Source organism: Panthera leo, chromosome A3 (genome assembly GCF_018350215.1).
Source record: "Panthera leo isolate Ple1 chromosome A3, P.leo_Ple1_pat1.1, whole genome shotgun sequence".
Classification (NCBI taxonomy): Eukaryota; Metazoa; Chordata; class Mammalia; order Carnivora; family Felidae; genus Panthera; species Panthera leo.
Window position 1 is genome coordinate 51,941,700 of NC_056681.1, and position 288,358 is coordinate 52,230,057.

General features: G+C 38.5%; 2 protein-coding genes and 1 pseudogene across 7 annotated transcripts; 1 reads left to right on the forward strand and 2 right to left on the reverse strand.

Annotated features, from left to right (window-relative positions):
• Positions 1 to 7,094: 7,094 nt before the first annotated feature.
• On the reverse strand, positions 7,095 to 163,549 carry LIMS1 (LIM zinc finger domain containing 1). 6 transcript variants are annotated; one of them, XM_042931839.1, is made up of 10 exons: positions 163,300 to 163,549; positions 33,053 to 33,212; positions 17,997 to 18,063; positions 17,070 to 17,190; positions 16,498 to 16,647; positions 14,972 to 15,122; positions 14,368 to 14,460; positions 13,544 to 13,592; positions 12,131 to 12,206; positions 7,095 to 9,813 (listed from the first exon to the last, which is right to left on the reverse strand). In XM_042931839.1, exons 1-10 carry the CDS (start codon positions 163,329 to 163,331, stop codon positions 9,699 to 9,701), a joined length of 1,014 nt encoding a protein of 337 aa, XP_042787773.1. In that variant the 5' UTR covers positions 163,332 to 163,549; the 3' UTR covers positions 7,095 to 9,698. The 6 variants fall into 6 exon arrangements, with proteins under 6 accessions (XP_042787773.1, XP_042787774.1, XP_042787772.1 ...); XM_042931840.1 differs by lacking the exon at positions 163,300 to 163,549 and adding an exon at positions 105,538 to 106,463; XM_042931838.1 differs by lacking the exon at positions 163,300 to 163,549 and adding an exon at positions 76,378 to 76,962.
• Positions 163,550 to 176,944: 13,395 nt separating this feature from the next.
• LOC122214988 lies at positions 176,945 to 177,998 on the forward strand (annotated as a pseudogene).
• Positions 177,999 to 219,438: 41,440 nt separating this feature from the next.
• GCC2 (GRIP and coiled-coil domain containing 2) lies at positions 219,439 to 284,912 on the reverse strand. Its single transcript, XM_042931843.1, has 23 exons — positions 284,811 to 284,912; positions 284,482 to 284,538; positions 283,426 to 283,510; positions 282,241 to 282,308; positions 279,162 to 279,266; positions 275,991 to 278,456; positions 275,242 to 275,311; positions 272,651 to 272,751; positions 272,327 to 272,425; positions 265,634 to 265,753; positions 262,708 to 262,872; positions 262,305 to 262,409; positions 261,268 to 261,430; positions 245,123 to 245,223; positions 244,958 to 245,035; positions 244,141 to 244,278; positions 243,120 to 243,241; positions 241,187 to 241,363; positions 238,401 to 238,618; positions 236,530 to 236,724; positions 235,383 to 235,522; positions 226,503 to 226,704; positions 219,439 to 220,311 (listed from the first exon to the last, which is right to left on the reverse strand). Exons 1-23 carry the CDS (start codon positions 284,910 to 284,912, stop codon positions 220,241 to 220,243), a joined length of 5,148 nt encoding a protein of 1,715 aa, XP_042787777.1. The 3' UTR covers positions 219,439 to 220,240.
• Positions 284,913 to 288,358: the final 3,446 nt, after the last annotated feature.

Genomic DNA, 288,358 nt, shown 5'->3' on the forward strand with positions numbered 1-288,358 from the left:
CATGCAGAAATCCTTAGCAAAATGGGAGCAAACTGAATCCAGCTTCTACAATGGATTATACCAAGTAAGGCTTATCCCAGGAGTGCAAAGTTGGTTCACATACAAAAATAAAACAATTAATTGCAAAATATTAATAGAATTAAAGGAAAAAAATCACATGATCATCTCAACAGGTTCAGAAAAAGCACTTAAAAAACCCCAATCCCTTTCATGGGGATTGGGGAGGGATTCATCCCTCCATCAACAATGAAGGAATAGAAGGGAATTTCTTCACCTGGTAAAGGCTATCTACAAAAAAACAACAGCTGACATCATATTTAATGGCAAAAGACCAAAAACTTTCCCCCTAAGATCAGGAACAAGACAGAGATGTCCTCTTTCACTACCTCTTAAAAAAAATTCTTTTTTTAATGTTTATTTTTGAGAGAGACAGAGACAGAGTGTGAGTGGGGGAGGGGCAGAGAGAAAGGGAGACAGAATCCGAAGCAGGCTCCACGCTCTGAGCAAGCTGTCAGCACACAGCCTGATGTAGGGCTTGAACTCACAAACCACGAGATCATGACCTGAACCAAAGTCGGATGCTTAACCAACTAGGCCACCCAGGCGCCCCTCACTGCCTCTTTTTAACATTGTACTGGAGGTTCTAGCCAGGGCAATTAGGCAAGAAAAACAAATAAAAGGCATCCATATAGGAATGGAAGACATAAAAATAACTCTTTCATAAGTGACTTAATCTTATACATGGAAAACTCTTTAAGAGTTCTAAAAAAAACCTATTAGAGCTTAATAATAAAAGAATTCAACAAGGTTGCATATACAAGGTCAATTAAAAATCAATTGTCTTCTGTAAAATAGCAATGAACAATCCAAAATGAAATTAAGAAAACAATTCCATTTAGAATAGCATCAAAAAGAATAAAATACTTCTGAATAAACTTAAAGCTTTAAGTATAAGATTTATAGACTCAAAAGTACACATTTTTTAAAAGAATTAAAGAAGACCCAAATAAATGAAAAGATACCCCATGTTCATGAATTGGATGAAAATGTGTCCACACACAAGCTTACATATGAATGTTTATAGCAGCATTATCAAAACAGCAAAAGGTGGAAACAACTCAAATGTCCATCAACTGTAAATTTATAAACAAAATGTGGTATACCCACATAACAATATTATCTAGGGGCACCTGGCTGGCTCAGTTGATACAATTTTAGATTTAAGAACATATGACTCTTGATCTCGGGGTCATGAGTTCAAGTCCCACGTTGGGTGTGGAGCCTACTTAAAAAAAAATATTAATCTGGCAAAAAAAGAATGAAGTACTGATGAACCTTGTGGTTCAATGTGGATGAATGTTGACAAAATTATACTAAGTGAAAGAAGCCAGTCAAAAGACAACATATTGTGTAATTCCATTTATGTGAAAATGTACAGAGTATGCAAATTCGTAAACACAGAAAGTTGGCTAGTGGTTGCTAAGGGATGAGAGTGGGTAATGGGAGGGACTGCTAACACATATGGGGTCTCTTGGGGTGATCGAATTGTTCTATAATTAAATCATGGAAGCGCTGACCAACATTGTGAATATACTAAAAAGAAAAAAAACTCATTGAATTAAATTAAATTAAATCCTCTGGAGAATGTGGGTATTTTTGTTAAGGCAGACAATCTAGCTGATTAGGTTCAAACCACAAGTTCCAACTCGCCTTCTGTGGTCTATGGTTCCAAAGTCAGTTCAGTTTCCAGAGTGCTGACAGGGCTATTCAAGTTCTGTCCCACTTGTGTGCCACCTAGTGGCCAACTGAGGACCGTGGACGGTGGTCTGTCAGTTCAGCTCAGTTCTTTGGTATGTGGAGCAGGACCAGGTCCGTCCAGGGGTCGCTCCGAAAGGGGCCCTGGAGTTCATAAACAGGTTTGTGGGGTCACTTCCCTGAGCAACTCTCTCTGGGAAATTTCCCTGTTACTTTTGTTTCCTGCAGGTTCTAGTTTTTAGTCTTCTGATCAGAAAACTGAGGCTTTACCTAAGCAGCTCTGCCAGGCATTTTGCATTTGCGGCCAAGCAGCAGGAGGATGGAGTCGGAATAAAAGCAACACCATTTTTACCCTCTTGGGTTTCACCCTGTTGGGCCTACAGCTCAGTTGGAGAACTCTCTCCCCTTCAGAGTTTTGGCTCCTGGGACCCAACTAAATGGGAATTCTCACAGGTTCTTTTCACAGACTGTTCTCTTTGCCTGGAAAGCTCCTTTCCCTTTTCTCCCTCAGGAAAGCTCTGCAGTGTCTTTCAGCCCCAGTTCAGCCATCACCACCTTTGGAAAATCTTTCTAGACTTTCTAGAATTAACCATTTTCTCCTCTGAGAAATTTCTCCGCATCCTACTCCTATTTCTAATGTTGGTTCTTACTGCACTATGTTCTGAGTCATTTTTTAATGGCCCCTGGTACACTGTGAGCTTTCCAAGGCCTGAACGTTTATTGCTGTTTCACTGTCTTCCAGTGCAGTGGCTGGCAAAAGTGTACACTCAATAAATGTTTCTTGAATTTACTTTTAGTTTACCCTCTCTCCACTTCTATTTGGCGTCTTTTTATCTGGTATGGGAAATTCATTAAGCTCATTGGAATTGTGTGTAGGGGCACTTGGGTGGCTCAGAAGGTTAAACTTCCAACTTCGGTACAGGTCACAATCTCACAGTTTGTGGGTTCGAGCCTACATCGGGCTCTGTGCTGACAGCTCAGAGCCTGGAGCCTGCTTTGGATTCTGTGTCTCCCTCACTCTCTGCCCCTCCCCTGCTCGTGCTCTGTCTCTCTCTCTCAAAAATAAAAATAAAAACATTTCTAAAAAATTTTTAAAAGGGCACCTGGGGGCTGAGTTGGCTGAATGACCAACTCTTGGCTTCGCTCAGGTCATGGTCTCACAGTTTATGAGTTCGAGTCCCACATCAGGCTCCTCAGCTGGCAGCATGGCAACTGCTCTCGCTCCCACTCTCTCTCCCACTCTCTCTGCCCTTCCCCCTCTCGCTGTCTCTGTCTCTCTCAAAATAAATAAACTTAAAAAAAAAAAAAAGAATCGTGTGTAAACTAAGCAGGTGAGAAGCAAGGGTCTAAGAGATTTTTCTAGGTAATGAACATTCGTGCATGGACTTTATATATCTTTCGTGTTTTTAAAGCTTCTGGTTTCTACTTTTTGCCTGTATTCTGGCAGAAGTTGCCAGAAAGCTTGGTTCCAAATAGTTTAGAACTCATCACTGTACACAAAATTAAAAGGCCTTAGCTGTCCTCTGAAGGAATTTACAACTTGAAACAGGGAAATAGCCATGTCAAGTTTTCAAAAGTAGAGAAATGTGGGTTAGACCCCACATTTAATCAGGAGGTATCATTCTTGAATATTATTGAATTGAATATTCAATTGAATTCAATTGAATTGAATATTATTGAATCTTGAATATTCTTGAATATTAATGTTTCCTGATTATTAATTGGAAAGCAGTAGGAATAATTTTCAAAATGTTGATATGTTGACCCCAATAAACCCTCTTATGGGATGTTAAAGATATGTGCAAATGAATATCCTTTTAGTAAGCTACTGCTTTCATGCTTGTCTCTAACAATTTGGGGATTGAGATCTTCTTCTTGGTCCATATAAACAAAACTTAGGTTTCTAGTAGGAACACAAGCCAGTCACCTGTGGTACAATTTTAGATTGAAGAAGCTACTTGCCTGTTGCCCGGATTAGTGACAGTCATCAAGTGGAGATTGCCTACTTGATCTTGTGGCATCAAAAATTCTAATATGACAGCGGGATTAGAAAGTACAGAAGGAAATTCCAAGGTTTTAGACGTGAGAAAAAAATAATGTTTTTTCCTTCTGAAACACTGGGGTCTCCCCAGTGGAGTCAGGTGAGGCAGGTCAGGACACAGGAGCAAGTGCACTTGTGTGGCCCCACGGTGACTGGAGATTCTAGGTGAGGGGGTGTGTCTGAGGCACTGAACTCATGGTCCACCCAGTAAAGTCTTAAGGTTGAGGTGATCACAGTATGGTTTGGGGAGCACACCTGGAACAGACCTTTACTTTCAACTCTACAAAGTTAGAATTTGTGAGAATTTATACAGGAGAGGCTTTTAGCTCACCATTGCTCCACAGGTGGAGGAAAAATTGCCAACAATATCAAAAAAGATGTAAACAATAACCAATTTAACAAAACACATTCAAAAAATAAAGTTAGCATTTTGGTTACTATAGTATAATACTAATTTTGGCAAACCAGACAACACTACCTGAATTGGAATTGAGTAAAGTCCCCCCTTTTTCCCTGCCAAAAAACTCCAAACAAAAAGTTTAGGAACCATCTTAATAACATTTTTATGCATTTTCTCCATCTATTTAAAATGGCTTTTTGTACCTTTTATGATGATATTGTGTAAGATTTTGGATCCTGCTTTTGGTATTATAAGCATTTCCTAAGAGATTTTTTAAAAAGGAAGGGATGGCATTTGTGTTTTTAGAAAGAAAACCCTAGGTGTGGACATTGTGCTGGTTCTTAGCTTTGAAAGTTCTTGTAGACTAGCTGACACTGGTAATGGCGTGATGTATGCCCAGGTATGTGTCAGTCATTTAGCAATCGCTGAGCTCCTACTGGGCGCTGGGCCCTGGAAGTGGCTGGAAGGTACAGGATGAAAACAACACAGTCTTTTCCTCCCAGAGTCAACCTTCTGGTGGGAACATAAACCAATATGCACAGACAGACCTGACAATAGGTTAGGGCCTGACTTCGAAAGTCCTTGACACAACATTTTTTTACATTTTTGTCAATTGATTAACACAGATATTATTATTTAATGTTTATTTATTTTTGAGAGAGAGACAGAATGCGAGTGGGTTAGGGGCAGAGAGAGAGGGAGACACAGAAGCAGAAGCAGAAGCAGGCTTTAGGCTCTGAGCTGTCAGCACAGAGCCCAATGCGGGGCTCAAACTCACAAACTGTGAGATCATGACCTGAGCTGAAGTCGGATGCTCAACCGACTGAGCCACCCAGGCGCCCCAAAAATTTTTTAAAACATTTATTTATTTTTGAGACAGAGAGACAGAATGCGAGCAGGGGAGGGGCAGAGAGAAAGGGAGACACAGAATCTGAAGCAAGCTCCAGGCTCTGAGCTGTCAGCACAGAGCCCAATGCGGGCCTCAAACCCATGAACCCTAAGATCATGACTTGAGCCGAAGTCAGACACTTAACTGACTGAGCCACCCAGGTGCCCCTGGGAACTTTCTACAGTTGAAGCGATGGAGTGTGTACATGTGGGGCAGGGAGAGGTTGTTGGGGGCGGAAATAATAGAAATCAGCCTGTACTAGCTCTACATTCTGGACAGATGGTGGTGCCACTACAGGAAATGAGGAAATGCAGACTTTAGGAAATGAAAGTGGGCCAGGGTGCCCACCCCTGGCCTCCTCCCCTGCCTGGCCAAGTGGTATTCCCCTCTGAAGATCCAGCTCCTCTAGGAGTCTTTCCTCCCCGGCTGCAGGGGCTGCTGCTGCTGCTGTGATCTAGCAAAGCCCTAAGCTCACCTTCACAACACTTCCCACGTGGTGCTGTAATTGCCCATCTCTCCTACTTGGGCGAGAGGAAGCCAAAGATCTGACCTGCTCAGGGCAGGAAAAGACTGTGAGACTCACATCACAGAGGCCCTGGAACCTCTACGTTTAAGGAGGACTAAGGCTCAGGGAGGGAGGGTGCAGTGGAAGAGGAAGAGGTGCCCCTTGAGAGCACCAGACACAGTGCCTCAGGGCTTGCAAAGTGATGTATTAAGATCTCTATCTCTTTTGTTAAGAAGTTCAAAATAACCAGAATTATGGTGAGTAGCAGGAAGACTCCACCCCCATTCTATATGGTTCCAAGATTTGGGTTATACACAGTAACTAGATCATTTTCTTTTATTCATACACGAGTATATTTTATAGTTAGAACTACTTTAATTTTCTCTCTCACATACACAAACACACACATATATACATCTCACCCCCCCCACCCAAGTAACAGCGTAGAAATATGTATAAGTTTGGAACCACAGGAATACTTGGTTCAAATTCTGGATATGCCACTTTTAAGTCATGCAACCTCCAGGACCTACTTAACATCACTGTGCAACTCCTCTGCTATGAACTGGGAAGAATTTTAAGTAACTCATACAATTGTAAGGATTAAATAAGATAGTATTTGTGGAAACCGCCTTGCGATCTTTATGTAGAGAATGTTTAATTTGGTATTTTTACATGGATGTAGATACAGGATTACTTAAATTGTGTTCCAAAGAAACTACATTTAAAATTGGCTTTAAGTGAACCTTTTTGAAAAAAATTGATATAATTGACATATAACATTATATTAATATCAGATGTACATGATTCAATATCTACACTTGTAAAATGATCACAGGAAGTCTAGTTATCTATTACCATACATAATTATAAAATTTTTTATTCTCAAGAACTTTTAAGATCTGCTCTTGGCAACTTTCAAATATACAATATAATGTTATTAACTACAGTCACCTTGCTGTATAGGACATCTTCATTTTATAATGAAGTTTGTACCTTCTGACTTCTTTTAACCATTTTTCCCACTTTGACACCCCACTTCTGGCAACCACCAATCTGTTCTCTGTATTCTAGGCCCCCTTTTTTTTTTAAGATTCCATATGTTCATGAGTTCATATGGTATTTGTTTTTCTCTGACTTATTTCACTTAGCATAATGCCTTCCAGTTCCATCCATGTTGTTGCAAAGGGCAAGATTTCCTTCTTTTTTGTGGCTGAATAATATTCCATTGCATAATACACCACAATTTCTTTATCCATTCATCTGTGGATGGACACTGAAGTTGTTTCCAAAACAGTTTTCTTACTAGAGATTTTATTTTTTTAAGTAATCTCTACACCCAACGTGGGCCTCAAACTCACAACCCCAAGATCAGGAGTTGCATGTGCCACTACCTGAGCCAGCCAGGGACCACCCCCTCACCAGCTGTTTTCTTAAACATTAGTCCTATCTTCTCATAGTTCTAGGTCTCAAAGTCATTCAAATGAAACAATGTGCAATAGGATTAGTCTTAATAATTATGAACATTTATTAAGCACCAAGAGTATACTGCAATGGTTGCTATACAAAAACATAATTAACAATATAGTGTCCCTGCCATCGAGCTTACATTCTAAAATGAAATACAACAATAATGCTGTAAGCCTACCTCAAAATTTCCTTAACTTAGAAATGGCTATTTTGGCAAGTGAGGCAAAATGACCTATCATTTTAGGTACGATATTAATAAGGCTTTGAACATGATCCAAAGAATGTTTTACTTGTACTCAGACATTTCCCCCAATTATGTTAGGCTTGGTATGAAAAAGAGCACTTAGAAATTGGGTAAGAACAATGAATTATTTCAAATTGCCTTGTAGGACTTTAAACAGAGAAATGCTTACTAGCCTGAGTTTTTCCACAGCCAGGGAAAACCCCATGAAAAGTATTATGAACTCAACCAAGTCTTCTATTCCATTTGCAACTTTTTGACTTCCTCTTCCTTTCCCACAGGTAAGGGCTCCAATGATGTCCCTTATCAAGGAAGGAAGTATTGCATCTAGACAAAATACCCTAGAGTATTAGAACTTCCAGGAAATACCAATTCTTATTTTAAAAGAGTGAGCAAAGACAGTAGTGGGACATCTGGCTATAGGAGAGGCCTGGCTGTGTAAGATATGTAAACAAGCTGAGCTGACTTCATGCATCTTCAAAATGATTAAGACTATGGGTAAATGGCTGCTCTTCTGTTCCTTATTTCTGCCGTAGGGGTATTTGAGAATTTAGCATCAAGACCCCAAACTGCCAAAGCCTGCACTATTTGGCCTATATCCATAGTATAGTATTTAATAAATACTTTCAAGGTTTTCCTTGCTGGTTACATATTAGCTGACGAAGGCACACAGATGGATTTTATTCTTACTGTCCAATGCAAAGACTGTTTTAAACTTCTGAGTACATACAGTCTTAAACTATATATTGTTTATTTTCAATCATTGATAATTCTTTGAACTCTAAAAGAACACTAAAAAATAATTGGTTATAAGTTATCTGAAAACCAAGATAGAATTTACTCTTGTAAAGTGCATGCACAAACTTTTAAAAAATACATGCATACAAATACTTTAATGGCAGAGTGAGTAGCATCCTGAGTTGTTTTTTTTTTAATGGCAAAACAGTATTTCAGCAATTTTTTAAAAAACCAATACTTTCCTCCTTAGAAGTCTGTCTTGGGAACTTACTTTTAAATGAAAAATAGCAGCAGCAACATTTAACAATTACTCACAAAATTTGCATTGCAAACAAGTTTGCCAAGAAAGAATGGTCTAGAAACTTCAGGATAAACTTTTAAAAAACATTTTATAAGGTAGAATGATTCACTACTTTTGATCTAAAATTGACATTTAAACATCCCCTTCCAATTTAAAAATGTCATTTTTACCTCCTACTTAAATAAAATCCAATTATGAGATTTGAAATGAAAAACTTGAAACACATATCAATATCATTCTTTTAAGATGACAAAAATTAATTTCAATGTGTTTCCCAAAAAAAGGAGAGGAAAAAAAAAAATCTCATCTTAGTGGTGGCAAATGAATTTGGGTTTACAAATCTCAATCAATGCACTTATTTTTGGTATTGCATGAAACAGCTAGGATTCCTGAATTAAGTATGTTTCTAAGGCAAGGCAAGTTTGATTATGTATGAAGAACAGATATTAGTCAGCATGGTTATAAAGGCAAGAAGACCAATACATATAAATTCACTTGTTTTTAAGCGATACATTCTAAGCTACATAAAATTTAATTTTGTGTCCTAAGACTACATCTTTGACCTTAAGCTTAGAAGCATAATTGCTGTAATCCATTAAAAAATACTTCATTTTTTCCAATATTGTAAAGTGTACTGAATTTTCAAATGTCTAGTATAAATTTTTTTTTGCAAAAAATTTAAAAAGGCATACTATTAGCTAGCTATAACTACTATGTTAAGTAACTGTATGAAGGAAGAGTTTCACAAGGAGAACAAAATATAAAACTAAGCATAGTAATTATTGAATTTAACAAAAAATGAAATCAAGTAGTTTTGAATGCACTTGTTTCTTGTCTTAGTATTGTGTATATTCATTTTATAACTACTAGTTTGATAAACATACTAACATTCTACAAGATTTGTTTTTCTTGGTTGGTTATTTTTCTTCCTTATATCCTCCCCAACAGCTGTTGGAATTTATTTTCTTTCAAATACAAAGTAAAATAATGTTTCTATTGTATCTGAGTCATGTGAAAGCTGACTCCCTATTTTCATTTTTAAAAGTTAAATTAATTTTTTTGGACCTTGATTAACATGTAACATTTAACCATGTGTTTTTGCTGTTAAGTATAGTCTACATTTCAACAAACTGATAGGGTATTTAACAAAAGCATCATGATCTCATCTGTGTTTTAAATATGATTACACAAGCTTTTTTTCTTTTTTAATGAGAAAAAGGAGATAAAGAAAACCATTCATATAGGCCCTCTTCACTCTCAATTATTTTGAGATACAGCTTTAAACAGGGTGGACCAAGTCAAGTAATGTTGGTAATCTCTTTTCTTTGCACAGAAGAGAAAAAACAAAAGAAAGGAAGTTATTTCCTTCCTAAGGTCTCAGCTAGTTTCTTAAGTCTTTTCTTCAGCTCCAACGGAAATTTCTCATAGCACTTCTTACAGACTGGCTTCATGTCAAACTCCACAAATTTATTCCTAAAGACAGTAACAATAATAAAAGAAATCAGTAGAAAGGTATTTAATACATATATATAAATAATGTGAGGTAATTTTACTGAAGTAAATGAAGATACAATATGGTGACATTAATATTCATAGCAAAAAATGAATTCTAATCTTAATTCTTGTCATTGTGGAGATGTAAAAAAATTATAATACCATTGGAAAAAAACTGTCCTTATAAATTGATCTTATACATCTCTCTGTTTAATACAGAATGTACATTACATTTTAGTCCGTGCTCACATGTATACAGGAAATCTAATGTCAATATAATTTAGGTAGTAGGGTCAATCACATGTTCATGTACCACAAGAACACTTTAAAGAACAGTTATTAAAAGCCAGGAGTTGTATTTTTGTAATGTGAATGACTTTCTCTTTGTTGAAGGCAATATCATTGTACTTAATATTTTAAATTAGGGAGCTATAGGTTTTATCTTTCCTTGCATGAAATGATTTGCCTCCTACCTCCAGCACCAAAAAAATTATCTTCAAAAAAATCTGAAATCATAATGGTTTTTTGGTTGGTTGTCTGACAGAAAAGTTGGTAGGGGAGATATAAGAATGTTTTTAATCACTCTTAAAAAACAGAAATGAAATAGATTGCCTGTGGTTCCATTTTGTGAATGGTTAGCTGTATGGAGAACTCAATGTTTTAAAAGCTAGAACAATACACATTATCTATCAATTTGTTTGTAAAACAGTTCTGGAGAGCACAGGTTTCTAGACAGCCTCCTAAGTATCTGTCATGCATTTCCATTTGGTAATACCATTACAATCGCTCATTACTGTTGAAATCGAGGGTCCTAAACTGTGAACTGAGTATATGCACAACCTTGTAACTTTTGCATTTTCCTAACTTGTATTTAGGCAGCATTTCTGGAACAAATTTAGTGGTACTTTGTTATCTATGACAAATGATTAAATCAGGTGATGTAATTTTAAAGAATAAGGTTAATAACAAAGTTAATTCCTATTATATTTAAAATGAAAAATCTTTTATTTTAAAGCATTACATGGAAATTATTCTCTAGCTATTTTTCACAGAGCTCTTGATGCTGATAGAAATTCAAATGATCTTATTTTTCCATTGACAATTTGATTTAAATAGTACTAATGAGTTACAATATTCTCCCAAAGACTTCTTAGAACAAAAGCTATTAAAACTGCCATTTTTTTTAATGAGGGAAATAAATTATCATTGCTTTCAGAGATACTGCTAAGCAAACCTTCAATTGTTTTAATTTATATTTGAATTTTAATTCCTCTTTATAGAAGGAAACACGAGAACTGGAACAATAAAAAACTTTCGTTGGAGTGCAGAACATAGTGATAACCATGAAGAAAAAAGGACAATCATGCTAGGAATTCAACAGAATTTCAAAGATGGAAATATTTCCCATAAAAATCAGGAATAAAGTAAGTAGGCTTTGAAAACATCAAGAAAATGAATCCATAAACAGTAGCATATGGGTATTCTGTGAAAGCAGATTACATACACCAAAGACATTAGAGCTCTTATTATGTACAGTAGATGGTCTTTGCTTAGATATGAAACATGCTGAAAGGATTTAACTTAATGCAGAGCTTAGAACATGTGATGATTGGAGTTTATCAATTAAATCATTTTAGGCAAAGAAACTGAAAACCAGGATTTTAAAAGCTGCAATTATCAGAGAAAAATTCTTTAAAACTTTCCCTAATGTCTACTAAATAGAGATTGGAATTCTTCCCTTTGAATCTACTTAAAAAAAAAAAGAAGAATCTTAGTAATTACCCAAAAGGCCCAGCTCTACAGAGGACAACTACTTGTATTTCAATCTCTGGCGGCTACAAACACATGCCAAAAGGAAGAGACAATAAAAAAGCAAGAGACAAAAAGAGAACAAAACACATTCTAAAGGACTAACCAAAGAAGAAAGTAGTGAAAATGATGATAGAAGGGACAGAAAAGTTTACAAACAGACTGGCTTTTTCTTTTTCTGCTTGTCCTTATCCTTTGCTTCTCTCTCCCGTTTGGCAAGTCGCCTCTTAAATTCTTCTGGCATTTTTTCATAACAGTGTTTGCAGACTGGTTTGAGATCAATTTCAACAAACTTATCCCTTTGAGCAGGACAAAGAAGGAATAGAAGAAACAACATAAAACAATTAAAGGAAGAACCTTTACATTCAGAGGCCTAAATAGAAAGAATAAGGAATCAGATAATTATTTTTAAAAATACTCTATTTAAAAAAATGTTAACCTAAAGTTTTGGTCTTAGGATTCACACGGGACTGAACCGCAGACTTACTTGAGTGTTAATTTAGTGTTGCAGGTAGAACAGGCAAAACAGTTCACACACCAGGCCTTATTCAGAGCAGAGACCACTGGAGAAAGAGCAAAGACACATGGTCACACACTTTGGCGTTCCAAGTGGCAGCGCTGACATCCTCAACTCAAACAGAGCTAAGGGTGCCTCCACAACACTTAGAAGAGGTTCTGAGAGGCTTTTTTGCAAAAGAATCACAGGACTAAAAATCTCAGTGCCATTAATTAATGTTTACTGAATCAATCCAATTAATAAATTAATTAAAGGCTATTTTTTCACATTATTAAAAAAACTGAGCACTTAATGTCTTCCGTGACTGTAGGGTTCATCTTAAGGAAGATTACCGTTGCCTTTTTCAATCTTTATTTACAGTTAAAACTTTTCTTCTTCCCTTTAGAGTATCCTGTGAGGCACATAAACAGTATGTACCATACCTTCCCGCCAAAGCCTGCCCTCTCACTCTGTGCATGGTGCAGTGTGTATTTAACATGCATTATGTCACTCAGATGAGCTTTTCTGGCACAGGGCCTGCCTACCAGCACAGTCTCCACTACCACTGGCCCAACAAAGAAATATAGACTAGGTAAGTAATTAAAAAACAATCCAGACGTTAACTTATTTGCCTGTCTTCCAAAGCTGACAAAAAGGAGAGCTTCCTTTGACAGCTTCTTTCACCTGACTACTATGTCACATAGGAGGGAGCTAAGTTTTATTTTCTATGGCACTAAAGATTGCTCTCCTGAAGTAATCCTTTTGCAAACTGCATCATGGGCAGTGTTTCACAAAGTATTTCCCAGGTTGGGTTTTCTGACAGGAAACACGAAGCATGTTGAAAACAGGAATGTTTAAAACTTTGCCAGGAAGTTTTTGGCAAAACTGTGCTAGTGGCTATTAGCAAACACAGCTGCTTCCTTTCTGTCCCAGTTAATCAGCCCTGCCTACTTACAATACAAGGCTGGTAAATGCTAGAAATGTCTACAGAAAACTGCCAGGTTTTAGCATCTGCAGGGTTAAAGTGACTCTTGCTAACTACCAAGGCAGATTAAGCTGTTCCTAATAAACACTGCTCTACAGCTTCCAAGTTCTATAAATCCAGGGCATGGAAATAGAAACAGATCTCAAGGTTGTTTCACACAATACGTACTGTATTGAATGAATGGTTCACACAATACGTGCTGTAACAAGCCTGAGGCACTGCCCTAAAGTATTGTCATAAAGGAGTAACGAATCCAACTTGTACGATATTATCATCTCTGCTATGAATTACTTGAGAAATATGCCAAAGAAAAAGTAACTGATAATGGTCAAATGACAAATAGTAATCAATCTCTTTCTGTTTTTGTGTCATAATTTTGACACAAAATTATGCCATATAAAATCCCTACAGATACTTACCATCACCTTCTATAACACGGTTACAGTGGAAACAAACATCACCAAATAGCTGAAAATGAAAAAAAAAAGTGGTAAAAATTCAAGACATGTTAGAACTAAGGTTCAGAACACCAAACATTTAATACAGTTTCAGTTCTTTCTACCACTTAAAAATAAACAGCTGGCTACCTAGATCCAGAATTTACCCTTATTAGAGAAAATGAGTAAAGTGCATTGACTAGTTTTTACTTTTTACAGTGAAGATAATTTACTTTTCATCACTATCAAAACCCAGAAAATGGCTTTGGAAATGTCCCAGATTTAAGGAGGCTAAAGAAAATGACAACCCTAGACTGGCTCTAGTACTGAAGTGGAAAAAAATGATTCAATGACACTATGGGTTCAAGTGACAAAATGGAATAAATATAATAAAGTATTATATCAATACTGATTAACTATGATTATGTGAGACCACTCCATATTCTTGGGAAATAAAAACTGAAGTATTTAGGGGTAAAGGGCCATGATGAACTTCTGAAATACTTCAGAAAAAAATGTGTGTATATATGAATACATACATTTGTATATGAAGATCTGTGCATTTATTAAGTGTGTGTTTTTACAGAGAGTGGGCCAATGCAAATGATGAAGTAAAAGGTACATAGGTATTCTTCACATTTTTATTTTACAACCTTTCTGTTGACTCTGAAATTATTTCCCAAGTAAAACATTAAAAAATAAAATCTATAGTCCAATGTACATTTTCCAAGAGCTTTCCTTGTAGCTAAAATATTAAGCTCAAACTTATAAAAGTATATCTAGTATCCAATAAGTATGATCAATACCTGGTTATAGTGGGTTTCACAATATGCCAGGCCTTTCCTTTCATAATGTCGATGTCCAAGAAATGGCTTTTCACACTTGGCGCAAACAAAATGCTGAAAAAAATTGCTAGAGGTAATTTTTGAGCTGCCATATTTTATTTATTTAATAAAGTAAAACCCCAAAGTTAAATTATTCTCAGAGAAGGTACATGAAAGTTTGAGGTAGTTATTTCATTTGGCCAGGGGTAACCCTGGGACACTTTCAGTCTTAACTTAATTCAGGTGTCTTGAGTTTTTGACACGTTACTTTAAGACACAGCCTTTTTAAACAACACAGAATGAGAAAAGAGGTCAACATGTTAATATCATCTATAAGGGAGGGGCTGCTGCTGGAAATGGACCATGACACTCCTGCCTCGAGAAGGATTTAAGAACAAAAAAGCACACCCTGTATCATTACTGAGAGATCACAAAAGTGTGTATATTCTGTATTCTTAATTTTCTACAATGTCATTTGTCTTGAAAATGTCCGTATTTAATCTTTAGAATTTCCTAATCTTGCCAGCACCTCTGAATGATGGAAATTCAAAAGTACTAGTTAACCCTTCCACCATTTACGACTCACCTCCACATGCCACTGCTTGCCCATAGCATTCACCACACGCCCTTCAATGGGCCGTCGACAAGCGCCACAGATGGGGACCCCCATTTTATCATGGCACGGCAGACAGTACAGCTCTCCTTTCAGCTCCCGGGCATCAGCAGTCAGCTCCTTCCTGTCCATGAGAAATATATCCAACTGAATACTACTACCGAGAGAGAAAAACAGGCAACTGAGGAGACTGACATACTTTTTAGCAGGTTTTTGAAGATCTCACTATAACAACCTTCTTTTCCCCACTCTTAGTAGTGCTCACAGTAACCTAAATTAATAGGTTTGAACCGGTTTCAGATTCCTATCAAAACATCAATGTCAAGCAATAATGATAAAATGTACAAATAAGTCAGATATATACCATCACATTGGTCATATTTATCACTTCCTTGTCTATGATCACATGATAGTCCTTTTGTCTTCCTGAAAAAGCTAGAGAAGAATCATCACAGTGCTTGGGACAGACTTGGAGATGTTATCTTTACAAAATAACTGAGGTCTAAAGTTAGAGATTAGCTCCATTTACTAACAATTAAACTGTCACCAGCTTTTAAGTTACAGGTTAACAGAAAATAAAAGAAATGCCCAGAACCTTCCTTCCCACAAATGCTTAAGTTCACTATTCTTTTCAGTCTCCTGCATCAATATTACCATTTAGGCAGAGGTGGCCCTAATTAGCCAAATGGACTTGTTTACATTTCATCTGTTTTAAGTAATTCTCCAGAAGTACTAATGACAAATGAACAGAGAAAAATTCCACCAAAGGGAAATAGGCAAGAAAATGAAATAAGGTACAAACTGATAATCCCAAAATAAATGAGGTGGCTATACTCATAGCACAAAGCTGTTTTCTTGATCTTTAGCTTACCTTATCTCTGTCCACCCCCACTATAATTTAGCATGTATGTTCAAACTGATTATAGTAAAGTAACTTTTCCCATTAAATTTTTAGATAGCAAATTTAAAAAATCATAGCTGAACAATTTATCATGAGTCTTTGAAGAAAATAAATCCCTTTAGAAGTAAATAAAATTAAATAAATGTAGTTTAAGATATTTTAAGATAATACCCTAAGTATTACAACTGTAAAAGTTATATATGTACAAAGAGAAGACTTTTTAAAGGTTTTTTTTTTTTTTTTAATCCTGTATTGAAAAAGCACAGTGATCAAAACAGTTTTTGGGATAACTGAATTTTACCACTAACTGAATACTAAAGGTATATGTATATATGTTATATGTACACACACACACAGGGTGTGGGGAGAGTGTGCTGCACACACTCAAATGTGGCAAAATGTTAAGTGATGAAACTCAATGATGGGTATGTAGGTATTCTTTGTATTAGTCTCTTGACTTCTTCATAGGTTTAAAATGTTCCAGATTACAAGGTGGAGAAAAACAATCTGGTGTGCTGGAGTAAAAGATACAGAAAAAAAGTGATGTTTTACTTTATTTCCACGGTTTGTGCAATAAAAAGGGAAGAAATTGCAGTACCCGCAGTTGGCACAGTTGAAATGGTCTGGATGGTAAGGGTCATTCTTGAATATCAGCGGTTGCTCATCGATGATGGCGTGGCATTTCTGGCAGATGTATTTTCCAAGGCCTCTGGCTTTCTCACGATTATGACAGGGGCGACACAGATGTCTAAACAGAGCCAACACTTTTTTAGAAACTTAAGTTTAAAATCTGAGGTTCTAATAGTTAAAAAGAAATATGCTTCTCATGTCTCTGAAAAGAAGTGAATAATTTAAAAAAAAAATCACACTTGGCTTAACAGCAGAATCAAGCCACTATTTTTTACATGAAAATTTATTTATTCCAACCCAAGTAATCCAACTGATCTTTAAGAAACTCCATCTTAACTACGTATCTCCCTTTTGTTGGCCCAGGGACACCAATTCTACGGTCCTCTCCTAACAGCCGCCAGATGAGCCAATACAGGCTGCAGTCCCTATACCTTAAACTCAGTGCCTGAAAGCACCTCCTCACAGCCCTAGGGGAAAACAGGCATGACCTTGCAGTAGTTACTTCTCCACCCACACCTAACAAGGATGGAAAACTCCTACCTCCCAGCATTCTTGACAAATCCAATATCTGCCAGAACTTCCTGGCAGAGGTCACAGCGGAAGCACTCAGGATGCCAGCTGTTATTCATGGCTTTGATAACTCGGCCAATGATGAATTCACCTGTGGGAAAGGAACACACAAAGGATGTCCAGGGTGCGTCTTATTGCTGAAAGCAGTAAGGCAAAAGACACAAGGAAAAAGAACACATTTAAACCTTTCTCCACAACTAGGGGCTTTCTACATACATATCGACCACAGTAAGTACTGCATTAGGAAAAAACTCTATTTCATCTGAGTCCTTAGTTTTGATTCTGTGGTCAAATTTTTGGGCTGTCTTATCACATCTCTGAATCTGATTTTCCTTTTTCAATGATACACTGGGTTCTCTCAAATGCCTTTTGTTTATTTCTGGTCATTGCTGACACAGCACATTTTCTTGAAGCCTATACTTAATTAATTTCTTCTTTCACTAAACTTTAGAACATTCTACTCAGTTTCTCCAATTTCTGGAGACTCTCTAGTAAAGCTGCTAGCAACCCATGAGGTGGCTAAAATGCAAGCAAGTTAAACACTTGTGTTACACACAGCAATCCTTAAGCATGTGAAGCACCCCTCCAATGTTTTCCCTGTCTCTCTCTTGGCAACCTCAAAAGCGAGTAAAGGCTGAATTAACAGGGGACAAGAATATTCCAAAGGATCATCTAATAAAAGTCCTAATCAATCCCCAAAAAACTTTACACTAGATGTCCTTAAAAAACATTTCTCTCTGGGTTTTGATATTCTTCCAGTTTGTTATATATTAATGATAAGGAAAAGGATGTACAAAGTACCTGAATGCTATTTATAATGAGCACTAAACACCATTTCCACCATTGACATAATTTTGAGACTCACTTTTTACTCTGCTATTCAGCAGTAAAACTTACCACACTGATGACAGCAAGGAGCAAAGAGCATCTGAAAGTCATGTTCACAGTACTTCCTTCCTTCAAACTGAAATAGAAAGTACCATCAGCTTGTACAGATGAAACAATCACAGGATGAATATAATTATTCTGTGGAGACATATGGAAAGATGTTTTTGAACTAAGAGCCCTGCCCTAAGAATTATAATTCTACTGAGATGTTTAAAAGCAGATGTACTTTTGTACTTTACCTACACCTACCTGCATGTGGGTACAGGAAAGACATACTCAACAACTGGTACTATGGCTCCAGAGTACAGTGAACTCCCTCTAACAATGATGAACTATTTTCTGGCTTGCAGACTCACCTTTAGGAGTCTAATGAGAGCAGTGGACTCCTCTCCCTAGAAAATACACATATATACACAAACCGTTTCCCACTTTTTTTACGTTGATATCTGAAATGTTGTATTATAAACTTAAATATTTACAAAGGGTAGATAGTCTAGTATATTTTAGATCTAAACATTTTAAAATGAGGCCAAAACCCATTAAAAAATATTCTATTTTAGGGGCGTTTGGGTGGTTCAGTCGGTTAAGCGTCTGACTTTGGCTCAGGTCATGATCTCGCAGTTCATGGGTTTGAGCCCCACGTCGGGCTCTGTGCTTTGGATTATGTGTCTCCCCCTCTCTCTCTGCTCCTCCCCCATTCATGCTCTATCTCTCTCTGTCTCTCAAAAACTAAACGTTAAAAAAATTTTTTTTAAATTCTATTTTAATAGTTGGAAAATTCACATCCTCTACTTCTCTCCTTGAACTATTTCCATTTCATTTCCCACAAAGTTTTATCCTGGTATGATATTTTTTCCTAAATTCCATACTAAAGTCTTTAACAGGTCACCCTACCATACTACTCAGCAATTAAAATGTATATAACAAAACTTTAAAATTTGTTTTACTACCTGAACCCATGAACTCTAAAAGCTAAAAACATTTTTTATTCTGGATTAAGTTATCATTATAATTATTAGTACACAAATAGTTAAAACATGAATATGTGTACAAATGTCAAATTTTACTTTCCACTATTTGTTTACTTAAGCCTATCGTGGAGCAGCTGGGTACCTCAATTGGTTAAGCACCCGACTTCGGCTCAGGTCATGATCTCACAGTTCATGAGTTGTAGCCCTGCATCGGGCTCTGTGCTAACAGCTCAGAGCCTGGAGCCTGCTTTGGATTCTGTGTCTCCCTCTCTCTCTGCCACACCCCTGCTCACACTCTATCTCTCAAAAATAAATAAACATTAAAAAATTTAAAAAAAAAAAGAAAAGTGTCTCAATGAGATGAGCAGGGCTCCCCTTCCTCTCACAATTATTCCATGTATCCACAGATAAATAGGACTTACCAATGGAAGAGTTCAACATGAATTTCTATTTTGGGGGCTGCTTTTTACCCTCTTCACATAAATAAATCATGAGAATTATAGCATGTCTCCCTTTGTATCTTTGAACTCCTTACAATGTTCACATATTGCATATTGTTTGACTATCAAAATCCATTTTTAGTGATGTAGCAGTAGTCAACTAAATTTGGTCAATTGTGGAAATTAGCTGCAGATTTAGCTCAATTTATTGAACATATCCACTATAGCTTAATCTGCAGACCAGCCCAAGTAGATTTATTTTGTGCCAGAAAAAGGCTTACTTCATTTTGAAATTCAAATGGATGAACTCTAATACGTTTAATGAATCTGTTTTTAAAAAAATTTTTTAATTCATGTTTATTTTTGAGAGAGCATGAGCAGGGAAGGGGCAGAGAGAGAGGGAGACACAGAATCCGAAATAGGCTCCAGGCTCTGAGCTGTCAGCACAGAGCCCAATGCGGGGTTCAAACTCACGAACCGTGAGATCATGACCTGAGCGGAAGTTGGACACCCACCTGGGTGGGTGAGCCACCCAGGCTGGATGCCCCCATTTTTTTTTTAATTTTTAAATTAATGTAATGAATCTGTTTTCAGAAGTTACAAACAGATAATCATAAATTGATATGCCATATTACCCAGTTCTCTGGCATAATGCACTGTGGGTAGCCCCAACCAGAAGTTATTTATGAAGTAAATACGTTCCTTTATTGGATGTTACAAACATATATAGAAATCAGATGTTTAGCTTTTAGCAGTAATTAAAAAAAGAAATCAAGGGGTGCCTAGGTGGTTCAGTCGGTTGGGTGACTGACTTCAGCTCAGGTCATGATCTCATGGTCTGTGGGTTCGAGCCCTGCGTTGGGCTTTGTGCTGACAGCTCAGAGCCTGGAGCCTGCTTTAGATTCTGTGTCTCCCTGTCTCTCTTCTTCCCTTTGTGTTCTATCAAAAATAAACATTAAAAATTTTTTAAAAAAGAGAGAAATCAAATATAAAGACTCAGAAACAACTCCACTGATTTAGTTGGAACCGATAAACTTTTTTATTGGCTACCCTAGTCTTTTAATTTTTTTTTATATTTATTTATTTTTGAGACACAGAGTGAGACAGAGTACAAGCAGGGGAGGGGCAGAGAAAGAAGGACACAGAATCTGAAGCAGGCTCCAGGCTCCAAGCAAGCGTTCAGTACAGAGCCTGATGTGGGGCTCAAACCTATGAACTGTGAGATCATGACCTGAGCCGAAGTCAGTCACTTAACCGACTGAGCCACCCAGGCGCCCCATCGGCTACCCTAGTCTTAATCCATGTTGAAAGACTGGGCTCAGAACTGTTGGTGTCAACTGGCCATGTAGCTTTATTCTTCTTTTTAAAGATTTATTTTTTATTTTTTATTTATTTTTATTTTTGAAAGAGTGTGAGCAGGGGAAGGGCAGAGAGAGAGGGGAATAGAGGATTTAAAGCTGGCTCTGTGCTGACAGCAGCAAGCCTGATGCAGGTCTTGATTTCAAGAACCATGAGGTCATGACCTGAGCCAAAGTCAGATACTCAACCAACTGAACCACCCATGTGCCCCTGGCCATGTAGGTTTAATAGCAAAGACTGGTTAATGATAACAATGCATCACAACATTTTTAGTAGGAAAACAGAATGTTTTGTGTGCCACTTATGTGTGTGTGGCAGGTTTATTATAATTTTTAAAATCAGTTCTTTTTAATGGAAACAACCAAAAAAAAATCTGTCACAGAATTTGGAGACCATTAAAACATAGTTTAATGAGAAAAAAAAAAAAGAAACATTCAACTTTTAGTTTGTATTTAATGAAAGAGAAAGACATATTGCTTAAGACAAAAACAAAATAAGTCCAGCAGTTAGCATATATACTATATTTGCTAGCAGAAGGTAGAAAAAAAATATAGGATTGGTTGCAATTTGAGTAAGTCTTTTAAGACGTGATTCAAATAGGTAGCATAGAGTGGAAGTTAAGAACACTGACCATGGATCCAGAATGCCTGAGTTTAAATTCTGGCTAAACCACTGACTGGCTGTGTGACTTGGGTCAGGCTGTTTAGCCTCTCAGTGCCTTGTGAGAGTCACAGACTTCTGTTTTGGCTCTGGCTCCTAACATATACGCATCATGTTCATAATTTCTTACCAATGCTCTATGCTTTGCTCTCACAGACCTCTCCCTTTAAAAGGATAAATCCTGTGATATACATATACAATGAAATACCACTCAGCCATAAATAGGAAGGAAATCATGCTAGCTAGCTAGCTATTTATTTATTTATTTATTCATTCATTCATTCATTCATTCATTCATTCATTTATTTTGAGAAAGAAGGGGAATGTAAGGGGCAGAGACAGGAGAGAAAGAGAATCCCAGGCAGGCTCCTCACTGTCAGGGCAAAACCTGATATGGGGCTTAAACTCACAAACCATGAGATCAAGACTTAAGCTGAAGTTGGATGCTTAACTGAGCGACCCATATGCCCTGGAAATCCTGCTATTTGCAACAACATGGACAAACCTGGAGGGCATTATGCTAAAAGAATTAAGTCAGGCAGAGAAAGACAAATACTGTGTGATCTCACTTATGTGTGGAATCTAAAAATGCCAAACTCCTAGAAACAGAGTAGTCTGATAGTTACTGGGACCTGGAGGGATCAGGGAAATGGGGAAATATTGTTTAAGGGGTACAAACTTCCAGTTATAAAATGAGTAAATTCTGGGCATCTAAGATACAGCACAGTGATTACAGTTAACAACACTGTATTGCACACTTGAAGTCTGCTAAGACAGTAGATCTTAAATGTTCTCACCATACACACACACAAAAGGTAATTACATGAGGTGATGGATGTGCTAACCTTACTGTGGTTATCATTTCACAATATATACATATACATATGAAATCATCATGTTGTACACCTTAAACTTAATGTTATCTGTCGATCATATTTTAATAAAACTGAAGAAAAAGGATGAGTCCTTTTGAAATTAAAGATAAAAAAAGACAAAGTCTTAACAGGAAGTTGTCATGATTACTCCCTACATTTCCAAGTCTGCTACAAATCTGAACCCAGAACAGCCAGCACAGTTCCTAAAGCTAGGCTTCATCCTTATCAAGAAAATACAGAAGGCAGGGTGCCTGGGTGGCTCAGTCGGTTGGGTGTCCAACTCTTGATTTCAGCTCAGGTCATGATCTCACAGTTCGTGGGATCAAGCCCTGCATCAGGCTCCATGCTAACAGTGTGGAGCCTGCTTGGGATTCTCTTTTCCTCTGTCTCTGACCCTCACCCCACTTACGTGCACCTGTGCTCTCTCTCTCCCTCAAAATAAATCAGTAAAACCTTGGCTTGCAAGCATAATTCGTTCCAGAAACACGCTTGCATTCTAAAGCACTTGTATATAAAGCAAATTTGAAGAACCATTGGCTCAGGTGTGATCATGTGACATTTGGCATCATGTACTACTTGTATTGCAAGGCACTGCTCATTTATCAAGTTACAATTTATTAGAAATGTTTGCTCTTCTTGTGGAACACCTGCAGAGTAAGTTATTCGCAATGCAACGTTTTACTGTAAATAAAACTTAAAAAAAAAAAAACAAAGAAAATACACAAGGCAGGGAAAGACTAGAAGCCTTATGGGTTTGAGGACTCCTGACTAATGACTTTTTATTGGTGTTCTGGGGCAATTAATCACAGTAAGATTTGAGATTCTTTTCTCTTGTGAAGTGGGAAAATCAAGTGCTACTGTGAATACAAATATATTATCAGAGAAATCAACTTTAGGAAGAAGAATCCAAAAATTTAGTTCTCTCAAACCAAAATACAAGGATCCAGAAATGGATCCCTTGAAACCATCCATAATGCAAACCCTTTGCATACCCTGGGCTGTGCTTATCCTGTATGAGGACTAATGAAAGAGAATTTCTTTTGCTAGAACAAGCTGCCTCTTTTCTACAGGTATAGACATGATCAAACACAGTTATGGGCCTGATATCCAAGCCCAGGAGAAAGGCCAGAAGTTGATCCAAAGTAAAACTCTAGGATAAAAATGAAAAATCAGAAATCATAAATTTGAAAAAATCAAACTTTCAGAAGTACTACCTTTCTAGGTAACTGCATGTTACAACCCAAAACTGGTTTAAAATACCCTCAGCTTATAAGAAATATTAATTTGAATTAATTCAATATTCAATATTGAATATTCAATATTCAATAATTAATTAATTAATATTGTTGAAACGGAATGTCTAAGAACCCTACTTGCTGCCACCTGCCTGGAACAGGGATTGTTCAGTCTGGTGGAGGATTAACTCCAACCAAAAATAGCTCTGCTTTATGTTTTATGTTTGAGTTCTGTGAAGACTCTCTTTCGAGGAGGGTGGGGCTTGATTCTGCTGCTTTAAAGAAAGCTCAGAATTAGAAACTTAGCTGGTAGTCTCATTTCAAGGCAAGTGCAAATGTTGACGATCTTCACTTGGTGATTTGTACTGGTTTGTCATAAATTGCTTTGAACTGAGTGGGTCAGCAGATAAGCTCCTCATCTAGTTGGGAAGTTTCCTCCCAACCAGACCTCCCTTCTCAGGGTTCAGCCTTCCTGAGTAATCATGATTCTGTGTAAGAGGAAATGAGTGAAGAAATCCCTTTGTAAACCATCTTTCTACTAAATCATTCATTATAAATTGGTCTTTCCTGTTATGCATTTTGTGATAGGGAAAAAAGGACACATTTGGGAAATTCAAACTAAGGAGAGAGAAAGAAATCTGAAGTATTAACAAAGAACTTAATGTGTACTATGCCAAAATGAGAAAGGCTGCACACCATGTTCTAGTTCTTGGTCCAGTCCATCCTGATTTGTAATGTTTGTAGAATTATATCACCCTTTAACTGTTGGTTCAATTTTACTCTCAAAAGTACCTTCTTAGGGGAAATACTAAGATAATCCTTTTACTGGAGATATGCTGAGATGTCACAAAGTTAGATTTGGGAGCTGTTATGGTGGCTATCTACATATAGTTAGCATTAGGACCTCTGGGCTGAGCGGGTATCCCCCTCTGAAATGGCATTTAAACAGCCTTCTCATGCCACCAATGACTTGGTCATTTTACAAATATTTTTTCATATGTATTGGAATATGACTAGACATACTGGTAACTCATGAAAACCAGTACTGATGAAAACAGATTTCCCTTTGAAGCGAACTACAATTCCGAATGCAAAAATCACTAATTGTATACAACTCATACATTTATCTGACCTCTCTAAATTTTCCTAATCTGAAAATGAGGAACAGAAGCATGGAAGTCATCATCAAGTTCTATCCAAATCACTGTGAAAACTGTATTCACTCCCAGAACTAGGGTATAGTGTGGTCTACACAGTATACCCTACAATGCAGGCTTTCCATAAATATTTACTGAATGACTGGATGAAAAAGTAGTGATGGCCACATACAAGAGAGCATTATCTCTCAGAATGATAAAATATCAGTCCCAGGAAACCATTTCAACTTCAGTGAGAGTTGGTGCATCCTAGTGGAGGAGAACCCAGCTTGTGCAGACAAGCAGGCATGAGTTAACATCCTGATTTGACCACGTCCCCACTAGTTAACCGTGGCCAAGGTCTCTGAGCCTCATCACGGCCACAGGTAAGTTGGGAAAAAAAGTACCTAACTCACAGGATTTATGTGAGAATCAAATGAAAGAAGAACAACAAGAATAACAGTCTACAAAACACTTAGTATAGGGGCGCCTGGGTGACTCGGTTGGTTAAAGCGTCAGACTCTCGATTTCGGCTCAGGTCATCATCTTGTTGGTTTGTGAGATCGAGCCCTGCGTCAGGATCTGCACTGACAATGCAGTCTGTTTGGGATTTTCTCTCTCCCTCTCTCTCTGCCCCTCCCTGCTTGCACTCACGTGAGCAATCTCTCTCCCCAAATAAATTAAAAAACTAAAAAAAAAAAAAAAAGAAAGAAAGAAAGAAAAAAGAGAAAGAAATACCTAGTATAGTGCCTGGCTCAGAAATAAAAGTATTAGTATAACTCACAAGTCTTCTAAAATCAGGAATTGTGGGACATTTATTCACACATAAAGTACTACATTCTAGGCAAGGTTAAGGACTGTGACTTAACACAACAAGCTAGGTGACCTTACTCTCAAGAGACACATGGAAGCAGAAACAGCACCTCAACTCCTGGGGGTATTAGGGGTGGCAAGCAATACCACCACCATGATTGTTTGAACATGTTGTTTTTTATTACTGCCCTGATCACTACCTTCCAATACAGACAAAATTAAAAGATAAATATTTTTTGGAATCATTAATATTTATTATTTTTTAAATTTTTATTTATTTGAGAGAGAGAGAGTGCACACAAGTGGGAGAGGGGCAGAGAGAGACAGAGAGAGAATCCCAAGAAGGCTCCACACTGTCAACACAGAGCCAGACGCAGGGCTCGATCCCACAAAGTGTGAGATCATGAACTGAGCTGCAAACAACAATCAGATGCTTAACTGACTGAGCGCCACCCAGGCACCCCTGGAATCATAAACATTTAAAAGTTGTTTAAAATTAAAACACAGAAGTAGGATATTTGAAAAGAGAAAAATAAATTTCAGTTAGTGGAACCAGTACTAATCACCACACAGGTAATGTATCTTGCCTTCTGCTAAATGAGGATGATATTTTCATTATGAATAGTTGAATGTTGACTATCCAAGAACGGTATAGTTATCTTTTCTTGTGTCAATTTAAACCAGAAAAATGTAGGCTCTCTTGAGGGTCTTTCTTAAGTGAAATCTGTCTAGAAATACTTTCTAATTAAATTTATGGGGCGCCTGGGTGGCTCAGTCAGTTAAGCATCTGACTTCAGCTCAGGTCATGATCTCACGGTTTGCGGGTTTGAGCCCCATGTCGGGCTCTGTGCTGACAACTCAGAGCCCGGCGCCTGCTTCGGATTCTGTGTTTTCCTCTCTTTCTGTTCCTCCCTCGCTTGCTCTCTCTCTCTCTCTCTCTCTCTTTCAAAAATAAATAAAGATTAAATTTTTTTTTTAATTTATGGAACAAGAATTAGCTCTAACTGCAGTCAAATTCTGAGAGACAGAACTATAAAAAGGTTTTTTATTTTGTGAGAGTACTGCCTAACCAACATGGGGAACACACCCACTTACAATGGACTTGCTATATCCCTAGTGAAGATCATAACCCTCATTGTTTAGTGTAATGGTTCTCAGCTGAGGGTGATTTAGCGCCCCAGGAGGTATTCTGGTTGTCAGGACTGGGGATCTAGTGGGTAGAAATTACTAAACATCCTACAATGCACAGGACAGCTTCCAGAACACAGCATGCTACCTTGGTTCAAACTCATAACCGTATCAGACACATGTGATTAATCCCTTGTTAGAGAAAACTGAAATTCAAAAATATTAAATAACTTGCACCAAAGCCAGTAGAGCTGGGGTTCAATCCAAGGCTGTCAGACCCTAAAATCTACACTGCTTCTTCTGTATCCACCACCTCTTTTAGACAGAGCAAGAGAGAATATAACCTAGAATTCTAAAATTATCTTGTGGGTTTCTATCAACTTAAAAACCATGGCTTCCCTGCCAACACACGATGTGAACTTCACTTGAGAACTGTTAATCTGAACACAGATAGATGAAGAGGTAATTCTGTTGGATGTGGAACAATGACATTACAGCCTGGAACTACTGTGTTCCTTTTTGACAACGTACCAATAAAGTGAATCCTCCTTCTATTTCCATTGCACAAATCTGAGGAAAATGCTGAGGTCCTGAAACAACCTAATTATGGATACATGGTTCCTAAGACATCCTAGGATGCACAGCTTCACTGACAGTTTCTCTCAGTCAGCAAATATTCAGAGGACCCACTAAAGGCAAGGCACGATGCTAGAAGCTGCTGCAGATATATGTAGTGACAGCCTGTAAAATCATATCATGGTTATTTTCTAAAAAAAAGTACCTTCCATTTACTAAGCTCTTTACCAAGTGCCACTGTGCTGAAATATAAACATCATCTATACCGGTTTTCAGTAGATTCTGGGGTAGAAATCTGTCCTCAGGTAGATTTAACTTCCTATTACCAACCAGTCTGTAGTAATACTGTGAAGCTTTGTATTTAATTTTCAATGACTTGATCTTGGTCAGCCTAGTCTAATACACTGTAGGATAAGCTCCTTAAGACTCTATCTACCTTGCTCATCATTGTACTCCTAGAATGTAACATGGTGCCTGACACACTGTAACTACCTAATATTATAAATATTGTTAAATGGATGGATAGGTCAATAAAGAATGAATAAACACACACATGGGAAATCTCATGATATCTGACTAATCAAGGCTGTTTGGTCACCTTCAATCTGTGACAGTTCCTCAACCTTGCCCTGTCTTAAATGACCTTGACACTTTAAAAAAAAAAATGTATGTTTATTATTTATTTATTTAGAGACAGAGCACACACACACAAGCAAGAGAGGGGCAGAGAGAAAGGGAGAAAAATCCCAAGCAGGCTCAACACTGTTAGCGTAGAGCCTGACGCAGCGCTTGATCCGATGAACTGTGAGATCATAATCTGAGCTGAAACCAAGAGTCAGGTGCTTAACTGACCGAGCCCTGCCCTTGACACTTTTAAAGGGTACGGGTTGTGTTTTGTAGAGTGCTCCTCATTATGTGTTTGTCTCATGATTAGACTGAGGTCATAGGTTTGCGGGAATACCACAGGGGTAATAATACGCTCTATTTTCTTGCATCATATCGGAGAGTACATGATCTCAACATGATTTCTTACTGGTCATGTTTACCTTGACCACTTGATTAAGAGGGTATTGGGGCGCCTGGGTGGCTCAGTTGGTTGAGCGTCTGACTTCGGCTCACGTCATGATCTCACGGCTTGTGGATTCGAGCCCCGTGTCAGGCTCTGTGCTGACAGCTCAGAGGCTGGAGCCTGCTTCAGATTCTGTGTCTCCTTCTCTCTCTGCCCCTCCCCTGCTCGCACTCTGTTTCTCTCTCAAAAATAAAAAAACATTAAAAAAAAAAAAAAAAAGATGGTATCTGCCAGGGGCACCTAGGTGGCTCAGTCAGTTAAGCGCCTGTCGTAGGTTCAAGTCATGATCTCATGGTCCGCGAATTCGAGCCCCACATCAGGCTCTGTGCTGGCAGCTCAGAGCCTGGAGCCTGCTTTGGATTCTGTGTCTCCCTCTCTCTGTCTCTCTAACCCTGCCCCACTCACGCTCTGTCTCTATCTTTCAAAAATGAATAAACGTTAAAAAAAAAAAAGATAGTATCTGCTAGGTTTTGCCACCGCAAAGTCACTACTTTACCCTTTCTATATCCCTTTCAATACCCTTTCAATCCCAACTAGATACAACATGTCAGTCAATAATAGAACATTTTGTTAAGGCCAGTATCCCAAAAATCATCTCTTAACTATGATTCTTCTGTTGTACCTCCTCCCCCAAAAAACACAAAAATTTAAAGTAACTTCATTTAGTGTTACATGTCTGGAAATTATTCCCAAACAATTTGGCAGAAGATGGGTGTTGTGGGTATGTGTGTGAGATGCATAAGGATACATGATATTCACTGTATTATTCTTTCAACTTTTCTGCAGGTTTTAAATAACAACTAAGTTTATTCAAGAACACCACATTGGCCTGAACCAATATACCAAATCAGTGGTCCACCTATGGTAGTGAAAATACATCATGACTAGGCATTTTACTCAGGGTTCTACCCAAAACTGAAATTTCCTATTTTTACATAAGAATACATTTCTTTCATCCACCACTCTGGACAATGTTCATGAAATGAGCAATAGGTAAATGAGTAAAGACTTTGAAGGGTAGCCTGCAATGTTTATATTAGAAAATGTGTTCCCTGGGTCCTAGTGGGAATCTTAGCATTTTATCTTGCCATCTGTACAATCCAAGTACTGTATACATACCATTGTATTTATTAAGCACCTAGTAGTCATCAAATACTGCATAACAAACTATAGAGATACTGAATCAATGAGAACAGTCCTTGCACCCGAGGTATTTAATGTAATAAATTGTGAAATGCCATCTTTACTAAAGGTATAAACAAAGTGCTGTGTGTAGTCAGAGAAGACAACTTAAATGAGACAGGTGTGAGTGGCCTGAAAACATGACTAATGTGGTCTTGTAAATAAAAACATCCCAGGTACAGCAGTCATTGATGACAAGCTATGGAGCACAAGAAGCACTGAGACAGACCTTATATTTTTTAGCAGTGATAGATTACAGCCTCAATGGCAAACTTTTAAGTTCACTTACTGAACCACATAAGCTGGTGGGTTGGAATTCACCCTGCATAAAGGAGCCAGTGCAGGTAATAATCCTGGTTGCTGCTAAAACAGTCTTAAGAGGAGCTGCAAATGAGCCAGAAATAGCTGAGCTCAATCAGCTTGCCTCCAGACAAACATCCTCATGAATGGGTAGGAAACAGTAGTGTAATAGTAAACTTGCCTTTGGGGCCAAAGGGAGGAGCATCCTGGCCATCTGATCCCAAATATCAGAAGTTACACAGTATAAAGTGAATCCCATTTTCAAGGGGAAGAACTAATCCTACAGAGAAAAGACTAGGGATGGTGGAAATAAGGGAAGGTTGATGTTTTAATAATAAGACAAAAGCAATACAAAGCTGTAGAGTAGAAAGGACACATTTGCTATTATTACCAAGATTGAAGTCCATACTTTGTGTCTCAAATGGAAAACAAGCCAGGTAAATTTTTAAGCTTGCTTTTCAATAACTGAAAATGCAGATTATTTCTTGGAAGCCCTGGATAGCTTTTTCTCGGATATCATTCAACCAAAAAGAAAGGCCAGATTTTCTACATGCAGATTTACACATCCCTGGCCTTGGAAAAGGGGTTTTAATTTTAAGTGTAGCTAAAACAGCAATCTTCCTCAGGACCCAAGGGACCTTAAGCTGGACAATAGCCCATTCATAGACTAGTTCTGTGTATTCATAACATTCTGGAATAATATCAGATGGACCCAGGAAGCATATTTATAGTCCAGAAGTAAAGAGGAGTGAGGTGTGGGCAGGAGGACAAGTGTGAGTCATGCTTTATTCTGTCCCACTGAAAGCTCTCACAGAGCCTCCCCTCTGACTAAGCACAAGTGGCCTGACAGCTGACAGAACACAGATGCAGAACCAGGACCTTAGGAGGTGACAGTGCCTGACAACAATTATTAATTCCAAAGTGCCAGGTGAATGGACCATATAATATTGAATTAATGTTTGGAAAAACTGACCCTGCCTTTCCCTTTTGGATCTTTCTCTTCCTCCTCTGGACTCTCTCCTAAGGTTTTTGCCATAACTAACCATTTCAATAAAAATATCTATATTTGAGGGGCATCTGGGTGACTCAGTCGGTTGGGCATCCAACTCTGGATTTGTTTGGCTTTAGGTCATGATCCCAGCGTCATGGGATCAAGCCCCACATCAGGTTCTGTGCTGAGCATGGAGTCTGCAAAAGATTCTTTCTCTCTGCCCATCCCTGCCCCTTCCCCTCCCCTGCTCTCGTGCTCTCTCTCTAGACTTAAAAAACAAACAAACAAAAAAAACCCTTATATGTGAAAAGAATACGCATGGGAAAGAATACCATATTAGACATTAGGAGACCAAACTAGGTTCTAATCCCATTCACATCACAGACCTACTGTGTTATAGCAACACTTCAACATCTTTGGGCCTCAAGGGGGGAAAAAAAGTAGGGGTAAGGTAGGGACTGACAGAGTATGAAGACTCATGTTTCCTCAAGAGGCAGACACTTGGCTCTCTTTAAGTGACCTCCTTCCTTGCCAGAGTCCTGGCACACCTCTACTGTGCTGACCTGAGCCAGAATCCCAGCACACCCCCACTGTGCTGACCTGAGAACCTGAGTGTTCCATCAAGACCACGGAAGCAGGTCCTTTTCCTTTTACTACAACTGAGGACTGCCCTCCCTCCTGCCCCTGCTCCCTTTCTCTCCCTGTTGCCTAGATCCCTAGCGATTTCCTTTTCTTCTTCAGAAATCTAGCTGCCGTTCTCCTCATTACCACTGGCAGCTTCACCCACAACCTCAGGAAGGGATCTGTTACCCTGATGCCAAGAAGCACAGTCCCTGCTCTAGCTGCCTCCTCGGTCTTCCCTCCTACTACGCCTCTTCTCACTGTCACTTGCCGTTCCCAGCCCAAAGCCATTACATTTGACAGAAAAAGAGATTCCCACTGCCCAGGGAAGGAGTTTGGAAGAATGAAGGAAAAGAAAACAAGAATCTCTTCCTGTTCCTAGGGTTTTTATTGTGGGGAATATAGTTCCTGGGATACAGCAGGAGCTCAAATATGTGTTCTAATCAAAACTCTTTTTTTTTTTTTTTTGAAAGACAGAGCACGAGCAGGGGAGGAAGAGAGAGAGAAAGATAGAATCCAAGCAGGCTCTGCAGGGTCAGCACAGAGCCTGATGTGGGGCTTGAACTCATGAAACCATGAGATCGTGACACTTAACCGACTGAACCCCCCCCCCCCCTCCTCCCAGGTGCCCCTCTAATCAAAACTCTTAAAGCTTTCCCCAGAGTTATGTTACTATAGACAGGGCAGTTCTGCATGTCATGTGCATATGATGGGGTAAATAGCTTTTCTGCAGGCTGGCCTGGGAACCTCCCTCTCAGGAAGCGTTATTTCCATGGGAAAATGCCATCTGAGTGGCAAACAACTGACTTACTAATAACCATTAAAAATTACCTTTCCTTCCTCAGGAATGGCTTTTACAACAGGGAAATTAAAAAATGTGCTAGGCAAAGAAGAAATCAAAGAGCAGCTGTCTCTGGCTATAACATAATTCTATGTACAGATATTATCACAGAGAGACATGCATATGAATAACACACACATATAAATATGTAAGGAGTAAGCTGGTAAAAGTGCACTATCTAACTGGTCACACACACACAAAACCACTCTCATCTTTGTTAACAACATGGGCTTGGCCTCTGTAGACTATTCCCAAAAGCAGACATATTTTGTGAGTAGGGGCTTTTATAGCAATGGTAAGAAGAAATCCAAGTGTAGACACCACAGGGTAACACACGAGAATCAGGAGCAAGAATTTGGAAAAGAAGATACATAGAAGAGCTTAATATGGACAGGATATCCCTCCAAAATATCCAAATAAGATCCTTCTTAGAGAATAAATGCATGGAAGCTCCTATTGATTGTTTGAAAGGTAGGTAACAGATACCCTGCCTTAGAGAGGATGTTTCATGGTGCTCTGAGTTGGGGAAAGACAGAGGCAGGAATCAGGAAGGTATGTGCAGGGGGCAAGCAAATCAGAAAACCTGCAGCTAAAGCTTACAAATGGGCTCTGTCTGCTGAGCTGAAGTGCACAGATCTGATGGGTCGAGTCACAAGGCACCAAGGGTTCTGGCACAGGAAGGTGAAATGAACAGTACAAGTTGGTGGGTCTGTCAGGGCATTCCACATAGAAGCCATCACTAACCTGACAGGTACCAAAATACCTGGTACTTCAACACCATCTTCATACTGAAATTTAAACCGAAGAAGGATGCCTCAAAACAAGGTGGAGTGGGAAGGGAATGGTGCTTCTGTCCAGGCTGACTCACCTCATAAAAGAGTCCCTCTGGGAACTGCTGGAAACACTGGGCACACACGAAGCACTGCTCGTGGTACAGCTCCCCATTACTGTTTACTATCTTCTCGGCGGGCGCAAAGCCCCCCTTGCAGCGCTCACAGGTGGCATTGGCCAGGGCATTGGCCATGTTGCTGTAATACACAAAGGACAGAAGTCACAGACTATCTACCTTTTCTTAAACTTAAGACTAAACAACATAAAGGACTAAGGAGAAAATTCTATCTGATGACAAAAATCATATTGTAGCCCTAAAGCCCAATTTCTTGTGTCTTAAGTACTCAACTCAAACTGTTCCCATCTCTTTGTCTTAGCATCTTAGGTGCTGAAAGGGTCTCTTGCTTGGAATCTGTTTTTAATATTGCTGACATTCCTCTTGCTAAATATACTATAAGAGGGTGCCTGCTACCTGTGAGGAACTAGGGATAGAGATTAAAGTCAAGAGTTGCTCTTGAGAGAGCTTAAGGTTATAGCTTCCTAAGTAGCCTAATTAAAATATCCACAGGTCACCATCTCAAAGCCAGTTTTTCACCCTTCTGAGAACAGAATCTAAATTGCATGTCAACTGAATGCCATGTCCTAGGCTGGACACAGGTTATCCCTTTGGTTATATCCTGCTGAAGGCAACTGCTACAGTAGCTCTTAAAATCAGCCAGAGTGCCATGGTCCTGTAATCTCATTAGTAAGACAAGTATTGGGCACTGGCATTATAAGCTGTATCTTAAAGTCACAGCATTGTCCATTATGAAGATCATCTTATAGACATGACACAGGGAGGTTCAGGGAGGTGGAATGACCTATCCAACTTCACAAGTCTCAGTAGTTAATGGAAGATACAGGACCAGAATCCAGGGCCCCCATTCATAAAATCACAACCAGATTATAATATCAATTTCAAAAATCCGAGAATATGTGATAGGGACACCATCACGCTTTACATATTAGGCAGTCAAGTGACCACTGAAGAGCCCAGTGACCCGATCTCTCCCTTGCAGTAATTCCACTGTACCTTGAAGCATATAGGAAGAACTCTATAAAGGGTTCCAGGCCCTATTAAACCACTGTGTATTTGGGGGCATCTGGCTGGCTCAGTCGAAGGAGCGTGCAACTCTTGATTGTGGGGTCGTGAGTTCAAGCCCCATGTTGGGGGTAGAGATTACTTAAATAAACTTAAAAAAAAAAAAAAAAAAGAAAGAACTGATTTGTTTTAAAAGGCCATGAAGTGAGGAATGTCCCCTAACCAGAGCAGTCATTGGCCAAACTGTCCTTCACAATTTGGCAAGTTTATTTTCAGACGCCCACCCAGAGCACAAGCTCTACCTGTGTGTCTAGGTCCCTGGTGCAGCCTGTAACCACCCAGATATTGAATCAATCCACCTGGTAAAGATACTGCTGACATTCTCCAGAATCTTCACAACCACCCTGTGAGGCAGGTGAGGAGTCTTCATTTTACAGATTAATAACTGCCTTGTCCCCAGCCAGTTTCTAAGTTTTGCTGTTTCCTTAGCAGAAAGGCTCACACATATGTTGTCTCACCTCCATCCCACCCCAGTGGAAGATAACTTTGCCTTCTTGCCCCAAATGTTTCAAAGAACAGTATTCCTATTTTGAAGCCTTGCCATAACTAACCTCATGCAGAAGTACCATGTTCATAACCGCATACCCATCAAAACTCAACTTTACTTAATAGGCTTAAATATAAAATTAAAACATCACAAAAAAAGAAAACAAAGGAACGCCTGGGTGGCTCTGTCAGTTAGGTAACTGACTTGGTTTCGGCTCAAGTCATGATCTCATGGGTTCGTGAGATTGAGCCCCACATGGGGCTCTGCACTAAGCATCATGTAGCCTGATTGGGATTGTCTCTCCCCCTTCTCTCTGACCTTCCCTGCTTGCATGCAACTTGCATACACTCTCGATAGATAGATAGATAGATAGATAGATAGATAGATAGAATCTAAAAAAAGGAAAAGAAAAAAAAAAGGAAGACAGGCAGCCTCACTGCTTGGCAAACCTAGCCTAAGTTATCACATTAAAACAAATTTTCTACTTTGTCATTTCAAAATTACTGTTGGTTAGGGAGAAAAATCTTCACATTCCCTTCTTACTGGGTTTTGCCGTAAGCTAGATGAATTACAACAATTTTAATAAAGCTCTTGGAAAGGTTTGTGTTTCTCCTTTCTCCTGACCAAAATCCACAGGTGTCCCTAGATGAAGGATGGGAAGCCCGCACCTGCCCCCATAATTCTTAATATCGTTTTGAAGATAAAATTTTAAAAAGTATGTAACTTTGGAAGCCAGAAGATGCTACTCAAAGACAAAGTGTCATTATTAATTTTCAACCCCCTCAAAAGGTTCACCCAATCCTTATAATTTTAAAAGAACTCCTAAAAAGCAGGAAGTGCAGAACATTCTGGAATGTCCTGATCCATTATTATCTTGGTTCTTAAAGTACAGGGGTCACTGTGACCCTTTTAGGGGTTCAAAAACTCCCTTCCTTTTTCAACTATATCTCTATGGGAAGCATATTTTCTTTATATACATTAGCGACATATTACAATAGGTTAAACACAGAATCAGAACTGAGAAACTGTCTTAGTCACTAATGAGATTTGCAAAAATGTAATTCAATGCCATTTTTCCCACCAAGCTTTTGTCATTTGAAAACAGTTATTTTTCATAAAAATTAATATCAATAGTTATTAATATTAACATGTAATGGGTTTATTGTTTTTTAAATTAATAAATATTTTGTTCTCAGTTTTATTTTCAAAAACAGTAAATATTGCTAAGCAAAAGCTCTTTGGGGACGTCAATAATTTTTTTTTCATTTTTTAAAACATTTTACCTATTTTTGCAAGACAGAGAGATAGAGCATGGACAGAAGAGGGGCAGAGAGAGAAGGAGACACAGAATCTGAAGCAGGCTCCAGGCTCCAAGCTGTCAGCACAGAACCCGATGTGGGGCTTGAACCCATGAACCATGAGATCCTGACCTGAGCCGATGCTTAACTGACTGAGCCACCCAGGAGCCCTGGGGGACCTCAACAATTTTTAAGAGTGTAAAGCAGTCCCAAGACCAAAGCATTTATCACCTGTTTACTACTCATTATACTAAACACTGGTTATAGTCAAATTCAAATACTCAAATAGAATTAGAAAATAGGTTGACACATTATAAAAACAAATACATAGTTTCCCACACACAGGAAAAATAAACTAGTTTTAGCCATAATGTAATGTGTATTTTTGAAGAGGTATTCCTTTTAATAACAAGCAGGATAAGGAAACAGAACCTTAGAGGAAACTTTCAGAACAAAAGCCCCAATAATCTCACCCAGCTACTGAACTGTTTACATTTCCTTTTCCTCTCCTGTTTTTGACCCTCTGGCAGTATTTATTCAATGGACTATTTTTTAGAGCAGTTTCTGGTTCACAGCAAAACTGAGCAGAAAGTGTAAAGAGTTCCCATTCACCCCCACATCCGAGCCTCCCCTGCTACCAACACCCCCACCAGAGAGGTAGTACTTTGTTACAACTAATGAACCTACAGTGACCTGTGTATTTTTTTTACAGTTGTTTTTATCTTTAACACTACTATGATAGAAGTTACATTTTATTTTATTATTTTTATTATTTTTAGTTCAGGTATTTATTTATTTATTTATTTACTTATTTATTTAATTTAAATTCAAGTTAGTTAACATATCATGTAGCATTGGTTTCAGGAGTAGAACCCAGTGACTCATCACTTAAAACATACAACACTGAGTGCTCATCCCAACAAGTGCCCTCCTTAATCCCCATCACCCATTTGGCACATCCTCTCACCCCCTTCCCCTCCAGCAACCCTCAGTTTGTTCTATTTCAGAGTCTCTTATGGTTTGCCTCCCTCTCTACATTTTAAAAGTTATGAATGATAGTTATAACTGTCATCAGGCTAGAAATAATTACTTGGCTGATTTTTCAAAAAGGGATTTATGCTAAGAAGTGTTGATGACAAAGAATATATATGTTGGGAAGTATCTTTACATCTGGCCAGTCATAACTGATTGTTATGTCAGTCATAAATGACCCACTTTTCCACAAATTAGCTGCACACAGAAAACTTGGCATCATTGAGCTTTTTGTTTTTCTTTTGTCTTATTGATCAAAGTATGGGAAAAAAATTTTCTGGTATTAAAATGAAAAACAAATGTGTAAATCCAAAAAGCATCTTGAAAGTCCATGAAGCATTTTGGTTACAGTATAATTATAATTGCCCAATTATACTTAAACAGAACTCTTTATAAGTTGTGAAAAATCAATGACATCTGTTACAATACCACACAGAATGGGTTCATGGAAATAGAGAATCAGGTCAGTCAAATTCTCCTTAACTCTTAATTGACAAATTGGGAATCTGCAATAATTCGAAGCTTCCGACTTTACATGAGTTGGTCTAAATAATACTAAATACTACTCTGCACTATTTTTTTTATTGTTTGCTAAAATCCACTTAATGACATGAATTAGACTAACTTTTTAGAGTTAATGGCGCACACACACACACACACACACACACACACACACGCAGGTTACACAACATTCTTATTTATTCATTCAGTCCCTTTGAGACAGTATTAAACCCAGTTAGCCTGATTCAAACTGCTTTGTTAAACCTAACAAAAATGTGCATCCTTATTAACTGTCTGTAGTTCAGTTTTTACTGTTCCCCTCAACTGACCCCTTATGTGTAGGAAGTTTTAGAGCATACAATTTTTCTATTATAAATCCTGACAGCAAAAACTCTAAATCTCCCTCTTGGACTACATAATGAAAATGTACTATTAACAGGAACCTATTGAAGACAAAGATGTTACTACTATTACTTTAAAGGCAGCATTTTTGTTCACTTCTGCATTTCATCTGGTGGATTCTTGCCTGCTGGAATACACCCCCCGCCCCTCCATCACCCTAGAATGCCCCTGCTAAAAGTCGAGGAAATAAAACCATCAATAGCTAGTGAACTCGAAACCCAAGATGGCTAGATCTGGAAGAGGGGAGCTCCTCTCCCAGGAGAAAAGACACTTACAATTTCGCATAAAAGTCACAAAACTCCTTGTAGACCTTTACGTCACTGTGCCTGCGCTGCAGTTTGGACACAGCCCTCTCGTCTTCATTGCCATTAGCCTGGTGGACATTGTTAAGAGCTGTCTGGGGGATTTCTTCATTCTCTGGGATAACATAGGGACACACCCTGCCCGGGAACGCCATCCGTGGGTGCTTGAGAGCCCCAAACCCAGGGCAGAGAGTAGCAGGCAGGGACAGAGAAACAATTTCCAGGCCTCCCCTGTTTCCCTGCCAGGGTCACTCCCACTGTTCCCACAGACGTCAGCCCTGCGTTTGCCAGGATCATTCCTAGCCTTTCATGTTAAGAGCTCCAGCAGCAAAGCAGTCAGTTGGTGTGCCAGTCCTGATTTACTGAGGCATTTCTGGAAGCTCCAGAAAACATTCTACAAAGCAGTGACAGTCTTTGCTGGAGCAATCTTCCTGATGGACTGTGTCTGTAAACACTGCTATGGAAGGAAGAACTGCTTGGCAGGGTCCGAGAGAAACAAACATCCACGTGTCCTGGGGAATCTGTCACCAGGCATCAACCACACGAACACTGTGCTTCTTGTAAAACATCCCCAGATATTCTGTTCCTAAACAAGCTCCCCACTGAGGCCAAATGCAGCTGGCACACTCTATGGGGCGTTGTAATGCCCAGGGCATGCTTGCCAGCTATACCCATGGTTGCCGTCCCCCAGGGGTCTGTGAGTCCCTGAGATTTGGAGCTACTTTGGACTTTCATTGATCCTAGTACTTGGTACATAGCAAGAGTTGGATGATGTGTCCAATGAATGGACACAAGAAGAAATAGGAAAGCGCTAGAGTCTAGTTAGAAACCCCCAGCTAATCCTAGCCTTTATCATGGCTAAGGATGCTGCTGGCATTCCTGCAATAGTCAGTCTACAGTACTGTTGTCTTGTAGCAGTGCTACAGATGAGGAGGGTGACGATGAAGGCCACGGGCAATAGAGGGGCTCAGAATCTTTCTCCAGGCCCATTCCTCTGAGACCTAGGTGCTCGATTTCTCACCAAAATCAAGGTACCAAGGGCCACTTGAGAAAGAAAAGCTAGAGAGTAGGTAAAAGGTACACTGACCAACAGAGGTCTCACTAGAGATGAGAGCCATGAAAGCATCAGCAAACAGACACAATGCAGCTGAGACTCCCAAATAATAACAATAAATAATGCTACCTAAGCATTTGTAAGTACTATCACATCCCTATAAGGTAGGTATTATTTACAGATGAGGAACTGAGGTGTAAGGAGGCTGAATAATTAAATACATGGGAGAGTCAAGATTTAAATCTAAGTAACCTTATTCTAGAGCCTATGTTGTCAACTACCATGTCAGAAAATAGTTAAACATATTCACTGGAGAGCAAAATAAGTTAACTACAAAAGATTTAAGTAGTGAGCACAAAATGAGACAGAAGCAGAAAATGAGATCTAGTCTTCCCACTTTGAAACCCAATGAATGATCTCAGAGCACAGGTCAGAAATTTAAAGGCTGTGGGGCTATGGATCCTGCTCAGACCCCAAGCCTGTGGCTGATGGAGTAAGAGACTCACCATTTTTTTTTAAGTAGGCTCCACACCCAGTGCTGAGCCCAGTGCAGGGCTTGAACTCATGACTCTGAGATCAAGACAGCTGATATCAAGAGTCGGACGCTTAACCAACTGAGCCACGCAGGCATCCCAAGACTCACCATTTTTAAAGAGGAAAGAAACAGCCTCATGGTTTAACATATATAAAACATGTAAAGTTTTTTAACTTTATCACGACCACGTAGAATAGAGGAGGCAGCAGGCATGAACACACACACACACACACACACACACACACACACACACACACACACTGACTCTGAGACCAGAAACACAATGCCACTGAATTAGGGGTAGCACAATAGAAAGAGGGGAACCATGCCTCCTGCCCAGAATACTTCTTCCCTCTTAACCTGATTATCTTCTATTTACATTTCTACTTTATCTAAGACACTCCTAAAAATCAATCTTTATTTTAATTATCTTTAAACTTTTCTATCTCAGTTTACTGGGACCAAGTCCACAAACATGGGGATTTGCCCTCCTCAGGGAAAAGATTCTAGACAATGGCTTAATGGTCAAAAAGTAGGAAGGGGGCCCCACTGCCACTGTGTTCTCAACGATAATCCTTCCACTTTGCCAATTTACAACTAGCGTTCAGAGTTAATTTTTCCTGCATAAATAATAAATAAGAATCACCTTCTTAGCTTAAGAGACCTGCTTAAAGTCACACAGCTAGCAAGTGGAAGATCCCAAATTCAAATCCAGACATCTGCCTCCAATGTTTCTGTTTTTTACCTCTACACAAAATCTATTCCTGTGGCCAACAGACACATGAAAAGGTCTCAACATCACTAATAATAAGGGAAAGGCAAATCAAAATCACAGTATCACCTCATACCTGTCAGAAATGGCTAAAACAAAAGACACAAACACTAATTTGAAAAGACATATGCACACCTATGTTCACTGCAGCATTATTTACAGTAGCCAAGATATGGACATATCCTAAGTGTCCACTGACAGATGAATGGATAAAGAAGATGTGGTATAAAAAAAAAAAAAAAAAAGATGTGGTATATATACACATACATATACATATACATACAGTGGAATATTACTCAGCCATAAAAAAGAATGAGATCTTGCCATTTGCAACAACCTGGATGGACCTAGGGGGTATTATGCTAAGTGAAATAAGTCAGGGAAAGAGAAATACTATATAATGTCATTTATAAGTGGAATCTAAAGCCAAACAAAACAAATGAACAAAGAAACAAAAGCAGAAACAGACCCATAAATATAGAGAACTGATGGTTGCTAAATGGGGGGGGGGGGGGGGGGATGGGTAAAAAAGGTGAAGTGTTGTTGGGGGGGGGGAATGGGTAAAAAAGGTGAAGAGGAGTGGGAGGTACAGGCTTCCAGTTATGGGACAAGTAAGTCACAGGGATAAAAGCTATGACACAGGGAATATAGTCAGTGGTATTATAATAGCCTTATATGGTAACAAATGGTAGCTATGCTTGTGGTGAGCATAGCACAGCTTATAGAGTTGTAAAATCATGATGCTGTACACCCAGAACTAATATAATAGTGTCAACTATACTTCATCAAAAAATATATATATACACACATACACATACCAAAACCAAAATACATAAGCTAAAACTATAAAACTTCTTGCATAAAATATAGGACAGTTATATAACAAATTTAAAAAAATTTTTGTTCATGTTTTTATTTTAGGAGTGGGGGGAATGGGGGAGGGGCAGAGAGACAAGGAGAGAGAGAATCCCAAGCAGTCTCTGCACTCTCAGTGGCCTCAATCTCACAAACCATGAGATCATGACCTGAGCGGAAATCAAGAGCTGGATGCTTAACCTACTAAGCCAAAAAAATTTTTTTAAACAGGGGCACCTGGGTGGCTCGTTCGGTTGAGCATCTGACTCTTTATACTGGCTCAGGTCATGATCTCACTGTTGTGGGATGGAGCCCTGCGTTGGGGTCTGTGCTGAGTGTGGAGCCTGCTTGGGATTTTCTCTCTCCCTCTCTCTCTGCCCCTCCTCTGCTTGCTCTCTTGCTCTCTCTCTCTCAAAAATAAGCAAACAAAAATTTTTTTAAATGAAATAAAATAAAATCTATACTGTATGGGTGTTTCCAGTAACTGATACATTTGTCTATGTCTTAAGGAAAGAAGATATTAGGCGCTATTTGTTTGTTTTGTTTACAATATGCTTACAGCTCTTAATCCATACTAGGTACAATGATTGCAAATCATGTTCATTTTCCTACCAGAAACATCATTAAATCCAAATATTCTGCCCACTGAGGTAATGCTATTGGCGATACCAACCTAAGGGCAGGACGCTGAAGTAGGTCCTAGAGATTTCCCTTTCCTTCAGTTCAGTTTCCAGGGGATCTGAGGATAAGTTTTCTATGTTCTTTTCATCTCACTTCACATGCTAGAAATGTAACCTCCAGGAATGTAGGAACTTTGTTTTGTTCATGCCTATGCCCCAGCATCATCAAGAGAAGCCACCACTTGGCAGGTGTGTGTAATTATTTGTTGAATGAACTAGGGTTAATAATCCATCTAATTCATCTGGCAAACCATGAAAACAGTGAGACAGCAATTTAGCTACCAGTCTGCTAAACACTTTGAGTCAGAAGATCTAAAAATGTAACTATCTTATTAACTTCATAAGAATTAATCTTATATTTACTAGACAGAAAAGCAGAACTATGAAAAAAAGCTAATAGTGAACACACACTATTCGGTTCATGAACAGACACAATGAAGACTCTTACCTGCTAAGGAATTAAAGATAATGTGGAAGATCTGCCATCAAGTTCTAACTTTTTATTTTGAAATAATTATAGTCACAGGAAGTTATAAAAATTGTACAGAGAAGTTCTTCATACCCTTTACGTAGTTTCTCCAATGGTTACTTTATGTGATTACAGTCCAATGTCAAAACCAGGAATCTGACATTAACACAAGGTGTGTATATACATTACATATATGTCATTTTACCACCTTGGCACTGCCCCTAATCAAGATACAGCACAATACTGTCACCACAAAGATCTCTTTCATATGATCTCTGATAGTCACACTCACCTTCTCCACACTTTGCCATCTCTTAGCCCTTGGGAACCACTAGTCTGTTTTTCATTTATGTCATTATAATTTGGAGAATGTTACTGCTATGGACTGAATGTTTGTGTCCCTCCAAAATTCATATGTTGAAAGCCTAATCCCAAATGTAGGTATTTGGAGGTGGGACCTTTGGGAGGTAATTAGGATTAAATTAGGTCAAGAGCAGAGCATTAATCCCTCATTATGGGATTAACATCCTTTAAGAAGAGGAAGAGACACAGATCATTCTCTATCTGCCATGTGAGGATATAGCCAAAGGTAGCAAAATGTGGATGGCTCAGTCGGTTGAGCATCTGACTTTGGCTCAGGTCATGATCTCATGGTTCGTGAGTTCAAACCCAGTGTCAGGCTCTGCTGACAGCTCAGAGCCTGGAGCCTGCTTCAGATTCTGTATCTCCCTCTCTGTCTGCTCCTCCCCAACTTAAGCTCTCTTTGTCTCTCAAAAATAAATAAACATTAAAAAAAAAATTGTGGATCCTCACCAGACACTGGATCTGTTGGTACCTTGATCTTGAACTTCGCAGCCTCCAGACCCTTGGGAAATAAATATTTGTTGTTTAAGCCATACAGTCTATGATATTTTTGTCATAGCCAACCAAACTAAGACAGCTCCATGGAATCATAATAGTATGTAACCTTTCAAAGGCTGGCTTTTTGTACTCAGCATAATATCGATCCAAGTTGTTAATATATATCAACAGTGTGTAACTTTTTATTGCTGTCCATGGTATGGACATACCATAGTTTGTTTAACCATTCACCCAGTGAAGGTTCAGACATCATGTCTGAACATATGGAACTTTTCCTATGTGCTCACAATGCAACAGGCCTAAGGGGTATCTGAGAAGTGCCTGCCAAATGAATAAACAAGTGAATACAAGTTTTGGGCTACTGTAAATAAAGCTATATCAGTTCCTGTGTGAATAAACATTTTCATATCTCTGGGATAAATGTCCAAGGGTGGAATTGCTGAGTTATACGATAAATGTACATTCAATATGTTTAAGAAACTTCCAAACTATTGTTTGTATCTATCCATCTATCTATCTATATCTATCTACCTACCTACCTACCTACCTACCTACCTAATTTACAGGGGAGGGGCAGAGAGAGACGGTCCAAGCAGGCTCAGCGCTGTTAGCGCAGAGCCTGATGTGGGCTCAGTCTCACGCACGAACTGTGAGATCATGAGCCGAAATCGAGAGTTCGACACTTAACTGACTGAGCCATCCAGTACCCTCCCCAAACTATTTTCTTAGAGTGGTTATAGCACTTTAACTCAGCAATATACGAGAGAGTCAATTTCTCCACATCTTCACCAGTATTTGGTGCTACCATTATTATTATTTTTTAAGTTTATTTATTTTGAGGAGTAGGGGCAGAGAGACAGGAAGAGGCAGAATCCCAAGCAGGCTACATGCTGTCAGCACAGAGCCCGATGTTGGGCTCAAACTCACAAACTGTAAGAAAATGACCTGAGCCAAGACGCTTAACTGAATGAGCCACCCAGGTGCCCCGGTGCTACCATTATTTTTAGTTGTAGCTGTTCTAACAGGTGTGCAGGTATAACTTTTTATTATGTATATGTAGTAAGTCTATATATATATATATATATATATATATGTGTATATATATATATATGTGTATATATATATATATATATATACACATATATATATATATGTGCAGATAAGCACAAAAAATAAGTCAAATTTCAGTCTACCAGATAACTGTATTGACAAGAAGGGAAAAATAATACATGTATTTGGGAAAAAAATTCAAAGACTATAGAGATATATAAAATGACAACTACAGTGATTATAATTATTAATATAATTAAATAATTATTAATTGATAATTTAATTAATAATTGCTCCACACCTTCAACTAAGTCAGTTCCATGGTGTCTTTCTGCTAAATCAGATTAGTGCTGGAAATTTAGTAAAACTTCCCTTATCTCTTCAAATTATGCTATCTAAAAAATACCGTGTTAAGGTAAAGCAGGTAGGAAACCTTCTATTTTTTCTGGTTTCCTCTACTTCCAGCTGGGACTATGTTAATGAGGGTGCTTGGCACATAGCAAATACCCAAACAGTAAATCCAAACTTTAATAGAAGTCACCTTAGTATGAGTCAGTTTTATGATCAAAGGTATCATGTACAATGTTAATATTTTTAAACTATTTAATCAATCAGTATGACTATTTAAATGGATGCTGAGAGACTTGTGGCTCTGTCTCTTTGTTTACAGTTTTGCCACATCTCATTCTTTCCTCCTTTCCTTTCTTTTATCACCAAGGAATATCTGAACTGACAGCTGCAAGGGAGAAGGGAGGCTGAAGTTTTAAAGAAGGAAAACATGGAGCAGGACAGAGCCAATGATCTATCCCACATCTCCTTTCTATGAGCCTGTCCCTGGGAGGAAAAGACTCTGACCAGTTGATTCTTGCATAGAAATTCCCTGAACCTTATACATGTTACTTCTACTGAAGCAACAAAGGAAGTGACACAGTGAGGGTCAAAGCCAACCAGGAAGGCTTAGCGTGCCTGCCCCCGAAAGTGTGAATGAGGTCTGGTTTGTAGGGGCTAGTGGCAATGGGCTACTCTTCCTTTAGCAGCTTTTCCATTAAGGTCTGTTGCTCTTAAAAAGGAATTGCTCACATTATTCTACTGTTTGCTTATCCTCATTATTTTACATCATGTCTGAACATATGGAACTTTTCCTATGTGCTCACAATGCAACAGGCCTAAGGGGTATCTGAGAAGTGCCTGCCAAATGAATAAACAAGTGAATACAAGTCACAGCCTGTTTCTATGAGTATACAATGTCCTTAGGCAAACGATATATGGATATCCATGGATTCTCCATTATTCAAGCATATAAGGAGATGCTGAGTGAAAAGGGCTGTCTGTGCACCCCTGTATCTGAGTAAGGATCAGTAACTATGAGGCCACTGCAAGGTCAGGTGGTACTATTCACCCAAAAGGACTGCAAAGGGGAATCGGCTGGTCAATCACTTCTTTTCCAGCTATAAGCTAATAACAGAACAGAACACAGCTAAGAGAAATGCATGGTTATTTTTCCAAGAGGACATGGAGGTCATTTCAGGCCAAATAAACACCACTGCTTAAGTTTTATATCCAGGCATTTTGTTACTTTTAATCCATTTTTGGCACTTAATAATGTCTAAGAAATGCAAACAATCTTTTTAGATTGTGTTTGTAACAATGAGAAAAATATTTACCTGAATGCTTTTGATGGAAAGTACTACTGCCACCTCAGTGGCATCAAAATAGTCTTTGAAACAGGGCAGGAGGCTGTTTAAAAAAAATACCCAAAAGCCAGTTTTGTCTGAATAGTGGGCCTGTTAGGTGGCTTCTGCTGAAGAACTAGGGTTTCCTGAGGCCCATGATTCCTTAAGGGTTCTTCCCAAAAGGTTCTATAACCTGACTATGGCCTATGGACTATGACTACGGTCTATGGGAGACCCTACAGGACATGTCTGAACCCTAAACATCCCTTAAATCCATCCAGAGTAGACAGACTCATATTTCCTACACTCAACATTTTTTGATCATCTGTGAGCGATCTACTGTGCTGTGTTTTTGTCCATTTGGGCTGCTATAACAAAATACCACAGACTGGGTGGCTTATAAACAGCAGAAATTTATTTCTGACAGTGTTAGAGGCTCAAAGTACAAGGTCAAGGTGCCAGCATGTTCAGGTTCTGGTAAGAGCCCTCCTCCCCTCTTCCTCGTTCATATCCTCTCACCGGTGTTCTTACATGGTGGCTAGGGCTGGGGAGCTCTGTGAGACCTCTTTTTTAAGGGCACTAATCCCATTCATGAAGGCTCCACCCTCATGACCGAAGCACCTCCTAAAAGCCCCACCCACCAATACCATCACCTTTGGGGGTTAGGATTTTGGCATATGAATTTTGAGGGGACATGAACATTCAGACCACAGCAGGTAGGATCTAGAACCCTGGTGGAGTGCATGTAACAGTCTGTTAGATGCTAAACTACACACAACATATCTTATGTTAAGCTGACCACTCCAGTGTTCAGTAAAGAGTGCTGCCGTGCTTCAGACCCTACCAGTCCAGCGAGCTCCATGATTTCAGCCCAAACTCCACCCCTGACATACTGCCTAGCCCGAGATAAATAACTGACTGAGGGACATCACACAAAAATATTGTAGCTACATCCAGGAGCTCAACTACTTAAATCCTAGATACAATCATGAGCATGGTTGCCAGAATTAAACACCAACTTTTTAATAACTGGCATTTTAAAATTAAAATTCTCTCAGATAGCAACAATTGAACTATGTATATCACTACCAGATACGTAGCTCATCTATGTGGTTTTTAAAATTGAAGCTGAACATTTTGACCAATTGCTTCTAAAACACAGGACTTGAATACAGAAAAAAAAAGGCAGTGCTATTTACATGTTTTACACCATTCCATAGACAGATGTGAAGATGTGGATGGCTAACCAAACACTTGGAAATAACAACTCCTAGAATGTAGCTTCTTCAACTTTAATCAAAGGCTTCCATGTTGGGGTGCATGGGTGGCTCAGTCAGTTAAGTGTCTGACTTAAGCTCAGGTCATGATCTCGCGGTTCGTGAGTTTGAGTCCCAAGTCGGGCTCTGTGCTGACAGCTCAGAGCCTGGAGCCTGCTTCGGATTCTGTGTTTCCCTCTCTCTTTGCCCCTCCTGGACTCATGTTCGCTAGCACTCTCAGTCTCTCTCTCTGTCTCTCCATCTCTCAAAAGTGAATAAACGTTAAAAACAAAAGCAAAACAAAACAAAAAAGGCTTCCATGAATACTGGGGTATTGAAATTGTTGAGACAGCCTGGTTAAGTTACCATATGACGAAATGAATTATTTTCACTGTGATTCTCTATTCTACTTAAATGGAAAATTTAATCTGATTTTCCCCCTACTATTAAAAACACAACAATCGTGACATGCAAGTGAAGATAATGGAGCTGGAAAGTTCTTTCTCATTTCCCAGAGACCAGGACAAATGCACTGTGTTTTCTTTCAACAGTCAATGAGGAAAGAGACAAAGGTCGGCTGGCCAGAAAGGATACAGGAGTTGCAATTAACATAGCATTTTTCTTGTCTGTTAAAATTGTTTCCTAATTCTGAATTGCACAAGCAAAAAGAGAGCATTTATTACAACAGGGGCAAGAGAGTGAGAAAGAAATAAGATGTGTTTTCAACTAACTTCAAAGAAGAAAGGCGTTGTTACCTGCCCGCACAGGTGCTGATTACTGATTATTACAATCAAAGCAGAGAACATCTTTAGCTTTGTTACTGTACTTAGAAAGAACTGAAGAGACTAAGTGAACACTGTTATCACCTACCAGGAGGAAAGAACAGACTTAAAGGACCTCCTGCTCATCCCAAGTACTCAGAGCAGTCCAGCAGAGATCCTGAGGCTGGGACTCCAGAAGAGAAAGCTATTTGCATGTGATTGTAACACCGTCTGAAATGAAATTCACCTAAAAGAGCTCTGTGCTGTTGAAGACAGAAGATTTAGAGCACCCCAAATGTTGTGATATTTGAAGAAGTGTATTTATATCCCTGTAAAGGAAAATGAGTGAAACAGTCTCTGGTTGAAAATTTCCAAGAAGCACACTAGCAGGCACACTTTCAGTCCTAAAATCAAAAAATACACTGTTTCCAGTGAAAGTGGGTGAGGTAAAAATTCTTTCTCTGGTGTCTGGAAGGGCCCTGGTTTTATTCTTGAAGCCCACAACAGAGGAATCAACTACTCAGGAGCCATCAGGCAGACAGCTGCCACAGGCTCTCCTCCATACCCTGAGGATTCTGTGGCACAAGACAGGTCCCAAAGGTGCTCTGCAGCTCAGAAATACTCTGCCTGCAACAGGCACAAATTATCGCAAATTATAGTTCAGTTTCTCAATCTTAACAAATTTAATAAGTATTAACAACCTACTTAGTGGACTACTTCTTGGGAAGTACTTCTCTCTGGACAATCTCTAGAAGTTTTCCAACGTTACCCAACCAACCCATCCACAAACTTCAGCATGTAGAGGACACAGGGAGCCTGGGGAAGATGCAGGAATGAGAACTCACAGTGTTCTCCCCTTTCTCCATGACACTCTTGTTGCATCCACACGACTCCTGAAACAGAATGCTACAGGCACCAGTGACAGTCACAACAAAGTTTATTGCAATGAGAGGCAAGGCCAACCAATCAGGACCAACACTCTTGATCAGAGTGCGGCCCCGAACAGCCAGGGTACAGAGTTTTTAAAGCCGATCACACAGTTTTATCATTACCTGGGAATAGAACAGAGAAACAGTTCCCAGATGAGTCAGAAACGGTTGCCGGATGAGGTGACTATTTTAGACTTTCTGCCCCTAAGTTGCAACCAGTGGATCTCCTTGACCTTGCCCTGATGCTCTTTTCTGTGAACTTTTGTTTCCTTTGTTGGTGAAGCCTGATTTACAAGAGTAGATTTTCCAGAGTACCAAGAGTAATTTACAAGAGTAAAGCAAGGCTGTTATCTCTTGACCTTCAGGGTCAGAACAAAGCTGTTATTTTTCAAGCTACAGTGTCAACATAAAGCTGTTATCTCTCAAGCTATGAGTTAGCCCTACACTACAATTTAACCCTTACACTCTGATGCTGACAGGTCTACTTTATTAAGAGACATTCTGGACCACGTGCAGAGAAAAACCAACAGAGTTCAAGACAGTTCGTGACACCCTTCTCTCTTGGGTACAGATGTAACAGTGCTGACATGCTGCCTGCATCCAGCCACCCTGTCTTTGCAGTAATGATGACACTCCCATCCCACAGAGCAACCCACTAGAGAAGGAAAGATACAAAACTAGATCTGGGAGAGGGAACACCAGAGTGGCTTAGTCAGCTGAGTGTCCGACTTCGGCTCAGGTCATGATCTTCTACTTTGTGAGTTCGAGCCCCACATCAGGCTCTGTGCGGACAGCTCAGAGCCTGGAGCCTGCTTCTGTCTCCCTGTTTCTTTCAAATTCTGTCTCCCTTTCTTTCTGCTGCTCACACTCTGCTCTCCTGCTCACACTCTGTCTCTCTCTCAAAAAATAAACGAACATTAAAAAAAATTCAAAACTAGATCGGGAAAGTGGCAGAAGATGTGGCAACAAGGCAAAATCAGTAATAACAGAAAACTAACAAAGGACGTGAACGAGCAACCTCAGCTTCCGGAAGCCCCATGTGTATGGAAGTGTGAGCACTCTGAGACAGGATCACTGGGTTGCACTGTTTTGTTTGGCAAGTTGAATTTCTCCACCCCCATCAGCCCCTAAGCAACATAGCTTGTTACAGAACATTTATAAAAGGCACAGAAGACCCACTCATCTAGAAGACCTGCCATCTAGAGAGAAGCACTGCAATATGTTGATCTCTATTCCTTGTAAAATACATATATACACATGATTGTAAATAAGGGCAAGACTGTTGCATAGTGATTGTTCAGAATTATCTTTAATAGTATCAAACATACCTAGTACTGGACATAAAAAGACACAAACCTGAAAGGACATAAAGTTCTTTGGATGAATACTACTGCCCCCTTTTCCCCTGCTTTCTGCTTATCCAAAACTTGCCCAGTCCTCAAATTTCTATTCAAGGTCTTCTCTAAGAAGCCTCCTGTGAGCATTCTAGCCTGTACTAAATTGTTTAGCATGTACAAGTGCTCAAGTGGGTAAGATTTCAGTCGATTCCACATTGTTTTCTACACTGCAAAGATGGTTCTTCTCTCAAGAACACCATGAGCCCTTTAGTGTGAAAATTTCCATGGAGTCTTCATATCAAGCACCCTCTTAGTAGGCAATAATCAAAGTGGCCCTTTTGTGAAAAGTTGCTATACAACAGAGCTACGGAGGTGCTGGTAAGCCACCACCATCCCCAGAAACCCAAGACAACTCAGTGTAGCATCAGTATGTACTTCAGCGTGACATTTTCTTGTCAGTAAAGAGAACTCTCTTAACAAGATATCATCACTGCAGTCTGAAACCTATAAGCTTTCTAATAAACTTTCTCTCGCTAGATCCCCATGGTTGCTCAGTAAGCAGAGTGTTTGGTCAACTGAAAAAACTTTCTTAAAATCCTCTTTCATAGGTTAGGCAATTTTTCTCTGATTTTTTAAACATCCTCACTGGAAAATGTCTCTGTAGCAGCTCCTCCATTATCTAAATCATTTCTCCCTGTTACTCGTATGGTGACCCACTAACACATATTCTCACCCCAAACATCTTTTTAAAATGATACATTGTGTCCTGACCAAAATAGATGAATTTGAGAAAGGCTTTTATTTCAAATACAGAACAGTATTTTTAGCTAAGAGTGTTGACTAAAAGAACGTCCAGCTTACCAGGGAAATCCCTCAGTGAATCCATGGGCACCTTATATGGCTGGAGTGGCCATCAGCACCCAACTTTCTGGCTCTAAATTACATTCTTATTTTAGTTCTGACTCAGCTGGGATGTCTCACTGAACTGACCTTCAGTTAAGATGGGACAGGAAGTCAATGGGAGTTTTTACTCTGTGAATAAGCTTCACACGAATGATAAGGTAAAAGAAAACCATGAGAATTTCAGTAAGGAAGGACAGAAAAAAACCCACACTGTACTCAAGGTAAAACAACCCTTTCAAACTTAAATCTACATCTTTCATTTTCAGTTGTTTTATTTATTTTTAACACAGAACATGTTTTCACGTATATTTTGTTACATTAAACAACATTTGAAAATATTGGACAGAATTAAAGAGAAGAACTGAAAATTATTTGGCTAACTTTAAAAAGGTAATTCTTCTCTTTTAACTTCAAATTCTGTGAAGTTCATATAGAAAGACAAGGAACTGCTTTAGCTACCATGACTTACAGTTTCCCATATGTATAATCAAAAGATGTGGAAATGATGTAAGGTCACAGGAGGCCTGAGCACCTGGTGGTGTCATTGTAAGGCTACCTAGTACACGGGTTGAGCTTCAGTTTCTCCCAGGTGTCTTTGGCATGTTCCTCCTCTTTTTCTGCCTCCTGTCCTCAGCTCTTCTCTTTCCCCATGGAGCTTACTATTCTCTGTCACAGAATTAAGTCTGGGTTTTTGAAAGCAGTTTACAAGGTTAGGTAGGAAGCTTCATGTTCAGTTCCTTTACCTCTTCTCAAGGAGACATACTCTATGAATCCAGCAGTAATAACATAAAGGTATGATCATTATGACTGCAGACAGATTCCTCATTTCCTGATGGAAGATTACTGGAATATCTTTGGTGTGCTGATGATGGGAAAGTGCTTTCTCCGCAGCCTGCTGGCCCGGAGGCCTTTCAGCAGAGGGCGCTGGAGACACTGACTGGAGGAAAGGGTTTTGCATGCAGCTCCTGGCAAGCTCAGTAGGTGGGGGCAGGGCTTTCTCAGGTCCAGCCTCTGGCAGCACATACAGTTTCTTCAGTGCCCAGCTCACATGTGCATGGCAGCCAGAAGCAGTGAGTGGCAAGCAGCTTTCCTGGTGGCAATGCCTGGTGGTTCTGCAGCAGGGGGGGCCTCTGGCTCCTGCAGCGTGTGGCAGCCCACAGCACACTGACCACCCAGCCCTGCCTCTCCAACCACTACACTGCCCACCGCTCCCATTCTTAGCACTTCTGTAGTAGAGAGCCTTGTGGCACCCTGCAGGGAGAGTCTCCTACAAGTTCAGGTTTCTAGCAACATATGTTTCACTGGGGCAGCACTGTAGCAACTGCTCTGCTATTCCCATCCCCGGTGAGTCCTGGGTGGGGAGGAGGGCTCTTCGCTGCTTAGAGGTGCTATTCCCACACTCAGCCTTCTCTCTGCTTCTTACTAGTCAACCTCTTACTACTGCAAACCTTTACTGGAGTTAATAACTCTTTTTATCTTTTTGTGAAGCCTTCCTCATTCAAATTACAGTAAAACCTTGGTTTGTGAGCACAATTCTTTCCAGAAACATGCTTGTAATCCAAAGCACTTGTATATCAAAGCAAATTTCAAGAACCACTGGTACAGTTGTGATCATGTGATGTTTGGCATCATGTACTTACGCGTATTCCAAGACATCACTCATTTATCAAGTTAAAATTTATTAGAAATGTTTGCTCTTACAGAACACTCGCAGAACAAGTTACTTGCAATCCAAGGTTTTAGTATACTGTGTGGCGTTTTCTCTCCTGACTGGATCCAGACTGAACCACAGCTGATATGAGAGGACAAAATCAGGACTCTTTAATTGATTGTTCTTAGACCTCATCAGGTCCTTTATCCAATGTGAGGCATCTGTCTCACTTAAAACAACTGGATTTGTGTTTGAAACTAGAAAGGGAAGGGAGGAGTGGATTATAAAATACAAGTCCAGCATAATAAAATGGCCAGCTAGATAAGAATTCAAGACAGTCGACCTCACTCTTTGTGTCTCCAAGCCAGAGGCCACAAATGGACTCAAGGTTCAACTCAGGGCAAGAGTATATGGCACTCCCCTCCTCCCCCCCAACCTAGTACAGAGCAGAAATCCCTTCCTGTGATCACTCTCTGGTACCAGGGGCATGTCTGGGGACCAGTCAACCTGGGTTCTTATATTTTCACACTAGGTATTAACCAAGGAAAGAGGCAAACAAGGGACACACTTCTGTTTCAGTCTTCAAGAAACAAAAGAGGAGAATAAAGGAGCCTTTATTAACCTTTAGTAAGCTCTCACTTACTAAACATCTTCAAGACCGTAAGGAGGCTGATGATAAGAACTGCAAGCTTCCTGGGCACTTACTATGTACCAGAACACTTGGTTGTGGGGTATTCTGTGCTACTTCATGTCAGTGCTATACAAGTTTCCTTGGTCATAGCAATTCCTGTTTCCCTTCCTGTCATGACAGTCCTGGTGTGTAATAACTAAGCAGCAGCCTGCTTCCTAAACAGTCCCTCAATTTCAGAATACTTGTGGTGGAAAGGACCATGCACACCACTTAGCAGTGACTTGCATTGCATCTCTGCAGGTATGGTCACACCAAAAGCCTGTTTGTGGGCACAGCCAGAAAGCACAGTTCCAGGAGAGCCTGAAAGTCAGCCCCTTGAGGGCTCCAAGGCCTATGCCAGGATTCTCAGCTTCATTTTCTGAGGAGAGATCGGGCAAAATCTAAAATGTGATATAGTAATATTCTAAACAACTTCTGTCATAAAAATGCGCTTTTAAGGGATGATACATTACCTTATTATTATCGGTTCTGTTTCCTCTTCATCTACCTTCTTTCAGTCCCCATACATACAAAAGCTGAACTGACAAACTCTGAGTCACGAAACATGGCAGCAGCTGGCACGACAGGGAGCAGACCAGCCCTGTGGGCCTTCTTTCCCTTCCCTTTACAGACATCCTGGTGGCCGTCATCTGCAACCTTAAACAGGCTAGTGACAGACCAACTTCACAAGGGCTGTAGCTGTTCAGCCTGCTTTCCCTTCCCATTCTTGCAGGACTCTTTGAGGACACTGCTCCTCCCTCCTCCTTCTGGAGCATGGCCTCTCTTGCCACAAAGAGGCCAGAGCCACCATCCAGTTTCCACCCCAACTACAAACCTTCCAGAAATACTGTTTCTAAAGAACAACGTGCAAGAAAAAAAATCAGGGAAAAGGCGTGGGGAGAGAAACAACACCACAGAGCTTGCAAAGACTATTTCAGTGACTTTTACCATTGAGGCTTACACACCTGCACATGCTGGTGTGTGTGTTGTCTTTTAATATGTAATTGCTTAAATAATATTAAACAAAACTTAAACCTTCCTGACTATAGGGCATGGAGACTCCTTGCTCTAATCCTCTTATAAACAGAACTGACACCAAGGATTTTAGTTTAGGACAGCAAATGTGTACTGGGATGACAATGTCTATATAAATCTTTAACCATAGCAACGCATAAAACAGAACGATCTCTTCTCATGGCATAAATAAGGAAGCAAAATGTCATCAAAACTAACTTGGTACCAGGTCAAATTCTAAGCTGGAAAAATAGAGCAAAATACTTGAGTTCTTAAACAGCTTGGAATCTAGTAGGAAAGCAAATCAAATGATGAAATGCTGAGAATGGTCCACATAAACTAATAAAACCATATGGTCTGAATATAGGTAAAAAAGCTGTCTAGCCCTCAAGTGATTGTATCTGTGATGTTGCATCAAAAATCAATGATCTGCCTCTATTAAAAGTGGCAGTCATTTCTACTCTTCCACAGATAACGATATTGCAAACAAGTAGAGACAAATGATCACCATTATTTCAAGAGACAGTTTTATCCTTTTAGATAAAATTGCTCTGAAATAAAGGAAATAGTTCTGTATTGAAAGGATAAATGAAAAGCAAACATCAAATTAATCACTATGTTAAGATGCTAGCAAAGGGGGGGTGCCCGGGTGGCTCAGTCGGTTAAGTGTCTGACTTCGGCTCAGGTCATGATTTCACAGTTGGTGGGTTCAAGCCCCGCGTCGGGCTCTGTGCTGACAGCTCAGAGCCTGGAGCCTGCTTTGATTCTGTGTCTCCCTCTCTCTTTGCCCCTCGCCTGCTCACACTCTGTCTCTCTCAAAAATAAATAAACATTAAAAAAAATTAAAAAAAAAAAGATGCTAGCAAAAGCAAAGGGACAGAACAACAGTTAATATTTTAAAAGGACAAAATCCAAATTTTACACTGCTGTCATGATAAACATTTAAGAGTCATATGGGATGCATGAAGGCTTTCAGGGACAGAGTGGGAAGGGATGAGGGGGAAAAATCACATGGCACAGTTTATTATCATGAGCACAAATACAATCAGTGCTCAATATTATAATGGCTCATAAAGCAATGTGTTTTCTCATCCAGAAATCAATCTATATACTTGCTATGCAGGTACAGATTGCCTCTAGGTAAACTGCCTATATAAACACATATGAACAAGCCAGTTTACCTTCCCTTTTATTGAATGTTTCCATGTAAATGCAGACAGCTGGAGTCATTATCACACAGCCCAGAGGTCAGAACCCCAGGAGGTCACACTTAGCTCTGTAGAAGCAGTTTCAGACAGGCCATGATCTACATTTTGGTTCTTTCGTAACATTTGCATTCCCTCATATTTTTCAAGACTCAAAAGGCACAGAAAGAAGCCAGAGGCTTTTCTGCAGCTCATTTACCATTCATTTGACCCTAAACATCATTTTGTGCCCTAAGGTCTGGCACTGCCTTGCAGAGAAAGAACAAACTGTCCTGAACCATGAGAATTCTGAGTACATGCTCCTTTGGGTATTCTTTCTTGATTTTGTCATAGTTTCTGAGAATCTTGCACATGTTAAGTGGCTCCAGCACTTAATTTTTAACAAGGTGTCTTGCAAGGAGAGACCATAGCAGAATTCCAACAAATTACTAACATAGGTACTCAGGAAGCAAAGAGAAACTAATGTTCAGCTTTGCTAACAGATGTGTCTTCCCAAATAGTAAAAATGGAAAGTGTCCAGTCATTTGATATTCAAAACGAAATACAACAATTCCTCCTTGAATAACTCTAAATCTGTTAATATCAAAACACCTTTTCTTTTTATCAATCATATTCAGTTGGCAAATGGAGAAACTCAAGCTCCTAAAAATAAGTGACTCGTAAAAGTCAATTACTAAGTGGTGATACCAGATATTGGATGTAGTCTCTGCTACCCCAGACTCTAAACTATAATGGCCCACAGTCCATAAGCCAAGCTCTTATTTTCAAAGTAAACGTAAATTGTCCCACAGATGAAACAAATCTCTCTCTGCCATGGAGGTAAGAACAGTCAATGAGATGTTCAGTAATCTCTTTCGATACAAATTGAGAAAGGCTTAATAATTACCACAGGTAGACCTCCTCGGGAAAGGTAAGGGGCTCCTATCTCTTTCCACTCTCCTCCTCCCATCAACCTCCAAATTACACATACCAGAGCCACAAATGCTGAAACCTGGTTGGTTTATATGACACTGACAGGCAAGTGACTGACAGACTATCGTTATAGATGTTGGGTAAGGCAAACTACTGATAAGCCCAGCAAGTGTTAAATTATAATGTGTCACACATGAGGGAAAGGTTAAAATTGTGCCACTCATCATGATACATATCAAAAAATTATAAACTCTAATTACTGAAGATTTCAAACACATATTAAACTAGTGGGGAAAATAAAATGAATCCCCTCATATCCAGCTCAATGCCAAAAGTTATTAAACTGTGACCAATTTGTTTTATCTATTCTTCAACCATAAAATATTTTGAAGCAAATTCCATACATCATATCATTTGATCCATAAATTCTTCAGCATATAACCATAATGTATATATTCAAGCTCTATTTCCCCTACAGGGATGTAATACAGCATAGTAAATTGTGGAGGAGGCTCATTATAGAGATGCTTGAGTTCTACCTACTACCATTTCAAAATTACAGATTCTTGGGGCACCTGAGTGGCTCATTCTGTTGAGCATCTGACTCTTGATTTTGGTTCAGGTCATGATCCCTGGGTTGTGGGACTCGTAAGTGGGGGTAGACTGTCCTCCACTAGTTTTCAAATCATACTGAGATACCTCAGCAGCTGCCAAAGGACTGGGGGAAGGTTCAGGAAAAGAATCCGGTCTAGCCATCCCACCCCTTCCCTTCTCATCACTTCCACAGAGCATCACTGCTTTTGTTCTACACACCACAGTGCCCAGGGACATCCTGTCTGGAAAAGATGATTTTTTTAAAAAGCTTCTGACTGGAACTTCAACTTCTTTCTGAGATTTTCAGATACCTGTTTTTGTTTTTTTGGTCCATTCCTGTGAAAATCAGAAGCTCTAAAAACATTGACCAGTTTTCTGAAATGGTCTGATATTTTACTACTTCTATTATGAGTGAAAGTTAACTTACTGGTATATACCAGTTTTAACTGGTGACTGAGTAGATCACTCTCAGTCTTTAGTTCTCGCTATATAGCTCAGAAGACCACCCTAAGTTCATTCACAGAGAAGCATCTTTCCTGGAAACAATCTTTTAACTCCTTCTTTTTCCTTCAAACATGGCTGAAACATTCCAAATGAGCAGCCTGCATGTAAGCTGTGGCCCAGTTCTAGGTCCATGCACACTCATACTTCTTCCCCATAATACTATCATTTTTTTCATTTCTATAACTCCTAAACAGAATTTTGATAATGAAATGTACCATTTAATCTCAGTACCATTTGACAATGCCTTCTTTAAGTTGTTATAATAGCAGATGGCAATACAAAGATGTACAAAGGTGACAGCAGTAATCTGCTAAATTGCAGAATTGGTTACAGTGGCCACAAAACCTATCAAAATCCAACAGACGTGTTCCCACAGAAGACAATCAGGTGGCCAACAAACATATGAAAAGATGCTCAATCTCACTACACATCAGGGAAATGCAAATCAAAACCACATTGTGATATCACTTCACACCAGTCAGAACATCAGTTATTAAAAAGACAAGAGGATAGGGCACCTGGGTGGCTCAGTGGATTAAAGCCCCATGTCAGGCTCTGTGCTGACAGTTCAGAGCCTGGAGCCTGCTTCAGATTCTGTGTCTCCCCCACCCCTCTCTGCCTCTCCCCTGCTCTCTCTGTCTCTCTCTGTCTCTCTCTCCCAAAAATAAATAAATATTAAAAACAAAAAAGAAGACAAGAGGAGTCCCTGGCTGGCTCAGTCAGAAGAGCATGCAACTCTTGATCTCAGGGTCGTGAGTTCGAGCCCCACATTGGGTGTAGAGATTACTTAAATGAATAAATAAACACAACAAGAAATAACAATTGTTACTGTTAACAAGAAAAAAATAACAAGAAAAAAAACACAAGAAATAACAATTGTTGGCAAAGATGTGGAGAAAAGGGAACTCTCATGCATTGTTGGTGGGAATGTAAACTGGTGCAGTCATTACAGGAAACAATATGGAGGTTCCTCAAAAAATACCAAATGACCTAGGAATTCCACTACTGGGTATCTGCCCAAAGAAAACAAAAACATTAGTTTAAAAAACATATATATGCACCCCTAGGTTTACTGCAGCACTATTTATAGTAAGTAAGATACGGACACAACCTAAGTGCCCATGATAGATGAATGATAAAAATGTGGTATGAGCAAGCAACTTTTTTTTTTAAGTTTACTTATTTATTTTGAGGGAGACAGAGACAGTGCAAGTTGGGGAGGGGCAGAGAGGGAGGGAGAGAGACAGAATCCCAAGCCGACTCTGTGCTGCCTGTGCAGAGCCTGACATGGGGCTCAAACCCATGAAACTGCAAGATCATGACCTGAGCTGAAACCAAGAGTCAGATGCTTAACCGACTGAGCCACCCACGTGCCTCAAGCATGTAACTCTTGATTTCAAGGTTGTAAGTTTAAGCCTCATGCTGGAGGTAGAGTTTACTTAAAAAAAAAAAAAGAGAGAGAGATGTTGTATGTATATTTACAATGAAATATTACTCAGCTATTAAAAGAATGAAATCTTGCCATTTGTGATAACATGGATGAACCTACAGTGTATTTGCTATGTAAAGTAAGGCAGAAAAGATAAATACCATGTAATTTCACTTACATGTGGAACCTAAAAAAACAAACGAATAAAAAACAGAAACAGACTACATAAATACAGAGAACAAAATGATGGTTGCTAGAGGAGAGGAGAGAGGGGAATGGGTGAAATAAGTGAAGGGAATTAAGAGGTACAAACACCCAGTTATAAAATACATCACAGAGATGAAAAGTACAGCATAGGGGATATAATCAATAATACTGTAATAACATTGTATTCTGACAGATGGTGACTACTCTTAATGTGGTGAGCATTGGTTATGTATATGATTGTCGAATCACTGTGTCATACATCTGAACTCTTACAATATCTTGTATACTGACTGTACTTCAATAACAAAAACATTGTTCATTTATTTTAAGAGAGAGAGAGAGAGAGAGAGAGCACATATGAGCAGGGGAGGGTCAGAGAGAGAACGAGACAGAGGATAGGAAGCAGGCTCCAGGCTGACAGCAGAGAGCCCCCAACGCGGGGCTCAAACTTATGAACTGTGAGATCATGACATGAGCCAAAGTTGGAGGCCCAACTGACTGAGACCCAGGTGCCCCAGAAACATTTTTTGTTTTGTTTTGTTTTTAAAGCATAAAACAAACAGTCATGTTTTTAAAAGCCTCACTTATGTCTTGTAATGGCTTCATATTTAGTTTGGAAAGAAAAACCAAAATATTCTACTCTGATTTTACAATCTCTTCAATGAATGACCTAATACAATGCTCTCATAGTTCATTTCATTTATTCACAAATATTAACTGAACATTTAGTAGTTTAACATTTATTTATTTTTGAGAAACAGCGTGAGCAGTGGAGGGGCAGAGAGAGAGGGAGATACAGAAACCGAAGCAGGCTCCAGGCTCTAGGCTGTCAGCACAGAGCTGGATGTGGGCCTGAACTCATAAACCGCAAGATCGTGACATAAACTGAAGTTGGACACTTAACCGACTCAGCCACCCAGGCACCCCTGAACATCTAGTAGTTTAAATTGTGCTAGTCACAAAGTGAGTTAGAAACTACTCCCAGCCTGGATCTGACAGTTACCTTTACATAGATGATATCTGACACCATGAATACTGAAGAGCTTTCGGAATCACTAGCAAGGGCAACAACAAATGAGAACTCGAAAAGAAGCAGTTAACTAGTAGGAAAACTAAGAAAAGGCAGCATTGGGGAGATGAATGAAGGAGAAAGTTTTAAGAAGGAAGTATTACTGCTATACAAATTCAAAAAGAAGTAAAGGCAAAGTAACTTGATTTATAGTGACAGCCTTGGGATTGTGAGGTGGGCCTCCCTCCCACAACAGACACTTACTTCCTCCCTGCCAGCTAGCAGTACAGCGAAGAGACTCACTACTTACTACGGATTGTATGAGAGGGATGACCGGATAAAGGCTGCTGCCAGAGAGGGAAAACGTAACCTAAGGAAGGGCTCTGGATCAGTGATGTGTGACCATAAGGTCTAGGTGACCAAGCTGATAGGAGGGAATACAAGGAACCACAAAGTTGACAACAAGCTACCATGATTTTCATTTATTCCTACAACTCAGTGAACTCTTATGAGTATTACGTAGAAACCGCTGTGAAGGAAAAAAATGGGGGGGGGGGGGAGTACAAATCCCTAACAAATGATCAATGCACAGCTTTGCCTTCAGACATCTTAGTTTAGCAAAGGAGCCTAGATGCATGTACAACTGACAGTGACATAAGCTAGACTGTATCCTATGGGATAGTGGGGCACGTGGCACCGGGTGGGCAGGGGTGATGAGAAGCAGCGGGCTTGGGGATGAAGAATTCTGCTCTCCTGCAGTCTTGCCCTTCATTGATTGTGCAAAGGCAGGATTAAGCAAGAGAACACATGAAAATGTCTAATAGGACTAGCTTCATACAAGTTCGACATGCTACTTTCTTTCATGGATTCCCTCTGTCTTCATTCAACAAACAATTAAAGCAGTGAATGGAGCGTGAAATCGGGGATGACACAGCAGGATGGGAAGAAAACATGGAAGGCAGGCATAGTGCTTCATTCATTCACAAAGGTACAAGCAGATCTCAATGGACAGGGCCAATGACGGATATGAGATGATTCAGAGACATATATATATATATATATAAGGATTGTGAATGAAGAGAAACAGAGGGCTGATTTAACAACATTTAACATTTGACTGACTTGGTGTTCTTATTCTCTATGCATCATACACAACTGGTCCTGAGTACCCTGACTTCATTCTTTCCAGGTTCCCCAGGCTGAGTTAAGTGGCACAGTCCACCCCTTTGTGGCAGGCAGCCCAGAGGATAACCCTGGAGACCCCGCCTCTTGGAAATGACAAAGATTCTCTCCTTGATGAACTCCAACCATGCTCTTTTAAGCTCTTTCTTACTGGGCCCTGACTTTTGAGTTTCCACAGCCAGAATCAGAGTAACTTAACCTCCCACCCTTGAGATCTACTCAGTCTCTCCAACTAACAAGGTTCTTCATCCTCCATCATTCCCCAGATGATGTCTGTTCCCCTGACCTGACTTCATCAATATTTCTCTTAGGTCAGTGTGACTGTAACCTCCCACCCTTGAGATCTGCTCAATCTCTCCAACTAATTAAATTCCTCATCCTCTACTGTTGGAGAAGTGGATAAAGTACACCAAAGATGGCTGATTGGACTAAAACAAACTCTGGTTTCTAGCTTAGAGACCCCTCCTCCGGTTTCTTCTTCCTTTGTTTGCTGTGCACGCGAAAACCTCCACAGATATGGAGGCTGTCGGCTATAAATTACCCTCCCCACTTGCATTCCAGGCTCAGATCTTTGGAGAAAGTCTCCTCTGAGCCCACCGGTGTACAATAAATCTCCAATCCACCAAGATATCCGAGTGCCGCTTGTTTTTTCCGCCAGCGTTCCAGCCTGGTTCCGTAACACTACCACCCCCCAGGTGATGTCTGCTCACCTGGCCTGCCTTTAGCAAGAATCCTGTTAGGTCAGTTTTGCCAGAATGCCCCCTTACCTCTGATGTTTCTTCTCAGTAATTCTCCATCCACTGACCCCTACTCTGCTCCCTGGCTATAAACCCCACTTTTCGTTGGTGTACTTGGGAGTTCAGCCCTCATCAATCTCCCCCACCAGGAAGCTCACTGCAGTGGTCCCTATATCTATCTTGATCCTGAATAGTCTGCCTTATTGTTTTGTAATAGGTGTCACTGTATGTTGTTTTTCTTTTTTTAAAATTTTTAAAATGTTTATTCATTTTGGGGGGGGGGGGGGGGGGAGGCAGAGAGAGAGCAAGAGATACAGAATCCAAAGCAGGCTCCAGGCTCTGAGCTATCAGCACAGACCAGGATGCAGGGCCCAAAACCACAAACCGTGAGATCATGACTGAGAAGTCAGTTGCTTAACCAACTGGGGTGCCCCTGTTTTTCTTTAATAGTAGTCACACTTTTGTGTAATCCCCTGTTCTTCAGTGTAGACTGGACTTACTAACTTGCTTTTAATGAAGGCATTACAGCAAAACTGGTAAGTCATTTCCAAGATTTGTCTATATAAAGACTGTGGTTGCCATTCTTGAGCTCTCTCCCTCTCATCCATTTGAGTCTTGAGAAGACTACAGCCCTGACTGAAAGCTCAACAGCAATACCACAAAAGATCCTGAGCTGAATTCAATGAACTAAGATGCATCTGGATTCCTTGCTCACAGAAACTGTGGGATAACAAAGGTTCACTGTTTTAAGCCTCTAGTCAGTAAATCCGTACCCACAGGCCAAATGTGGCTCACTGTCTGCTTTTGTAGGTGAAGTTTTATTGTAACACAAAGAGCTACACTCATTCATTTACGCATCTTCTACAGCGGTGTTCATATTACAACAGCAGAGTTGAGTAGCTGTGGCACAGAATGTATAGTGTGCAAAACCTAAAATATTATCTGGCCCTTTACAAAAAAGTGTGCCGACTCCAGGTGCCCTTAAGTTTAGGGGTGATTTGTTATTCAGTAATAGGTAGCTAATGCACTCTGATCCTTTTTTTTTTAATGTTTATTTATTTTTGAGAGAGAGAGAGAGAGAGAGAGAGAGAGAGAACGAGTGGGGGAAAAGCAGAGAAAGAGGGAGATAAGAATCCGAAGCAGGCTCCAGGCTCTGAGCTGTCAGCATAGGGTCTGACACAAGGCTCGAACCCACAAGCTGTGAGATCATGACCTGAGCTGAAGTTGGACGCTTAACCGACTGAGCCATCCAGGTGCCCCCAATGCACTCTGATCCTATAGCATCATGGCCATTCCTCCAGCTATCTTTTAATTATCTCTGTGTGTCTGTTTTTCCACCATATACAAAGTTCCATGTTAGTAGATAATGAATGGTTTAATCAACTTCATATCCCCATTTCCCTGGCACAGAGTCAGACCTTAATAAATGTAGACTGAACCAAGAATGCCTAGACAAATACATTTTACCTACTAACATGGGAAACTCACAACCTAGCAATATATCCTTTAAATAAAGAACATTATAGGGGCATCTGGATGGCTCGGTCGGTTGAGCGTCTGACTTCAGCTCAGGTCATGATCTCACAGTTTGTGAGTTCGAGCCCCGAATCGGGACTTGTGCTGACAGTTCAGAGCATGGAGCCTGCTTCTGATTCTGTATCTCCCTCTCTCTCTGCTCCTCTCCCACTCCTGCTCTCTCTCTCGCAGAGATAAACATTAAGAAAGAAAAGAAAGAAAGAAAGAAAGAAAGAAAGAAAGAAAGAAAGAAAGAAAGAAAGAAAAAGAAAACATTATATTAAGAAGAACCAAAACTACAAATGGTGCTAAAAAATAGCTACTATTTTCAGTTGAATCCATTTTAAAAGTATTTGTTGTCTGTCACAGAAACAATGATTCTAGATCCAGGAAAACTGTTATCTTTTAAACTGGCTACACTTTTATAAAACCTCATGTTTAAAATACCTGTCTGTCCAGGTGTGCTGTTTTGAAGGGACACATGCACCCCCATGTTTATAGCAGCACTATCAACAATAGCCAAAGTATGGAAAGAGCCCAAATGTCCACCAATGGAATGAATGGATAGAGGAGAGGTGGTATATATAGACAATGGAGTATTACCCGGCAATCATAAAGAATTAAATCTTGCCATTTGTAACTATGTGGGTGGAACTAGAGGGTATTTTGCTAAGTGAAATTAGTCAGAAAAAGACAAATATATGACTTCACTCATATGAGGACTTTAAGACACAGAACAGATGAACATAAGGGAAGGGAAGCAGAAATAATATAAAAACAGGAAGGGGGATAAAACATAAGAGACTCATAAATATGGAGAACTGAGGGTTAGTGGAGGGGTTGTGGAAGGGGGGATGGGCTAAATGGGTAAGGGGCACTAAGGAATCTACTTCTGAAATCATTGCTTCACTATATACTAACTAATTTGGATGTAAATTTTAAAAAATAAAAAATAAAGTTAAATTACAAATAAAAAAAATAAAATAAAATACTTTTATGTCAGTTTATATCAGATACTCCCAAGATTGTTGTTATTAGTTCTAACCATGAAACAAACAATGTATCTTCCAGCACTTGGAAATATTATTGAAATTTTCCAAAACACTGTAGAATTTCAGTTTTGTTCCAACAAATTCTGTATGTCAGAATTAAAAACTAAAGTTGGCAGCAGAAACTGTCAAACATAAGTCAACATCCTACACGCAATGATTCATTGTAGCTTCCTATCTCAGTCTGGTTCCCTTCACACTCTGGCTGCCAGAGGCAGGAGTACAATATTGTTGGCAAGATAAAAACTTGGATATTTTTATGATGTTCAATTTTAATTTTAAGGAATATATTCATTATGGGGCACCTGGCTGGCTCAGTTGGTAGAACATGTGACTCTCAATCTCAGGATTGTGAATTCAAGCCCCACATTGGGCATGGAGCCTACTTTAAAAAAAAAAAAAAAAAAGGAATATATTCATTATGACATACAAATGTAATATTTTTAGCTTTTTAAACCTGGATATTTTCTCTGACAAATATCTGTGAAAAGGAGGCATAAAATTTCTATTTTTGTTTTGATCTTATTACTTACAGGCGAGCACAGGAGGTTAACGTTTACTTTCACGTTCAATGGTAAATTTTTAACTTTTAAGATATGGTCACGTATATTCAAAACTTCCACATAAGAAATCTTACCCTAAAACCTAAATGAAGCCTAAGTTCTGTGGTTAAGAGCTCACACTTTGAACACAAGACACAAATGGGTACAGCCCTGTGTTCAAATCCCAATTGCCCAAATTACAAATCATGTGTCTCTAAGAGTCCTTTCCCTTCTCTGTGAAAAGGGGAAATACTCTGCACCTCACAGGATTATTGTGAAGATTCACTGAGGCTGTGACGCACTTACCACATAGCCAGAAAAGCACTAAATGGTATGAAAGGCCATGACGGTTTTTAAAAATAATTAATGAGTTTATATTTATATGAGACATATGTATTAATAATCTTACTGTGGGTTTGGGAAAGATTTTAAATAGGACACAGAAAGCACAAACTTCAAAAACAAAAAAATCAATAAAGTATCAAAAAAACCCTTTTGCTTTTCAAAAGACACTTATAAAAATGAGAGGACAAGCCACACAGTGGGAGGAGACATTTGCAAAATATGTATCTGACAAGACTTGTATGTAGAATATATAAACACTGTGAAAACTTAATACCAGTAAGAAATACCCCAATAAAAGATAGGCAAAAAACTGAACGTTTTGCCAAAGATACATAGATTGCAAACAAGCAAATGAACATATACTCAACTACATGAGTCATTAGGAAAATGCAAATTAAAGCCACAAAGGACACCACTACACACCCCCAAATGGCTAAAATTAAAAAAAAAATTATGAAACCAAGTGTTGGTGAGGATGTGGAGAAAACAGAACCCTCAACCACTGTTGGTGGAAATGGGTACAATCTCTTTGGAAAGCAGTTTAGATATTTCTCAAAAAATGTAATATACATAACCTACCTAACAACCAGTCATTCTACCCAAGAGAAATGAAAGAATATGTCCTTACAAGGACTTGTACAAGAATGTTCACAGCAGCTTTATTTGTAATAGCCCAAAACTGGAACCAACTCAAATGTCAACCAGCAAGCAACTGTCTAAACAGATTATAACTTACCCATAAAATGGAACATCACTCAAAGACACAATGGAAGGGACTGCTGATATAGGCAATAACATGGATGGATCTCAAAATAAGTATGCTGAGTTAAAAAGCCAAATCAAAACAAAGAGCACATTATCGTATGATTCTATTCACCTGAAATTCTTAAGAATCTAAAGTAATCTAGAATGACAAAAAGCAGATCAAAGTTCCTGGGGATGCAGGGAAGGGAGAGAGAGGGAAGCTCTGGGATGATGAGTGTGCTCATTATTTTGACTGTGGTAAAAGTATCACTGTGTTTACTTGTGAAAATTGATCAAACTGCACATTAAAATTGTGCACTTCATTGAGGTTCATTAGTTCAACCTCAAGAAAGCTGTTTCTTAAAAAACTGCACACGAGATTGATTTTTAATCTTTATATACACTCTATGAACAGACTGCTACTGTGGATTGAATTCTGTCTCCTGAAAAGATACGTTGATGGGGTGCTTGGTTAAGCGTCCAATTCTTGATTTCGGCTCAGATTATGATCTAACAGTTTGTGAGTTTGAGCCCCCATGTCGGGCTCCATGCTGACAGTTAGGAGCCTGCTTGGGATTCTCCCCCCCCCCCCCCCCCCCCCGCCCTCCCTAGTAAACTCTTTCTCTTTCTCTCAAAAATAAATAAACAAACTGTAAAAAGATACACTGACATCCTAACTCCTGGTACCCTGAACAGGATCTTATTTGAAATAGAGTCTTTGCAGATATAGTTAAGATACAAATTAAGATGATTGGTGTACTTACACAAAGAGGAGAGGAGACACAGAGATATGACACACCCATGGGGAGAACACTGTGTGAAGACATGGACATATGGAGAAGACAGCCATGTTATAAAAGAGGCAGAGATTAGAGTGATGCCATCTACAAGCCAACAGTAAGTAAGCAACGCCAGCAAATGCCAGAAGCTAGAAGAGGATTCTCTCTTTCAGGTTTCAGAGGGAATGTGGTCCTGCTGACACACTGATTTCTGACTTCTAGTCTTCAGAACTGTGAGACAGTAAACCTGCCGTTTGAAGCCACCCAGTTTGTGGAACAGCTCTAGGAAACCAACGTGGCCTTAAAAAGACTTAAGGAGTCATATATTTATTTGAAAACATATTCAGTATTTACTTCTAAAAGCAGGTATTCTTTTTTTAAATTTTTTTTTTACATTTATTTATTTTTGAGAGAGACAGAGAGTGAGTGAGCGAGCACAAGCGGGGGAGGGGCAGAGAGAGGAGACACAAGCCGAATGAAGCAGGCCCCAGGCTCCGAGCTGTCAGCACCTGAGCCAAAGTCGGATACTGAGCCACCAAGGCGCCCCAGGTATTCTTTTTTTTGTTGTTGTTTATTTATTTTTGAGAGAAAGAGCACGTGCACAGGAGAGAGAGAGAGTGAGGGAGAAAGCATGCACACGAACGGGGAGGGGGGGGGTCAGAGAGAGGGAGAGAGAGAGTTTCCAAAGCATGCTCCACACTGTTAGAGCAGAGTTGATGTAGGGCTCCAACTCAAGAACCATGAGATCATGACTACAGCCAAAATCAAGAGTTGGACACTCAAATGAGCCATTCAGGCACCCCTAAAAGTAGATATTCTATAAAAGAATATTCACGTTCAAAACTTATTTTTTTAAACAAGCGAGTGAGAGAGAGTGCGAGCATGAGCAGGGGAGAGGAGCAGAGAGAATCTCAAGCAGACTCTGGGTGAAATAAAAAGTCAGCTGCTCAATCTACAAGCTACCCAGGCACCCCTCAAAGCCTGTTTTAATCACAGAATTAAACTGGGTCTCACAGATACACAATAAGTGGTTATGTTTTCAAAATGTATATTTTTATATGTAAATATATACAATATAAGTAATATGGTTTCATTTTAATAGCATCTATCCAAATAATGTAGGTAAAGTGCAATTGTTAGTCAACTGCTATTTTTTTTGTTTTTATAAGTGATTTATAACTGATACTTTAAGGTTTTATGTGTATTTTTGAAGCTATAGGAAAGCAATTATGATGATTAAAATGTTGGCATTTAATTGTGATAGCAAATCATTGAGAAAATTTTATGTTTATTGACAACAAATTCACAAATTGATTCTGAAGTTGAGGTTCATTCCTAAATGTCTCTCAGCTGTACAGAGAAACAGAAAAGGGATCCTTATCTAAAGACTTTTCACTTTTTAATTATTCCTTTCACTAACATTGCTATTTTTAACTTCAGCATCTAGTCTCTAAACTATATAGAAATATTTTAGGTGATAAAGAGGAAAATATATTCTCCTTTAGAAAATAAGTTTCCCCAAACTACTGAAAAACAAAATGACCATGATCTTTTTGACCATGATGCTTTGGAAGATATAAGAGGTACCTCTAAGCCTGTTTAGTTTCTAATTTCTTCACTCATCAAGTGAGGAATAGATACTGGACAGTGATGACCTCCTAGGTACTATGGTAGATGCTAGGGATGCAACAGAAATAAGGCCAGGCCTCTGGCTTTGGAGAATCCTCTACTAACGGCGAGGAGCACAGGAGAGGGACAGGTAAAGTGAGCAGGATGAGGAGGGGTATGCCTGTAAAGCCAATTATTACAATATAAATACTTGTGGATTATACTATTTTAGAAACATTCATATAATTGAGATATGTGACACTGTAGAAGTTTGAAGAAGCCAACCTAACCTGTTGGTTTGATATATTTGTATATTGTGGTATCATTGCTAAGGTAGCTTTAGCTAACATCTTTACCATGGCACATAATTATCATTTCCTTTTTGTGTTGAGAATAGTTGCCATCTAGTCTCTTAGCAATTCTGAAGTGTTGAATACGGTATTGTTCACTACAATCATTATGTTGGGCATTAGATTTCCAGGACTTATTTAGCTACTAGTTGCAAGTTTGTACCCTTAAAACATCTGCTCAACACCCCCAGCCCACAGGCCTTGGTAACGACCATTCTACTCTCTGGTTTCCCAAGGTGAGTTTTTTTAGATTCCACATAAAAGTGATATCATACAGTATTTGTGCCTCCCTCTCTGACTTATCAGCATAAGGCCCTCAAGGTCCATTCATGTTGTCACAAATGGCAGGATTTCCTTCTTCTTCACAGCTGCATAATATTCCAGCATGATCCCACCCCCCCCATGTATTTGTCTATATTACACCCTTAAACACACATAAGAAAGCACTACTACCTTTAAAGAAACCAAAACTGACAAAATGATACATCTCTCAGAGAAAAAAATATTTATTAACTATGTGATGTGTTCACTGTTAGGAAGATTAAATATGTTCTCGCTGAACCATTAAATAAGAACAGACAAAAACGGCAAAGCTGCAATTTTATCCCCCTAATTGTCTCACAGACTATATGTCTCAAACTCAAATATGAACATTGGTTTTTCATCCAAAATACAGGCAAAGAAATAATAAGCAAACTGCAAAGCAGGTATGCAAAGAAATGCACATCCTAAGCTGACCTACTCCAACCTCAACTGAACTCAGAATCAAGGACAGGAACTGGTTAATAATGATGATTACCTTTTCCAACTTTAGGTTCTTCTTCCTCACTTATTGAATTGTGAGTTAAAAAACAAACAAAAAACTCCCAAACTATGAAAATTCTTAGTATAGTGCCCAACCCATAACAAGGGCTCAACCAGTGGAAATGTATTATTCAGAACACATGATCTGAGTTTTCAACTCTCAAACCAAGTCAAGTACATTCCCACTACCTTTTTTTTTTTTTTAACTTTTTATTTACTTATTTTGAGAGAGACAGAGACAGCGCGAGTGGGGAAGGGCAGAGAGAGGGAGAGAGAATCCCAAGCAGACTCTGCACTACCAGCACAGAGCCCAACGTGAAGCTCAAATTCACGAACTGTGAGATCATGGCCTGAGCCCAAATCAAGAGTCGGACGCTTAACTGACTGAGCCACCCCAGCAACCCAAGGACATTCCCACTACTTAAAAATGATTATGTCCTATATCTAGAAAGATACAAGCTCAGAAGGTTTACTTAATAATCAGAAAGTAAAGGTTACTTTGCACTTCCTCCTATTCCTCATTGGCCAGTTCCATCACAAAAATTGCAGGAAAGATAGCATTAAGAAGTTCTAACAAGTAAATAAATTCTTACTGCTGCATCTAGTCAACTTCATGTAGGGATACAAACTTCAAAGTATTTTTTTCTTTTGTTTTCCTCACTCATTTCAAGATTGACACAGCCCTGATTTTATCCAGGTACAACTGGGAGGTGGAGGAGTGGAGAGAGTAGGTGCATAACTAAAGGAACAACAGGGAAAAACAGAAGGATTTTATATCTTAGAACTAGACCAAGGGTCTAATGCCACTGTACACTGTAGCAAGAAACTACTAGAGACAACCGTGCAAAGAAGCTTGGCTGTGTTCCAGCAAAACTTCATTTATGGGGCACCTGGGCGGCTCTGTTGGTTGAGTGTCTGACTTCAGCTCAGGTCAAGATCTTACAGTTCCTAGATTCAAGCCCTGCATGGAGCTTGCTGCTATCGGTGCAGAGCTTGCTTTGGATCCATTGTCTCCCTCTCTCTGCCCCTCCCCACTCTCTCTTTCTCAAAAATAAATATTTAAATTGTTTTTAATGTTTATTTTTGAGAGACAGCATGAGTGGGGGAGGGGTGGAGAGAGAGAGAGGGAAGCACAGAATCTGAAGCAAGCTCCAGGCTCTGAGCTGTCAGCACAGAGCCTGACAGAAGGCCCGAACCCACGAGCCGTGAGATCTTGACCTGAGCCGAAGTCGGACGCTTAACCGACTGAGCCATCCAGGTGCCCCTGAAATTTTTTTTAAATGTTTATTTTTGAGGGGCACCTGGGTGGCTCAGTCGGTTAAGCACCCAACTTCAGCTCAGGTAGTGATCTCACGGTTTCTGGGTTCGGGCCCGCATCGGGCTCTGTGCTGACAGCTCAGAGCCTGGAGCCTGCTTTGGATTCTGTGTCTCCCTCACTCTCTGCCCCTCCCCCACTGGCACTCTGTTGGTCTCTCTCTCTCTCTCTCTCAAAAATAAACATTTAAAAAATTAAAAATAAATAAAATAAAAATACTTCATTTATTATGGATAGTGAAATTTGAGTTTCATGTAATTTTCAGTATGTTATACAATATTCTTCTTTCAACTTTTTTCCAACCACTGAAAAATATAAAATCCACATGGGCCATACAAAAACAGGCAGTGGGCCAGATTTGGCCAATGTTTCTATGTAAACTATGTTTCAGGCCTACCCAGCAAAGACTTGACTTTTGAGGTATCCCCAATTAGTTACTTACAGATCCTTTATATCTGAGAGAGAGCAAAAGTGAGTGAGAATTTTAATTTTTTTTAACATTTACTTATTTTTGAGAGACAGAGACCGAGAATGAGCAGGGGAGGAACAGAGAGAGAGGGAGTCACAGAATCCGAAGCAGGCTCCAGGCTCTGAGCTGTCAGCACAGAGCCTGATGTGGGGCTTGAACCCACGAACTGTGAGATCATGACCTGAGCTGAAGTCAGTTGCTTAACTGACTGAGCCACCCAGGCACCCCAAAAGTGAGTGAGAATTTTAAAGGGTGTATGTGAATGTATGTGTGTGTGTGTGTGTGTGTGTGTGTGTGTGTGTGTGTTGTGTGTGTGTGTGTGTGTGTGTGTGTGTGTATTGTGTTAGGCATGTTCTTCATGTTTCATCAAAAAACAAGGTGTCTGGGTGCAACATAGTTTGAAGGATGGAATAAATAGTTAAGGATTAAGTATACAGATAAGGGTATATCTTAAATGTTTATCTATTTTTGAGAGGGAAAGAATGCACACACACTCAAGAGAGGGGCAGAGAGAGAGAAAGACAGAAAATCCCAAGCAGGCTCCACACTGTCAGTGCAGAGCCCAATGTTGGGCACAAACCTATGAACCATGAGATCATGACCTAGGCCGAAATCAAGAGTCAGGACACTCAACTGACTGAGCCACCCAGGGGCCCCAAGGGTTTATCTTAGATGCGATTTTTGAAGATCAAAAATTCCAAGGAAAAAAGGGTAAATTCTTTTTAGAGGTGTGAAACTCAGAACAAGCTCTGAGCCGACTGACATAAAAGTGTGAGCTATGTTGTGCTAAGGAGTCCATTGCTCAAATTTGAAAGTCATACCAGTTGTATCCAGGTCATGAGAACTGGACAGAAAGACAATCTGTATTTGTATACACAGACTTTATATAGTCTTGGATACAAATGAACATCCACACTATATCCAAATCCTTAACACTGAGCTTCACAAGGGAAAATAATTTCCAATGGTTTCTTTGACATGTTAGAATCTAGCCAAAATTAAGGACATGCTCTAGAACTCAAGACAAAGACCCACAGGACACTTTCCACTGGTAGTAACAACTACTATTTAAATAAAATAAATTGCCATAACATAACCCTCAAATGTAGAGGGTAATAGTCTGTTGTACAAAGTATGCAATAGGGGAAGTTTCAGGTTATATTTAGTACATCAAAATAAAAGTCTATAAAGTCAGTGTTTTTCATGCTGCCTCTTACAAGTTTGAAGCCAGGGTTGTTTTCATGTCTTTTACGGTCCTCCTTAAACACTTGTATTTTGTTTCAGAGCATAGTCTTTTATTTTTAACTTTCAAGAAAAATGTTTTCTGGCAATGAGCATAGCTCTTTTAGTTTCTATCATTCTGTTAGAGTTCATAAATATGCCAAGAAAGTGAACAGGAGAGTGAGAAGGAATGTGAGCAGGTATGGGTCTTGTGCAATACTGAGGCGGTGTGAGAAATGTTTGATATTACATGTATTCAAAGTCAAACAACTGCTTGTGTGAAGAGCACCTGTTGGTCACAGTTCATGTGCCAAAACCGTGGCGTGCCTTAAAGGGGAAGAACTGTGTCTGATTCATCACTACATCTTTATTTAGCAGAGTAGGCACCTAATAAAAATTAGTTGAATAATGCATGAAAGCCATTAATCCTATACCACTATGCACAATATAATAATGCCCCTGCCTCGGGGAGCCTGGGTGGCTCAGTCAGTTGAGCGTCCGGCTTCAGCTCAGGTCACGATCTCGTGGTTCTGTGCTGACAGCTCTGTGCTGTCATCGGGCTCTGTGCTGACAGCTCAGAGCCTGGAGCCTGCTTCGGATTCTGTCTCCCTCTCTCTCTGCCCCTCCCCCGCTCGTGGTCTGTCTCTCTCTCTCTCTAAAATAAATAAACATTAAAATATTTTTTTTTTTTAAATAACGCCTCTGCCTCTGTAGGTTGGTGGTGAGGAATTTATGAGATAGTAAATGATGCTCAATAATGGCAGTTATTTTTACTTCGTTCTAAAGAGGAACAAACTGAGGTTTAACAAGATTACGTAACTTGTCTAACAGAGTGGTGCTGAAATGGGTGTGCCTAATTTCAAAGTCCCTACCCTCCCTGATTCCTATTAACTAAGAAACCTGATTTAATGCTAAAAATAGGCTTACTATAAAATTAGAAAAACAAACAACCTGACTCTCTAAATTGATAAAAAGTCCATGGAAAAACAGACAATTGCCTACTTTTACTAGCTAAGTACCACACTCCTAAAATAAGGAATAATAGGGGCGCCTGGGTGGTTCAGACAGCTAAGCGTCTGACTTTGGCTTAGGTCATGATCTTGTAGTTCATGGGTTTGAGCCCCACGTCGGGCTCTGTGCTGGCAGCTTGGAGCCTGGAGCCTGCTTCGGATTCTGTGTCTCCATCTCTTTCTGCCCCTCCTCTGCTTGCATTCTGTCTCTCTCTCAAAAATAAACATTAAATTTTTTTTTTAAATAAAATAAGGAATAATGGTCATTCTCTCTGCAGTAAAGGACAGAGAAATCACAGAAGCAGAAGTCCCTTATTATCACCTGAGAACTGTATCACCAGAATGGGTGGAAAAATATTTCCCCTTAACTCAACAGAACAAGCAATACTTCTTAATAATTATTCTTCCTCCTTGGGGCACTGGGGTGGCTCAGTTGGTTAAGCGTCCCACTCTTGATTTTGGCTCAAGTCATGATCTCATGGTCAAGATCTCACAGTGGTGAGATCGTGCCCTGCATCAAGCTCTGGACTGGGCATGGAACCTGATTAAGATTCTCTCTCTCTCCCTCTGCCCCTACCTACCCCCATCTCTCTCAAGAAAAATATATTCTTCCTCCTTTGATTTGAAGTCTAGACAAAAGGAAAATATCCAGTTGTTTTGAAGGTCATTATAAAAATAACTACCTCCTTGAGCATAAACGCAATTTTATTCATGCGTACTTTTGCTACTGTCCGAAAAATAAATAAAATATGGTTGGTCTCAAATGTTGTTTTATATATCTTAATTTTTTTTTTATAAAGGAAATTCCTTAGGACCCCAAATCTGAAATTAAAACTGTTTCCAGTAACTTTTCACTCTTGGCTCAAGAGTAGTTTGGAGTCTGCTTGTAAATGTTGATTTCAGAGGACACTTCCAAAAGCCTATCTGTTTAGCAAGAGAGAGCTCAATATTTTCACTAAACCTCATAAAATTTGTAACAATTCAAACTCTGAAGCCTTTAAATTCTGTCTTTAAATCCAATCAATTCAAAATTGATACAATTATACGTACCTAAGAGACACCTGACATAGTAAGGAATAAAATCTAATGTTAGCATCGATAATGGTCCTTTAATGCTACTATTCTCTTCAAAAGTTATTGAAAGAGTTGATAATTTTCAAGTAAATGTTTCCCTCCCAAAGTATAGCTCCTGTAGTATATATAGCTGGCTGTAAGACAAACAGACTTACAGAAGTTTAAAAAAGCGTTCCTGATAATTGTTTCCCTGTCAAATTTAAATACAGAACTTAAAACAAACTCTAAAAATGAACTTATAGAAAAAAGAGAAATAACACACAGCATGTAAATATCCCTCTCACCATCTAGTTGAAATATTCAAATACTTAAGTCATGAGTCCATAAACAAACTTAAGTACTATAGAGTAAACGTAATAAAAAGAAAAGGAAGTCTCTCTTTACTGCAGCCTCCTGTCAGCACTAAAACAGGAACACTTCATCTCAGAAACAAAATCTAAACCCTTCACAGTTAGCATATTTTAACATATGGCTTAATGTTGCAGGGACTTTTTAGAACCTAAAAATCTAAAAACAATTCTCAATAGCTGTAACAAAAACTAAAATGAGGCAAATTAAGTCTGAAAACAAAACAAAACAAAACACCCTAACCTTTTAGTTAAAATGGTCTCCAGATTTTTGATGTCCTTCCTTCCTAGGTTACATTCAATAGCTTCTGCATTCCTTTGCTCAACCATTTCAATAACAAAGAATGCTCTATGAACACCCCCCAACCCCCACTCAAAACATCACAAACTAATCTCACCACCAAAATTCAAAGAAAAACTCCTCACAGAAACATGTTCTAATAAGCCAAAGCAATCTATCTTTAAACTAAGGGGGAAAAATCAATTGTTTCCAAATATTACTTTGATGATTATATAATTTTTAAAGACAGCACAGCAGTTTTGGGGAACAGCTAAAACAACTTACAGGATTTGTGAAGAAATGGAAAAATGAGTTCTAGTTTTGCACAGTTCCAATCCAGCACAATCTGGGGATAGTGTTCAGTCTTTAATTACAGACTGAGAGGTTTCAGTGGAACCTCTTCAAAGTGTATTCCCCACTGCTGCATCCACTGAGGCAGGAATCTCGCTGCAATCACTAGGTGTCTTGACCTCCAGCCAACCATGACTTTGCACTCACCTTAGCTCTTCCTCCGGTAACCCATTTAGTCTCACACTATCGGGGCGATCTCGTCTTCTCCGGTAGAGACCTGAGTGGGACAGCTCTTTAAGCTGTAATGCAGTCATACTTCTCTCTACACATCAGTTATTGACAGTCTGAAGCATTTATGCCGAGCAGCGTGGCTGCTAGGGCTCAGCACGAACGTGTCTCTTGCCGGGACTTTAGTACACCTGACCAGAGTTGGAAACCTCCAGGCAAGCGGGCTAAGCACAGCTTCCTGTTTCTCTGTTGGTACACACCCTCCTCAGCAAGGCCTGGCCTGCCTTATCTCTGGGCCTTGCACCTTGGGGGAGGGGATGGGGGGAGGTGTCAGGGACCTGGGTCTCACGTGTTTACTAATAAGCAAAGTTTAATTGTTATGAATAATCACACCAATTCCTTTATAAATCTTTCCAGCATCATTCTGAATTAAAATTAGGCTAAAAAGCTCCAGTAGGGTAATGACTAAAGGGTCCTGCCCTATTTTATTTGCCAGGAAATGCACGAAGACTCCACAAGCAGCTGTCAGTATAAAGAAGTGCCTGGTCATCAAGAGCTCTTTGGGATATTTTCCTTTAAAAAAAAAAAAAAAAAAAAGGCACAATTGTGAGGGAAACAGTGCAATTCCTCCCTTTCCCCATTCTATCTGAAATCCTTTTTAAATTTTTTTTTTTTTTTAACATTTTTATTTATTTTTGAGACAGAGAGAGATAGAGCATGAACGGCGGGAGGGCCAGAGAGAGAGGGAGACACAGAATCGGAAGCAGGCTCCAGGCTCTGAGCTGTCAGCACAGAGCCTGATGCGGGGCTCGAACTCACGGACGGTGAGATCGTGACCCGAGCGAAGTCGGACGCTCAACCGACTGAGCCACCCAGGTGCCCCTATCTGAAATCCTTTTTAGAAAAGAAGTGTCTTTTCCCCCCTAGATGTTACTCAAAAATTCATAACTGAAAGGAACGTGGTTTCTTCTATCAACCTCCATTCAGTGATTTTCTAAATCTGTTTAACTACCTATTCTAAAAATTCCCTCTCATCAAATATGCACCTCAGTGTAATCAACACTGTCTGCCTAAAGGTGTTTTGGGTGCCTATGCAGCCCTAGTAGATGCACATTTGACACCAGATGGTGACAAAGATAGAAAGGGGCTCTGTTTTAGTGTGTGTGGGGTATAGGTGAGTGTTTGCAAGAGGGGTTCGCAAATAATGGAGGACAAATAACATGGAGCAAGTCTTTACTGTTACAGTTCCAAATGATGTTAGTGCAACAGCATGCAGGATTGTAGCCTCCAGTTCTGATTCAGTTCCACTCAGTATACAGCACTGTCTCACAGATACAGTCTAGAGCCTTGGCAACTTCTTAGCCAATAGTTTGACTTTATGGTTTCAATAATTTCTCCTTGAGTGATCTGTATCAACCTCCTTCCCTTCTAGAATCCCCTCAACAAGAGCACAGAGAAATGTCTCTGAAACTTCTTTTTGCATCAAGGGTTAAAGAATTAACATATTCCCCTGAGAGTATCTATATTATAAATACAAATATTAAGGCACCCACAAGGAAGATGGGGGTCCATATCTTACTCCTTCACCCAGGACACGCAGATGTTAGCTCCCTTCAGGGCCACAATTGTCACCTTGGCTCCACCACCCCAGCGGAAAACAGACAACTTACAGCTGCCATCAAAATGTAACATACATTTTTTAATTATTTTTTTTAATGTTTATTTTTGAGAAAGAGACAGAGTGTGAGTAGGGGAGGAGCAGAGAGAGGGAGACACAGAATCCAAAGCAGGCTCTAGGCTCCAAGCTGTCAGCACAGAGCCTGACACAGGGCTTGAACTCAAGAACCACCTGATCATGACCTGAGCCGAAGTTGGACACTCAATCTACTGAGCCACCCAGGCGCCGCCAAAATGTAACATACTTTTTTTTTTTTTTTTTTTTTTTGAAAGAGAGCACAAGCAGGGGAAGGGAAGAAAAAGAGAGGGAGAGAGAGAGAATCCTAACCAGGCTCCACACTGTCAGAGCAGAGACCAACACGGGGTTCAAACCCATGAACTGAGAGATCATGACCTGAGCTGAAACAAATGGGCAGACACTTAACTGACTGAGCCACCGAGGTGCCCGATAACACACACTTTTAAAGATTCAAGGAAGAAATTACTAATTTTGTTGTTAACACTAGATTTAAATAGTTGTGAAACATGTAAAAGAATCAAGTGACAAATGTTATCTCTTTCAAAAAGGGTAATACTGGAGGCCTCTGGGGAACTTGGGGACAGTAGCAGAAGAAAGCCTTTCTATTACCAAATTCTGTTCAGAACTTTGGATATTCTGCCTATTCAAAAATAAATAAAAAATACATATGTCTTTACATATGTCTTTTGTACAAAGCCCTAGGATCCTACTGAGACCTAAAATACAGAAAAGGTTAAAGTTTACCATAACAAACATAAAATTAGGATTCCTAAAGTGTCTAATTCTTACAGTTTTGTCAAAACAGATGTGAAAAACAAATGAAGAGAAACCACCAATTCTGTTTCTTTTCACTCTAGGCACCACTCTAGATGCTTGATGAATACAATACAAATTAATATTATATTCACTACAAACACAGAGACCTTGACATTGTTTTTTCCTTTTTCAAGTTTTTATTTAAATTCCATTTAGTTAACATAGAGTGTAATATTACTTTCAAGAAAGCTCAACATTAAATAGGACTTGTTTCTATAGAAAGATATAAATAACAGAGTTTGATTTTTAAAAGAGCTTTAAAAAAAGTAATGCAGCATGCTGACAAGGAAAAAGTGCTTGGCAACTACTAAAGGTTAACGAGACAGGAAACACCTAACTGTGTAGGACGAATCCTGTATTTGATGAGTCTAAGGTTAAAGGATGTGAACAGAAAAAAAAAAGTTCCCAAGCTATATAACAAACAAACTGAAACAGTTCTTGCTCTCTGACTTTTAAAATGGTTGTAATGAGGGGTGCCTGGGTGGCTCAGTTGGTTAACCATCGGACTTCAGCTCAGGTCATGATCTTGCAGTTCGTGAGTTAGAGCCCCACAACCAGCTCTCTGCTGTCAGCACAGAGCCTGCTTCTGATCCTTTGTCCCCTATGCCACTCTGGTGCCCCTCCCCGTGTTCATTCATTCTCATTTTCCCTCTCCCTCTCTCCCCCCCCCCCCCCGCCATCTCCCAAAAAATAAATAAGCACTTAAAAAAAATTTATAAAATGGTTGTAATGACAAATAGGAATTTCAGTAAATGAATGCTTAAGGTCTAACGAAATTGTCACAACCAAGTAAAACTAAATTCTGGGGCTGAAGGTAAAGCTCTCTCACATAGTCTCTAGCACCCCTTCGGATGTGCTCTCAGATTTTATTGAGCTATAAGTAGAACCAGCTCTACGATACACGCTGGGAACCCACACAATTTCTGAATAGGAAATTCACAAATGCCACAAAACACACCATTGACCAAGCAGCTCACGGGATAGCCAGATTATCAACTCCTCTCCTCACAACGGTGTTCCTGAACTTCATTCAGCACCAAGGGAGGGAGAGCCCACCCCTGGAACACACAACAGGGCGGTGTCAGCAAAAGTGGCCTCATGTCTTCATCTTTTTTTTGTTAACTTTTATACTTTTCCATAGAAACAGAGCTCTCAGTTGTGCCCTCTGTTGACAGCACAGAGGGAGGCCTGTGCCAGTGCATTTTCTGTGGGTCTCTATACAGGGAAATAGTTCATTCTGCACTCCAAACAATCTCTGAGGACCAATGCGGAATACTCCTCTCTCATACTCCTATACAGCATCACTCACCTGGGATTCTGCCTCTTCTCAGAGGCTTCCAGGCATCAAGTGTTCACTACCAGGCAGCACTCCAGAACTCCCAGAGCTTTCCTCAGCCCCCATGCCCAGTGGTTGTTAAGGAGCAACAGCTCACAAAAGTTGTTAAGGTGAAGCATCTTCTATCCCACTTTCAATACAGTACAGTTGGGCTGTGAACCTGATTACAACTTTTGTTCACTTGTCTCCAAACTGTTAGGTTCTCTTTGAATCCGTACTTTGACTCCTGGCATAATTAGATATCTGTTCCAGCTTAACGTCATCAGAATAGCTGATAATATCTTTTATAAATTTAAGCCCTTTATTGAGATGACTAAATACAAAGTTCTACAGAGCCTCACACAAGGTCCTGTTCTGCCAGGCTAACATCTAACCCAGTGGTTTTTCACCTTTCAGAAGGTCAGGAACCTTTTATGAACCTGACAAAAGTTAATGACTCAGAAAATGCATGTGAACACAAAGTTTTATCATCATTTCAGGGAAACGATAGATTCTTCAGAAGCCAACAGATGGACTTTACCTTGGATCTTCTGACTTGCACTGATCTTCCCCTTCTCTGGAAACCTGCAACACCACGGTGTAGGATTTTGGATCTCATTTGTTCAATAAGTTTTCACTCAGTGCTCTGCACTGGGCTAGGCACTGTTTCAGAAGAGTTCCTTTGTCTCCCCTTAACGTCTCCGAACCAATCTTTCTTCCACTTATCTTACCCTCTTCCAATCTATCCTCCAAATTTCAAAGTGCTCTTTAAATTTTTTTGTTTCTTTATTTTTGAGAGAGAGAGAGAGAGAGAGTGAGCAGGGGAGGGACAGAGAGGAAGAAAGAGAATTCCAAGCAGGCTGGATTTCATGAACCATGAGATCACGACCTGAGCTGAAATCAAGTTAGATGCTTAACCAACTGAGCCATCCAGGTGCCCCGTCAAAGTGTTCTTTTAAAATATCATGTATTGATCCTGCTGAAAAACTCTTGACTGGCTCACTGCCATGGGGCGCCAAGTGAACCCTGCTGAGCCCATGCCCTCCCACACTTGCACTGAATTCCGGGAGGTTCCCAGGACAGGCATCACTTCCTCTCACCTCCTGGCCTTTCCACATGCAGCTTTATAAGACTAGAAGATGGACCAACTCCTAATCATCCCACTACGACTCAGTGCAAGGATCATCACTTATAAGAAGCATTTCTAGACCCTAAGCACCCACAGTTCCCTTTCTGTTGTTCCGAGTGCCTTCCCCTGGCAACTGTGCTCCTGTCCTCATAATCACACAGCCTCACAACAGGTTGCTTCTCTACCCACCTCTCCCCTTAGCATAACAGGTCTGTGAGGGTAGTAATGTATCAGATCATTTACAACTGTGTCCACAAGACCAGATACATGGTAGACGTTTGCATTATTTAAATAAGTTCTTTGATTTAGTGGTTCAACCAATTGATTTTGACAGCCTAATCACTTTACAGTGCTACTTATGAGATTTTGAAACTTTTTTTTTTTTGCATTTGACATTCAACATTACCTAAATGAGATTTTTAAAAGGCACACCTATTCTATACTTTTACAAAAATTTACTTTCTTGGTGATACTGTAAAAAGTCAAAAGCTTTTGTAGAGTTGAACAGTACCTCCCACGGTATAAACACTTCCCACTTGGGACTGGAATAAAAAAAAAAATTTAGCCTAGATTTTTACCTATACCTGACATGATCTAGTTTTTCTAAGTTGAAGTATAATTCACATACAGTCTAATACTAGGTTTGGGCGTACATATAATGACTCAACAATTCTATACATTACTCAGTGCTCATCATGATAAGTGTACTCCTATAACACAGTCCAGGTTTTAGTGTACTTGGTCTAAGTACTCCTTCAGGCACGAAAGGGTAAAGAAACCTAGTTAAACATCAAACTTCTAAAACTGATCATTAGTATTACTAAACTGTGAATCTTTCTCCTACACAGAAATAAGACAGCGACAAACCAGATTCCATGGCAGAGTTAAGTGGGCCTCATTAGCAGTAACTTTTGTACTAGCTACTAAGAGCCTGTAAACTGGCTGAGCAGTTGTACATTTCCAGGCCATTTATTTCCTTGTGTGACACATAATAAGAGAATAATTTTATGTTTTGCAACTAATTTTGAACTTAATGAAAATGAATCCTTTTTAAAATTTTATCTTATGAATAATCATTTACAGGGGAAAGCAAAGTCTCTAGTAAAGTAAGAATATCGTCCTTTCTCACTATGTCTAACACATTCATTTCCTAAATATTTATCAGCCCTGCTATCTCTCTAAATGAGACCTCTCTAGAGTGCTCTGGGCTATCAATATGCAGGAAGGACGCAGTACTGAAAACAGATCTGCTGCTTAAGAGTTCTAACTCTGACATGCCATCATAAGTAGGTTGAAGATGAAATTAACTAGAACAAAGAACATGGGAAGGTAGAATAAACTGCCTAAAAAACCAGGCCAGAGTCAAAAAAAAAAAAAAAATCACCAAAAAAACGATGCCATTCATAAGGAGATGACACCACAACAAGTCCCTCTGAATTTTTTCCTTAATCAGCTTTTCTGTAACTCAAGCTGGACACACCTGAGTGGACAGCCTGACCTGTCATCAGAGGCTTGTGAGAACTTCACTGCATCGTTCCGAGCCAGACACACACTGAAGTTTCTCTCATGACCAACAACATGAGGTCATCTGCAGTACTTTGTTAGATAATTAAAGACTGTTCTCAAAAGATGCTGTCAAAATATGGTGAATTCTATTTCCAAAGGAATTTGAAATAAAATTTCAAGTAACTTATCCCATCCACATTTTGAAAGGGCTAAGTACGGGGTAAGTTGGTGTAAGGGTACAAGAAAGAAACCAGAAATATTCCATGTTTGTCAGTCTTCTTGCTATGCTTGACATATAAGCACACAGGAAGTCATTTCACTATGAAAATCCTCAATTTTTCCATTTAGAAACACAAGAAACCAAATTAGATGATTATCACTGGTCTTTCCCCTATATTAAAAGGACTTGATTTTAAGAAAGGACCTGAGTAACATGATGTGCCAATGTCGACTAAGTTCTGACACAGCACACTTTACCCCTAATGATTGCATTAGTGAGAAATTCCATTGCTGAGTAAATTAGGAACACAAGGGTCAGGATTTATACATTAGCTCTTCAACAAGTATTTCCTGGAGTCCCACCATATGTCAGATCCTCAGTGTAGAGGCAGGAACAGAGGAGAAAGATACTGAGCATCTTTGAACTTTTCTTGATTGTTCTTTCCCTGTGTACTTTCTCTTTGGGAGAAAAGAACTATTCCAAAAGTAAGATCTAATGAAAATATAAAATGCCATGAAAAGGCATACTGATCATCCCAGCCCCAAAACACATCTGCTGCAAAACCAGAGAATACTCCTCAACAGAGCCCTGAGACCATAGGGAAGGAATAAGGAAGTAGGTGTCTGCAGGAGGACTGCACTTTTCCTCCAGAGCATAAATTATTTAAAAAAAAAAAATTTTTTTAACGTTTATTTATTTTTGAGACAGAGAGAGACAAAGCATGAACGGGGGAGGGTCACGGAGAGGGAGACACAGAATCTGAAACAGGCTCCAGGCTCTGAGCTGTCAGCACAGAGCCCGACGTGGGGCTCGAACTCACAGACTGCGAGATCATAACCTGAGCCGAAGTCGGCCGCTTAACCAACTGAGCCACCCAGTTGAGCATAAATTATAATGTTGGTACCTCATTTGATGCACTAAACATGTTTTTGGAAAACGGAGTGTAAGATTAAACTTTTTTAACAGAGTAATTTTTAATTCTCTAAGGAAACTTGTTTTAAAAAGAAATCCTACTGGTAATATTTCAACAAAGGGAGCTTTTCTGAAAATAAAAATTTTCACACATTCAACCTAAGACATATGTTTTAATATAACTTTTTGTAACATTGCTATAAATATTGTTTCTACTCTTTCTACTTGTCCACCTTATACCTCGATATGTGCTGAGCCTGTTTCTAAACTAAACTCTCATTTTAAAAAATCCAATAGGTGAAGTACTTGTGTGTGACAGGAGGGAAGAAACAGTTATTTCCACATTCCAAGAGAGTCAGTCACGAGCCAGGAATTTTGATCTTCTGAGAACCTGGAAGAAGAAATACAGTTCTGCTCCCTGCCCTGGAATTCAAGAGGCGTGTCATAAAAAATAAACCACAATACCTGCCTTACCCCACTATAGGATTCATTAAAACAGTTAGCACTGTCAACACATCAACTTTTATATCAAAACTGTTTTCACCAAGTTCTCAAAATATTTCCAGGTTCTGTATAAATTCTAATCTCAAAGGCAACATAAAAAAATTTGTGTCACCTCATTTCTAACGTCAGTGTCATCTCTTCACTTACTGTTATTTTTTTCTCCCTAGCTCAGATAAAAGTTCAATTCCATGACAAAAAAAGAATTTAAAATTTTAAGAAAGCTCTAAAGACATAATTATTTCAATAAGGACAATATTTCCTGCATAGTTTTACCATTTGAGAGTGATTGATGACAATTATTTGCTACAAAAAGGTATTCACGATATAGTACTTTGTGAAAAAAGAGTTGAGGACACTGCCCACTGCTTCCATTTTACACGAAAGACTACATATGTATACACCATGTATGTATGCACATCCACACACCCACAAACACCAGAGAGTCTGGAAGAGTATATACCTTCCAAAATATCTCTGGTGGGCAGTATTTGAAAAGATTCAAAATTATTTTTTCTTGTGGACTGTCTATATCTTCTAAGTTTTCTACAACAAAAAAATATAGTTCTATTTAATAAGGAACCAAAATTTAAAATGCTTGAGGTAACGAAGAGAAAAATTAAATTAAGATCCATTATCCCATCTTCCAAAGGGATTTCTAATCAAATCAGGAAGAAAGGACACCTCAGAAACCCTCAATATATATAATGAAATATGGATGCATCCTCTAGAGTGGGTCGGGTTTGAGTGGGAACAGCAGTACAGAAGAGGATTTGGGGAGAGGTAAGTGGACGGCACTCCAGGTGGAGGAAACATCAGTGCAATGTGATTGAGAGATATGTCAAGAGGAAAGTGAGACTGACAAAGCAGTGGATCTTCTAAGCCAGGACCACAGCTTTCAAGGTAGCACAAAAAAAAAAAGGAAAGCCATGTACAGAGGATCTCATTACCCAAGTGTAAGATGAGGGTCCAGCGGAGGCTGTTCATGGGAATGAGAAGGGGACAGGCACAGACAACATTACATCAGGACTGATGGGCAGGGCTCAGCAAAAGGGCACAGAAGAGTGTGCTGTGACCGCCCCAAGGCAATCATTGCACACTGAGAGAGCCTCAAACATGCGGCAAGTCCTGCTCTAAGACCAGGGACCCACTGTCCTTGTGGGGCTTGCAGTCTACTGCTGGTACTAGTACTAATCATACAATCACACAAATACAGATTTAAAAACGTGTCAAATGACAGAAGAATAGGGTACCATGAGAATGCTTACAGCAAGGAGTGGGGAGGGATGGCAGGGAAACATTTTCTGAAACGGAAACATTACCCCCAAAAGCTGGGATCTGATACCCCCCAAACCCAAAAGGTATGAAGTCACTAAAGGCAAGAGGGCCCAAGGTGTGGGGAGCATTCGTGGAAACAGGGTCAGTTGATAGAGACCCAGGGCCAGGAGGAAAGGAAATCCCACCTTGTGGCTAAAGGGGAGTGCTGGCAGGTGAGGTGAGAGACAGGCAGTGGCATGGCATCTTTTAACCTAAGAGTGAAGGGAAGCCACCATACTGTTAAACAAGGGCCCAACACGATCAAATCTGTTCCACAAAGATTGCTCTCACAGTGGCATGTGGGGAGGGTGGATTTTAAGGAGCAAGTGGGGACAATCATGGAGGCAGTGCAGGGAAGAGATAACAGCCTGAGCTATAGTGGTATGAGAGGAATTTAGGAGGTAATGGAGAGGCCGCGGTAGGAGAGGCAGTAAGCACTGACACTGTTAACATCTCCCCATATTCTGTTTGTGATGAAGCAATAACACTGACCTGGGGAAATACAGCAAGAGCTGTACTTCATGTTCCTTTAATCTTGTTCACAGAGAGGCAGGCATTTTAAACCTACTTTGAATCTGATAAATAGTTTTTAGAGAGTGTTTACAAAAGAAAAAGCTGGGACACAAAAATGTTCACCTCACAAAGTTCAAAGTCTCCCAACTCTCTAATATGGTTGATCATTACTAACAACAGAGGGGTCTAAGTGCCTACCAAGCACCCTGTGCTTACTATCTAGTTTAATGTTCATCTCAGTCCTATGAGGTGTGTATCACTCTTCCCGTTTTGCAGATGAAGTTATGAAGTGTTAAAACAGTTAAATGTCTTTTCAAAATTTTATTTTATTTATTTATTTATTCTTCTTCTCTTTTTTTTTAGAGACAGAGAGTGTGAGCCGAGGAGAGGGGCAGAAGGAGAGAGAGACAGAGAGAGAGAGAATCCACGCTCAGTGTAGTGTCCCTTGTGGGGCTCGATCCCATGACATTGGGACCATGACCTGAACCAAAATCAAGAGTCGGATGCTCAAATGACTGAGTCACTTAGCACCCTGGTAGTTAAATGTCTTGACCAAACAACATAACCAATAAGGCAGATAATGTGGATCCCAACCCAAGTTTACCTGACTCAAATGTTCCTGTTTTGCCAATGACTACACTGTCTCTGGGCCCCCAAATGCTCTCCTCACAGATCATCAAAAGGTCACTCTGAACTAGAACTGCCTTTCAATACTGATAAATCTAACCCAGGAAGCTTCTGGAAAGCTCAGGACCCTGACAGGCACAGGTGCCCTGAGGAAAAGTCCCAGACTATAAACACAGACTAGAGACAGCTGGCCCACACTTTCCATCCCTGGAAATGAAAAGTAGTCTAGTTATGCTCTAGATGAATACTGTGAATGGGGAGTCTGAGGATTTGGAAAGAGACCTATAGTGCACTCCTGTACAATACTCACTAATACACATCTTCCTCCTCAGCTAATTTTCTCCCACCAGTCCGGAAGTAAAGGCCTGTGAAAGAAAGGAGTCAAATTGGTAGTCTTAAATTTAACTGAACTCCTGGATTCCTTTGAGTTCTGCAGGTTGAAATTACCAATGCTGCCTTACTTCCTTGCAGAGTACATGTGATGACTCAATGTTTCCATGAGTTCTGGGAAAAAAAAAGGCAAAACTTCTAATGAATACAGGTTTCCTCTAACAGAGCAAGTCTGCTGAAACCATGTAGACTGTTACATGGCAACAAGGGAGGCTCTGGAAGCAACTGAGACAACACAGCGACGTTAGGAGGGTGTGGGTGCAGGAAGAGGCACTGAGAATATGACCAAGCCCATTTTAATTCCTTTGAGAGCACTTCATGCCATAAACAAATGTTAGTGTTTAAGCCATACAAACCACCTGCTTCTGGTACCTTATAAAGGAGGCTATTTCAAAACACAAACCAATCACTACATGAGAATAATAAAGAAAAAAAAGTATGCAGTTTTATTCCCCAATCCTGATATTAAGAAATCCCTGTAAAGCCATATTTGGTCTCCACATACTAGAGAAATATGTTCTACTAAACAAAAATTCTTAAGATAGAGGTGAAATACCTAAAACTTACTGAGATCCGTATCACACAAAGCAAAGGAACTCATCTCTTAGCAAACTCATCTCTCCCCTACCATGGGACCCAGCTTCTTCCCTGACATTCACTGTGATTTAGGAAATAATACCTCTGTTAAGAGCTATATTTACTGAGTGTTTACTATGTGCCAGGCATGTTCTGCAAGCATTTATCAAATTTATATTCTGCAGTGATACAATAACGTAAATAATACTATTATTCCCATTTTAAAGATGCTGAAACTGTGGTAGCAGTACATGTAATCTGTCCAAGATCATACAATTTTTATGTGATTAAGAATTTGAAACCTTATGCTTGGTTTTAAATCATGCTTTTAACCATTAAGGTGTGCTGCCCCTAGCCAGAAAATGGCTATTCTTCTCAACAGTAGAAGAGAGCTTACGATCAGAAATTACTTTAAAATTCAACCAAGGCTAATAAACACGAGGTAGTATCCCGGACAGGATGCTGAAATAGACAAAAAGACACTATGAAGGTGATGAAAGATCTTAACAAGAGAGGAAACTGGGTGAGAGGTATAGACTGAATGCTCTATCTTTGCAACTTTCCCATAAATCTAACATTATTCTAAAAATAAAAGTTTATTTAAAAAATTCAAAATGATAATTCAACATGACAAGAGAGCTAATATCTCCAAAAAAGTAATTACAAGAAAGAAAAATGGGGAAGGGGTTTTCCTCCAAATTAAAAGAAATTTAAGAGACATAACAATCAAATGTATTAATAAGTATGGACTTTGTTTAGATCCTGGTTCAAACAAACCAACTGTAAAGGAATATTCTTAGGATAGGTGGTAAAATTTGACCAGGGACTGGGTATTGGTTGATACCAAAGATTTATCACTCACTCAGTTAGATGTGATAATAGCACATGTTTATATAAGAAAATGACCATATTATCAGAGACTAATTCTGAAGTGTATCGAGATCAACTGACCTAATGTCTGGGATTTGCTTTTAAATAAGTAAATTAAGAGAGAAAAAAGACCCCAATAGCCAAAGCAATCTTGAGAAAGAAGAACAAAGCTGATCTCAAACTACATTACAAAGCTAATCTCAAACTACATTACAAAGCTACAGTAATCAAAACAGTATGGTATTGGCATAAAAACAGACACATAGTTCAATGGAACAGAATAGAGAGCCCAGAAACAAACCCATGAATTTATGGTCAGTTAATTTATGACAAAGGAGCCAAGAACATACAACGGGGACAGGAAAGTCTCCTCACTAAATGGTGCTGGGAAAACTGAACAGTTACATGCAAAGAATGGCACTAGACCACTCCCTTATACCACACACACACACACACACACACACACACACACACACACACAAAACTAACTCAAATGGTTTAAAGACTGAAACATAAGACCTAAAACCATAAAACTCCTAGAAGTAAACATAGGTAGTAAGCTCCCTCACATCATCTTTGCAATGATTTTTTAAAAATAAAATTTAATGTGTATTTATTTTTGAGAGAGACACACACACACAGCGTGAGCAGGTTGGGCAGAGACAGAGGGAGACACAGAATCTGAAGCAGGCTTCAGGCTCTGAGCTGTCAGCACAGAGCCTCATGCAGGGCCTGAACTCATGAACTGTGAGACCGTGACCTGAGCCGAAGTGGGACACTTACCCGACTGAGCCACCCTGGTGCCCCATGCAATGATTTTTAAAATTTGAAACCAAAAGTCAAAGGCATGGGAAGCAAAAATAAACAAGTGGTATTACATCAAACTAAAAAGCTTCTGCACAGCAAAGAAAACCATCAACAAAATGAAAGGGCAACCTACCAAATGGGAGAAAATATTGGAAATCATACATCTCATGAGGTTTAATATCCAAAACATAAGAACTCACACAAGTCAACAGCAAATAAAACAATCTGATTTAAAAATAGGGGGAGGGGTGGCAGTGCACCTGGGTGGCTCAGTTGGTTAAGAATCTGATTTCGGCTCAGGTCATGATCTCATAGTTCATGGGTTCAAGCCCTGCATTGGGCTCTGTGCTGACAGCTCAGAGCCTGGAGCCTGTTTTGGATTCTGTGTCTCCCTCTCACTTTCTCTCTCAGCCCCTTCCCTGCTGGTGCTCTGTCTCTCAAAACTAAACAAATGTTAAAAATAAATTAAAAAAAAATAGAAGATCTAGACATTTTTCCAAAGAAGACATACAGACGGTCCTACAGTGCTCCACATCACTCATCATCAGAAAAATGCAAATCAAAACCACAGTGAAATACTGTATCACATCAGTTAGAATGGCTAGCTACTAACAAAAAGACAAGAAATAACGAGTGCTCACAAAGGTATGGAGAAAAGGGAACACCCTTGTGCACTGTTGGTGGGAATGTAAATTGGCGTAGCTACTGTGGAAAACAGTATGGATGTTCCTCAAAAACTTAAAAGACAGAACTACCATATGATCCAGCAACTGCACTTCTGGGTACTTATCTGAAAGAAACACAAACACTAACGTTAGAAGATATCTGCAACCCCATGTTCCTTGTGGCATTATTTACAAAAGCCAAGACATGGAACCAACCTAAGTGTTCACTAATGGAAGAATATAGAAAATGCGATTTATATACATATATTCATGTATACACACACACACACACACACACACACACACACACTGTGATTAAGCCACAAAAAAGAATGAAGTCTTGCTATTTGCAACAACATGGAAGGACCATGAGGGCATTATGCTAAGTGGAGTAAGTCAGACAGGGAAAGGCAAGTATCTTATGATCTCACTTATATGTGAAATCTAAAACAAACAAACAAACAACACAGAGAAAAAAGAACTCCTAGATACAAAGAACAGATTGGTGGTTGCCAGATGTGGGAATTGGGGAGTAGGCAAAATTGGTGAAGGTGGTCAAAATGTACAAACTTCCAGTTATAAAATAAATCATGGAAAGGACATGGGTGACTCAGTGGGTTAAGGGTCCGACTTCGGCTCAGGTCATGATCTCGCCACTCTGGAGTTTGAACCCCATGTCAGGCTCTGTGCTGAAAGCTCAAGAGACTGGAGTCTGCTTCGGATTCTGTGTCTCCCTCTCTCTCTCTGACCCTCCCATGCTCGTGCTCTCTCTCCCTCTCTCAAAAATAAAATAAATATTACAAAATTTTTTTTAAATAAAAAAACCACAGGGATGTAACATACAGCATTGTGACTGTAGTTAATAATACTGCACTGCATATTTGAAAGTTGCTAAGAATAGATCTTAACGTCCTCGTTACAAGGAAAATTTTTGTAACTATCTTAATGGATATTTAGACTTACTGTAGTAATCATTTCACAGTATATAAATATCAAATCATTATGTTGTATACCTGAAACTATGTCAATTATATTTCCATTAAAAGAGACAAAAACAAGATATATGAAGCAAACATGGTAATACAGTAACTAAGGCAGAGTAATGAGTACATGGAGGTTCATTTCTTCCATTTTTATATTAGAAAATTTTCATACTAAAATTATTTTAACTTAAAACAAAATTCAACCAATGGGGATGAAAACAAGCATAACTACCTTGAAGTCATAACATAATACCCTGACAGCAGTATAAAAACAGCCCCCACATGCACGGGGAGAGAGGAGAAAATAATATTCTAGGTAGAGAAGAAAGAAATAGAACAAAAGCACAGAATGGTGGTAAATTGACCAGAGAACAGCAGATAGCCTCATTTTGTGAAAAGAGTATGAGTAGAGAAGTAGAAGATAAGGCATCAAGACAGGGCCATATTTTGAAGATCTGTCAATGCCAAGCTAGGAAATATTATGAAACGTGTGATAAAGGGTCACAAATGGTTTGGATTCAGGATGGAGAAGGTTATAGGCCTGGATAGATCCATCTGTGAAAGACCAGCTAGGCAGCAAGATGTGCCATGTGAGGAGGGAAAGAGAAGACTCGAGAATGGAGGTGGAGCCTTCATGACTTGTGAGGTGAAAAGGTTGGTGAGAAAAAACAAAACAAACAAGAAGAGTATATACACCGAAACAGGAAATTCTTTTGCAAACACCTAGCCAGACAATGCCCCAAACAAGGCCACTTCAAACCCTCAGCACTCTCAAATCATCCGTCCACACTCCTTTCCCATCACTCTTGTGGATAACCTTGCTTACCTTAGAGAAAACAGAAGTCATCTGAAAGAAGCCACCTCGACTGTCTACAAGCCCTCGTTTTCACTATACTCCCCCCTTCTTACAGGATGACTTCCATTTCAACAGAATTTAATAAATGGCACAAAATAACACTGATTCTACATTATTGTCATCTTGTTGTGGTGCTAATGACAATAATGCTTATGGTGTTAATGCTCTACATACTATTTCATGTAATGGTCACAACACCCTGTGACACAAGTGCTATCCCTATTTTGCAGAAGTAGAAACCAAGCTCTATACTTAGCAAATGACAGCACTGGAGTCTGAATGGGTATATCAGGTCCCCAGCTCCCCAATCTGTAATCACTCTATTGTACCGTCTCTCTAAATGTCTATCATTAAGAAACAAGATGTAAAAAGTTGTGATCTCTTCAATGGAATACTATATAGCTACAAATGAAAGTAATTCACTAAAGCTACATAAATCCATATGAATTAATCTAAAAAATGTTAAGTCAAAACTCTAAGTTTCATAGTAACACAAATAGCATACACTATATACAATCTAAAACAAAAGAAACAATCTCATGCACTGCTAAGAAAACATAACTGTGTAATAAAAGTATAAAGACATACACAGAAGTAATACAAATTTAGGAAAATGCTTTCCTCATGGAAGAAAAGTGGATGGGAGGATATTTGAAACAGGAAAGTATACCAAGAGATTTCAACTATATTTGTTTTTTAAATTATTTTTTATTTTTTTGATGTTTTTAAATTTTTATTTAAGTTTATTTATGTGTGAGAGAGAGTGTGTGTGCACACGAGTGGGGGAAGGGCAGAAAGAGAGGGAGAGAGAGAGAATCCCAAGAAGGCTCCCACTGTCAATGCAGAGCCCAATTCAGGGCTTGAACTTACCAACCATGAGATCATGACCTGAGCCAAAATCAAGAGTCAGACGTTTAATTAACAGTCTGAGCCATGCAAGTGCCCCTCGACTATACTTGTAATGTTTTCTTTCTTAAGATATGTGATAGGCATTTGAAGCCTCCTTCTAGTAAATCCTATACCATTTTTTTTAATGAAAAAAGGATGAAAATACAGAGCAGATGTTCTCTTAGATAGCATATTTGTAAGTCCACAAGTTTCAAAGCACTGCTTCTGCCATCATGTGGCTCCTAAAGATATTACATGCACACAATTTTCAGAAAAAGAAAGGAAGTTTAAAAAGAGGCATTGTTAATTCTCAGGTACAAGATCATATGGATGTAACGCACAAAGAAGCCTGAGTAAGCCACTTACTTGATACATAACCATTATTAAAAACATATTACCACTTCTAAATAATAGTAAAACAGAAGACATAAAACATATGCTAGGTGCAAAAGAATAACACTGGACCCCTATCTTACACCATTCACAAAAATTAACTTGAAATGGATTAAGGACTTACGCGTAAGACCTGTAACTATAAAACTCATAGAAGAAAACATAGCAGAAAAGTAACTTCACATCAGTCTTGATAGTGATTTTTTGGATGAGATACCAATAGCACAAGCGACAAAAGCAAAAATAAGTGGAACTACATCAAACTAGAAAGTTCCCACCACACAGCAGAAGAAGCAATCAACAAAATGAAAAGGAAACCTACAGAAAAGAAGAAAATATTTCCAAATCATGCATCTAAGAACAGGTTAATATCCAAAATTTATAAGGAACTCATACAACTCAACAGCCAAAACACAAACAACCTGACGAAAAAATGGGCAGAGGCCATGAACAGATTTTCCAAAGATATAAAAATAGCCAACAAGTTCATGAAATGTGCTCAACATCACTAATAATCAGGAAAATTCAAAACCACAAGGAAATATCACCTCATACCTGTTAGAATGGTTAGTATCAGAAAGATAAGAGTTAAGTATTGGTAAGATGTGGAGAAAAGGAAACCCTTGTGCACTGTTGGTGGGAATGTAAATTGGTGTTGCCACTGTATAAAACAGTACGAAGTTCCTCAAAAAATTGAAAATAGAACTACCATATGATCCATCAATCCCACTTCTGGGTATACATTTGAAGGAAATGAAATCACTATCTCAAAAAGATATCTGCATTCCCTTATTTTCTGCAGCATTATTCACAATAGTTAAGACATGGAAACAACCTAAGTGTCCATCAATTGATACAAATGGATAAAGAATGTGGCATATGTATGCATACATATACAATGTAGTATTATTCAGCTTACAAAAAAAAGGAAATCCTGCCATTTGCAACCTCACGGGTGGACCCTGAGAGTATTCTGCTAAGTGAAATAAACTAGAGAAACACAAATACTGTGTGATCTCACTTATATGTGGAATCTAAAAACACCGAACTCATAGAAATGAAGAGTAGGATGGTGCTTGCCAAGGGCTGAGAGGTGGGGGAAATGGGGAGATGATCAAAGGGCGTAAACTACCAGGTGTAAGATGAGAAAGTTTTGGGTATGTAATACACAGCATGATGACTATCATAGTTAAAAATACATATATTTGCAAGTTGCTATGACAGTAGTCTTAATGTTCTCACCATAACGTCAACAAAATGGTGATTGCATGTCTTAAATCACCACACTGTAAACCTCAAAATTACACAATGTTATATGCCAATCATATCTCAATAAAGCTGGAAAAATAAAAATTATAAAAGCCAGTTTGGTAGGAAGCCCACTCAGAAGAAGAAAAGTATGAGAGTTATTGGAAAGAAACTTTTTAAGAGAGAAGGATCAACGTAAGACATGTTAAGGTTAAATAGTCAAGACCAGCAGAAAGATGGGCTTTCAGATGCAATTCCATTAATAGCTAAATGAAGATCTAGACACAAACGTCAAAACCCAGAAGTAAATGAACAGAAAGAACACAGTAAAAAGAAACCTTGTACATAACATTAAGTTTCACTTCATTTTGTACCTTAGAATTCAGTATTAAAAAAAATTTAATGTTTATTTTGAGAGAGAGATAGAGAGAAAGAACAAACAAGTGGGGGGGGGGGGGGGGGCGGGGCAGAGAGAAAGGGAGACACAGAATGCAAAGCAGGCTCCAGGCTGTCAGCACAGAGCCCAATGCAGGGCTTGAACCCACGAACTGTGAGGCCATGACCTGAGCCGAAGTTGGACGCTCAACTGACTGAGCCACCCAGGCGCCCCTAGAATTCAGTATTTTTAATAGCAAATTTTATGAGAGATCAACATCTTTCCCGAATATCCAGGTTAGAGAGAAATAAACCTAAAAATTGTATCACAGTGAATCTTAACTAGTTAGAAACACGTCCCTGTGTAAAATTAATTGCACAAGCACTACCTATACAGTAAAGGTATAACTGGCATGTTTCACTACATTCTATTTATCACCAGCTGCCCCCACTGCCCCCCAAATATTGTACAGCAGTGCCCAATATGGCCTTCTGATCAAAGGTGTCCCTGGGCGGGGCACCTGGGTGGCTCAGTGGGTTAAGAGCCCAGCTCTTAGTTTTGGCTTGGGTCATAGTCTTGCAGTTTCATGGGTTCGAGCCCCACGTTGAGCTCTGTGCTGACCGTGTGGAGCCTGCTTGGGATTCTCTCTCTCCCTCTCTCTCTGCCCCTCCCCCACTCACACTGTCTCTGTCTCTCAAAATAAATAAATAAACTGAAAAAAAAGAGGGTCCCTGGTCACCTGGATGCCCAAACTAAACTCTTGAAGTCATCCTCAGCAACTTCTTTCTCACCAACCCACTCAGCAAAAGTAGTTGATTTAATGCATGAGATGTCATTTCCATTTCTCTCTTCATTTATATTTACATGTCTAAGGTCGTTCCCATAGTGTCCTGCATACCCAGCTGATGACCCCATCCTCACTCTCCTTAAGAGGCTGGGTTCAGAGTCAACCAGCCTTGAACTCAGATCCCAGCTTTGACACTTAATAGCTACTTTTTTTAAAAAAAAGTTTATTTATTTTGAAAGAGAGCACGTGAGGGGAGAGGGGCAGAGAGGGAGAGAGAGAATCCCAAGAAGGCTCTGCACCGCCAGCACGGAGCCCAATGTGGGGCTCGAACCCATGAAGTTACAAGATCATGACCCAAGCTGAAACCAAGAGTTGGATGCTTAACTCACTGAACCATCCAGGCCCCCCACTTTTTAAAAAAAATGTTTATTTCTTTATTTTGAGAGGGAGAGAGAGAGAGAGAGAATCTCAAGAAGGTTCCACACTGCCAGTGCTGAGCCCCACTTGGGGCTTGATCTCACAAACCATGGTGACCTGAGCCAAAATCGAGTCAATGCTTAACCCACTGAGCCACCCAGGTGCCCCTCTTTTCTTTCTTTTTTTCAAAATTTTTTAATGTTGATTTATTTTTTAGAGCGAGACCAACAGAGTGCAAGTGGGGGAGGGGCAGACAGAGAGGGAGACACAGAATGCAAAGCAGGTTCCAGGCTCTGAGTTGTAAGCACGGAGCTCGATGTGGGGCTCAAACCCACGAACCGTGAAATCATGACCTAAGATGACATCAGACATTTAATGGACTGAGCCACCCCAGTGCCCCACTTTTATTTCTAAAAAGGAAATTGTTATAGCCATACCCCATACAGCTCCTATGAAAAGCACATGGAAACCTCACTGAAAATGGCAGGAAGCCCTGAAGGGGGAGCTCTCACTAACACACCATCACCACTCATAATCAGCAGGAAGAAGGAAGGTAATTCTTATCTTGACAAGAAAGGGCACTTTTCCCATAGAAATTTTATCTCTGGCTTTTAAGAAAAAGTGGGACAATAGCTCCCTGCTCCAAAATCAATCACAGTCTCAAACTCCTATTCTTCCCTAGTGAACTTTTGTTCACAACAATCCTCCCCAATTTCCCCTTAACACCTAATAAAAGCAAGCTTCCCTTTGTCCCTTTGGACTTACCTATGGTTTGCCATAGTTTACTTGTCCCAACTTGCAGTTCCAATCCTATTCCCAGATAAACTCATTTTCCTAGGAAAATAACTGGCTATTTTATTTTTAAGGTTGACAAGTGGCACATACTAAGTGTTAAATACAAAATAAATATCACCATTATCAATATTTCTCCTCTCCCCTACTGCCATCAAAGCTTTTCTTAATGCAAATCTGATCATACCATGTCTCAGTTTAGAAGATTTCTATGGATGTCTATTTTATATGGGATACAGTTTAAAGACCTTGGCACAACATATGCAACATATGTAGGAGTGCTGACAATACTGACCCCATCCCTTTGGCTCTGTATCATGTTCAAGTTCAACTGATGGCTTCTTTGGGGGCTATATGTTCCAGGCCCCTTGGAGACTGACAAGCATACCTTAGAAATGCCTGCCATGGCTGGGATGAGTAAGGCTTGTTTTGGCCTCTCTATGTTAGATATAACATAGCCCTCCCCCTTCCTGATGCACAGGTGGTGCCACAAGATCTAATTAAAGGTTAGCTGTCAGGTGTATGCAAGCCCTTTGAGGTGTGTGCAAACCGTTTGATCTCACTATAGTGCCCTTCTGCATGTCCCCTTGCTCTATAAAATCTGTGAACTAAGATCTGGACTTTATGGAAAATAACTATGCAGCTGCCATGGATTGTTTTCTGCTCTATCCTCCCCACCCTTTGCCCCCCTTGTCAGTAAATTACCCTAAATAAAAGTCTGTAAACTGTGTGGAGCCACCTGCTTCCTTTTCTGGTCTCAAAGTGCCTTTTCAGTTGGGGGAACCATGTACTGTCCCTCCCCCATCTTCTAACAACGTAACTCTTCACAACGTACTTACCTTTCTGGCCTCATTGCCAGCCATTTTTTTTCCTTCCAACTGTGAATCCCCTGCCCACAATGAGCCCCCTTCCCCAACCACTGTTCCCCCAACTTAGCACACTCTTTTGTGTCCCCTTAAGGACAGGCAGCAGAGAGTCAAAGGAGCCAGTGGGTTATACTAGATGGCTTCCATAAAGCCTCCACCACTGTAAGGAGTGATCACATCTCTACCCTTTGGCTTTGGTGCCCAAGTGCCCCACAGAGGGAAGGCTGCACCAGGCTCCTGAGGCCTCCCTCTGGCTTTTCTGCCATTCTAGCTATTACATGGCCACCAGCAGGTTTTCTGCAAAGTCTTCACTTTCCTTGCTTGTACATCAAAGACAGCACATGTTTGTTTACTTCACAATCTTTTTGTAAGAATTAAATAGCGTATTAGAAACAAAGTGGGGAAGATAATTAATTACTATAGCAATGTCAGTCACTCAGTATACTACTACTGGGTCACAGAGAAGTCAAAAAGGGTATCAGAAGTCAAAAATGCCTGCAGCAGAGAGTGAAGACCCCCTACACAATTCCTTAAGCATGTTTTAAGGCACTACTGCAAGTATATGCGAGATCATTCCTTGTTCCTAATCTTTGCTCCAACAGAACTATTCCAGCATATGCCTCCCACCACCCATAGATGCCTAAGGCCATCCCCAAGCCTCCAGGCCTTCTTTGACATCTTGCTATAGGTAGAAACTTCTGCCTTGATTTAAATTCCTGGGCAAAAATAACCCCCTTACTTTCAGAATTCAAAAATGAGGCTTTAATCCCTATCAAAATCTCAATAATGTTTTTCTGCAGAAATAGAAAAAATCCATCCTAAAATCCATATGAAATTCCAGGAGACCTCAAAGAGCCAAATCAATCTTGAAAGAGACAAAGTTGGAGGTCTCACACTGATTTCAAAACTTACTATAAAATTCTAATATCAAACAGTGTGCAAGCGTGCAACTGGCATAAAGACAGACACACAGGGGCGCCTGGGCGGCTCGGTCGGTTGGGTGGCCAACTACGGCTCAGGTCATGATCTCGCGGTCTGTGAGTTCGAGCCCTGTGTTGGGCTCTGTGCTGAGAGCTCAGAGCCTGGAGCCTGCTTCCGATTCTGTCTCCCTCTCTCTGCCCCTTCCCTGCGTGCTCTCTGTCTCTCTCTCTCTCTCTCTCTCAAAAATAATAAACAGTAAAAAAAAAAAAATTAAAAAAAAAACAGACAGACAGACCAATGGTATAGAACTGAGAGCCTAGAAATAAACCCTCACAAATATGGTCAAATGGGTGTCAAGACCATTTAGACAAGGATGTCAAGACTATTCAATGGGGAGAGTCTTTTCAACAAATGGTGGTAGGAAAATTTATATCCACGAGCAAAAAAATTGAGTTGAACTCTTAATCTTACACCATATACAGAAATTAACTCCATATGGGTCAAATAAAACTCTTAGAAGAAAACATATGGGAAAAGCTTCATGACACTGAATGTGTCAATGATTTCTTGGATAGGACACCAAAAGCAGAGGCAACAAAAGTAAAAATAGACAACTGGGACTACATCAACATTAAAAACTTCTGTGCATCATACACACAGGAAGGAGGCCATGAGAACAAACGCAGGAATGGTAGTGATCATTCTACAAGTCAAGGATGCAAAAGATTGCCAGGAAAGCCCCCAGGAGATAGGGGAGAGACATGGAACAGATTCTCCCCCATAACCTTCTGAGGAGGAACCAGCCCAGCCAACACCTTGATCTCAGACACCTGGCCTCCAGAACTAAGAGATAATAAATGCTGTTCGTTAAGCCCTCAAAAAAACCCAAAAAAGCAAAAAAAAACCCTTTTGTGCATCAAAGGACATAAACAACAGAGTTAAAAAACAACACATGGAATGGGAGAAAATACCTGCAAATTATATATTTGATAAGGAGTTAATATCCAGAATCTATAAAGAGCTCATACAATTCAACCACAACCAAAAAACCAACCAGATTAAAAAGTGGGCAGGAGACCTAAATAGACTTTTCTCCAAATAAGGTATACAAATGGCCAATAAGTGCATAAAAGGATGCTCAATATCATTAGTCATTAGAGTAATGCAAATCAAAATCAAAATGAGATACCACCTTAAACAAATTAGGATGGCTACTATTAAAAAAAAGAAAAAGAGAAAAGGAAAATAACAAACGTTCGGGATGTGGAGATATTGGAACCCTTCTGCACCATCAGTGGGAATACGAAATGGTGCAGTCACTATGAAAACCAGTATGGTCATGCTCAAAAAATAACTGAGTTACCATGTGACCGAACAACTCTACTTCTGTATCTAAACAAATTGAAAACAGGGATTCCAAGAGATATCTGTCCACCTATGTGGACAGCAGTATTATTCATGACAGCCAAAACAAAAGTGGAAGCAACACAAATATCTGCTGACAAATGAATAAACAAAATGTGATATATACACACAATGAAATATTAGTCAGCCTCAAAAAGGAAGGTAATTCTGAGACATACAACAACATGAATGAGCCTTAAAGACATTACACTAAGTGAAATAAGCCAGTTGCAAAAAGACAAATGCTTACGATTAAACGTAACATGAGGTATCTGAAGTAGTCAAATTCATAGAGACAGGAAGTAGAATGGTGGGTGCCAGGGGCTGGGGATGGAGGGGAATGGGGAGTTAAGATTTTCAGTTCTGCAAGAGGAAAAGAGTTCTGGAGATGGTAGCACAACAATGTTAATGTAGTTAATGCCACTGAACTATACACTTAAAAATGTATTTCGCCATGGGGGGCGGCCATGGCTCACTCAGTTGAGCGTCAGACTCTTGATTTCAGCTGAGGTCATGGTTCCAGGGTTATGGGATGGAGCCCCTCGTTGGGCTCTGTGCTGAGTGTGGACCCTGTTTAAGATTCTCTCCTTCTCCCTCTGCCCCTCTCCCCTGTTTGTGTGCTCTCTCTAAAATTAAAAAAAAAATACATACATATATATATATATATATATATATATATATATATATATTCACTATTATTTTAAAAAATGAGTCTCCAAGCTGCAAAGTGAAGGATGTGAATGATGGTGAAGGTTTCTAATTTATCCTTTTCACTTTTCAGGTGTAGGAAAAGAATTAAAGAAGAAGAATTAAAGTCCAAGATGTAAGAGAACCGAGAACATGACCCTAGTACACAGCTTACCATCAAAAATAAATAAATAAATAAATAAAAAAGAAAGAAAAGTAAATGTAACAGGAAAAGACTGAAAGACAGGGGTTAAGTGGGACAAAGGCAACAAAGTAGGCAGCACAATCACAGGAAGGGAATGAAGGGGAAATTCCAAGAACATTTTAAAATAATTCCTGTTTTGCTGCAATAGAAGTCTGAAACTATCATTTATCTTGCTCTAGGTAGAGCTGAAGTCTGTGGAAATTCCCATATAAGGTAGTTTGTTCATGGTTATTTCCTAAAGCAGGACATTACATTTCCCATCTGAAAAAGGCATTAGGCCTTTGGAAGAAGACATTCTTTTGTCAACACCATGCATATATAAAAATATATGTATTAACAGCTGTGGTTCCATTCTTAATGGTTACAACATTTGCCAAAACATGTTATCCCCCTGGCTAAATATGGTTCAGCATCTAGCACTCAATGCCACAGTTTTCCTGTGGTCGTTACTGGAGGTAGTGATAAAGATTGGTATGACTTTACTGCTCCATAAATGGCCCTTCAGTCCGTAATATGTCTTAAATGACATGGTAATGTCTTTACTTTCTTTTTTACATTTTTTAAGATTTTATTTTTATGTAATATCTACACCCAACATGGGGCCTGAATTTACAACCCCAAGATTAAGAGTCACATGCTCCATCGCCTGAGCCAGGCAAGCACCCCATGTCTTTATTTTCTTAATTAAAAACATTTTTTTTACTTTCTTAATTTAGTAATTTAATTTTTTATTGAAGTATAGTTGAGACACAGTGTTTACATTAGTTTCCGGTGCACAACACAGTGACTCCAAAACTCTGTGCTTTGTGCTCTGTGTCTTTACTTTCCTTTAATAAGCAGTCCTGCCTTCCATGTACGGTACCTTTCTTCCACAGTTTTTCCATCTTAGGGGAAGCTGCTCTCCTGTCCCATCTTAATTCCTCCCTATGACTTCAAGGCAGAGCTTCTACCTTTGATTTTTCAGGATGAGCCTCAATCCTTTTTCTTGGACTTCTGCTCATTTGGTAGCCACATGCAGCAACTTGAAATGTGGCTAAGTTCACATCAAGATGTGCTTTAAGCGTAAAACAGACTTGGGATGTCAAAGATTTAGCTCACAAAAATGTAAAATATCTCAATAGTTTTTAATATGTTACATGATATGTATATAGTTTGGACAATAGCTTGGCATATGGAGTTAAAGAAAATATATTATGAAAATAAATTTCACCTGTTTCATTTTGCACTGGCTAGTAGAAAAGTTTAAACTACACATATGATGTGGCTCATGTGTTTATTGGATAGCACCAATCTAGGTTTACTGAATAAAGAAATGTATCCCAGAAAATAAGGGGAAGTGGCAGCCCGAACTAGAATCCTGGCTCTATCTCTTATTAGCCAGGGCAGATTTCTTCACCTACAGATTAGGTCTCCATTTATAAATGTGGTCATAATAAAACCCTCTCAATGTTTCAAGGACTTCAATAGAAAGAAAACATTTAAGCACTTACCAACACAAAGTGCGTTCTCAGTAACTGTTACTTCCCTTTCTTGGAGTCTCAGAAACCCTGTGGGTATGTTCGGCTGCTGATTTAGTCATTTTGGGGTTAGTCATAGAAAGTCTGGAATACAAGACTCTTTTTTCCTTCCTTTCCATTCTAATTACTTCCACAGAATCACCCTTACCAGTCAGGGATGTGGGGCGCTTTCTAGCAAAATCTGTCCCCTTCCCCACAGTTGTATTATCTATTTCCATCATTTGTTTATCTGCCATATTCTTCCCTTCACCTCTCCACTGGTCCACACATTAACAAATCGTTAAAATTTATGTCAAAATTCTGGCTGCTGCTCACTTTCTCCTTAGGATCGTTATCAATAGCTCATTGCTACTGCCTAAATTTATTTGTTTTTAAAATATTCTTTATCTTTTATTTATTTTTGAGAGAGAGAGAGAGATAGAGGGAGAGAGAAAATGAGCGGGGGAGGGGCAGAGAGGGAGGGAGACACAGAATCTGAAGCAGGCTCCAGGCTCTGAGCTATCAGCACAGAGCCTGACATGGGGCTTGAACCCATGAAGTGTGAGACCATGACTTGAGCCGAAGTCAGATGCCTAACCGACTGAGCCACCCAGGTATCCTGCTACTGCCTAAATTTAAATGTAGCTTTGTTATAATTTTAGCTACTTCATGTGTGTGCACTCCATTCTCCTAAGATGCATGGATACATCCTTTATTTCCCTGTGTCTCATCAGATACACAATGAATGAAGACTTTTATAATGGTCTTAGAAAGAAGTAAAATCAAACTGAATATTGACTTTTGATTACTGACCAGACCAAACAGGATCATAGGGAATGAAAAGCAACTTCTCTAAGAAATCACACCTGATTTGGCAGTCTGGAGTTTATTTCTGGCTGATCTGTGAAAATTTTTTTATGATTTCCTCCAAGCTGTTGCTAACAGTGTGCTGAGCTGACAACCCTGAAGACTGAATTCCCCTCTTGGATGATGCTATTTTCTTATTTTCCACCTGACTTTTCCCAAATACCTGCTATTATTTATTACAAATGCCAATCCTTTTGACAGTCTGGCTTAAAGAAGTTTATTATGCATCAATGCAATCTAGCCTCTGAATCTCATTCTACCGCTAGGACCCCTTCCACAGGAGGACAACAACTCTAGGTCCTGGTGGGGCTGGGGGATAGAGAAGAAGGACCAGCTCCTGACAGACTTCCTCCCTTTAGAAAAGATAGAAGATGGTAACAGAATCACAGGGGGTAAGGGAAAGAATTAGTGAGAGAAAGAAAACATAAAAGAAGGGGAGCAGATTTAAGAAAAAAAAAAGCAAAAGAGAGAGAAGCAAATCTCCGCAATGGTAGTCAGGCAACGGGAGTTCTCCAGGTCCATCCTTCACACTGCAATGTTACCATATCCAGTCCCTTAAAATCACCCAAAACTTTATATCGTATTCAAGACCAGTAATCTATGCGCACTCCCTATCACTCTTATCCTGCAAACACATCTTACATCCTAGCACATGTCTTTTGAATTCTTTTCATTCATTGTATACTCATTTATTGAGCACTTAGAGCTAGGCACTGGAGATACAGGAGGGAACATGGAAGACAAAGCCCCTGCTTCATCAATCTTAGAGTCTGGTGGAAAGGGGCAGTTGAGATATGGCATCTGAAAGAAAGAGGAAACCAAGGGCAGGGTGCATATCAAGTATGCCCTTGCAGACCAGAATAAGGATTCCAGGTTCCATTCAGGCGAGGTGAAAAGGCAATGGGAGGATTCTGAACAAGGAAGTAAAACTGACCTTTGCTGAAGATGTCACCAACTCGCTAGAAGAATACCCTTCCCCATCATTGTTTAAATGCTGAAATTTACTCATTCTTCAAAGCCCAACTTAAGAATCAACTAAATGGTGCTGGTCCCTGAGAATTACAGGTCACTCCTACTTTTGGTTATGCCTCCAAACTTGACAGTATACTCATGTTGGTCTGATTATGCTTGGTTATTTGTGGGCAATTTTTTTACACCACCTTTATGTATGTTTATCCAAAGTATCTTTTTCATTTTTTATTCTATGAGCCATGTACACTGCCTTGTTGTTGCAAGGCAGTTAATTTGAAGTTAATTTCTATTAACTTGCAAGACCCAAAGCAAAGCGATCATCCTTTAGAACTTTTTATTTCTTGTCCCTGAAAAAAATAAATCTGTTCTCTTAATACTATAACTATTGCTTATTTCATGACAATGTGTTTATAAAAAACATATCTATAAATATGTAACATACAAAATAAGAAAGTCCCTTACACATCACCCTATTCTATATCACAGCTATGTTCCTCTCAATGTTATCATGTTCCTGGAGACTGACTGCAAAATAAATGTTTTCATAACTACATTTAAATCTCTAAGGAAGTACACTGTGTAAGGCAGATCATGTGTAAGGCACAAGATCCTTCTGGGGTGAATAATCACCTCTCAATAAATGTTTTACAAATGTAGATTTAGTGCATTAAGGTCACTTTAAAAATGGCCTGCTGGTTTTTACAGACTTATATAGGTTAACGAATAAATAACTCAAGTAGTTATAGTTGCTTTTTCCATACCATGGCAAGACAGATACTCACTAACCGTAGTGCTAAACAGTATATGATTATTTTATTTTAAGACCCTACACAGAATGAGGGTTAAAAATATTTAATGTAATAAAATGACAAAAAGCACTCTATGCTTCTGCAGGACCATATGGCACAAAACGTTATCAAGACTGTTAATGTTTTCTCTACAAATATAAGGGTATAGCCTCCCTTCCTCATCCACTTTAAAACCAACAAAATATAAAGTTACTTTTACATATACTCAGTAATTAAATATGCACCCACAGGAAGTTAGAACCACAACCATTACACTTTGCAGCAGAGAAAAGACAAATTTAATTAGCATGGCTAAAAGCTACTACAACTTACCCAAGACTGTTCCTGTTACTGGATATGCAAGTTTAGACAAATGTCTTTTCGATGGATGTCTTCTCTCAGACTTCCACTCCTCTGTCTTAATCACTTTGCACACACAGCCCCACCTCTGCAAAAGCAAGTTGATATTCCGAGCACTTTACCTGATGTGCCTCTACACTCTCTTGTTCTCACCTCAAGAATAAAGAATCTCCTTTCTGGTACTTTTGCTCTTATTTTCTCTCATTATCAGGGCCTGGGCAACCAGTTCCAGATTACAGTGGATTATCTTTAAAAGCTCCTGTTTCCTATACTGTATAGTACTTCCTCATCTTAATTTTGTGTCTGTTGCCTTGAGCTATATTTAAGGCAATGAAACCAAATTGAGGGCTTTTTTTCCTGCATTCAGTCAAGTCATGTGACATGGTATGTTACACGATAACCCCAAAGTTCTGAAGCAATAAGGCAACACCCCTAAATGTCATAACTCATATCCTGTTGTTTTATGTACCTAAGTTAAGAAATTCATCCACAAATTTATTGAAAGCTGTGCAGAAAATATTTAGAAAAACAAACAATAATTAGTATAGAAAGAGGTGAAGCTTTCATAAAAAGATATTCTCCACCCTTTTGGATCTTGATAGTATCTACATGTTTGAAATAATAGAGCTTCTTTTAAGTCTCCTCTGAATGCTTTACCACGTCAGTGTTGAACAGCTAGTCTATTTTATCCTCCTGGTAGCTCAGCCCAGTTTAAAGGCAGGCAGGCCAAACTCTGGCAGGCTAAGTAGGGGAAATAGCCTTCTGTCCCAGATATCCTTGACACACACAGTGCAGAGAAGGAGCAGGGCCAATGCTAATGAGGCCTCATACATCCAACTGAGTCACCTCGCAGGACTCCTGGGTGCCAAGTTTCCATTGAAGACTAATCAAGGGATCTTTGGTAGAGATGGAGGAACTCAGGAGCATTTAATACAGGCTTCCGCCTCCATGAATGAAGACTTCCTTGCCCTGATTCATTGAGAATATTACAAGAAAGTCCCTTAAAAAATTTATTATAAAGCAGTCATTTTAAGAATGATAACAGCATTTCTTGGTTATGGGACCTGAGGTTAATCTTTAAAAACAAGAGAACAATTCCTCACCTTTGCTTGTTATGCCAACAATGGAGACTGGGTATTGGCAGCATTGAGAGATGGTGACTGTCAGTAGAAGGGCAGTGTGACAGGCACCCTGGAACTCCATCTACTCTATAGGGAAGCAGTCTGATGTCTGGAGAGGTGAAAGAGCTCACCTAAGACAAGCTGTAGGCAGTGAGCTCTAAACTTCAGGGCTCTGGCCCAGCACCCCTGGGGGCACCACACAGGCTCCATCTCCATGGCTCACTCTAAAGCCTGACCACCAGAGTTGGGTTTGGACTTGAAATACAAGACTAAACGTATGTACAATTCCAGCCAGAGGACTTTTCTGGCCTTGATTTACTTACTTTGTTTTGAGGGGTGTGAGTGGGATATAGAAGGAAACTGGAAGTACAAGGCTGTCTGTGGGTAAGAAGAGGCCTCCCACCCCCATTCCCATGAGGGATAGTACTACACCGGAGATATAAACCCTGGAAAGCAGCCACAATCTCTCCTGGGAGAAGTAAAAGAATGGAAGTCTTGTGAGCTAAATTCCCAGCATATGGAATTCTCTTCAAGAAAGTAACTTATGTTATTGCAATTAAAATCCAGAGAGGCAAACATCTGCCATTTCTTTGTGTCCCAATTCTTTACTGATCATCACGCACTGTGAAGGAAACAGGGTGTTGTGATGAACAAAGGGGGCACACATGCCTAGGGAGGTGACTAGGAGAAGTCTATCTTGAGTCCTTCTCGCTTTTATCTCATCCCCTCCTCCTCTCTTTGGATAAATTCTTCTAGGCAAGAGCAAATCCAGAACACATTTTTCAATCCTTATCTTACGTTAGACATTTATAAACAGTGCTCTCCTGGACATTTTCAACTCAAAACCCTTGGTCTCCAGGCCATTATCCTGTCCTTCCAATCATCCCATCACGGTCTCCTCTGTAGGATCCCCTTCCTTTGCCTGCCTTTTAGGTGTAGCAACTTCCCTAATTTGTACCCTGGATCCCTGCTTGTGAACACTATGAACATTCTCCCTGACGACTCACCATCTCTCATGGCTCCACTACTCCCCCCATGTTAGCAACACCGGCCAGACCTTTCTCTTGAACCTGCAGTCATGCATCAAATTGTCTTCTGGCTGCTTTCATGGAGACACCCTAACTCAAGATGACTAAATAAACCACTCACCCCCTCCTGCCATGCCCATAGCCAGCTCTTCCTTTTATATGTACTCTCTTAGGTACAGCAACATTATCCAACCAGTCACCCAAGTTAGGAATCTCCCAGTCACCCCTGATTTCTTACCTTCAAACCAACCACTTCTGCTAATTTTAACTCCTAACTCATTTTTAAATTAGTCCCTCTGTGCTACTTCACTCTCATTTTTAGCCCTGTTACCATTCTAGCCCTCATGATTACACACTTGGTCTACAGCTGCAGCCTCCTAACTCTCTGCCTTTAACCAAATCCAGGAGACTCAGCCAACAAGTGATCTAAGGAGCCAGGTGTCTCTCCAGAACTTGCTTCAAGTCTGCAATGGCTCTCTGGTGCACTGAGCACAAAGTTAAGCCCCTTAAAGAAGAATACAAACCCAATATGCCCTGGCCCACCAACCTCCTCCAATCCTCATCTCTGGACACTCCCTGCCACTCACTTCATGCAACCCAGCCATGACATATGCCATGTAGGCCCCCATCTCAATGTTGCTGCTTATGCCAGCCCTCAGCCTGGAAGAGCTTTTCATCTTCCTCTTGCTAATTTTAACATCCTTGTACAACTGAAGTGAAGCATAAGGTCTTCAAAAAACCCTGCCTCAACTCCTCTCCAGTCCCATTCTCCTGTCTGCATCAGGCACTCCTCCTCAGGGCTCTCATGAGGCCCTCTCACTTATCTCATAAGAGCTTCTTTTTCTAACCAGAGTGAGGGCAAGAAGAAGGCTTCTGCTTATCTTATGCCCTTCCTGCCTATAGCTGCCATACACACTAGGCATTCAATAAAGTTTAAACTGAGCCTGTAGGAGAGACAGTCGTTCTCATCTTACAGATAAGGAAAATGATGCTCAGAAAGAGGTTACGTGGTTTCTTAAAAGTCATCCATGGAGAAATCTAAGAGAGAAACTCAGAATGCAAAAATGAAGTCTTTTCTTAAAATCAGAAAGCCTATCACAGCTAAGCATGGTGAGGTGAAAGCAGGGAATGTATCTAAGTTTTTATTACTGCTACCCTAGAGCCTGGCAAGGGGTTGCCTCTCAGACAGGAGTATTTAATAAATACTGGGTGGCTCACTAACATATATACAGAGAGGGTCACTTTACTTGTATACAGTGCAAGAGAGGGTCTGCTTCTCTCCAGCAGATGGAGCTATGGTTCCATGTCGTTACCAGCTACCATTTGGGTGCCCTGCCTGGTTAAAAGAACCAGCCTTTTTCACTCATCCACTGCCACACTTCCTTTTTCCTTTATAACTCTCACACAGATAAAAGGAAATCCAGATACATGTTTTCCATAGAATACTCTCTAAATGGACACATATCTATTTTGTAACTTATTCAATGCCTTTGCATATCTTTTCCTGTCTGGACTTTTAAAATATCTGGGGTAATTTCACCCAATTTGATTTACCCAGTCTAGCAAGTGCTACTGAATGTTTCCACCTTTCTATAAGCTTCATAGGTTCTTATTTATGAAACACATCTATAACCCAGCAAGTTCATCATGTTCATCCCCAGACATATGCTTTCCCTGGGGTGTCTGCCCTACTTCACTTGAGAAAACATTAGTTTTCCAACCATCTCTCATTAAAAACAAAAAACAAAACAAAATTATCTTAATATTTTCAATATATTTTCATCATTATCTTAAAGTCTTTGAAGTTATAAACAGGATAAAAAAAGAAATTAATACCACCTATGAGAGTAGAACTTACAGTAAAATCTTTTTTTTTTTTTAATTTTTTTTCAACGTTTTTTATTTATTTTGGGGACAGAGAGAGACAGAGCATGAACGGGGGAGGGGCAGAGAGAGAGGGAGACACAGAATCGGAAACAGGCTCCAGGCTCCGAGCCATCAGCCCAGAGCCTGATGCGGGGCTCGAACTCACGGACCGCGAGATCGTGACCTGGCTGAAGTCGGATGCTTAACCGACTGCGCCACCCAGGCGCCCCAAACTTACAGTAAAATCTTAAGCAAACTTCATTTTTCACTCAATTTACAAATTTCATAGCATTCCTGAAAAACTTGGTGTCTACTGAAATCATGTAAAAGTAGGCCATGATTATATCTAAAATAGAATTAGGTGCTATGCTCAAATAATTATAATTTTTTTTTCTTTTTTACCTGCATCAAAGTCCTATGGATGCAAAGTCCATGGCATCCAGCATCCCTGACCCTAGCCAACTCAATGCCTATGTGCCCCTTGCCCCAAACCATTGTGGAGTATTTTTTGTTACCCCACAAGTTCCCAGTTGCTCTGTAGGAAACAGTTCTAGCCCCACTGAGAATTACTGACCCAGAGGATTTCAGAGGCCATTAAGCTACCTAATGGCAAAGCATTGATTAAAGTATCTTAAGGAACTACTTGTCAGGGTGTGACTTAACCTATGACATTGAATACTACTAAAATTAAAACACTACCTAAAAAACTTCCAACTATAATTTAAACTCTTTAATCAAGTAACTCCTCAATTTTCAAGTATTTTCAAACTCAGATAAAATCACGTCAGGAAAAGAATGTCATAAAAGAACAAGACTTTTCTAATCACAATGATATCTAAGAAAGATCCTAAAGGACAGCACTTGGTCCTGAATGTTCCTAGCTCTGGGAGACTTTTTGAGTATGAGCAATGTATAATCCCCAATATCCACTCAGACCTGAAACTGTCCAAAGTACAGGAGGCACAGCAGGGGAATGAAGCTTGTCAATTTCCATGGCAATATTGTAGGAAGACTCTAGTTGCCCAAGGACATGACAAAAAAGGGACAATGCTGGCAAGTGCCTCTATGTCAGAGAGAGGAGGCCCTGATGGCAAAGTTGGAATCCCAGAAGGCACCAAGTATTCTCAAGTTAAACATGGTCTGCTTAGGTATGTCAACTCAACACTTCAAAACTGAATGAAAGCCCTGTTCCCCACCTGAAAGTAGCTCTTCTCCACACAAGGTCCCCCCATTCACTCAGTGGCCAAGGCCAGAAACACTGGAGTCATCCTCAACTCCTCAAATGTCCACACACTTCACAATGTCCAAATGCAAAGTCTTTTCTTTTCTGCCTTTAAATACCTGAGTCTATTCACCTCTTTCTATCCCTGTGGACAGTACCTACTTCTGGCGCCATCACTTCTCACTTGGATTAACATAACAGCCTTCTAACTGGTCTCTGGACTTGTACTTCTTGATGATCACTGTCTCCAACCCACCCCCTTTCCACACTGTTGCAACGTAGCTTTTGAGGCAGCACACCCACCTCCCTCCACTCTCTGTTTCAGAGCTAGCTCTCCTGACCACGTAACAGGCAACTGATTAGACAGTGTTTGTTCTTAACCCTGGCCACAGTGACTGGTCCTGGTTTAGGCACTGGACCTGAACTAAGTTAATCAGATTCTATGTTTTGAAAATTAGAAATCTGAATAGAGAATAATCCTTAGGAAGTAGAACAAGTCAACTAATGATATTATCCTACAGAGAAATTGCACAGGTTGTTCTGCTGAGATGCTCAGAGTTGCTCTAGTTGTTTATTCTCTCAGAGACCTGGATGTTTGGCCCTTTCGTTCTCTGAGCCACCCTGCTATCTTTCCAATAAATTCCTTTTTAGCCTGTTTGCCAGAGTCAATTCTTGTTATTTGTAGCCAAGGAAACTTAAGTAACAATAAAAGTAGTCTCAGGCTGACAAAAGATCCTTCCTCATCTAGATGTCCCTGCTCCCACTCTGCATTCCCCAGGTACACTACACACTTCACATGCTCTAAGCCAGTTATGGGGACCTACGTGCTACATCTCAGTATCCTACCTGCTCCTCCCTCTGCTCTTCCTGTCTACAATGGCATCTCTGGATGATTCTCATTCATCTGGCAGGACTTAGATGTCATTTGCTCTGTGATATTTTCCCTAAGTTTCTCAGACTAGACACTCATGCTCCCATAAGGCCTGGCACTCAGTACTCCTGAAATGGAGTTTAACACCACACAATCTGTTGCCTGATTCCTTATTAGAGTCCAAAAGGAAGTTTATTACAAGTGGTGAATCTCCCCACACCTATGCACATGCCTGCCAGAGAGAAGACTCTCAGTAAATGCTTCTCAAACAAATGAACAAACTAGGAAATTAGAAGTCCACTTAAACAATCAAATTAGTACTGGGGAAAGTGTAATAGAAGTTTGAAAATAAATATATTTATTTAGAATCAAGAGGTCTTACATACTCAATGTTAAATTCACTTTAATATTAATTCATATTCAAAACAGTTCAATTTATGTGTTCACTTTGTGAAAATTCATCAACCTGTGTACTTAAGATTTGTGTACTCTTGGGGTGCCTGGGTGGCTCAGTTGGTTGAACATCTGACTTAGGTTCAGGTCATGATCTCATGGCTCATGAGTTTAAGCCCCACATCGGGCTCTGTGTTGACAGCTCAGAGCCTGGAGTCTGCTTTGGGTTCTGTGCCCCTCTCTCTCATTGTCCCTCCCTCACTCATGCTCTGTCTCTCTCTCTCTCAAGAATAAGTAAAACATTAAAAAAATAAATAAAAAAAGATTTGTGCACTCTTTTGTATGTATATTAAACATGAATAAAAAATGTAAATGTATTTAACATAGCTGAAAACCACAGCTTTAGGCTAGTAATAAGTTCAATATGCATGGAAACACCATACAATGGTGGAAGGTGCCCTGACTACAGGTAAAAAGTCCCTGGTTTACAGTCTTAATTGTACCACTTACTAGATGTAACATCTTGGTTCAGTGTATTCAGCTTTAGCAACTACAAAATGGGATAATAACTTGGCTACACAAAGATTAAATGAAATCATAAATGTAAAAAGTCAAACAAGGCGGGGTACCTGAGTGGCTCAGTCAGTTAAGCGTCTGACTTTTGATCTCAGTTCAGGTCTTGATCTCAGGGTCATGAGTTCAAGCCCCACATTGGGCTTAAAAAAAAAAAAAAGTCTACGTGGCAATGAGAAAGAATGAAATATGGCCCTTTGTAGCAACGTGGATGGAACTGGAGAGTGTTATGCTAAGTGAAATAAGCCATACAGAGAAAGACAGATACCATATGTTTTCACTCTTATGTGGATCCTGAGAAACTTAACAGAAACCCATGGGGGAGGGGAAGGAAAAAAAAAAAAAAAAAAGAGGTTAGAGTGGGAGAAAGCCAAAGCATAAGAGACTCTTAAAAACTGAGAACAAACTGAGGGTTGATGGGGGGTGGGAGGGAGGAGAGGGTGGGTGATGAGTAATGAGGAGGACACCTTTTGGGATGAGCACTGGGTGTTGTATGGAAACCAATTTGACAATAAATTTCATATACTGGAAAAAAAAATAAATTAAATAAAAATAAAAAAAAGTCAAACAAGGTGCTTTTGTTACAAAATTCTCTATCATCTCAGAGTGTTAGCTGAAATGATAAAAATCAGAACCATAAATATACAACACTTCGACACAAAAATGCCTGCAAAATCCCACGAATGCATACCAAAAAAGGTGAAATGGGATAATGAATCCAGATACTAACATGAAATTTAAGATTTGATTTATTCTTGAGGAAGAAAGGATACCCCTACATCATCATGTTTCTTGAGAAATAGATTAAAAACTCATTTACATTTTATGAAGTAACACAAACATTCATCATACTTATGACAGCAGAGATGCTTTTTAGAGTTCAGCCAGAGCATTAAGCCTTCTGGCTAATGGGGGTGCAGGAAAGCAAAGACATTTCATATCCATGTGGCCAGGATCTTATCATACTACCAAGTTATAGTGTTAGCTTTAACACTGCAAAACTATTTCAAAATAAAAATGTTTCTATTTAGAGAGTATAAAACAAAATAGGATGGGGTATATGGGTCAGATACACACGAAACAAGTGTTTACATACCTAAGTGCAAAGAATGTACTTTGTTAAAAACTGAGTCACAATTAGAAATTATTGGTGACTAACTGGCAATTTATGATATACTTCCCCACAGTGTCAAAACATGTACAAGCTCATAAGTGCATTCAACAGTGATTTGGTAAGAAGGAAGAATAGATGGATACGATTTCATTTCCCAGAAAAAACAGCTTTTCATTTTTTAACTCCTGCATTGTAAGTTCCCAGAAATGCTAAACAGTAGTTTAAAAATATATGAAGCACCCTTACTTAAAAAGTGAAGTATCATAATTCAGAGAAATTGCATTTGTTAAGAATGTAAAACAGTAAAAATTAACTTCTGTGCCAATGCAAATGTTAACTTATCATTACCCAGTTTGTACCACTAAAACAGAGGGGTGAGTGGCAAACAAATAACCTGTAAACCAGAAACTTCCCTTCATTTTCATTTTAGCAAATATGTACCCAATGACTACCGTGTAACTAACTGTATGGGCACAAGGCACAGAAGGCTGAACAAGGCACAGCCCCTTCCCCTGAGTACCTCCCTAGACTGTGAGATACATACAAAACACATCACAGTATTCTGAGAAATAGTCGAGGCAGTGTTTGCAAGGAGCCAGGGCACAGAGAAGCTGCAGGGATGGCTTTAGGGGGTAAGGGACTAATGTTGAGTCTCAACTGGCTGTGCTCACAAAGCAGAAAAGGAGGGAGAGGACATTCCCAGGGATGGGGATAACAAAGAAGCACCACCTGCTAGTACATGTCAGGCACTTGTGCCTCAGGGAACAAGAAGAAGCCACAGTTTCGCTGGTTTTAATGAGATTAGGTTCATTATGGGAGACAAGTAATGGTCACTGATTAGACAATATGCTCAGTGCACTGACAGTTATGAGATCATATGGTATTCTGAGAGGTTTAACCCGTGTTCAAGGAACTTGGACATATGAGTCAAGATCAAACCACAGTGTCAGAAAGTGTGAAGCAGTAACAGAAATGAGTACCCTTGTTTGGGGTGGTCATAAACCCTTGTTAGAGAGTACTTTTCTTCCTACTTAAGGGTGTGAGTACTGATCGCTCTGTCCCTGTCTCTTTAGGATATTTATCATATGCTCTCACATATCAAGATAAATGGGACAGATGTTAACTAGACTTACTGTGGTGATCATTGTGCACTATATGCAAATACTTAATCATTACGTTATACATTTGAAACTAATATAATGCTATATGTCAATTACACCTCAATATAAATAAATAGAGAAAGGAAAGGAAAAGAAAGAAAAGGAGGGAGAGGGGAAAGGGAAGAAAGGGCTTATTGTGCCTATCCCTACTAGATTGTAATCTGAGACCAGGAGCTTTGTTCCTTAACCTTAAACTGAATGGTAATGGTACTGACTCATTATCAAAAGTTCTAATCCAACCCCCTCACAGGATGAATAAAACCTGGTTAACTAGTAGCTCTCATTCATGTACATGAATCCTAAAACCTTATAAAAAGAACAGAGCTAAAATGATTAGGGAAAACGAATGATTGATAATAAGCCCCTGTTGCTGCTGTAACTCTAACATTAACATCAAGACCAGGCCTCTCCCCCATTCCCAAGCCCTCTGCTCATGTTATGTCTCATCTACCATTAAGTGTAGAAAAACTTCGAATCCTGGCCTCAGCTGCTTTTGGTTCCTGATGCAGGTGTACAGCACATATGCCTATTAGCATTATCTTGCTGTTTTTTGTCCTGTTGGCAACCTCTTTTGAGTTGATTTTAGTTGTGGAATCAAGATTACTATATCTTATGTTCTCCAAATATCCAAAATGAATACCACCACACTGACACACACATGCACTCAAGATGACAGACTAAATAACTCCGATGACTCAAGACTGACTTCCGGAATAGTCATTATGAATCAAACCATGACATTCTTTAAAGAAAAGAAATAAACAGTGCCTAAAGGAAGATGGAGAAAAGGAGAGCTGTAATTAAAGTTGCCCCTCTGAAAGTCAGTGTTCAGTCCAGATGCACTCAGCCTGGCAGCCTGACCACAACAAAACGTAGTCAGATGTAGGTATAAGAAGTAAGAGAAGGGTGCCTGGGAGGCTCAGTTGGTTAAGTATCCAACTCTTGCTTTCAGCTGAGGTCATGATATGATCTCATAGTTCATGGGAATGAGTCTGCATTAGGCTTTGCGCTGACCGTGCATAGCCTGCTTGGGATTCTTCCTCTCCTTCTCTCTCTGCCCCTCCCCTGCTCATGTTCCTTTGCTTGCGCTGTCTCTCAAAATAAATAAATAAATAAAAATAAAAAAAGAAGTAAGAGAGTACCTGGATGGCTCAGTCAGTTAAGCGTCTGACTTCTGCTCAGGTTATGATCTCACACAGTTCGTGGGTTCAAGCCTGCGTCAGGCTCTGTGCTGACAGCTCTAGGAGCCTGGAGCCTACTTCAGATTCTGTGTCTCCCTCTTTCTGCCCCTCCCCTGCTCAGCTCTGTCTCTCTCTCCTTCAAAAATAAATAAACATTAAAAACGTTTAAAACAAACAAACAAACAAATCAGTAAGACATGGGAAGTGGTGGGGAGGGGGAAGAACAGGTAGAGCACAGAGGATTTTTAGTGCAGTTAAGATAATCTGTATGATATCACAATGATAGATACATGTCATTATACATTTATGCAACCCATAGAAAATACAACAAAGAGTGAACTCCAATGTAAAGTATGGACTATGGGTGAATAATGTATTAATGTAGGTTCATCAACTGAAATATAACACTTTGGTGAGGGATGTTGATAGTATGGGAGGCTACACGTGTGTGGAGGCAGGGGGTATATGGGAAATCTACCTTCCCATTTAAAGAAAATTAGCAAGACACTGTAAAAATCAAATGACATCAGGAGCTCCTGGCTGTCTCAGTGAATAGAGCATTGGACTCCTGATCTCAGAGTTGTAAATTTGAGCGCCACACTGGGTGTAGAGATTATTTAAAAATAAAATCTTTAAGTTTTTTTTTTTTTTTTTTAAGTTTATTCTGAGAGAGAGAAAGAGAAGCAGCAGGGGCAGAGAGACAGAGGGAAAGCATCCCAAGCAGTCTCCAGGCTGTCAGTGCAGAGCCCAATGCGAGGCTTGATCTCACAGACTGTGACCTGAGCCAAAATTAAGAGCCAGATGATTTACCGACTGAGCCACCCAAGCTCCCCAAAAATAAAATCTTAAAAAAAAAATGACATCAATTAGTCCCCCAATCATCAAAAACATGAAGCCAATTCTGTATTATTTAAAATTCTACAATTTCCATAGGAGCCATATAATAAATTCCATACAACAAAATCATGACCAATCCACAAAAGCTTGTTTATCCAAAATCAGGCTGAAAAAAAGAAACCACGTAGCAGCAATCAGGGAATATGGAAACCAATGACTTTGGTTCAAATATCTATAATGGTTTAACTGGGGGATGATTAGCTTGAACAAATTATTTAATGTCTCTAAGCTTCACATTTCTCATCTGTTAAATAGACATATGAATACCTGCTCTGCCAATTTCAGCCCTCAAGCTCAGTTGAGAACAGTGCACCCTAACAATCATGAATGACAACATACCGCTCCTCCTCCTCCCCAACCCAATCTGGGGCTGCTGGAGGAGGTGACAGGGCAAAGAATCTAAGGTTCAACAGCCAGGACTGTAATCAGGATGCAGAGGGGCAAGAGTACCTGGTGCGAGGGGTCCTAAACAGACAAGGTTCAACCACTCACCACTGACAAAATCCAAAGGCAGAGAGAGGAATGGCAGTGAAACAAGAAAGGAATTTACTTCAGTGAGGCCAACACCAGGAAGACAGCAGACTAATGTCTTAACCATCTCCAAGGTGCTGAAAATACATCTAGGTTTATATAAGGAAAATGTGGGATGAAGGGTGGTGGGCAGTAAAGGTCAACAGGTCCATCCATCATGGGGTCAGTCGCAAGGGGTCTTGCTGACTCAGGGCAGTCTGTATTGTTTGAGGAGGTAGTTTCCATTCCCATCATAGGATGCTTAGCCCACAGGATCTTTTGCCTGAGTTTTGAGATAAGCTGGCAAGAAGAACCTAATCAATTAGAAAGTAATTGACTGAGATCAAAATGGAGGTAGCTGAAGTCCTCTTTTGGAACCACAGGTAAAGGGTCTGGGTCAGAGCTGTCGGCATGTGCAGAAGGGAAGTCTTGGGCAGGGAGAGCAGCCAGATGAGAAGAGAGTCCCAGCAAAGGCTCCAGTCAATGCCGAGGAGAGCTGTCTGTTAAGCACCAGGTCACTAATGGTAGGGAAGGACTTACACAATCCTTAACTTCAAAGTGCTTAAACAAAAGCAATGCCTTCTTTCTGAAGCTTTAATCATCTGTTCTTTGAAAATTCTTTCCCTGATTTTGTCTGGCTTTCTATGTCCTCTAGAGAAATTTCATCCACTTAAAAATGGAAACTCAACTACAAAACTCATCAATTTTGTACCCTTAGGAGTAAGATACTCAAAGTCTTGGAAAATATCCAGACATAATCAAAAGCAAGATCACACAGAGAGTAGGTTTTCCATCTAACTCCCTAACACACATAAATTACATTCCCACTCCCAAATGGATTTCCACTTTATTTGGATTTAGGCATCTTTAAATCAGGAGCATGGATAGTGAATAAAAACTGGAAAGCATAACAGAAAAGGCCAAATTTGAATTCAAACCCAGATGAGCCATTTACTAGGTGGGAGAAAGGTCTTTCATATCAGTGACCATCTCAAAAAACTCCAGGACCTTTACCATTGCTATTAGCTCTGAGTGCTTCTCCCTGCTTCAGCCCCTTCAGATCTCTGCCCAAATGTCATGGCAGTGAAGACTTCTCTAACCACCCTATTTAAAGGTGCAATCCCCACCTCCTGTCCCCTATACCTTTCTCTAGTTTATTTCTCTCTACCTTATCGATCACCATCTAATGTGTTTCATTTACTTGTTTATGTTGTCTCCCCCCAGGAAAGATGTAGGTCCCTCAAGAACAGGGGGTTTTGTCTGCTCTGCTTCCTGTTGCCTCCCCAGAGCCTAGGACAAGCCTGCCCATAGCAAGGATTCAGAAACATTTAACTAAATGCATACATATAAGTGAGTTAATTCAACCCCCCACTGGGGCTAATACACCCATACTTTAGAGTTGTTCTGAGGATTACTCAGAAAGAAAAAATACAAATGCTTTGCCAAGACTGAATCATGAAAAAATAGACACTCTGAAAGATTGTACTAGTGTGAGTACAACTACTAGTATGGAGAATGAGTCAGTAATCAAAAACCTCCAACCAAACAAAAGTCTAGGGCATATGGCTTCACTGGTGAATTCCACCAAACATTTAATTAATATCAACCCTTCTCAAGCTCTTCCAAAAAAAAAAAAGAAGAGGAAGGAACACATCCAAAATTTAAGAGGCCAGCATCACACTGACACCAAAATCAAACAAGGACACTATAAGCAAAGAAAGCTACTCACAACATCCTTGACAAGCACAGATGAAAAAGTCTTCAATTAAATATTTGCAAGCTGAATTCAACAAGGATTATACAGCATGATCAGAGTTAGATTTGTTCCAGGGATGCAAGGTTGGTTCAACATCTACAAATTTAAGTGATACACCACATTACCAACATGGAGGATAAAAATCAGATGATTATCTCAATAGATACAGAAAAAGCATTTGACAAAATTCAACATACACTCATGATAAAAAAACAAAACAAATCCAAAAACCTCTCAACAAAGGGAGTACAGAAGTGTCCCTCAACATAATTAAGGCCATATATGACAAGCTCACAACTAGCCTCATAGAAGAATGTTTTATATACTGGCTGGCATTTAGAGAGTACCCAACAACTGTTAGTTTTCTATCATTTCTTAAGTGAAAGTAGCTGCCAGAAGTTGCAGAACAGTCCAAGTAGGAAACTCTAAAAGCATGCCCAAGAGATCTTTATACCCAGTGAAACACACAGGGAGAAAAGCAGGGTTGCCTACTCAGCATAGCCTATGTAATCATGAGATTTTGCTGTCAATCTGCAATGAAATCAGTGCAGAAATTAAGAACAAGAACTTATAAACTTAAAATTTGACAGAGAAATTTTATATCTGCTGGTCTAAAGAAAAAAAAATTGAGACTTACATTCATGACTTCTTTTTCATTTCATTTTTCTAGTAACCCATTTTTACTGTCCTTTATATAAGCATCAGACAGCTATGAACTGAAAGTTATTATTTTTTTTTAAAGAAAAGCTTCACTCTTCACTATAATTTGGAAAGCATTGGCCAACCACACTTGATGTGGCCCAGGAAGCTGTCGAGCACCAACAAAGCTACCTTGTACTACACATTCAGAACTTCAATTTCTGTGGGGTTTCAGGCCAAGAAAGGCACAGGGTGCAGTGGGTAGAGAAGAGACTGACAAAGGGGCATGAGACAAGTGGCAATGACATTTTCTTGACTGTGGTGATGATGTCATGAGTCAAAACTTACAGTGTAAAATTCAAATATGAATGGCTTACTGCATGCCAATTATACCTCAATAAAGGAAAATTCATGGAAGGCAAAGGAGAACATTAAGACATGAAGAATATAGGTACACAGAGTTAAGATACAAGTCCCATGATAGAAAAAAAAGCCACAGTTACTCAAATCCTTCTTCAGAATAATTTTTCTAGTGGCTTTGTAATGGGCCACTCATAATGCAATCGGTATTTGAACATAAACTCAAACATAAACACACATGTATGTATGTTTTATTACAGTTTTGCAACTGATGCACTAAATTGAGATTTTCTGGTAGAACTTTACCCTTTACCACCTGTTTTAAAATTTAAGGATCAGTGGTTTTTGGCCTGGAGGAACACTGTCAGTCAAATCTAGCTGAACTCCAGAAGAACAGATGAGATACTTGCCCTCAGCAAAGTTCAAGTCTCTCAGTTGCCCTGTGCACACAATGAATAGCTCTCCTAAATAATGTCTTTTAGCCCATGCCTCTATCTCTATTTTCTCACCATACAGGATTATGTGCTACATTCTCATAAACTAAAAAGTGAGAATCTTCAAAGAAAGAAAAGATTAAATGTTTAAGATTCACACTATTCCTGTAGTATTATGTGAGACTATTTTGTATACCACAGAATGGTATTCCAATGAAAGGTATTACATTTCTGTCAGAGTATCTACTGTCCCAGTTTAGTCAAATGATGTGGATAACAAGCATTTATACATTTCCATATTTATTTTCAGAGGTATTTTTACTGTGTGTAAATAGCTCAAAGAGAGATCTAGTATAGTAGGAGAGCAGTAGAATCAAACATTCTACAGTTGCTATTCATGCTAATATGGTCTACAGAATTACGGTTTTGAAGTCTTTTGTCATTTCCATAAGATGTAATATGATCAAGGACCTAGACCTATAAACTACATAATATTCAGCTCTCAGTTTCTCCATCCTTAAAAAGACCTTCCTCTTCCTTTAGATAACCTCAAAAGGTTATCTAAAAAGACAACCTTTTGTATTATTATCATTATTACTATTATTTGTAAACATTTGTCTTCTCTATTGCATTATAACCCTGACGGAAGGATGCATAATATTTGTATCCCTCACAATGAATAACACACAGATACTTAATACTTACTGAAAAAAGGAAAGGAATAAAGATACAAATAAGATTTCTATAATCCTATTCAAAGCCCAGGGATTTTAACAAGAGAATTAGATATCTGTAAAGTTTTAGCAACTCTGAGAAATGTTACCACATTAGTCAAAAAGCTACACACACACACACACACACACACACACACACACACACACACACTTCCTTCCCCAGTTAGTTATTCAGAGTTCCTATGGACTGAGTTTTTCTGGAAAGTCTATTTTTTTTTTTTAAGCTAGTTGAAGGCTAACACTTCAGGTGAAGGGAAAATGGTTCTGTGCCCCCCTACCCCCTTTACCCTCCACCACCAGGCCACAGTGCTGAGTACCTTCAGTCAGGACCCCTTCTTCAAGGTCTACTGCTCATGTCAGTGCTGCTAACCCCCATGCCTCTGCTTTCTGGCTCTTCTGTGCTAATTTTCCCTGTTCTCCTCTGCCTCTGGAGATGGTCACACTCCCTCTGAGATGTTGCTGCCTCCACTGTGGATCAAGCCATCAGAGTACACAGAATACAGCCTCTTTGAGTCCTTGGCTCTTTTTCTCCTCCGTGTCTGTTTGCTTCTGGGAGTTCAGGGCCTCATTAGTTTGCCATTAAAAGGGTTTCCTTCCCCCCACCACCAACCTGCCAACAACTTCTGGATTCCAGAGACCCTGGATTTCTGCAAAGTTGGTCTCTTCAGAGCCAAAGAGAATACTGTATTACTGTAATACCTTGATTTTTTTTTCTCCACATGAATATAAATAATAATTCAACTCTAAGTCAAGGAAACAGATTCTCCATAATTCTTGTAAACATATCACACAAGCAAAGACTTATAGATACCTTTCTCTATGTAGCACTAAACAAGGAAAAAACATTTTAGCATTATTTTTTCCCCAAATAATTATCTGTTCCTTGTCTCATCACTCTCTCTCCTCTCTCCTTAAATAACTGCATGGTGGGAAAGAAGTCTCTTCAACAACTGATGCTGAGAAAATTCAATACCCATATACAAAAGGATGACACTGGACCCTTATTCTAAACTATATTAACAAATATATCCTAAACAAATATTAACTCAAAATGGATTTAAGATCTGAATGTTTAAGACCCCAAACTATAAAACTCCTAGAAGAAAACATAAGGAAAAAGCTTCATGACTTTGGAGTGGGCAATGATTCCACAGATATGATACCCAAAACATAGGAAACAAAAGCAAAAATAGATAAATGGTGGGGGGCTTCATTAAACTTCAAAATTTTTGTCCATCAAAGGATACCATCAACAGGGTAAAAAAATCAACCTATCGAATGGGATAAAATATTAGCACATCATGTATGTAATAAAAGGTTAACATTCAGAATATATAAAAAACTGTAACTCAACCACAAAAAACTCAATAACCTGACTAAAAATTTGGGCAAAGGACTTGGAACATTTTTCCAAAGATGATATACCAATCATAACCAACAAGCATAATGAAAAGACGCTCAACATAACTAAATCTCAGGGAAATACAAATCAAAACCACGATGAGATACCACCTAACAGTCATTAGGCCAGCTATTACCAACAAACCAACAAAACCCTAAATCAGAAAGCAGAATAATAAGTGTTGGTGGGGATATGGAGAAGCTGGAACCCTTGTGTGTTATTGGTTGGATTGAAAATGGTGCAACTGCTATTAAAAAAAGTACGGCAAGTCCTCAAAAAATTAAAAATAGAACGATCATATGATCCAGTAACCCTACTTCTAGGTAAATATCCAAGAGAAGTGAAAACAGGGTCTCCAAGAGATATGTGCACATATCACATATTCACAGCACTATTTATAGTAGCCAAGAGGTAAAAGCAACCCAAATATCTATTGATGCACAAATAAAACAAAATGTGGTAGATATACACAGTGGAATACAATACAGCCTTAAAAAGGAAGGAAATTCTGGCATGTGCTACATGGATGAACTTGGACACTATGCCAGGTGAAATAAGCCAGTCACGACAGGAAAAATACTGTATGACTTCACTTATATGAAGTATCTAATGTAACGAAATTCATAGATATAGAAAGAATGACCATGATCAGTGGCTGGGAAGAGCAGAAAATGGGGAACTGTTTTGTGGTTACAAAGTTTCAGTTCTGGAAGATGAAAAAGTTCTGGATATCTGCTTCACAACAATGTAAATATACTTAGCACTACTTAGCTATACTACACTCTTAAAAATGGTTCAGATGGTGGGTCAGGCACTTGGGTGGCTCAGTTGGTTAAGCATCCGGCTTTTGATTTGGGCTCAAGTTATGATCTCACGATTCTTGAGTCTGAGCCCCACGTCAGAGCCTGCTTGGGATTCTGTCTCTCTCTCTCTCTCTCTCTCTCTCTCTCTCTCTCTGCCCCTCCCTCACACACACGTGCACATACGCTCTCTCAAAATAAATAAACTTTAAAAAATGATTCAGATGGTAAATTTTATACATATTTTTTACCATAATAAAAACAAAACAAAACAGAAATTAGCACAATATATTTGAAAGAGCATGGGTGTGTGAGTATTACAGACTCAAGTTTGCAACATGGTCAGCTGGGCCACTTGCTGCATGGCTGTGGGCAAGCTATCCATTGACACTCCCTTTCCTCATCTATATAAATGAGGGCATAAATAATACAGACCTTAAAAAGTTGACCTGCAGATGAGATGGCAACTGCTGACAAAGACACTCACAGTTGGATTCCTTAACTCTACCCCCAGGGACAGCACTGATGCATCACCAACATTAAAGCAGCTCATGCAAATTATATTACTGAGTCTTGTACTGCCCTGGATGATTCACCAGGAATCCACACCTAATCCTCACAGGAAGGAAAGTAGGCAGGATTGTAGTCCTCACTCTTCTGGTGAGGAAAGTGAAGCAGAGAAGTGGCCTAAATTGCCCCAGCCCTGTCATAAGTGATGATGCCTGGTAAACCCTGAAACCCTTCATTTTATTGCACACAGACATGAGACAGAGCTAGTAATGCAGAAAATAAAACTGACAGAATAAAAACAAAAGGGGGCACAGGGAGCCTGGGTGGCTCAGTCAGTTAAGCATTCAACTCTTGATTCTGGCTCAGGTCATGATCTCACGGTTCATGTGATCAAGCCCCATGTCAGGCTCTGTGCCAGCAGTGCACAGCCTGCTTGGGATTCTCTCTCTCCCTTTCTCTCTGTCCTTCTCTCCCTCTCTCAGTCAAAATAAACTTTTAAAAACCACACCAAAAGAAAAAAAAAAAAGGGGCATAACATAAAAAACAGACAAGGACAGAATTAAGAAAAATAATTTTATCTTTACAATGTACATTTCCAAGGACTGGTTTCATATAATCACTCTGCCTATCTTTTAAACAAGTTCATTCCTCCCCTAAGCAGTCATTTTAATAAGCAGCTATCTCTAAGACAGAATTTTAACTCTACCTCCTGATACAATTTACTTCTTTTTCCTCTAGCTAAGATAGCAAAGAGCTGGTTAACACCCTCTATGGTTACTAAATGACTCAATTATGTGCCAGCCATATTTTTTTCAGAGACCTTTGTTCCTACCAAATTTTAACTATCCACTTTGGCAACCTTGCCAGAAACTCTACCACCCTGGCTAAGCCCTAACATGACAACATCACTATAGCAACCTTTTATGCATCCCACTTCAACCCTTGTGGAATGTAGACAGGGTATGCAGGAGAGGGGAAAAAAAAATCACCTCTTCGCTTTTAACAGTACCCAGTGAGCAAGGCTGAGTTGAAACAATCAAGTATTTCAAAGGTCAATTTGGTTACAGAGCAATTCTGGGTTTAGACAAAAATGGACTTGGAGAAAGCTTAGAGATCTCATCCAGCACACATCCTTCCTGAAACTACAAGTTTTTCTGAAAGAGCTAGGGCAGAGTTCTGGCTGTGTCTGTTCCTGTAACCCTGGGCTACAATGACTACAGTACAATATACCCATTTTGGATAATTGCAACAGACAGGTTTCTTCAGGCTATGCTGTGTCATCCACACCCTTATTCCTTTTACAGTGTTGTCATCTCTCATATCTTCTACACAATCACCATTTCAGCTTCAGTCCTAACATGGCAACATAGCTGTAGCAATATGCATTCCATTTCAACCACCCCTGTGGAACTTAATTTTATGTTCAGTATCAGTCTGTGCCAAGCCCTAAACCAGCAGGTTTATCCGAGAAGAGGCATATAGCATAATGGTGAAAGTAAGACTGGGTTTGAATTCTGCCAGCAGACAGCCTTCGGACTTGGAACTACAACATCAGCTCTTCCCTGGATTTCCAGACTATCAGTCCACCCTGCAGATTTCATAACTGTGCAAGCCAATTCCTTAAAATCAGTCAATCAATCAATCTACATACGCATACTCACAAACCCTATGGGTTCTGCCTCTGTGGAGAACCCTAATGCAGATTATTATTAATTTCCTATATGATCTTGATCATGTTGCTTAACCTCTTCAAACCTGTTTCCCCATCTGTAAAATGGCTAATAATAGTACTTACTTCATAGGGCACCCATGAAGATAAAATATGTAAAATATGGTAAACTGGGGTTCAAAGAAGTTAAGCAACTTGCAAAAGGTCTAATCAACTTCAAACTCCATGCTCCCCACCACTACCCGGCCCCTGATTATATCCAATCAAAACGACTCCACACATCTAAACCAGCAAATGGAATGTCAAAATTTCTTTCATCTAAAGATTAGAAAGTATGGAACTTTTCAATTCTGGACCTTCCCATTCCCCATCAATTGATAAGTACTTCACAGTATAAAATTCAATGAAACCTCTCCTTAGGGAGAACCCAACTAAAGATCTGGAGATGCTTAGGATATTTCAAGCAGGTGAAAAAGATGAGAGGGAATAGCTGAGGTTGCCTCTAGGATCTGATATTGTCTGGATCTTTAGAGCAAACATTCAAACATTTATCCTGTCAGCACATGTCACTCTGGATGTGAGCCATACCCTTCAATCTGTATCAGTTAAAAACAGTATCAATAGAGTGAAAGATTCTGACAGAAGGCAAGTGATAAATATCAACACCACAGACAGTTAAGAGATGTACTCATTTGTGTTGGCACTTTGCAGTCAAAAGACAAATTACAGCTGGGGAGCCTGGGTGGCTCAGTTGGTTGAGCATCCACATTCGGCTCAGGTCACGATCTCACGGTCTGTGGGTTCGAGCCCTGCACTGGACTCTGTTGTTGACAACTCAGAACCTGGAGCCTACTTTAGATTCTGTGTCTCCCTCTCTCTCTCTGCCCCTCCCCAGCTCGTGCTCTCTCTCTCTCAAATAAACTAAATAAATTAATTAATTAAATAAAAATAGAAAATAAAAAAAAGACGAATACAGCTAATTTTTTTCATTAAACTACTATATTCATTACAGAAGGCCAGAAGTAAACTTTTCTGTTGTCCAACTGGAACTAGAATTAGAGCCACAGTGTTGGCAAAACCAATGGTCATTTACCAAAGCACACACAGACACAGAAGGCATCATTCTGGCCCTACTAAAAGTATACTTCAGAAACATTTGTTATAGGTTGTTTTTGTTTTGTTTTACTTATTTGACAAATACTGAGTCACTAACAGGAACCCTTATAAATGTTGCAGATTGCCTAGGTGGTAATTAATAGTAATAGAAAGAGAACAACAAAATTAAAATCCATCCATCCATCCAAGGGGTGTGTGTGTGTGTTTAGAGATAAGTGCCAGGAGGAAAGTAAGGGAAGGGAGATCAGGAGTGTCAGGGAAAGGAGAGTTGCAATTCTTGATAAGAGTAGCTGAGGAAGGTTTTGCTAAGGAAAACACATTTGAGAAAAGATCCACAGGAAGTGAAGGAGTGGGCCCTTTGGCCATCTGTGGACAGAGCATTTTGGACAGAACAGTTGATGAAAGGTCCTGAGATGGGAGCCTGGCTGGTAAGTCTGAGAAACAACAAAGAAGCAGGTGTGGCTGAAGGGAAATGAATGAGGTGAAGACCAATAGGGCATGAGGCCAGAAGGCAGCAGGAGGCCAGATACTTGTGGGGCCTTGTAGGTCACTCTAAACACTGTAGCTTTTCCACTGGGTATACTGGAGACTCACTGGAGGTCTCTGAACAAGAGCAACTGGATGTGACTTACCTTTTAATAGATCACTTCGGTTTCTGTTTTAAGAACAGACTGGGAGTTGTAGGGAGGCGGGAGAGCAAGGAGAAAAGCAAGACTAGTTAGGAAGTTAATGCAATAATCCAAATGAGAAGTGATAGTAACCTCATTATCACTCATTTATTCACTCTGCACATGTTCATGGGACACACACTTAGTGCCAGGCTCTCTGCTGGCCCCAGGAATACAGGGTTGAAAAACTCCCCTCAGAAAGGGCACTAGAAAGGCATTCTTCACCACCTCTCCCTGGGGCAGAAAATGAAAAATATAAAAACTCTACACTGTATATGCTATGGTGGTGAGGGGATGGGGGTGGGCTCTGTTTGCTTACTGCTAAATCCCCAGTGCCTAGAAATGTTCCTGGAACAGAGTAAGTATCTGCAGAATAAATGACTATTGAATAATGGTTTTCAAGGCTGATTTGGCATCAAACCACTTTATAAATGATTGCCTATCTGCTTAAATCTTAACCACCTCACTGAAAATATTACACACACACACACACACACACACACACACTGCTCACAAGCACATCTTGAAGGAGACTCTCCAGATTCCCCAGCAAACATATCACAGAATATGTTTAATTTCACATAGGTTTCACCTGAGAATAGGGGGTGACAGGATGTTAAGAGTCAAGAAGAACCTCTTCTTTTTTTTTAATGTGTATTTATTTATTTTTGAAAGCAAGCGAGTGGAGGAAGTGTAGAGAGAAGGAGACAGAGAATCCCAAGCAGGCTCCACACTATCAGCTCAGAGCCCAACATGGGGTTCCAACTCATAAACCACAAGATCATGACTTGAGCTGAAATCATGAGTTGGACGCTTGACTGAGCCCACCCACGTGCCCCAAGAAGAATTTCTTCTAAACGTGAAGGATGTGATTCTTACATAGATAGTTTTATCACGCCCCTTCGTAATTCTGAAGTCATTTCTAATGTAATACAAAACTAACGCTGTGCTGCAAAATAAAAGTAATAGTTTCATATGTTACTAAGATAGATTATAAGACCACAATTATAAAGTTTTATTTTCAAACTCCTTATGGAACATAATTCTAAATCACAGCCAATTAAAATCAACTCATATTCATAAACTAAAAAATAAATGAAAAGAAACTTTTTCAATTATATGTAGTGTGAGTTATTTGAGAACAACACACTTCAGAAGTTATTTTTCAAACATTTCCACACGTGGAGGACATTTCAGACTAGTATCTCCAATTACCACAGAAGTGCAGGATTGTAACAATTTTCTATCTCCATAGCTTTCTAATGTGGAATTTATATGCAAGCTAAACTAAAGCCATAGGCATATAAGGGCATATAAATTAATCCATATGGAGTAACTTCTTGGAAGAGATGCAGCTCCCTGATCAATCACTCCTGACAGTGGGAATCTGGCATGGCATCAGTCGCCGTGGCAGGGTTTCCGCAGTGTTATTTTCCTACTTTTAAATGTGTTCTTAAAAATCTTCTCACAGTGGATGTAAAATGATATTTGTCTCCAATATATCCTGCAGACTAAGCCAGTCTAAGTCACATTAAAAAAGGATGAGAAATGCCAGAACAGCAAAGGCATTTCCAGTATTATAAAAATGCATATATGCTCTGGTAGGCTGACAGATCCCATTTTACAATTTCAAGTAAAGAAAGGGTAAACAATTTTAAATCCAAGATTACCTTCTAGTATATTTCAGAGACATTACAACAAGAATTCACACAATGATTTTCTTCCTAATTCTGTATGTATAATTTTTTAGGCATCTAATAATCAAACATTTCTGTTTGATAGAAAAGTGTTAATAGAAGAGCAAGAGCTTTTATACCCATATTTTCTTCATTATACATTCAGCCTTTTGTTTTTCACAGGTCATAAAGATGTTACTGTCCTTATTAGTAGTATATCAATTCATTCTCAAACACATACACAAAGTTGGGTATTCTGACATCAACAATCTCATGAATCATTTTACACATAAATCTTTGACACATTTAACTTAAAGAAACTATTCTCTTATTTGATTAAGGAGAAGAATGTACATAAATCTGACAGTATATAGATTCAATGTGTTATAAAAGGGTCAGTTCATGAGTCCCATGTTAAACTACTACATTCTCTCAATGAAAACACTATAGTCCTAAGAGAAAAAACATACATCCATATTACAATTTGTTTCCAAATACATGGTAACAACTTATTTTTTTAAAAAGTCAAGTTTTCAGCAATTTGGTGATTGCCCCTAGAATCATCATATGATCCAGCAACGGAGGTATAGACTCAAACAAATTAAAAACAGACTCAAACAGATACTTGTACACCAATGTTCACAGCAGCATTACTTGCAATAGCCAGTGTGAGCTATCCCAACTTCTGACATATGCTACGTCGTGGATGAACCTTGAGGACCTTATGCTAAGTGCAATGAGCGAGATACAAAAGGACAAATACTGTGTAATTCTACTTACATAAGGTATCTAGACTAGTTAAACTGATAGAAACAGAAAGTACAATAGAAGTCCCCAGGTGCTGGGGTCAGGGGAGAATGGGGAGATATTATATAATGGGAACAGAGTTTCTGTTTGGGGTGACAGAAAGGTTCTAGAAATAGTGGTGATGGTTGCACACACTGTTAATGTGAACTTAACACCACTGAACTGTACACTTAAAAATAGTTAAAATGGATGGGGCACCGGGGTGGCTCAGCCGGTTAAGCATCCGACTTCAGATCAGGTCACGATCTCGCAGTCCACGAGTTCGAGCCCCACATCGGGCTCTGCGCTGACAGCTCAGAGCCTGGAGCCTGCTTCAGATTCTGTGTCTCCCCCTTTCTCTGCCCCTCCCCTATTTGTGCCTCTGCCTCTCTCTCTCTCTCCCTCTCAAAAGTAAATAAACATTAAAAAAATTTTCAAAAAATAGTTAAAATGGTAAATTTTACATTATATATGTTTTACCACCATAAATAAGGAAAAAACAAAAACAATTAGAAATGAGAAATAGACTGGAAAAAAAAAAGTCCAGTTTTCAAAGCATTTCTACTTCCAGTATTTCATTATTATTTTCATTTTACAAATAAGGAAACTGAGGTCCAAACACCAAATTAGGGGCAAAGCATGGGTCAGCACCCAACCATTGGGCTCTACAGTCTAGTGGGCTCACACACTAGGGGACTCTGCAGTCCTACTGGGCTCTACAATCAAGCACACAGCACTTGTGAGTCCAAGTTTGCCTTTTCTCAGGACAGCCTTCTTCTCATTCTTCTTACTTCTAGCTTTCCTTTCCCTATACCAACCTTCATCTGAACAATTTAATGATTACCACATGGTGAAAGTATTATTCAAAACACTAGGAGAAAACCTAAAACCAGCTGAAAAAGTAGATATTTTACAGGAGGATCAGCATATACAATACTTTGGGAATCCAGCAAGCATTTCTGTGTATGGATATACTAGGATACTTTCACCTGCAAGTAATAAAAATTACTTAAAGACAACTGACATAAAACAGTGAGAAAAATTTATTATTACACATAATCGAGAGACTAAAGGCAAGGAGAGATCCAAATACAAGATAGATCAACAGCTCAATGCCAGAATCAGAAATTTGGGTTCTTTCTACTTCTCTGCTCTAACAACTTCAATGTCAGATTCATCTCAAGACTAATCCCCTCATGGCATAGGATGGCTACCAGTGGAAATAAGGGCTACATTTCCATTATCTGAAGATTAATGATGATAATGATGATGGTGAGGAGCATCCTTCATTATTTTTTCTCTCCTGCTAGATGGGATAGAAAATGCTTGCCCAAAACAAAGAATCAGTCTTTCCTGATGACTGAGCCAACTACCTAACTCACATGACTATCCCTGCACCATCAACAGTCACTGAGGGAAAACTATGCTCTGACCAACTGAGACAAAGGACAGATTCACAGGGCTATCTGCAGGGGAGAGGGAAGTAACAGAAAAACATGTGCATAAAACAAGGGAAATGAGTGCTGACAGGCAACCAACAATGTCCATTATATCAGTGCATTTTAAACTTAATATGCACACAAATCCTCTTGAGGATCTCACTAAAATGCAGATTCAGATTCAGTAGGTCAGGGGCAGGGCCCAAGATTCTGCATTTCCAACAGCTTGCAGGTAATGCTTATGCTGCTGATCCCTCAGTATACTCAGGAGCTAATCAACATCAGGTTCTATATTTCTTACCTAAAGAACTCACCTCCTCTAGTCAGCAAAGAACATGCAGCCTCCTGAAGTCATCATGTTTTTGGGCAGGCTGGCTGCCAAATGGGCCTTGGATTTTACAATCCAGCATGCTCATCTCAGCTGCAATGGCAATGGGTGTTGAGTACTGTAGGTGACAAATTATCCTGCGGCATCCAGAAGCTAAGAAGCTTTTTACACAAAACACTTGGCAAAATAATCAATGGTGATGAATAAACAATGTACTCTAGCTCTAATGGCAAGCCATTATGATTTTAACACCCCATCTGCATCATAATTTCTGCCTCTAGAATAAAGGAAGATACATTTCTTCAGAGAAAGGCTGTCCTCCAAAAGCACTAATCAAAGGATTCCATCCTAAAAACCTAAGGGAGGAGTGACAAGTCCTTGAGAATCAGGGTATAAACTCCAGAGGCATAGAGTAGAGTCATGCCTTGGTCTGAATCATTCCAAAGACGAAGTAAGGAGCAGTAAGTGGCAAGTGAATACACGGGACATATGCAGCAACAACATGTCTTAGACTTTTCCTGGGATCTCCATAACCATCTGACCCTGCCAGGAGCTGTCATGCCCCACCCCTTCCTTAGTAGCTAGACAGGTGAAACTCTGTAAAACACCTGGCAGCCTGGCAGTTTCCTTGGTCTGAGAACAAACAGGACAAAGTTTGTTCCCCACTACTAAATGAATTACCCAGAAACAGGTTAATGCTATAGGAAATGTATGGGATTTGAAATTCCAGGATCCAGGTTCTAATTTTAGCTCTGCCACTCTACCAACTAGCCATGTGACAAGTATTTTCTGAGTCGGCTTGCTCATCTGAAAAAAGAGGATGATGATAATTAAGCTCATCTCCAAAAGTTGCGGGGATTAAATAAAATGGCATAAGAGAAAAATCCTTTGTAAATCATGAAATGGTATACAAATGTCTTGTCACCATCATTCAAAGCTCAGGTTTCCCCATCTGCCGGAGACCTCCAGAACTGATGAATTCTGTAACTTTGGATTGAAAATGATTTGGACCCTGACTCTTCCATATACAATGTATGTATGTCTGCTAGAGTCCACAGCAGCAGTCCTGGTGGTGCATGGCCTGAAGCCAGGTCCCCAGAGATTCTGGGATGACTGGAGTGAGTCTGCACTAGACTGCAATTTGAAATTTCCTGTTCCTTAGCGGTTTACGACACTGATTAGGGTAGTTTACAAAGTGAGGGGTTCTTTCTGAGCAGAGAGAATGCCACAAAATTGTAACTTTGATGCAAACTATCATTATTTGTAACAAAAGAGGACTGGTTAGTTCTCTAAAGTCTCTTCCAGCTCTGCCATTTTAGGATTCTGTGATCCAGAGCCTTGCTTGCCTCAGAGAAAGCTTAGCCCAGATTCCATAGCTATCAAAAGCCTCTATTATCATGAATCCCATTTAATCCTGCCAAGTATCAGCCACTGTCCTCAACCGCCCCTCTACATTTATATAAGTTAACACTGGCCATTTGTTCAATCATGGAACAACGATTTTTAAAAGAACTAAAGTTAAAAAGCACTCTTTTAAATGGCAGCGATCCCCCAAAGGGCTACTAATTCTCTCAGAAGGAATTTACTTGCATTGAGCCAGGCTGAATCTGGGTAGGAAGACAGGAACCACGTCAACCATGTCAACTCACATCAACCTAGCATCTCCTAGAATCAGCAGTTTGGAAATATATTTTATTGTGAGGATCTGTTTCTCAAAATACTGTTTACTATATGAACTAGAATATCCTTACTACCCCTTTCCATTTTTTTCAGACTAATAAAGTGTTTTCCACCTCACCTACCTTCTCAAAGTCCTACTGTATCTCTATTTAGTATCAGATTGTAGAACATTTGTCTGTTGGTCAGTGTTGGAAATTCTTTGGAGAGAATCTATCTCAGCTGACTGCATACCTGATTGGGCACTGGATAATAGGATTAATGAGACCTGAATTACCTTTGTTTTTAAAGGTATGAACCACAAATTAGGTGGCACCATCATGGTGGCATATACTGATCCATTCCCTTTTTTCTAGTACCAACACCTCTGTTCTCCTTTGGTGAGGCTGAGTAAGGAAACCTTGACTTCCACTGGCCAAGGGAGGATACATGCCCAAATCAGGCCAGGCAAACTCTCTTCTCCAGATATGGAAATCTTGAACTAAATGATATAAGCATGAAAACGAGCTGGAAAGACTCATCTCAAGAAAGTCCATCTGAAGAGACTGTGACTAATACCCCTGTTCAAGACCTGAATAATCAGTTTTCCTTTTACCTATTTCACAGTATTTTAATAACTCCTGTTCTTGACTTCAGTTAGTCAGAATTGCTTTCTGTTGTTTGCAAGCAAAAGAGCCAAATGGACAGTCAGAGTGATTAAAGAGAACTCTGAACTACTCACTTCCCTGCACAGCATAATATGTAATTCAGCTTTAAAAGTGTAACAGAGACCTTTCAGCCAGAGCTGCCATCTTCCATTATTTCACTTAAATGACTAAGACTAAGACAAGGGGAAAGATTCTATTCAGCATACTCTAGGCCCTTTAGAAAATACGGAATAAATTTACATTGCTGAAAGAAATTAAAGAAGCCCTACATAAATGGAAAGACATCCATGTTCATGGACTGGAAGACTTTACACTGTTAGGATGGCATTACTCCCCAAACTGATCTACATATTCACTGTAACCCCCATCAAAATCCATTTTTGAGAAATTGACAAGCTAATTCTAAAATTCATATGGAAAAGTACGGAACCTAGAACAGGTCACAATTCTTGAAAAAGACAGTCGGAGAACTCATACTTGCTAATTTCAAAATTTTTCCACAGCTACAGTAATCAAGACAGTGTGGTGGTACTGGCATAAAGACAGACATGTGGATCAACAGAGAAATAACTACATTAGCAAAAGCCAGGTAATATGTACAGAGAGTGGGAAAGGCTGAATGCCACTGTTTCTAGTGTAGGAGAGTATTGGACTGATGATTACTGAGTATTACTGGCAGGCCTATTCCATTCAACATGTATAGAAGGTCTATCCTGTGCAAGAGATTATGTTAGGGATTTAGACATGAAAAAGATGTAATGTCTCAAGTGGTTCACAGCCTAGAAAGGGACAACACATGTATAAACCACATAAAACACAATGTGATAGCTACTCGGCCAACAGTATGAATTAAAGCACCACAGAAGTACAAAAAAAGGAATCGTTAATTTTGATTTAAAAACAATTTTTTTAAGCTTATTTATTTATTTCAAGAGAGACAGAGAGTACAAGGAGGGGAGGGGTAGAGAGAGAGGAGAGAGAAATCCCAAGCAGGCTCCGCACCGTTAGCGCGGAGTCCGAAGTGGGGCTCACACCCACGAACCATGATATCATGACCCTAGCCGAAACCAAGAGTCAGATGCTCAACTGACCGAGCCCAGGAGCCCCTGTGATTGTTAATTTTGTATCAGAAGAAAAGGAACTTTGTCCAGTTCTCCCAGCACCATTTTTAAAGAGACTGTCTTTTTTCCATTGGATATTCTTCCCTGCTTTTGTCAACCGACGGAATGGGAAAAGATATTTGCAAATGACATATCGGACAAAGGGCTAGTATCCAAAATCTATAAAGAACGCACCAAACTCCACACCTGAAAAACAAACAATCCAATGAAGAAATGGGCAGAAGACATGAATAGACACTTCTCTAAAGAAGACATCCAGATAACCAACAGACACATGAAAAGATGCTCATCACTCTTCATCAGGGAAATACAAATCAAAACCACACTCAGATATCACCTCACGCCAGTCAGAGTGGCTAAAAGGAACAAACCAGAAGACTATAGATGTTGGAGAGGATATGGAGGAATGGGAACCCTCTTGCACTGTTGGTAGGAATGCAAACTGGTGCAGCCACTCTGGAAAACCGTGTGGAGGTTCTTCAGAAAATTAAAAATAGATCTACCCTATGACCCAGCAATAGCACTGCTGGGAATTTACCCAAGGGATACAGGAGTGCTGACGCATAGGGGCACTTGTACCCCAATGTTTATAGCAGCACTTTCAACAAGAGCCAAATTATGGAAAGAGCCTAAATGTCCATCAACTGATGAATAAAGAAATTGTGGTTTATATACACAATGGAATACTACGTGGCAATGAGAAAGAATGAAATATGGCCTTTTGTAGCAATGTGGAAGGAACTGGAGAGTGTTATGCTAAGTGAAATAATTCATACAGAGAAAGACAGATACCATATGTTTTCACTCTTATGTGGATTCTGAGAAACTTAACAGAAACCCATGGCGGAGGGGAAGGGAAAAAAAAAAAAGAGAGGGAGGGAGCCAAACCATAAGAGACTCTTAAAAACTAAGAATAAACTGAGGGTTGATGGGGTGGGAGGGAGGGGAAAGTGGGTCATGGGCATTGAGGAGGGCACCTGTTGGGATGAGCACTGGGTGTTATATGGAAACCAATTTGACAATATATTTCATATTAAAAAAATAAATTAATTAAATTAAATTAAAAAAAAAAAAAAGATGAAAAGAAACTCTGGACATTATCACCAAGGAAGTGACTTCTTGAGTTGGATCTTAAATACAATTAGGAATTTACAAATATAAAAGAAACTAGGAGTGGGACTCAGTGGCCTGAGGAGATTATGAAGGGTTTATGAAGAGTTATTCAAGACAAGTTAAGAGCAGAGGAAATGACATTTGGAGAAAAAGAATATACAGATTAGTAGAAAATTAGCAGTAAAATTAGGTGGGGCTAAACTGTCAAGGGTTTAAAATGCCCTTATTGGGCGCCTGGGTGGCGCAGTCGGTTAAGCGTCCGACTTCAGCCAGGTCACGATCTCGCGGTCCGTGAGTTCGAGCCCCGCGTCAGGCTCTGGGCTGATGGCTCGGAGCCTGGAGCCTGTTTCCGATTCTGTGTCTCCCTCTCTCTCTGCCCCTCCCCCGTTCATGCTCTGTCTCTCTCTGTCCCAAAAATAAATAAATAAAAAAAAAAAACGTTGAAAAAAAAAAATAAAATGCCCTTATTATGCAGGTAATGGAAAACCAGTAAAGGTAATAGAAAGTGAATCTGTTTCAGGCTATAGATAGAAGGCAGGCTGTATGAAGGGGGTGGGGGAGAAGCAGAGCTTAGTTTGATGAAACACAGAGAAGTCCTGCTTATTTGGCCAGCTCTGGAGAATCACCAAAAAGTTTCTTGAGGAATTAATTTAGCAGAAGTGAAGTTCAGGAAATAAACCACAGATAGGATTCAAAAAGACAATAAAGCAGGACTATAGAAAGAGAATGGCAGGAGTATCCAGTAGGAAAGTCTTCAAATAGAATAACAGAGAAGTCGAAGTAAGGGCCAATTTCAAGAGTGATAATAATGTGAAGTAAACAAGAATAGTTAATAATCAACATTTAATAAAGTATATAGACTTTGCTAAAGAAAAGTCATTATCAATCTTAAAGAAGTTCACCTCAATGGTGAAAACAAAGCTTCTGGGAGTAATGTGGAAAGAAGGTGAGAAATGGGGCAAATTATTCAAGGAAGCTGTCTAAATAGAAGGCAAAAAGTAAGACCAGAAGGATACCAGTGTTAGGAAGAACTACTGGAAGAGAAAAGTACAGAGGCAAGCTCCATCAGGAAGCTGAAAGGAACTGGATCCAGAACGAAGTAGAAGGGCTCTTCAGAAAAGAGGATGGGGGAGAGATACAGAAAAAGAGGAGACTGGTAGCCCACTTCCTAATTTTGCACTGCTGGAAGAAAAACTATTTTCCTTATCCCCATTCCAAACATGAAGAAATAATAAATAATCATAGCTCTCAATGCTGCCTGAAATACTTCTGTGCAGCTGTACTGGATTAGAACACAGATATCTGCTAAGAAGAAAGTATTAACTAGCTAGTAGACAACCTGTTTTTTCTGGTTACTTCTAAGCAAATCAACAGTACACTTTGACTTAACCCAACAAAGTTAAGTATGCTATATAAATGAGGCCAGTCACAAGATCTACAGTAAAGATACGCACACTAAAACAATCTGCCAGGGGCGTTTGGGTGGCTCAGTCAGTTAAGCATCTGACTTGGCTCAGGTCATGATCTCATGGTTCGTGGGTTCAAGCCCTGCATTGGGCTCTCTACTGACAGCCTGGAGCCTGCATCAAATTCTGTGTCTTCCTCTCTCTCTCTCTCTCTGCCCCTCCTCTGCTCATGCTCTGTCTCCCTCTCTCTCAAATGTGGATAATAAAACATTAAAAGAAATTTTTAAAACAATCTGCCAAACCGCTTGGGGTTAAAGCAATGACTTGCTAATGATTCTAACCTTCTTACCTGGGTAACTTGACTGTCAGCATAAAAGGGAAATACCAGGGAATAAGAAGCTGAAAAATAGCAGTATTTTTAAATCAACAAAAAAGAAACTTATCAATTGCCTAAATTAGAAAATGTTGATTTATAATGAATATAATCATTTTAGCATCTACTTAAATTCAAGTCAGTTTCATCCAGAGTCCACAACCTCCCCCTCCCATTTGCTAACATATTCTCAAATTACTCTTGTTTTGTTACAGTGATAACTGAAACAGATTAAAGGTTTAAATAAAAGACTAAAAAGTGATCATGATATAGTGACATTATGAAACTTTAATAACTATCATTTTAAATACCTACATGATTTCACTAAACAGCTATCATCAGGCATTTTAAATGAGCTTCTATCATTACTTATGTATGTTCAAACTTCCTACTAGCATAAATAATGCTGCCAAAATCTTTTCACATTAAATTCTTTCCACTTTTAGAATAATCTTTTTTTTTAAGTTTTTTTCACGTTTATTTATTTTTGAATAGTAAATTCAAAAATTTATTTGATGCTTAACGAACTGAGCCACCCAGGCGCCCCATACAATAACTTTCTTAGGTATGATTTACAGAAGTGGAAATTGTGGATTACAAGTTATAAATCATGTCAGACTTGACATGTATTGCCAAATTATTTTACTAATAAATTTTATCAATTATACCCTCATACCAGCAACATATGATAAATAGCTTTTTGTTTTTTGTTTTTTTTTAAAGTAGGCTTCATGCCCAGCTCAGAGCCCAACATGGGGCTTGAACTCAAGACCCTGAGATCAAGACCTGAGTTGAGATCAAGAGTCACACACTTAACCAACTGAGACACCCAGGTGCCCCATGATAAATATATTTCTTAACAAGCTCTGTAATAATGCAGGCAACTGATAATATCTACTTTAATATATACTTCTTTGGTGAGTCACGAATATTGAACACTTTTTATACTTTTGTATATGTTATATTTTCTCTTTTGTTTCTATTTTTAAAATATTGTCTCTCTTCGTTTTTTCCTACATATGTACTAGAGTTTCATATTCCGATTAACACTTTCTATCTTGTTTTGTTGTAAATGTTCTTCCCAGCCTCTTTTTTAATTCATAGAAGTTTAATTTAGTCTTACTCAAATATATATTTTTGTAATTTATTCCTAAAAGTACTAAATTTAAAAAGTACTTTTCATTCTAGAAGTCTGAAAAACATTTGTTTCTATTTTATTTTAGTGTTTATCTGGCTTGAATTTTGTAACTATTAAATATCGCCCTCTGGAATGTCTTCGGATATCATATAAAGCTCTAAACTTTTTTCCCCCAACTGCTAACAAATTATCTCACCATTTGTGGGACATTATGGAATAATCTGCCTCCTCTCCACTGCAAAGCCTTGTTTATCACAGTGCTCATACTACGAACTCTAGCCCATTGACGTATCTGATCCTACCTCAGAGACATACTGCGTGACTTGTACCAACCATGTGTTGAAACAGCAAACACAGCCAATGTCCTCTCCCTCACCACCTTTCTTCCTTCAATAACTAGCTTTTTGCTATTCTTGCCTGTTTATTCCTCTTAAGAAACTTCAGGATATTCCATCAATTTTATCAAAACAGTTCCACCTGGAAATCTGATGAATACTATTGAAGATATATATTAATATGGAAAACTGAAGAAGTTCATGAGAAAATGTTAATGTTTGATCTAAAAGATTTAACCCATTCACCTAGAAGCTTCAGTAATCCAGAATACAGCATCTTCCCATGTCAAATAACTGTTCCTGCACTAAGTCCTAAAGAAAAGAAATATGTACACAGTACCGTACAAATACTTGTACTTACACAGTATTACCGCAACTATGAAAAGCTGAAATAACCCTTCAAGTCTAATTTAATACTTCCTGGAAGCTAATTTATTAGCATTTACTCACACATTATTTTATAGCAGTATTTAAATATACTTCACTAAACCAAAAACCACATATACCAAATAAAATATACTATATCATTATTCATTCACGTAACAAATATTTACTGAATGACCATTATTGTTATATGAGCTTGGGATACATCGGTATCCCAAAAAGCATAAGTAGCTTTTTGTATGACAGTGCTATATTCTTAGAACTTAACTTCTTTATCAAAATATACTTAAAAACCAACCTCATATTTCAACTTCCATCCCATTTGTTCAGCTAACCTGGCACTGCTTCTTCCTAGAAAGCTTGATTAATCCTGACTGAGCATAAGAAAAATTCATCTCTAAAAAGTTCCCAACCCTGTATCCTTGGAGTTCCCATCACCCTCTTAATCACTCTTGCCTGCTGCAGGCTTCACATTCCAGAACCTATCACCACAACTTCCTTCATAGAAAGCACTCTAAATGACCAAATATATTATCAGAAAGGGATGTGAGTGTTTATTTTAGAAATCAAAAGGGCTCAAGCTCAGAAAACTCTTCTTTTCAAGTCTGGTCTCACGGTCCCAAAATGACCTTGGGGGGTGGGGGTGGGGGGGGAAGACCTCTGAAATTGTGAGGAATCACTGCAACTTTTTTATCTTTTGTCAAGTTCAAAAGAGCTATATATTAAAATTAAGCATTACTTTTTACACTTCACCAGTGCCCTTTGTCATCATTAGTAACACTTCCAAAGGGAAAGCACCTGAAAGTAATGGAAAACCCAGGTCTATACAGAGTAGCAAAACTAAAGTAGCTTTCATACAACTGCATAAGTACTCATGGTTAAAACGTTCTACTACAAAGCATTAAGAAACTGCCTTAAACAGACTCTGCAGATGTTTCATGCTTTGTACAGATCTGGCAAATGCCCAAAAGACAAAAAATCCTCTCATTTTAAGATTCGAGTTAGCCAGCATTAAAAAAAAAAAAAAAAAAAAAAAAAAGCACATTACGTCCAGAAACGCCATTAAATTATTTCAGACATTAGCCTTCCACCCACTTGAAAGTTACAGCATTGCAAATCTGGTCCATTTTATAAAACAGATAACCTAATATCCTATACATATATCTTCAAAAAAAATTTTAAACACGGTGTTTTCACCATTATCTTCAATCATGTAACTATATTCAATCACCTGAAATGGGCTAAGTGCTAACAGAACTTTCCAGATATCATGGGGCTAGTCACAAAGCTCTTATTTCCTTGGATCATTTTAAAAAGGAAAACTAGTATAGAGGCGCCTGGGTGGCTCAGTATGTTAAGCGTCTGACTTCAACTCAAGTCATGATCTCCCAGTCTGTGAGTTTGAGCCCCACATTGGGCTCTGTCCTGATAGCTCAGAGACTGGATCCTGCTTCAGATTCTTTGTGTCTCCTCTCTCTGCCCCTCCCCTACTCACACTCTCTCTCTCTCTCTCTCAAAAAATAAATATTAAAAAAAAAAAAAAACTAGTCTCTAACCATGTTTACAAAGGATTCATGACTATTACAAAAATATCACTACCCACACTCCTAAAACAAAAGGCTGTTCATTTGGTGTATGAAATTCTCCATTTCAAGATTCTAATGAAGACCACACTGTATTCCCTAAAACATGCTTCTATGTGACAAAATCTGCATTGTATTCCAAAGAAAGAACTATTCTGACAACAACTCATTAAAACCCAAGGGAATCAATTTATTTTAATGTGGGCAATGACTCTAAACTGTGATTATTTTGTACATCATTTTCCCACACACTCTCTAAATGAGAAAATCTGAAAGTAGTAAATGAAATTTATTTTGTTCTAAACTTTCCCATTAGAATAAGAGACAGAGGCATTCAAGTCAAGCCTGAGGAATCAGGCTAAATTTTAATCTACATTTATATGCTTTAACTAGACACAAGGCCAAAGTCAAAATGCCAAAGGTCCCTTCTTTAATTATGCGCTTAGCACATGTCATTTTTACCTGACTACTTCTGTTTCTGTCTCTGTAAGACCAGGACCAAAATCTGAACCACTACCTCAGAGGGCACCCAGCCACTTGGAGCCAACAGCTGGAAAACTTCAGCCTGTGTTGACGATTTTCTCACTACCATGTTCTAAAGGTTTGAAAAAGAGATGTCCTCAGTCTCACCAAATCCCATCTCTCCCTCATACCACCCTTTGGTGATGACATGTAGAACGTTGCAATTCCCAACGACATCCTGACTGGTTGTCCACTGCCCTGGAATATGACTGGCCTACTTCCCAGCAATTTCAAGTTCAACCCCACGACTAGTAAGTGTGGAAGCACACTGGTTGTGTGGTGAAGTCAGAGTCTAAATGTCATTCGTAATCCAAAGGATGAAGAAAAACACATTACTCAAAATGTATATTAAATTTATCTTCAAACACAACTCCACCTGATGAAGTCCACCATCCTTTCTTCTTATCATATAATGAAATCAGAATCCAGGGGTTCCTGGGTGACTCAGTCTTAAGGTTAAGTGTCCAACTTTGGCTCAGGTCATGAGTTCATGGCTTGTGAATTCAAGGCCTGTGTCAGGCTCTGTGCTGACAGCTCAGAACCTGGAGCCTGCTTCGGACTCTGTGTCTCCCTCTCTCTCTGCTCCTTCCCTGCTTGTGCTCTCTGTCTCCCAAAAATAAATAAATGTTAACAACAACAAAAAAAGAACTCTAAATCCGTCATTTCATCTCCCCAGTCACAGGTTAAAGTCACATAGACATAATTACAGTCAGGGAGGCATCTACTGGAAAGGAAAAAGTTTTAATGAAAGCACAAACATCATTAAAGAAATGTTGCTTTCCATTAAAAAAGTGAATATCATTAACATTCAAATGATTTGTAGGTGCTTTTAAAAAGTCTCCATAAGCAACTTACCTGACCCTTTACAGATTATTTTTTTTCACATCTCTCATTGGATAACATGTTAAAGATAACATGTTTCATATCTCTCACTGGACAACACGTTAATGATAAGGTGTTTCATAGCTCTCATTAGACAACATGTTAGTGATATTTAACACGAACCATTTATACCACTGCCTTAAAAAAGGGTCACTCAAATTAGAGACAGGTTTGCTAAGTAATGAATAGCTAAGCTTTGCTAGTTCCACTACAAACAACACAAATATTAACTACATCCTTGGATGGTGTGGTTATATGCTAATGAATAGGGATAGCTAGGTGTGAAGAGGAAGTTATCCACACTCCAGTGGGCTTCCTGATGGCACCCGAACTGGATGGGCTCACAGTACAAAGGCAACTTGCTCTTCAAGAGTTGCGAGGCAGCCTGAAAGTGAGGTAAAAAAACACCGGTCCAAGTGAGAGAATGCGGGATCTCAACTCTAACTTAAGTGCTTGCAAAATGGAAGTATTATGTAGGTACCATGGACAATGTACTTTTCTGAGCACAGATCTCATGCTCAGTATAGTTAATACAAAAGTGATATATGGTAAGGCAGCACTGGACTTCCCATAGGGACTGGACTCTATTATATAATAACACTTGTTATCTGTCAAGTTGTACCAACGGGTTACCAAATTAGTTAATAGGGAAGAAGCTTCTCTTTTTAGAAGCACTTGCAGATAGGACATGAAATGTCTTAAACAACAATAGCATCACTTTGCAACCTCTTAATGAACTAATGATCTAGACTGAAAGTCTGCAAAATATGGCCTGTCGCCTATTTTTGTATGAGCTGTGAGCTGAAAGAGTTCTCGCATTTTTATATTTATTAAGGAATTCTTCATTTCTCCATTTTTATCTACAACACATATATCAATAAATACATAGAGTGCCTAATGTGCTAGGCACTGTTCTAAATGTTTTACACATAGTAGCTTATTTAACTCTGTGACAATCACAGGGGATGAGTACTATTACACATGAGGCAGAGAGAAGTCAGACAATTACCAAAAGGTAAGAAGCTGGGATTGAGCACAGTTTAGCTCCAGAATCAATGTTCTTACTTTCCATGTGTGCCACTTCCCATTTGTAATGTCTAATTGGCACAGATCAGTGAAACCAATGGCTCTTTTCATTTCAGTAAGATGGAACTGGAAAAGGGGCCAGGCATCCCTGGGGGAGAAACCATTATCCTTGAAGTCAGTTACTGGATCCAAGCTCCAGTTCCTTCTATGTCAGCTTTGCACCCAGAATACATCTTCTAAATTTCCAAACCTCCAATTCTTAGTGTGAAAATAAAAATGTTCATATTTGGGGCGCCTGGGCGGCTCAGTCGGTTAAAGGTCCGACTTCAGCTCAGGTCATGATCTCGCGGTCCATGAGTTCGAGCCCCGCGTCGGGCTCTGTGCTGACAGCTCAGAGCCTGGAGCTTGTTTCCAATTCTGTGTCTCCCTCTCTCTCTGACCCTCCCCCGTTCATGCTCTGTCTCTCTCTGTCTCAAAAATAAATAAACGTTAAAAAAAATGTTCATATTTACTTTAACTCACTCATTTACTATTATTGAGTGCCTAATGTCAGGCATTGTTGCTGGATCTTGGTACATAAAGGGGAATGGAGAAAAATCATTTCCCTGAAGGAAATCACAGTCTAAAGCAGAGATATGGGAAAAGAACCCCTTACATGCTATGTGGAAGGTTTCACCTCATAGGAGCTACTGTATGTTAAGAATAATATACACAGTGGAGAGAGAGAAATATGTAACATTTCTCTAGGCAAGGAAAAGGGAAATGTGCCATCAGGGAAAACATCATGGGAAAGATGGTTTTTGAAATGAATCTTGAAAGATTAGGAATGCCTCTCAGAACATAAAAATGTTAGGGAGACAGGGTATGTAAAGACATGAAGAAACACAGAAGAGATCCTAATTTCAAACAGTTCTGAAAGTGTAGCACACATCTCCTGGGCAGCTGAGGGTAGGGGTGTATGAATCTTAAGTGGGGCTGGAAAAGTAAGGACTGAGGAAGAAGACTAAATATTTCATCAATTCCAAAGCACTGCAAAAATAGACAATGGTTCTTAATATATTCTTTACTAAAGACCCAAGTCCTTACTGACAGCTGGACATCTCCTTGGTTGATGCAACACCAGCAATGTACAGCTCTAGACAATCTTACAATATGGGAGCCTTTCAAATACATCAGACTCTGAAAAAATTATTCCTGAGCTCTACTGCAGAAGCATCTGAGATGGAATTATAATTTTCCATGTAAAATGGCGATTTTTAAACACTCTAGTTCTCAGTTAGATGCTCTGCATTTGGAGAAGCCAGTCTGTGTTTCTGACAGAAACTTAGAGAAATCTGAGATCTAAAGGGTCCTTTAAAAAATATGTTTACGTATCTATTTATTTTTGAGAAGCAGGGGAAAGGGCAGAGAGAGAGGGAGACAGAGAACCTGAAGCAGGCTCTGAGCTGTCAGTGCAGAGCCTGGTGTGGGGCTTGAACTCACAAACCGTGAGATCACGACCTGAGCCAAAGCTGGACGCTTAACTGACTGAGCCACCCAGGTGCCCCAAAGGGGTCCTTTAAAAAAGACTTTTCAGCCATTTCCTTTTGGAGATGTGAGGGTCCAACATACAGAGCCTGGATTACCCACATAGCTGCTCCAATTTCGTATGTGTCCCTCTGCTTTTGGTAAATAAGGCAAGAAAATAACATTTTTTTTTTTAAATATAATTTATTGTCAAGTTGTCTAACACACAAGTGTATACAGTGTGCTCTTGGTTTTGGGGGTAGATTCCCATGATTCATCGTTTACATACAACATCCAGCGCTCATCTCAACAAGTGCCTTCCTCAATGCCCATCACCCATTTTCCCTCTCTCTCCCGCCCCCCATCAACCCTCAGTTTGTTCTCTGTATTTAAGAGTCTCTTATGGTTTACCTCCCTCTGTTTGTAATTATTTTTTCCCCTTCCCTTCCCCCCATGTCTTCTGTTAAGTTTCTCAAGTTCCACATAGGAGTGAAAACATACGATATGTCTTTCTCTGACTGACTTATTTCACTTAGCATAATACCCTCCAGTTCCATCCACGTTGCTGCAAATGGCAGGATTTCATTCTTTCTCATTGCCAAGTAGTATTCCATTGTATATATAAACCACATCTTCTTTATTCATTCATCAGTTGATGGACACTTAGGCTCTTTCCATAATTTGGCTATTGTTGAAAGTGCTGCTATAAACATTGGGGTGCATGTGCCCCTTCGAATCAGCACTCCTACATCCTTTGGATAAATACCCAGCAGTGCAATTGCTGGGTTGTGGAGTAGTTCTATTTTTAACTTTTTGAGGAACCTCCACACTGTTTTCCAGAGTGGCTGTATCAGTTTGCATTCTCACCAACAGAGCAAGAGGGTTCCTATTTCTCCACATTCTCGTGAGCATCTGTTGTTTCCTGAATTGTTAATTTTAGCCACTCTGGTGTCAAGTGGTATCTCGATGTGGTTTTGATTTGTATTTCCCCGATGATGAGTGACATTGAGCATCTTTTTTTTTTTTAATTTTTTTACATTTGTTTATTTTTGAGAGACAGAGTGAGAGCACAAGCTGGGGAGGGGCAGAGAGAGAAGGAGACACAGAAAGAATCTGAAGCAGGCTCCCGGCTCTGAGCAAGTGTTCAGCACAGAGCCCGATGTGGGGCTTGAACCCACGAACCGTGAGATCACAACCTGGGCCAAAGTCAGATGCTCAACAAACTGTGCCCCTGTTGAGCATCTTTTCATGTGTCTGTTGGCCATCTGGATATCTTCTTTGGAAAAGTGTCTATTCATGTCTTCTGCCTATTTCTTCACTGGATTGTTTTTTGGGTGCTGAGTTTGATAAGTTCTTTATAGATTTTGGATACTAACCCTTTATCCGATATGTCATTTACAAATATCTTTTCCCATTCCTTCGGTTGCCTTTTAGTTTTGTTGATTGTTTCCTTTGTAGTGCAGAAGGGTTTTTCTTGATGAGGTCCCAATAGTTCATTTTTACTTTTATTTCCCTTGCCTTTGGAGACGTGTCAAGAAAGAAATTGATGTGGCTAAGGTCAAAAAGGTTGTTGCCTGTTTTCTCCTCTAGGGTTTTGATGGTTTCCTGTGTCACATTTAGGTCTTTCATCCATTTTGGGTTTATTTTTGTGTATGGTGTAAGAAAGTGGTCCAGTTTCAATTCTTCTGCATGTTGCTGTCCAGTTCTCCCAGCACCATTTGCTAAAGAGACTGTCTTTTATCCATTGGATACCCTTTCCTTTTGTCAAAGGTCAGTCGGCCATACATCTGTGGGTCCAATTCTGGGTTCTCTATTCTATTCCATTGGTCCATGTGTCTGTTTTTGTGCCAATATCATATTGTCTCGATGATTACAGCTTTGTAGTAGAGGCTAAAGTCTGGGATTGCAGCATGATAATTTAATTCAAGTTTCCTAAAAACACATTTATTTTCCCTACGCTAACTGACTCTCCATTTTACTCTTAGAGAGTGTCAGTGAAAATTGGGAGTAGGCATTGTCTGGGAATATTATATCAATGTAATAAGTCTATACAATTTTCAGTAAGACACAGGTGGAAAAATGATAGCTGTTGCCCTTAGGTAAGCATGGATTTTTAAAAAGTAAGTGTTTTAAGATCATTGTAGATTCACATGCAGTTCTAGGAAATAATAGAAAGATATCTTATGTACACTTTCCCCAGTTTCTTCAAATGGTAAAATCTTATGAAAATGTAGCACATTAAGATCAAGTACAGTGAAGATATGAAACATTCTATCACCACAAGGATTCCCCATGTGGCCCTTTCATACCTATACCCTCCCTCCCTCTAACCCCCACCCCCATCTCCTCTTAACCCCTGGCTACCACTAATATGTTTTCCATCTCTATAATTCTGTCACTTAGAAATTATTATATAAATCAAACCACACAGTATGTGACTTTTGACATTGGCTTTTTTTTTTCATTCAGTATAATGCCCTTAAGAACCATCCAAATTGTCACAAAAATCAATAGTCTAGTTCTTTTTATTGCTGAATAGTATACCATGATAGAGAGGAACTACACTTTGTTTAAGCATTTACCTGCTGAAGGACATCTGGCCTGTTTCTAGTATGCAGGTATTAAGAATAAAGTTGCAGAACACCTGGGTGGCTCAGTTGGTTAAGCGTCTTTTGATTTCAGCTTGGGTCATGATTTCACCGCTCACGGGTTTGATCCCTGCATCAGGCTCTATGATGACAATATGGAACCCACTTGGGATTCTCTCTCTCTCTCTCTCTCTCTCTCTCTCTCTCTGCCCCTCTCCTGCTCATGCTCTCCCTCTCTCTCTTGCTCTCAAAAATAAATAAACAAATAAACTTAAAAAAGAAGGAATAAAGTTGCTTCCTGGATGTTCAGTCAATCTTACTTCCTTGGGATAAATTTAGTCACGATGTACAATTCTTTTTATGTTTTTGGATTCAATTTGCTAATATTTTGTTGACAATTTTTGCATCAATGTTCACAAGAGGTATTGCTGGTTTGCAGTTTCTTTTTTTTTGTGATGCCTTTGTCTGACTTTGGTGTTAGGACAGTGCTAGCCCCATAGACAGCATTGGGAGGTATTCTTTCTAATGTTATCCTCTGAAGGACTGTAGAAAAATGGTATAAATCTTAAAATAGTTGGTAGAACTTGCCAGTGAACCCATATGGGCCTGAGTTGTTGTGGAAGTTTGTTTGTTTGTTTGTTTATTTATTCATTCATTCATTCATTCAATTTCTTTCATAGATATAAGCCTATTCAGATCACCTATTTCTTCTTGTGTGAGTTTTGGCAAATTGTGTCTTTCAAATAATTGGTCCATTTCACATAAATTATCACTAGGCACGGAGTTGTTCATGGTATTTCTTTCTTATCCTTTCCATGGGATGGGATCTGTAGTGATATCTCCTCTTTCATTTCTGGTATTAGTAATTTGTATCCTCTTTTTTTTTTCTTAGCCTGGTATAGCCTTATCACTTTTTTTTTTTTTTTAGCCTTATCACTTTTGTTAAACTTTTCCAAACACCAGCTTTTTGGTTTTACTGATATTCTCTATTCATTTCCTGTTTTGAATTTCACTGATTTCTGCTCTAATTCTTATTACTTTTTTTTCCTTCTGCTTACTTGGATTTAATTTGCTCTTCCTTTTCTAGTTTCCTAAGGTGAAAACTTAGATTACTGATTTTAGTTCTTTTTTATTTTCTAATATATGCATTCAGTGGTATAAATTTCCCTCTAAGCACTGCTTCCACTGCAGCCCACAAACTTTGATAACTTGTGTGCTCATTTTCATTAGTTGAAAATATTCTTACATTTCTCTCTGAGATTTCTTCTTTGACTCATGTATTATTCAGAAGTGTGTTTTAATCAAATATTTTATGGTTTTCCAGTCTTTTTTCTGTTGTTGACTTCTTGTTTAATTATGTTGTGGTCTGACAGCATAATTGTCTGGTTTCTATTCTTTTAAATTAGGTAAGTTTTATTTTATGGCCCAGAATGTGGTCTATCGTGTTGACTATTCTATACGAGCTTGATAAGAGTGTATATTATGCTACTGCTGGATAAAGTAGTCTCCAGATGTCAATTTCCAGTTAATGATGGTGTTGAACATAGTTCAACTATGTTCTTACTAATTTTCTGCTGGGTGTTGAAGTCTCTAATTATAATTGTGGTTTTGTCTATTTCTCCTTTTACTTCTACCGGGTTTGCTTCCCATGTTTTACAGCTCTGTTGTTTGGTAGAGACACATTTGGGATTGCTACATCTTCTTGGTAGACTGATCCTTTACATAACCCCTCTGTGTCTGGTAAGTTACTTTGCCCTGAAGTCTACTTTATCTGATATCTATATCTGATATATTAACACTATCACTCCTGATTTCCTTTGATTTAAAAAAATTTTTTTTCTTTAACATTTATTTATTATTGAGAGACAGAAAGACACAGAGCATGAGCAGGGGAGGGGTAAAGAGAGAGGAAGACACAGAATCTGAAGTAGGCTCCAGGCTCTGAGCTGTCAGCACAGAGCCTGACGCGGGGCTCGAACTGATGAACAATGAGATCATGACCTGAGCTGAAGTCGGTTGCTTAACCAACTGAGCCACCCAGGCGCCTGATTTCCTTCAACTGATGCTTGCGTGTTGTATCTTTTCGCATCCTTTTCCTTTCAATCTGCCTATATCATTATACTATATTTGAAGTGAGTTTCTTATATATGATACAGTTGGGCCACACTGTTTAACCTACTCCATAAAATTCTGTCTTATAATTTGTATATTTAACCTACTTACATTTAATGTAATTACTGATATATTGGGGCTTAAGTCTGCCATTTGTTTTTTGTTTATTCTGTTTGTTTGTTTTCTTTTTCCTGTCTTTTTGTGGGTTACTTCAACACTTTCTAGAATTCCACTTTGATTTGTCTAGTTTTAAGGGTATCTCTTTGATATCTTTGTGGCTGCTCTAAGTATACCATATATATGTAACTTATAGTCCTCAGGTGTCCTCATTTTACCACCTTGAGTGACATATACAAAACTTTCTCCTATATCCCTTTACCATCCCTGTTTAAAAATTTTCTCTACATTAATTTAAAATCACATCACTGTTACAATTTTGCTTCATTCATCAAACATAACTTTCAAAATTCAAAAGCAGAAAGTCTATAGTATTTATTCACATTTATGCTTTACCACGTTCTTTCTTCATTCTTAAGGTTCCACGGTTCATTCTTTTAAATTTTTTTTAATGTTTATTTATGCTTGAGAGAGAGACAGAGACAGAGTATGAGTGGGGAGGGTCAGACAGAATTTGAAGCAGGTTCCAGGCTCTGAGCTGTCAACACAGAGCCTGACATGGGGCTCGAACTCACAAACTGTGAGATCATAACCAGAACTGAAGTCAGACACTTAACCGACTGAACCACCCAGGTGCCTCATGGTTCATTCTTTTATAATTTCCCTTCTGTTTAGAGAACTTCTCTTACCCATGGGGGAAGAGTGGGGGGAGTGAGGTGTTAAGATCTGCTGATCACAAATTCCCTTAGTTTCTCTTCATGAGAATTTACTGCATCCCTTCTATTCCTGAAGGATATTTTCAGAGAATATAAAATACCAAGTGACAATTATTCCTTCTAAATTTGAAAATATTACGCCAATACCCTTTTGGCCTCCATAGTTTCTGATGAAAACTCTGTTGTCATCCAAATTCTCTCCTATAAAGGTAAGGTGTCAGTTTTCCCCTCTCTGGCTGCTTTCAAGGTTTTTTTTTTTTTAGGTCTTTAGTTCTCAGAAGTTTAACCATTATGCATCTTGGACTGAATTTCTTTGGGTTTATTCTGTTTGTGGCTTGTGCAGCTTCTTGAATCTGTATGTTTAGGTTTCCCGCAAACTGGGGAAATTTTCAGCCATTATTTCCTCTAGTATTTTTCTACCCTACCCCCTATCCCTCTCCTTTCAGAATTCAAATGACACAAATGTTAGCTCTTTTGTTATAGTTCCACAAGTCCCTGAGGCTTTGTTTTTCCCCCAGTCTATTTTATCTCTGTTGTTCACACTGGGTAATTTTTACTATTTTACATTCCAGTTCACTGATTCCTTCCTCAGTCCCCTTCAGTTGAAACCACCCACTACTGAGTTCTCCATTGAGATTTTTATTTTGGTTATTATATTTTTCAGCTGCAGAACTTCCATTTGAATCTTCTTTATATCTTATTTCTTTGCTGTGGCTTTCTACTTCCTCATTTGTTTCAAGCATCTTCACAATAGCTCACTGAAGCATTTTTATTATGACTGCTTTAAAATCTCTGTCAGATAATTCTAACATTTCTGTCATCTTGGTGCTAAAATCTATTTATTGTCCTTTTTCCTTCACTTTGAGATTTTCCTGGTTCTTGCTAGGATAAATTATTTCCTAATAAAACATGAATATTTTCATACTATGTTATGAAACTGGCTTTCTCTGAAATCTCTTTAGCAAAGGAGTGCCCTCATTACTGCCAAATAGAGGTGGAAGTATATGTTCCCCATTGGCCTCTGTTGACACCCAAGATGGGGATTCTTCACTAATGGTGAGCCAGGATGAGAGTTCTAGTTCCCCACATTGTCTCTACTAACACTGTGATAATTGGGAGAGGGGGCAGTAATTACCAGCTGGTGAATATGAAAGTCTTGATTCCTTGACATTCACTGACCCCACCATGACAGAGGTGTTGGGGTGCCTGGGTCCAGCCTGGTGAGTCTAGTCTCCCCCTTGGACTCTGCTGGCATGAGTAGTGGTGTGGCCACAGTTTTTTCTGGGTGTTTGATTAGAGTACAGCATATGCTGTCTAGATGTTTTATATCGTGTTAGACTGTCTCTCTCCTGGTCTTTTGGCTACAGAGAGCAGCCCTTTGTTGTGGCTTTTTGATCTGATCTGTTGGCATTTCCAGACTGCCAGATTCTTCAGCTCCAAGTCTGGAGTATATAAGTTAAAACCCAGAGAATTTAGTATGCTGCTGGGAACTGATGAACAGATTTAGCAAGCTACCAAAACACATAAACCTTACTTAGATGCCAATTCAGAATACCTATAAAATAAAATGGATATCTGAAATAAATGGAAAGTTTAACTGAGTAGTTGATGATACCAAGGAATTGTTAGTAATATTTTTCAGGTGCGATAATGATGTTGTAGTGACATTTAAAAAGTTTTATTAGAAGAGTCCTTATCTTTTAAGGATACATATTAAAATCTTTATGATATGCCATAGGAAAGAGAAGAATGAAAAAAGATTGGCCCTCAAAGATTTACCATCAGTCAATAATTAGTGAAGCTGAGTGGTAGCACATGGGGATACATTAATCCCTCCAGTTTTGTAAATGTCTGAAATTCTCCATAATAAAAAATTTAAAAGTACAGATTTCATGACATTTTCCCCCAAGAAGTACAGGAAGAGGGTGAGCAATCTGCAGTTAGTATGATCCCCCCACGCTGTTGGTCTGTGGCCCATGTATTGAGACTGAGAGTCACGAATCTCCCCTACAATGTTCCAAATAAAGCAGCCCCTGGTTCAACACTGCCATGACTGATATGTCTCTACCTCCAAAGAGATCTCAATAAACATTTGACTGATCCCCACATCTTAAATAAATAACAATAAGTCTCTAACAGGTGACAAATGATCGTTTCCTCCTTTAAATTTCTAAAAGACTTTTTAAAACTTCTCCTACGATACCTGTATACACATATGAGATGCAATACAAAGTAGATAAATGTAATCCCTCACTATATTATAATATGCTCCACAGCATACATAAATGAATGCACACTGAATTGGAACTATCTTCCCAAATTTATAAATAATACTTTAGTATATACAAGCATAGATAGCCAAGAGTTCAAACTTAACATAGGAGTCACTTGTGTGTTGCACACAAGTATCCACACACTAAATTTAAGTAAATAACTTAATCTTATCCAATATGTTCTCTAGGAGGCCAAGAAAGAAAAGACTAACAAGAGGTTGAAGCAGCCAGGGAAACCATCTTCAAGTTTAAGCTGGGCCTTGAGCACAAGATTTGGAACTCTCTGCCTCACAAAAAAGGAAAAACCAAGTTCAGAAAGAAGGACTGTTGTATGTCTGGCAATAAGATGATGTAAAGAAAGAGTAGTGGGGAATAAAACTGGATAGGTTGGCTGGCACGCGAAGATAAGAGAAAGATTTGAAACACAGGCAAAGAAGTAGAGAGCTCTGACCTACTGAATACTGAAGCAAATGGAGGAGACACAGGTGAACCCCGGCTCTGTCATGAATGTGGAACTTGGTGAGTTCTTCATCTCTTGAGTTTAGATCACTCATCTGTAAAAGTGGGCATAAAAAAACTCTACCTCACAATGTGACTGTGAAGGTAAAATTTGTTACATAAATGTTCAACATCTTTAAAGTACTTTTTGTCGAAGTAGGTAATTAATAAAAGGTGGTTATCACTAAGAAAGCTTTCAAAAGCTTTGTCAGTGGACTGACAATGAAACAAAATTATCTAAATAAACATGGATGACTAAACATCATTTGAATTTCTTCCTAATGTTTCATGGGTGCTGGGTCTCCACCACTAGTATACACTACACTGAAGAGTTAAGTTAAACCAAATGTGAAAGCTATGTTGTTTTACTCAAAGTGTGATGGGTTTATTCAACGGTGTCACAGGCACTAAGCAGAACCAGCACTGAATTTTCCATTCACTAACAAATGAAGAAATAAAAGGAGAAATAAAGTTAATTTAAATCTAGTTTGTTTTTCTTTGGACATTTAACAAATTTTGATTAAGACATTCCTTTAGATTCAGAGATCACAATTTGGCAGAAAAAGTTAGACATATACACAAACAAGTATAACACAAAACAGAGCTGATAACTACCAAAAAAAGTCTAAATGCTTTCAGAGAACAAACACAAGCTCTGAATCCGTAATTCCCCAAGCACACAACAAGGGCTCAATAAATGTTCCAGAAATTCATTATTTCATGAGAGAAGTGGCAATTTTGTCCCAAGTGCCAAAAAGACACAGGAGAATACGTTTTCTGGCCCAAAAGAATAGTATGAACAAAGACACAGGGACGGGAAACACTAGATGTTTTCAAAAAATGGCAAGTAGGTGAGAGTTTAGTGAAACACAGACTAAGGGAACAGTGTGTGACAAGGCTATAAAGACAGGCTGGGGCCAGACCACAAAGAGCCTTAAACTTTAGGCTCGAGAGTTTGGACTTTGTGATAGGCAATAAAAAGCCTTCTCAATATTCTGAAAAGTGGAGTAATATGACCAAAGTGGTGCTTCAGGAAAATCTGGAGCCAACATGAATGACAGAATAGTCAAACTGGAAGACACTCTAGAGTTGAGACCATGTCTTATTTGCCTTTCAATCCCCACAGCTGTATGTGCACTGTACCTTATATATTAAAAAATCTGTGGAATCTACTGAATTGAGAAGAAGGAACAACCAGCTGTGGCAGAGGCAGCAACTGCATCCCCTCTCTTCCATATTATATTAGTAAGGCAGATTCCATACGGAATAGCAATGCGTCCAGCTTTAAAACAAAAAAACACACAAAAACAAAACCAACAACTACTACACTTACCAATGAGAAATAATTTACGATCTGTTTAAGCAGCTGGTATATGTCACTTAACTGATATATCAGTAAAGAAGCCTATCGATAGGAAGGAAACTCTCAGACTATGCCATGTGAGGGCAGTGGACATGTGTGGGTAAAAAGACCTAAGGCTCTGGGAATGAACAAATACAATCACCATCATGTGTGCCTACGAATCCCATGCCCCAAAAAACGCATTTCACAAAAGGAATCCACCTGAAAAAAAGAGTGACATCCAGGACCTCTGTGACAGAACAATTCTAAGGCAACATTTAATAATTCATTTGGACATTTCCAGAACCACTATGTTAATGGGGCTCAGATAGATAAAAGGCTCAGCCTTCAAGGCATTTACAATATAGATAGGAAGATAAAATATATATGTAACAAACTATTAACAGTGCAATTTGAATGCAGTAATGGAACAAACTAATGTAGCACAGCAGAGAGGACTCCACACTATCTTCAAAGTTTGGGGTCTAGTCCTAAGCACTAGAGCCACTCATTCTGTGGCCTTGAACAGAGATAAATAAAATTACCTCTGTATCCAACTCCTGACCTATAAAATAAAGGAACAGTTTAGTGGACTACTATAGTAGGCCCACAAAAGCATTGAATACATCAGTTTAGTAGATTCTTTTTCCCACATGAAAACATTTTTTAAATGCTAGGCAAATTTCTTAGATCTTCATGTTACTGTAATTGTGTTTTCAGTATATGCTAACAGAAAGCATACACTACAAAAATGCTACCACAAATCTCATAACACTTTTAAAAGAATCTGTACTTTATCAACATTTAAATGACAAACAGGAACACACAAAATTATGTGTTCCACCTCAAATGTTTAATATGCATATATATTTTATTTTGCATTCTCTAAGTCTTCCCCAGCCTTGATATTGTTTTCTTACACTCACTTGAAAGGTAATCAGGATGAGGGTGGAAAAGTTAGTAAGAAAGGAATGAGAAAGAAATATGGATAAAAAAAAAATTCTAAGGTAGGAACTCAGCAAGAATGTGGGTACAGGAAGTAAAGGAAAGGAAGAAATCACAAAGGACTGAATCAATGCCATTAACAGACAGTGAGGTCAGAAGTTGTAAGCTTGGAAAAAACAACCAGGATGATAGGAAAAAATCAACATCAACAACTACAGTTACTATTAACTGAACACCTACTATGTTCCTGGCATGAAGTCAGACTCATTAAAAAATTTTACGTGCACAAGGTTAAAAAAAATCAAAACAGGGTGCCTAGGTAGCTCAGTCAGTTGAACGTCTGACTTCAGCTCAGGTTCATGGTTTGTGAGTTTAAGTCCCATATCAGGCTCTGCTGTCAGCACAGAACCCACTTCATACCCTCTGTCTCCCTCTCTCTGACCCATTCCTGCTTGTGCTATCAAAGAAATAAAAAGTAAATATTAAAAAAGATTTTTAAAAAAAATCAAAACCGTACGAAAAGGCACATAGTAAAAAAATTCCCCTCTCATTCTAGATTCCTAAATTCCTTAGATTCATAGACTGCCTCTCCAGGGGCAACAATTACTAACAACTACATTTGTATCTTTCAGAAATCTTTATATTTGCCATTATATTTAATGCTCACAATGATTCTCTGAGATAGATATTACTTCATAAATTAAGGAAATAAGCCTTAAAGAGCTTAACCAGGTAAGGCCACAGAGCCATGAAGGGACAGAAGTGGGACTGGAACATGGGTCCAACCATCCATGCACACACCCACTCTACCCTCAGGTATCTCCTATGGAAGCACTGGCACAGATGTTCAAAGGGCTTGTAATAACAAAAATCTGGAACTGAAATGTCTATCAAGGGCTGGTTATATAAGTCACATCACATGCATACTTTGAACTACTATACACAGCCAATCTAAAGTTGAAAACTTACAGTAGATCTAGATATGCCACACAGGAAAACCTGTAAGACAGCTTATTAAGTTAGAAAAAACAACTGCCAGGAAGGGGGTGTCATAGACTCTGGGTCTGGAGTTCTTTCTTGTCCAGCAAGAAAGTGGGATGCAGGATTAAAAATGCGAGAGATGCTAACATCCAGAAGACAAGAGCCCCATGTAAGGGTCCTTGCTCCGTTTTTATTGGGATCAGAAGGCTTACAAATGTGGTGATGGGTGTGCACAAAGAGACCATGAATCTGTGAACATTAACTCAAGGGCATGAGGGAAAGGGGGTTTTGAAGATATGCGGGATTAGGGGTTTGGGTCAATACAAAACAAAATCCTGGTGCCAGGCAGAAGGTTGTTTACAGCAGACATAAGGCCCCACCTCTGTTTACCTAAACTGGCCTAGGGGACAAGAAAGACAAAGCATGCTATATCAGGGTCAATAAGGCATCTTTCTTTTGCTAATTAGCTCCCCTCTGGGCAACTTCACTCTGCTGAGGTCCATTGCCCTATTTACCTGTTTACCTAATTTGGTCCTTCCTTCTTGAGAAAGCAGCTTTCAGCTATTACTAAATTGGGGGGCATTTCCACCTTGAATACCTAATCTTGTTTACCTCATCTTGGATGTTTTTATCCTGAGGTTCCCTATTCCTATACCTTTGTCCTATACTGAGAGCCTCTGCCCCACTTTACCTATTCTGGGGGACTTTGCCCCGTTTACCTAATCTTATTTACCCAAACTTGGGTGTGTATATCCTATGGCTTTCTATTTCTTTATGCCTTCCTAACCCATGGGTGCAAGCTCAGGGAATTCCTAAGCTTATTCCCCACAATGGGGCAATACTGTTTAATGGGCCTAGAGTTTCAGTTTGGGATAATGAGAAAGTTCTGGAGATGGACAGTGGTGATGGTCGTACCCCAATGTGAATGTACTTAATGCCATTGAATGTACACTGAAAAATGATTAAGATGGTACATTTTGTTACATGTATTTTACTAAAATTTAAAAAATATCTTTAAAAAAAGCAATTGCAAAACAGTACAACTATGATTGCATTTTTATACACAGAGAATGTGTGTGTGTATATACACATTTTTTGCAAACAGTTTTTATCTGTTTTTATCACTTTATCATACATGACCCTCAGACATCCTGGTAAGACCCCAGACTTCAGGTGTCTCCTACCCCCAACATATCTGTCAGCATTCGAACTCAATTGCTAGCACCCTTTTACCTACCCTACACAGAACACACTATTCAGAGCCTGACTTATCTGTAACTTCCCGCCCCTTATGTTAAATGTCCTTGTGGACTCATCAAACTCCAAAACAGGCTCCAACATGAAGGAAAAAAAAAAAAAAGAAATATGCAGGAAAATGCTTCCACCTCTCCCCCCTGTGAACTCCAGTGTAGAAATGTCTGATGAGATCAAATAAAAGAGATGAGCTGATATCAGTATGAGGGGAGATAAAACCACTGTGGGGTAGAATGCACAGCGTGTAGCAGCAGGTGAAGCAGCCTTTGCTTCTCAAGTATCTTAAAATTGAAGTTTTTGGAAGACAACATGGCAACAGTCCAGCATGTAATGTAGATAATACTCCTGTGGGTGGGAAACCACAGCTTAAAGCGTAATTACAAGAAATGTAAAATCGACAAATGGCCTGAGATGTTTTGTCTTCTATTTAAGTGCAACCTTAACTAAGAACATGACCTACACTGGGGTTTATTTAAATGATTATCTGAAGAACAAACACAACACTATTAAAAATAGAGACTCAGAGCAAAGCTCTGCTCTCCCATTATAGATCTGCTATAGCTATTGAAGTTTCTCTGACCCAGTGGAGGGGCAGAAAGGCCCTCTCTAGGAAGATAGGAAAGCTCAAGTGCTATATCCACATTGGGCAAGAGAAAGAGCTTTCCAGAAGACGGTTCAAGGGACTACCAAAAAGGAAAGGGATGGCAATGATAATACGTGGAATCTAAAAAACAAAAATGAACAAACAATATAAAACACAAACAGCCTCAGAGAACAAACTGGTGGTCACGGGGTGGGGGGGATGTGGCAGGGGATGGGGGCAAGGGCAAAACAGGTGAAGGGCATTTACAGATTTCCAGTTCTAAAATAAATTAAGTCAAGGTGATAAAAATCACAACATAGGGAATACAGCCAATAATTCTGTAACAACACTGTATGGTGACATGATAACTGCATTTACCGTGGTGAGCAATTTGTAACGTATGCACTTTGTAATGTATGGAATTGTCCAATAACTATGTTGTACACCTGAAACTAATATAACATTGCAGATCAATGATAAAACTTAAAAAAAATCAAGACAGCATTCCTGTTGGATTGTTTTCTCTAAGCTCATACAGCACAGAACAACCAGAATTGAAGGTATCTTTTCACCACCTAATTTTCATTAGTTTTCTTAAAAGTGAAGAGCCCAATTTCCTCACCAATACAAACAAACAGGCATACAGCACTGAAGTTTTAGGAAGACCCTCGCTGCCATGACATTCTCCCTTTTCATAACAACACTAGTCATCCTGTCCTGAAAATCCTTAAGGGCAGAAAACTGCTTTTTCCATAGTGGTTCTTCAAGTCTTAGCTAGTAAGTCCCACTAAAAACTTCCAAAACCAGAACACACACACTACAACAAGCCTTTAATATATATTTTAAGAGAAATCTTTCTATATATTCTTTTAAAAATATCTGCACTTCCCTCATCACTTAGGATTATGTCATTAACAGTGGTTCTCAAAATGTAATCTCAAAACCCTGGAGGAGGTGGTGGCTGGGTGGGGAGTGGGGGGGAGGTAATCTCCAAGACCTTTACAAGAGGTCTGGGAGATCAAAACCCTCTTAATAATGGTGCCAAGAAGTTCCAAAAAAAGTTGCTGTAGCCGTTTGCACTGTACTGACACTTTCACTGACAATGCAAAAGCAAAAGTGGGTATAAGTGGGTATAAAAGCTGGTCGCTTAGTGGTGCAACTGAATTCCAGCCACTTTGAAATAATCCATCAATTTCTTAGAAAGTGAAAACTGAAATTACCATACAATCCAGCAACTACACTCTTGGACATTTATCCCAGAGAAAGGAAAACTTGTTATCTACATAAAAACCAGTTCATAGTATCTTTATTAACAGTCCACACCTGGAAATAGCCCAAAGATCCTTCAACTGGAGAACAGACTGTCCCATACCCATACCATGGAGTACTACTCAGCCACAACAAAGAACTACAGCTTGGAGGCATGTCCAGGGAATTAAGCTGGATTTTATAAAAGGCAATCCCAAAAGGTTATATATGTCTGATTTGCTTCTATAAAATTTTTGAAATGACAACATTTTAGAAACGCTAAACAGATGAGTGGTTTCCAGGCTTTAAGAAAGAGGAAGAAACATGGAGGTGGGTGTGGGTATAACATGGCAACACGTGGGATCCTTGTGGTCCTGGAACTCACTGTTCTAGTTCTTGACTGTGGTGATAGACACATGCACCACCACCTGTGATAAAATTACACAGAACTAAATACACACACACCCACCACCACCCCCCCACACACACACATGACTAGGAAATCTGAATAAAACTGATGGATTGTATTACCATCAATATCATGATTGTGATACTGTACTACGATTTTGCAAAATATCATTGGGGGAAACTGGGTAAAGGATACACTGGATCTCTCTGAATTATTTTTTATAACTGTATGTGAAACTATAAAAACTTCAATTAAAGAGGGGCACCTGGGTGGCTCTGTGGGCTAAGCGTCTGACTCTTGATTTTGGCTCAGGTCATGATCTCCCAGTTTTGTGGTTTCGAGCCCCACTCAGGTCATGATCTCGCAGTTTGTGAGATGGAGCCCCACATGGAGCTCTGCACGACAGCATGGAGCCTGCTTGGGATTTTCTCTCTCTCTCTCTCTCTCTCTCTCTCTCTGTCTCTGCTCCTCCTCAACTTGCACACATGCACACACACCCTCTTTCTCTCACAATAAATAAATAAACTTAAAAATTGTTCAATTAAAGAATGCATACCTATGTTCATAGCATCATTATTCACAATAGGTAAAACATACAGCAATCCAAGTAACCATCAAAAGATGAACAGATAAAGAAAACAAATGAACGGTACTTATAAACAACAGAATATTATTCAGCTCTAAAAAGCAAGGAAATTCTGACATGCTACAACATGGATGAACCTTGAGCATATTATGCCAAGTGAATGAAATAAGCCAATCACAGAAAGACAAACACTGTATATAATTGATTCCACATATATGAGGTACCTGGAATCATCAAAATCAGAGACAAAAATCAGAATAGGAGTTACCAGGGGTTGATAGGGAGGGAGGAAAAGAAAGGTGTTGTTTAATGGGTACAGAGTTTCAGTTTTGTAAAATGAAAAGAATTCCAGAGATGCATGGGTGGTGGTGATGGTCATCCAACAACATGAATGTACTTAATACCAAAAAAAAAAAAAAAAGTATTGCTAATAGCAAATTCAAGATGGGAAGGGGATGGGATCAAGGAGGGATGCTAGATCAGGAAGGTGTTCAAGGGCCTTAAAAGGAAACAGTTTATGTTCTTTATACTGTGTATCCACTGTATCATTATTCTTTATATCTTACATATCTTTTAAATTTTGTATCGACTTGATATTCAGTTAATTTTTCAAAAAACGAAAAAATGTCCTTGATGAAGTGGTACAAATTATTAATGTTATTAAATCTTGACTTTCTTGTTACTTGTGATGAAAAGGGAGGTATGCATACAGCAGTTCTGCTGCATACCAAAGTAAGGTGGTTGTCTCCAGGAAAAGCACATGTGTCCCTGAGTGATGAGGTGAATTAAATGTTCTTCAGGATATACCATTTTTACTGGAAATAATAAGTGATAAACTATGGTTTTTAGACTGGTACTTGGCAGACATTTCCTGAGGCTCAAAAAACTGAGCCTCTCACTTAGAGGAAAACAACTGACAGTAGTTTCCTGCCAATAATAAAAATCAAACTTTCAACTGAAAATTCCAAATGGTGGAAACTTGTTGCCACCACCTTGAGCTTGGCATGTTCTCATAGTTAAAGAGATTTGTAATGAAATCAGTGGTAAAATTAACAAATATTATCCCGTAGTATAGTATAATGAAATGTGTCAGCATTTGGAAGACGTGCCTAACTCTATGAACCAACATTTTCCAAATGACCAACATATGATGTTACAATGGGTAACAAGTCCATTCAAACTGCAAGACAGACCAATGAATTTTAACCTAACAGAGTGTGAAAAGCTCACTGGTAAGGCTTCAGATTCCACTTCCAAACGAATCTTTAAGAAACTACCATTTATCTAGTTTGGGGGTAGCAGCAAAAAAAAATCCACAAATTATCTGAAAGAGGTATCAAAACACTCCTCCCTTTTCCAACGACATATTTGTGTAAGACCAGATTTTCTTCACACAGTTCAACCAAAACACATCGCAATAGACTGAATTCAATGCATTTAGGAAACTCTAGTTGTCCTACTATGGCAGACATTTAAGAGATTTGCAAAATGTAAAAGACCACCACTCGTCGCACTGATTTTTTTTGTTTAGGAAAATGATTATTTTCATAAAAATGTATTATGTCTGTTAACATATCATGAATTAACTGTTTCTCTAATGAATTAAACATTTTTAAATGCCTCAGATTTCACTTCTAATCCAGTAAATACCTACAGGAATAGCCATCACAAGCAAAAAGTTCTCTTATTTTTAAAATGCGTGCTAAGACCAAGACGTTTGAGAGTCGCTGGTCTATATACGTGCTCCAACAGCTGGGATATGAATTATTCAGTCAACAAGCATCTGCTGTGGGCTGCTGCGCTAAGCCCTCGAAGGGCTTAGGCGATATTGGACACGTCACCAATAACTAGTGGAACCTCTCATGAGCGGCCGCCAGCCCTGGTCTGAGCGCCCCAGGGGGCAGCGCGAAAGCGTGGCTGCGGGAGACCGGGGACGCGACCGCACTCCGCGCTGGGATCCGCGGCCACCGAGGGGCTCGGGCCGAGGCCGGAGCGCGGGGAGAGAGGCCGCCCGCCCCCGGCCGGCGCGCAGGCCCGCGGGAAGGCCGGGGAAGCGGTCCGCTGCCGACGTGGCGGGTGCCGAGCGCAGGGCGGCCCCGGCAGGACCCGGCCCTTACCTGTTGGTCATTCCTGCCGCCACGCCCAGCATCTCTCCGCAGTCGGCCGTTGTCCCTCTGCACTTTGGCTGCCGGCGCAGCTCCGACCGCCGTCTCCTCCCTCGCGCTTCGGCCGGCTGCTGGCGGGCTGGCGGGCGGGCCGCAAGCAGGAAGGAGAGGCCAGCAAGGGGCGGGGAGGCCGCCGCCGCCTCCGGCCCGCAGCCGGCAAATGGCTGGGCGTGCCGCGCGGGGGCGCGCGCGGGACAGGGTCCAGGAGAGGTGGGCGCGGGGACCCGGCCCGCGGCGCGGCGAAACGCTGCCTCTTCCCCGCCCTAGCCCCGCCCCGCCGGCCCCGCCCCCCTTGGCCGGTCCTCGGCCAGGCTCCCCGCCTGGTTCCCCCGCCCACCCCGTCTGACTCCGCCTCCAACTCCTTCCCTTCCGGGGCCTCGTCCTGCCTCCGGCCAGTCCTCGGCCCCACCTCGCTAACTTTAGCACTGCCCACCCCACACTCTGGCGCCGATCCGCTCCCAGTACTGCCCCGGATGGCCCCGCCCCCAATACGCCCCCGCGTCTAGGCCCCGCCCAGTCCCCCCCTCCCCCCCTTCCCTCCCCCTCGCTCCATCCGGCGTCTCGGCACCGCCCAGTCCCGCCCTACCGTCACAGCCCCCGCTTCCAGCTCCGCCTCAGCTCCGCCTCAGCTCCGCCCCTGCCCGATCTCTCCCGCCCAGTTCCGCCCCGAGGCACGCGCCCGAGACCAACCCTGGGTGGTGGAGAAAAAGGCCCTAGGGCCAGACGGCGGCTTCCCCAGAGCTCCAGGCTTACGCTGGACGTAGTGGGACTGTCTTCTGCTGCTCCTCTGGGGTGACGCTGTCACCCCGCAAGCGGAGGAACTGTTAGGTTTTCCTTCTTCGAGACACCTCTGGCTGGGCTGACGGACCGCGTGGCTCTGCCCGAAGACTTTGGGCCCAGAGTGTTGGAGTTCCACCCCATCTGGGTGAGGGGTCCCGAGGAGACTCCGTAAGAAGGTGAATGAAGTAAGCTCCCCAGACTCTCGGAGCGGTCCTTCTCTGCATTGGCCAGTACTGAATCCCTGTTCACGAAGCCTGGCACGTTCTGGGGTGCCCTCTAGGATTTCACAGCGCTGACAAATGGTGAATTTGGGAAAGTTAATCTTTTTTTGAGATGGTCTTGTCTCTGCATTGTTTCTTCTCTTGCTGGTTCTCATCCTCTTTGCTTATTACCTCCACCAAAACCTGAACTCTACCGAGGATGTAATATAGGTTACACAGCACACATATACATGATCTCTTCAGGATATCAGGTCTTATAACCATGTGCCCCACCAGCCTGTATATGTGCGGAGTGGTCACTAGATGACTTTGATATTCTTATATCAAAATTCTAAACAGAGCAATGTGTTTTCACATGTAAAAAGGGGGAGCATATTAAAATATTAGAAGAAAACACAGGAGAAAAAAATTAAGGTTGCTCTGGAGAGATACTTTCCAAACAGGATACAAACCCCAGAAGTCCTAAAATTAAAGATGAATAAATGTGACCAAATAGGAATATTAAAATTTCTACATAGCAAACAAATATGAGAAATAGCAACCAAAAAAGGTCTAATTTCCTTATTACAAAAGGAGTCAGTAAGAAAAAGTTCAACCACTCAGAAAAATAGACAAGGTATATACACAGGTTTCCACAGAAAAAGAAATAGAAATGACTTTTAAAAGTACAAGAAGGTATCCAATGTCATAATTAAAATGTTAAAAAAAAATTTCACATGAAGGCAAAGATTAAAGTTTGACAACATGCTGTTCTGATGAGAATGTAGGGAGCACAGGTACTTTGATTTACTGATGATGGAAGAATAAATCTACACAATTTTTACTGAGGACAAGTTAGCAATATCTATCACAATGTAAAATTCAGCTCCACTTTGACCCAGAAAATCCACATTTTGGACTTTATCTTACAAATGTATTGTGTGCACATAAAAACTCTGTACAAGTTTTAAAGATACAAGGGGAACTAATTATAAACTAAATGATAAAATGACTGGGATTTTCTTTAAAATAAAAGGTGGGGGTGAGGGATATAGGTAAGAATGTCAGTGAAACAAAACTGGCCAGAAGTTGGTAATTGTTGCAACTGGGTCATTGGTACATGGAGTTCTTCATATTAGTTTGCCTACTTTAGTGTATATTTGAAATTCCATAATGAAAGGTTTTTTAAATGGAAACCAGAAGAATGTAAAAGAGTCATTGCAGTTTTGTTTTTAAGAGCAACTGAGACAGTTTATTAACCAGGATATTAATTTTAAAAATTATAGTTTCTATATATAATAATACTCAGCTCTTAAAATAAGAATGGCTAACAAGTACATGAAAAGATGCTCAACAGCACTAATCATTAAGAAAATGCAAATCAAAACCATAATGAGATACCACCTCACCCCCATTAGGATGACTATTATCAACAAGTGTTGGCAAAGATGTAGAAAAATCGGAACTCTGTGTGTTATTGCTAGGAATGTAAAATGGTGCAGCCACTGTGGAAAACACTATGGCGGTTCATCAAAAAATTAAAAATTGAGTTATCCCATGATCCAGCAATCCCCCTTCGGTGTATATATGTTCAAGAGAACGTAAAGCAAGATCTTGGAGAGATACCTGTACATGCATGTTCATAGCATTATTCACGATAGTCAAAGGTGGAAACAACCCAGTGTTTCAAGGTTCCAATGTCCATTGAAAGATGAATGGATAAACAAAACAGGTGTATACACACTGAAATATTAGTCAACTATAAAAAGGAAGACAGTTCTGACACATGATAGATAAACCTTGAAGACATGCTAAGGGAAATAACCAGACACAAAAAGACAAATACTGTATCAATCCACTTATATACGGTCTAATGTGGTCAAATTCATAGAAACAGAAAATAGAATAATGGTTGTCAGGGGTTGGGAAAGGAGAATGGGGTTGATTGATTAATGGGTACAGAATTTCAGTTTTGTAAAAAGAAAAAGTTCTAGAGGTTGGTCCCACAACAATGTGAATCTACTTAACACTACTGAACTGCACATTTTTAAATGGTTAAGCTGGTAAATTTTATGTTTTGTATATTTTACCACAATTTAAAAAATAAAAATAAGGCAGATATTATGCAGTAATAAAGAATGATTTCCAATGACACATTTTAAATAAGGAAATGACACAAGGGGGAAAAGTTTGTTAAAGTATGCTATCATCATATACACACATTCACCTGCTTGTATATGTAGAAATATCTGGAATGATAAGATATACAAGAAACATAACAGAAATTGAATCTGTAGAAGGACTAGGGACTAAGTGAGGGGCAACATGCACAAGATCTATATTTCCCTAATGGAGTATTATATATTCATTAAAAATTAATTATGAGACCGTAGCAATATGAGAAAATACACAATATGATTAATTGTATGGGATAAGTTAAAAAGTTTACATAGAGTGTGTGATTTACAAGTAGGTTAAAAATGCTTAGTAATTGTGTTTTGTTTGAAGAACAGTCAATGTGATGTTTTTCTACATTTCTGTTTTTTAGGAAATGATATGTATTGATTTTTAGAAAAAAATAAATATCAAAAAAATTTAAAGACCTTATTTGTCTTGATTTCTCATCTCCTGACAACTTTCATCTCCCACTTCTTTTTGAACAAGCACTTATTTTTTTGCATGTGTTTACCAAGTGCTCCCGTTTTTAAAGGTGAAGTAAAAGATTCATTACTGGATAAATTGCCTTAATTGTTGTTATGCTTATATTTCATAAAGCAGGTTTCTTTATACAATAGCTTGCTTCCAACATGCTGTAGTTTGTGATCAATTAATCATGCTGTCATTTCAGGATACTTGGCTAAAAACAGTGGCTTCTTCTTGGTTTCTTATTGGTGGTTTTAAAGTTGTAGTTCATTTTTGTCATAGCTATCCTGTCTGTGGAATGTGCTGTCTGGGGGAGACTGCTTTCGTGGTTGACCAATATCTGTCACAAAGCTGTAAAAAATGTTGTCTGTTGGTCTTGAATGCTAACTTGAATCTCTTATTGCTCATGTTCCTACAGAGTTTCCCAGAATGAAAACACAGATGTCCCCAAAACTGTTTTGCTCATTTTTGTTCTCACTCCCATTACCCAGCTTTTAAAAATGAAATTTGGCATTTGTAAGTTTGTGTATTATATGTAGGTGTATACATACACACACAAGCACACACACAAATCACATTACTGCAAGTATTTTGAAGGTTGTGTTCATAATAAACACTTATTTAATATGGTTTTTCTTTTTTTCCAACTTCATTAATCTCCAACAAATACTTATATAATAAGAGGCCAGGGAAAAGGGCATTTATTTGTCCCAAAATAGCAGATTAATAACTACCATGCTGCTTTCTGTCTCTATGAATTTGGTCACTCTACGTACCTCATATAAGTAGAATCATATAGTCTTTGCTTGCTTGCTTGCTTGCTTTTATTTTTTTAAAGCTGTTTAGTCTGACATGTTTTCTTTTTTTAAAAAATTTTTTTGAATGTTTATTTATTTTTGAGAGAGAGAGAGAGAGAGAGACAGAGCATGAGTGGGGGAGGGGCAGAGAAAGAGGGAGACACAGAATCTGAAGCAGGCTCCAGGCTCCAAGCTGTCAGCACGGAGCCTGATGCGGGGCTCAAATTCACCAGCCCTGAAATCATGACCTGAGCTGAAGTCAGACACTCAACTGACTGAGCAACCCAGGTGCCCCGCTTGCTTGCTTTTTTTAAATGTAGGTTCTACACTTGAACACATGATCCCAAGATCAAGAGTTGCATGCTCTGCTCACTGAGCCATCCAGGTGCCCCCAGTATCTGCCATTTTGTGACTGGCTCATTTCACTTAGCATAATAACATACATAAGGTTCATCCATGTTATGGCATGTGTTAGAATTTCTTTCCTTGTTAAGGCTAAATAATATTCTGTTATACAGCATATATCATAGTTTTAGAGCTGATTTTATACACACTGAAATACCAAAGTTACATATACACGTGGGTCTATTCTGAGCTCACAGTCCTAGTCTATTAGTCACTTTGTCTATCTTTGTGGCCTCTCTTAATTTTTGTTATTTTGTATAATTGTTGGTATTTATTAGAGAAAGTCCCTGGTCCTTGATTTTCTTTTTGAGAAGTGCCCAGGCTATTGCCTTTTCCTCTCCAATGTACACAATGATTTTCTCCAGTGCCATAAAATTCCTATTGTATCTTGGTTGAAATTGCTTTGAATCTATAGATTATTTTGGAAAAAACTGTCATCTTTGTAATACTGAGTTTTGCTACTCATGAATCTGGTCTATTTACTTAAGTCTTTTAATATATATTTTAATAAGCTTTCTGACTTTCTAGGGGTGTTGCATTTCTTTTCTTATATTTATTCCTAGTACTTGGTATTCTCTGATTTACAATGGTGTCTTCTCTTTAATTACATTTTCCAGTTGCTTGATGATAGTACAATGAAAATAACAACTGACTTTTAAAATATATTAACCTTGGGATTGGGGGAAGATGGCAGCATAGGAGGATGCTGGGCTCACCGCATCCTGCTGATCACTTAGATTCTACCCACACCTGCCTAAATAACCCAGAAAACCGCCAGAAGACTAGCAGAATGGATTCTCCAGAGCCAAGCATAGACAAGAGGCCCACAGAAGAGGGTAGAAAGGGCAGAGAGGCGGTGTGCGCTACACGGACTGGCAGGAGAGAGCCAGGGCAGAGGGGCAACCCGCCGGCCAAGCAGAGCCCCCGAGTCTGGCTTGCAAAAGCGGAGGGGCAGGACGGAGTGTGTTCAGACGACAAGCGGGACATAACATCTGGAAGGTTATAAGCTAACAGCTTTGCTCGGAGAGTGGGAGGGCTGGAGGACAACAGGAGGGAGAATTGTTGAGCCCCAGAGTAATGACAGAGCTCAGTTTGGCGGGGAACAAAGGCGCTCACCAGCACCATCTCCCTCGCCCATCACACAGCCAAAATCCCAAAGGGAACCACGTCCTGACAGGGAACTTGCTTGCATCGCGGGAACACCCAATGCTGTGCTTCTGTGGATCCATCCCTCTGGCGGGTCTGACTCCCTCTGTGTGCCACAGGGCCCCTCCCGAAGCGGATCACCAAAACATAAGCAAGCTGAGCCTGCCCCTCGCACCCCTGTGCACCTTGTCTATCCACTGCAGCTAATATGCCAGATCCCCAGCTCCACAAGCCTGGCAGTGTGCAAGTAGCCCAGATGGGCCACACCACCCCACAGTGAATCCCACCCCTAGGAGAGGGGAAGAGAAGGTACACACCAGTCTGACAGTGGCCCCAGCAGTGGGCTAGGAGCAGACATCAGGTCTGACTGCGGCCCTGCCCACCAACACAAGTTATTCAAGACAGCACAGGGGAAGTGCCCTGCAGTTCCACAGCACTCCAGGAAGCATCCAAAATGACGAAACGGAAGAATTCCCCTCAAAAGAATCTCTAGGAAATAGCAACATCTAACGAACTGATCAAAAACGATTTAAACAATATAACAGAAAGTGAATTTAGAATAATAGTCATAAAATTAATTGCTGGGCGTGAAAACAGTATAGAGGACAACAGAGAATCTATTGCTACAGAGATCAAGGGACTAAGGAAGAGCCAGGAGGAGCTAAAAAATGCTATTAATGAGCTGCAAAATAAAATGGAGATGACCACAGCTCGGATTGAATAGGCAGAGGAGAGAATAGGTGAATTAGAAGATAAAATTATGGAAAAAGAAGAAGCTGAGAAAAAGAGAGATAAAAAAATCCAGGAGTATGAGGGGAAAATTAGAGAACTAAGTGATGCACTAAAGAGAAATAATCTACGTATAATTGGTATTCCAGAAGAGGAAGAGAGAGGGAAAGGTGCTGAAGGTGTACTTGAAGAAATCGTAGCTGAGAACTTCCCTGATCTGGGGAAGGAAAAAGATATTGAAATCCAAGAGGCACAGAGAACTCCCTTCAGACCTAACTTGAATCGATCTTCTGCACGACATATCATAGTGAAACTGGCAAAATACACGGATAAAGAGAAAATTCTGAAAGCAGCTAAGGATAAACGTGCTCGAACATATAAAGGGAGACCAATAAGACTCGTTCCGGATCTCCCTACTGAAACTTGGCAGGCCAGAAAGGAATGGCAGGAGATCTTCAATATGATGAACAGAAAAAATATGCAGCCGAGAATCCTTTATCCAGCAAGTCTGTCATTTAGAATAGAAGGAGAGATAAAGGTCTTCCCAAACAAACAAAAACTGAAGGAATTTGTCACCACGAAACCAGCCCTACAAGAGATCCTAAGGGGGATCCTGTGAGACAAAGTACCAGGGACATTACTACAAGCATGAAACCTACAGACATCACAATGACTCTAAACCCATATCTTTCTATAATAACACTGAATGTAAATGGACTAAATGTGCCAACCAAAAGACATAGGGTATCAGAATGGATAAAAAATCAAGACCCATCTATTTGCTGTCTACAAGAGACTCATTTTAGATCTGAGGACACCTTCAGATTGAGAGTGAGGGGATGGAGAACTATTTATCATGCTACTGGAAGTCAAAAGAAAGCTGGAGTAGCCATTCTTATATCAGACAAACTAGACTTTAAATTAAAGGCTGTCACAAGAGATGAAGAAGATCACTATATAATAATTACAGGGTCTATCCATCAGGAAGAGCTAACAATTATAAATGTCTATGCGCCGAATATGGGAGCCCCCAAATAAATAAAACAATTACTCATAAACATAAGCAACCTTATTGATAAGAATGTGGTCATTGCAGGGGACTTTAATACCCCACTTACAACAATGGATAGATCATCTAGACACATGGTCAATAAAGACGAGGGCCCTGAATGATACATTGGATCAGATGGACATGACAGATATATTTAGAACTCTGCATCCCAAAGCAACAGAATATACTTTCTTCTCGAGTGCACATGGAACATTCTCCAAGATAGATCACATACTGGGTCACAAAACAGCCCTTCGTAAGTATACAAGAATTGAAATCACACCATACATACTTTCAGACCACAATGCTATGAAGCTTGAAATCAACCACAGGAAAAAGTCTGGAAAACCTCCAAAAGCATGGAGGTTAAGGAACACCCTACTAAAGAATGAATGGGTCAACCAGGCAATTAGAGAAGAAATTAAAAAATATATGGAAACAAACGAAAATGAAAATACAACAATCCAAACGCTTTGGGATGCAGCAAAGGCAGTCCTGAGAGGAAAATACACTGCAATCCAGCCTATCTCAAGAAACAAGAAAAATCCCAAATACAAAATCTAACAGCATATTAAAGGAAATAGAAGCAGAACAGCAAAGACAGCCTAAATCCAGCAGAAGAAGAGAAATAATAAAGATCAGAGCAGAAATAAACAATATAGAATCTAAAAAAATGTAGAGCAGATCAACGAAACCAAGAGTTGGTTTTTTGAAAAAATAAACAAAATTGGTAAACCTCTAGCCAGGCTTCTCATAAAGAAAAGGGAGATGACCCAAATAGATAAAATCATGAATGAAAATGGAATTATTACAACCAATCCCTCAGAGATACAAGCAATTATCAGGGAATACTATGAAAAATTATATGCCAAAACACTGGACAACCTGGAAGAAATGGACAAATTCCTAAACACCCACACACTTCCAAAACTCAATCAGGAGGAAATAGAAAGCTTGAACAGACCCATAACCAGTGAAGAAATTGAATCAGTTATCAAAAATCTCCTAACAAATAAGAGTCCAGGACCAGGTGGCTTCCCAGGGGAGTTCTACCAGATGTTTAAAGCAGAGATGATACCTATCCTTCTCAAGCTGTTCCAAAAAATAGAAAGGGAAGGAAAACTTCCAGACTCATTCTATGAATCCAGCATTACTTTGATTCCTAAACCAGACAGAGACCCAGTAAAAAAAAAGAGAACTACAGGCCAATATCCCAGATGAATATGGATGCAAAAATTCTCAATAAGATACTAGCAAATAGAAGTCAACAGCATATAAAAAGAATTATTCACCATGATCAAGTGGGATTCATTCCTGGGATGCAGGGCTGGTTCAACATTCACAAATCAATCAACGTGATACATCACATTAATAAAAGAAAAGATTAGAACCATATGATCCTGTCAATCGATGCAGAAAAAGCATCTGACAAAATTCAGCAACCTTTCTTAATAAAAACCCTCAAGAAAGTCGGGAGAGAAGGAACATACTCAAAGATCATAAAAGCCATTTATGAACAGCCCACAGCTAACATCATCCTCAATGGGGAAAAACTGAGAGCTTTTTCCCTGAGAACAGGAACACGACAGGAATGTCCATTCTCACCGCTGTTGTTTAACATAGCGTTGGAAGTTCTAGCATCAGCAATCAGACAACAAAAGGAAATCAAAGGCATCAAAATTGGCAAAGATGAAGTTAAGCTTTCACTTTTTGCAGATGACATGATATTATACATGGAAAATCTGATAGACTCCACCAAAAGTCTGCTAGAGCTGACACATGAATTCAGCAAAGTCGCAGGATACAAAATCAATGTACAGAAATCAGTTGCATTCTTATACACTAATAATGAAGCAACAGAAAGACAAACAAAGAAACTGATCCCATTCACAATTGCACCAAGAAGCATAAAATACCTAGGAATAAATCTAACCAAAGATGTAAAAGATCTGTATGCTGAAAACTATAGAAGGCTTATGAAGGAAATTGAAGAAGATATAAAGAAATGGAAAAACATTCTGTGCTCATGGATTGGAAGAATAAATATTGTTCAAATGTCAATACTACCCAAAGCAATCTACACATTCAATGCAATCCCAATGAAAATTGCACCAGCATTCTACTCGAAACTAAAACAAGCAATCCTAAAATTCATGTGGAACCACAAAAAGCCCCGAATAGCCAAAGTAATTCTGAAGAAGAAGACCAAAGCAGGAGGCATCACAATCCCAGACTTTAGCCTCTACTACAAAACTGTCATCATCAAGACAGCATCGTATTGGCACAAAAACAGACACATAGACCAATGGAATAGAATAGAAACCCCAGAACTAGACCCACAAAAGTATGGCCAACTAATATTTGACAAAGCAGGAAAGAACATCCAATGGAAAAAAGACAGTCTCTTTAACAAATGGTGCTGGGAGAACTGGACAGTAACATGCAGAAGGTTGAAACTAGACCACTTTCTCACACCATTCACAAAAATAAACTCAAAATGGATAAAGGTCTGAGTGTGAGACAGGAAACCATCAAAACTCTAGAGTAGAAAGCAGGAAAAGACCTCTCTGACCTGAGCTGTAGCAATTTATTTGACACATCCCCAAAGGCAAGGGAATTAAAAGCAAAAATGAACTATTGGGACCTCATGAAGATAAAAAGCTTCTGCACAGCAAAGGAAACAACCAACAAAACTAAAAGGCAACCAACGGAATGGGAAAAGATATTTGCAAATGACATATTGGACAAAGGGCTAGCATCCAAAATCTATAAAGAGCTCACCAAACTCCACACCTGAAAAACAAATAACCCTGTGAAGAAATGGGCAGAAAACATGAATAGACACTTCTCTAAAGAAGACATCCGGATGGCCAACAGGCACATGAAAAGATGCTCAATGTCACTCCTCATCCGGGAAATACAAATCAAAAACACATTCAGATATCATCTCACGCCAGTCAGAGTGGCCAAAATGAACAAATCAGGAGACTATAGATGCTGGAGAGGATGTGGAGAAACAGGAACCCTCTTGCACTGTTGGTGGGAATGCAAATTGGTGCAGCCGCTCTGGAAAGCAGTGTGGAGGTTCCTCAGAAAATTAAAAATAGACCTACCCTATGACCCAGCAATAGCACTGCTAGGAATTTATCCAAGGGATACAGGAGTACTGATGCATAGGGGCACTTGTACCCCAATGTTTATAGCAGCACTCTCAACAATACCCAAATTATGGAAAGAGCCTAAATGTCCATCAACTGATGAATGGATTAAGAAATTGTGGTTTATATACACAATGGAGTACTAGGTGGCAATGAGAAAGAATGAAGTATGTCTCTTTGTAGCAACGTGGATGGAACTGGAGAGTGTTATGCTAAGTGAAATAAGCCATACAGAGAAAGACAGATACCATATGTTTTCACTCTTATGTGGATCCTTAGAAACTTAACAGAAACCCATGGGGGAGTGGAAGGAAAAAAAAAAGAGGTTAGAGTGGGAGAGAGCCAAAGCATAAGAGACTCTTAAAAACTGAGAACAAACTGAGGGTTGATGGGGGGGTGGGAGGGAGGGGAGGGTGGGTGATGGGTATTGATGAGGGCATTTTTTGGGATGAGCACTGGGTGTTGCATGGAAACCCATTTGACAATAAATTTCATAAAAAGAAACACCTCATCACCAACCCCCCCCCCCAAAAAAAAAAAAAAAAAAAAATATATATATATATATATATATATATATATATATATATATTAATCTTTGGGCTCCTGGGTCACTCAGTTGGTTAAGCATCCAACTCTTGATTTCAGATGATTACCTCCATACTCCATGAGATCAAGCCCTGTATCAGGGTCTGCACTCATAGTGAAGAGCCTGTTTGGGATTCTCTCTCTCTCTCTCTCTCTCTCTGCCCCTACCCCTGCTCACACACTTTCTCTTTCTCAAAAATAAATAAATAAGCATTAAAATATGTATATATATTAAACTTATGGGCACCTGGGTCGCTCAGTCAGTTAAGCATCCGACTCTTGGTTTTGACTCAGGTCATGATCTCACCATTGGCGAGTTCGAGCCCCGTGTGGAGCCTGCTTGGTATTCTCTCTCTGCCCCTCCCCCCACTCATGCTCTCTTTGTGTCTCTCTGTTTCTCTCTCTCAAAAAATATGTATATTAATCTTATAATCAGCCAAATTGCCAGGTGCTTCTATTTTTTCTAATAATTTATCCATAGGTTTTTGTGTGTTTTAAATGTTAACCATCATATCAGTTGAGAATTATAAATTTTATTTTTTATTTTCTAGATCTTGTGCCTGTAATTTCTTTCTCTTATTTTTTACACTATCTACAGCTTTCAATGTCACACAAAATCAAAGTAATTAAAGTGAACATCATGCTATCATTCCTGATTTTAAAATGAATGATTCTAACAGTGCCTATTTAAGATGATGTTTGTTCCTCATTTTTCATTCACATTCTTTCCCTGTATAAGAATTTTTTTCTATTTTTCATTTACTTATAGTTTACATTAATGTATGTTGAATTTGATCAATACCTTTTCTCCATATCTCTCTCTCCTTTTTAAAATTATTTTTAATGTTTGTTTTTGAAAGAGAAAGAGGCAGAGGATGAGCAGGGGAGGGGCAGAGAGAGAGGGAGACCCAGAATCCGAAGCAGGCTCCAGGCTCTGAGCTGTCAGCACAGAGCCTGACATGGGGCTCAAACTCACAGACTGCGAGATCATGACCTGAGCAATAATCAGACACTTAGCTGAATGAGCCACCCAGGTGCACCTCTTTTATTTTTTGACTTTTCTCTTTTTATCTATTTTTTAAAAGTTTATTTATTTTGAGAGAGAGAGACAGAGAGAGCCAGAGAGTGGCAGAGAGAGGGAGAGAGAGAACCCCAATTGCGTGCACAAACCCCAATGCGGGGCTCACTCCTACCAACCATGAGATCATGAACTGAATCAAAACCAAGGGTTAGACACTTAACCAACTGAGCCACCCAGGCACCCCTCTTTTTATCTGTTAATGTAATAAATTGTACTTATGGATTTTCTAATATTAAACTATCTTGCTACTTAGGATAAACCCAAGTTATGGTGTATTATCCTCTTTTATATATAGTTGGAATTAATTTGTTAATTGAATTTTCTTTCAGAATTTTTAGAACTACAGTTGACCTTTGAACAACGATCAGGTCAACAATGCTGAAAATCTGTCTATAACTTTTGACTCCCCCTAAACTTGACTACTAATAGTCTACTGTTGAATGAAAGCCTTACAAATAACATAGTCAATTAACACGTATGTTGTATATGTATGTATTCTATACTGTATTTTTACAATAAAGTAAACTAAATAAAAGAAAATGTCATCAAGAAAATCATAAGGAAAAGAAAATACACTTACAGTATTGTAATGTATTTATTTTAAAATGCATGTATAAGTGGACCTGCACAGTTCAAATATGTGTTGTTCAATGGTCAACTATACAAACAACCATCATAAATTTATGATGTGGTTTCCAGGCTTTCAGATTGAAAACACTGATACTGTAGATTGTTAAGAATTTTCAGATTGAAAACACTGATACTGTAGGTATGTTAAGAACTCTCAGTGATCTTTCTGGTAGTGACTAATGATTGCTTTTTATCAATTGACTTCAATTCTCTTCACCATACAATAGTTAACTTCTTTGTTGACAGTTGGCATGAATCATCTATCTCGGGATCTGAATAAGAAAACTATGTACACATCTCTCCTGCTTTCTCAGAGACTTGCTCTTCCCGGGCATCTGTGGATCCCACTTCCACATCCTCAGTGGGAATAGCACCCCAGAACCGCCACACCCATGACCACTAGCCTGAGGAGGCCCTCTTTCACCTCCTGTTCTTCCTCAACAGACACAGATGATGAGGGTGTGCATTGGCACTTGCAAAGATGCTTCTATATGTAAGAGGTGATTCAAAACTTAAGGCCTTGCAGATCTACTTGAAAGCAGCAGAGTTCACAAGAAAGGAAACAAACAAGTCTGTTTAGGTTTACAGTAAGCATTGGCTACTGGCATGACCCTTACATCCAGCATTTTGTTAGACTGTCTGAGGAGAGGGAGGCCTCTGAAATTAACAGAATATTTTGCTGAAGTCCATGGCATCAGTCAGTATTTTTACTGAAGACAGAACGTCATTGTTAAATTCTAAATCTTGGAGCTGGGATGGATATCACCATCTCGAGATTAAAGGATGAAGATCTCCCAAGTAAATATTTTGAAGTCTATTTTCCATTGATAGTCACGAGAAAGCATAGCATCAAATCAAACCTTTCTTATCAGAACCCATCATGGAACTACATTCAGAGGGCACACTTCAAATCAATGGACACCTGTTGGATTCAAAGAGATATGCCATTATTGAAGCAGATCTCCGAGACTTACCTGAACTGGAAGAGAAGCTAAAGAAATGTAACATGAATCCACAATTGCCAACACTCCTGATAACTGAATGTGTGCTGCTTTACATGACTCTGGAGCAGATGGCCAAGTTTCTCAAGTGGGCAGCCAATGGTTTTGGGACTGCCATGTTCATAAACTATGAACACACGTGGATGACTGGTTTGGACAGATCATGATTGAAAAGTGCAGAGGCAACAGTGTGACCTGGCAGAAATGGAGACCTGCAAGTCATTAGAGTCACAGAAAGAACGGCTCCTGTCTAATGGGTGGGAATTGGCATCAGCAGTTGACATGATGGAACTGTACAGCAGATTGCCTCAAGCTGAAGGGAGCAGAATACAGTCTTCAATTTCTGGATGAAATGGAGCTTCTCAAACAGCTTTTGCAGCATTACTGCCTTTGCTGGGCAACCAAAGGAGGAAATGAAATAGGTTTGAAGGAAATCACTTATTAATCTGTTTGAGGCCCATGCTGAGCTTGGAGCTGAAGACACTGACCTTCCCAGAGTTGACAGGCTGTGTTTCCTGGCTGGTGGCCAGCTGTGGTCCCATCCCACACCCAGAGAAATCTCAGTTCCCAGGGCTAGGCACCACCTGCTGTGCCCGTTGACTTACTTTAAATAAATCTCAGTTGCCAATTAAAAAAAAAAAAAAAAGAAAACTATGTAAAATTAATTGTTTAATGAAGCTGCTTCAAATTTCAATCAATGCATTTTAATGCTATTTGTGGATTATGTGTGCTATATTTGTAATTTACATTTTCAATCTTTAAGGAGATTCTGTAACTGAGATACACATGTGTGCACACACACACATAGGCACTCACGCACACACACACACACACACACACACACACACACATACACAAGACTTGGTGAACTCAGTTTAGTCCATACTTAGGTTAGACTGCTGTAATACTGGGGAAAGTATTACATTTTTTATCCTATTTTTTGCCACATGGTAATATGCAGAAGACACATGACCATTGTCATCGTGCTCCATTGCTAGCCTGTACCACCTTTCATTTTCTGTCATCACAACAATGTTCTGACTTTGCTAGTGTGGATTTTGTTGGTTTCATTATTGAATATTTTACTCAGTAAAGACAGAGTCTTTCAAGCTATGTTTGTAGGTTCAGAAAGAATGATTATACAAAGCTATCATTTTTTTATTTCTTTTTTTTAAGTTCATTTATTTATTTTGTGTGTGTGAGAAAGAGAAAGCAAGAGAGAGCATCCTGGAGGGGCAGAGAGAGAGAGAGAGGGAGAGAGAGAATCCCAAGCAGGCTCTGCACAGTCAGCACAGAGCCCAATGTGGGGCTCCAACTCACAAACCAGGAGATCATGACCTGAGCTGAAACAAAGAGTCGGACACTTAACTCACTGAGCCACACAGGCACCCCTAAAGCTCTCATATTTTTTATGTCCTTTGTATCTATGGACTTATTTATCTGTGTGAAATAAAGTCCTGTATTTACTGTGGGAGCCTCTGAATTTTACAGAGGCTTTTTACACAGGAACGTAACTATTTTTTTTTATTAAAAAAATTTTTTTTTACATTTTATTTATTTTTGATAGAGAGACAGAGCACAAGCGGGAGAGGGGCAGAGAGAGACAACGGAGACACAGAATCAGAAGCAGGCTCCAGTCTCCAAGCTGTCAGCACAGAGCCCGATGCGGGGCTTGAACTCACAAACCACAAGATCATGACCTAAGCTGAAGTCGGACACTCAACCAACTGAGCCACCCAGGTGCCCCAGGAATGTAACTATTTTAAAGGCCATAATTTATTATTTTTCTCTGATTTTTGCTTCCTTTCAAGCCCCCCTAATTACCAATACTCGTGATGTACATCTTAGAAAGTATGTTTATACGTTATTGTGTTCAGCTCATAACCACTTTAGCAGAGCTTTTAGTTCTCACTATTACAGACTTTTCTGTGGCCCATATGCACAAACCTCTGCATACATCTGATTCTGACACAGGCTTACAGGCAGAATTGCTGAATCAAAGGATATACCCTTCCAAGCCTTTTGATACAAATTTGCCAAGTTCTAATTAGTTTATTCCTACTAAGGTTGAATATGTTTTCTATATTTATCCTGTTGTGATTACTTGCTTGTGCCCTTTGCTCATTACTAAAAATATTAGGTCCATATTTTTCTTAAGTTCTCTTAGAAGAACTCCTTTTATAACAATAATTTCAATCCTCCGGCAGATATATTACAAGGGGAATTCCTCACCACCACCCTGCCCCAAGTTTGACATTTCCCATTTGTTTTTTGTTTGTTTGTTTGTTTTTTAGAGCTTTTTAAGTTAAAAAATTTTTTTACATAGACATTTAAAGGTTTTATTTAAAATTTTTTAAAATCTTTTCTTTTATGAATCTTTTCTCCCTTTTGCTTTTATGAGTAGAAAGTTATTCCCTATACATAGATTATGTAAATTGCCAATAATGCTCAAATGACATATTTTTAAATTTTTTTATTGCAGTATACTAACAGGGAGTGTTAGCTTCAGTAGACATCATAATGATTCAACTATTTTACACATTAATCAGTGTTACCATGATAAGTATAGTCATCATACAACCTTATTATAATTTTTCTTTTTTGAGAGAGAGAGAGAAAGAGAGCAAGCAGGGTAGAGGGGCAGAGGGAGAGAGAGAGATAGAGAGAGAGAGAGAGAGAGAGAGAGAATCCCAAGATGTGGGGCTTGATCCTACAACCCTGGGACCATTACCTGAGCAGAAATCAAGAGTTGGATGCTCACCGTCTGAGCCACCCAGGCGCCCCATTACAATCTTATTGACTATTCCCTATGCTGTACGTGTCACCTCTGTGACTTATTTATTTTGTAACTGGAAGTTTGTACCTCCTAATCCCTTTAGCTATCTCACCCATCCTCCCCCTCCCCTCTGGCAACCACCCATTTGTTCCCTGTATCTAAGAGTCTGTTTTTTGTTTGTTTATTCATTTGTGTCTTTTTTCATTGTTTTGTTTTTTAAGGCCACACATAAATGAAATTATATGGTATACCCAGGTTGTCACAAATGGCAATATCTTGTTCTTTATGGCAGAGTAATATTCCATTTTTGTGTGTGTGTACATTTATATATATATATATATACATATATATATATATATACATAATGTGTATATATATATATATGTACACACACACACACACACACACACCACATCTTTTTTATCCATTCATCTACCTATGGTACTTGGGTTGCTTTAATATCTTGGCTATTATAAATAATGCTGCAATAAACATAGAGGTATATATATCTTTTCAAATTAGTGTTTTCATTTTGGGGGGTAAATATCCAGTAGTGGAATTACTAGATCATATGCTATTTCTGTTTTTAATTTTTTGAGGAACTCCATACTGTTTTCCAGAGTTGTGCACCAAGTTGCATTTCCAACAGTGCACAAGGGTTCCTTTTTCTCCACATCCTCACCCACACTTGTTATTTTAAATAAAATCCTTAAATTTAGTGTTAAAAAAATTGCTACTGCAACAAAATTTCTTTAAAAAAATTTTTTTAATGTTTATTTTTGAGAGAGAGAGAGAGACAGAGCACAAGCAGGGGAGGGATAGAGAGGGAGACACAGAATCTGAAGCAGGCTCCAGGTTCTGAGCTGTCAGCACAGAGCCTGATGAGGGGCTTGAACTCATGACCTGAGCTGAAGTGGGATGCTCAACCTACTGAGCCACCCAGGTGCCCCCCAACAAAATTTCTTTTTGTTAATTATTTAAACACAGCCTACTGTCATGACATTATTGAAGAAATGGCCTTCCCCCATTCTTTCAAACTTGGGATTTCTGATAAATTCTACTTAGTAGAAGTTGGATATTAGGGAAAATAATCTTATTTTTGGTTTGCATGGTTCAACAAGAGCCAGTGGAGACTTTAAGTCTTCAAATGATGATATTTTTGCCCCAAAGATTAAGTATGAAAAGAATGAAAATCCAAATCAATATTTATGAATACCCCACATAGTTCTGGTTTATTTTGTTTTTAATTTCCTTTTTAGCTACTCCTTAACAGTAAAGCACCAGTGATTTGTTTTGCAGAATCCTTGCAGCCTTTCCTGGAAGGCTGTAGCAACACTTTATTTTTTTGTTCTTGCTTTGTGCTGCTTTGAACCCCTAAGCTTGATCTTCAAATACTAGGAAAGCTCAATATGATTCTGCAGAAACTTTCCAAAATCAAGTAAGAATTTTTCTAAGATTTTTAATTGAAAGATATATCATAATGATTTAGGCCTTTCTGAATCCTATATTGGTTCAACTTTGTTAAGTCACAATTCCAATGTAGAAATTTCCAATTTCTAAATGTAGCAAAGTGAGATTCATGAACTATTACTGAATATCTACAATATATACGCAGTGACAAATGAGAATCAGAGTGCCCATCTAAGAACATCCTGGTTCCATAGTTCATTTCTGCTAAATAAACTTAGAGTACTGTAAGGCAATTAAAAATAAGAGCAGTTTTTAGCAACCAAGTGGTAGTATCAGAGTGAAATACTGCACACTGATACTCTGTAATACCACAGGTGAAAATAAAAAAGATAATAAAAGTATATTTGCAGATCCTTATTGCTGTACTGAAATGAATTTAGGGAGTAAAAGTGAAGCAGTCAGAAGAGATTTAAAATGATGTTGGTAACTGGATTTATTTTAGGAAACAGTTATGGACTTGTTATGCTACTAATTTGTATTTTATTGTAAGAACCAAGGCCATTTTTTCTACATTTCCTCTTCTTCCCCCTGATGCAGACATTGATATAACCAGTTATTAAATTATAAATAAAGGACATAAATTTTAAGCTTTATTTTCCTAATCTTGAGGTATTCTCCAGTGTTTCTTTTGGGGCAATTAAGCACCTGTCTCATCCCATGTATATAACAGTAAACTTTTGATTTTGGTTCAGCTCCACTGCCCCCTCCCTCTCCCCTCCCCTGGATTTGCATGGTAGTGAACCGAGGTATTTCACCAGGACTCAGTGTACTTGAATAGTAAATATGATACATCTTAAAATTATTTGTAGATGTGTGCTAGTGGGTCTACATGTTCTGCTTGGTACCTAGTACACTGTACCATACTACAGTAAGTTATTAATTCTCAAACGAACCTTATACTACTCATCTCACCAAATTACTTGTTTTGGACTGGCATCAGTTAAACTTATCAATTCATTGTCTTCCTTTACCTACAGGCTGACTGTACCATGGTTATCTTGATTTTTAATCAGTAAATTATCAGGAAGACTTGTTGTGGTTTACCTATGGTGCTGTGAAGCTGCAGTAACATTACTTGGGTTTGATTTGGTCTTAGCTTTTTTTTTTTAATTTTAGAGGGAGAGAGGGAGCACAAGCAGGGGAGCGGGGCCATGTTCAGTGTGGAGCCTGATGCAGGGCTTGATTCCATGACCTGAGCTGAAATCAAGAGTCAAAGGCTCAACCAACTGAGCCATCCAAGTGCCCCTGGTCTTAGCTCTTAATTTGTGGGATTTTTCTTATGTAGTCCCAAAATGCAAGTATATCCTTGAGTCAAAGCATTTTATTATTCTTGATGTGTTTTATAGCTTACATTCATTTCACACTGAGATAAAGAGCTTGAACAGGAGGGCTGGGAATAGCTGATGCTCAAGCAGGTCTTAAAGTAAATCTTTAAAACCACAAAGATGTGAATCGTTTTGTATTAAAGTGGGTGGTTATGTAGGTTATTTGATCATTTCTTTCAGGAGGAAAATATATGTAGACAAGGAAATAAGAAATATGTTTCAGATATTATTCTGATTGAAAATGAAATTACTGACTGGTTATTAGGAGGAGGATGGATAAATGGGTATGTTGGATCTAAGTCAAAAGTTAACCCAATATTCTGCTACTCACTTGAAATGAGATGATCAAATATTTTCCTTTTTCATGCTACAAGGAAATTATTTTTTTCTCAAACATGATAATAATGAATAGGGTGTAATTTTCAGGATCATAGAGCATATTCTTTTTTTCTTGAATTCTTTTCTACTGTGGGCTTCTCTCCTAAAACCCTTTTTTGTTTGCCTTTACATATTAATCCTTTAGTTCCTTATTTTCTGCACTAGGTTGAAAACCAGGTGCCATTTGCCCACATTTACAAGTAAATGATCTCTCATTGCCGTTCCAGATAATTTCCCTTAACTGTGTGTAATTAAGTTAAGGTATTCATTCTGTTATAGGAGTAATAAGAAGCTCTTTGAACATTTTACAATTCATCTGATGTTTCAAGAAATACAAAGGACAACACATCCAGAGCATGCCTTTCTCTGTATTAACCTAAATTAAACTCTGTTCAATTTGGGTTTAACAAAATGCAACTCCTTGGCCTCCAATGAAAGCCATTAAACTGGCTTAATATTATTTCATATATATGTGTTGCTTATTTGTAGGATTGTAAAAATAACCAAAGTAACTAAAAGTCTACCAAGTAAAGTTATCAGTAGCATCATTTATCATGAAAAATAGAATTTTTTTAACTTTTAATATGAAATCTATAGAAGCTATGGAATTTTTGGACTGTTTCAGTTCAACTAAGGTAGTAATTACTAATGTAAAAAATGGAATTTCCAGAATTGGTGACACTGGGGTTACTTTTTTGTAGGAGTATTTTAGGAAAATTTTTTAACTTATGTGATTATTTGGAATAAAATTGGAGTTTATGAGGGAAAGAGTGTTGTCATTCTTTCTCAATATATCTACTTCCCTTTCAGAAGCAAAAGCACATAATTTTTAATGGCCATTCTCATATCATAACTTTTATATATATCCTAGATTCACAAAAACTGATTTTTTATTGTGCTCTTCACAGAGTACTTTATTTTTTTCCATTCTATTTAATTTATTTTTTAAATTTACATCCAAGTTAGCATATAGTGCAACAGTGATTTCAGGAGTAGATTCCTTAATGCCCCTTACCCATTTAGCCCATCCCCGCTCCCACAACCCCTCCAGTAACCCTCTGTTTGTTCCCCACATTTAAGAGTCTCTTATGTTTTGTCCCCCTCCCTGTTTTTATATTATTTTTGCTTCCCTTCCCTTATGTTCATCTGTTTTGTATCTTAAAGTCCTCATATGAGTGAAGTCATATGATATTTGTCTTTCTCTGACTGACTAATTTTGCTTAGCATAATAAACTCTAGTTCCGAGAAATTTGGGGAAGATGGCGGCGTAGGAGGACGCGGGGCTCACAGCGCGTCCTGCCGATCACTTAGATTCCACCTACACCTGCCTAAAGAACCCAGAAAACCGCCAGAGGATTAGCAGAAGGGAGTCTCCGGAGTCAAGCGCAGACTAGAGGCCCACGGAAGAGGGTAGGAAGGGCGGCGAGGCGGTGCGCCCTCCACGGACTGGCGGGAGGGAGCCGGGGCGGAGGGGCGGCTCGCCGGCCAAGCAGAGCCCCCGAGTCTGGCTGGCAAAAGCGGAGGGGCCAGACAGACTGTGTTCCGACAGCAAGTGCGACTTAGCGTCTGGGAGGTCATAAGTTAACAGCTCTGCTCGGAAAGCGGGAAGGCTGGAGGACAAAGGGAGGGAGAGCTGCTGAGCCCCCGGACGGCAGAGCTCAGCTTGGCGGGGAACAAAGGCGCCAGCGCCATCTCCCCCGCCCATCCCCCAGCCAAAATCCCAAAGGGAACCAGTTCCTGCCAGGGAACTTGCTCGCTCCGCGCAAACACCCAACTCTGTGCTTCTGCGGAGCCAAACCTCCGGCAGCGGATCTGACTCCCTCCCGCTGCCACAGGGCTCCTCCTGAAGTGGATCACCTAAGGAGAAGCGAGCTAAGCCTGCCCCTCCAGCCCCCGTGCACCTTGCCTACCCACCCCAGCTAATACGCCAGATCCCCAGCAACACAAGCCTGGCAGTGTGCAAGTAGCCCAGACGGGACACGCCACCCCACAGTGAATCCCGCCCCTAGGAGAGGGGAAGAGAAGGCACACACCAGTCTGACTGTGGCCCCAGCAGTGGGCTGGGGGCAGACATCGGGTCGGACTGCGGCCCCGCCCACTAACTCCAGTTATACACCACAGCACAGGGGAAGTGCCCTGCAGGTCCTCACCACGCCAGGGACTCTCCAAAATGACCAAACGGAAGAATTCCCCTCAGAAGAATCTCCAGGAAATAACAACAGCTAATGAACTAATCAAAAAGGATTTAAATAATATAACAGAAAGTGAATTTAGAATAATAGTCATAAAATTAATCGCTGGGCTTGAAAACAGTATACAGGACAGCAGAGAATCTCTTGCCACAAAGATCGAGGGACTAAGGAACAGTCACGAGGAGCTGAAAAACGCTTTAAACGAAATGCAAAACAAAATGGAAACCACGATGGCTCGGCTTGAAGAGGCAGAGGAGAGAATAGGTGAACTAGAAGATAAAGTTATGGAGAAAGAGGAAGCTGAAAGAAAGAGAGATAAAAAAATCCAGGAGTATGAGGGGAAAATTAGAGAACTAAGTGATACACTAAAAAGAAATAATATACGCATAATTGGTATCCCAGAGGAGGAAGAGAGAGGGAAAGGTGCTGAAGGGGTACTTGAACAAATTATAGCTGAGAACTTCCCTGAACTGGGGAAGGAAAAAGGCATTGAGATCCAAGAGGCACAGAGAACTCCCTTCAGACGTAACTTGAATCGATCTTCTGCACGACATATCATAGTGAAACTGGCAAAATACAAGGATAAAGAGAAAATTCTGAAAGCAGCAAGGGATAAACGTGCCCTCACATATAAAGGGAGACCTATAAGACTCGTGACTGATCTCTCCTTTGAAACTTGGCAGGCCAGAAAGGCTTGGCACGATATCTACAGTGTGCTAAACAGAAAAAATATGCAGCCGAGAATCCTTTATCCAGCAAGTCTGTCATTTAGAATAGAAGGAGAGATAAAGGTCTTCCCAAACAAACAAAAACTGAAGGAATTTGTCACCACGAAACCAGCCCTACAAGAGATCCTAAGGGGGATCCTGTGAGACAAAGTACCAGAGACATCACTACAAGCATAAAACATACAGACATCACAATGACTCTAAACCCGTATCTTTCTATAATAACACTGAATGTAAATGGATTAAATGCGCCAACTAAAAGACATAGGGTATCAGAATGGATAAAAAAACAAGACCCATCTATTTGCTGTCTACAAGAGACTCATTTTAGATCTGAGGACACCTTTAGATTGAGAGTGAGGGGATGGAGAACTATTTATCATGCTCCTGGAAGCCAAAAGAAAGCTGGAGTAGCCATACTTATATCAGACAAACTAGACTTTAAATTAAAGGCTGTAACAAGAGATGAAGAAGGGCATTATATAATAATCACAGGGTCTATCCACCAGGAAGAGCTAACTATTATAAATGTCTATGCGCCAAATACCCGAGCCCCCAGATATATAAAACAATTACTCATAAACATAAGCAACCTTATTGATAAGAATGTGGTCATTGCAGGGGACTTTAACACCCCACTTACAGAAATGGATAGATCATCTAGACACACAGTCAATAAAGAAACAAGGGCCCTGAATGATACATTGGATCAGATGGACTTGACAGATATATTTAGAACTCTGCATCCCAAAGCAACAGAATATACTTTCTTCTCGAGTGCACATGGAACATTCTCCAAGATAGATCATATACTGGGTCACAAAACAGCCCTTCATAAGTTTACAAGAATTGAAATTATACCATGCATACTTTCAGACCACAATGCTATGAAGCTTGAAATCAACCACAGGAAAAAGTCTGGAAAACCTCCAAAAGCATGGAGGTTAAAGAACACCCTACTAGGGGCGCCTCGGTGGCTCAGTCGGTTAAGCGGCCGACTTCGGCTCAGGTCATGATCTCGCAGTCTGTGAGTTCGAGCCCCGCGTCGGGCTCTGTGCTGATAGCTCAGAGCCTGGAGCCTGTTTCAGATTCTGTGTCTCCCTCTCTCTGATCCTCCGTTCATGCTCTGTCTCTCTCTGTCTCGAAAATAAATAAACGTTAAAAAAAAAATTTTAAAAAAAGAACACCCTACTAACGAATGAGTGGGTCAACCAGACAATTAGAGAAGAAATTAAAATATATATGGAAACAAACGAAAATGAAAATACAACAATCCAAACGCTTTGGGATGCAGCGAAGGCAGTCCTGAGAGGAAAATACATTGCAATCCAGGCCTATCTCAAGAAACAAGAAAAATCCCAAATACAAAATCTAACAGCACACCTAAAGGAAATAGAAGCAGAACAGCAAAGGCAGCCTAAACCCAGCAGAAGAAGAGAAATAATAAAGATCAGAGCAGAAATAAACAATATAGAATCTAAAAAAACTGTAGAGCAGATCAACGAAACCAAGAGTTGGTTTTTTGAAAAAATAAACAAAATTGACAAACCTCTAGCCAGGCTTCTCAAAAAGAAAAGGGAGATGACCCAAATAGATAAAATCATGAATGAAAATGGAATGATTACAACCAATCCCTCAGAGATACAAACAATTATCAGGGAATACTATGAAAAATTATATGCCAGCAAACTGGACAACCTGGAAGAAATGGACAAATTTCTAAACACCCACACTCTTCCAAAACTCAATCAGGAGGAAATAGAAAGCTTGAACAGACCCATAACCAGCGAAGAAATTGAATCGGTTATCAAAAATCTCCCAACAAATAAGAGTCCAGGACCAGATGGCTTCCCAGGGGAGTTCTACCAGACATTTAAAGCAGAGATAATACCTATCCTTCTCAAGCTATTCCAAGAAATAGAAAGGGAAGGAAAACTTCCAGACTCATTCTATGAAGCCAGTATTACTTTGATTCCTAAACCAGACAGAGACCCAGTAAAAAAAGAGAACTACAGGCCAATATCCCTGATGAATATGGATGCAAAAATTCTCAATAAGATACTAGCAAATCGAATTCAACAGCATATAAAAAGAATTATTCACCATGATCAAGTGGGATTCATTCCTGGGATGCAGGGCTGGTTCAACATTCGCAAATCGATCAACGTGATACATCACATTAACAAAAAAAAAGAGAAGAACCATATGATCCTGTCAATCGATGCAGAAAAGGCCTTTGACAAAATCCAGCACCCTTTCTTAATAAAAACCTTGAGAAAGTCGGGATAGAAGGAACATACTTAAAGATCATAAAGGCCATTTATGAAAAGCCCACAGCTAACATCATCCTCAACGGGGAAAAACTGAGAGCTTTTTCCCTGAGATCAGGAACACGACAGGGATGCCCACTGTCACCGCTGTTGTTTAATATAGTGCTGGAAGTTCTAGCATCAGCAATCAGACAACAAAAGGAAATCAAAGGCATCAAAATTGGCAAAGATGAAGTCAAGCTTTCGCTTTTTGCAGATGACATGATATTATACATGGAAAATCCGATAGACTCCACCAAAAGTCTGCTAGAACTGATACATGAATTCAGCAAAGTTGCAGGATACAAAATCAATGTGCAGAAATCAGTTGCATTCTTATACACTAACAATGAAGCAACAGAAAGACAAATGAAGAAACTGATCCCATTCACAATTGCACCAAGAAGCATAAAATACCTAGGAATAAATCTAACCAAAGATGTAAAAGATCTGTATGCTGAAAACTATAGAAAGCTTATGCAGGTAATTGAAGAAGATATAAAGAAATGGAAAGACATTCCCTGCTCATGGATTGGAAGAATAAATATTGTCAAAATGTCAATACTACCCAAAGCTATCTACACATTCAATGCAATCCCAATCAAAATTGCACCAGCATTCTTCTCGAAACTAGAACAAGCAATCCTAAAATTCATATGGAACCACAAAAGGCCCCGAATAGCCAAAGTAATTTTGAAGAAGAAGACCAAAGCAGGAGGCATCACAATCCCAGACTTTAGCCTCTACTACAAAGCTGTCATCATCAAGACAGCATGGTATTGGCATAAAAACAGACACATAGACCAATGCAATAGAATAGAAACCCCAGAACTAGACCCACAAACGTATGGCCAACTCATCTTTGACAAAGCAGGAAAGAACATCCAATGGAAAAAAGACAGTCTCTTTAACAAATGGTGCTGGGAGAACTGGACAGCAACATGCAGAAGGTTGAAACTAGACCACTTTCTCACACCATTCACAAAAATAAACTCAAAATGGATAAAGGACCTGAATGTGAGACAGGAAACCATCAAAACCTTAGAGGAGAAAGCAGAAAAAGACCTCTCTGACCTCAGCCGTAGCAATCTCTTACTCGGCACATCCCCAAAGGCAAGGGAATTAAAAGCAAAAGTGAATTACTGGGACCTTATGAAGATAAAAAGCTTCTGCACAGCAAAGGAAACAACCAACAAAACTAAAAGGCAACCAATGGAATGGGAAAAGATATTTGCAAATGACACATCGGACAAAGGGCTAGTATCCAAAATCTATAAAGAGCTCATCAAACTCCACACCCGAAAAACAAATAACCCAGTGAAGAAATGGGCAGAAAACATGAATAGACACTTCTCTAAAGAAGACATCCGGATGGCCAACAGGCACATGAAAAGATGTTCAACGTCGCTCCTTATCAGGGAAATACAAATCAAAACCACACTCAGATACCACCTCACGCCGGTCAGAGTGGCCAAAATGAAGAAATCAGGAGACTATAGATGCTGGAGAGGATGTGGAGAAACAGGAACCCTCTTGCACTGTTGGTGGGAATGCAAATTGGTGCAGTCGCTCTGGAAAGCAGTGTGGAGGTTCCTCAGAAAATTAAAAATAGACCTACCCTATGACCCAGCAATAGCACTGCTAGGAATTTATCCAAGGGATACAGGAGTACTGATGCATAGGGGCACCTGTACCCCAATGTTTATAGCGGCACTCTCAACAATAGCCAAATTATGGAAAGAGCCTAAATGTCCATCAACTGATGAATGGATAAAGAAATTGTGGTTTATATACACAATGGAATACTACGTGGCAATGAGAAAAAATGAAATATGGCCTTTTGTAGCAACATGGATGGAACTGGAGAGTGTGATGCTAAGTGAAATAAGCCATACAGAGAAAGACAGATACCATATGGTTTCACTCTTATGTGGATGCTGAGAAACATAACAGAAACCCATGGGGGAGGGGAAGGAAAAAAAAAAAAAAAAAAGAGGTTAGAGTGGGAGAGAGCCAAAGCATAAGAGACTCTTAAAAACTGAGAACAAACTGAGGGTTGATGGGGGGTGGGAGGGAGGGCAGGGTGGGTGATGGGTATTGAGGAGGGCACCTTTTGGGATGAGCACTGGGTGTTGTATGGAAACCAATTTGACAGTAAATTTCATATATTAAAAAATAAAAAAAGAAAAAAAAAAAGAAAAAAAAAATAAACTCTAGTTCCATCCATGCAGTTGCAAATGGCAAGATTTCATCCTTTTTGATTGCTGAGTAATACTCCATTGTGTGTGTGTGTGTATGTATATATATATATATATATATATATATATATATATCCCTCTTCTTTATCCATTCATCCATCGATGGATATTTGGGCTCTTTCCATACTTGGGCTATTGTTGCTAGTGCTGCTATAAACATTGGGGTGCATGTGCCCCTTCGAAACAGCATACCTGTATCCCTTGGATAAATGCCTAGTAGGGCAATTGCTGGATCTTAAGGTAGTTCTGTTTAAAAAATTTTAAGGAACCACCATCATGTTTTCCAGAGGGGTTGCACCGGTTTGCATTCCCACCAGCAACGCAAAAGAGATATCCTCTTTCTCCACATCCTCGCCAACATCTATTGTTGCCTGAGTTGTTAATATTAGCCATTCTGACTGGTGTGAGGTGGTATCTTATTGTGGTTTTGATTTGTATTTCCCTGATGATGAGTGATGTTGAGCATTTTTTCATGTGTCTGTTGGCCATCTGGATGTCTTCCTTGGATAAGTGTCTATTCATGTTTTTTGTCCTTTTCTTCACTGGGTTATTTTTGTGTGTGTGTGTGTTGAGTTTGTTACGTTCTTTATAAATTTTGGATACTAACCCTTTATCTGATATGTCGTTTGCAAATATCTTCTCCCATTCCATCAGTTGGCTTTTAGTTTTGCTGATTGTTTCCTTTGCTGTGTGGAAGATTTTATTTTGATGAGGTCCCAACAGTTAATTTTTGTTTTTGTTTCCCTTGCCTCCAGAGATGTGTTGAGTAAGAAGTTGTTGTGGCCAAGGTCAAAGAGGTTTTTGTTTGCTTTCTCCTCGAGGATTTTGATGGCTTCCTGTCTCACATTTATGTCTTTCATCCATTTTGAGTTTATTTTTGTGTATGGTGTAAGAAAGTGGTCCAGGTTCATTCTTCTGCATGTCACTGTCCAGTTTTCCCAGCACCACTTGCTGAAGAGACTGTCTTTAATTCCATTGGACAGTCTTTCCTCCTTTGTCAAAGATTTGTTGGCTATACATTTGTGGGTCCATTTCTGGGTTCTCTATTCTTTTCCATTGATCTGAGTGTCTGTTTTTGTTCCACAGAGAATATATTAAAGAATTTTTTTTCTATTTTTCTTTTTTCCAAAATAATTTAATCATCACCAAACTATATATGTACATTAGAAGGTTTGAAAAAAAATTGAAACATAAGGGATGGCAGAACAGCATGGAAGTTTTTTTTTGTCTCTCATCCATGAAATACAGCCAGATCAACACTAAACCATCCTGCACACCTAGAAAATGATTTGTGGATTAACACAACAATATGCACAAACTGAACCACAGAACTCAGCAGGTACACAGAGCAGAGAGTGAACTGGGGGAGAGAGAAGCCACAAAAGGGAGGGACCTGTGATTGCATGTGGAGAGATGATGGAGTTGGGGGGGAGAATACAGGAAAAGCACCATCACCCCAAAGCAGCTGGAGAGAAAGTACAAAAGGGGAAAAAGCCACAGGGACTGAACAAAAAATGGAGAAAGGAGAAAGGAGAGGGTTTAAATTCTACTAAGATGCTATAAACAGGGAGAGTGCAGAGTCTGAAATTCTTCAGCTTGATACGTTCTGGTGCTCTGGTGGGAAGGGTGAACCCCAAGGAGCAGAGATTCAGGTCCTCAGGGTCCTCGGGCCACATGGAGAGAGTCAGTTCCCCTGCTGGGAGGACATTTGGTAGAGGCTGTGTGGCCATCCCACAGGCAAAGGTCCCAGCGGACACCAGAGAACAACCACATTCACTGGTGCTGGAACAAGGACATTACGGGAGAAACCTGGTGCCAGATGTATGTTGTGATTTACCATAATCCCTGAAATACTGTTACATGATCCCAGAACATTTTATGGGGCAGGCTGGCACCCAGGAGTAGTCTCTGGGCATTGACAGAAGCACAGTCCTCTGAACATTCCTGGAAGCGGGTGGGCACCTGGACATTGCTCATTGACCCTCCCCCAGAAGATCTGGCTGGTCAGAGCTACAGTCCTTTAGAAGTGAGGAGTTGGGAAACACAGCAGCATCTGAGATAAAACTCAGGAGGGGCCACCGGGCAGCCTGAGAGCTTGGTCATGGACAGTGTAAAGCGAGGAGTGGACAAAGACAAAGAGACCTACCAGAGACAAAGGACAGGTGCACAATTGCTTGTTGGGGAGAACAGAATTTCGATACTAGAGACTGAGTAGCTTGGTGATGCCATTTTCACCCCTCCCACACATGCGCATACATACCTACAAGCACCACAACAATCCACCCCAGTAAGGTAAGCCGCACCACCTAGTGGAGAACAGAGCCGTTAAACTAAGCACTGCCCAACTGGGCCAACGTCGCTCTTCAGGAACACAAGTCTGTGCCTGCTTAGCTTATGGACTATAAAGTGTTTCATAGTTTGACTTCTAGGGGAGACTGATGTAATTTCAATCATATTTCAGTCTGTTCGCTAGTGCATCTATTTAATTTTTTTCTTTTTCTTTTTTTTTCTGATTCTTGAATACAGAAAGAGAAAAATTTATTCTTATTTTCAATATTTATTAAAACTATTTTAAATTTTTTTCTACTATATATTTTACTTTCTTGTAAATTTTTCAAATTCTATTTTACTTCCATCATTTCATTTTATTCTATTTCATTGTATTCATTCTTTCAAATTTTCAAATGTTTTCCTTTTCTTTTTTTATCTTGCCCTTTTTTCTCTAATCTATCATGCTCCTTTCAACAACCAGACCAAAACACACCTGAGATCTACATCATTTATTTCATTTTTTGTGTTGTTTTTAATTTTTTAATTTTAATTTTTTTACCTTATCAATTCATTTTCTTCCTTCAAAATGATGAAATGAAAGAATTTGCCCCAAAGGAAAGAACGGGAAGAAACGACAACCAGAGACTTAAACAACAAAGATACAAGCAAGATATCTGAACCAAAATTTAGAATCATGATAATAAGAGTACTAGCTGTGGTTGAAAATAGATTAGAATCTCTTTCTGTGGAGATAAGAGAAGTAAAAGCTAGTCAGGACAAAATTAAAAATGCTATAACTGAGCTGCAATCTCGAATGATTGTCTCAGCGGCAAGGATGGATGAGGCAGAGGAGTGAATCAGTGATATAGAGGACAAACTAGTGGAGAAAAATGAAGCAGAAAAAAAGAGGGAGACTAAAGCAAAAGAGGACGATTTAAGAATTAGAGAAACCAGTGACTCATTAAAAAGGAATAACATCTGAATCATAGGGTCCCAGAAGATGAAGAAGGTAGAAGGTTATGTGAGCAAATCATAGCAGAAAAATTTCCTAACCTGGGGAGAGACACAGACATCACAACCCAGGAAGCACAGAGGACTCCCATTAGATTCAACAAAAACCAACCATCAACTAGGCATATCATAGTCAAATTCACAAAATACTCAAACAAGGAAAGAATCATGAAAGCAGCAAGGGAAAAAAGTCCTTAACCTTTAAGGGAACAGATCAGGTTTGCAGCAGACCTATCCGCAGAAATTAGGCAGGCCAAAAGGAGTGGCAGGATATATTCAATATGCTGAATTGGAAAAATATGCAGCCAAGTATTGTTTATCCAGCAAGGGTGTCACTCAAAATAGAAGGAGAGTTTAAAAGTTTCTGAGACAAACAAAAATTAAAGGAATTCGTGACCACTAAACCAGCCCTGCAAGAAATTTAAAGGGGACTCTCTGAGGGGAGAAAAGACATAAACAAACAAACAAACAAAACACCAAAAGCAACAAAGAGAAGAAAGGACCAGAGAACACTACCAGAAACTCTAACTCTACAGGCAACATAATGGCAATAAATCCATATTTTTCAGTGCTCACTTTAAGCATCAATGGACTAAATGCTCCAATCAAAAGACATAAGGTAGCAGAATGGATAAGAAAACAAGATCCATCTATATGCTGTTTACAAGAGACCCACTTTAATCTAAAGACACCTTCAGTTTGAAAGTGAGGGGATGGAGAACCATCTATCATGCTAATGGTCAATAAAAGAAAGCCGGAGTAGCCATACTTAGATCAGACAATCTAGACTTTAAAATAAAAACTGTAACAAGAGATGAAGAAGGCCATTTTATCATAATTAAGGGGTCTGTCCACCAAGAAGACCTAAAAATTGTAAACATTTATTCTCCAAACATTGAAACAACCAAATATATAAATCAATCACAAACTTACAGGAACTCATTGATTAATAATACCATAATAGTAGGGGACTTCAACACTGCATTTACAGCAATGGACAGAGCATCTAAAAAGAAAATCAACAGGGGCCCCTGGGTGGCTCCATCGGTTAAGCTCAGGTCATGATCTTGTGGTTTGTGAGTTCGAGCCTTGCTTTGGGCCCTGTCTTGACAGCTCAGAGCCTGGAGTCCACTTTGGATTCTGTGTCTCCCCATCTCTTGGCCCCTCCCCTGCTCATGCTCTGTCTCTTTGTCTCTCAATAATAAATAAATGTTAAAAAAAATATATCAACAAGGAAACAATGGCTTTGAATGGCAGTGGACCAAATGAACTTAACAGATATATTCAGAATATTCCATCTCAAAGCAGCAGAATACAGATTATTCTCCAGTGCGTATGAAACATTCTCCAGAATAGATCACATACCGGGACACAAATTAGCCCTTAACAAGTACAAAAAAATCGAGATCATACCACGCATATTTTGAGACTACAGAGCTATGAAACTCGAAATCAACCACAAGAAAAATTTGGAAAGATAACAAATACCTGGAGACTAAAGACCATCCTACTAAAGAATGAATGGGCTAACCAAGAAGTTAAAGAGGAAATTAAAAAGTACATGAAGTCAATGAAAATGATAACACCATGACCAAACCCCTGGGATGCAGCAAAGATGGTCATAAGAAGGAAGTACGTAGCAATCCAGGCCTTCCTAAAGCAGGAAGAAAAGCCTCACATACACAACCTAATCTTACACCTTAAATACCTGAAAAAGAGCAGCAAATAAAACCCCAAAACAGCAGAAGACAGGAAATAATAAAGATTAGAGCTGAAATTAATGCTATCGAAACCAACCAACCAACCAACCAACCAAACAACAACAAAAAAACCAGCAGAACAAATCAATGACACCAGGAGCTGGTTCTTTGAAAGAATTAACAAAATTGATAAACCACTAGCCAGTTGGATCAAAAATAAAAAACAAAGGACCTATATAAATAAAATCAAGAATGAAAGAGGAGGGATCACAATCAACGTAACAGAAATACAAACAATAATAAGAGAATATTACGAGCAGTTATATGCCAAAAAAATGGGCAATCTGGAAGAAATGGACAAATTCCTAGAAACATATACACTACCAAAACTGAAACCAGAAGAAATAGAAAATTTAAACAGACCCATAACCCGTAAAGAAATCAAATTAGTAATCAAAAATTCCCCAAAACAAGAGTCCAGGGCCAGAAGGCTTTCCAGGGGAATTCTACCAAACATTTAAAGGAAGAGTTAACACCTAGTCTCTTGAAGCTCTTCCAAAAAATAGAAATGGAAGGGAAATTTCCAAACTCTTTCTATGAAGCCAGCATTACCTTGATTCCAAAACCAGACAAATACCCCACTAAAAAGGAGAACTATAGACCAATATCCCTGATGAACATGGATGCAAAAATCCTCAGCAAGATACTAGCCAACCAGATCCAACAATACATTAAAAAATTATTCACCAGGACCAAGTGGGTCCTGGGATGCCGGGCTGGTTCAATATCCACAAAACAATCAATGTGATACATCATATCAATAAAAGAAAGGACAAGAACCACATGATCTTCTCAATAGATGCAGAGAAAGCATTTGACAAAATACAATATCCTTTCTTTATAAAAACCTTCAAGAGGGGCGCCTGGGTGGCTCAGTTGGATGAGCGTCCAGCTTCAGCTCAGGTCATGATCTCACAGTTTGTGAGTTCGAGCTCCACGTCGGGCTCTGTGCTGACAGTTCAGAGCCTGGAGCCTGCTTTGAATTCTGTGTCTCCCTCTCTCTCTGCTCCTCCCCCGCTCATGCTCTGTCTCTCTCTCTCCTTCAAAAATAAATAAAAACACTAAAAAAAAAATAAAAAAATAAAATAAAATTATTTTAGAAAAAAAACCCTCAACAAAGTAGGCATAGAAGATCATACCTCGACATCATAAAAGCTATGTATGAAAGACCCGACGCTAATAATCATCCTCAATGGTGAAAAACTGAGAGCTTTCCCTATAAGGTCAGGAACACAACAGGAAGTCCCCTCTCACCACTGTTACTCAACATAGTATTGGAAGACTTAGCCTCAGCATTCAGACAAAAGAATGAAATAAATGGCATCCAAATTGGCCAGGAGGAGGTCATACTTTCAGTCTTCACAGAAGACATGATACTGTATATGGAAAACCCAAAAGGTTCCACAAAAAACTGCTGGAGCTGATTCATGAATTCAGCAAAGTTGCAGGATATAAAATCAATGCACAAAAATAGGTTGCATTCCTATACACCAATAATGAAGCAGCAGAAAGAGAAATCAAGAATCAATCCCACTGACAATTGCACCAAAACCCATAAAATACCTAGGAACAAACATAACCAAAGAGGTGAAAAATGTATACACTGAAAACTATAGAAAGCTTATGAAAGAAATTGAAGAGGACACACACACACACACACACACACACACACACACAAAATGGAAAAATATTCCATGCTCCTGGATAGAAAGAACAAATACTGTTAAAATGTCAATACTACCTGAAGCAGTCTACATATTCAATGCCATCCCTATCAAAATAACACCAGCATTCTTCACAGAGCTACAACAAACAATCCTAAAATTTGTATGGATCCAGAAAAGACGCTGAATAGCCAAAGCAATCTTGAAAAGAGGCATCACAATCCCAGAATTCAAGCTGTATTACAAAGCTGTAATAATCAGGACGGTATGGTACTGGCACAAAAACAGACACACAGATCAATGGAACAGAATAGGGAACCCATAAATGGACCCACAAATGTATGGCCAACTAATCTCTGACAGAGGAGGAAAGACTATCCAATGGAATAAAGACAGTCTCTTCAGCAACTGGTGCTGGGAAAATTGGACAGCAATATGCAGAAAACAGGACCTGGACCACTTTCTTACACCATACACAAAAATAAACTCAAAATGGATGAAAGACATAAATGTGAGACAGGAAGCCATCAAAATCCTCGAGGAGAAAGCAAACAAAAACTTCTTTGACCTTGGCCACAGCAACTTCTTATTCAACACATCTCTGGAGGCAAGGGAAACAAAAGCAAAAATTAACTGTTGGGACCTCATCAAAATAAAAAGCTTCTGAACAGTGAAGGAAACAATCAGCAAAACTAAAAGCCAACTGATGGAATGGGAGAAGACATTTGCAAACGACATATCAGATAAAGGATTAGTATCCAAAATCTATAAAGAACTTATCAAAGTCAACACCCAAAAAACAAATAATCCAGTGAAGAAAAGGGAAAAAGATATGAATAGACACTTCTCCAAGGAAGATATCCATACGGCCACCTGACACATTAAAAAATACTAAACATCACTCATCATCAGGGAAATACAAATCAAAACCACAATGAGATACCACTTCACACCAGTCAGAATGGCTAACATTAACAACTCAGGCATCAATAGATGTTGGCGAGGAGGCAGAGAAAGAGGATCTCTTTTGCACTGCTGGTGGGAATGCAAACTTGTGCAACCACTCTGGAAAACATGATGGTGGTCCCTTAAAATTTTTTAAATACAACTACCCTATGACCCAGCAATTACCCTACTAGGTGTTTATCCAAGGGCTATAGGTATGCTGTTTCGAAGGGGCACATGCACCCCAATGTTTATAGCAGCACTAGCAACAATAGCCCAAGTATGGAAAGAGCCCAAATATCCATCGATGGATGAATGGATAAAGAAGAGGTAGTATATATATAATAGAGTATTACTCAGCAATCAAAACGGATGAAATCTTGCCATTTGCAACTGTGTGGATGGAACTAGAGTATATTATGCTAAGCAAAATTAGTCAGTCGGAGAAAGACAAATATCATATGACTTCACTCATATGAGAACTTTAAGATACAAAACAGATGAACATAAAGGAAGGGAAGCAAAAATAATATAAAAACAGGGAGGGGGACAAAACATAAGAGACTCTTAAATGTGGAGAACAAACAGAGGGTTACTGGAGGGGTTGTGGGAGCGGGGATGGGCTAAATGGGTAAGGGGCACTAAGGAATCTACTCCTGAAATCATTGTTGCACTATATGCTAATTAACTTGGAAGTAAATTAAAAAATTAAAAATAACTGAAACATACAAATATCTTAGTCTCCCAACATCCAGGGATATTTCTTGCTACTACCAAAGATGAGTGATGTAGCTGCAGGTCTGTTGAGGTGGAGATGGTGGGACTTGGGACAGAATACTGAGAAACACAGAAAAGGAGCATTGTCCTAAACACTGAAAATTATGCTGTATCAGTATATATTCTCATTTCCAGAAACTGGGAGAAATTTTCAGGAAACGCTTGCACCTCTTCAAGTGAGTGTCAAAAAATGTGCTGTTTGTGAAGCCAAAACAGAAAGCCATAAAGAGAGAACAGGTTGAGTATGGTGACACTTTTAGGAACTGAAGAATGCAGAAGGAAAATGCACAGCAGACACAAAAATATACCATCACTGATACGGCAGAAGATAGAATCAGTGTCACGAGGAAAAAGAGTAGCTCTCATAAGTACCTTGAGATGGTACCAATGAGAGGGTGGACAGCTGATGGAAGAGCAAAGATTGGCACTTGAGCCTTGTGTATTTGATGTTTCTGAAGAAGAAAACAGAACAGGTAGAGCAAAAGTACTGCTCAGAGATATAGTTGAACAAAGATTTTGGGGCAGCAAAGAAAGATCTACATGTATGGATTGAAAGAGCTCATCATGTTCTTGAAAAATTGATGAGAAAAGCATTCTATAACTAGACACATCGTGTAATTTAAACACAAACTATAATTTAATTCTAAGCATTAAAATATGAAAGGAAAGGCAAGGACAAACAAAAGAGACCAAAAACCAAATTAGCCTCATGCACTACCAGAAGTTGATAGGAAACTATCTTCCTGTGTTTTAGAGAGGGAAATTTTAAATTCAAAAATTAAAAAAAAAATTTTTGTAATGTTTATTGTTGAGAGAGACAGAGAGAGAGAGAGAGAGAGAGAGAGCAAGCGGAGGAAGAGCAGAGAGAGAGAGAGAGAGAGAGACACAGAATCTGAAGCAGGCTCCTGGTTCTGAGCTGTCAGCACAGAGCCCAATGCGGGGCTTGAACTCACAAACTGTGAGATCATGTCTTGAGATGAGGTTGGATGCTCAACTGACCCAGCCACCCCCAGGAGCCCCAATTAAAGAATTTATACGTAGTGAAGATGACTTCACAGATGAAGACAATGGAAGAAAGACATTTTCAGATATGTAAGTGTTCAGAAATGATACCGCTTCTTGAGACAAGAAGCTGCTTACTTAGATTATTCCAACCAATTTAGACATGAAGGAAAATTGAGTTTATTAAATCCACGTCATACCACAAGACTGTAGTGAAACTGAAATCACATAAACACAAATAAATTTAAGTAATTGTCCTAAATCTCTTTATAAAATGGAGTGAAATGTTAAAGTCATCAAAAGGATAAATAATGGGAAAAGCAATAATTCAGTAGTATTTTGATAAACTATATTAACTGATGTTAAAAACTGAGAATTAATGGGGCCCTGAGATTGAGGCACAGATGGAGGAGCTAATGAGTAAAGTTTTCCATATTTTCATCAGAAATAGACTCAAAATGTTCCATATCAAAACTAAGGTTGACAATTAGAGAAATGAACAATGAAGAAATGTTTTTGGAAAACGTCAAGGTAACTACTATAAAAATTAAAGGCAGGATCAATATTCTCAAAACATTGAAGAAGAAAAATAAAATACTTAGTCATAGCAAAAAACAGAAGCCAGGAATTTGTAAAGAACAAAAACACTTATTAGGATAAATAAAAGTGTCTTTTTATTTTATTGTATTTTATTTTAGCTTAAAAAATGTTTATTTATTTTGAGAGAGACAGGGAGAGAGAGGGAAAATCTCAAGCATGCTCCACACTCAGTGCAGAGCCTGGTACAGGGTTTGATCCCACAACCCTGGGATCATAACCTGAACTGAATTCAAGAATTGGATGCTCAACTGACTGAGGCATACAGATGCCCCAAAAGTGTCTTAAATTTTTTTTTTTAGATGTGCCTGGGTGGCTCAGTCAGTTAAGTATCCGACTTCAGCTCAGCTCATGATCTCATGGTTCGTGGGTTCAAGCCCTGCATTGGGTTCTGTGCTGACAGCTCAAAGCCTGGAACCTGTTGTTTCAGATTCTGTGTTTCCTTCTCTGCTCCTACTCAGCTTGTGGGCTGTCTCTCTGTCTCTCAAACACAAATAAACATTATAGAAATTGAAAAAAACTATTTTTAGTATTTATTTTTGAGAGAGAGGGCGAGTGTGGGAGATGGGCAGAGAGCTAGGGAGACAGAAGGATCAGAAGCAGATTCTAAGCTGACAGCAGAGAGCCCCATGCAGGGCTTGAACTCACAAACTGTGAGAACATGACCTGAGCTGAAGTCAGCTGCTTAACGGGCTGAGCCACCCAGGCACCCAAAAAGCGTATTTAAAATTAGAAATTCTGTATTACCGTGTGCTGATAAATTTGAAAATCTGGATGAAATGAACTATTTTTTTTCCTAGGAAACAACTTATCAAAATCATCTCAAGAAATCTGCAATAGAAAATCAGTGAAGTCTGATAAAATTATGGAAGAATTCTTTTTAAAAATGACATCAAGTCCACGTGTTTTACAGGAGAATCATTTTAACATTTCAAGGAGGAAATGTTTAAAGCTATTTAAACTGTCTCAGAATGTAGAAAAATCATCCTAATTCATTTTACACAGTTAGCATGAATCCAGTACCAAAAAGTGCCAAAGGAAGTAGGAAAGAATTAAATAGATTGAAAAATCTTAAAGAATTATGAACAAATCAATACCAACTATATATCACAGGAACATTAATCCATGACCAAGTAAGCTAGCATGCTAGAAATTTTAGAAATACAAGGTTGGCTTTCTGGTAAGAAAAATACATTTTATTCTATTTGTAAAGGAGGAGAACCATATAGTTATCTTAATAAATGCCTAGAAGTGTTATAATTCAAGTTATGTTGCTGATAAATGCTGTTACAGTGTGCTTAAAGAAATATGGAATCAAAGACATATTTACATTGAAGAACTAGCTACACGCTTATAGTGAGGAATAAAATTAAGGAGACCATTGAGGAAGTATAACTTTTGGAAAAGAGAAAAAAATGCGATCATTTGTAGATGATATGATTAACTGAAACAGCAGCATTCTTACAAAACTTCAGCAAGATATACAATTGCAAAATAAACATATAAAAATCAAAGCTTTTATATATCCCAGGAATAACTAATTAGAGATTGTTTTACTTATAAGAATAAAAAAACATAATTGTTTATATAATAAATTTAATAAACCTTTCTAAAATAGGCTGCCTATGGTAATCACAAACTGTTCTCTGTTATCTATGAGCTTGTTTTGTTTTGTTTTGGTTTTAATTCTAGATATAAGTGAGATAATACAGTATTTGTGTCTCTCTGTCTGACTTATTTCACTTAGAATAATGCCCTCAAATTTGTCCATGTTGTCACAAAAGACATTCTTTTCTATGGCTGAATATTATTCCATTGTATCTATATATCACAGTTTTTTTAATCCATTCATCGTTTGATGGGCATTCAGGCTGGTTTCATATTTTGGCTATTGTAGATAATGCTTCAGTGAATATGAGTGTGCATATATTGGTGAGTTAGTGTTTTCATTTTCTTCAGATAAATGCCCAGAAGTGAAATTGCTGGATCATATGGGAGTCCCATTTTTAATTGAGGAAACTTCATACTGTTTTCCACAGTGGCTGCACTGATTTACATTCCCACCAACAGTGCACAAGTGTTCCCTTTTCTCCGCATACTTGCCAACACGTGTTATTTCTTATTGGGTAATAGCCATTCTAATAGGTATAAGGAGATATCTCATCGGGTTTTGATTTGCATTTCTCTGAAGATTACTGGTGTTGAGTATATTTTCATGTACCTGTTGTCCATTTGTATGTCTTCTTTGGAAAAGTATCTACTTAGATCTCTTGCCCATTTAAAAATTTTTTTATGTTTATTTACTTTTGAGAGAGAGACAGAGAGAGAGCACAAGTGGTGGGGACACAGAATCTGAAGCAGGCTCCAGGTTCTGAACTGTCAGCACAAACTCACAAACTGTGAGATCATGACCTGAGCTGAAGTCGAATGCTTAACTGACTGATCCACCCAGGCGCCCTGATCTTTTGCCCATTTTAAAATAGTGTTGCTTGTTTATTTGCTATTGAGTTGTATAAGGTCTGTATATATTTTGGATATTAGCCCTTTATCAGATATATGATTTGCAACTATTTTTTCTCATTTAGTAGGTTGACTTTTCATTCTGTTGATGGTTTCCCTTGCTGTGAAGAAGGTTTTGAGTTTGATACAGTCACACTTGCTTATTTTTGCTTTTGTTGTCTTTGCTTTGGGTGTCTGATTCCAAACATCATCACTAAGACTGGTGTCAAGGAGCCGTGACAACTGCTTATGTTGTCTTCTGGGAGCCTAATGTGTTCTTCCAATCTATGAGCATGGAATGTCTTTCCATTTCTTTGTGTCTTCTTCAATTTCTTTCATCAATGTCTTATACCTGTAAGTATACAGGTCTTTCACTTCTTTGGTTAAATTTATTCCTAGGTATTTTATGACTTTTGATGTGATTGTAAATAGGATTTTCCCCTTAATTTCTATTTCTCATAGTTTGCTATTAGTGAATGAAAAAAAAACAGATTTTTTTTTGTATATTGATTTTGTATCCTGCAATTTTACTGAATTTGTACATTAGTTTTAACAGTTTTTTTGGTGGAGTCTTTAGGTTTTCTATATATAATATGTCATTTGCAAATAGTGACAGTTTTACTTCTTGCTTTCCAATTTGGATGTGTTTTATTTCTATTTATTGCCTAATTACTGTGGCTAGGACTTTCAGTACTATGTTGAATAAAACTGCTATGAATAGACATCTTTGTCTTGCTCCTGATTTTAGAAGAAAAGCTTTTAGCTTTTCATCACTGAGAATGCAGTTAACTGATGGTTGTCATATATAGCCTTTATCATGTTGAGGTATGTTCCCAGTATGCTTATTTTGTTTAGAGTTTTGTTTAGAGATTTTATTTTTAAGTAATCTCAACACCCAATGTGGGGTTCAAACTCACACCCCTGAGATCAAGAGCTGCATGCTGTACTGAGTCAGCCAGATACCCCAACACTACCATATGATTTTTATCCTTCATTTTGTTCATGGGGTGTATCACATTCATTGATTTGCATATTTTGAACCATCCTTGTGTCCCTGGAATAAATCTCACTTGATCTTAGAGTATGATTTTTTAACATATTGTTGAATTCAATTTGCTAATATTTTGTTGAGGATTTTTCATCTATGTTCATCAGGGATATTGACCTGTAATTTTCTTTTCTTGTGGCGTCTATGTCTGGTTTTGGTATCAGGATAATGTTGGCTCCATAAAATGAGTTTGGAAGAGTTTCCTCCTCTTTTATTTTTGGAAGAGTTTGAAAGGTTGGTAAATTTTTTTGAATGTTTGATAGAGTTCACCAGTGAACATGTCTGGTTCTGGACTATTATTTGTTGGGAGTTTTATTATTATTGATTCAATCTCCTTACTAGTAATTGGTCTGTTCATATTTTCTTTTTCTTTATCATTCAGTCTTGGTAGGTTGTCTGTTTCTAGGAATTTACCTATTTTTGTAGGTTGTCCAATTTGTTGTTATATTTGTCTTGTTATTTATGTCTGAGTGAGTAATAGAGATCTAGTTTGGAATAACACTTATTCTTTAAAATTTGTTGATTTTCTTTATGGACATGATAAATTTTTGTGAATATTCCAAAATTACATTCTCTGTTGAGAAAAAAAGTATTTTCTAATTATTGGATGCAGCCCTCTATATATGTCCTTTAGGTCAAACTTATTAATTCAGATCTTCTATATCCATTCAAATCGTCTATATCCTTGATAAAGTTTTGTCTGAGAAGGATGTTTAGAAAATCTATTATCAAATACTTTCTGCAATCCAAGTGTATTATATTTGTGTTAAACAAAAATATTTTTTGTCTTATAAATAAATAACAAGTATAATATAAATAAAAAATGTGTAAAGATGTCCCATAGTTCCTGAGAGTGGAAGATGAGTGGAGGGAAGTGAGCCAGGAGATCTGTTGGAGGCACCTAGTTATAGAAATCCAAGTGAGCTGTGCTGATGAATGGGAGTAGGAGTGACACCAGGGAGAGTGGTTTGTAAGACATTGATGGGATGGAATGAACATGAATGTGGAAAGAAGAAGCATGTACCGAAAAAGGAAGAATGTAGAATGACTTCCAGGCTTCTGACTAGGCCACATGGTGAATGGTGTAGACATAATCTGAAATAGAGCACAAAGGAGAAAGTAGAGAGGAAGTAGCAGGCAGATGACACATTCAGTATCATATTTGCCACATTTGAGGAGTTTGTGGGGCATCCAACATCCATTAGAAAGATGGATGTAAGACAGATGGCTGTAAATATAAGAAACTTAAAATTTTATGAGTCAAAGATCTAATAATCAAATTTGGGAGAGAGATAAGTGAGACAATCAGAGTAATACACAAGGCAATTACTTAAGGGTCTAAAATATTTGGAGAAGTCAGAAAAGCTGTGGGGGGAGCAAAACCAAATGAGATAAGAGTAGATGGGGTTATCAGGGCTCACTTCTGGCCCAGGATCTGATTTAAAAGGTGAGCAGGTAGAATCTTAAAAACACTGAAATTATATGATTCCACTTACATGAAGTCCCTAGAATAGGTCAAATTCATAGAAACAGAAAGTAGAATTGTGGTTACCAGGACCTTGGGGGCGGGGAACAGAGGGGTGAGGAGGAAATGTTTATGGGACAGAGTTTCAGTTTTGCAAGATGAAAGAGTTCTGTAAGTGGACAATGGTGATGGGTGCCCCACAACATCAGTGTACTTAATCCCACTGAAGTATACACTTAATAGGATGGTGAATTTTATTTTATGTAGCATAAAGACAGACAGTAGCATATTCTGGGTACAAAACAGCCAAAGGAAAGAGCATAAAATTAAAATAAGCCAGGTTGATCCAGGTCACAACAGTCCTAAATATTAGAGAATGCTAGATTTTCAATGAAAAAAAAAAAGTAGATGTGTATGATTTTGAATAGAGAAAAACTCAAAGGCAATATTTATGAATGCATTTATATGTATGTTGTTTGAGAGAAGGAAATCTAGGGTCAAGGAGAGAAGGTAGGAATCTGATTTAATAATTCAGCAAGTTATGTCAATGGAAATGCAGGGAGAGTGTAGACATCTTGGGGGTGTCTACCCAACTATTCCTGGTTTGTTCAATCTATTTTTACAAGTGACTTTAAACTTTTCACCCCTAAATAGTTCAGAATGTATCCTTTTAAAAAAGAAAATTATTTTACCACACAATCACAATATAATTCTCATATCTAAAAAAATTTACAAAGCTTTCTTAATGTCACCTCATAGTCAGACAACATTAAAATTTCCTCTATTGACCACAAAATGCCTTTCAGAGCTGGTTTGTTTAAATCGGGATCTAATTAAGGAACATGCATTACATTTCATTGTTTTGTCTCTAAACATTTTTAAAACCAAGCACAGTACTTGGCTCTGATTTTTTGTCTTGACCTTGAACTTGTTGGAGAGACTCAGCCAGTTGTCTAAGGCCAATTTTCTCAATTTCTGTGTTTATCTGATTGTTTCCTGATTATGTCCTTTCTTTAACTGTTGTCTTTTTTATTTCCAGTAGACTGGAACTTTAATCTAAAGGTTTGAATATACTTCTATCAAACATTTTTAGCAAGGATTATTCACAGTTAATACTATTTTCATCAGGCACATAATGTCTAGAGCACAACTATTAGAGGTGCTTAGATCATGGGATAAAGGTATCTCTTTATTGGAAGGTTATGTTCATCTTTTTTTTTTTCAACCAGGGCATATTCTAAAAGGTTCATCAGCTCTGACTTTAGTCATATTTCACCGGCCTTTCCTCCAGTATCCTGTCTATATCAGGATTCAATTCATGATCTTTGGCTCTCTTTACTTTGTGAAATGTCCTTCCGTTTGGGTTGGCTGTTTTCTCATGGTTAAATAAAGTACATGGATTTGGGGGAAGGATACCCCAGAGGTGTAATGCCCTCTCCAGAGCATCCTATAGGGGGTACCCAGCCTTGATACGTCCCATGATGGGTGATATCAGCCTTGGCTCCCTGGCCTAGGGTGGTTTCTGTCAGGTTTCTCCAATGTTAAGTCACTATTATTCCTTGTAGTCAACAAATATTTGAGGGGGAGATACTTTCAGCTATGCAGTATCCTGCTCCTTCTTAAACTACGGTCCATTAATTTTCATATTTATTATTTGGTTTTGCCTATAGCAATTATTAGCTTTGGTATGGTGATTCTTGTTTCTCCCACTCCTAACAAATGTATCAATTAGAATTCTTCTGTATGGAAGAGTTGTCCCTTCTCCCTCATTTTTAAATTCACCCAGAGTACTCATGGGTATCTATTTTATTCTTTGAATTATAATCTAATACTATTATTATTTATTTAGTTGTTCAAATTGTTCCAGTTTTGGCCATTGGGAGCTCTTCAAGGTTGACTCCTATGTCCATTTGATACGCCCCCATCTTTTTGTTTTTTTGGCACTTACTTACTTTTTGGCACTGCAAAATGCTCCAGGCTCATTTTGTATTTTCCCTACTCAGCCTTGGCATCAACCATTTCACCAAGGAGTCTTGGTTCTTTTTATTGGGGGATAATATTTTAAATTTTAAAACCAAGAGCTGGGCAGTAGGTATGTTCATCTAGGCTCTCTGAGCCAACAAAGCTAAAAAAAATGTATGTGTATGTATACCAATCCATGTATATATGCTTAGCTAGATTTCTATCACCATACTAAAGCTAATAATTGCTGTAGGCAAAACCAAATGATGAATATGAAAATTAATGGACCATAGTTTAAGAAGGAGCAGGATATTGCATAGCTGAAAGTATCTCCCCCTTAAATATTTGTTGGCTACATGTATACCAATCCATGTATATACACTTAGCTAGGTTTCTATCTCTGTGTGTGTAGTAAAACAACAAACATGATTTATACTGATACCTCTGATTCCAATCCAGTACCTTGAGGTTCATTCTAGCCTTCTCCTTTTGCTTATTTGTAATTTCTTTCTCTTTCTGACAGTGAGAAACCTGGGGACTTGCCAATAAGTCAGACTTCCTGCCTGTCCTCGAGGACATTACAATTATGTAGGGTCAAACATAAACATGCATGCAAGTAATGAAGGGCTGTATATCTGCAGAAGGCATAGTGAGCTCCCAAAGGAAGATGTCCACGTTGAGGTGTGAGGCCAGGAACATTTTAAAAGCAGAAGTGACAACTAAGTTTTGCTTTAAAGAGTTCATCATTTGGACAAAAGAGAGTCAGGGAGAGGATGTTTCATTATTTTATGCAGTTTTCAAAGTCAGTTTTAAATTTTGTTTTGTAAAATGCAATGATTTTTATACCCTGCACTTATTTCAAGGTTTATGAATTTTTAACTATTCTAAGGTCTAACAGAACTTTCACATGTGCTCTGTGCTCTACTGTGGAAGAGAAGGAGAGACTTTATTTTAGTTTGTAATTCATGAATCACATTACAAAAAAGTCCTGTAGTTCTCTGGACTAGTTTATCCTTTCCAGGTTTTAGAGAAAAAGCAATCTAATGATCTGATTATATAATTGATACCAAGATGGAAATGACCCTGGCCTAATCTTCTTCAATTCACATTTTAAAAGAGGACCTTAATAACCCCCAAGTAATATGTAATTGGAGATGAAGAGTGAATATTTCTGAAGGAAGAAAGTGTATTTCTCATGCTTGCTGGCTTTTAGAAATTGAATTTCAAGGAAGCCTCTCAGTTAGCACTTTATTCCAGAAGGCATTTGGAGTTAATTTTAGGACTTAACAGAATGTTTCTTTAGAACAGTATTGTTCTAAATGTAATATAAGCCACAAATGAGATCCTTATAAGTAACTTAAAAATTATCTAGTAGTCACATTATAAAAACTAAATAGAAATAGGTGAAATTAATTTTAAGAATATATTTTACCAATAAAATACATTTTACTTAAACCGATATGTTCACAATTTTGAATTTCAGCATGTAATCGTGATAAAATTAAAAAAAATTAATGCTTATTTATTTTGAGAGAACACGAGCAGGGGAGGGGCAGAGAGAGAGGGAGACACAGAATCTGAAGCAGGCTCAGGCTCTGAGTTGTCAGCATAGAGGCTGAGGTGGGGTTTGAACTCATGAGCTGAGCCAAAGTCATATGTTCAACAGACTGAGCCACCCAGGTGCCCCACATTATAACATTTTAAAATGAGATGCGTTATTATATTTTTTTCATATGTCTTTGAAATCTGGTGTGTATTTTATACTTACAGTATGTCTCAATTTGAAATAACCACATTTTAATCTTTCAAAAATCCACATGTGACTAGTGGCTACTGTATCAGAGCAGTTTTAGAACAACGGAATTCCTTTTAAAATATTTCAGTCATTGTCTATAAGGCAGTTTGAAAGCTTATCTGAATGATTTCCGCTTTTCCAGGAAAGGAAGCAGAAATAGTACAGTCATGAAATTAAGTTAGCTGCATATTTTATGGGTCCCAGGAGAAATATGCAAGCTCAGAGAGAATGATCTCAGTCAGAAACTCAGAATGAATCATATGAATTAAACATTGGACAATGTCCAGTACTCAACATGACTTTTTAGTTTATAATAGGATCACACTATACCACCAAATGTAGAGATTTTCTAATTATGTTCAGTGTAGGATACATTGTTCTATAGACTACCATAGACCCATACTCAGCAAAAAGTTATATCTCGTTTTTTGGGATTTGTATCTTATTGTAATCTTAAACTGCACTAAAGTGAATATAAACTGTTAAGTTCCTCAGAGTGGGTCTGAATCCTAGCGTCTACTTTGGTTATAAGAGAAGTAGTAAAAGTAGTGCTTTTGTGTATAAACAAGACACTAAAAGCAATCAATGGTGATTAACAGTGCTCTTGCAAAAGGGTAACTCTTTCTAGAACTTGGTATACCACAGTATGATCATTGATCGGCTTATTAACTGTTTTACACGTTTATAAGTTTTCTAAGCAGTTAAAAAGAGTCCTTTTCAAGTCTGTGGTGGGACTTCAAGCTATCCTCAATCTTTATTCCATTAGCCTTCTATCACCACCTAGCTGTGCAATGAGTAGCACATCCATGCTCACACAAAGCAGCTACAATAATACATCAGTGCTATAGATATACACATATAGTCTAAAGATATACACAGATATAGACATAGATATAGATGATATAGATATAGATATAGATATAGATATAGATATAGATATAGATGTAGATGGATATAGATATAGAAAGTCAGAGAGCTCAGACTTAATGAATAGATCCTTTCCTTGGGAAAATTCATGAAAGTAAATACTGAACGTGAAACTGAAGGGCTTCTTGAGGGAATGTGACCTGGTAATCCAATGGAGTAAGAAAAAGAGCAAAAAGACATAGCCAGTTCTTGATGAGGCCCCCAAAGGATAGCAAACCCTGTATCTAGCCAGCAACAACACTGTTAAGAAAGAGTGAGCACAATGTTTAGAAAAGTTGATCAAAATACAAACAAAAAACACATATTTTCTCTTAAGTTATCATAAAAGATTCAAGGAACATAACTAACAGAATTTGCAATATTATGGGTAAACTACATTTTAAATTGCTTTTGCAAATTAGGAAAGCAGTAACAGGAATGATCCAAATGTCATTTATATTAGTTTTATAAATATTTAATTTTTTATCTATTTATTGTTTATTTTTGGGAGAGAGAGAGAGAGAGAAACCACAACTGGGGGAGGGGCAGAGAGAGAGGGAGACACAGAATCTGAAGCAGGCTCTAGGCTCTGAGCTGTCAGCACAGAGCTGGATGCGGGGCATGAACTCACGAACTGTGACATCATGACCTGAGCTGAAATCAAGAGCTGGATACTTAACCAACTGCACCACCCAGGCAGGCGTCTCTAGGAGTATTTTTACATATAGTTGTTGTGAGTGTTAATTTTATGTCATCTTGACTGAGACACGGATGCTTATGTATCTGTTTAAATATTATTCTGGTGTGTTTTGAGGGTGTTTCTGGATGAGAGTACCATTTGAATTGGAGGATGGCCCTCCCCAGTGTAGGTGGGCCTCGTCCAGTCCACCAGAGGCCAGAGTAGAACAAATGGCAGGGTAAGGGAGAACTCATTTTCTCTACCTTCTTTGAGCTAGCTGGGGCACTGGTCTTCTGCATTTGGGCTGCAAATTACATCACTGGCTCCCCTGATTCTCCAGTTTGCAGAAAGCAGATCATGGGACTTCTTAGTTCTGTTTCTCTGGGGAACCTGGACTAATATAGTACTACATACTGAAATAGGAGGAAAAATAGTCACAAAAATCCATTCATTTACTATCCTGAGAAATAATGAGTCCTAATAATCCATTAATTATTGATGTTTTCTATTGATATTTGTTATCCAAGATCAGTAGATTTAGTAAGTACAACAAAAAATAGGCAATAATTATAGATCCTAAAAATATAACTTTAACATCTATTCTGTGTTGATGTGTGTATTGGTCAGCTCCAGCTGCCATGACAAAATACCACAGCCTGAGTGGCTTAAACAACAGAAATCTATTTTCTCACAGTTCTGGAGGGCAAAAGTCCAATTTCAAGGTTCTGGCTGATTTGGTTTCTGGTGAGAGCATTCCTCCTCGCCTGTAGACATCCACCTTTTCACTATGTCGTCACCTGGTCTTTCCTTGGTGTGTAAACACAGGGAGAAGGAGAGTGAACCCCCGTCTCTTCCTCTTCCTATAAGGACGCCCATCCTATTGGATTAGGTTTCCACCTTTATACTTCATTTAAGCTTACCTCTTTACAGGCCTCATCTCCATATACAGTCACATTGTGGGGGAGGGCTTCCACATGTGGATTTGAGGGGGGCACAATTCAGTCTATAACTATGTGTGTTAGAGCAATATCTCTGGTATCTTTGGATTCCTGTTCATTATGTAAATGTAACATTTACTTGTTTTATTTTAAAGGATTATAAAAGAAAAACATGAATCCCTTGCTCTACTTTTCTGACCCAAGGCCCTCTCTCCAAAAGTACTACTTTCACCTCTTTCAACTTTTCTCTTGGTATTTACTTTCATATTTCTAAATAATATATGGATTTGTTAAATCCATTTTTTATGATTTTTTAGGTTTATTTTTATTAATTTTGAGAGCAGGAGAGGGGCAGAGAGAGAGAGAGAGAGAGACAGAATTGTAGGCTCCACAGTGTCAGGTCAGAGCCCAATGGGGGGCATGAATTCACAAACCATGAGGTCATGACTGAGCTGATGTCAAGAGTCGGATGCTTAACTGACTGAGCCACCCAGGGGTCCCATTTTTTATCTTTTTGATTTGCTTTTACATGAGGTGGGAATTTAGGAACTTTGTGTCTCCTCACTTCACCCATACCCATTCTTCCAATATAACATTCTAATATTTTGCAAATAGTGTTTTGACTTTATATTGTTATCCAGTGAGCCAAAAGTGTACTATGACTATATCTTCTTTGTCATTCACCTGTTAGTGTTTCCTAAAGTTAACATTGACTCCCCCCGCCTTCCTAGTTTCCTATTTACATTTCACTAATTCTCTAAGAACTTTCTATTCTTTATTCAATTTTTAGTAACTTAAACATTTAAAAAAGTTTTAAAAAATTTAAATATAACCAACAAACAGTGTTATATCAGTTTCAGGTGCATAATACAATGATTCAACAATTCTATACATTACTCAGTGCTCATCGTTATAAGTGTACTCTTTATTCACTATCACCTGTTTCAACCAATACCCCCTCCCACCTCCTCTCTGATAACCATCAGTTTGTTCTCTGCATCTCTGTGGTTACTACAGCATTATTTACATTGGCCAAGATATGGAAGCAACCAAAGTGTTCATCCACAAATGAATAAAGGAGATGTGATACACACACACACACACACACACACACACACACACACATACTGGAATATTCCTCAGGCATAAAAAAAATGAGATCTTGCCATTTGCAACAACATGGATAGACCTAGAAGGTATTATGCTTGGTGAAATAAGCCAGAGGAAAAAAATCCCATATGATTTCACTCATATGTGGAATTTAAGAACAAAAACAAATGAACGAACAAAGAAAAAACAGACAAATTAAAAAAAGGACTCTTAAATTTTTAGTAACTTTTTGTTATGGAAAATTTCAAACACATACAAAAATGGTGAGAATACTACTGTATATACTCCAGCCTCCATTATTAAGCTTCAAATCTCAACTCTTATTTCAAGGAATGTAAGGTTAGTTTAATATCCAAAAGCCAATCCATGTAATAATATACCATATTAATAGAATAAAAGACAAACCCTCATGATTATCTCAAAAGAGACTGAAAAACTATTTGACAAAACCCAATAGTCTTTCATGATCAATTACTCAACAAACTAGGAATAGAAATAAACTTTCTCAATCCGATACAAGGCATCTATGAAAGTCTCACAGCTGACATCCTACTTAATGGTGAAAGACTGCATGCTTTCCTCCTAACATCAGGACGATAGGGATGTCCTCTTTTGTCACTTCACTTTGACATTGTGCTAGAGTTTATAGACAGGTGATTAGGCAGGAAAAAATAAATAAAAGGCATAAAAATAGGAAAGGAAGGGGTAAAACTATCTTTATTTGTGTATTACATGATCTATGGAATATAGATACCTATATTCCTGTGGAATCCACATACAGATAGCTACTGGAACTAATAAAGAATTCAGTGTGGTTACAGGGATAGAAGATCAGCATACAGAAAATCAATTAGATTTCTATATATAAGCAATGAACAATCCAAAAATGAAATTAAGAAAACAATTCAATTTACAATAGCATCAAAAGGAATGAAGTATTTAGGTATAAATTTAACATTTAAATGCAAGACTTGTATACTGAAAACTACAAAATATTGTCAAAAGAAATTAAAGCAGATCCAAAGAAATGGAAAGATACCCTATGTTCATGGGTTGGAAGACTAAATATTGTTAAGAAGGCAATGTTTTCCAAATTGATTTATAGACTCAACATAAACCCCATCAAAATCCCAATTTGTGTTTTTGCAGAACAGACAAACTGATCCTAAAGTTCATATGGAAATGCAAAGGATCTGGAAGAGACAAAAAATCTTGAAAAGAAAGAGTAAAGTTTGAGGAAACACACTTCCCCCTTTCAATCTTACTGAAGAACTGCAGTAATTAAGACTGTGTGGGATGGGCCTAGCTGCAGACATACAGGTCAAGGAACTAGAACTGAGAGTTAAGATATAAACCCTTACTTTTATGGCAAATGATTTTCAACAAAGATGCCATGACAATTCAATAGGGAAAGGACCAAGTTTTCAATAAATAGTGCTGGGACAAATGGATGACAACATGCAAGAGAATGAAGTTGGACTCCTTCCTGTATCATATTAAAAAGATTAACTCAAAGCGAATCAGAGACCTAAATGTAAGAGCTAAAACTAGAACACTCTTTTAAGAAAACATAGGAATAAATCTTTGTAATTGTTGGATTAAGCAATGAAGTTTGGATCTGACATCAAAAGTACAGGGGATAAGCAAAAAGTAGGTAAATTGAGACTTCATCAAAATGAAAAACTTTTGTGCTGCAAATGAGTCATCGAGAAAGTAAAAAGACAAACCACAGAATGGTGGGAAATATTTGAAAATAATATGTCTGATAAGAGATTTATATCCAAAACTGTATATCACATAAAGTTGTATGTAAAGAACACTTACAATTAAATAATAAAAAGACAAATCATCCAATTTTTAAAATGGGCAAATAATTGAAACAGGACATTTTTCCGAAGAAGAAATACAAAGCACATGGAACACACTTTTTTAAAAAAAATATTTATTTATTCTGAGAGAGAGAGAGAGAGAGAGAGAGAGAATGAGAATCCCAAGCAGGCTCTGCACTGTCAGCACAAAGCTCAATGCAGGGGTCTATCTCATGAACCTTAAGATCATGACCTAAGGCGAAATCAGGAGCTGGATGCATAACCGACTGAGCCACTTAGGGGCCCTGAAACACACTTTTAACATCATTAGTCATTAGGGAAATATAAATCAAACCACAGTGAGATATCATTTCATATCCACTAGGATGGCTATATTCAAAAAGACAGATAAGTTTTGATGAAGGTGTGGGGAAAATGAATCCATACCTTGTTGGTGGGATTGTAAAGTGGAGTAGTCCTTTAGAAAAGTTTGGCAGTTCTACAAATAAACATACAGTTACTATATGATGCAAAAAGTTCCACTCCAAGGTATGTACATGTACCCAAGAGAACTGAAAACGTATATCCACACAAAATCTTGTATGCAAATTTTCATAGCAGCAATATTCTTAATAGCTAGAAGTTGGAAATACTCAAATGCCTACCAACTGATGAATATATAAAACATAACATGTCATAGAAGGGATTAGTTTTCAGCAGTAAAAGGGATGATGCATGCTACAATGCAGAGGACCTTGAAAACATTATGCCAAGTGAAAGAAGTCAGTCACAGAAGATCACACACATGATTCTATTTATATGAAAAGCCTATCATAGGCAACTTGATAGGAAGTAGATTAGTGTTGTCAAGGACTGAAGTAGGCTAATGGAGGAGTGACTGCCAATGGGCAGGGAGTTCCTTTTAGGGGGTAATAAAAATTTCTAAACTCAGATTATGGGGATGATTTTGCAACCCCGTAACTGTACTAAAACCATTGAATTGTACACTTCCAACAAGGGAATTTTATGATATGTAAATTATATCTCAACAAATGTGTAAAAACCAAAACACAATGTATAAGTGATGTCAGAAAAAAAAAAGATGTATGCTTATGGAGTGCATTGAATGAAAATGAGTAGATAAGAAAACAACTTTCAACTCATTGTCAATCCTCTTTCACTGTCACCCTCACCCACTCTTCTCCTCCCATAATACTTTGGATCAAATATGATTTCAACTGTAAATATTTCATCATGTTTTAAAAGTAATTCTTTTAAAACACAGACTCATCATCAAAACTAAACAAATTAAACATATTTCCTTTAGGTGCTCCTAAAAAGCAAGAGGTGATTATTTTTTTTATTAAAAATTTTTTTTAATGTTTATTTTTGAGAAAGAGAGAGAGACAGAGCACGAGCGGGGAAGGGGCAGAGAGAGAGGGAGACACAGAATTCAAAGCAGGCTCCAGGCTCTTAGCGGTGAGCAGAGCCGACACAGGGCTCAAACTCATGAACTGTGAGATCATGACCTGAGCCAAAGTCAGATGCTTAACTAACTGAGTCATCCAGGTGCCCCAAGCAAGAGGTGATTATTACAGGCATGTGCAGGTAAATGTTACATTCACTTGTTGATTAATTAAATAACTTACTCATTAAGCACACTTTAGTGTTATGTGCCGTGCACTTAAGTAAGGACTGGGCACAAAAAGAAAAGTGAATTGGTAAACCTTTTTTCAGGCTGAGGAAGTAGGAAGATAACTTCCAAAAGGGGGAATTAACATTGGAGTGCCCACACTGTGCTGGGGTGATTATGTCATTTAATAACTCACGATTGTGTAATTTGTTGTCTTCCTCTTGCAGATAAACAGATGGGGTCTCAGAACTGTCAAGAATGGGCCCCGAGCCAGTCAGTAGTAAAGCGGACATTCTGTCCAGATCTAAGTGTAGAGTTTCTCCTCTCGTCACTGCACTGTGTTCCAGACACCTGATAGTCACTCTCGAAGCACATGTAGAAGTTTGCTGAGGATGCAGGGACATGGTCTAGAATCCACTGTACCTGTCTCAGGCATTAGAGCAGAACTGAAGTCTCCCAACGTTCTCACCCCATATGTATTACCTCTGCCTGTCAGCTTAGCCTTCTTTGTGCTTTCTAGGTGAGCTTTCCTTGCTCTTTCTGGGCCTCCCAGAGCTCCTGTCTTTGTCATAATTCGAGTTACACAGAAATGCGGACTTGACTCTGTAGTACCAAATCCACATCATTGAATCTAATCAGTTTCGCCTGGGTTAGGGCTCTGTGCCTGGTTCAGTTGATTCTGGTTGGGCCTATGGTTGCCTCCTGGTATGGTGGTGGGGCAAAAGTTCCCAGTGAGAGGCAGGGGTGGAGAGGATTGTTGTCGTCTTCAAGTCTAGGCAGACATTTGGAGCGGTAACCACTATGGGTTCTAAGTGAGCTCACCTCAAAGGGAAGCTGGGGTGGTCATCTACATTATTGAAACTGAAATCTTATTTCTTCACCATATTAATATTGAACAATATTCAGTGTTCTATTCATATGCACCTTGCTATTTTTTTTAAAGTAACAATTTGAAGGCCATGTAATCACATTTTGAATGCAGGAGGAAAAGATTTTTCTGCTATATATAACTTATGCATAAATAACCAAATCCTTTTTAACACTCATGGGTAAAAATTAGCTCAAAGACACCTGCAAAGTTGTATCAGGTTGTTTTACCTAGTGTGTATTCATTTTGAAATAATAGCTGATTTTCAGATAACCAAATCAAAACAGACTAGTCTTAAACCAAATTGCAACCTACATTCCAACTTACTCATAGTACGAGTACTTTTTTTGTGTCACCAAATACCAAATTGTGTCTTTATTGGAAATTTCACATTCCTCAATACTATGTATTTCCAGTGACATCATTAGCTAACATGGGGCTTAAAAAGAACACAAAACGCTGCATGTCTTTCCAAGCCTTAGCTTTGCTAGTAAGCAATTCAATTATACTTCTGCCAAAGTTTGTTTAAAGGAATGTAATTGTGAAAGTTTGTTTAAAGGAATATAATTCTTGATCTTACACAGCTTGGAGCATAAGCAAATCTCACTGTATACAAGAGAGGCCTACATCACAGAGGAGGCTGGAACTTGAGAGGTGCCCAAAGTAAGGCTAAATGTGGCTCCCGGATCCAGCTGGAAGGTAGATGTCAGACATGGAAGGTATCATGGCTACACTTTATGCACCAAAATGTCAGTTCTCTCAAGCAAATGACATTCTAGGTCCCAACTGTCTGAAGAAAGCAGTGAAGGAATTTGCAATGCCAATTCATGGACTAAAAAACCCCAAAGAGACAGTGTCTAACAGAAAAAGAGTAGGCATAAAAATATAATATGCAGTTAAATATATTTAATAGAAATATTAAAATAATCATTACATTTCCTCTCATTGCTGAAGCCATGAAAGAATATCACTTTTGCAATCAAAGTAATAATTTTTTTATCATGCAAAAAGGTATTTTTGTTATTACATTCATAAGTAGAGACTGTATTTCAAAACAAGTTTATATAGACTTCAAAAAGGCCTAGACTTAAAGTGAAATTTATTTAAATACTAGTAGTTACATAGTATGCTGCTGGCATACACATCTTCACAGTTCATAAAGTAAAAAAGCTAAACTTTTAAAGTCAGCTCTGAAATGGATGCATTTTCATTAATACATTCACTAGTTAAGTCTGTTCTTCTAAAACAGGAGGAAAGACAGAAATAGGAGATATTCTTTAAAGAACAAACTCAACACGTCAGCAGCAAATTTCAGTTAAATTAAATTGGAAACAAATGTTCTGAGTAACCAAAATATAAAGTCAGTTCACCAGCTGAGACTGAAAATTAGGGTATAAATTGGAAGGCTTAAGAGAACTCTACAGAGCATACTGTGTGGTGATTTTTCCATCAAATAAATATTAAAAATGGAATTCTTAAATTTATGATTTAGGAACACAATTTTGATCTAGTCTATAAAATATACTCAGAGGAATCAAAGGCAGGTACCACCACCACCTAAAGTTATTCACAAGACCTGTGGAAACATGACCCTGGCCTCTAAGGTGTCTTCCTGAAGCTCCTTGTGATGGAGTTCATGGAATGGCATGTCTGCTGGGCCACGGGAAGCACCACTCTCATATTAGATACAATGCTAATAACAGAGTCAATGTGCTGATAAGTTTTTATTAGGGGAGATGGAAAGAATTCTCAAAACAGATTCATGGCTTAAAAGTGGATGAGTCTCCTCAAGAGCCTGGAGAGACATCATGAAATCACCCCGAGGTAATGAGCTTGGTCCCCTACGTTCATGTTCCGTGTCACACCAGCCAACGGTAGAGTCTCTAACACCATAATGAGTTTTGAGATAATATACTTTAGGGGAAAAAAAGGACAGTTCATTTTAAAGTAATTAAAGTGTATTTTAGTTTCATAATTAACTGCACATATTTGCTTTATAATCTCTTAATAAACATGTCAACTTTACCAATAAAGTATTTTCCTTCATATTCTAATTAACAAGTTTTCTTTAACAATTTATAATAATAATCCATCTGCAAGTCTGATCTTGCAATAAACAGTCTTGTAACATTATTTTAAAAACCTAAATTCCAGTTGGTACTGTACCAAAATTTAACTTCAAAATTCACAGTACTGCCCAGAAACAGGCGGGTCCTGAGGTTCTACAGAAGAAGGGAGTGACTTCGTTCTTGGTGTTTTCATCTGGTAGCACACATGGGAGGTCACAGAGTCAAAGGGCTGTGGACTGGTAACAACACTTCAGGCTGCTGTACTTACTTCATACTTTTACTTCAAGCGGAGACTTTTAAAATACATCTGACATAGGTATGTATAAATATATGTAGATGTGAATATATACACACATTATTGGACAAAAGAATGACAGCAATGTATGTGAAACTTTTTTGCCAAATGGATTCTATTTGGTAAATAAATAATGTTTTCCTGTCAATCTATCGCAGTCCAGACCAACTATGCAGATAGGATGCCCAGCCAGAGGAACGAGAAGCATTTTCTTCCTCACCTTTGGAAAGTTAAAAAAGAAAAAAAAAGGCATTAATCTTTTCATACCATACTTTGACATTACAAGTATGTTCTTGAACTTTCAGTATTTGCTTTCTCCATTAGACAATTCCAAAATAAACTCCCCAGCACAACTAAGTATTATTTACAATAAGGGGAATTTTTACATTCTTTTAAAACAGAAGCCTTACATAACTTAGAATCTAAACCCAATAGTTTTGTGTTAAACCTCAAAATGAAACCAAGACAAACAAAAAATCATTGTTTTTAATCATTTTTAAAAATTTTTTTTAACGTTTATTTATTTTTGAGACAGAGAGAGACAGAGCATGAACAGGGGAGGGGCAGAGAGAGAGGGAGACACAGAATCTGAAACAGGCTCCAGGCTCTGAGCTGTCAGCACAGAGCCCGACGCGGGGCTCGAACTCACGGACCGTGAGATCATGACCTGAGCCTAAGTGGACGCTTAACTGACCCAGGTGCCCTGTAATCATTTTAAAATCAAATACACTGAGGTATGATTTACTCATGGTAAAATTCATCCTTTTTAGGTATAACACCACCATCCCTACCTTTTTGCCTTTTCTAGAAAGTCATAAATTTAATTACATTGTGTATCTTTGGAGTTTGGTTCCTTTCACTTAGGAGGATGCATTTGAGAATTGTCCATGTTCTGTGTGTATCTGTAGTTCATTCCTTTTTACTGCTGAGTAGATTCCTCTGTGTGGCTGTACCAGACTAGTTTGTTTTATTCATTTACCAGTGAAGGATATCAGCTGTTTCTATTTTTTTCCAATTTAAAATAAAACTGCTAAAAACATTTGTGCATGGGTTTTTAATTTTATCATTTATTGAGAAATGATCTGCATACTGTAAGATTCACCCTTTTAAAGTGTATCATTCAGTGGCTAGGTTTGTGCAGTTTGTTGTGTGAACAAAGGCTTTCATTTCTCTTGGATAAATACCTCTGAGTGGGATTGTTATTATACAGTAAGTATGTTTAACTTTATAAAAAATGCCAAACTTTTCCCAGGGGATTATATCATTTTGTATTGAGTGTTCCAGTTTCCTTTTATCTTTTTTATGATCAACACAAACAAATCCTGTCTTAAAATTCAGAAAAATTCTGGGCTTCCAAGAAAATTTCAGACAAGGCCTCCTTTATTGTTGTCTTCTTACTATGACTTGAATATTAATATATATGATTTGCAAGTTTTACAACCTTAAAAAAAGTGAACCCCTCTTCTTATTACATGTCCTTTGCCACCTTCCCACTTCTCCCCAAAAGTGATGACTATTAAATTCAGTATACTCTCTCCCAGATGCTATTCTGTGTTTTCAAGCATGTATAATGTATCACAAGTGGATCTCATGCAGAAAGGCATTTTCAAAATTTTAAATAGAGGAACTTTATTTTATTATTATTTAACCTTTAAAAAAATATTTATTTTTGAGAGAGAGAGAGACAGAGTGGGAGTGGGGAGGGGCAGAGAGAGACGGAGAGAAATCCCAAGCAGGCTCCACACCGTCAGCACAGATCCTGCCGTGGGACCGGAATCCCCAAACTGTGAGATCATGACCTGATCTGTGTCTCAGATCTGGCAGGACTCTGCCCCGTGCAGACAATGTTCTGGGCAGCTTTTTTTTTTTTTTTTTTTTTAAATGTTTATTTACTTTTGAGAGAGACAGAGACAGAATGCAAGTGGGTTAGGGGCAGAGAGAGAGGGAGACATAGATCCGAAGCAGGCTCCAGGCTCTGAGCTGTCAGCACAGAGCCTGACGCGGGGCTCGAACTCACAAGCCATGAAATCATGACCTGAGCTGAAGCCGGCTGCTCAACCAAATGAGCCACCCAGGCACCCCTGGGGCAGCTGTTCTTCTCTGGTAAACAAGGACCACAGAAAGGCTGAGATAGGGTGCATTTGCTCCTGCACTGAGTAATTGCTCTCTTCTGATAAAATTCTATGTCCTCTTCAAACCAAATCAGGCCCGTACAGTGAGTATGTGAGTGTTCTCTTCCTGCCAGTCTGGAGATGATCAAAAAAGCTTCACGGTCTTCACCTTTTTTCCTATTGAATTGTTAGCCTTTTTCTTTTTCTTTCTTTTTTTTTTTTCTTAATTGAGGTAAAATTGGTTCTTCTATTAGTTTTAGGTATTTTTCCTCTTTACTTACTTCTATACAGTATTAGATTTTGGCAACACTGTACAGTAAGGAACAATACACAGTTCTGCAAATTATAACCTAGTTGGGGAGTAAAGATGTAGAGAAGCAACCTTCGCTCTTACTTGAGCAGCTAAGTTGAGATTCTAGTCTTTCAAAGAGAAGTACGATATGACCAACAACCTGCTTACCTCAAGTTGTGGCTCAAGAAGAGAAATCTGCAGCCTGTGAATGGTGCTGGGATCCAACATGAGGGAAGCAGGGGAGTTAACATTTGCACCACATGCAGAGCAACAACCTATGCTACTGAGCAGTATTTCTTCATGTTACTTGTTTGGGGACTAACATAGCACTTTGTGTTGTTTTGCCTTATGTAGAGATGTGACAGGCAGCTTTGAGCAGCTAATGACACTTGCCCATGGGGCGAGTTGGGTCCTTATTGGGTGTTTATTACAAGGAGTTGGACATCACCTGTCAGAGGTAGAAAACCTACTTTATCCCCTAAGTTAATGTTTCTCAAATATTTGTGACCCAGACGCACAGAAAGGCAAACGTCTGTCTGATACAGTCAGACAGAAACCAACATTCACACATATACCCAGGGAACTTCAAGAAACAATTCTTACCCTTATCAGATTCAAGATAGTCTGATGTTTGTCTCATTGTCTCAAATTAAAAAAAATGTTCTGTATGTGATTCACCAAATTAATTTCAATATCCATTAGTGATTACCAACCTGAATGAAAAATATTGGTATAATCTCTACACAAAATCAGAGTATAAACCCTGCTTCAAAGGAGATGAAGGGGGCAAGAGGTACTTGTGTTCTTTGCTCTTATGGTCCCATTCCTTTCACTGTCAGGAAGAGCAGCCCTCAGACCCTCTCTTCTGGTACTCCGGACATCTGTAACGTGGTCTATTGTTTCCAAGTCTTGGTAAATGTCCTTGGTAAATGTCCTTTTCCGTAGTGTGGTGACAGGTTTCCTGTGCATGGCATTCCTTCTTGTATCTCCGACCTTCCACTTAACTTTTCCTTATACATGAAGTACATAGTTGAGCATTTCCAATGGAGGTGAATTCTTGGAAGTTTCTATCAGAAAAGATCTTGAGAAATATTTTCTCAAGGTTCACAGTTATTGTTTTTTTTTTAATGTTTATTTTTGAGAGTGCATGTATGCGCAGGAGCAGGGGAAGGGCAGAGAGGTGAACAGAGGATTGGAAGCTGACTCTGCACTGACAGCAGACAGCCTGACGCGGGGCTTGAACTCATGAACTGTAACATCATGACCTGAGCTGAAGTTGGACGCTTAACTGACTGAGCCACCCAGCTGCCCCAAAGTTCACATTTATATCTTATAGCATGCGAAAGACAGTACTCCACCAATCACGGAAAAGTACACTGTGAGCCTATCACTCCTTTAAAGGTAATGAGGTAATGGGTCTTCTTTTGAGACTTTTCTCTATTCTTTTAGTGGGCATTTTCACTTTTATGTGAAGAGGTACACTTCCTTTTATTTATCCTACTTGAAATTGTATTGAGATTTTTCAAATGTGTGGAGGGATGTCCTTCAGCAGCTCTGAAAAATTTTTAGCCACTCTCTTCAATACCATCTCTACCTCATTCTTTCCTGTCCTCTCCTTCTAGAACTTCAATTATTAAATATATGTTAGATGTCTTCATTCTATCCTCTACATCTGTTACTTTTCTGGTTTTTTTCCCTCCATTGTGTTTCCATGCTGAATTCTGAATGATTCCTTCTGACCCATCTTCCAGTTTAATAATTCTCGCTTAAGCTGTATCTCTAGCTGCTGCCAGACTACAGCTGTTTTTAATTCAATTTTTATAAGTTTTCTTTTGTTTGTTCACATAGATAAGAGATAAGTGAATAATCTTTATAACGTATAGTAGTTTAGGGAATTTTCGTATACGTTTACGGGACTTAGCAAAAAACCTGTATTAGAGTTCTGGGTTTCTAATGAACTTCTTATATATACCCTGTTGGGATGATCACTAACATCTGTGTTATCAGAACCCTTAAGTTAGTCTTTTTGAGATCTTTTAATCAACAGGCCCTCAACTTACAGGAGCCACTTGAATGTAACACCTACATAACAGTAAATATCTGGGCCTTAAAAGAGACTGTTAGATATGCTAAGTATTTTGAGATCATTTCATTGAAGTATGTTTTAATTTAAAAATACACATGTCATTCCTAAAGTCCTGGTTAATTTTACAATGAAAAAAATAGTTTTAACTTTGGTAGAATAAACAAAAAGTAATATATAAAAGCAAATTTATTATCAGAATAACTAAATTACAAAAAATGTACATTATGTATTCTTATTTTGGTTCTTGTGACAAAAATACAATTGTAGCTAAGGTAATGTGCCCTACAATTAGCAGAACTGAGGTTACCTGAGAATCTTCCTCCCTCATCATTACTCAGATATATTGTAAGACAACATTTTAAAAGAAACAATCAGCACTATGTATGAAGTATTTCTGCAAAACCAAAACCAAACAAACAAACAAACAAACAAACAAACAAACAACAAACCCCGAATCATATCAGTCCTCTAGATCAGGGGTTCTCAAGGTATGGTCACCAGACCAGGTCCCCAGAGCATCAGTATCATCTGGGAACTTGTTAAAAATGCGAACTCTTGAATCTATTGAATCAGAAACTTGGTGGGGAGGGGGGTGTCCAGCAATCTGAGTTTTAATCATTGCACCAGATGATTCTGATACCTGGTCAATTTTGAGCACCACTCTCCAGCATTACCAGTTTAATCAGGACTTATAGGGAATAGAAGAACATGTTAAAGAGCACCAACATGAGGTAAACCAGTCAAAAGTGGGACAACTGGACATTCCGGGCTTACTGACACAATGTCTCAGAAATTATACAACATTACCTATGAGGTATTTTTTGTTTCCCACCCCACCCATTTACACCTGGATCTAATCAGAGATCTAACTTCCTATTTATAGGCAATAATGGAATCAGTTAAATGCTATCTCCAAGTGCCAAATTCAGAACTGAGCTTCTGTAGGACAAATGACCAGTTTCTTCAAATAATAATCGACATACTACAAAAAAGAACATGGAAATATTATAGATAATAACAATAAGACAGAGCTTAAGGGACATCAACCAGATGCAGTGTGTGAGCCCTATTTGGGATGGTGTAGAAAGACATCTGTGATAATGGGAACACTGAGGGTGAACTTGGTGTAGACAGCAGAGGGGTCCAATACACAGCAAATATTTGCTGGGGAAATCATATGATGTGTGGAACTTGTTTAAATCTCTAGCTCTGCTCTTCCCCTGTCAAAAGAAGTCTGACCATGAGTTGAAAACTGTTAAAGATGACTGAGAACTATAAGGGACATGACAGTATTCTGCCTGCATGCTTGAAAGGGTCAGTGATAAAAACATTTGAAACTAACAAAAATTAAACCATGATCCTTAAGACGCAGTCTTAAGTCAGGTAACTACAGCAGCTGTATGTGCATCATTTTAAAGGAGTTAATGAAATCACAGTATTAAATCTAGTTGATAGAAAATCTAAACTCCAAACACAGGACAGCTTTAAAGCTGAATGTTCCTTAAGAAATAGACTGTTGGGTATGATATGGACCAAGTGTTGAGCCATATCATTGCTGCCTTGAGACTCTTTGGGGGAGAAGAGGTAAAGGTGGACATGAAGCAAGAAAGACTAAACCAACACAAGTTAAAAAAAAAGTATGATATAAAATAAAACCACATTCTTTGATAGAATTCAATGCTAGAATTACAAGTCCACTATTCAAAAGATCTAACTAAACACTGTATTGTATTTTGATGCATCTTAAAATTACATAATGTTACCTTTTCAAATCTAGTCACAGGTTACACATATGATAGAACTCATATTTTAAGTCATAGTGTCATGAAAAAGATTGTAAGAGCACACACAAAGTCTCATCCACAAGGCCAGCATTTAGTGTAAGTTATGAAACAGAAGTTCTAATACTTTCCTTCACATACCTTGAGCAATTGCAGCAAGTTTTCCCTTTTCTTCAGGGCTGAGCTGCAGCATTGTATCTATAACAGGAAGCAGTCTTTCTTTCTCACTACCTGGTTTCAGGAAAATGAATTGGAGCAAGACATTCTTCAAGTACTCCAGGTTAGCTACAGACTTTTCTCGTTCCTGATTTCTTTCCAGTCTTCTTATTTCACTTTTGAGGAGCTGATGTTAAATAAATGAGTTAAAAATGGTTTTAGGAGCTTTGGGTTAAAAATGGTGGACTGAACACATGCACTTTTCTTCCCTTCCTGCTGCAATGCCCCCAAAAATGACTAAAAGAGAGTAGGAGAAAAGAAAAAAAGCAGATAGAAATATCAAGAAATTCCTAAAAGATGAGAAACAGAAAAAGTGGACAAGACTCAGTCCATCAGCTTACCAACTACCACTGACAGGAGGACACAATGGATTCCACAAAAATACCAAGAAGCTCCTGCCTCAGAAGTACAGAGGAGCACGGAAATTGGGGCTGAAAACGGGGGACTGATATAAAGTCTACATAGGTTGGTACTATGGTGCTCCCTCCATCTCTTATTCTCTACAGAAAGTAAACCAGTGGGCTCAGGGCTGTGGGATAAGACATGCTGTGAAGAGGGCAAGCCAGAGTTTGAAAACAAGGGCCACAAACCCCTTCCCTGCCCTGCTCACAGACTGCAGGTAGTCACGGTGTCCACAGTGAAGTTATGTTTACATGATGCACAGCATTTCACTAAAACAAAAGCCAAGTCCATGATAGAGTAAATATAAGGAATATAAGACGATCTAAGATATTACCAAAAAAAATGGGGCAAAGGGTGATAGAAAAGATGATAAAATGTTAAAGTCTTTGGAGATTTGTGGGTTGAAACAGACAAAAATAGTTATACTTCATCATTTTATGTTAGTCCAGGAAAGTTAGCAAACTCGGTCCTAAAATCTACGGTCATTCTGAAAAGTGACAATAAGGTCCAAGAAATCATTCAGGAATGTAAATTTGTGGATATATAACATTTGAATAGTCACTTATACTCATTGGGCTAGTTAGCAATTTGTTATATGTGATAATGTTTGGAATATGTAGAAAATGTTATTTTATACAGATGCATATTACTGTCATAGAATATACAATTTACTATGAATAATGTAATAACTCAGTATAAAACAGTTAACTGAACAAGGAGAGCTGAGGCTCTCCACCGAAGGACAGCCTATTTGGACAAGCATGTACAGGGCAGAAGCATGTGCTCTCCAGACATACAAGGGCTGCAATGTTGCTCCCCACTTATCAGCTTCAATCATTTCTCTCATCAGTGATGTGAGGATTAAATGAGATGGTCTATGTAAAGCCAAGGGCCTGGCTCATGAGAACTGCACAACAAGTAATAGGACTATTTTTGGAGAAGTGACTTAGCAGTGAGCCTGGGTGCATTGTGTAACCCTCAACTGCACCACAATCTACCTATTACCACGTGTTTCTAGTGTCACTTTTATTTAATTTTTTAAATTAAAAAAAAAATTTAATTTGCATCCAAATTAGTTAGCATATAGTACAACAATGATTTCAGGAGTAGATTCCTTAATGCCCCTTACCCATTTAGCCCATACCCCCTCCCACAACCCCTCCAGTAACCCTCTGTTTGTTCTCTATATTTAAGAGTCTCTTATGTTTTGTACCCTCCCTGTTTATGTTATTTTTGCTTCCGTTCCCTTATGTTCACCTGTTCTGTGTCTTAAAGTCCTCATATGAATGAAGTCATATGGTATTTGTCTTTCTCTGACTAATTTTGCTTAGGATAATACCCTTAGTTCCATCCACATACTTGTAAATGGCAAGATTTCATTCTTTTTGATTGCCGAGTGATACTCCATTGTCTATATATACCACATCTTCTTTATCCATTCATCCATCGATGGATATTTGGGCTCCTTACATACTTTGGCTATTATTACTAGTGCTGCTATTAACATTGGGTTGCATGTGCCCCTTTGAAACAGCATATCTGTATCCCTTTGGATAAATACCTCATAGTGTAATTGCTGGATCGTACATAGTTCTATTTTTAATTTTTTGAGGAACTTCCATACTGTTTTCCAGAGTGGCTGCACCAGTTTGCATTCCCACCAGCAGTGCAAAAGAGATCCTCTTTCTCTGCCTCCTCACCAACATCTATTGATGCCCCAGTTGTTAATGTTAGCCATTCTGACAGGTGTGATGTGGTATCTCATTGTGGTTTTGATTTGTATTTCCCTGATGATGAGTGATGTTGGGTATTTTTTAATGTGTCGGGTGGCCATATGGATGTCTTCCTTGGAGAAGTGTCTATTCGTGTCTTTTTCCCTTTTCTTCACTGGATTATTTGTTTTTTGGGTGTTGACTTTGATAAGTTCTTTATAGATTTTGGATACTAACCCTTTATCTGATATGTCGTTTGCAAATATTTTCTCGCATTCCATCAGGTGCCTTTTAGTTTTGCTGATTGTTTCCTTTGCTGTGCAGGAGCTTTTTATTTTGGTGAGGTCCCAACAGTTAATTTTTGCTTTGGTTTCCCTTGCCTCCAGAGATGTATTAAGAAGTTGCTGCGGCCAAGGTCAAAGAGGTTTTTGCTTGCTTTCTCCTCGAGGATTTTGATGGCTTCCTGTCTCACATTTAGGCCTTTCATCCATTTTGAGTTTATTTTTGTGTATGGTGTAAGAAAGTGGTCCAGGTTCAGTTTTCTGCATATTGCTGTCCAATTTTCCCAGCACCAGTTGCTGAAGAGACTGTCTTTATTCCATTGGATAGTCTTTCCTCCTTTGTCAAAGATTAGTTGGCCATACATTTGTGGTCCATTTCTGGGTTCTCTATTCTGACCATTGATCTGTGTGTCTGTTTTTGTGCCAGTACCATACCGTCCTGATGATTACAGCTTTGTAATACGGCTTGAATTCTGGGATTGTGATGCCTCTTTTCAAGATTGCTTTGGCTATTCAGGGTCTTTTCTGGATCCATACAAATTTTAGGATTGTTTGTTGTAGCTCTGTAAAGAATGCTGGTGTTATTTTGATAGGGATGGCATTGAATATGTAGATTGCTTTGGATAGTATTGACATTTTAACAGTATTTGTTCTTCCTATCCAGGAGCATGGATATTTTTCCATGTTTTTGTGTCTTCTTCAATTTCTTTCATAAGCTTTCTACAGTTTTCAGTGTATGATTTTTTTTCACCTCTTTGGCTATGTTTGTTCCTAGGTATTTTATGGTTTTTGGTGCAATTGTGAATGGGATCAATTCCTTGATTTCTCTTTCTGTTGCTTCATTGTTGGTGTACAGGAATGCAAGCGATTTCTGTGCATTGATTTTATATACTGCGATTTTGCTGAATTCATGAATCAGTTCTAGCAGTTTTTTGTGGACTCTTTTGGGTTTTCCATATAGAGTATCATGTCATCTGTGAAGAGTGTAAGTTTGACCTCCTCCTGGCCAGTGTGGATGCCTTTTATTTCTTTGTGTTGTCTGATTGCTGAGGCTAAGACTTCTAATACTATGTGGTGAGAGTGGACAATCTGTCTTGTTCCTGAGGATGATATTAGCATTGGGTCTTTCGTATATGGCTTTTATGATCTTGAGGTATGATCCTTCTATCCCTACTTTCTTGAGGGTTTTTTTTTATCAAGAAAGGATGCTATATTTTGTTAAATGCTTTCTCTGCATCTATTGAGATCATATGGTTCCTGTCCTTTCTTTCACTGATGTGATAAATCGCATTGATTGTTTTGCGGATATTGAACCAGCCCTGCATCCCAGGTATAAATCCCACTGGATCGCCGTGAATAATTTTTTTAATGTATTGCTGGATCCGGTTGGCTAAAATCTTGTTGAGGATTTTTGCATCCATGTTCATCAGGGATATTCGTCTATAGTTCTCCTTTTTAGTGGGGTCTCTGGTTTTGGAATTAAGGTAATGTTGGACTCAAGAAAGAGTTTTGAAGTTTCCCTTCCATTTCTATTTTTTGGAACAGCTTCAACAGAATAGGTGTTAACTCTTCCTTAAATGTTTGGTAGATATTGGTTTTTTGTTCTCCTTTTTAGTGGCATCTCTGTCTGGTTTTGGAATCAAGGTAATGCTGGCTTCATAGAAAGAGTTTGGAAGTTTTCTATTTTTTGGAACATTTCTATTTCTATTTTTTGGAACAGCTTCCATTTCTATATTTTGGAACAGCTTCAAGAGAATAGGTGTTAACTCCTTTTTAAATGTGGGGTAGAATTTCCCTGGAAAGCCATCTGGCCCTGGACTCTTGTTTTTTTGGGATTTTTGATTACTAATTTGATTTCTTTACAGGTTATGGGTCTGTTCAAATTTTCTATTTCTTCCGGTTTCAGTTTTGATAGTGTATATGTTTCTAGGAATTTGTCCATTTCTTCCAGATTGCCCATTTTATTGGCATATAATTGCTCATAATATTCTCTTATTGTTGATTGTATTTCTGCTGTGTTGGTTGTGATCTCTCCTCTTTCATTGTTGATTTTATTTATTTGGGTCGTTTCCTTTTTTCTTTTTGATCCAACTGGCTAGTAGTTTATCAATGTTGTTAATTCTTTCGAAGAAACATCTTCTGGTTTCATTGATCTGTTCTACTGTCTTGTTTTGTTTTGTTTTGGTTCTGATAGCATTATTTTGGCTCTATTTATTATTTCCTGTCTTCTGCTGGTTTTGAGTTTTATTTGCTGTTCTTTTTGCAGATCTTCAAGATGTAAGGTTAGGTTGTGTGTCTGAGACCTTTCTTCCTTCTTCAGGAAGGCCTGGACTCCTATATACTTTCCTCTTATGACTGCCTTTGCTGTGTCCCAGAGGTTTTGGGTTGTAGTGTTATCATTTTCATTGGCTTCCATGTACTTTTTAATCTCCTCTTCAACTTCTTGGTTAGCCCATTCATTCTTCAGTAGGATGTTCTTTAGTCTCCAAGTATTTGTAACCTTTTCAAATTTTTTCTTGTGGTTAATTTCAAGTTTCATAGCACTGTGGTCTGAAAATATGCACGGTATGATCTTGATCTTTTTGTACTTGTTGAGGGCTGATTTATGTCCCAGTATGTGGTCTATTCTGGAGAACGATCTATGTGCACTAGAGACAAATGTATATTCCACTGCTTTAGGATGAAATCTTCTGCATATATGTTAAGTCCATCTGGTCCAGTGTTTCATTCAAAGACATTGTTTCCTTGTTGGTTTTTTGATTAGATGATCTGTCTATTGCTGGAAGTGGGGGTGTTGAAGTCCCCTACTATTACGGTATTATTATCAATGAGTTTTTTTTATGTTTGTGATTAATTGATTTATGTATTTGGGTGTTTCCACAGTTGGCGCATAAATGTTTACAACTGTCAGGTCTTCTTGGTGGATAGACCCCTTAATATGATATAATGCCCTTCTTCACTCTCTTGTTACAGTCTTTATTTTAAAGTCTAGATTGTCTGATATAAGTATGGCTACTCTGGCTTTCTTTTATTGACCATTAGCATGACAGATGGTTCTCCATCCCCTTACTTTCAATCTGAAGGTATCTTTAGATTAAAGTGGGTCACTTGTAAACAGCATATAGATGGACCTTGTTTTCTTACCCATTCTGTTACCCTATGTCTTTTGATTTAAGCATTTAGTCCATTGACGTTTAGAGTGAGTACTGAAAGATATGAATTTATTGCCATTATGTTGCTTGTGCTTGTAGAGTTGGGAGTTCCTGGTGGTGTTCTCTGGTCTTTTCTATCTTTGTTCCTTTTGGTCTTTATTTTTTTGTCTTTTCTCTCTCAGGGTGTCCCCCCTTAAAATTTCTTCCAGGACTGGTTTAGTAGTCACAAACTCCTTTAATTTTTGTTTGTCTGGGAAACTTTTAATCTGTCCTTCTATTTTGAATGACAGCCTTGCTGGATAAAGAGTTCTTGGCTGCATATTTTTCTGATTCAGCACATTGAATATATCCTGCCACTCCTTTCTGGCTTGCCAAGTTTCTGTGGACAGGTCTGCTGCAAACCTGATTTGTCTTCCCTTGTAGGTTAAGGACTTTTTTTCCTTTGCTGCTTTCATGATTCTCTCCTTGCCTGAGTATTTTGTGAATTTGACTATGATACATCTTGATGATGGTTGGGTTTTTTTAATCTAATGGGAGTCCTCTGTGCTTCCTGGATTTTGATGTCTGTGTCTTCCCCCAGCTTAGGAAAGTTTTCTGCTATGATTTGCTCCCATAACCCTTCTACCTCTTTTGCTCTCTCTTCATCTTCTGGGACCCCTATGATTCTAACGTTGTTCCTTTTTAATGAGTCACTGATTCCTCTAATTCTTAAATTGTGCTCTTTTTCCTTAGTCTCCCTCTTTTTTTCTGCTTCATTATTCTCCATAAGTTTGTCCTCTATATCACTGATTCTCTGCTCTGTCCCATCCATCCTTGACGCCATGGCATCCATTCAAGATTTCAGCTCAGTTACAACATTTTTTATTTCATCCTGACTGGCTTTTACTTCTTTTATCTCTGCAGAAAAGGATTCTAATCTATTTTCGACTCCAGCTAGTATTCTTATTATTGTGATTCTAAATTCTGATTCAGACATCTTGCTTGTACCTGTGTTAGTTAAGCCTCTGTCATTTCTTCCTGCTCTTTCTTTTGGGGTGAATTCCTTTATTTCATCATTTTGAAGAGAAAAAAGGAATTAATGAGGTAAAAAAATTAAAATTAAAAAAATTAAAATTAAAAAAATATTAAAGTTAAAAAATTAAACACGCGCACACACACAACTCGAATAAGTGATGCTAGATCCTAAGTGTGTTTTAGTGTGGGTGTTGAAAGGGGCTTAATAGATCAGAGAAAAAGGGAAAGAAAGAAGGAAAAAAAGGAAATCTTTTGAAAATTTGAAGAAATGAATAGACTAAAGTAGAATAAAATAAAGTGATGGAAATAAAATAGAATTCGAAAAAATTTACATAAATGTAAAAAATATAATAGAAAAAAATTAAAGAAAAATATTCTTAGTAAAAATTGAAAACAAAAATAAAGTTTTTCTCTTTCTGTATTCAAGAAAAAGAAATGAAAAAGATAAAAAAGGAAAAGAAAAAAAAGGGAAAATTGAATAAATGGACCAGTGAACAGACTGAAATATGATAGAAATGACTTCATTTTTCTCTAGAAGTCCAACTATGAATAGCTTTAATAATATGAATAGCTTTAATAATAGCTATAATTTAGTCCATAAACTAAGCAGATGGAGAGACTCATGTTCCTGAAGAGCGAGGTTGGCCTGGTTGGGTGGGGCTTAGTGTAACGGCTCATTCTTCACTAGATGGTGCTGCTTAGCTTACTGGGGTGGATTGTTGTGGTGCTTGTAGGTGTGTATGTGCATGTGCAAGAGTGGTGATAATGGTGTCATCCAGCTACCCAGTCTCTCGTATCAGAACTCTGTTCTCCCTGATCAGCAATCACACACACATCCTTTGCCTTCAGCACCGTCCTTTGTCTTCAGCTCCCGTCCACTCCCCGGCTTTACACAGTCTGTGGCCATGCCCCAGGCAGAACCTCCCTCCTGAGTTTTATCTCACATGCGGCTGTTTTTCCCCACCCCTTACTTCTGAGGAACTGTGGCTTTGACCTGTTCTGTCCCTCTGTGGGAGGGTGTCACCAAGCAATGGCCAGGTGCTGGCTGCACCCAGGAATGTTCGTGGGACTGCGCTGCTGCCAGTACCCAGGGACTGTGGCTAGGTGCCAACCCACCCCTGAAAAAGTTCATGCAATCGGGTAGCAGCAGCGTTTTAGGGATTATGACAAATCACCACACACGTTTGGCACCAGGCTTCACCCCCAGCAATCTTGTTCCAGAACCAGTAAATACGGTTGTTCTTCCAGGTCCACTGGGGCCTTTGCCTTTGGGGGAGTCACAGAGCCTCTACCAGGTGTCCTCCCAGCAGGGGAACCGCCTCTCCCATGTGATCCAAAGACCCCCAGGCTTCACTCTGCTCCTGGGGATTCATCCTTCTCACCAGAGCATCGCCAGGTATTGTGTTGCAGAGCTTCAGACTCTGTACTTGCCCTGTTTATAGAGTCTTAATAGAGTTTAAACCCTTTCTTTTTCCTTTCTCCATTTTTAGTTGAGTCCCTGCAGCTGTTTCCACGGTTCTACTTTCTTTCCAGCTGCTTTTGGTGCGGGGGGGGGGGGGTGCTTTTCCCGTATTCTCCCCACCTCCGTCCTCTCCACATGCAAAAACGGCTCCCTGCCCTCCACGGCTTCTCTCTTCCCCAGTTCACCTCTCTGTGCTGCGTACCTGCTGAATTTTGTGGTTCAGGTTGTGCAGATTGTTGTGTTAATCCTCAGTTTTCTAGGTGTGCAGGATGGTTTAGTGTTGATCTGGTTGTATCTCATGGACGTGAGACACAAGAAAAACTTCCATGCTGTTCCGCCATCTTGGCTCCTCCCTTCTACTGTTGCTTTTAAATAGGAAAGCTTCCTATGCTACCTTCCTATCTCTACCCACAATTGTGATAAGTAGTTTAGGGCCATAAATATCAGCTGAATGATATGAATGAGAAGTGTCTACAGTTTATCTTTAGAACTTAAGGGCCCATACCTATTTGAGTTTTACATAAGCACATGTGGAACAATGACTTGTGAACCTACTCTAATCTATTTCTAAATCTATTATGGTTTCTTAGAAAAAGCAGGAATTAAAGTAGTCTTCCTATACTATACACACCAAAGCAAGTAGTATTTCTCAGTTTCAGGAATGTTGTGTCATAAACAATCAAGATGTGATGGATGTGTCTCATCTGTGAGAGTAGGGGGTGAGGTCAAGAAAACCAATCTGGTACAAAGAGTATTTTCTGGGTGGCAGTGTTTGATCTTACCTTAATTTGCTCCATAAGGATTGCATTGGTTGCTTCTGTTTCCCGAAGCAGGACATTTAAGTGATCAGCGCTTTTTGTGGTAGAACTGAGCTTTTGAACCAATTCTTCTTTGGTAAATTCAGCATGCCATAAAGGAGGCTCTGCAAGATGTTGTTCCAGTAATTAATTCTCAAAATCAGAGATTATAGGTGAAGATTCTAAGTAAGAAATATATCTAAGTATGGATATTTTAGTTTGCAATATTACTCAGGTCCACTTTCTGTCATTCTTCTATTCAACATATCTCCGTTACATGTTGAATATAACACTAATAAGGCAGAATCTCTGTTGTAAAGCATGTAATCTAACTGCATTCAAGTTCTATGAACCCCAGTTCTAGAATTTGTAGACAGTTCTATCAGTTTCACTACTCACACTCCTCTATGTCCCAAGAGTTTATGTCATTTTACTTATAAACAAGGGGAGTAGTAACATTCACCAATCATTTATATCATGGATGCTTGTAAGAATTTTATATGAAGTGGGTAGGTATCATTATTCAAATTTTATAGAGAAGGAACAGGCTCGAAGTTGACAAGGAATTTTGGCAGATCTGATTCTTGAGTCTGCTGCCAGTCTCTCATGATGCCTCCATGCCATTACTACTAACCTTGCCTGGAGGGCTAACTGCAGTTTCCACCCACACCACAATCAGTGACCATGGACACAAACAGTCCTTACTCTAGATCCTGAAACTTCAGTTAGAGGATAGAGTCTCTCTGAATTATGAACATTAATGTTCATGACAGGTAAGACTAACATGTACCAAAACTTTACCGTATTTAAATACGTTTAGCACTACTAAGTCACCCAGAGGAATAAATGAAAGCTGTCAGTTTCTTAGAAGGGTGAGAGAATAGTTCATCCTACTTTCTAATACTACATAGCTTACAACCATCTATTTCTGGCTCAAGCTTAGAGCAGAACTAGCATTAAAATCAAACAAACAATTGCTTCATTCTGTAGAAGAGTCTTCCATTTGGGGTGGAACATTGAAAGAAATTTTCCTAGAGTAGTTAAAAAAAACAAGTATAACTTAAGGGTTAGGATTTATTAGACGAGACAACAGAGCTAAATAAGAAAAACATACCCAAAGAGAGAGACCTACCAAGTTTAGTTTCAGGAGAATTAAGCAGTTGCTCTAAAGACTGTGTGTGAGTGCCAGAGGAAGATACAGACTCTGTGTCGGTTGTCTCCATTCCTTCTCCCTCCTCCCGGGTTATGGTGTACATGTCTGGTAGGGGAGGGTCTGTGCTTCTCCTTTCTCGAAGGTTCTTCAAAGGTTGGTGGGAAGAAGCTGGGCCTATTAAATTTTTTTTTTAAAAGAGTGAGATTGTTCAAAACCATGGATTCAGCATTCACTGAGATACACGATGAGATTAAAATGATCATAGGGAGGTCAAATGGTATGATAGGGAATTTGAAGAACTAGAAGACAAGTAATAGGTGCATAAAGAATTTCTAAGCTAGGGGCACCTGGGTGGCTCAGTTGGTTGGGCATCTGATTTCGGCTCAGGTCATGATCTCGCGGTCCGTGAGTTCGAGCCCCGCATCGGGCTCTGGGCTGACAGCTCAGAGCCTGGAGCCTGTTTAGGATTCTGTGTCTCCCTCTCTCTCTGACCCTTCCCTGCTCATGCTCTGTCTCTCTCTGTCTCAAAAATAAATAAATGTTAAAAAAAAATTTAAAAAAAAGAATTTCTGTCAGTACTAAAAATTTATTAAAATAGAAGTTATTGAACTTTTAATCACTTAAATAATTTCAACAGAAGCTATAAATTGCTACCACCTAGATAAGATATACTATTAAATATCGTAATAGAGCTATACTGTTGCAAAATACTGGCAGAAATTCTAAAACTAGACTCTGTTTTTGAGGATTAGTTATTTCAGATAGCTGCATGCTTTCTGACACAACACTCTTGCTGAAATTTGCTGGACAGATATTCTTGTTTATTACTGCCTTACACCTTTACCTCTGCTGGTTCCTACCACTGCCCCTTCATATCTTCAGTGTTTAGCCAAAGAAAGGCCTAGGATCCAGGGCAGGGATCTATTACACTCCTCAGGCCAGGCTTTCCTGTTTGCTGATAATGAACACTTGCATAGATCTGTAAGATCTGTAAGGCACTTTCAAACACATTACTGTATTAATCCCAAGAAACCCAAAGGTCAGAGAAAATAAATGACTTTGTCCAAGGTATCATAGTAGGGTTAGGGGAAAGAATTCTAACCCAGATCTGTTAACTTCCAATTTCATTTATTTTCCATTCCATGAAGTTACCTCATTTCTTTCTTTCTTTTCAGGTTTATTTATTTTGAGAGAGACAGAGAGAGAGAGAGAGAGAGAGAGAGAGAGAGAGAATATGCACATGAGCAGGGGAGGGGCAGAGAGAAAGGGAGAGAGAATTCTAAGCAGGCTCCATGCTCAGTCTCATGAACCATGAGATCATGACTGAGCCGAAATCAAGAGTCGGACACTTAATCAACTGAGCCACCAAGGCACCCATGTAATTAAGCAGAAATTTTAAAGGGAAGAAACGATATTGGCCTATTGATCCTACAAGTTCAATGTTGCCCGAGTCGCTGTTAGTAAGCTGCTAACTCTCATAATCCTAATCACAAAACAGATATATTTGGTGATCAACAGTGGAGAACACCAGATTCAGTGAATACTGGAATTTGGATACATGTCATGAGACTGCAGGTTATGTCTGAGTGAGAGAACAGGAAATAGTGTTACACAGAGGGTAACAAACACGTGAAAGTCAGTACTGTAAGAGGTGAGGAGGTGGCTATAAGTATAATCAACAAGGGTTCATATGGTTCAAATATCTTCTCAGTAAGCTAATCCAAAATTCATTGGCACCGACTTTCACCTGATACATTTTCTATTTTCTTATGAACTTGTGGAGAATGTATTTAAGTGACATAAATACATGAGAACATGAACAACCAATGTTTTCATGCATACACACATACTTCTTGTGGTCGGTTCACTCTTAAGCTGGAAAAGCTGAGCTTCCACTTTGGAGAGTTGCTGCTGTAAAGTTTCCATTGTCTTTCTATGCTCTTCCTGCAAATGGCGCACTTGATCACGAAAGCTGCTGCGAAGGACCTCATTTTGGGACGTCAGTTGACTCACAGTCTGTGCATGTTCAGACTTTAGCATCATGTTCTCGGACTGTATTGAACACAACCTGAAGGGTGAGAGGAACTTACTTCATAGGAGATCTTGCAACTTGTCATGCTGACTCAGCTTTTCTCAACTGGGTTCTATCAGATCATTAGCCCTGAGATATTTACTAAATGTATGAATTAACTTCTAAAAGCATCTATAATGGTACTAGCTGTGCTAACCATCTGTGGACTTTGGCAGTCATCTAGTTCAAATCATTTCTGTGTTCTATAGTTCATGAGGAACCTCATTTGAGTAGCCATGCTACAATGGTTCAGATGAGGAACTTCCTTCATCATTTATCAGAAAATAGGGTTAAATTTAGAGCATAAAATAATTATATTTTAAATTGTCCCCCTTTCAAGTTATCTTATGTGGTAATAGGATTACTGTACCTTTTCTGTATTACCTTGGAAACACAAAAATGAATACTTTCTTTTCATTCATAAATAAAGCCTTAGGGAAAGCCTTATGGAAATTTTTCTGAGCCATTCTGAGCCAAGTAATGCAAAACTCTGAAACACATAGACTTGGTTTATTACAGCTGTTATAAGATCTTGCTGCACAGTAGAATCATTGGGTCCCTTGTTAAAAACACAGACATCTAGTTCTCATCCTAGAGCCACTGAATCAGAATGTCTGGAGGTGGTCCTAGAAATTGCCTACTTTTAGCAGTTTTGCATGCAATTTTTATGTTGTCAGCCTGATGCTAGCCATGCAACTATAATTTGGGAACCACTATGTTTAATGGTTCACTTATAGTCTTGATGTTTTATGTTTGGATTGGTAAAAAAAAAAAAAAAAAAAAAAAAAGTTTTCTTTTACTGCAAGGGAGCAACAAGTTCTCTCATAAAAATTCAAACAATATGGAACCAATTACAGAAAGAAGTGAGAGCCTTCTTTTATTCAATTCCACCCCCGCAGTGTAAAATCCCAACTTCAGGCACAGACATTGTTAATGGTTCAACATGTAGCTTTCCAAGAGCTATTTCCTATGTGCTACACATATGCACACCATATAGTTTTAAAACAAAATTTAGTGGCTAAAGGGTGACATACAATAAAAATATCATATGCTTCAGAAAAGGTTTCTTAATTGCCAAATTTATACTGATCAATGAATTCAGAAAATGCTAGGGTATATGTTACCCCTCAAGCCTGCTTTTTTCGTAAGCCTTTGTTTAAATAGTATCTGCCACGAAAGTAAAGGAAGAATCATCGGCAGTCACAACAATTTTCTAAGGAAGATAATAGCTACATTTTAGAGCTAGGGTCAGGTTGGTAGTTTGCAGGTGGTATCAGTGACACTTCTGACTTTACCTAGTTAAAAGCTAGAAGCTTGAATCCCAACCTGGACCTGGAACAATTGTGCTGATGGAAGTTTACCATCCGTCTCAGCTGTTATTGATGTGTTTATAGTAGCTGTACCCTCTGGGCATTGTAGTAGGTATTAGCTTCTCAGCCCAGTTATTCCTCTTGAGATGTTTTTACAATCTCATATAGAGAAAGTATGAATATTAAGATGTTTAAAAAAGAAGAGGATTTATAAAGAAAAGGCTATTTCTTCATACTGGGACACAGATAGTAACAATATTACTCTTAATATGTGTGAAGAAGGGGGTTAAGACCTCTAAAGATATCTCAAATGCTGTGAAGTTTCTAGGACTAAGAGTGCCTGGCACATAGTAGGTACTGAAAAAATATTTATTGAACTTTAGAGGCATCATTTGCACTTTTATTTGTGTTAGCAATATATTTTGCAATAACTTTTCTAGAGTAAAGAATAAGTGTGGGAAATTTCTAATGTAAAGAGCAAGCAAGCATCACTATACTTAAGCTAATCTCATGGTAAACTCCGATGATAAGGAGCTAGAAAATTGGTAGATCTTCCCGGAAACTTTTGATTTACGTTTAACTTATATAAATTACACTACTAAAAGATTAGAAAGCCAATAAAATGAAGTTTTTGAGATTACCATAGATTAGGTAGGTATTAAAAGCATACCTGAGACATGTAAAGTATTCCAACATCCTTGATGAATGATGCTCAATGAAGAACTCTTTTCCTTAGTCTAAGATACAACAAATATTACCACCCAACTTCTTCATTAGGAATCCAAAGTTCCTTGTTCACAATAATCAACTCCTCCTGCCAGTACCCCTAAAGTCTACTGAAAGTACTGATTAACAGTAATAATATAACAAGTTGAAGACAGTTGCAAAGGTAAGTTGTATATTCCTTTTCAGCCAGCAGCTGTCTGAATGTTTTCCTCTCGAGAGAAAGAAAAATGCTTAGAATTTGAAACTTGAGTTGGAAAGTGGGTTTTTTTAAAAGAAACATTCTGGTCATGAAGGCCATAGGAGAGACAGAATATTGGATGAACAGATAAAGTTAATTGTTTTTTAAAAAAGTGAAGCATAAAAACAATAAAAAAGGAGGGCTTTAAGATAGGAAAACAAAGTTACCAAGCCTTTAGGAATATCTGTTTCTTATTTTCAATTTATCCCAAGGAGCAACACTTTACGAGTTCTAGCAAGGAAATATTTTGCTGCCCAGTATAAACACTGTTAGTGCTGCTAGCAACCTTACTTTTCCCGGAGTTCTGCCTCTTTGGATACAGTTTCCTGCAGCATCTTGTTATGTCTTTCTAGCAGAGTGTCATGTTCAGACTGTAACGTCTGAAGTTCGGATACGTTGATCTGTAAGTTATTTTGGGTGTCCTGTAATTTGATTTTTAGTTGATCAATCAGCATTTCCAGGTGTTCTCTAAAACAGAAACAGTTTTACAAAAAATTTTGAAAGACGTAAACCTGATTGTGTGGTTTCAAATAAATTTTACTTTAATCATTTCATCTTTTAATGTCATATTCTTGTTATTATTATGGACTATTTTAAGCGAAGTATAATTGGAAGAATTCAGTTATAGAATTCATTAGAGTCAGATTTTGTGTCTTAGGCAAATGCAGATTTACAAAAAAGTCTGTGAATTTATAAATTTCAGATTCAAATGGAGAAGAGAGCATTGAATGGTATTAAAATAGCCCATTTCGTTATAGTGCTATGCTTTTAGTTAAAAAAAAAATCAGGTCTAAGCTTAATTTCCTTAAAAAAAAAAGCATTTAATGCATAAGAAAATAGAAGGAATGTAAAACATTTACATTAAAATAATTTGAATCCAAAATTCCAGCACGATCAAAAAAGGCTCTAGAGGTGCCTGGGTGCTCAGGTGGTTAAGAGTCTGACTTGATTTCGGCTCAGGTCATGATCTCATGGTTCATGAGATCAAGCCCCATGTCGGGCTCTGCGCTGACAGTGCAGAGCCTGCTTGAGATTCTCTCTCTCCCCCTCCCCCACTCACACTCTTTCTCTCAGAATAAACACTAAAAAAAAAAAAAGAACAGCACAAAAATTTTCAAAAAAGGCTCTTGCAGATGCTGACATTTTCATATTAAATGTGTCAATATTCAATTTCTGCTTTGAAATTTGAAAATGGGTTGACAGAGAAAATATCTCATTTTTCAGTCTATAGTTCCCATATTTAATAGACACTTAAATAAAAAGTAGCAAAAGTGTAAACATACAAACATTGCAGAATATTTAGTCCTAGAATAGTAAGAGGCAGATGTAAAATTGTTTTCAACACTGAACCTCTACTTATAAAACACATTTGCTGTAGAATGCCTTGTTTAATATTCCTAGCATACCTTCAAATAATTTACAAAAGTGATCTTATGCTAGTTTTAAAGATGCATTAAAAATATACTACAGAAACAAATAATTGACATGGTCATAAATTTAAAAAGAAAAATTTAATTCCAGACTAGAATTTAGTACTTAATTTAAAACTTTTTGAAATAAGTAAAATGTTTTAAAGCAATTTCTATTTAGCTTAATTAAATTTTAAATGTTTGTTTTTGAGAGAGAGAGAGATAGAGAGAGGGGGAGTGAGCGGGGGGGGGGGGGGTGCAGAGAGAGAGAGAGGGAGACCCAGAATCTGAAGCAGGCTCCAGGTCCTGAGCTGTCAGCACAGAGCCTGACGCAGGGCTTGAACTCACGTACCACGAGATCATGACCTGAGCCAGAGTTGGACATCCAACTGACTTAGCCACTCAGGCACCCCTATTTAGCTTAATTAATGGTGGGTATATCAAGGAAGCATTTTTTCCCTTCTATTTCTAAATTTTCAAAATGGGAAAAACTAATCATAATGTAACTTCAATGTCTGTATTTCTACTATGACCAGATCCTACTACAACAAGATGGCACTATTTAGTCTATACCTCAAAGACTATCTCCTCATTTCACTGCCCGTATTACACAGTTTCTGAGTTTGTAACAGTGCCCTTGGTAGTGACATTTCCCTGCTGCTGCCTGGAGATAGTGAAGCCAAGACACCCTGCTCTTGTTGCATGTAAAATTCCACAGTCAAATGAAATCAGTCGGATTTTCAACATACTTGGTGGAGGACCTATCTCAGGGGGAGGAAGGGAAACCTGGATGTTTCTTTTAATTTTGACTTTACCTTTCTTGTTTAGCTCCCTCGGTTTCAGTCTGAGACACAGATTTATTTTTCTGTTGTTTTAGAACATTGTGAACGCGGACTTTGTAGTTCTCAAATTCAGAGGCTATAGTAGCTTGTTCTGCCTATGACATTTAAAAGAGAGAGAATAATTTTTCTATTGTGTTTTCTATTGTAACATAATCCTCTTATTTTCTTTCAGATTAATGACTTACAATGAAAACCTGTTTTAGAAAATGAATAAAATGGCTGACACTCTTTATCCCTTTGATTAACTTACCCTAAAAAGTGTGTTTCTGTTGGCCTTACACTTTTTAATTTTTTGAATGATATAATTTTGTTTGACAGGAGATGTTTCTACATGTTTTCTTCCCTGGTAGATTAATTGAGTACCCATAAATTTTGTAATGGCACTATTTTTGCCTTTGGAAACTTGGAAAGATTTTTATTTAAGATAGTCCCTCTTTTCATAAATACAAGAAAAATTAATTAAAAGAAATTAAGCTACTTGAACTTCAGATTTCTAAAGAGAGAGGGAAAAGTGAAATTCTAGATCTTTCACTTTCCCAAGGTGATCTCCTGTCACCCTTCTGCCAAAATTGCTTAGATGATAGCTGCACCTCTCACAAAGCTACTGTATTGAATTTGTTTTGTATGCTGAAGAAAGCAGGCCCTCAGAGCCATTCTAGTAGAATGTTATTTTATAATCATTTGGCCCTCAGAAACAACTATATGCTTTTTAGATTATAAAATTTAAAGAAAATAACTCTTACATACAGAAATTGCAAAGCAAGGTTAAAATGGAAACATGTACCTATGTCTTCCCTTTTAACAAAAAAAAGGTTATGCACATGACAGGAGTGGGATGGGGTTGGGGTTAGAGTCAGATGAGTTGCACCGAATTTTCCTCTAATAAGTGCTCTTAAATAACAGCAAACACTAAAAGGCCAGACCACAGCCCTCTCGTGAACTGCTTGCTAGGTGATAACAACACCTGTCGTCTGTGTCCATGTGAAGCATGTACCTTGGCAGCGTGGCATTCTTCCTGAAGGGCTGTCACTTTTTGCTGGTATGCGCTCAGTGTGCGCTGGTGCTGGTCTGCAGAGGTCTTCAGCTGTTCATGAACTTTATGTTTCTCAGAGGTTATGTCAGCCAGCTGAATCTGGGACAAAACCTTTCAATTAAGCTCTAGCAAATTGGACCTTCACTAATTAAAGATGTTCCTTTAAATAAACTTGAGTTTTGGATCATGAGTATGTATAAGGTATAAAACTAAATAGAATTTAAAATATCTATTATTATTAAAAGAGTAAAGGCAATATAATAGAACATTTCCCCAATAAATTCAGTTTTCCTTAAAATCAATCATGAAAAATCATAAATTCCAGACTACTTGTTATAGTTCAATGTTTAATTGAATATATCAAGATATTATATAAATATAACAGTTATAAAAATATATATAATAATGGAAATATACATACATATGTATACAATATAAACATATGAAACCATTTTATAAACTGATTCTTGTGACTGCACTATCATTTAGAAAGCTCAGATACAGCTCTGGGGCCATGTTGATTTTGTGTTGCACTATTCTTAGTGCATTAAGGATTTTCAAATACATGAAGAGGATCTAGCTTAAGCTAAATGGGATACTCCAGTTATATGCCATACCTGGCTTACTGCTTCTACTTTTTCAAAATGTTGAGGAAGGATATTGGGGGGGGGGGGAACGTGTGTGGGTATATAAAAATATGTACATAAGGATATTTAGAAAAATCCCTACATGGTACCTTACTTCTTTTGTAAATCCTCAGAAGTAAAAAGAATCTTACTTTATAGACTTCTACTTGCTGCTGGCTTGCCTCCAGCTCACCCTTTAAAGATGCCTGAAGTATTAAGTGATCAGTTTCCTAAAGAATAAGAATCCTGGTTATATTTAGAAAAGAAGGGATTTATAGATACATAAACTGAAATATGAAAATGGGAAATTAACATACTGCTTGCTTTGAATCTGCCAGTTCTTTTTTGGTTTTCACAAGCAACTGCTTGATTTTGGTATTCTTTTCCTCAGACTGTTGCACTGAAGACTGTAGTGAAGCTAGCAAAGGAAATAATTCCAGAAGAGGTTGAACAATTTTTATGAATGACTTTAAATAAAGAAATGACAAGTCTTTTCTTTGTATTAACCCATATTTGAAAGAAACTTGTCTTAGCCTTTTATTATGGAACATTTCAAATATACACGACAGCAGTGCCAACAGTGTAATAAACTCCCGGCACCCCTCTCTCAGCTTTAACAATTACCAATACATGGCCAATCTTGTTTCACCCAGAACAGGAATCTGGTCTGCAAGCTAAAATCTGGCTGCTGCCTGTTTTGTAAAGAGTTTTATTAGAACACAGTCAAGTTCAATTATTTACATATTGTTCACATTTGCTTTAGTACAGCAATGACAAATTTACTAATGGCAATAGAGATATGATATGACCTGTAAAGCCTAAAATATTTACTGTGTGGCCCTTGAAAGAAAAAGTTTGCCAACCACTAACCTATACCCTTACCTATTCCTTATGCCCTCACTGGTTTTTGGGTGATTGTTTTTGTTTTTTGTTTTTTTGGTTCTTCACAAGAAATCCATTGAACTGTAAATATTTCAGTATACATCTCTTAAAATAAAGTTATATACGTAGTGTATAACTAAAAGATAAAAGCTTTACTTTTAAGAAGTACCTCAAAAGAGGTGCCATGTATTTCCAATTATATCACAGCAGAGGCACATACCTGGTTGCCTGTTTTTGTGGTACTAATTGTTTTATGGAATGGGACTGTCAGTGACAGTTCACTAAGGAACAAATAAAACGTGATAAAAACAAAAAACTTTTATGCTAACAGAGGTAAAAAAAACCAAACATCATATAGGAATAAGTGGATTTACTGTCTAGATCACAGGTGTCCAACTACAACCAGCAGGCCAAATCTGGCCACAGCCTGTTGTGAAAGAGACAAAGAGTGTATGATAGAGACCACGTAGCCTGTGAAGCCATGGAGACTGACTTCCTGGTCCTTCAAGAAACAGTGTGCTGGACACCTGGTCTAAGCCAATTACATGGGCACTATGTAATTGTGCTACTAAAGTATATTATAATCAATGATTAACTTTATGTAGTTGTACTACATGTAAATATGAACACATATACTTTAAGAATATATCTTAACTATGACTTTTTATAAGTCTAATTTAGTTAACTTCTGGAAACTATTTGCTCAGTTCTGAAAAGCATTTTCTAAAGCACAAATTACATATAAAACCTATGTTAAGTGCTTCAGGAATTATGATAAGATATAGTAAGTTCCTAAGCTCAAACCGTCTAAAAATGAAATTGGGGGATATAACATTTCACAGGATAACATAAAGCAAAATATAAATGTATGAAAGAAATACAAAAGGCTACAGAGATCCACAGGAGCCAAAGGTTATATAAAGTTCGCACAGGACAAAAAAAAAATTCATAGAATAGGAAACACTGAAGATTAGGAAGGATTCCCAGACGTGGGCATGATGGCGGGAGTGCGAGGGCATGAAAGGAGATTTCCTTTAGAGATGAGATATACAGTTACAGAGTGGGGATAAATGTTGGAGGGGTTTCAGATTAAGATGTGTGTTGCTAATTTATTAAGCAACCTCCCCCCGCCCCCACTTGCCCCCAGAACATTGTCTGGACGTTTTATCTTTTTCCTACTCTACCACATCTCCTTAGCCCAGCCTTCCAAGGCCCTTCATGCCATTAGCCTGGCGGCTTTTGGCAGATTCTACACCATTCCATTTAATCCAATATGTTGGCAGACCAATCTTCCCCCACTGTCTTTAAAAAGGGTCCCAATACATTCTTCATGTACTTCATGAACTGGATCAAAAATGTCTTCCTAATTATACCTCACTTCTCCCTGGCAGGTCAAGCCTTTCACTCCAACTGATCAAGACCTCCAAAATTATGTTACTTCTTTTAACTTTTGCTTGTACCATGGCTGCATAAAGGAATACTCTTTCCTTGTCTGCTTTAAATCTCCAAACCTTACCTTCAGGACTCACCTTGAGCCCCAACTTGTAATTGTTTCAGTCTAGAGAATCTCTCTCCTCTGAACTCTAGTACTCACTTCCTGTACCATTTATTTCTATACTTATTTATTGAATAAATATCTTTTTTTAGTTTTTCCAAGGTATCAATCAATCTTCTTTCAGTTTAGTTGATGATCAAACATACACGTAATCACTAATTCATAAAACCAAATGTTTGTAGAAGCAAGATGGCGGCGTAGGAGGATGCTGGGCTCACCGTGTCCTGCTGGTCACTTAGATTCCACCTACACCTGCCTAAATAACCCAGAAAACTGCCAGAAGACTAGCAGAACAGAGTCTCCGGAGCCAAGCGCAGACGAGAGGCCCACGGAAGAGGGTAGGAAGGGCAGCGAGGCGGAGCCTGCTACACGGACTGGCAGGAGGGAAACGGGCGGAGGGGCAACCGCCGGCCAAGCAGAGGCCCCGAATCTGGCTTGCAAAAGGGGAGGGGCCGGACGGAGTGTGTTCAGACAGCAAGCGGGACTTATCATCTGCTCGGAGAGCCGGAGGACTGGAGGACAACAGGAGGGAGAGTTGTTGAGCCCCGGACAACAGAGCTCAGCTTGGCTAGGAACAGAGGTGCTCTCCAGTGCCATCCCCCTAGTCCATCCCCCAGCCAAAATCCCAAAGGGAACCAGTTCCTGCCAGGGAACTTGCTTGCAACTAGCAAACACCCAAAGTTGTGCTTCTGCGGATCCATCCGTCCAGCGGCGGGTCTGACTCCTCCGGTGCCGCAGGGCCCCTCCCGAAGCAGATCACCGAAGGATAAGCGAGCTGAGCCTGCGCCTCCCACCCCTGTGCACCTTGCCGATCCACCCCAGCTAATACACCAGATCCCCAGCACCACAGGCCTGGCAGTGTGCAAGTAGCCCAGAGGGGCCACACCACCCCACAGTGAATCCTGCCCCTAGGAGAGGGGAAGAGAAGGTACACACCAGTCTAACTGTGGCCCCAGCAGTGGGCAGGGGGCAGACATTAGGTCTGACTGCCGCCCTGCCCACCAAATCCAGTTATTCAAGACAGCACAGGGGAAGTGCCCTGCAGGTCTGCACCACTCCAGAGACTATCCAAAATGACCAAATGGAAGAATTCCCCTCAAAAGAATCTCCAGGAAATAACAACAGCTAATGAACTGATAAAAAAGGATTTAAACAATATAACAGAGTGTGAATTTAGAATAATAGTCATGAAATTAATCGCTGAGCTTGAAAACAGTATAGAGGACAGCAGAAAATCTATTGCTACAGAGATCAAGGGACTAAGGAATAGTCAGGAGGAGCTAAAAAATGCTATAAACGAGCTGCGAAACAAAATGGAAATGACTACGGCTCGGATTGAAGAGGCAGAGGAGAGAATAGGTGAACTAGAAGACAAAATTATGGAAAAAGAGGAAGCTGAGAAAAAGAGAGATAAAAAAATCCAGGAGTATGAGGGGAAAATTAGAGAACTAAGTGATGCACTAAAGAGAAATAATCTACGCATAACTGGTATTCCAGAGGAGGAAGAGAGAGGGAAAGGTGCTGAAGGTGTACTTGAAGAAATCGTAGCTGAGAACTTCCCTGATCTGGGGAAGGAAAAAGACATTGAAATCCAAGAGGCACAGAGAACTCCCTTCAGATGTAACTTGAATCGATCTTCTGCACGACATATCATAGTGAAACTGGCAAAATACAAGGATAAAGAGAAAATTCTGAAAGCAGCGAGGGATAAATGTACCCTAACATATAAAGGGAAACCGGTAAGACTTGTGACGGATCTCTCTTCTGAAACTTGTCAGGCCAGAAAGGAATGGCAGGAGATCTTCAATGTGAACAACAGAAAAAATATGCAGCTGAGAATCCTTTATCCAGCAAGTCTGTCATTTAGAATAGAAGGAGAGATAAAGGTCTTCCCAAACAAACAAAAACTGAAGGAATTCGTCACCACTAAACCAGCCCTACAAGAGATCCTAAGGGGGATCCTGTGAGACAAAGTACCAGAGACATCACTACAAGCATAAAACATACACACATCACAATGACACTAAACCCATATCTTTCTATAATAACACTGAATGTAAATGGACTAAATGTGCCAACCAAAAGACATAGGGTATCAGAATGGATAAAAAAACAAGACCCATCTATTTGCTGTCTACAAGAGACTCATTTTAGACCTGAGGACACCTTCAGATTAAGAATGAGGGGATGGAGAACTATTTATCATGCTCCTGGAAGTCAAAAGAAAGCTGGAGTAGCCATACTTATTTCAGACAAACTAGACTTTAAATTAAAGGCTGTCACAAGAGATGAAGAAGGGCATTATATAATAATTACAGGGTCTATCAATCAGGAAGAGCTAACAATTATAAATGTCTGTGCACCGAATATGGGAGCCCCCAAATAAATAAAACAATTACTCATAAACATAAGCAACCTTATTGATAAGAATGTGGTAATTGCAGGGAACTTTAACACTCCACTTACAGAAATGGATAGATCATCTAGACACATGGTCAATAAAGAAACAGGGGCCCTGGGGCGCCTGGGTGGCTCAGTCGGTTGAGCACCGGCTTCAGCTCAGGTCACGATCTCACGGTCCGTGAGTTCGAGCCCCGCGTCGGGCTCTGTGCTGACAGCTCAGAGCCTGGAGCCTGTTTCGGATTCTGTGTCTCCCTCTCTCTCTGACCCTCCCCATTCATGCTCTGTCTCTCTCTGTCTCAAAAATAAGTAAACGTTAAAAAAAAAAAATTAAAAAAAAAAAAAAAAGAAACAAGGGCTCTGAATGATAATTGGATCAGATGGACTTGACAGATATATTTAGAACTCTGCATCCCAAAGCAACAGAATATACTTTCTTCTCGAGTGCACATGGAACATTCTCCAAGATAGATCACATACTGGGTCACAAAACAGCCCTTCGTAAGTATACAAGAATTGAAATCATACCATACATACTTTCAGACCACAATGCTATGAAGCTTGAAATCAACCACAGGAAAAAGTCTGGAAAACCTCTAAAAGCATGGAGGTTAAAAAACACCCTACTAAAGAATGAATGGGTCAACCAGGCAATTAGAGAAGAAATTAAAAAATATATGGAAACAAACGAAAATGAAAATACAACAATCCAAACGCTTTGGGATGCAGCGAAGGCAGTCCTGAGAGGAAAATACATTGCAATCCAGGTCTATCTCAAGAAACAAGAAAAATCCCAAATACAAACTCTAACAGCACACCTAAAGGAAACAGAAGCAGACCTAAACCCAGCATAGAAGAGAAATAATAAAGATCAGAGCAGAAATAAACAATATAGAATCTAAAAAAACTGTAGAGCTGATCAACGAAACCAAGAGTTGGTTTTTTGAAAAAAAAAAAACAAAATTGATAAATCTCTAGCCAGGCTTCTCAAAATGAAAAGGGAGATGGCCCAAATAGATAAAATCATGAATGAAAATGGAATTATTACAACCAATCCCTCAGAGATACAAGCAATTATCAGGGAATACTATGAAAATTTATATGCCGAAACACTGGACAATCTGGAAGAAATGGACAAATTCCTAAACACCCACACACTTCCAAAACTCAATCAGGAGGAAATAGAAAGCTTGAACAGACCCATAACCAGTGAAGAAATTCAATCAGTTATCAAAAATCTGCCAACAAATAAGAGTCCAGGACCAGATGGCTTTCCAGGGGTGTTCTACCAGACATTTAAAGCAGAGATAATACCTATCCTCCTTAAGCTATTCCAAAAAATAGAAAGGGAAGGAAAACTTCCAGACTCATTTTATGAAGCCAGTATTACTTTGATTCCTAAACCAGACAGAGACCCAGTAAAAAAATGAGAACTACAGGACAATATCCCTGATGAATATGGATGCAAAAATTCTCAGTAAGATACTAGCAACTAGAATTCAACAGCATATAAAAAGAATTATTCACCATGATCAAGTGGGATTCATTCCTGGGATGCAGGGCTGGTTCAACATTCGCAAATCAATCAACGTGATATATCACATTAATAAAAGAAAAGAACCATATGATCCTGTCAGTCGATGCAGAAAAGGCAGTTGACAAAATTCAGCACCTTTCTTAATAAAAACCCTTCAGAAAGTCGGGATAGAAGGAACATACTTAAAGATCATAAAAGCCATTTATGAAAAGCCCACAGCTAACATCATCCTCAACGGGGAAAAACAGAGCTTTTTCCCTGAGATCAGGAACACAACAGGAATGTCCACTCTCACCGCTGTTGTTTAACATAGTGTTGGAAGTTCTAGCATCAGCAATCAGACAACAAAAAAATCAAAGGCATCAAAATTGGCAAAGATGAAGTCAAGCTTTCACTTTTTGCCGATGACATGATATTATACATGGAAAACCCGATAGACTCCACCAAAAGTCTGCTAGAACTGATACATGAATTCAGCAAAGTTGCAGGATACAAAATCATTGTACAGAAATCAGTTGCATTCTTATACACTAATAATGAAGCAACAGAAAGACAAATAAAGAAACTGATCCCATTCACAATTGCACCAAGAAGCATAAAATACCTAGGGATAAATCTAACCAAAGATGTAAAAGATCTGTATGCTGAAAACTATAGAAAGCTTATGAAGGAAATTGAAGAAGATATAAAGAAATGGAAAAACATGCCGTGCTCATGGACTGGAGGAATAAATATTGTCAAAATGTCAATACTACCCAAAGCTATCTACACATTCAATGCAATCCCAATCAAAATTGCACCAGCATTCTTCTCGAAACTAGAACAAGCAATCCTAAAATTCATATGGAACCATAAAAGGCCCCGAATAGCCAAAGTAATTTTGAAGAAGAAGACCAAAGCAGGAGGCATCACAATCCCAGACTTTAGCCTCTACTACAAAGCTGTCATCATCAGGACAGCATGGTATTGGCACAAAAACAGACACATAGACCAATGCAATAGAATAGAAACCCCAGAACTAGACCCACAAACGTATGCCCAACTAATATTTGACAAAGCAGGAAAGAACATCCAATGGAAAAAAGACAGTCTCTTTAACAAATGGTGCTGGGAGAACTGGACAGCAACATGCAGAAGATTGAAACTAGACCACTTTCTCACACCATTCACAAAAATAAACTCAAAATGGATAAAGAACCTGAATGTGAGACAGGAAACCATCAAAACCCTAGAGGAGAAAGCAGGAAAAACCTCTCTGACCTCAGCCTCAGCAATTTCTTACTTGACACATCTCCAAAGGCAAGGGAATTAAAAGCAAAAATGAACTACTGGGACCTTATGAAGATAAAAAGCTTCTGCACAGCAAAGGAAACAACCGACAAAACTAAAAGGCAACCAACGGAATGGGAAAAGATATTTGCAAATGACATATCGGACAAAGGGCTAGTATCCAAAACCTATAAAGAGCTCACCAAACTCCACACCCGAAAAACAAATAATCCAGTGAAGAAATGGGCAGAAAACATGAATAGACACTTCTCTAAAGAAGACATCCGGATGGCCAACAGGCACATGAAAAGATGCTCAACGTCGCTCCTCATCAGGGAAATACAAATCAAAACCATACTCAGATATCCCCTCACGCCAGTCAGAGTGGCCAAAATGAACAAATCAGGAGACTATAGATGCTGGAGAGGATGTGGAGAAATGGGAACCCTCTTGCACTGTTGGTGGGAATGCAAATTGGTGAAGCCACTCTGGAAAACAGTGTGGAGGTTCCTCAAAAAATTAAAAATAGACCTTCCCTATGACCCAGCAATAGCACTGCTAGGAATTTACCCAAGGGATACAGGAGTACTGATGCATAGGGGCACTTGTACCCCAATGTTTATAGCAGCACTCTCAACAATACCCAAATTATGGAAAGAGCCTAAATGTCCATCAACTGATGAATGGATAAAGAAATAGTGGTTTATATACACAATGGAGTACTACGTGGCAATGAGGAAGAATGAAATATGTCCCTTTGTAGCAACATGGATGGAACTAGAGAGTGCTATGCTAAGTGAAATAAGCCATACAGAGAAAGACAGATACCATATGTTTTCACTCTTATGTGGATGCTGAGAAACCTAACAGAAACCCATGCTGGAGGGGAAGGAAAAAAAAAAAAAAAAGAGGTTAGAGTGGGAGAGAGCCAAAGCATAAGAGACCCTTAAAAACTGAGAACAAACTGAGGGTTGATGGGGGGTGGGAGAGAGGGGAGGGTGGGTGATGGGTATTGAGGAGGGCACCTTTTGGGATGAGCACTGGGTGTTGTATGGAAACCAATTTGACAATAAATTTCATATATTGAAAAACAACAACAACAACAAAAGAACCCCAAATTTTTTATTGAAGGAATATAATCTAGAGTTCTACCATTCAATTTGCACCAAGAACACAGTTGGAAAATATGGTATATATATAAGAAGAGATACATGCATAGTGAATTGGCTGGAAACTCTACAGTCGTTTCGATTATCTGAATATGTTATTTTTCCCCCCCTGGATGCAGGCAGATATCAGAACACTGCATATGTGGCTTCATTCCTTTGTTTATTCATGGAATCACATTTATTCAGCTGTGATTTGGCTACACGTTGAATGAAGTACCCATTATGAAACATTCATGGGAGATTTGTTACTTTATTTATTGTGGGGATGCCATTGAAAATACAAATCTGGATTATCTGGATTATCAGTGGTTTCTGTTAAAAGTAAATATAAAATGGATACTGGGTTTGAAAATTCCCCGAGCAGACAAAACCATTTAAGTCATATAACTGAAACTTATTTAGCTTATTGTGCAAAACAAGTGAACTTGTCATCTGGGAACCCCCATTGTAATAACCAATCATTGTAAAGGTTAAATTTACTTATTTTCACTTTACAAGCCAATCCTGTAAGGTAATACCCCTGGTCTATCAGTCTCTGAATTTGAAAACTCCCATTTTGTGAAATGGTCTTACATGCACACGAGATTCTTACTAAATATTATTTATTGATTTGGTGGCTTTAATTTTTGCTATTTCTGGATGTTTGACATTCCTAAGGTAGCATTAGCTTCAAAATCACATATGAGACTATTGAAAACACAGATTTTATTAAAAAAAACCTTTTTTTTACATTTATTTTTATTTTTGAGAGACAGAGGGCAAACAGGGGAGGGGAAGAGAGAGAGAAAGATACAGAATCAGAAGCAGGCTCTCAGCTATCAGCACAGGCCCCAACGGGGGGTTTGAACCCACAATCATGAGACCATGACCTGAGGTAAAGTCAGACACTCAACCAAGCCACCCAGGTATGCCTGGAAAACACAGATTTTAATGCCCCACACTTTAAGATTCTGATTCTTTACATCTGTGCCTGGGCTTTCTAAAAAGCTCTCCAATACTGTGTGATATTCAAGTTAGGTCTGGGACCATTCAAGTTATGGTCTGGGACCACATAACACAGTGTTTCTTTTATAAAAATGTCTTCAAAAAAATTTTTTTTTTCATTTATTTATTTTTCATGGACAGAGAGACAGAGCACAAGTGGGGGAGGGGCAGAGAGAGGAGACACAGAATCCAAAGCAAGCTTCAGGCTCTGAGCTGTCAGCACAGAGCCTGATGCAGGGCTTGAACTCACAAACCGTGAGGTCATGACCTGAGCCGAGGTTGGATGCTTAACCGACTGAGCCACCCAGGCACCCCCTTTTATAAAAATGTCTTAAAAAAAAGTTCTCTCACACATCTTAGTACCAGGAAAAGCTATGTTTCTTACAATTATCACATTTGTTTTAATATTGTGGCTCTTATAAACTCTGTACCTGAGACTGTTCCTGTCTTTGTATGGCTTCTGGGAAACTCCAAGCCAATTTATGCAGACCAACGTGATACCAAAAGCACACAGAACATACACTTTATGTCTTGATCTTATGTCTGACTTTACTGTATAGTCCTATATCTCAACATTTGCTTTTATCTCATTTCCTCATCATTTATATATCTGAAATATTGTATAGTAGTATCTTGGCAGCCACCTCAAATCATTTTATGGGACTTCTGCTTCTTGTCATTTGGGAGTAACAAGTCTTAGACTTACTTTCCACCGTAATCAATTAGAAAACTGAACAAAATATATGAAAAAAAATCCTGCTTTCTGACATTAGACAATAAGCACTATAGAGCTGTGATCCCTGAGAGAAGGTAAACAAGGTGAGCCCTATTACAGTCCCAGCTTTTGGTCAGGAGGCAATTTCTAGACTGTGTTACAGAAAGGGACTCCCAAACAGAGCAGTGGTCTTGCTGAGATTCAAAGAACAATAGCCTTGGAAAGAACAGTGTATAGGGAACTATAATTGGAACAATTCCCAGGGCTCACAAAGGGCTATAAATTGTTCCAACCAGCCAGAGTAAAGAGACTTTAATACATAGGCACTCAGTAGACATTAGAAGATCCCTATTTTAGTAGAGAGGCTAATCTAAATCTATATGAAAGGACTCTCTACACTTGTCCTAAAAAAAAAAAAAAAAAAGAAAAACAAGCCACAAAAGAATAAAACTGATCTATAAATGCCCGCCAAAGTTTAACTCTGTAAGTGAATACAAAAAATCTAGCACTCAACATGTAAAATTCACATCCAATTAAAAAATTATTTCCCATGCAAAGAAGCAGGGAATTATTACTGATTACAGGAGAAAAAAATTCAATCCATAGATTTAGAACAATAAATCACAGAATATGCTTAAAGACTGGAAGGAAAATATAATGAAGAGATAAATGGAAAACAGGAACAAAAAAAAACACAAATGGAATTTCTGGAGATGAAAAATATAATACCTCAAGAAAATATCACTGGATGGTAATAAAATATTAGACTCTGGAGATGAGAGAATTTAAAAATTACTTACTAATAGAAACAACTAGAATAGAAACTATATTCTATTTAATATTAGAAAGTATCCAAAAAGAAGCTCAGAAAGTGAAAAAAGAATAGAAAAAATGAACAAATTATCACTAATCTATGGTGATATATCAAGTGGTCTAATGTGTGTAATTGGAGTCTCAGGGGAAAAAAGAAGGAGGATTTAAACAAGAAAGAATAAAGTAAACAATGGCCAAAAATATGATCAACTTGAAGAAAACTAGAAAATCTAAATACAGCAAACAAATGCAAAAAACCACAAGCAGGATATAAACAGGGAAAGAAAACATAACAAGGCACATCATAAAATTCTATACCCAGCAGAACTATCTTTCAAAAATGAAGGCATTCTACCCTGAAAATGATGAAACGAAGGAATTCATCCCAAAAGAAAGAGGAGGAAGAAATGATAGGAAGGGGCTTAACCAACACAGATACAAGCAAGATGTCTGACCAGAATTAGAATCATGAAATAAGAATACTAGCTGGAGTCGAAAATAGATTAGAATCCCTTTCTGCAGAGATAAAAGAAGTAAAAGCCAGTCAGGATGAAATAAAAAATGTAACTGAGCTGAAATCTCGAATGCATGCCATGGCGTCAAGGATGGATGAGACAGAGCAGAGAATCAGTGATATAGAGGACAAACTTATGGAGAATAGGAAGCAGAAAAAAAGAGGGAGACTAAGGAAAAAGAGCACAATTTAAGAATTAGAGAAATCAGTGACTCATTAAAAAGGAACAACGTTAGAATCATAGGGGTCCCAGAAGATGAAGAGAGAGCAAAAGAGGTAGAAGGGTTATGGGAGCAAATCATAGCAGAAAACTTTCCTAAGCTGGGGGAAGACACAGACATCAAAATCCAGGAAGCACAGAGGACTCCCATTAGATTAAAAAAAAAACGACTGTCAACAAGGCCTATCATAGTCAAATTCACAAAATACTCAGGCAAGGAGAGAATCATGAAAGTAGCAAAGGAAAAAAAGTCTTAACCTACAAGGGAAGACAAATCAGATTTGCAGCAGACCTGTCCACAGAAACTTGGCAAGCCAGAAAGGAGTGGCAGGATATATTTAATGTGCTGAATCAGAAAAAATATGCAGCCAAGAACTCTTTATCCAGCAAGGCTGTCATTCAAAATAGGACAGATTAAAAGTTTCCCGAACAAAAATTAAAGGAGTTTGTGACCACTATACCAGTCCTGCAAGAAATTTTAAGGGGGGTTCCCTGAGGGAGAAAAGACTAAATAAATAAGTAAGTAAGTAAATAAATAAATAAATAAATAAAATAAGGACCAAAAGGAACAAAGACTAGAAAGAACGAAAGAACACCAGCAGAAACTCCAACTCTACAAGTAACATAATGGTAATACATTCATATCTTTCAGTGCTCACTGTAAATCAATGTATTAAATGCTCAAATCAAAAGACATAGGGTGACAGAATGGACAAGAAAACAAGATCCATCTATATGCTGTTTACAAGACACCCACTTTAATCTAAAGACACCTTCAGATTGAAAGTGAGGGGATGGAGAACCATCTGTCATGCTTATGGTCAATGAAAGAAAGCCAGAGTAGCCATATTTATATCAATCTAGACTTTATAATAAAGACTGTAACAAGAGATGAATAAGGGCATTTTACCATAATTAAGGGGTCTATCCACCAAGAAGACCTGACAATTGTGAACATTTATGTGCCAACTGTGGAAACACCCAAGTATATAAATCAATTAATCACAAACATAAAAAACTCATTGATAATAATACCATAATAGTAGGGGACTTCAACACCCCCACTTCCAGCAATAGACAGATCATCTAATCAAAAAACCAACAAGGAAACAATGTCTTTGAATGAAACACTGGACCAGATGGACTTAACATATATGCAGAAGATTTCATCCTAAAGCAGTGGAATATACATTCTCTAGTGCACAGGGATCGTTCTCCAGAACAGACCACATACTGGGACACAAATCAGCCCTCAACAAGTAGAAAAAGATCGAGATCATACTGTGCATATTTCAGACCACAATGCTATGAAACTTGAAATCAACAATCAGTAAAACTAAAAGGCAACCGATGGAATGGGAGAAAATATTTGCAAACAACATATCAGATAAAGGGTTATTATCCAAAATCTATAAAGAACTTATCAAACTCAACACCCAAAAAACAAATAATCCAGTGAAGAAAAGGGCAACAGACATGAATAGACACTTATCCAAGGAAGACATCCAGATGGCCAACAGAACATGAAAAATGCTCAACATCACTCATCTTCAGGAAATACAAATCAAAACCACAATGAGATACCACCTCACATCAGTCAGAATGGCTACAATTAATAACTCAGGCAACAACAGATGTTGGCGAAGATGTAGAGAAAGAGGAACCCTGTTGCACTGCTGGTGGGAATGCAAACTGGTGCAGCCACTCTGGAAACAGTATGGAGTTTCCTCAAAAAAGTAAAAATAGAACTACCCTATGAACCAGCAATTGCACTACTAGGTATTTATCCAAGGGATACAGGTGTGCTGTTTTGAAGGGACACATGCACCCCAATGTTTATAGCAGCACTAGCAACAACAATCAAAGTATGGAAGGAGCCCAAACGTCCACAGATGGATAAATGGATAAAGAAGATGTGGTATATATAGACAATGGAGTATTACTCAGCCACCAAAAAGAATGAAATCTTGCCATTTGCAAGTATGTGGATGGAACTAAAGGTATTATGCTAAGCAAAATTAGTCAGAGAAAGACAAATATCATATGACTTCACACTGAGGACTTTAAGACACATACCAGATGAACACAAGGGAAGGGAAGGAAAAGTAATATAAAAACAGGGAGGGGGAAAAACATAAGACTCTTAAACATGGAGAACAAACAGAGGGTTACTTGAGGGGTTGTGGGAGGGAGGGGGGGATGGGCTAAATGGGTAACAGGCATTATGGAATCTACCCTGAAATCATTGTTGTATTATATAGTAACTAACTTGGATGTAAAAAAAAAAAAAGAATAAAATTTTACAGTTAAGAAAAAAATGAAGGCAATTTTTTGGGGATGAAAGACATGACAGAATTCAATACCTACAGCCCACAGTACAAGATATGTTAAAGGAAGTCCTTCAGGCAAAAGGAAAGTCATACTTGATGAAATCTGGATATACATGAAATGAAGAGCAACAGAGATGGTAAATATGTGGGTAAATAGTTAAAAAAAATTTTTCTAGTTTTTTACTTCTTTAAAACAGGGATTGGAAAATGTTTTACATGGTGAGGTAATAAATATTATAGTGTTGCAGGTGATACAGTATCTGTTACAACTACTCAACTATGCTGTTATAGCATGAAAGTAGCCATAAGTGATACACACAAATGTACATGGCAATGTTTCAATAAAACCTTTATATATATATTTATATATATATATATATAAATATATAAATATATAAATATATAAATATATAAATATAAAAACCTACATATATATATATATGAATAACTGTGGGCCATGGTTTGCATATGTCTCTTTAATAAAGAAATATTTTTAAAGAAAAACAACACAGTTATTACATTCCTAACACATGTGAAAAACACGTGAAGCAAAACGTGTGATAAAAATAAAGCAAAGACCAACAATGGGGAAACAAACAGTACTGTAAGATTCTTATACTATATATGAAGTGGTATAATTTACTTAAATGTAATCTGTAATAAATTTATGATATATTATAAACCCTAAGCCCACCACTAAACACTAACAATGGTATAGTTATCTCTTAATAAAAGAGATAAAATAGCATCATATAAATTAATCAATTCAAAAGAAGGCAGATAAAAGAGGAGAAAGGACATGAATCACAAGAACAATAGAAAATAATCAGCAAGATAGATTTAAATCTAATCACATAAATATTTATGTTAAAAATAAATGACTTATATATTCCAATTAAATAGCAGAGACTGTCAGCTTGGAGAGAAAAGGAAGACTCAACTATATGCTATCTAAAAGGAGTATTTTATAGACTTAGGTCGCAAGCCAAAGGATAGGAAAAGACATGCTATGTAAACAATAAACAAAAGAAAGCTGGAGTGGTTACATTAATATCAAAGTGGACTTTAGAAAAATAAATATTACTAATAATAAGACACATTTCATAATAATAGAGGAATTAAATTACCAAGAACAAGTAATGATTCTAAATGTAAATGTAGCTAATTCCAGAGTTTCTAAATATATGAAGCCAAAACTAACAGAAATGAAAAGAGAAAGAAATCCACAGTTATGTTCAGGAAATTCAACATCCCTCTCTCCATACTTGATAAAGCAGTAATCAGAAAATCATTAAAAATACAGAAAACTTAAACAGTCACCTAACTTGATTTAATTGACATTAGTTAGAACACTCTATCCAACAACTAATACAGTTGAACACATTGTTTTCAAGTGCCTAAGGAGCATTCACCAAAACAAATCTTATTCTGAACCCTAATACAAAACTGAATAAACTTAAAAGGACTGAAATCATGCAGAATATGTTTTTTAACTACAACAGAATTCAGTTAGAAATCATTAACAGAAAGATATTTGAAATTCCTTCAAACAAATTAAATAACACACTTGTAAATAGCCCATGGGTCAAAGAAGAAATCCAAAGGAAATTTAAAAAATCTTGAGTGGAATAAAAAGTATAACATACCAACTTATGAGATGTGGCTGAAGGAGTGCCTGGGGATATTTAGAGCTTTAGGTGCATACATGAGAAATCATTTTATGGAAAGAATGGAATGTAATCACCTTAAAAAGAAGGTTTAATTGCTATTTAATGTTCCTACTCTGCTGACAACCAGCAAATCGTGGATAAGACCATTTCTTACCTTTGTATCACTCACATAGCAGGTACTTAAGAAATGTTTAAGTAAGTGAATGCATTATTCACCAACGCAGACTGTACACATTCAAACAAAACATGGTTTTACAACCCTCCTCGTCCTTAAGAATAGTAAGTATTGTGTGAAAGCTCTGGTTGGCAGTCAAAGACTGGTGAAATGAACAACTAATGTTGCTGCCCTGTGTTCTGTTATGATGAAATTATTGTTAAGTTAAAGTGAATTTTGTTTTACTCACCCATTTCTTCTTGCAGGGTTTCTTGTTTCTGCTTCTGAATTTTTATTTCTTGCTCCAAATCTTCTATCTTGCTGTTTTTATTAGCTAACTTTTGATTTAGTTCTTTCATCAAACGTTCATAATCAGCTATTTCCATATTCATCAATGTGGTTTGCTGGGCATCCTGCACATATCAGAAATAAAAGATCCACATAATAGTAGATCAGTTGATTTGTAAAACTGTTAATTGCATAATTATAAATTATGCCACAGGAATAAACATATTCTATTATGCTTTTCTGTAATATGGAAAGTTTACACATATGAACAAACTAGAAATTGGTACTTTCTAATTTGTAATTTTATAAAATAAAATATTTTCTAATAGTTTAATCTAACTTTCTCAGTTTCACTGAATTTCATCATAATTTTCATTAACCACGATTCATAGTTCTACTTATGGAGCTCTTATTTATAAAATATTAACATTGAAAAATTTTTTAAAATTAATTTATTTATTTTGAGAGAGAGAGAGAGCCAGGGAGGGACAGAGAGGGAGGGGTAGAGAGAGAATCCTAAGCAGGCTCCATGCTCTCAGTGCGGCTCAATCTCTTAAATCGTGAGATCACGATCAATAGTCAGACGCTTGACCAACTGAGCCACTCGTGCCCCTAAAATATTAACATTTTAAGCAGCTCTTACAGTACTTTTCTTTTTGGCCTCATCTTTGAAGAAGTAGAGAAAAATTAGCCAAAGTTTTAAGTATAATACAAATTCCCATTTTTGACATTAATTAGATCTTCATGTGTCATAGAATAATCCTGTACAAAAAATGAAGTATCAAACCAAAATCTAATCATTTTTGAGCCTAGATTCTTCTGAAAAAACAGGACTGAGAGAAATAAGTTAAACTTGCAATTTTTTGAGGCTGACAATTTACACATGATTATTTTGGTACCTCAAAAACCTTATTTTTGACATATTTCCTTTCTAAACTATTAGAATAGTTTAACACTGTGAATATTGATCTTAGTTTTGAATTTAGTATTTTATTTTACCTTTCTAACCAGCTCTAATTCTTGCATAGTTTTCTGAAGCTGTTTCTTTTCCTTCTGAAGTTGAAGCTGAAGTTCTTCAAGTTCATTTACAGAACTGGCATGCTCCTGAAATTAAAAATAAAAATATTGCCACCTCATCCCCCCAAGCCAACTAGCATTAAAAAAAGGTATTTGTAAGGGTCTATAAAATGAATTTGACATACTAAAATACAAAAAAAGCTTGAAAACCTTTTAATATTTAAAAAATGTGCACCCCAAAATTATATCTTGGGATTCTCAAATTCATAGTTCACATACATTAGGGAATTAATGAACTCTGTTGTATTCATAGTCTTTCCTTCACTTAAGTAATATAATAAAAATATCACTATATAACAAATTAATCCCATGGGACTGTTTGTACCTTTATCTTCTGTTCTTTCTGAAGTTTTTCGGCTTCCAACTCTTTCTCTGCCACTGCTTTGGCTTTTTGGACTTCTAATATCTGTACTTCTAATAACTTTGCATTAGACTGTAGTGTCTCAATACGAGCCAGGAGATCTTCATTATCAGAATTTAATTTTTCACACTAGAATGACAAATGTTCACTACTGTAAACATGCAGAAAAAATGTACAAGACAGGAAGAATAAAATAATACATTATGAGATTATGGCACAATTTGAAAACTGAAGATTTCAAAACCAATTCCACATAATATAAAATCGAGAAGAAGTTTAAAACACTATTGTTAAAATAAATTTGGCAAACATTACAAGAGACCACAAGCACTGGCAGAGGAAAAGCAAAAAAGAAACAAAACCAAAAATACCCCAGGGAGCTGAGATTAGAGTAGTAGATAAGACAGGAGAGTTGCCAGCTGTTTTGTCATAGTCTTCCCCCAACAGGGGGGAAAAAAAAATGAAATTAAGTTTATATTAATTTTAATTAAAAGTTTTTATGCAAAAATACTGAAATTTAAACAGATTTATTACAATTTTCATGTTTGCTTTTACTCAATTTAAAATTACCTGAAAAGTCCTTTCAACCAAGTGGGTGTGTAAGGAATGTACCTCAACATAATAAAGGCCGTATATGACAAGCCCACAACTACATCATACTCAATAGTGAAAAGTTTTTCCTCTAAGATCAGGAACAAGACAAGATTCCTACTTGTGACATTTTTATTTAACATAGTATTAGAAGTCCTAGCCACAACAATAAGCAAGAAAAAGAAAAGGCATCCGAATTACAAAAGAAGAAGTAAAATTGTCACTATTTGCAGATGACAGGATACTATGTATAGAAAACCCTAAAGACTCCACCAAAAAACTGTTAGAATAAACGAATTCAGTAGACTGCAGAATACAAGATCAATATACAGAAATCTGTTGTGTTTTCTATACACTAATGACAAACTATCAGAAAGAAGAATTAAGAATAAACAATCCCACTTAAAACTGCATCAAAAAGAAAAAAAGTACCTAGTAATAAATTCAAAGAGGTGAAAGACTTAAAACTTTAAGACACCGATGGAAGAAACTGAAAATGACAGAAATAAATGGGAAGATATTCTATGCTCATAGATTAGAAGAATTAATATTTTTCAAAAGTCCAAATACTGTTATCCTGACCAAAGCAATCTACAGATTCAATGCAATCCCTATGAAAAATTCAATGGCATTTTTCAGGGAACTAGAACAATCCCAAAATTTGTACAGAACCTAAGAAAGCCCAAATAGCCAAAGCAATCTTGAAAAAGAAGAATGAAACTGGAGCTATCATGCTCCCCAATTTCATACTATATTATAAAATTATAGTACTCAAAACAGTATGGTACTGGCATAACAGCAGACATGCAGATCAATGAAACAAAGAGCCCAGAGATAAACCTATGATAATATGGTCAATTCACTTATGACAAAGGAGCCAGGAATATACAATAAGAAATGTACAGTCTCTTCCAATAAATGGTGTTGGACAAGTTGGATGTCCACATGCAAATGAATGAAACTGGACCACTACCTTCATCTTACACAAAAATTAACTTAAAATGGTTTAAAGATTTGAATGTAAGACCTGAAACCATAAGACTCCTAGACAATGGCAGTAAGCTCCTTGACACTGGTCTTGTCAATGATATTTTGAACCTGATACCAAAAGCAAAGGCAACAAAAATAAAAATTAACAAATGGGACTGCATCAAATTCAAAACCTTCTTTATAGCAAAGGAAACCATCAACAGAATGAAAAGGCTACCTATTGAATGGGAGAAAGTATTTGCAAATCTTATATCTGATAATGGGTTAACAGCCTAAATAAAGAACTTGTACAATTCAAAAGCAAAAAACCAAACAATTCAATTTAAAAATGGGCAGAATATCTATACAGGCATTTTCCCAAAGACATACAGATGGCCAACAGGTACATGAAAAGATGTTCAACATCACTGATTATCAAAGAAATGCAAATCAAAACCACAATGAAATATCATCTTATATCTGTTAGAATGGCTATCATCAAAAAAACAGAAACAGCAAGTTGTTGGCAAGGATGTGGAGAAAAGGGGTGGGAATGTAAATTGGTGCAGCCACTGTGGAAAACCTTATGGAAGTTCTCAAAAAATTAAAAACAGAACTACCATATGACCCAGTAATTACACTTCTGGGTATTTATTCGAAGAAAATAGAAACACTAACTCAAAAAGATATATGCACAACCACGTTTACTGCAGCATGACTTACAATGGCCAGGATAAGGAAACAACCTAAGTGTTCACTGATGGATGAATGGATAAAAAACATGTGGTATATGTATGTATGTATGTATGTGTATGTGTGTGTATATATAAAATGGAATATTATTTGGCCATATAGCCATACAGAAGTATGAAATCTTGCCATTTGTGGCAACATGGATGGACCTTGAGGGCATCATGCTAAGTGAAATAAATCAGAGAAAGATAAATACCATATGATCTCTCATATATGTGCAATTAAAAAAAAAAAAAAAACGAAACAACTAAGCTCATAGAATACGTGGTTGCCAGAGGCACAGGGTGGAGGTGGGTGAAATAAGTGTAGGCAGTCAAAGGTTATAAACTTCCAGTTATAAAATAAATAAGTCATGAAATGTACAGCATGGTGCTATAGTTAATAACATTGTATTGAATATTTGAAAGTTGTTAAGAGAGTAAATCTTAAAAGTTCTAATTGCAAGGAAAAAAAATTCTGTAACTACGTATGGATAGGTGTTAACCAGACTTCAAAATATATGCAAATCATGATGTACACCTGAAACTAAACTAATATAATGTTGTATGTCAATTATACCTCCACAAAATTTTTTTACCTGAAAAGTTGAATTCCTTAATTGTCTTGTAAGTTCTTCTATGTGATGTTCAAAATTATTAGCACGCTCTTTTTCCACATCCAACTGCTCTGACTGCTTATCATATTCTAATAAAAGATTCTTCAATAAAAAACAAAAGGATTTAACTTGAGACGATTATACATTTGACCAATCAGACTATATTACCAAACCATCTTGATATAACATTTGAGTCCATTCTGGAAGTTTAAAACACTTAGCTAAGTTCAACATTTGACCGAACATCTAATTGGCACTGTATAATAAAATTAACATAGTTCAGAGGACTTTAGTATGGGATGGAACTATTAAAGGGCAAAAGGATTTTACATTTATACAGTACCAGCAAGTTAAATATATTCTAGTCACCAATAAAAATAAACTCCTGTAACATAAACAAAATTTAAAGAGGGAGGAGAAAAAGCTTAACCTGGTGGCCTATTAACTCCACCTAAAGAATTGTGATGAGGGAAATGTTTCAGGCCTGGCCTAATATAAGGTATAAGTGCTAATGGAAGGACATAGGAAGATATTTCATACAATCAGTGTCTCACTCTCTGTGGCAAGATGTTTGCCATTTTTTGGACTCTAAAACCAATGGAATTTTGATATTTTTGTTTGGTCCCTACTCAAGAACAAAATGCCCAGGCTGACCTTTTTGCAACATACTGGCAAATTAGGTTATCCTCCAAAGTATGTAAATGAGATTCACTGTTTTGAGACTGTGTGTACTGTTTTTTTTTTTTTTCCTCTCCTCTAATAAATCCTGCTTTTGCCTTGGTTCTTGGAAAACTACCGACTGTTCTTCACATAAATGAATTTGTGTACAGAATAACTAACAAAACCTGAGTTTTCTTTGAAAGTTTACTTTGGAAAGCCTAAAAAGTGACCTTCATCCAGCCCAGGACTTCTTGAGTCCTTCCCAGGCTCCTCTGGGGTTTCATGTGTGACAATTATAGGCTCTTTCTGGCTCTTGCTTGCCAAATCCGATTCTTGGCTAAGTGTAATTTTGTTTCTAATTCTGATTTATACATAATCAACTATTATCCACACTAGTAGCTGAATGTTGGGATCTGAGTTTCAATTTTATGGTCTACCCATCTAATGATCGGCAAAAAACAGGATGTGGGAACCAAAAATCTGGCTTATATATATATGTTTGTCCATGTTTATTTGTCTGAGGGTTCTGCTATTTCCTGGCTTAAATGAATATGGGGTTGAGAAATCATTTATCTTCCACAGAGAGAAGATTCCATGCTGTTTTTGTATTTCGTGCAAATTCCTCTAAGTCTATAGATCAGAGATCTTTATCTTAAACTCTATCTCGTCTTCGTTTTTACTTGCTATGGTTCTAATAGTTGTCAAGAGCTGCAAAAATGGGATTCCTATAACAAAGCTGACTTAAATAAATAATGGCTCGCCACAGGAAATTCTGACTATAATCACATATTATTCCTAAGGGGAGCACTGGAACAAAAAACGAATGCCATGCGTGCAATGGTCTAATTTCCTCGATGCATATGCCTATATTGATTCCAAGCAAACGAATAATTACAAATTATCACCGCTTCAGAATTGTTGCACGTTTAGATCTTTTTTTTTTTTTTTTTTTAATATTTTTAATGTATGTTTACTTTTGAAGGCGAGAGAGAGACACACACAGAATCTGAAGCAGGCTCCAGGCTCTGAGCTGTCAGCACAGAGCCCAACGCGGGGCTTGAATTCATAAGCTGTGAGATCATGACCTGAGCTGAAGTCAGGCGTCCAACTGACTGAGCCACCCAGGTGCCCCTGTTCAGATCTTTAAAACAACAACAACAACAACAACAACAACAACTGAGAGGCATCTGGGGAACTTGGTTAAGCATCCAACTCTTTATTTTGGCTCAGGTCACGATCAAGCTCTGCATCAGGCTCCACACTGAGCATGGAGCTGGCCTGGGATTCTCTCTCTCTCGCTCTCTCTCCTCCTCCTGTTCATGTGTGCGTGCACCCGCTCTCTTTCTCTTAACATAAACATTAAAAAACTGATAAAAATGATTATTATAAGTGATATGAACACTGAAAAAAGAAACTGGCCAGGTTCACAAGTCTACAAAATTCCTCAGCATCCTAATATTGATGTTCCCTGAGGAACCTAATGGAGCTCAGTTATGTCTATTTTTATAAAAAATGATCATGATTCTTAAACATATCAGCAGGACCGATTTAATCGTACATCCTGTTGTTTCCTCACAAATGGAATCCCTAGCTTATTCAAAGACTGAGAAAATTCTACAACTATAAAATGTATTTTTAAGTTTATTTATTTACTTTGAGAGAGAGACAGGGAGAGAGCAAGCTGGGGAGGGGCGGAGAGAGGGACAGAGAGGGAATCCCAAGCAGCCTCCACACTGCCAGCACAGAGCCTGATGTGGGGCTTGAATAATCAACTGAGCCACCCAGGTGCCCCTAAAATGTATTTTTGAAAATGTTTTAATAGACTTCATTTTTTTAAGAGCAGTTTTAGGTTCACACCAAAACAGAGAGGAAGGTACAGATTTCCCATTACTCCTCTACCCCCAAATGCAGAGCCTTCTATATTATCAATAATACATGGCACATTTGTTACAATTGATGACCTTACACTGACACATTACCATCCAAAGTCCATAGTTTACATTAGGGTTCACTTCTGGTGTTGTACATTCTCTAGCTTTGGACAAATTTATAATGACATACATCCACCATTAATCAGTATCATATCATACAGAGTAGTTTCACAACCTAAAAATCCTCTGTTCCATCTATTCATCCCTTCCTCCCCAACCACTGATTTTTTTGTTTTTAACTGTCTTTTCCCTTTTCCAACATGTCATGTAGTCGGAATCATACATTATGTAGACTTTTCAGATTGGCTTCTTTTGCTTGGTAGTAGCATGCATTTAAGTTTCCTTCATGCCTTTTCATGGCTTCATAGCTCATTCCTTTTCAGTGCTGAATGACATTCCATTGCCTGGATGTACCAGTTTATCTATCCATTTACCTACTGAAGGCCACCTTGGTTGTTTCCAAATTTTGGCAATTATAAACAAAGCTGTTTGTAACACCTACATGCAGGTTTTTGCGTGGATATGTTTTCAACTCCGTTGCGTAAACACCAGCAGTTACTAGATCATACGGTAAGAGTAGGTTTAGTTTTGTAAGAAATTGCCAAACATCTGTTAAAATGGCTGTACTATTTTGTACCCCCTACCAGATTTTCTGAATGAGAGTTCCTATTGCTCCATGTCTTTGTCAGCATTTGTTGGTGTTGGTGTTTCAGATTTTGGCCATTCTAATAGGCATGCAGTGGTTTTAATTTGCACTTCCCTGATGACATATGGTGTGGAATATCTTTTCATATGCTTATTTGCCATCTGTTTATCTTCTTTGGTGTAAGTTTTTTGGCCAAGTTTTAAATCAGGTTTTTTGTGTTCTTACTGTTGAGGTTTAGTAGTTCTTTGCATATTTTAGGATAACAGTCCTTTATCAGATATACGTCCTTTGCAAATATTTTCTCCCAGTCTATGCCTTCTCATTCTCTTGACATTATCTTTCGCAGAATACTTATAATTTAAACATATATGTGTGTGTGTGTGTCTGTGTATGTATGTGTGTGTGTGTGTGTGTGTGTATACATATAGCTTATCAATTCTTTCATGGATCATACCTTTGGTGTTCTAAAAAGTCATTGTTACACTCAAATTCACCTAGGTTTTCTCCAGTTATTTTCTAGGAGTTTCACAGTTTTTTGTTTTACATGTAGGCTTATGATCCACTTTTGAGATAATTTTTGTGAAGGGTATGAGGTCTGTATCTAGATTCAAATTTTTTTTTTTTTCTTTACAGGTGGATGTCTAATTGTTTTAGTACCATTTGTTTAAAAGATTATCTTTTCCTCCACTGTCAAAGATCAGCTGACTATATTTATATGGGTCTATTTCTGGGCTCTCTATTCTCTCCTACTGATCTATTTCTCTATTCTTCTACCAATATCACATTGTCTTGATTGCTGTAGTTTTATAGTAAGTCTTGAAGTCAGGTTAATCCTCCCATTTTGTTCTTCTTCAGTATTGTTTTCTGAGTCTGACCTACATCATTTTCCTTCTCTAAGGAACTTTTAAAATTTTTAAAAGAGTTTATCTAGAGAGAGAGAGAGAGAGAGAACATGTGTGAGACTGGAGGAGGGGCAGACAAGGGGGAGAGAGAATCCTAAGCAGGCTCTGTGCTCTAAGCAAAGAGCCTGATGTAGGGCTTGAACCCACAAACTGTAACATCATGATCCGAGCTGAAATCCAGAGTCAGATGCTTAACTGACTAAGCCATCCAGGCGCCCTACATTTTTAACATTTCTTGAAAGGCATGTCTTTCTTTTCCTATGAGCATTCTCATTATGCAGTTGTACCTTTTGTACTTGGCTCACCATTCTCTGAAATTCTTTTTTTTTTTTTTTTGTCTTTTGAAATCTATATATATATATTTAATTTTTTATTGGTTTTTGAGAGAGACAGTGGACATGTGTAAGGAGAGAGGGGCAGAGGAAGAAAGAATCTTAATAAGGCCCCACGCTCAGCATGGAACCTTACACGGGGGATCCCACAACACTGGGATCATGACCTGAGCTGAAATCGAAAGTTGGACACTCAACCGACTGAGACACCCAAATGCCCCTGAAATCTACATTAAAAAATTTTTTTTAATGTTTGCTTATTTTTTGAGAGAGAGCAACAGAGTGTGAGTAGGGGAGGGGCAGAGAGAAAGGGAGACACAGAATCCAAAGCAGGCTCCAGGTTCTGAACTGTCAGCACAGAGCCTAATGCAGGGCTCGAACTCATGAACCGTGAGATCATGACCTGAAACAAAGTTGGATGCTTCACCGACTAAACCACCCAGGCATCTCTATAGTTTAAACAAAGAAATTGGCATACCTGGTCTACCCATTGATAAAAATTAATAAATTAGATTAAAATGTAAAGAAGCAAGGTGCTAATGGCTCATAAAAGACAAATGAGCCTATATTTAAATTTCAAATAAGTGTTTTAAAAAAATGGATGTGTCAAATACCTTTATATATTAAGGATATTAATCCCTTGTCATATTTTCATGTTAATTTTATATTTTATATAGTTCAGTCTATCTTTTCCTTTGTAAATTCAATTGCTTTTAAGTTTAGAAACATATCTCATATCCAGCAGTAAAATGATTGTTTTATAACAGGTTTTAAAAAATCCTTTTCACTTTTGACAAAACTCTTTAAATCCACCTAGAATTTATTTTGGTGTGTGGGAGTAAAGTAAAAATCTAACTAAATTATTCTGAAGTAGTTACCTAATTCCTTCTTTGTTGGTTTCAATGTTTTCAAATCTTACTGGGCTAGTATACAATCTAGCTTAGTTGGTAATAGAACAGTTCTGGAACCAGACTTCCTGAATCCAAGCTTGGGCTTTATTCTGTTACTTGCTCTGTGATAGCGGCAATGTTAATTATATGTTTCTTGTTTTTTTGTTTTTTTTTTACTAAAAAATTTTTTTTTTTTAGAATTAAGTGTGATAAGATATGTAAAGTGCTTAGAAAAGAGGCTGGCCTAGAAGTGTTTGTTGTTATGCAGAGGTCTCTGTCTTCTGTTAAATTAATGTCTTATTTTTATATCAGAACTGTATCACATTATTATGGTTTTGTAATAAATTTCACACCTGCTAGAGCAAGATGCTTTTCTTTTTTCACTTTAAAAAGTATTAACTATTCTTGTGAGCTTATTTCCCATTTGAAACTTAAAATAATTGTCAAGATTGCCTAACCAAAATAGATAAATTTTTAGTAAAATTGTTTCAGAACATGTAAACCAACCTGAAAACAAGTATATCAAATAATAATAGTTGCTATATATATGTTTTGCAGTTTTCTTCATGAAGTGCCGAATTTTCTCATTAAAGTTCTTCCTGAAATTTTATTTTTTGGCTTCTATGGAATTTTCTTCTTTCAATCAATCCCACTTGGCTCACTCTCTTGTTGATACCATCCTCTTTTATTGTTATACACTGTAAGTTTCTTAAATTTTTTTTGTCTACTTCTCTGTTATTGCCATTAGAATTTAAGTCCTTAGAGGGCAGGAATTTAGCCTATTTGGTGGACTACATCTCCCTAGTACTCAGTACTCACTCTGACTGTATAAATATTTGCTGAATCAATACATACAAGAATGTAATGGTATTTATCTTACATTCAGGGATTTTGTTGCACTCTCTTATTTTAATTTTAAATTTTTTTATAATATTCTCATGTTAGGTTGATAAGCATATTACCTCCAAATAATGCTTTTACTTTCCTTTTAAACCTGTTGTTTGAGTTTCAAGTTTATTCACTTGGCCAGAATATAAAATAATAACAGTAATAATAGTCATCTTTTTTGTTACTGATTTTATTAGGAAATCCCAAGACAGAATTTTGGTTTTAAAAAACAATAGCTTGAAGGTACTTTAAATCTCAGACACTTAAAATCTTGATACTAGGATGCTATGACATTACACAAAAAAATAGAAACAAATTTACTAAAAAATACAAGGTGACTGTCTTATGGACAAGTTTTACATTTCTAGTACATTCCTTAACTTAGAAGTTACAAATATAACTTGCTATTAAAATAACTATTTTTACCTTATAGCTTTCTGCTCCTTGAATGAGATCTCTCATGGAAGTAGACAACTGATCCTTTTCTGATCGAACAGATTCAAGCTCTTCCCGTAGAGTCTGGGCCTATTTTAAATATATGATAAAAAGTTTTGTTTTGTTTTTTAAAGATTTTATTTTTAAGTAATCTCTACACCCAATGTGGGGCTTGAACTCACAATGCTGAGATCAAGAGTCATGTGCTCTACCGACTGAGCCAGCCAGGCGCCCCTAAAAAGTTTTTTATGGACAGAAAAACTAGATTTTCTAATATGTAAGATTATTGAACCTTGTATTTTTAAGTCACCTTACCTCTCTTTTGCTAGAATCTAGTTCTTTTTTTGCCTTCACAGCAACTAGTTTTATCTTATTTATTTTTTCCTCTTTCTCTTTGGATTCTTTTTCCAGATATCCTAAAAACACAAAATGAAAGGATTATATATATGAACTCAAAAGGAAAAAATCCAAATTATTTACTTGTTTTAGCCTTAGAAATTGACCTTTAATCTGGAACACAAAATCTGTAATCTGTAATTAAAAGTAATAAGTAGCAAAAATATTAGTATCTATTTGTTTAAGTGAAAGTTTAGTCATTACCTAAGCAAGGGAAACAATGGTAAAAATGTCCATTTCCTTCCAACTGTCAAAATAGCCTACTCATTTCATAAGTGTCTAGGAATTGGAGAGGCTATTAGTGCTCCTTTAATGTTAGAAGATTTCCTAGAAACTCAACTATGGTAGGATTTTAGGCGGCAATTTGCAAATCAGGATCATATGGGGAAATATCAGATACAGTTAAATACTTTTGCTCTGTAGACACACTCCAATCCTGATCTCTTCCTTAACATCTTTAGCCATTTCCTCTATTTCAGCTCCTGTGTTCCAGATTTTATTTCTTGATATCTCTGCTTAAGTTATCTGAATTTCTGTCCTCGCTCATTAATCCAGATGCACCTGTGCTCACAGACTCTGCCTTTCTCTGCTGCTACAGGTGATTATTTTGTCTGTGTGTTTGTGCAGCACTGGCCAATTGTTCCACTTTTGCATTTCATCCTACACCTCTCATGCACTCAAGAATCAGTGCAGCAAAGCTCCCTCTTTCTTGTGCAGCAAATCCCCCTCTCTAATGGAGTTTTCTTTTTTTCTTTCTTTCCTTTTTTTTTTAAAGTTTATTTATTTATTCTGAAAGAGAGAGAGAGAGAGAGAGTGGGGAGGGGCAGAGAGAGAGGGAGAGAAAGAGAATCCTAAGCAGGCTCTGTACTGTCAGCATGGAGCCCAATGCAGGGCTCGAACTCATGAACACGTGAGATCATGACCTGAGCTGAAATCAAGAGTTGGCCACTCAACTGACTCAAGCCACCCAGGTGCCCCAGTGGAAGCACCAAAGAGGATGGGAAAGGTCATGAAAGGATTGCTGAAACCGCACACAAACAAAAAAAGGCAAACCACCACACTTCCCCTCTGGATACTGTCTCATCTCTTTTATAAGCAAAGCCCTTTGTAAGCATGTGTACACATGCTCTCAAATTTCTTTTTTTTTTTTTTGAACATATTTCATTCAGGCTCTGGCTTTAGCATATCACAGAAAAGGTTATCAAGTTACCAATGCCCTCTAGTTTGCTTAATCCAATGGTTAGTTCTTTGTACTGATGTTACTTTACCTATTCTAGCATTTGCCATGGTTAAATATTTTTTCCCTCTTTAAACACTTCTGTTACTTGCACTTCATCGATCTTAATTTCCAACACATTTTATGTTCTGGGTTTTCCCAACTCACTGGCTGCTCCTTCCCAATCTCCTGTGCTATTCCCATCTTTCAGACTTTTAAATGACAGAGAATGGTCTCTGGTCTTCATATTTTTTCTACATTCACTTCCTTGGTGATCTCCATCTCATGGCTTTTAACTGTTCTGTTAACTACAACTTTTTACCTCGGATCTAGCTCCCTCCCCATAACTCCAGATTTGCATATTTAGTAGTCTACCTGACATCACCATCTGAGGTGTTAAATTTGTCTCAAACCGAGTTCCTAATCTCATTTTTAACCCCACTTGTCCCAGTCATCCACTATAAGAAAACTAGCATTCATTTAAAAATCTTCCAGCTTCCCCTACTACCTCTCCCTCACTAGACTAACTAGACACTAAACTGAAGATTTATGGGCACATTACTTAACACTTCTAAGTATTTATCTCTTATTTTTAAATGGGAATAAAATAGCTACTCCATAATGTTACTATGACAAAGATGTGTATAGGACAAAGTCTCAACTTCTTTGCACACATTCTAGTGCTTTTGTGGTCATACTCCTGCCTCTCTAGGAACTTCTTGGTATGCTCCTTGATGTTATGTATGTTGATATTCACACACCTGCCGTTCTCTCCTGCCAGAATACCTTTCTTCTCATGTCAAATTTCTCATTCTTCAACACAAAAGTATAGCCTATTCTGTGATGTTTTTCCTACCTGAAGGCAGACAGCCGATCATGCCTTCCTGTACTTCCAGCATTACACCTTGTCGACACTTCAAACTACTACAAGAACAGCCCCTCTGGCACTTGGCTCTTTGAAGACATGGTCTGTATTTTAATCACTTGCTATTACTAGTGCCTATCTAGCTAGGCATTCAAATAAACTTTGCTAAATAAATGAAAAATCCCCAAACCATCATGGAACCATTTATAAATGGAATCACATCAGTCCTTTAGATTAAACAATTAAACAAGAGAGTGGTAATTTTGGAAAGGAAGGCAAACAGATGGCAGAGAAGCAAAAATGGGGGCATTAGAGACAGCTAGTTATTATGATTTAACAACTCATTAATCAGCTACATTTCTCAATGTATTCCAACTCTAGAAGAATCTGTGTAATTCATTGTGACAACATATACAAAACCATACTTACCTATTTTTTCTTCCAACTCTTTTACTAAAGAAGGTTGATCATTTTCTACAGGTGATTTCTCTAAGGAATCCTAGATTTTGTAGGAAAAACAAAAAGAAAATCACTTCATTTCCCATGATGAACTAATTGGCCATCATATCAAGCATGAGAAAATCCTCATTAAAGAAAATTCACACAAAAAGCAATTTGATGAACAGTCTTTTTCTTACCTTGATAGACCAATACTGACCTTATGCATATAGAATTTACTGTAAAAAAACAGTAGTATCCAAGGCCAAGATGAACAACCTGACACATACCAAACACATAATGCAATAAAGATTAAATGATTATAGTTTATCATACTTTCACAAATTTTGGACAAAAATCTAAAATTTTGGCTAAAGTTAAATACCACAATAGCCCACTTTTCTGCTCAATAGTGCTCTTTAAGAAAGGTAAAATGTATATCACACCAGAATGAAATTCTAGTTTTTTCATGTTGTACTTTTGGTGTTGACTAGTTATGCAATTTTGACCAAGACATTTAACCCCTTAATCATTTAATCTTATGCCAGATCAAGATTCTAAAATGATCTAAAACCAAAAAGTGACCAATATGGATACAGAATATGTAACATGAAAATGTTTAATGTACTTTTCAGAAAACAATTTACTTCTGACTTAAAAGTGTAAAAATTTAATGTATGTATGTTCTAGTCTAGTACTAGAACTAAGAATTTAAATTAATAAAATTGAAATAATAGTACCTTTAATAACAACAACTCTGCTCTCACGTCCTGCAATTCAGCTTCTTTTTGTTCCTGCGATAGCCTCAGGTTTTCAAGCTCCCTTAGAAAAGACTGTTCTTTTTCATTTTGGGTTTTATTTTTGCTATGTAAGTTTTGAGAGGCTTCTTCAACTTGACTTAAAAGATTCTGATTTTCAAGCCTTTTTTCATTAGCATTCTTCATTTCTAGAAGATCAGACTGCAAGGCCTCTTTATGCGACAGGGTTTCTTCTAATTCTTTCCTTAAGAGAACTTTCTCTTGTTCATGGTCTCTTAGTAGAGACTGAAGCTCTTCATGCTGAACTGCATTCTCTTCTTGAAGGCACTTAATCTTTTTTTCTAACTCTGCTACCCTTTCATCATACTGAAATATCAAGTTGTGTTTTTCCTCATTGATTTTAGCTAAGGATTCACCTACAGCTTGTAGGATATTTACAACATCTTGCTCTTCATCTTCTTCTGAAACTTTTGACTCCATCTGCTTCAGGAAACCATATAACTGAGTTTTGACAAATAACTTCTGAACCTGCTCATTTTCAAACAGTGTACTTAAATTATCTCGTTCTGTAATTGTTACCTGAAGTTTCTTTTCTAATTCAGAAATGTGTTCCTTAAGCATAACATCTTCTTTTTGGGACAGGAGAACTTCCAAATCCCTATTCAACTGGTTCTTTTCTGAGCTTAATCTATTATTTTCCTCATAAAGAGACTTAACTTCAGATGATAGTGCTTCCTGGTCCTCAGAGACAGTTTTTAATTGAACCATAAGTTTTTCTAATTTTTGGTTATTTTGATCCTTTTCTTTTAAAGTTTCTTCTAGTTCTCCTCTTAATTCATTTACCTTTTGTTCCAGTTCACTGTTGCAGTGGCTAGTTTGCTCTACTTTTCCCCTAAGTTCTACAATCAATCTTTCTTCCCTTTCACATTTTTTATGGAGATTATCCATCTCTTCATGAGAAGTTTTTATTTTACTTATGAAATCATTTTTTTCCTCAGTGAGGGAACTTATCTTTGCTTCAAGTTCTTGTAACATGGTATCTCTCTGACTGAGACTAACTAAACACACTTCATTCTTTTCTTGAAGACTTTTTATGGTATTTTCAAGTTCTGACACTAATTCTTGTTGGGACAACTTTTCATTTTCTCTCTGGAGACGATTCACAGTTTCAAGAAGAGCATCTTTTTCATTAAAGGCAGTTCTGAGTTTCTGCTGAAGTTCGTTAACATCAGATGCTTGCTGTTGCTTCATTGATTCAAACTCTTGACTTATTTTCCCAGCGGATTCCCCCAGTTCTGTTTGTAAGATCTCCATAATCTCCCTCAGACTCTCATAATTTAAAATTGCTTCTTGCTTTTCTTGCTGTAGGTTTTCACACTGCTCCTTTAGACCTTGTATTTCAAACATTAGTGTTAATTTTTCTTTTTCTGAACCTGACAAAAATGTCTCAGTTAGTTCTGATATTTCTTTTTGATGCTGTTCCTTAAGACTCTGTACTTCTTTGTTATGTTGTTCTACAATACAGCAAAATTGTTTGTTTGAATCTTCTAGTTCAGATTTTAATTTTTCAATTACACAGCTCTGTTCTTCTTTAGCTAGCAATAATTCATTAATTTTAAACTCTAAGTCTTCCCGTTCATGAAAAAACTCATCCTTTATATGTTGTGCATCAAGTTCAAGTTTTAATTTAAGATTATTCATGTAAGTTACCTCATCTTTTAAGATACTATGTTGAGACTCCAATTCTTTTAAGGTGTTTTCTAAGTGTTTGATTTTTTCGTTTACTACTTGTTCTACAAAAGCTTCTTCTTGTAAGAGCATAGGACACATCTGATTTTCGTGGTTTGCATCTGGCGCATTCTCTAAGTTTTCTAATTCACATTCATATTTCTCCTGAATGTTCTTCACACTTGCTTCACATTGTCTGACTAAATTCTCCTTTAGCTGGTTTAAATTACTCATTTCTGCTTCCCGTTCTTTTGCAGATGCTTCTATTTGGCACATCAAATCTTTCACCTCTTCTTGGTGTGCAACTTTCAACTGCAAAAGCTCTTCTTGCAAACTATTAATATCTTTTTGGTAACGCTGGGAATTAGCCTCAATGACTTCTTGGAGATGCGTAATTTCTTGCTCCTTTTCATTTGTGGCAGTGCTTAATTGTTTTTGCAGATATAAAATTTGTTCCTCAAAGACTGGCTTGATGTTCTGAATCTCCTCTTGTAATTTTTTAACATTATCTTCACAGTTACCCTGAAATTTAAGTTGTTCGGAAAGTTCTAATTGTTTTTTTGTTGCTTCTTCCAGTTCCTTTTGCAAGCTAGCTTTATCTTCACTGTGTTTGGAATGTACTGCCATTAATTCATTTTTCAGATTTTCAATTTCTTTCACATAGTTTCCTTGTGATTGTTCAAACTCCTTGTGCACATCTTCCATCTTAGTAATAGAATCCTATTATAAAAATCAGCACACAAAAATACCTAATTAAGACAAAAGAAATGCCTGCCTTCAGGAAAAATATTAGCCACAGGCTAACTGGAGAGAAAAGGAAGTGAGCAAAAATGTACATAGAGCAATATGACACTGAGACTCCCCAAGAATTCTGCTCAGGCTGCAACTACCTTAAGTATCATACTGCACGTTGCAGTACTAAATGTGTTATTCAGGGTAATAACTAAAATCTAAGAAATCTCTGGATTTAATTTCCTTTTAAAAAGGGATAAACTACGGAAGTTATATTGAGTCACAAAGTTTTAATGAGTTATCTCCTGAGTTGAACAATAGGGGACTTTTGGGGAAAATTAGCCCAGACCCAATAGGCAATTGACTATTCCAGAACTGAACAATGATTCATTTAGAGTATGTGTGAGAGTCAACTTACTTAAACAAGTACTTTTTCACAAAACAAGTAATTTTTAATAATTCTCATTAAAGAGTAACATTACAGCAATAAAGAGGATTAAGAAATGCAAAAACTAAATGCTAGTTCTATCTCTATGTAGATGGGGGATTTCAGTTGTTTTTCTTTTTTAGATATTAATTTGTTGTTGTAAATTATTAAAGTCATCAAATCACATGCTTGTTAAGATTTTAGCTCTAAAATTCATGACTATAGTAAATAAAATAAAAAAACCAAACATTAAATTGTTGCCTTACCTCAACCTCTTGCTTCCTTTTAATATTTTCTTTCTTCAGGTAAAGACACTGTTGCTCACTCTCTGCTTTTTCCAGAAGAAGAGCATCCAGACGTTCAGTCAATGCCTGTTTTGGAGCAGGGTGATTTGTTTGCCAGAGGTTAAAAATGGTGGATTGAACACATGCGTAATTTTTTCTTCACCATATCCAAACCACACTGAAGTAAGAATAAAAGACTTAAAAAGGTCTATACGTAAGAACAAAGAGAAAAGGAGAAAATAAATAAGGACTACGGGAAATTTCACCATATTTTTGAAAAACTGAAAAGTGGAGGAGGAACTGAATTAGAAAGAGGAAGAAAAGTAAAACTTACAGTGTCTTCACAGGGAAACACACGAGAAGCTGGCAAATACTCTAGTAAATTAAATGTCCAGAAATTGGAGGCCCTAGATATTGTTGAGGGAAGTATAATGTGTGGGATTCAAAAACTGGGGATTGGTTGACAATCTGAATAGGGAGGATGAGAATAAAAGGCAAGAAATCACCCCTGTCCCATCTTCCTCAGAGATGGGTTTGTTCTCTGCAGAAATTTAACAGGATAGAAAGTAAATGAAATGGAAACTAGATCAACAAGAGTAAGTAAAACTTCTACCAAGACTGATCAAGAGAAGACAGAAGTCACAACAATAAAAATAAAAAGGACACATATCTACATATAAATCAGAGATTAAACAGCTAAAGAGAATATTATGAACAATTATTTGGCAATAACATTAAAAACTGAAATGAAAGGAATAAAAATATAGCTTTATTAACTCAAGAAAAAAAAATTAAAAAGCCTAATACTGTAACAATTTAAAAATTAAACTAGTGGTTTAAAAACTGTCCACCTAAGGTAACAGAAGGAATAGTTTTATAGGTGAATTCTATCAAATTTTCAAAGAACAGATTATCCCAATTACATATGAACTTGTTCAGACAAAATAAGAAGCAGATTCCGTTATTCTACAAAATTTGCATAACGTGATACAAATATTGAAAGACTTTACAAACAGGAAAATCACAAATCCAATTCATCATGAATCCAGATTAAGTTAAACCTAAATGTTTAAAATCTATAAAAATGTTAAAATCTTAAATAAATTAGTCTACTATCACCCTATATCTGTCTACTTCTGAACTTACGTAAAGTAATAAAAACAAACCAAACAACAGATGTAGAAAATTTACAGTTCTATATCAAGTTATAGCTATTATTCAAATACAGGTAGAATAAAGCCATTTTAAAATATGGGATGACATTTTCCTCCCATACATCCCTTCTTAGGATGCTACAGAAGGGCATACTCTATGAAGATGAGGTTAACCACCGAAGTGAATAACATGTCACTTAGCAAATGGGGGGCCAATACAGAAAAGCAGTGTAAAAATTCACAGGATCATGGCACAAGGCCATTTCCAGGAAAACTGGGCGGCAGACCTAGAGAACAACCAGAACAAATTAATGCAGGACAGAAGGCTTTAGAAGGGGTGGGGTGGGGGGGTCCAGGAAAAAACAGTAAAGATGATCTGATCTATCTGATCAATGGAAAGTAGGAGTTATTGGGAAAGATAGCAAAATTTTCATATGCTGTTAACAGCAAGTTAATAGCTAAATGTCTAAAATGGATAAATCAAAGAATAGCAGTGTAACTGTATTATTTAGAAATACAGAAATAATTTCTAGAAGTATTAGTGTTTTAATAAGTTATTTAGTTATTAGCATTATTTGTAAATTATGTGCACAGATTACTTTGGTTAAAACAATTTTAGTTTTAAAATTAGCTTTTTCACATTACATAGAATATTGCAATATAAACTTCTGATTGGTAAATTATCAGGGCAATCCTAAATACATTCACTGATTTTAGGGGATATATACAGGTCATTAACTGAAAACAGCTATAAAAAATCTTGAAGATTAGAGGCACAGATGCACAGTTATTTCTTAGAAAATACAGACTTGATTCCAGCAAAGAGATAATAACAAGAGTGACATGTACTAGAAATTTCATTATCTTAACATACAATTTCACCTCCCCCTTGCATTTGGAAGCAGCATATAACTTCATATACCTTCAAATTTTGACATGGAAAATACGATTATTCCTCTTCTAAAAATGAAAGTCAAATACATCAGCTTTGAATAAAACTTTAGATGTATCCTAATGTGCTAGAAGATAACTACCAGAAATAAGATGACTACTAGAAATTTAGAAAATTTAGAAGAGCATGGAAAAAAACATTACAAAGCTTTGAGAAACAAAAGAAACTCTAAAGATTAGACCAAATGGGTGGGGAGGGTACATTTAGTTAGCATTAGGGGCCTGTAAGTAAGAATAAGCAATTCAGGTTCGTCAACAGATAAACAAGATAAAAACAATACCCTGTGATCTGGCAAGAGCATATAAAACAAAAAGAGAAGAGAGAGCAGGGTTAGGGAAGAGAAAGTGTACTGATAAACTGCAGCATTATCCTGAAGGAACTATAGATCACTGGTGGCTGACACATGTACAGGATAAAGGAAACAGGAAAACTGAAGAGTCTCTAAAGTTAAAAGGTCTGAAAAACAGTGCTGTCACTGGTTGTCCAGTAAAAGGGATTTGGCCATGCTAAACAAAAAGAAAAGACAAGAGAAATGGGTGAATATTTAAATCTTTCCCCAAACAGCTAGAGATTCAACTGTGAGATGTGGGTCAGTAATCACATCCAGGTATACATATCTATTTATACATTTTATGCATCCATTGGCCTAAAAATCACCATCAAATTCCTGAGCACGGGTTTTCTGAGGGGGAGAGGGAAGAGCAGGGCTGAGATTAAGGCAGCGCCTTAATGACAGAGTGTGTGCGATGGAAAAGAGAAGAGAGTACCACTCATTTCACACAGAAAGAGAGGTAAAAAACTTAACCAAGGGCAGAGAGGAAGTGGAAAAACAGAGGCAAAAGCCAGACAGGGCTCTGGCACATTGACAGCTTTAAAGGAAATTTGATTTGTTATTACACATTTCCTCTAAGTAAATAAATAAAAATTAAAGCAATATTTGCAACTTTTGCATTACCTTAATAATATCACCAGTTCCTCCAGCAACAGGTTTTGTTTTGAATTCCTCAATTTCTTTCTCCAATTCTAAATAATTATTAAAAAAATTCCAGTTCAGAAATGAAGAGAATAATTATTGTCTAAAGTGGTAAGTACATTCTTTAAGGAAAAAAAAAAAAGACACTATAAATTAGAATAAAGCAGCAGATATTTTGAGAAAGTACTAATTTCACCCCATATTACCTTTTATTTTCCTTTTTTCTTATGGAAAATTCCAGACAAATAAGAAAAGTAGAAAGGATAGTATGATTAATACACCCATCACCTTAATTTAGCAATAATTACATGGACTCTTGTTTCATCCTGACCTGTATTTTTCCTTTTTTCTTACCTATCTTGATATTTTTGATGCAAATCTGAGACATTATAGTATTTTAGCTGTAAATAACTTCTTACTGTATAATCTTAAAGCAATAATTAACCTCATATTAAGCATAAATACTAACCTATTTCATCAACCCATGTCCAGGTCTGGAGCCTAGAACACCTTTCCAAATATATTTATTACTCTCTTTATCACAAACTGGCCCAATCTCCCTAAACACAATGCGACCTTTTCTAGTAGAAAATAAATCTTGGCTTGTAGCAATTAACATTTGTTAAGTCATTGGAAATTCATGACCTCACCGCACATATTGAAAAGAATACTAATATCTACATTCTTTAGGAATATAAAGTTGAACAGGCAATCAATCAACTTCAACAAATATACTTCAACATTCCAGGAATGGAAATATTTTATTACTTTACTTGAGGCCTCTTTTTACTTCTTTGGGCTCACAATCTTCTATCTCTGACATTTCAACTGACTACCCTAGAAAAAAATGATTTATCTAGATCAATATACAATCCAAATCCAAAAAAATGCTTAATTTTAACCAAATTTTTCTTTAAGATCCTCTTCCTTGACTTTTATTATTTTAATAGTTCAAAAATAACTGCCGTTTAGAGATGTGTAATGGTAAAAAAAAAAAAAAATCACAGGTAAATGGTTAGAATGTTAAATAATAATAGATTTCACACTGAGTAAGATTTTATTGGATTCACTGGTAAACAAAATAAGCCAATATACAACTAAAAACCTAGTATTTTAAATCATGATTCAATGAGATTGTGGTAAAGATGAGTATTTTCAACTCAATACCTGCACATCGGGCTTTAGCTTTCTGTATTAGCATCATCTGCTTCTTGGCAAACTTGATAAGATCTTCCTTGGGCAAGGTTTCCAGCTGAAAGATGTAATGATATTACTAATTTGTTATAACTCATGTTCCTTTTAGACCACAAAAAAAGAAATATAATATCTTCTTAAAAACATCCTACTGAATAAATCTTCATGTCAACCAAACCATATTTTTTAAAAGTAGCAACTGCAACTTCAACTCAATAAATACCAGTTAGGGGACTGCTATGAAATATAAAAAACAGCACATATCCTCTTACTCACATAAATTCTTGTTTAGGTTAAGATACTTTCTGGGTTTTGATTTAATTGTAAAATTAGGGGACTGGGACTAATTCTACTTAACGTTCCTTGGAGCTGTAAAATTATTCAAGGCTGAAATGTCTTTGGCTACCTGAAAATATGTAAGCATAAATATAGCAACAAGACAAATCAGGGTGCATTTAGTCTTTTTAAGAAATCAGGGAAATTACTTAACCTCTGGGCTCAGTTTTCTCATCTGTAAAATTGGGATAACAAAAGTACTTGTCTCATGGTTACCATGAAGCTTAAATGATGAAGTAACTGTTCAGGGAAGTACTGAAAACTTAGTATGCAAGCAATAAACCACTATCTTTTTAGAATCATGGAATGTTAAACGTTGTACCAGACCATAAAAATTACCTAATTCAACCTTTTTTTCATACTGTAGTAGTAACCTACAGAATTGAGTCCGTTGACTCCTACTTAATGTCACTGCTCTTTCCACTACACTATATAAATCCTCATAGATTAATGTTTGAAAAATTGCAGAATCTCTCAGCCGTGCTAACCGGGAGCAGGAAGTAAACAAGGTCCATTCCTTTCACACCATGAAACTTAAAAAAAAAAAAAAAAAAAAAGGTAACAGATTGGTTAAGAGCCCTTGGGGAAGGGTTTCTTTTAAATAGGCCACCCTCCTACCCATGCCAAAGTTTTCCATTCATCACCCTTCCACTCTTCAGTGAATTGGCTAGTCAAGTACTGTATTCTCTTCACCTTAGATTTCCCGGTCCCAGAGGTGGCTGGTGAAGCCACCCCATCTTGAACAGGATCCTGCAAAACAAAATCAAACCCACGTATCAAGAACTCTTCTCCTAATCTCAGATAGAACGCTGGAACCTTTACAGGTAAAGCCTCTCCGTGGAATCAAGTGTAGGAAACTCCTATGTGAGTTAGGGAAGGTGGGGGTCTGTCGCTGTGGCAAATCATATACAATCTGGCTCTAAGGAGCCAGGTAATCTAGGGACTGAGTTTGGGGCAGTAGGGGCAGAGACCGGAGCAGCGCAGGGCTGCGGGGCGCAAAGCGAAGGCTGCCAAGAACTCACACGGCACCCATCCCCGTGTCTCAAACCGCGGCTCGGGAAGGCCTCGCGGGGAGATGGTGGGCCCCGGTCCCAGTCCGGTCGCCCGAGCTGCGTTACCTCCATGGCAGCCGGCCTGCTGTGGCCACGCAGCCCCGCTGCCCCGCAACCCCACAGCCCAGCCGCCGCCGACTCCGCACTTCCGTCTGCTGTCGCCTCTGACGTACCCTCGGCTGCAGGTTAAAGGTCGCGCTTCTCCGTGGCTGCCCGCCACCCCCCGCGTCTCCATGGCTACCGTCTGATGGCGCTTCCGCTTCCGCTTCTCCTCCGGGAGGCGGGTCCCTGCGCGCGCCCTGACCCGCCAACTGCCAGCTCCGCCCGACTCCCTGGCCTAACCCGGGGTGGGGGAGGCTTCTGCACGTTCTGGTGGGCGGGGGGACAAACCCTGGTATTGGGTGTCACAAACCCTGGTAGGTTTGAATCCTGCCACTGCTATGTTTTAGTAGATGTGAGAATTAGGCAAATCACCCCTGAGACCCTCGTTTTCCATACCTTAAAATGCTGTTAGGCTGATGGGAGTACTGTATTGAGGGTCAGGTACCCCCAAAAGGCCAGTTACCTTACTCTTTAAAAAAAAATTTTTTTTTAACGTTTATTTATTTTTGAGAGACAGAGACAGAACACAAGCAGGGGAGGAGCAGAGAGAGGGAGACAGAATTGGAAGCAGGCTACAGGCTCTGAGCTGTCAGCACAGAGCCTGAGGCAGGTCTCGAATTTATAAACCGTGAGATCATGACCTGAGCCAAAGTTGGTCCCTTAACCGACTGAGCCACCCAGGCGCCTGGTCAGTTACCTTACTCTTTATGGAAAGCCTCAGATGCCTGTCAGATAGCTGTTTTCAAGAGGATTCTTAGGCAGATGCCGTCCAGCAGGGTGCCCTGTGAGTTCTCTCCGGAGCTGATGGAGCCAAGGATGCGGCCTCCCGAAGCAGGCATTTTTTGGCTCTCAAGGCTGTGAGGAGGTCCCCAGGGGAGCTTTTGTCCAAGGGGGCTTTGAACCCTTTCTGATGTGGGAAGCAAGAGAGACGGCCTCTCTCAGGGCCAAGATGGAGGAACAGAGATGGTGAGAGACAACACCTTATGTGGAACTAATGGGTTGTTTGTTGGTGCTTCCCCATCCCACAAGGAATGTTCCCAGTGTACATTCTTGCCTTGATCTGACCTAAGGGAAGCAGCATTCAGTCTTTAACCATTAAATGTGATGTTAGCCATAAGTTTTAATACTGATATCCTTTATCAACTCTCTGTACGTGCAATAATAACAATAATACTCCCTTTTAAAAAACATTATGTCTTGATTATGAACATAAAATTTTGGTCTGATGAAATTAAAAATATGATTTTCCTCAGTCCACTATACTTCTGAAAATGCTCATGTTCATGTTGTGTCCCCTTCATCTCTCTCCTATTTTGTGTACTGTTTGATGACATTCTGATTGCATTTAAGTCTTTTAAGTGAGGGCCCAAAAGTTATGGTTTATGGTTTTGTTTATTGGGGGCCTCTGTTCCACTGTGGTAGCATGGCCTAGGAGATGGCCACATCCTTTTATCTCTGTCTTTCTCTTTCTCTCTCAAATATATGGTTAACCCCTCCTGGATATACATCATCAATCCTCAACAATTGACAATGCATGGCTAGTCTTATTTCACTTTTACTCACATTTACCATATCCTTAAGTCTCCTACATTATTTTGAAATAAATCCCAGGGAGCATATCATTTAATTTATAATATTTTTGAATGTATTTGTAAAATACTTTTTTTAAAAAAGTAGACAAATACTATTATGATACAAAAAACAGAATTATTAATATCATTGCATATCCAATTAATGCTCACGTTGGCCAAAGTAGTCCTTTTAGAATTTGATTGTTTGATTCAGAATATTAACACCCATTCTTTGCAACTGGTTTATATGTCTCTCTCTCTTTTTTAAATTTTGAAGAAGGTATTATAATATCTTTTATTTTGTTATTATTATTATTTTTATTTTTATTTACATCCAAGGTAGTTAGCATATAGTGCTATAATGATTTCTGGAGTAGATTCCAGTGATTCATCCCCTATGTATAACACCCAGTACTCATCTCAACAAAGGTCCTCCTTAATGCCACTTTACCCATTTAGCCCATCCCTCCACCCACAACCCCTCCAGTAGCCCTCAGTTTTTTCTCTGTATTTGAGAGTCTCTTATGTTTTGTCCCCCCTCCTTGTTTTTATATTATTTTTGCTTCCCTTCCCTATGTTCATCTGTTTTGTATCTTAAATTCCTCTTATGAGTGAAGTCATATGGTGTTTGTCTTTCTCTGATTGGCTAATTTCACTTAGCATAATACCCTCTAGTTCCATCCATGTAGTTGCAAATGGCAAGATTTTATTCTTTTTGATTGCTGGGTAATACTCTATTGTATATATATACCACCTCTTCTTTATCCATTCATCCATTGATGGACATTTGGGCTCTTTCCATACTTTGGCTATTGTTGCTAGTGCTACTATAAACATTGGGGTGCATGTGCCCCTTCAAAACAGCATACCTGTATCCCTTGGATAAATATCTAGGAGTGCAATTGCTGGATCCTAGGGTAGTTCTATTTTTAATTTTTTGAGGAACCTCCATACTGTTTCCCGGAGTGACTGCACAGTTTGCATTCTTACCAGCAGTGGAAAAGAGATCCTCTTTCTCTGCTTCCTTGCCAACATCTGTTGTTGCAGGTAGTATCTCATTGTGGTTTTGATTTGTATTTCCCTGATAATGAGTGATGTTCAGCATTTTTTTATGTGTCTGTTGGTTGTCTAGATGTCTTCTTTGGAGAAATGTCTATTCGTGTCTTTTGCCCATTTCTTCACAGGATTATTTGTTTGGTTTGGTTTTGTTTTGATGTTGAGTTTGATAAATTCTTTATAGATTTTGGATACTAACCCTTTATCTGATAGGTCATTTGCAGATATCTTCTCGCATTCCATTGATTGCCTTTTAGTTTTGCTGATTGTTTCCTTTGCTGTGCAGAAGCTTTTTATCTTGATGAGGTCCCAATAGTTCATTTTTACTTTTGTTTCCCTTGCCTCTGGAGACGTTAGATAAGAAGTTGCTGCAGCTGAGGTCAAAGAGGTTTTGCCTGTCTTCTTGAGGATTTTGATGGCTTCCCTCTCTTACATTTAGGTCTTTCATCCATTTTGAGTTTATTTTTGTGTATAGTGTAAGAAAGTGGTCTAGGTTCATTCTTCTGTATGTCTCTGTCCAGTTTTCCCAGAAGCATTTGCTTTATTCCACTGAGAATTCTTTCCTGCTTTGTCAAACATTAGTTGGCCATACATTTGTGGGTCCATTTCTGGGTTCTCTATTCTGTTCCATTGATCTGAGTGTCTGTTTTTGTTCCAGTACCATCCTGTCTTGACGATTACAGCTTTGTAGTACAGCTTGAATTCTGGGATTGTGATGCCTCCTGCTTCGGTTTTCTTTTTCAAGATTGCTTTGGGTATTCAAGGTCTTTTCTGGTTCCATACAAATTT

Bases quoted from the DNA above. Each gene is read 5' to 3' on its own strand.
- LIMS1 (XM_042931842.1), bottom strand. From the start codon at position 38,333: ATGGCGTTCCCGGGCAGGGTGTGTCCCTATGTTATCCCAGAGAATGAA. The intron at 18,064-33,052 runs GTGAGTCAGCCT...TTTCTATTTCAG, and splicing joins CAGAGGGACTCTTTTATGAG to TTTGAAGGAAGGAAGTACTG. The intron at 15,123-16,497 runs GTACTGCAATTT...TCTCATGGACAG, and splicing joins TTCAACTGTGCCAACTGCGG to GAAGGAGCTGACTGCTGATG.
- GCC2 (XM_042931843.1), bottom strand. From the start codon at position 284,912: ATGGAGGTAACGCAGCTCGGGCGACCGGACTGGGACCGGGGCCCACCA. The intron at 265,754-272,326 runs GTAAAAATAGTT...TTTTTATTGAAG, and splicing joins AAGGAGCAGAAAGCTATAAG to AATCTTTTATTAGAATATGA. The intron at 262,873-265,633 runs GTAAAAAAATTT...TTGTCATTCTAG, and splicing joins TAAGGAATTCAACTTTTCAG to TGTGAAAAATTAAATTCTGA.